The sequence below is a fragment of the Urocitellus parryii genome, chromosome 11 (assembly GCF_045843805.1).
Source record: "Urocitellus parryii isolate mUroPar1 chromosome 11, mUroPar1.hap1, whole genome shotgun sequence".
Classification (NCBI taxonomy): domain Eukaryota; kingdom Metazoa; phylum Chordata; class Mammalia; order Rodentia; family Sciuridae; genus Urocitellus; species Urocitellus parryii.
In genome coordinates this window covers 15,954,194-16,209,021 of record NC_135541.1, presented here as the reverse complement: position 1 = coordinate 16,209,021, position 254,828 = coordinate 15,954,194, and the positions used below count along the sequence as shown (strand labels likewise).

At 44.8% G+C, this 254,828-nt stretch overlaps 8 protein-coding genes and 1 non-coding gene across 11 annotated transcripts; 4 read left to right on the top strand and 5 right to left on the bottom strand.

Moving 5' to 3' along the window:
- Positions 1–18,756: 18,756 nt before the first annotated feature.
- On the bottom strand, positions 18,757–18,830 carry Trnaa-ugc (transfer RNA alanine (anticodon UGC)). Its single transcript has one exon. It is a non-coding gene; the product is annotated as a tRNA-Ala (tRNA).
- A 7,374-nt stretch (positions 18,831–26,204) lies between these two features.
- Wasf2 (WASP family member 2) lies at positions 26,205–108,941 on the top strand. Its single transcript, XM_026391623.2, has 9 exons — positions 26,205–26,370; positions 78,729–78,901; positions 88,716–88,850; positions 89,384–89,537; positions 91,816–91,933; positions 92,957–93,087; positions 95,169–95,324; positions 96,783–97,294; positions 98,799–108,941. The coding sequence occupies exons 2-9, from the start codon at positions 78,772–78,774 to the stop codon at positions 98,954–98,956; spliced, it is 1,494 nt and encodes a 497-aa protein (XP_026247408.1). The 5' UTR covers positions 26,205–26,370; positions 78,729–78,771; the 3' UTR covers positions 98,957–108,941.
- A 2,812-nt stretch (positions 108,942–111,753) lies between these two features.
- Positions 111,754–112,746, bottom strand: Gpr3 (G protein-coupled receptor 3). Its single transcript, XM_026391766.2, has one exon. The coding sequence runs from the start codon at positions 112,744–112,746 to the stop codon at positions 111,754–111,756; it is 993 nt and encodes a 330-aa protein (XP_026247551.1).
- A 7,251-nt stretch (positions 112,747–119,997) lies between these two features.
- Positions 119,998–123,000, top strand: Cd164l2 (CD164 molecule like 2). The gene is made up of 5 exons (XM_026391778.1): positions 119,998–120,085; positions 120,513–120,680; positions 120,781–120,852; positions 121,360–121,408; positions 122,856–123,000. Exons 1-5 carry the CDS (start codon positions 119,998–120,000, stop codon positions 122,998–123,000), a joined length of 522 nt encoding a protein of 173 aa, XP_026247563.1.
- Positions 123,001–127,379: 4,379 nt separating this feature from the next.
- Fcn3 (ficolin 3) lies at positions 127,380–132,463 on the top strand. The gene is given in 9 exon segments (XM_026391593.2): positions 127,380–127,446; positions 127,449–127,502; positions 127,852–127,864; positions 127,866–127,894; positions 128,379–128,452; positions 130,961–131,123; positions 131,273–131,316; positions 132,208–132,263; positions 132,265–132,463. Coding segments are annotated over 9 exon segments (699 nt in total).
- A 1,333-nt stretch (positions 132,464–133,796) lies between these two features.
- Positions 133,797–145,085, top strand: Map3k6 (mitogen-activated protein kinase kinase kinase 6). Its single transcript, XM_026391761.2, has 29 exons — positions 133,797–134,507; positions 135,768–135,907; positions 135,991–136,014; positions 136,280–136,470; positions 136,587–136,755; positions 137,128–137,234; positions 137,615–137,785; positions 137,885–137,997; positions 138,394–138,553; positions 138,768–138,930; positions 139,009–139,116; positions 139,238–139,287; positions 139,364–139,459; positions 139,590–139,677; positions 139,758–139,891; positions 140,211–140,338; positions 140,555–140,691; positions 141,023–141,128; positions 141,653–141,810; positions 141,909–142,101; positions 142,181–142,319; positions 142,633–142,792; positions 142,920–143,096; positions 143,356–143,461; positions 143,732–143,891; positions 143,975–144,087; positions 144,175–144,248; positions 144,493–144,569; positions 144,781–145,085. Exons 1-29 carry the CDS (start codon positions 134,165–134,167, stop codon positions 144,869–144,871), a joined length of 3,876 nt encoding a protein of 1,291 aa, XP_026247546.2. The 5' UTR covers positions 133,797–134,164; the 3' UTR covers positions 144,872–145,085.
- A 178-nt stretch (positions 145,086–145,263) lies between these two features.
- Positions 145,264–156,459, bottom strand: Sytl1 (synaptotagmin like 1). The gene is given in 17 exon segments (XM_026391595.2): positions 145,264–145,476; positions 145,663–145,868; positions 146,641–146,740; positions 146,838–146,916; positions 147,236–147,394; positions 147,713–147,809; positions 148,113–148,285; positions 148,506–148,619; positions 148,774–148,874; positions 149,130–149,163; positions 149,851–149,896; positions 149,975–150,047; positions 150,259–150,407; positions 151,541–151,679; positions 151,682–151,767; positions 153,763–153,880; positions 156,447–156,459. Coding segments are annotated over 17 exon segments (1,827 nt in total). The 3' UTR covers positions 145,264–145,336.
- Positions 156,460–157,420: 961 nt separating this feature from the next.
- Positions 157,421–168,386, bottom strand: Tmem222 (transmembrane protein 222). The gene is made up of 6 exons (XM_026391688.2): positions 168,160–168,386; positions 163,574–163,658; positions 162,061–162,092; positions 160,286–160,382; positions 160,060–160,190; positions 157,421–158,369 (listed from the first exon to the last, which is right to left on the bottom strand). The coding sequence occupies exons 1-6, from the start codon at positions 168,351–168,353 to the stop codon at positions 158,282–158,284; spliced, it is 627 nt and encodes a 208-aa protein (XP_026247473.2). The 5' UTR covers positions 168,354–168,386; the 3' UTR covers positions 157,421–158,281.
- Positions 168,387–181,835: 13,449 nt separating this feature from the next.
- Positions 181,836–249,426, bottom strand: Wdtc1 (WD and tetratricopeptide repeats 1). Of its 3 annotated transcripts, none has more exons than XM_026391636.2 (17): positions 249,099–249,426; positions 248,449–248,550; positions 229,999–230,146; positions 227,132–227,215; positions 204,653–204,699; positions 204,201–204,312; positions 199,956–200,143; positions 196,841–197,023; positions 195,920–196,014; positions 195,458–195,573; positions 193,517–193,592; positions 192,804–192,909; positions 190,936–191,109; positions 187,687–187,922; positions 186,004–186,187; positions 184,879–185,071; positions 181,836–183,835 (listed from the first exon to the last, which is right to left on the bottom strand). In XM_026391636.2, exons 3-17 carry the CDS (start codon positions 230,044–230,046, stop codon positions 183,638–183,640), a joined length of 2,040 nt encoding a protein of 679 aa, XP_026247421.1. In that variant the 5' UTR covers positions 230,047–230,146; positions 248,449–248,550; positions 249,099–249,426; the 3' UTR covers positions 181,836–183,637. The 3 variants fall into 3 exon arrangements, with proteins under 3 accessions (XP_026247421.1, XP_026247419.1, XP_026247420.1); XM_026391634.2 differs by having other exon boundaries at positions 192,804–192,912; positions 249,099–249,425; XM_026391635.2 differs by lacking the exon at positions 248,449–248,550 and having other exon boundaries at positions 192,804–192,912; positions 249,099–249,425.
- Positions 249,427–254,828: the final 5,402 nt, after the last annotated feature.

Genomic DNA, 254,828 nt, shown 5'->3' with positions numbered 1-254,828 from the left:
CTGCTTTCTCTCTTTGTTCTTCTCACCTTCTTCCTTTCTTCAATTTCTCCATCTCCCCATCCCACCCCTACCTCTCTGATAACCTTTGACCCAGAACCAAGCTCTTTTTATCTTTTTCTTTTTTCTTTTTCTTTTTTTTTTTTTTTTTTTGCAGGGGGGAGGGTACAGGGAGGTACTGGGAATTGATCTCAGAGATACTCTATTGCTGAGCTACATCCCCAGCCTTTTTATTTTTTATTTTGAGACCGGGTCTTGTTAAGTTGCCCAAGCTGGCCTCCAACTTGTACTTTTCCTGCCTTAGCCTCCCAAGTAGCTGGATTTACAAGCATGTGCCACTGTGCCTGGCTACTAAGCTCTCCTCTTTTCTTCTGGGTTCTGCTAGATAGTATCAGAGCTCTTGTTTCAAACACAGGGAGTAACAGGCTGACAGACATATCACTTGGGGACCAGAAAGAGAGAGAAATCATTGTTCTATCCTAAAGACCTGGTGGGAAGAAGAGCTAAATGAGCCAAGGGGAAGATAGGACTAACTGGCATCTGGGCAAACCTGCCTATCAGACATGACTGGGAGAAGGAACCCTGGGTTCTAGTCCTGGTTCTGCTGTGTGACCCTGAATCAGTTGCTGCCCCACTCTGGGCCTTTTCTGTCTCAGTAAAAATAGGGAGTTGCAGCGGGTGATTTCTGAAGCAAGGGGATTCTCAGATGCTGCAGCAGTTGTGTAAACAGGGAGAAAGCCTGGGAGCTTTGGGAACCTGGTTCAAGCCACAAAAGCCCCCTCCTCAGAGGCTCCCCCCAGCAGCTCCTCCCCCTCCCAGGCCTGCTAGTCTGGGTTGAAGCACCAGAGGCAGCTCTCCCCAGCCCCCATAAACACATGTGCTCCTCCAAGATGCAGACACTTCCTCCACCCTCTCTGGACTTTGGTGTCCAGGCCTGTGTATTTAGGGGCTTGGGTTTGGGCTCTGTGCCACTGAGCCAGTCTATGTGTGCACTGTCTGTCCGTCCGTCTGCCAACAGCCTTCAGGCGCCAGGAGGGGAGGCAGCCGTGGGGAGGTGGGGGCAGGGAAGGAGGTAACGCTGACAAGTTCCAATGTCTGGCTTTCCCTCCTGGAAACCCCGATCTGGGGCTGGCCCCCCCTTCCCTTCCTGTCTCTCTCGCTCAAGCACGTCCCTTCTAAGAGCCCCTCTCTGCAGACACCCCCAGTGGAACCAAGCCCAGATTTGCTGCCAAGAAGGCTGACATTTCTTAGACTTGCCACGTTAAAGGGGCCTGCGCCGGCACGCACTCAAGCCCCCCACCCCCCACATGTCCTCCTCCTGTGCACATTCAGGCGACCCGAAACACACAAAGACACGGTTGGACACAGCGGCCACCTGTGCACACAGGAGGTAGCACATGGAGCGCATCTGACCCCAGGCTCACAGACAAGCACCAACACAGCCATATAATCCACCCCCCCTTCCTGTGCTCAGCTCAGCACAGCCTCAGAAGCACGCGGTTTCCAGCATACAGGGCTCACAGCCACGCACAGCCACGCACAGGCCTTGCCACACAGAGAAACAGGTGCAAACCCATAGCACAGTGTCTCCTGACAGCACCATCACCATCACCTCCATCACCACCACCACCGCCACCCTGTGTAAATGCAGCCACGGGAACACAATGCCTGTGCTGCCTACTCCCTGTACACACAGCCAAGCACAGACAGCCCTGCACTGTGTCTCCCACATCACCACACACACGGAGCACAGTGGTACATGCCTGTAATCCCAGCTACTCAAGCTGAGGCAGGAAGGAAGATCACAAGTTCGAGGCCAGCCTGGGCAACTTAGCAAGACCCTGTCTCAAAATACAAAATAAAAAAGGGAATTTAGCCCAATGGTACAGCACCCCTGGGTTCAATCCCCAGTACCAAAATAATAATAATATATTTACAAAGTCCATAGACAGAGATGCCACATGTCCACCCGCTGGACATAAGGACTAACCCACATGGTTACACGGTGTTTTTGTGGGCACAGAGACATGCACAAAATCACAGTTCCACGAAGCATTTCGTATGCACAATCCTATCCCTTGTGTGCACACACACAAGCCCATACCCAGGGTTATGCGGTTATTCTCTTGTGTACCGTAACAGAGTCGCGGGGCTCCCAACATCCTCAGACCTCAGACACGACAAATACAAACTCAGGCACATGTGCTAACTCTTTTGTGCAAATACAATTTCCTTGTCACTGATGTGGTACACATTGGCTTCCATGTGCACACACTGCTAGGCAGCCTTTCTCTGTCCTTAGCCTGTGTTCCAACTCCGGACACACTCAGTTTTCCCTTATGCTTACATAAACACACGGTGGCTCTCTGTGTCAGTGTAAACACAGACTCACAAATCACCCTCAACATGCTCTTCCATGCATACACGTATGTGTACAAGTTCCCATGGGGCAGACCCAGCTGTCTGAACCTCAGGCTGAGACACTGCAGCCCCCTGGCCCCCAACCCTAGTCCCAGCCTCCCCCCCTTGGCTGGTGAGAGTGGAGAAGGGCTGGGAAGGTTGGAGGCTGGCTCAGCCCTTGTTCCCTCCCTCCTCCGGCTGGCTAGCTCCCTCCCGTCTGGCAGAGTCAGCCAGCCCAGCCCCAGCTCCAGCAGCCCTGGCTGCTCTGGGCAAACTCTCTGCGGGTTGGTCTAGTCTGATGCCGCATCAGCAGCAGCAGCAGCAGGGGCGAGAAGGCTGCAGGCGGCTGCCAACGTGGCAGACGGCAGGCAGGGCGGCAGGAAGGAAGCTGGGCCGTTCTGCACCCACTCACTGGGGGAGACAAAACCAAGGGACTGGATGAGCAAGCAAGGCAGCTGGGCAGGGGGACCTTGTGCACAGCCTGGGCTCTGGGCCCACATTGGCCCCACTTGCTGGGTCACCTTGAGCAACTCATTTCCCCTCTCTGGTCCCATTTCCTTCTTTAGTGAATGAACAGTCTAGACTAGACATTTCTCCAGCTTGAAATGCTTGTGTCCCATTCAGCGTAGGGAACTCACAGGAGGGAGATGCAGTTTCTCTCTGTGGTCCTGAATTAGTCCCTTCCCTTCTTTCAGCTCCCCAATAAAAATCCTTCACTTTTTTACAGCCACCACTATTGACTAAACATCTTCATTCTACAAAGGTAGCATCATTTATAGATAAGAAAACAAGTTCAGAGAGGTCAAGTGATGTGCTCAAGTTTACCCAGCCAGTGAATGATGGAGTTGGGACAGGAACCAGGGTTTATGATTTAGTCTCCAAAATCAGTGCTGTCTTCCTCATCTTCCAGTCATCCCATGCCCTGACTGCCCCCTCAGAATTGTGCCCTCACCCCACCTCCTGGCCCTGGGCCCCACCAGAGCCACCTGGTCCTGCCATGGGGAGTCAGGGTGCAAAGGCCAGACAGGCCTCCCACCAGCATTCCAGCTGCCACTGGGAACACAGCTGTCAGCAGGGCTGAGAGAGCCAAGAGCTGCCTCTTGAGCGGGGCCCACATAATTGGTACATTGTCAGCCTGAAAACAGAGCTGCTGTGGGATCTTGGGCTGCCCTGGGCCTCAGTTTCTTCATCTGGCTGACTGTCATGGATTGGACTAGATTTCCAAGGGCCCTTTCACTAGGACTGTTGCCTAGGGAGCCACCAAGGAAAAACACAGAGTGGGGAGACAGCTGTACCAAGGTTCCTGGGCAGGCGCGGTGTGGTGTCTGGAACCCAGGAACTTGGCCCCTGCCTCACCTGCAGGCTGGAGTGGCACATGCATCCTTCAAAGCCCCGCATAAGGGAGATTCCCAGGGAGTGTTTGCTGAAGGGATGGACAAACAGATGGACCCACAGGGTATGAAGGAGTGAAAGGAAGATAGCCCTTGAACTACTGTCTCAGGAGAATGCCAAGGAGGAGAAAAGATGCTCCTTCTACCCACTTCTTTTGTTTATTCCACAACCTTCTCTGCTGCTCACTCTGCCAAGCCCTCAGTCTGTGGGGAGGACAAATGTGGGACAGTTACAGGAGGTCAGAGCATCTGTGGGATCATCTCTGGTGACTGTAGAGGAGGCATCCAGATGGTCCATGGAGGTAAAGAAAGGTCTCTGGGAGGAGGTGGCACAGGTATTGAGCTCAGGATTCCATCACAACTCAAAGTAAGCATGCTGGTATGTGTGCCAACGTGCGTGCACGTATGTATATGCATGTGCAATTATGGTCTCCATTTTACAGATGGGGAAATCAATGTGCGGAGGAAGAGAGACAGAACCAGGCCTTGCACCCTGGCCAGCCCGACTGCAAAGGCAGTATTTTGTGTGCTATGCCACGCTGCCTCCCAAAGGAGCGAATTGCTAATGGTGGCATTTCAGATGTAGTGACAGTGCTCTGGGAAGAGGTTCTGGACAGATGGTTCCCAATTGGGCCCCTGCCTCAGGCTAGCAGAGCAGAGGGTTGTCAGGGCAAGCGAAGCACATCCCCCTCCATCCTGCTATTGAGTGGGATGTAGGCAGGTCCCCTCTGGACTCCTCACCATCCCCCTCCAGGCCTTTGGCCTTGCGTGGATGACCTGCATGAGCTCAGCTTCCCAGCAGCCCTGCGGAGGAGTCAGCCTGGGCAGAGGCTTCTCTGCCCTCACTGCTTGGCAGTGCCAAGGGAGGCGGGGCCGTGGAGGGGTGGGGGGACGCCTCCCAGCCACCAGACCTCTGTTCTGTCCCCTGACTCAGGCACCCCTGCAGTCTGCTGCAGAGACCCAGGCTGGGAGGGATGGTGCAAAGCTGGGCATGCTGGTCAGACCCATCCCTATTGCAGCAGCCTTGTTGAGCTGCCATTAACAAGTGGCCGGAGGTTGCCGTGTCTCCATGGAGACCAGACAGTCAGCGAGGCTCTGGGGTGAGGGCCGTGATTAGTGAGTGTCAGCTTTGCCAGCCCTGCTCTTCCCACCGCCCGCTGCTGGGCTAGAGACAACAGGCCTTGGGGGGAGGACTGGGAGGGAGCTCAGGCCCCTCACAGGCAAGGGGTGCCCAGGCCTGGTCCCAGGTGCTGTGTCTTTGTCTCCCCTGGTGGGTCCTCAATTCCCCTCCTCTTGTTGTCTGCCTTCTCTCCCCAATCCATCTTCCGTGTAGCCACCAGAGTGAGCTTTCTAAAACATGAGCTGAATTTCGACACTGCCTGATCCCCTGGAGGCTAAGAGTCTAATTCCTTATCATGGCGTTCCAGGCTTTCAGTCATTCAACAAATCTTTTTAGAGCACCTACTGTATGCTAGAGAGCTTGCCAGATACACATGGTCAAGGAAACAAGCAAGCAAGGGCTCTGCCTTCATGGAGCTTCCAATCTAGTGAGAGGGAGTATAAACAAAATACGAATCCAGAGATCCGATTATAGCCAAGCACGGTGGCATACGCCGGTAATTCCATTGACTCTGGAAGCTGATACAGGAGGATCACAAGTTTGAGGCAGCCCACGCAACTTGGGGAGACCCTGTCTCAAAACAAAATAAAGAGAGCTGAGGATGTGGCTCAGCATTAGACTGTTTTCTAGTTCAATTCCCAGTACTGGGGAGAAAAAAGAGAGAGAGAGAGAGAGAGAGAGAGAGAGAGAGAGAGAGAGAGAGATCGAGATCCAATTATAACGCTGAGTGTTGGGAAGGAAATGGAGAGGGTGTTGGGAAAGAAGAATTTGTAGGGGAGGTAGCCTATTTAGGGTGGTCAAGGTGGCTTCACTGAGAAGGCAACATTTGGAGAGAGTCACGGACATCCATGAGGATCTATCTACCAGTGGGCAGAGAGCGGGAGGAGCATTGCATGGAGCCTGTGCCAAGGAGGAAAGCTCTGCCCTGCCCCTCTGCCCAGCCTAGTCCTGCCCCCCTGCTTCCAAACACCTCCTCCATGTTTTTTATCTTGGTTAAAGGCATTGGGTTTATCCAAGTGAGGAAAAAAAAAAAAACTCTGAGTCATCGCCCATTCTTTCTTCTCCCCCTGCGCTCACCTCTCCTCATTGCTGGGTCCTGTTCAGTTCCATCACTGTCTCTCTCCTCATTGCCACTGCAGACCCCATCATGTTGGCTCCCACTAGCACACCTCCTCCAACAGGCTTAGCCGCTTCTCTGCAACAGCGGCGCCCCCCTATATGCCAGGCACGATGCCACAGGGCCTCGTGGGTTCAGCAATGAGTAGGCACAGGGTCCCTGCCCTCAGCCAGGGCTCAGTTGGGATGGTGGGCAGGTCTGCAAATACAGAGGCGAAGTAGGAGGACCTAACCTGGACGGTGGGAGAGGGGTGTCTAGGGGAGTTCCAGGAGGAAGTGCTGCTCACTGAGACCTGAAGGCTCCTTCAGGAGTCAGCCAAGCAAAGGGAGGGAAGGTATTCCAAACAGAGAGAAGAGCACATGGGGAGGCAGGAAGTTCTAGAGAGGTCAGAGCTGGCTCTGGAAGCTGGTGGGGAGCCACCAGGGGACTTTAACCTGTGGGGAGCATGCTCAGATCTGCTCCCTGGCATCCAGCCTCTGTCCTTCCTGTATTTTTGCCACACTGCAGTTAGAATCATCTGTCTAAAATGGACACAGGGCTGGGGTGTAGCCCAGTGGCAGAGCACTTGCCTAGCCCTGTGTGAGGCCCTGGGTTTGATTCCCAGCACCACAAAAAAAAAAAAAAAAGAAATAGAAACAATCCTGTTCTGTGTCCCCCAGGCCTTTAAAGTCCAAGTTCAGCAAGAAGGCACTGGAGGCCCTTTCCAGCCTCATTTCTTACCCCGCCTCCCAGCTGTGTTCAACCACACCCAAACAGGTCATATCCTTCCATGTCTCTGGGCCTTTGTCCAGGTTGTACATTCCTCCTGGAACGCCCTACCCACTTGACTGAGGGCCTAACACAAATGTCCCTTCCTCCTGGAAGCCCTTCTGCTCCCTTTTCCCCACCAAGAGTAAATTTCTCCTCTATGCCCCCCTGACAATTACAGGTAGCTAGCTGGTGCTCATTGACTGCTTCTTCCTATATCCTTTATTTAATATTAATATAAACACTTTGTGTTAATGATCTTATTTAATCATCATGGCTAGCTTGTAAGAATCTTATCATTGTCCCCATTTTACTCAGGTGAAATTAAGGTTCTGAAAGGTAAAGTGACTTGCCCTGTTCCCAAAGGTAATAAATGACAGGACTGGGACTTGAACCTAGGTGGTTTGCAGCCACAGCACTTGTCTTTATCCCTCTTCCACACCGTGGAAACGCTTCCTAGTTATGCATCTGCCTCCCTTACCAGACTAATAGCACTTGGAGTGCAGAGTCCAAGTCTGGTTCATTCAAGGTCTCCAGGACCCAGCATATGGCCCAGCACACAAGTTGGGTGTGCACAGGATGAATGTATATGGAATGAATAAACAAGTTTAGGTAGGATGCAAGCAGAGGCTTGTGAGATGGGCTCAGGGACAGGTTACTGAGGGTAAATTAGTACCAGGCCCCTATCCTGAGTGGGTCTGGTAATCATCTTGGGATAGATACCATGTCCACTGCAGCATTTTGCTCTTGGCTCAGTGCCTCTCCCCCCAAAAAAAGATCTACTGATGACCTTGGATTTCCATCCCTTGGCTTTCCATCCTCCAGCTCGAAACTCCTTTGGAATCAGACAAATTCCATTTTGAATCTCAATGTTGCCCTTAGATATAGCTGTGTGACCCCAAGCAAATGACTTTACAAATCTGAATCTGTTTCTTCCTTTTCAAAATGAGTTCAAAAAGTTACTGCCTCTTGCCAGGCATGGTGACGCTTGCCTGTAATCCCAGCAGCTTGGGAGGCTGAGGCAGAAAGATCACAAAAGTTCAAAGCCAGCCTCAGCAACTTAGCGGGATGCTACCCAACTTAATTAATAAATAAAATATAAAAAGGGTTGGGGACGTGGCCTAGTGGTTAAGCACCCCTGGGTTCAATCTCTGGTACCAAAAAAAAAAAAGGCTGGGGATATGGCTCAGTGGTTGAGTACCCCTGAGTTCAATCCCTAGTACCCACTCCCCCCATTGAGGTTGCTGTGAAGATAATGAATAGCAGCCAACATTTTCCAAATATCAGCTGTGTGCTGTATCAGGCTGTCATTTATTCTTTTTTTGATGTGTGTTTGGGGGAGGATACTGGGATCTAACCTAGAGCTGCTTCACTACTGAGATACATCTGTAGCCTTTTTTTATTATTTTTTATTTTGAGACAGGGTCTTGCTGAGTTGCTTAGGGCCTCACTAACTTACCAAGTCTGGGCCTCAAACTTGAGGTCCTCCTGCCTCAGCCTCAGTCACTGTGATTACAGGTATGTGCCACCATATATTTATTTATTTATTCATAGATGAATTTATTTATAGATGAACATGACACTTCTATTTATTTATTTATTTTTAAATATTTATTTTTTAGTTGTAGGTGGACACAATGCCTTTATTTATTTATTTATTTTTATGTGGTGCTGAGGATCAAACCCAGGGCCTCACACAGGCTAGGTGAGTGCTCTACCACTAAGCTCCCACTGTTTATTCTTAATTAGTACAGTCCTTATACAGTCAGGGAGGTAGGACCTCAGCATTTCAGAGGGCCATCTAGCCTTCCTCTGTTGGTCCTTTCCCAGAGTGAAGAGTCAGAGAGAGTAAGAGGACGCCCAGCTGGACTTCCCCTTACTCACTTCTAGAGGAGCTCTCAGTACCCAGAATTCTAGAATCTCTGAGTTAGCTTCCCTGGTCTGAGTAGGCCCTTCCTGAAACCAAACCACACTGCCAGGGTCAATTTCTAGATCTGAGGGGTGGCCAAAGACAGCTATTCACAGAGGTGAGTGAATAGAGCTTAAATGGCAGGCAATGGGGCGGGGAGGAGGTATGGGAGGAGTCTCAGGCAAGTGCCATTACACCCAGTGAGCCTCCGTTCATCTCCAAAATAGGACTAATAATTTCTGCCTTTTGGGACATTTATGAAGATTGATAAGGGCAAGCTGATCCCAAATCAGAATATACTGGAGCTGCATATGGAGATTTTTGCCTATAATTCCAGCTATTTGAGAGGCTGAAGCAGGAGGACCTCCAGTTCAAGGCCAGCCTCTGAAACTTAATGAGACCCTGTCTCAAAATGAGAAATAAAAAAGTGTTAGAATGTAGCACAGTGGTAGAGCATCCTTGGATTCAATCCTTAGTACAAAAAAAAAAAAAAAAAAAAAAAAGAAAGAAAGAAAGAAAAGAAAAAGGGCTAAGGGTATAACTCAGTGGCAGAGTGCTTGCTTAATATGCACATAGTGCCAAAGACCCTGGGTTTGATTGCCCGCACGTACATGCACACACACACACACACACACACACATGCACACACACACACAGATTGAGAGAGAAAAATTTGCCTAAGGTTGCATAGCTCATAAGTGGCAGAGCTGGGAGCTGAACTGTGCTCTGCTAGTTGTTGCCATTATCATGGTTAGAATCCATCCTTAGCTTGGCTAGCAACCACCCGCCTTAGTCACTTGCCTGAGGAATGGGATAGAGATGCTCTGAGTGTCCCTCTGCTTGTAAAACCAGAAACAGGCACAGATGTGATCCAAGCTGAAGGCCTTTGGGTCAACCACGTGGAAGCAGCTGGGGGACTGGGGTCTGACCCTCTTTCTCACCCTCTGTCCCTAAGTCTAAGGACAGCCAGGCAGGGCCTGTGGGCTGTTCAGAAAGAGGGCCTTCTGGTTTGTAATTATGCCCATCTTCCCAGCCTGTGGCCTGAGAAGATGGTGCCCCCCCTTCTCCTACTTGTGGAGCGGCTGCCAGCTCCGCCTTTCCTACACCCAGCCAAGATGCTGCTCTGTGGTCACCTGGACCCAATTTCCTTCTTCCTGCCTCCTCCCATCTCTGGCACACACCCTTCAACTGTCCTGCCAATTTCCAACGTTTTTTTTTCCCCCAGGAAGCCATCTTTGTCCCCACTCCTACCCCCATCCCTGGGTCCCTGCTTTCAACCCCACGCATAGAGAGTCACTTGGATCATCAGCCCATTTCCCATTGGTTCCTGGCTGAACACTGGGTCCCCCTGGCCAGAATACTGCCCTTCCCCAGGGCAGAATCACATCCTGTGCTTCCCTCCCCCCCCCACAGTGACTGGAAGAGTGGAGCTGAGAGCCAGAAATCTGCCCTCGCCCCCAAGAACCAAACCTCAGCACTCAGAGTCCTGGAGCCAACATGATGGTTCTTCAGTGAAGGAACCCAGGAGGCCCAGGGAAGGAAAGGGACTCAAAAATCACCCAGAGGCCAGGCCAGGACTGAAATGCAGATCTTCTGACTCTCAGGCCCAGGTTCTGACACTACACAGGAATGAAGTTTCCAATCCTGCCAGGTCCTCATTTTCAGGCAGGAGACCTGCTCCTATGTATTGCCAGAACCCCAAAGGTTAGTTCTGCCCCAATCTGGAAAAACCCCAAAGAGATTATTAGTCCAGTCTACCTTCATCTATTTACCTCTCATAGACAAGCAAACTGTGACCCAGAAAGAGAAGGGGTCTTCTCAAGGTCACAGAGCTGGGGCTAGAGCTGAGACAGGATACCATGTTGAGTTCTTTGAAGGACTAAGCATCACCAACAAACCTTCATTGATTCAGCAAAGATTTGCAAGCCTATTCATTCCAGTCTGAGTGCTGGAATTGAAGCTTGGCACAGTGGTGCACTCCTAAAATCACACTTGCTTGGGAGGCTGAGGCAGGAGGATCATAAGTTTAAGGGCATCCTCAGCAAATTAATGAGACCTGTCTCAAACTAAAATAAATAGAAAAGGGCTACGGCTGTAGCTCAGTGGTAGTGTGCTTACCTAGCATGTGCAAGCTCCTGGGTTCAAGTGTCAGTACTGAGGATAAAAGTGTTACCGCTGTTGACCGGTGACAGTCCTTGCTTCCCCAATGTTGAAGAATAACACCAAAGAAGCTCGCCGAGGCCAGGTCAGAGTAGAAGTTAGAAGTTTATTAAAGGACAACAGAAAAGACTTCTCCCAGAGGAAGAAGGGGACCCAAGAGGTGGAATCTTGGAAGTGCGGTTGTCTCCCCTTTTTATACTTTTGGTGATGGAATGTAAGGGGGAAGGCTTGGGACACAGGTGGGCCAAACAAGTAATCTGGGCAGGCAGGACTTCATTATCACTTCTTGGGATGGGCTATCTCCAAATCTGTTGGGGGATGTTTCTGGGTTCTATTAACTTTTCTTTGGGGTGGACTTTGGCCTAGGGCCTTTCTGGGACTTCATTAACATTCCATGAGTTGTCCTGCGTTTCTGGAATCATTGTCAGCATGGCTTCCATTTTAGATCTTACTACACTAGACTACCTAACTTTAAATCTGGCTTCAAAAGTATTTATTTTTTTTTAAAGACAGTCACTGGGACTGGAGATATAGCTCAGTTGGTAGAGTGTTTGCCTTGCATGCACAGGGCCTTGGTTCAATCCCCAGCACTGCCCCGCCCCCCCAAAAAAAGGCAGTCACTGCTAGAGATATAATTGAATGGGGAAGTACCTGCCTAGCATGTGTGAGGCCCTAGGTTCAATCTCCAGCATCACAAAAACAAAACAAAAAAAAAATTAAAAAAATAAATAAAAAATAAATAAAAATAAAAATATAGTCACAAGCATTGAGCTCATGAGAGCTCCAGTACAGGAGAGGAGATCAAACATTGGACCACTGATTACACATGCTAATTATGATGGTGACAAATGCCACAGTAAAATAGAAGATGTTGTTGACTAAGGAGTGGGAGGGCCTGATCCAGCCTGGGAGTAATCAAGGAAGTCTTCTCAAAGGAGTTGAGGTACACACAGAACTGGAAAGAATGAGCAGGAACAGGGTGGGAATGATCCTACCTCACACCACACAAAACTTAACTCACTGTGAGCCATGGGCCTGGGTGTGATAGCTAACACTACGAATCTTCTAGAAGACAATATGAAAGTACCTTCATGATCATGGAATAGGCAAAGATTTCTTGGGCATCAAAAACACCAACCATGACTCCAGATTATCAGGGGATAGGGAAAAGCATCTAAGACAGAAAAACCAGCAAGTGATAAGGCCCAGAGGAGAGAAGGGGCAAGAACTGAGGAGAGGTCAGAAGGAGTCAACGCTAGGCAGTGGAATGGGAGAAAGGCCAAGAGCCAGGCAGGGGCCAGACCACCCAAGACCTGGGGATTGGGTTAGGATCTAGCTCAGGGGCACTCAACCACCAAGCCACATCCCCAGCCCTATTTTGTATTTTATTTAGAATCGGGTCTCACTGAATTGCTTAGCACCTCACTTTTGCTGAGGCTGGCTTTGAACTTTCGATCCTCCTGTCTCAGCCTCCCAAGCTGCTGGGATTACAGGTGTGCACTACCGCACCTGGAGGATTTTTTTTTAAATATTTATTTTTTCAGTTGTAGATGGACACAGTACCTTTATTTTATTTATTTATTTTTATGTGGTGCTGAGGATCGAATCCAGTGCCTCATACTTGTGAGGCAAGGGCTCCATCACTGAGCCACAATCCCAGCCCTGGGTTAGGATTCTCCCTCATTCTGAGACTACTAGGTAGTCAGAGGGGATGTGGCAGGAACAGCAACTAGAGCAAAGGTTGGAGATAATGTGACCTTAACTAGACTTTCAAAAACCTGGTGCTATCTCCTTTGAGTGTCCAGAACTGCAAGATGTTGCCCCCATGAAAAGGAGAATAAAAGGAAACATGCCCCCTGTTCCCTGCTCAGCACCCAGCTGGGCCAGGCTTGGATTCTGCTCCTTTGCAATCAAAATATATAGTTTTACAATTTGAAAAGTCACTTCATCCAGGTGCCAGGATGAGGTGGGGCATTGCAGGGTTGGGGGGATGACTCTCAGCTCTGAACCCTTGCACTGCAGGAGCCAGCCCTGGTCTCAGAGGACCTGGAGTCTGTGAGCTCCTACCCATGCCCCAGCTCTGGCTGTAGCCCCGCCCACCTCTGCTTAGCACCTGGACCTCCTCACCCCCCTTTTCCCTCTCTCCCTCCCTTGGGAAGAGAGAGTCCAGAGGCCAAGAGTTTCCTCCACCTATTCCCACACACCTACAACAGACTCCACACCAGAGCCAGGGTGGGCCTCAGGTCCCTGCAGAATCCAGCTTCTCATCACTCAGGCCTCCTCCCTGTAAGGTGACAGCGGTGATTCCATTCAATCTAACCAACATCTTATTGAGTGTCTGCTACATGAAGGGGCAGTGCGCTAGAGTTAAGAAGGTGCCTCTCTGGGAACTCTTGAGGTAACGGGGGAAAGAAAGTGCACAAAGCCAACTTTACAAGTGTTTTATGGAAGTGCAAAGTGCAATTGAGTCTAGAAAGCAAGGCTGATTTCACTTGTGGAATGGTGTGTGGATTATCAGGAAGAATTTCCTCTGAGAATCCATCTGAACTGGACCAGAAGGAATAGGAAAGACTGCCTGCCAGTAAGAAATGCTCTTGGTGGGAGAGAAAAGTATAAGAATTATAATGACTAATGGTAGTGTTGTGCTCAGCATAACCAGTATTCATTTGATCTTCACATCGACTCTATGAAATAGTATAATTATACCCATTTTCCAGATGTGGTAACTGAGGCCGAGGGAAGGTAATTAGCTTGTTTTCAAACTCTGACAGCAGGTAAGTGGCAGAATGAGGACCTGAACGGTTCTGTCTGCTTCCACACTCTTAACTTCTACACAGAGTAGCTTGGGCAAAGGATACTGTGGAGACAAAGGAGAGGGGAAGAAGGTGAGGAGGGGTGGATAGGCAGAGGTTGGGGAGGGGGAGTTTTATGCAGAGAGCAGTGGGGAGCTACACTGGAGGGGGGGAGATGACACTCACAATTAGCTCTCTGTTTTCAGAGGCCCACTTTGAAGAGAAGAAATTAGAGACAGAGAAAACCTGTGTGGGAGTTGCTACAAAAATCCAAGAGAGAGATGGGGGCTGAGGGGTGGAGAGGAGGAGGTGCACCAGGAGACACCAAGCAGAACCCTGGGACTGCTTGGTTCTGGCAGATGAAGTGGAAGGAGGAGTCAAAGGTGCCATCCCAGGTGGCCTCCATGCTCCAGGAGGAAGCCTGTTAATTGGTCTTTACCACACACTGGGCACCCCTCCCCCCACCATGGCGCAGCCCCCCCATGTGGCACCTGCCCAGCTCACCTGCTTTCTTCTTCCCTAACACTCATGTATATTCAATATCCATTTTCAACCAATATAAATGGAGCACCCACTGCAGGAGGAATGTTGTGTGGGGGGAGTGGGCGGAGTACGTGAGGAACCCGCTGACCTCGCCTCTTGGGTGGTGAACCTTTTGCAGCCTGGGCCCTGGATTTGAATCCTGGTTCTGCAACTTACTTCTGGTAAGTCCTGGCTGAGCCTCTGACTTGCTGTGACTTCAGGTGGGTGACTGAACTACCCATTGACTCAGTTTTCTTATCTGTAAGATGGGGCTCTAACTGCCTACCGCGCAAGTCCCTGGCGCAAGGTAAGCATGCAGTGTGAGCTGTTATTGCAGAGTTCACATTTTAGTGGGGAGACAAATTCGATTGCACAATTAATTATTTTATTACAACAGTGATAAATAACAGATCAGAGGTGAGGGCAGGTTTCCCAGTGGGAAGGATGGGCCTGCTGAGCTGAGGTTGGCCCGGTAGAGCAGGAAGGAGGGAAGAGCACTGGACTCGGGGCCCATGAGTGAGCAGACCCTCAGTGCAAGGAGGTGCTGAGGTCTGTATTTATGCAACTTTACCTCTTTGGGACCTCAAAAACAGTTCTGAGGAATAGGTCAGGCAGACACAGCCCATTTTACAGAAAGGACATGAAGGCCCAGAAGGGAACAGTTGCTCAGCAGGTCTATGATAAGAAGGCTCAGGGACAGGAGGAGGCAGGCCTCAAAAGAGGCCTTTGTCCCTGTGCCTGCTGGGGTGGGAGCAGCAGGAGCTAAGGCTGCAGCTGGCCACCAACAGCTGTGGTGGCCAGAGCTGCATTCCTTCCCCTGCCAACAGAGCAAGTCCAGGCTTAGGCAGGGGCCGAGAACTTTCTTTTGGTCTTTATAAAAAAAAAAAAAAAAAAAACAAAAAAACCCAAAACTAACAACAAAAATCCACTTCAGTAAACATTAAGTTGTGACTTCAAACAGACACAACTCCAAACTGTCCTCCAGGGCCCTGTGGCTCTCCACCTCCCCAGGGTAAGTGCTGAAGCAGCCAAGTTTTCTGGGAAGGGCAAGGAGGCCTGGACTTGAAGCCCCTCCAACTTGCTGTGTGACCTCAAGCAGGTCATCAGCCCTCTCTGGACCTGAGTGTCCTCTACAAAACAGAGGGAAGGGAGAGTGGGATGACATAAGTGGGGTGGGGAGCCCAGCAACCAGCTTCAGCCAGCTGCAGCGGCTCTGCTGCCCTCCAAGTTTGAGGCACTGGGGCCTTGGGGGTCTGGAAGCTGGGGACAGGCAGCCTTTCATCTCGGCTGGCCCAGGGTCACAGAAGGTTGGCAGGCCCCACATCCCAAGATCGCGTTTCAGGCTGGAAGGGGCCTTCCTGTGACCTCAGCCAGCCAGCCCTGCCCTGCCTCCCTCCTCCCCATCCTCACCAGAGGGAAGCAGGCAGCATCCTGCCCAAGGTCACCAGCCAGCAAGTGGCAGTCCTTCTGCTCGCCCTTCCCTCCCACCCAGCCAGCCCCCACTAGCCTCCCCCTGTAAAGCCTCAGGTCTCCTGGGCCATTAGGAATCTGCCAGGCGAGGCGTGGTCTTTTCCTCTCTCTTGTTTCTTGGCTTGTTTTCCCAGTTCTCCAACAGCCGCCTCCTGCAAAAGCCTCCGGGTGCGTGTACAGGAACATTTTTCTCTAAAGAGAGAGAGGGAGAGAGAGAGAGAGAAATGCAACCATAGTTTGGATAAAAAAGCAACCAACTCAGTCCTTCCTGGTAACCTCTGGCTTCCCAGGCGGCTGGCTCCAGGCACTGGGAGGAAGGCCTGCTGGGGTGCAAGGCCTGAGCTTGTCACCGCCCCCTCCTCTCCCGCCTCCGTTCTCCTTCTGGATTTGGTCTGGCTTTTGGAGCCCGGAGGAGGCAAGCTGCAGGGCTCAGCAGGGCTGAGAAAACATGGGGGTGCTGAGGGGGCTGGCTGGGGACCTGCCCCCTGCCCGCCTGACTACCTGCCCTGGAGGTTACAGGGTCTGGGCTTTTCACCCCTAACCCATTCCCTCTTCCTGCTTTCATTCCTTTTTTGTTTTCCTTCTGGCTTGTGAATCACTGGTCTCTCTAGTGCAGATTCCTTGAGGGCCACCTGCCACCTCTGTATCCCAGTTGTACCCTTTGTACCACCGTGGCAGGGCTTGACTTTCTGTTTTGAGAAAGTCATTCACTTTCACACTGTCTTTTACCCACTGAGATCTTCTCAAGGGGTGGCACCCCATGTCTTGCCTTTGCTCTGGCTGACAACCCCTTCATCAACTGTTGTAGTGTTACCGCTGTTGACCGGTGACAGTCCTTGCTCCCCCAAGGTTGAAGAATAACACCAAAGAAGCACGCCGAGGCCAGGTCAGAGTAGAAGTTAGAAGTTTATTAAAGGACAGCAGAAAAGACTTCTCCCAGAGGAAGAAGGGGACCCAAGAGGTGGAATCTTGGAAGTGCGGTTGTCTCCCCTTTTTATACTTTTGGTGATGGAATGTAAGGGGGAAGGCTTGGGACACAGGTGGGCCAAACAAGTAATCTGGGCAGGCAGGACTTCATTATCACTTCTGGGGATGGGCTATCTCCAAAACTGTTGGGGGCTGTTTCCTGGGTTCCATTAACATTTCTTTGGGGTGGACTTTGGCCTGGGGCCTTTCTGGGACTTCATTAACATTCCATGAGTTGTCCTGCGTTCCCTGGATCATTGTCAGCATGGCCTCCATTTTAGATTTCACTCGATATGACATTAGACCCGATTTACCTAACTACACTGACTACTTAATTTTAAATCTGGCTTCAGTAGTTCCAGCACCTGGGTTAGCGCCTGACACATAGTAGGTCCATTGTGGTGTTTCTTGAATGAATGAATTCAAACCACAAATAGGTCTCTCAAAATATTCAGACCAATCTTGCAAAAAGGCTATTTGATTGTGACACATCCCTGTAAAAAGCCTTCCCTGCCTTCCCAGTCACCCTCAGAACCCTCATCTCTGACTTCTCACACTCCCCAACCCTCCTGGGAGGATTTCCTTTCCTTGTCAAGAACCATCTTTTCTCTGGCCTCTGGGCCTTTGCATATGAAACTCTCTTTCTCTCTCTCTCTCTCTCTCTCTCTCTCTCTCTCTCTCTCTCTCTCTCCCTGCTACACCCTGCATTGCATCTGGCTGACTTCCAGCAGCTTGTCCCCTGTCAGACCACCCAAGGAACAGAGCAAGTATGGGCTGAGAGCACCAGCAAAGCAGGGACACTAACATCTCTTTTTTCAAATAATTTGACATTTAATAATTTTTAAAATCCATTGAAATGGCATTAAGGGAAAAATCAGACCCTTACTGGAGTACTCATACTGCGGGGTTAGTGCTGGTCTACGTTGAGTTTACACATAGGCCAGTGTCCCAGGAGGTGTTAGAACCTGGCTTTGATATTTAACACTCCTCCTGAAGGCCTTTGCTGACTCCTGCAGATGGGCTTAGGTTTCTTCTTTTCTTTGTGCCTCCAAAGTCCTTCTGGACTCTTCTTCCTTCTTTCTTTCTTTCTTTCTTTCTTTCTTTCTTTCTTTCTTTCTTTCTTTCTTTCTTTCTTTCTTTCTTTCTTTCTCTCTCTCTCTCTTTCTTTCTTTCCTCCTCCTTCTTCTCCTCCTCCTCCTCCTCCTCCTCCTCCTCCTCCTTCTTCTTCTTCTTTTCTTTCTTCTTTCTTCTTTTTTTCTTCTTTGTGGCACTGGGGATCAAACCCAGGGTTAGGCAGATGCTCTACTCCGGAGCTACATCCCCAGCCCTTTTAAAAATTTTGAGACAGGATCTCTAAATTGTCTAGGCTAGCCTCATGCTTGGGATCCTTCTGCCTCAGCCTCCCCTGAGTGGCTAGGATTATAGGGATGTACCACCAAACCTGGTTTAGACTTTTAAAAATATCATATTTTTGTTTTACTTATTGCTCTCCATTTCCCCTCTACCTCTGTAAACTCCCTGAGGGCCCAGTTCATATTTTTCTACTTCTACACCTTCTATACCTGTAGTGCCTAGTATAGGACTGCCCCCAGACACGTCAATCCCCTTTGTAGGGTCTGCACTACACATCATATTCTGTTCTGCTGTATGAGGAACTTGTACCTGCCCTTTAAAACCCTGTCCAAATGACCCCTTCTCTGTACATCCACCCCAGTCTTCCAGTTGAGGTAAACTCTCTGCCTCTGTAAATTCATAGTTCTTACTGTGATCCATGTCTCCCTCTTTTATTTATTTAAAAAAATTTTTTTTTAGATGTTGATGGACCTTTATTTTATTCATTTATTTATATGCTGTGCTGCTGAGAATTGAACCCAGGGCCTCACACATGCTAGGCAAGTGCTCTACCGCTGAGCCACAACTCCAACCCATCCCTCTTATTATTTTTTTTTATATTTGTTTTATTTGTAGGTGGACACAATAACCTTTATTTTCTTTTAATATTTATTTTTAGTTATAGGTGGACACACTATCTTTATTTTATTTTTATGTGGTGCTGAGGATCAAACCCAGGGCCTCACACATGCTAGGTGAGCACTGTACCACTGAGCCACAAGCCTAGCCCCCCAAATTCCTTCTCTCTCTCTCGCTCTCTCTTTTTTTTCCCCCTGAGGTGCTGGGGATTGAACCCAGGGCCTTGTGCATGCAAGACAAACACTCTACCAACTGAGCTATATCCCCAGCCCTCCCTCTTTTATTATTTATTTATTTTGGTACCAGGGATTCAACTCAGAGGCACTCAACCACGGAGCCACATCCCCCCCAGCCCTGTTTTTGTATTTTATTTAGAGACAAGGTCTCACAGAGTTGCTTACCACCTCTCCATTGCTGAGACTGGCTTTGAACTCACTATCTTCCTGCCTCAGCCTCCTGAGTCGCTGGGATTACAGGCATGTACCACTGTGCCCGATGTCTTGTATTACAATTTTCATGTATGTTTTCTCTCTCACTTGACTGGGAGTCACTTCAGAGCAGAGGCTGGATGGTTGATCCCTGGGTTCTTAGTGCCCTGCATAAACCTAGGCAGAGCAGGCAGCAATGTATGCTTATGAACCAGGTGTTGTGGCATATGCTTGTAATTCCAGTGATTCAGGAGGCTGAGGCTGGAGGACTGCAAGTTTGAGGCCAGCCTCAGCAATTTAGTGAGGCTGAACAACCCTATTTCAAAATAAAAAGGGCTGGGGATGTAGATCAGTGGAACAGTGTCCCTGGGTTCAATATGGAATACCCTCTAACTGTCCCCCCCCAAAAAAAAAATGCTTATTACATGAAAAGACTGGAAAAGTAGGTAATATTCAGACAGGGTTTTGGCTTTTATTTTATTTATTTTTTTTAAGAGAGAGAGAGAGAGAGAACTTTTAATATTTATTTTTTAGTTTTCGGTGGACTCAACATCTTTGATTGTTTGTGGTGCTGAGGATCGAACCCGGGCCGCATGCATGCCAGGCGAGCGCGCTACTGCTTGAGCCACATCCCCAGCCCCATTAGCTTTTATTTTGAAGGGGTGGTGGTGCGGAGGATTAAACCCAGGGCCTTGTGCAAGCTAAGTGCTTGTTCCAATACCAAACTACACCCCCAGTGGCAGGCAGGATTTTGAAGGTGAGAGCAAAGAGAATAACATGTACTTACTGAGGGCATAGAGTCAGTATAGATAAAAACAAATCATTGTCATCATCATAACAACTGTCACTGAGTGTGCCTTAGTGTGGTGGGTAAGAACACAGAGGAGGTTCTATCCCTTATAGGCTCTGTGAGCTTAGGGAAGTTATATAACCTCTCTGTGCCTCAGTTTCTTCATCGGCAAAACGTAATCATCTCCACCTTACCCGGAATTAAATAGGTTAATCTATGCAAGGTGCTGAGAACTGTGTCAGCCACACAGGGGCTCAGGGTGTTTGCTGTCATTGTTATTATCTCTATTGCTTAGTACTGCAGTCGTGCCAGGCACTTTGATCTGCCATCTCACTTAGTCCTCACAGCTGCCTGCCAGGCAAGGATTGTTGTCCCCTTTTCCAAAGAAATGAGGCGTAAGCAGGCCAAGCAGCTCGCTAAGGTCACTTGCTGGGAAAGTGGCAGGAATGGGATTTGAACCCAGGTCTCTCTGGCCCTGCCGCCCACCCATGTTCCTTGACTGTGGCACCTGCCTGCAGCAGGAAGGGGAGGAGGAGGAGGAGATGGCATGGTGGGAAGGCAGGGAGGCTTCATGGAACTGGGGCCTCAGCAGAGCAGCAGGCCTTTTTTCCAGAGCTTTCATTTCCGTCTGCCTCTTCTGAGCAGGTGAAAAACCCCACAGAGGGCCCTTCCCCAGTCCCCCCTCCCTCCCCCTCCCAGCGCTGTCTCATCCCCCCACGCTGGGAGGGGGAGGTCAGGCATGCAGCGTGGGGGATGCAGGGGAGGGGAGTGAGGAGGTGGGGGAGCATCATTCCAGATCCTTCCCCTCCTGCACCCCCCTTCCCCATCAAAGGCGCTCCGGGAGGGGAGGGCATTCCAGGTGGAAGGAATGGCAAACGCAGAGGCTGCGGATTAAGGATGTGGAGGCGGGGAAAGCCTGAGAGCTGGGCTGCAACTGAGGTTCCGGGCCCCCTGGGATTGCTCAGTGGAGAAGAACTTGTTTGACGAGAGGGAGGGGGAAGGGGAGAGAGGAAGAGGGAGAAAAAGAGGAGGTGGGCAGGCTGTGGACCCAGCCAGAGCTGAGGGTGCCAGAGGGAGGGAAGTGGCCTGGAGACCATTCTGGGCTCGGAGCACAGTGCTGTTTACCACTTCCCCTGGGACAGGGGTGGGGGATGCAGAGGGGTGACTCTTCTTGGTCTTCTGCTTTACTCCTCATTCTGCAGGCTCTGTACCAGGCCCAGCTCCTGGCTTCTCATGCATTCTCTCATTGTCCTTGTGTTTCCTCTCCCGCTCCACAGATCCATAGTATCCATCCACTCCATTTTAGAGATGAGAAGGCTGAGGTTCGGCCCGGTTATATAACTTGTCCAAGATCAGACGGCTTAAAAGGCAGACCTGGGACTTGAACCTGAGTCTGTTTGCCTCTGGCCTGTTACTGACTTAGGCTGCTTTCCCAAAGGGCTCCCAAGCCCACGGCAACAATACAGGAACTCATGTGGCCTTTGCTCCTCATGACAGCCTTGTAGGCAGAGCTTTATCACCATCTCCATTTCATAGATAAAGAGAAGGAAACTGAGTCTCGGAGAGAGGGTGTGACTTGGCCACCATTAAGGAGTTTTTTTTTTTTTTTTTAGTGGTTCTCTTTTAAAAAAAAAAAAGACAGAGAGGAAAGAGAGAGAGAGAGAGAGAGAATTTTTTAATATTTATTTTTTAGTTTTCGGTGGACACAACATCTTTGTTGGTATGTGGTGCTGAGGATCGAACTTGGGCCGCACGCATGCCAGGCGAGCGCACTACCGATTGAGCCACATCCCCAGCCCCCCCCCTTTTTTTTTTTTAATTGGTAGGAAAGGAACAGGACTTGTCTTTTGCAATCTGGGGACTTGCTACAGGCAGTGAATAATTTCAGCACTGGCTCCAGGTGATATCTTTTACTCCTCGGGTAGAAGAGGTAGGGCTTACCCATCTGGAATTCTCAAATTCCATGGCTGGGTTTGAATTCCAGCCTTGTTACTTTCCATTGGGTATCCTTGGGCCCTTAACCTCTCTGTGCTACCTTGTCCTCATTTGTAAAATAAGAATGACAATAGGACCTAATTTACAGGACCACTATGAGGATTAATGCATTTAAAGTGATTAGCATATGCGTGGCATATAGTAAAAGCTCACTAAATGTTGGTGTTCAGTACTAGTGATAGGTATAGCACTCACCTTAAAAAGCAACCTATCTTCATCTCCTAAAAGGAAATAGTAAGGCTTCTGTTGTTGGACAACCCATAAGCAAAGCCCCAGAATATTAATTTTTCTTTTTTTATTTGTTCTAATTAGTTACACATGACGGTAGAATGCATTTGACACATTGTACACAAGTGGAGCATAACTTCTCATTCCTCTGGCTGTACATGGTGCTGAGTCACACCAGTAGTGTAGTCATACAGGTATATAGGATAATAATGTCTGTCTCATTCCACCGTCCTTCCCATCCCCACTGCCCCACCCTTCCCCTCACTCCCGTCTGCACAATCCAAACTTCCTTCATTCTTCCCCACAATTTCTTTTTCTTTTCTTTTGGTACTGGGGAGGGGATTGAATCCAGGGGCACTTTATCACTGAACTACATCTCCAGCGCACCCCCCTCCTTTTATTTTTTATTTTGAGTCAGGGTCTCACTAAATTGCTGAGGCTGGCCTCAAACTTGTGATTCTCCTGCTTCAGCCTCCTGAGTTACTAGGATTACAGGAAGGTACCACCAGGCCCAGCTCAGAATATTAATTTCTCAAGCAGGTGGAAACTGCTGATATAAATAATAATAGTAATTATTATTGGAGCTAACATTCAACAGTTGCTTACCATATACCAATCATTGTGCTAAGTGACTCATACTTGAAATATCTTTTTTTTTCCTCCAGTTTTGGGGATTGAACCTAGGACTCTATGTATGTTAGGCAAGCGTTCTACCACTGAGCTATACCCCCATTCCCTAGGTTATCACATTTATTATCTCATTTAATCTTCAAAACTCTGGGAAGTAGAAAGAATTATGATTCACATTTAAGGAAACAGAGGCTCAGAGAGGTGAAGTCACCTGCTTAACGTCACACAGCTAGAAAGTGGTAAAACAGTTATTTAAACTCAGGTTTGTCTGACTTCAAAGTTTCCTATGACAATTAAGGTTAGATAATAACTTGCACAATACATGGTTGTCTGCATCAGCTCTATTCCAAACCAGCTGCTGGCTCTGCTACCTCCCTCCATGCTGGGAAGACCAAGGACAATTTATTTATTTATAAATATTTTTTGGTTGTCCGTGGACCTTTATTCTATAATTTATTTATATGCGGTGCTGAGAATTGAACCCAGTGCCTCACACATGCTAGGCAAGCACTCTACCACTGAGTCACAACCCCCCCCCCCCAGGACCATTTATAGAGTGCCTTCTATCTGCCACTTTATTATAGTTCCCTTTAAATCCTTACTGCTACCTTATGACCCTCTATAATTATCCCTCCTAAAAGTATAATAATAAATATGGCTGAAGGACAATTAGGTTTGGTGACAGATCAAAGTCACTGTATCTAAGGTAAGGTAGTACAGTCAAGATTCTTTGAAGCCTGGGATCTCTTCTAAAATACTGGGGATGGGGATTGAACCCAGGGCCTTGCAAATCCCTGGTTCTGGAAGCCTGCATCCTCCCTCTGCCCCCATCCCTGAATTAAACTCAATACATCATGGCCTATTTTTTTTTTTCTTTTTGAACAAGGGATTGAACCCAGGGATACTTTAACCACTTAGTCACATCCCCAGCCATATATATATATATATATATATATATATATATATATTTTTTTTTTTTTTTTTTTTTAATAGTTTTTAGTTGTTGATGGACCTTTATTTTATTCATTTTTATGTGGTGCTGAGAATTGAACCCAGTGCCTCACACATGCTAGGCAAGTGCTCTACCGCTGAGCCACAACCCCACCCTCTCTATATATACATTTTTAACAGAGACAGGGTCTTGCTAAGTTGCTTAGGGTCTAGCTAAATTGCTGAGTCTCGTTTTGAACTTGTGATCCTCCTGTCTCAGTCTCAGCCTCCTGAGTTGCTGGGATTATAAGCGTGTGTTACCATGCTCTCTCTCTCTCTCTCTCTTTTTTTTTTTTGAAATAGTTTCTCTAAATTGCCCAGGCTGGCCTTGAATTTGCAATCCTCCTACCTCAGCCCCTGAGTAGCTGGGATTATAGGTACTTACCACCCAGTAAAGCCAGCTTCTTTTAGGGACTATCAGAAAAGTGTAGAGAACCTTGGAGAACAATTCCACCTTCAAAACCAAAACTAGGGTTTGGTTTAACAATGACCCTCTCTATTGTGGCCCTCAGATGGTGTGCTCTGCCCTCCAACCCCACTCCCACTACCCTCCTTGACTTCATACCCTTCCTCTTGACTTGCCCCTTTTTTCTCACCCTCTCATTCATGAATGGGTGAACCACATCCATCAATTCACCACTGACAGCATCCACTTAGGGAAGTCTCCTTTGACCCCTCCCATTTCCTGACATTCCCTCTCAGAATCAGATTGTACTTTGCCTTCTTGTTCCTTATCACTTTCTAACTGTGTTTGTCCATTCATTTGTTTAGCTACTTTGTTCCTTACCAGAGTCTAAGCTCCCAGAGGGTCTGACTATTTTGCTTACCATTAAAGCTGAGCCATTGGCAGGCTGTTCTATACCTGCTAGGTGCTCAATAATTTTTTATTGAATGAATGAATTCGTGAATGAATAAGTAGCTACCAGGCATTTTAAACACATGACTCAGTAGCGCCACAATTAACTCATTGAATCCTCACAACTGCCTTATCATCCCATTTTAGAGACTAGGTAGGTAAGGCTAAGAGAGCTAGGAAGTGGTGGAGCTAGGATTTGACCCCAAAGTCACTACTGTGTTCTGCAGTTACCTCCTGCACCCAACCGCTGCAGCCAGATTTAAACAGTCATTGACTATCAGACCACGGGTACAATTTGAACCTGGAGGATACCAGCCCAGTCAGCACTGGGACCCTGTTGGCATCACCCACTTGTCGGGTCTCTGCCCTTCTTAAGTCTTAAGCTGCTCCCCCTCCTATTCCCTTCTTGGCCTCTAGGGAGGGAAAAGGACTAGGGAATCACAGCCAAGACAGTCCTGCTGGGAAAACAATCCTGTAGTGAATAGAGCTCTGTTCTGAGAGCGGAGAGACCTGGATTTAAGTTTTGCCATGAGGCTACCCCACTGTCCATATCCTCATTTGGGATTCTGCCTAGGTTGCTGATCAGATGTCATCCCCGACCTCCTGATTCCTAGGATCCCAGAACAGCTTTGTCACTTAGCTTGGGAGTGGCCTATGATTAAGTCTATGGTAACCAGGGACAGGGGCAAATCTGGCACCCTTAAGACCATCCCTGACGAACTAAAGCCATGGGGGGGGGGGCAAGTCTTTTTCAGGTAACACCTTGCCTGGGAAGGAAAACAGGGATGAAAGCTAAATGATACACAAGTTTGAGTCCTAGGATTGTTTCCAATTCCTTGGGTGAACCTGAGTAAATCTGCTGTCATAGGCTCCATTTTCTCCCCTGCAAGTCGAGGACAATATATGCTGTATAGAGTTGCTCTAGGGAACTAAATGGACATCTTTGCTAACTTATTAATTTGTTATATTGTTATCCGGCTGCAGTCTTTCATAATCAATAAGGCTTGCATGTGCCCACTCAGGCATGAATAATCACCTTCAGGAGGTGAGGAGGATATGCTGAGTTTACTGCGCCTACTTTGCAGAAGGACAAACTGAGACCCAGAGAAGCTCAGGGAGTTGTCTGAGATTGCAGAGCGAGTTGGCGGTTCAACTAGGGACCAGTTCACCTGTCAAAACTAGCTCCCAGTTCCGGGACCCTCTCCCGCCACACACACACACACACTGGGATCCCTTAGGGGCGGGCTCCTAAAGCCAGTGACTCACTTTCCACACCTTACTTTCGGCCCCCTCCAGAGACCCAAAGTGAAGGGATATAACTATTTGCAACTTGAGGGGTGTCCACAGAAAAGTTTACAGGCTTGGCTCCTTCCTATCCCCCAAGATACTGGTTCTTTGGACTCCAATAAGAAGAATTCGTCTTTCAACACACTTTAAGCGAGATTTTACCCTTTCTTTGGTGAGATTTTTCTACTCTGAATTTAGGAGTCGATTTACCTAAATGTCTACCCCCACTTCACTTGGTTTGCCTCCCGCTGTTTACTCCTATTGCGGAAGTTGCTCGGGTGGAGCTCTCGGGACAGTAGCTTTGAGTACGTCTTTTGCGTAGGTATTTAACTGGCATTCTATTAAGGCCAATGGGATGACTGGAAGTCCAGGGCGGGTCAAGCGGAGAACCAATCAGAGCCGTTGGCGGGGTGTGGCTGCGTCCCAGGGCGGGGGATCGCGTAATGGCGGACACGGGCCGGGCGAGCACGGCTGGGGGCGTTGCGCGTTGAGGGGGGTCCGGCTGTGTGGCAGCCCGCTAGGCGGTCGGCGGGAGCAAATCCCGTGTTGAGATAGGGCGGCTGGCCGGCTTTTCCTGTCTCTGAGGGGGACTGCGCGAGGCCAGGTGAGCAACAAGTCCCCTTGGGCGGGCCCCGCTGTGAGGCGCCGGCCGCAGCTGGGCCGCCCCTCCCGAACCGCGCAGAGTCCAGGGGGAATGGGTGTCGCACCTCCTGCCGCCGACTGGCAGAGGCCGGCGAGCAGTCGGCGGCGGGTGGCGTCTTAGTCCACCCTACCCCCTAAGGGAGGGGGTGACCTGGAGTCCCCAGCGGTTTCGTGAAGGGGCCTGCGAGTCCGTGAGGCTGTGAAAGTGTCCCGAGCTGACATGGCTCTGTCCCCAACTCGCTTTGTGATCTTGGGCAAGTCACTTCCTTCTTCAGGCCTTAGTATCCCCATTTGTAAAACGAAGACTGTCGGCAGGAGTACCTGAGTTGGGTCCCAGCTCTTTGGGGAAGTTCTTCCCCAGGATGAGCCTCAGTGTCTGTCTCAGGACCATGCCGCAATTGAGGTGCTCCTTAAGGCTCCTGGCCTGTTAAGTTGGGGAGCGGTGGGTAGGGCATAGTGTATATGCGCGCGCGTGTGCCCCGCACAGAATGGTCCGCAGACTAAGGAGGAGAGTTGGCTATAGGGGCGGTGGGTGCCCTACCCAGACCGGGGTGGGATGGGACGGGGTGGGACGCGGTGGGATTGGGTTCTCTGGGTCCTCCAGCAGCCCTAGATCCTATGAGATGGGGAAGGTTTATACACCTGAATATAGAATCAGAGATGAGGAAAAAGTTCTTGGAGATTCTTGGAGCAAAGATTGGAATTTTGGCCCAGAAGGCAGGAGGAGGAAGAGGAGAAGAACATTTATGGTACTCCTACTGTATGCCAAACCTTGGTTAGGCATATATTGTTGTTTAATTTTTACAACTTCCCTTGAGAGTTTGCACATAAGGAAATTAAGTTTCAGAGAACCCGAGTGACTTGCCCAGGGCCTCTGGTAATGTGTAGTTTGTGTTTCCTCTGGCAATCACTGGGTAAGGGGTAAGTCACTGCCTACTTAAAAGATAATGTTTGCATTGTCACAAGCATAGGGAGAGTTCTGGTCCCAGACATTTAATTTGACTTCTGGCATGGAGAGACAGGCAGGGTCTTGATCTCTGGTTGGTTAATTGTAAATCCATCCCCTTTGTTGAGTATGTGAGTTGGAAAAGTCCAAATTGTAAAATTCCAAATTTTAAAAGTCACTTTGAAGTGTGTCAGAACTTCAGGGGCTCAGTTTGAATTCTGATTGGGTATCCTGCAGAAGAAAGTATACAGACTTAAGTTTTGATTCAGGGTGGTGCCAGCCCAGTGTCTTTTTCTCCTCCCTAAGAAGGCCACGTTTCCTTGCCATTTATTAGGTCAGATTTCATTGGATTCTGTGGGGTGAAAGCTCAACAGCCTAGCCCTGATGAATCTTTTTTTTTTTTTTTTTTTTTGGTGTGGGGGGGGTTTGAATCCAGGGCTTTGTGCCTGCAAGGCAAACACTCTACCAACTGAGCTATATCCCCAGCCTGCCCTGATGAATCTTAATGTTTCTTTCTTCTATTATCTGACTTCTAGATGAGAGAGAAGACTGTGGACTTGGTAGGCAGTGGTTGGGTACTGTAAATTGCAGCTCTTAATTTTTCTAAACATCAGAATTTTGGGTTAATCAAAAGGGTAGGTTCTGCTGTGGGTATTGTTTTGAGATGTCAGTGGTGGAAGAATATTGGAGGAGGAAGTTGCTAAGAAAAGGGCGTTTCTTAGTAGTGGAGCCAATATGTATTTTCTTTGTTTGAAATTCTAAAACCAGAAAAGCAGCAACTTAAGGAGGGAGGAAGGAAAGAACTATGAAACTCTTCTTCCTGTTCAAAGATTTTTAAGAGCTGTTCTTACCTCTATTCACGTTCGAGGCTCTGCTTTCACAGAAAAAGTCCATTGTAATTTGTTGGACATTTATAAATTATCTTCCACAGGGAAATAATTTTAAATCTTAGACTCTGATATAATTTTTTTCGTTTTGTGGTACTGGGGATTGAACCCAGGGCTTGGTGAGTGCTAGGCAAGCACTCTGCCACTGAGCTACATCCCCATACCTCTGATATAAATTTTTGAGAAATCAGAACATTTTTCTGAGAAAGTTATTTATCACTGAAGATTCATTTTCTCAACATAATTAAAATTTTCAATCTTTAGCTCTACTTTTTGGGGGGGTGGGTACTGGGTATTGAACTCAGGGGCACTCAGCCACTGAGTCACATCCCCAGCCCTATTTTTTTGTATTTTATTTAGAGGTAGGGTATCACTGAGTTTCTTAGCACTTCGCTTTTGCTGAGGCTGGCTTTGAACTCGTGATCCTTCTGCCTCAGCCTCCTGGGCTGCTGGGATTACAGGGGTGTACCACCGTGCCCGGCCAATCTTTAGCTCTGTTTTAACTGTGATTTAAATCAGTGGATTTCAACCTAAGAGGAATTGATTTAGATTTCAGAAGATGCAAATATCACCATCACCTGAAAATAGCGTGTGTGTTTGTTTATTTTTTGTGGTGCTGGGGATTGAACCCAGGGCCTTGTACATATGAGGCAGGCACTGTACCAACTGAGCTATATCCCAGACCCATGTGTTTGTTTGTTTGTTTGTTTTTAATATTTTTAGTTGTAGACAGACAAAATACCTTTATTTATTTGTTTATATGTGGTGCTTGCCTCACAAGTACTAGGCAAGCACTCTACCACTCTGAGGTACAACCCCAGCCGACGTGTTTGTTTTTTGACAATTATTTAAAGTCTTTTTATCTGGGTGAGGTGGTACACACCTCTAATCCCAGTACCTTGGGAGGCAGGAGGATTGTGAATTCAAAGCCAGTCTCAGTAGCTTGGTGAGACACTAAGCAACACAGTGAGACCCTGTCTCTAAATAAAATATGAAAAAGAGCTGGTAATGTGGTTAAGTGCCCCTGGGTTCAATCCCTGGTACAAAAAAAGAAAAAAGAAAAATTTTTAATGCTTTCTTTTCCAGGATTGTGTTTAATAGTTGTTAAGACATTAGGTTTGCTGCATGTCAAGATCTATATTCATTCTCAGTATTAGTTATATTTTTTATATAAGATGATTTTGTCTTGGGCTGGGGATGTGGCACAAGCGGTAGCGCGCTTGCCTGGCATGCGTGCTGCCCAGGTTCGATCCTCAGCACCACATACAAACAAAGATGTTGTTTGTGTCCGCCGAAAACTAAAAAATAAATATTAAAAGATTCTCTCTCTCTCTCTTAAAAAAATAAATAAAGGTATTGTGTCCATCTACAACTAAAATATACATATATATTAAAAATATTTAAAAAAAAGATGATTTTGTCTTAATTGGTATACTAGTCCATGGTATGTTATTCAAAGCCCATGAGGAGAAAAAAAAAATCTTAGGACCAGATGTGTTTCTGAATTTAGAAGTTTTGGAGATTTTAGTAAACAAATGTGGAATATATACTGTATGTTATGTAACACCCCAGAGAGCTCTAGAGCAGCACCTTATACTCAAACACATTACTATTTTAGGAGTAAAATGTTTAAATGCCAAGTCTAACTGGGATAAATGTATACTATAAATAGGCTCATGTCATGTTTTGTCACCACATGAATAATAAAAAAGTTTTTTTTTCACACTTTTTGAATTTCGGAATCAAAGTGAAGGGATTGATTACTTCCATAGGTAAAGCTTATATGATGATGGAAACAATTAAAGGAAAAATATTGTATAACCATGTTAATTTCAAAGTCATGGGTCTTAAAAATAGTATTACATAGATTTTTTTTTGTTTCTGTCATGTAAAATTCTGACTTCAATTAAAATCTATCTGATGTGCATTTTCCCGTAACTATTAGCATTTATCCTTTTTTTTTTTTTTTGGTGGTGCTGGGGATTGAACCCAGGGCCTTGTGCACATGAGGCAAGACTCTACCAACTGAGCTATATCCCCAGCTCCTTTTTTTTTTTTTTTTTTTTAATGATGCTGGAGATCAAATCCAGGGCCTCACATAGGCCAAGCAAGTTCTTTACCACTGATCTAGCCTTAAAATATACCTTTAGTGCTCTCACTAAAGAGTTGAGATGCTAAAATGACACCCTGTACCTCTTTTTGTGTGGTGTTAGGGATGGAACTGAGAGTCTTGTGCATATTATCACTGAGCTACATCCCCAGCTATCTCTACCTCTTTTTTTTTTAAAGAGAGAGAGAGAAGAGAATTTTTTTAATATTTATTTTTTAGTTTTTGGCGGACACAACATCTTTGTTTGTATGTGGTGCTGAGGATTGAACCCGGGCCGCACGTGTGCCAGGTGAGCGCACTACCACTTGAGCCACATCCCCAGCCCTCTACCTCTTTATAAACAGTAATTTTAGGGTCTTTGCTCATACTTTTTTGTATAAAAATTAAAGAGAATTTTACCTTTTTCTGTATGATTCAGATAAAAATTAATCAGGTGAGGATCTGTAGATTTATGTTTACAGATTTTTTTTCTTTTTTGTGGTATTAGGGATGCACTTGCTAAGAAGGTGCTTTGCCACTAAGCTACATGCTACATCCTTGGCCCCTTTTCTTTCTTTTAGACAGGGTCTTGCTAAATTGCTCTCAAATTTGCAGTCCTCCTGCCTCAGCCTTTTGGGTAGCCGTAAATATAGTGTGTACCAGCAGAATTGGCTATGTTTGCAGAATTAAAAAAAAAAAAAAGAATTGTTTTTTGGTAGTTGTAGATGGACAAAATGTCTTTATTTTATTTGTTTATTTTTATTTGGTGCTGAGGATCGAACTCAGTGCCTCACACGTGCTGGGCAAGCACTCTGACACTGAGCTACAGCCCAAGCCCCTGTTGCCAGAATTTTAAAGCTGATTTTTTTTTTTTTTCCTTTCAAGGGGGTCCTTTAGTTTGAGGTAATCACTACTGGATGGAATTTAGGTCAATTTTTTCTTTATTTTTAATTTATGAAGCTCCCATAATATGCACATCTTGCTAAGGAGTTTACTAATATATTTAATTTAGCAAAAAAAAAATTACCATTTTATTTCATTTATTTATTTATTTATTTATTTTGTGGTGCTGGGTATTGAACCCAGGGCCTTGTACATGTGAGGCAAGCACTCTACCAACTGAGCTATATTTCCAGCCCTATTATCTTATTTTAAGTGTGTGCTGTATGAGACATTCATTTACTAACCATATGAATTTGGTTGTTTCTTTAAGTGGTCAAGGGCCTCCATGAGTATATTTTTCAGACTTAAGACACTCTTACCTTTTCTCAGACACTTCTACTGTAAAATGAGGTTGATTGGTATTGTTGGAGGATGAAGATTTATTTCTTCTGCTTAGAAGAAACCCTATGAGCTGGATTGTGGTGCATGCCTATAATTCCAGTGACTTGGGAGGCTGAGGTAGGAGGATTGCAAGTTCTAGGACAGTCTTGGCTATTTAGCAAGGCCTAAGCAACTTAGCAAGACCCTATCTCAAAAAAAATAAAAAGGACTGGGAATGTAACTCAGTGGTAAAGTGCCCTTGGGTTCAATCCCCAGTATGGGGGAGGCGGGGAAGAAGCAGTGGCAGCCCTATGACAAAATGGATTTGAAGAAATCACACCGCCACTTGGTTTGAGGACCTCAATTCATCCTCTTACTTGGGGGTGTCTCCTTAATTCCTGAGAATGGTAAACTTTACTGTCTACGAGAGAGAAAGTGTGTGGAACAGTGTATCAGGAATTGCAGGTGGAGTAGGTATATGATTACACTAGGGAATAGGAACAATTCTTATCCAGACTACCCAGTTTCTTCTATTTCATAAGCACTGATAATATTGCAAAAAGAATTTCAAATTAGTGGACTAACATTTTATTATAAGTTACTCTGTTGTGACTATGGGTAAATTTTGAAGAAAGATACTATTTCTTGTATTTCTTTGGTATTCTGTAATGCCTAAAGGCCAGGGCTTCAAACTTGTCTTCTATCAGAAATTTTCTTTAAAATGTGCATATCTGCCCGGTGTGCATGCCTGTAATCTCAGTGGCTCCAGAGGCTGAATCAGGGGGATCACAAGTTCGAAGCTAGCTTCAGCAATTTAACAAGGCCCTAAGTAACCTGTCTTAAAATAAAAGGAATAAAAAGGGCTTAGAAGGTAGTTCAGTGCTAAAGTGCCTCTGGGTTCAATCCCTAGTATCTAAAAATAAATAAATAAATAGATAAAATAAAAAATGTCCTTATCTCCCATGGGAGCCCTGGCAATACATAGCTAGGGTTGAGAATCATTGACATAACAAATCATAAGCACTCAATAAATCCCCCCGCCATCCCCATGTGGTGCTGGGGATCAAACCTAAGGCCTTACACACATGCTAGGCAAGTGCTGTACCCCTAAGCTATAACCTTAGCCCCTCACATAGTTTTTGATTAATTTGCTATTGTTCCTGACATGAGTTACATAGGGTAGAAGAGGACCCAGATTTTTTTGTAAGCTAAAATAGCTTTCCAAAATATCTACACGTCAAACGGTTGGCAGTACCCATAGTCAATTCACTGTTGGCTTCTTTGCCAGCATTACCACCCTCATTTTGTGACTAGGCAGGATTGGATGCAGTCTGTTTCAACAGGTAACTGAAAGTTTTGTTTCCTTCTTGGTTGTTGGCCTTACTAGGTTTGACTAAGGACAACAGCAGCTAAATTGGGAATAGGTAGAAATGCAGAGTTCTTGGGGATTTGGGTATAGGAGATAGACTGCTAGACACCAGTGATGCCAAAGGAAGTAATGGAAAGTTGTAATTTGCCTCTAACACAGCATAATACAGACACTCTGTAGCTGTATATTGAGTAAAGAAATGGTTGGTTCCTTGTTTGGGAAGAGAAAAGTAACCTATGAAGTAAGATGCTTTCTACTCATCCTTAGAGCTGGTGTAGAGGACTGTTCCCTGTTCCCTTCCCTACGAAAAGTTGAATGGCTCCCGTTTATGTCTTCTTTGTTAAAGCATTTATCAGACAGTCAAATCTGATATCAGACAAATTATGAAACTCCTGTACCTGATGAAGCTCCTTAAGGGCAGGAGTATAATGGTTCTTTTTTTTTTTTGAAGGGGGAGCAGTACCAGGGATTAAACTCAGGTGCACTCGACCAATGAGCCACACATTCCCAGCCCTATTTTGTATTTAGAGATAGGGTCTCAATGAGTTGTTGTTTAGTGCACCTCACTGCTGAGGTTGTTGTGTTTGTATTAGCGATCCTCCTGTCTCAGTCTCCTGAGCCTCTGGGATTATAGGTGTGCACTGTCGCTTCCAGCTATTGTTCTTTTTTTGTATGGCCAATGCACAACATGGGATGCAGACTTAGTAGATGGCTAATAATGCTTAAATTATGACCTCGTTTTTTTTCTGCTTCATTGAATTGGCTTATCTTTATTTCTTTTCATGATCACACAGAAATATATAACCAGGATCTTAGTGTCTATCTGCTAGATGCCAGTAGCACTCACTCCCCTAATTGTGACATTCAAAATTGTCTCCAGATATTTTATGAACCCTGGGGGACAAAATTGCTTCCTTTTTAGAACCACTGTATTAACAGGGGTAAAGGTGATAGAGTAACAGAAATGAGTATGGATGTCCTCAAACATGTGTTCTTTTATATTCCTTCTGTCTGGTTATATAGTCTCTTGTCACTAACTCTGGATAAGAAAGGAAAATGAGGGAAATCAGAAAGTGACAAATTTAAAATAGTCCCATTATTTTCATTCTGTTCAAATTTTATTCATTTGAAATATATTAGAACAGTATAGATAGCTGAATTATTTATGCAGATCTATGTAAATTCAAATTCAATTTCTGTCACTGATTAAGATTAGATGACATAAAGAACTATTAGAAAAAAAAAGAACTATTAGAATATTACTACCTTGTGGGCTGAGGTTGTGGCTCAGTTGGAGAGCGCTTGCATAGCATGTGTGAGGCACTGGGTTTGATCCTTAGCACCATGTAAAAATAAATAAATAATATAAAATTATTATAAAAATAAGAGTATTATTACCTTGTGCCAGGTGTAGTGGCACATGCCTGTGACCCCACAACATGGGAGGCTGAGGCAGGAGGATCACAAGTAATTATCTCAGAATAAAAAATAAAAAGAGCTGGGATATAGCTTACTTCTGGGATATAGCTCACTTCAATCCCCAGTGCCCCCTCTCTGCTTCCCCCCTTGAAAAAAAAGATTACTTTGTATGAAATACTCTTTCTCAGAAAAATTCATGGCTTAAAAGTTTAACACTTAAAGAATAACCAGTATTGCTTTTTAAAAAGAACTTGCCAAGATTTATCACAATTCGTCTTTGCTAATTTTTGACTTTATAAATAAGATATGTATTTTGATGTCCCTGAATAGATACTTTTTAATTCTAAAAACCATGTTTTACTAATTGACATGCTTTTTTAGTTCAGCGTTTTTTGTGTCAGGTAGATTGGTCAAGGCGATGGTCTTTTGGACATTCGTAAATTAATGACAAGATATTAATGACATTTTTGAACTTCACTTTCTTTTGGCCAACTCTCTACAGCATAATATAGTCATTCATGTCTTAGTCACCATTAAGGTGAAGTTGAATGAGTGTTATTTTCCTGTTCCATTTGAAGTTATGAATGGTATTCTAGAGAATTCAAATGTATAGTTATGAATAGTATCTCAGAATAGTTACCATTTATGCAAATGAAATACATTTCTTAACTTAGAAACCAAACAGAATTGAATTAGAAGAGAGAAGAATAGAACTAAGAATCATTGAATGCTTGCAGAGAAAATAATGTTCAGATACAGAAGTATCTTAGAAAAATTTGCTGTTCATTATGATTTCCAAACAAATAAACAGTTTTGAGATTGATAGGAGAGGGTATTAAACTTTGCTTGTGGTATTTCCTTTCAAGATCTGTTTTTCTTTCCTGGTAAAATATGGAAGAATCTGAGATACATTCTTTTTTTTCCCCCCCAGGGCTGAGGACTGAACTCAGGGCCTTGCACATACGAGGCAAGCGCTCTGCCACAGAGCTAAATCCCCAACCCCTGAGATACATTCTCTTAGTTGTAAGATTAATTTCAGTTGAGCAAAATTGAGATACATTCTCTTAGTTGTAAGATTAATTTCAGTTGAGCAAAATTAAGTTTCTTATTTTTAGAAAATAGAAACCCTTTTGGGAAAGAGTAGTGTGATCATTTTGTTCCAATTTGAATACATATGCGCATACATGCTTATTACACACATGTATAATATGACTTGTGAAATTTAAATTTTGTAATCAGCATAGCCAAGTAACAGGAGTAATTATTTTAAGTATTTAGAATTGAAACTCTTTGTTCTAGCAAGTACTCAGTTTAAAAAACCTTCTCTCATTTCAGGTCTTGAAATTAAGTGTGTAGAAGGTCTTGGGCCATGTTCATAGATATTCTCTTCCCTTCACAATTCGGAACTATGTAATCCTGATATCAGAGGCATCTGGATTTATGAGAGATGGAAGACAAATTTTGCTTCTCTCTTCACTTTTAAAGTTCCATTATTCAATGGGTGATATTTTGCAAAGCACAGTGCTCCCACTTTAATATATACTATTACAATCAGTCCCCAGCACTTGAGATAAATTATGTTAGTAGCTATAGTTTATAAAATAAATTGATTTTGAGAGATTACCACAAAGTCATTCAATTGACAAGTGGCAGATTTTAGATAGAAACTTTTGTTATAATGAGATTTTTAAAAACATTAAAGTTACATACAGTGAAATGCACAAAAATGCAAGTGTATAATTAGTTGTTTGGCAGATGTGTAGCTAACTGCCCAGTTGAGAGAGATTGTGCCAGGTGTGGTGGTGCGTACCTCCAGGCTGAGGCAGGGGGATTGCAATTTTAAAGCCAGCCTCAGCAACTTAGCAAGACCCTGTTTCAAAATAAAAAAGGAGTGAGGATGTGACTTAGTGGAGTCTATCCTTGGTGCCAGAGAGAGAAAGGAAGGGAGAGAGAGGGAGGGAAGGAGGGAGATGGGGATATAATTTCTTTCTTTTTTGTTTTTACACTGTGGATTGAACCCAGGGGCATTTTGCCACTGAACTACATCCCCAGTCCTTTTTTAATTTTTTATTGAGACTCGAGAAGTTGTTGAGGCTGACCTTGAACTTGTGATCCTTCTGCCTCAGCTTCTCAAATGGCTGGGATTACAGGTATATGTTACCATGCCTAGCTAATAAGAGCATTTTTTTTTTTTTTAAAGAGAGAGAGAGAGAGAGAGAGAGAGAGAGAATTTTAATGTTTATTTTTTTTTTTTTTAGTTTTCGGCGGACACAACATCTTTGTTTGTATGTGGTGCTGAGGATCGAACCCAGGCCGCACGCGTGCCAGGCGAGCGCGCTACCGCTTGAGCCACATCCCCAGCCTCCAATAAGAGCATTTTTTTTTTTTTAATGAGCAAATCCAAATTTATTTTTTTTTAATTTTTTTTTTTAATATTTATTTTTTAGTTCTCGGCGGACACAACATCTTTGTTGGTATGTGGTGCTGAGGATCGAACCCGGGCCGCACGCATGCCAGGCGAGCGCGCTACCGCTTGAGCCACATCCCCAGCCCCTCCAAATTTATTTTAATGCTATATCATCTTCAATGTGTTTAAAAACCTCATAAGTTAGTGGGAGCCCTGATTCCCGGGACAGCATGCCAGAGGTACTGAAATGTCATCTTTCTCTATAAACCCCCAGCAATTCATCCAATCCAAGTCCATAGCTTCAGAAAGCCAGGAGTTCTCTTCAGTTTACTCCTCTGGTTCCAAGGTATTTCTTTCAGGGGAGGGAGGTCAAAATATTTCAAACAGGGAATAAAACCACAGTTGAACTTCCAGCTTAGGTGTTTTGTAAATGGAGGAGCAAGGAAGGCCCCACTGACTCCAAAGAAAAGGACAGGTGAGATGGTTTATTTCTTTACAGTTTTGTCAAGGGTGGGGGTGGGGGGTGAGCCTGAAGAACAAAAACAACTAAAAAGATTTACAAATGGGAATCCATTTGATAGATGAGAATCTCTTCAGAAATGGAGACTTCAACTCCTAAACATGGGAAGGGCCCGACTAGACAACCTGGATCAGATGAGGAATCTGCTACATATGAATAAAAAACAATCTGGAGAACAGCTCCTCTTAATTTTGAGAGCAGATAAAATACTTGGGGAGAGTGAGAAACCAGACAGAAAAGTCCAAGATGGATAAGAAAATGTTGATATCAGAGTGGTATAAAATATTTCAGCTGAGTTTTTAGTGGTGGTGGCTAATTTAGCCTCCTCCCCGTTCACAAACCTTGATCAAGCATAGTAGAAAAGGCTAGAAAGAGGGCTTGAAGACGATGAATTTTGACTCCTGATTTTATTATTCAATTTCTTTCTTTCTTTCTTTTTTTTTTTTCAATTTAAAGTAGTCTTCAGTGGCCTCCCAAAACCAGAGTCAGTTGGAGCTGGTTGTTGTTGGAAGGGGGTGGGCAGGGGGACTGGGATGAGGGCAGGGAGACCCTGCTCTGCTGGCGGTCCTGGGTGGAGAAGATGAACTGCACTTCACAGAGCCTGGGGTGTAGTGGGAAGGGGATGAGGCTGGAGCAGCAAGATGGGGATATGGGATATTTTTTTAGTTGTAGATGGACACAACACCTTTATTTATTTATTTATTTATTTTATGTGGTGCTGAGGATCAAATCCAGTGCCTCATACATGTGAGGCAAGCACTCTGACACTGAACCACAATCCCAACCCACAAGTGAGAGCATTTTTATAACTCTCCAAAGTTCCCTCATTCGCCTTTTCAGTCAGTCCTGCTTTTTTTTTTTTTTTTTTTTTTCAAGAGAGAGAGTGGGGGGGGGGGAGAGAGAGAGAGAGAGAGAGAGAGAGAATTTTTAATATTTATTTTTCAGCTCTCGGCGGACACAACATCTTTGTTGGTATGTGGTGCTGAGGATCGAACCCGGGCCGCACGCATGCCAGGCGAGAGCGCTATCGCTTGAGCCACATCCCCAGCCCCTGCTTTTTTTTTAATAGGTAACCACCACTCTTTTTTTTTTTAATATTTATTTTTTAGTTGTATTTGGACACACTTCCCTTATTTCACTTATTTATTTTTATGTGGTGCTGAGGATCGAACCCAGGGTCTCGCACGTGCAAGGTGAGTGCTCTACTGCTGAGCCACAACCCCAGTCCTAGTAACCGCCACTCTTGATTTTGATTCCCACGTATTAATTTGCCTATTCTTGTTTTTCTTTGTGGACTGCATATAAATGCTAACACACTTGGCTTAATTTCACCTGTTCCCCCTCACCCCGAGACTTTGGTACCAGGTATTGAACCCAAGGGCGCTTAACCACTAAGCTACATTCCCCAGCCCTTTTTATTTTGAGTCAGGGTCTCACTAAGTTGCTTAGGGGCCTTACTAAATTACTGAGTCTGGCTTAGAACTTACAGTCCTCTTGTGTCAGCTGCCGAAGAATCACTAGAATTATAGGCATTCATTCATCACTAGGTGTGGCCCTCAATTTTACCTATTCTTGAATCATACAGTATGTAACTCTTTTGGATCTTTTTTTTGTGTGTGTGTGTGGTGCCAAGTATCAAACCCAGGGCTTTGTGCATTGGAGGCAAGCACTCTACCAGCTGAGCTGTATCCCCAGCCCCTGATTTTTTCTGTTCAGCAAAAAGTTCCTGAGATTCAGCCATGTTAATGTGTGAATCTGTATAAATTGAAGTCTTTTTTTTTTTTTTTTTTTTTTTTTGCAGTACAGGGAATTGAACCCAGGGCCTCACATGTACTAGGCAAGTGCTCTACCACTGAGCTACTACAATCCCCACCCCAGTATCCATCACCCTACCAGGGATTGAACCTAGGGGTGTCTGACCACTGAGCCACATCCTCAGCCCTTTTTTAGGAGAGGGTACTGGGAATTGAACTCAGGGGCACTCAACCACTGAGCTACATCCCCAGCCCTATTTTGTATTTTATTTAGAGACAGGTCTCATTGAGTTCTTAGTGCCTCACTTTTGCTGAGGCTGGCTGTGAACTCTCGATCCTCCTGCCTCAACCTCCTGAGCCACTAGGATTACAGGCGTGCACCACTGCACCCAGCTCAGTCCTTTTTTTTTTTTAAAACATTTTTTATTATTTTGAGACAGGGTCTCACTACTAAGTCCTTAGGGCCTCTCTAAATTGCTGAGGCTGGCCTTGAACTTGTGATCCTCCTGCCTCAGCGTCCCAAGTGCTGGGATTACAAGTGTGCATCACCACTTTATTAATTGTAGATGGACACTATACCTTTATTTATTTTTTATGTGGTGCTGAGGATCAAACCCAGTGCTTCATATTTGCTAGGCAAGTGCTCTACCACTGAGCTATATCCCCAGCCCTCCACATCCATTTTTAACTTTGGTATTTGCTTGTAATTTATTTCCCATCTCTAATATTTATTTAAGAATCTTATTGAAATTACAAAAGTAATACATGCTCATTGCAACAAATTACACAAGCAGAAGTGAATAAAGAGCAAAACTTTCCTTAAATTTATTTTTGTTTCTGCCTTTTTCCAATTATGGAAATAAAGAGTGCTATTTGTAAAAGAAAAAAAAAATTGCTCAATTCAGATAATACCAAGCAGAGAAAAAAGAATCACCTTTACATCCTACCAGTTACCTTTTTTTTTTTTTTTTTGGTTCTGGGGATTAAATCCTGAGGGTGCTCTACCACTGACCTACTTCCCCAGCCCTTTTTATTTTCTATTTTGAGATGGGGTCTTGCTGAGTTGCTGAGGGTCTCACTAAATTGCCCAGGCTGGCCTCACATTTGCCTTCCTCCTGCCTCAGCCTTCTGAATTGCTGGGATCACAGCGTGCACCACCGTGCTCTGTACTAATTAATATTTTTTAAAGAATTTTTTTTTTTAGCGGGGCTGGGGATGTGGCTCAAGCCTTAGCGCGCTCGCCTGGCATGCGTGCGGCCCGCGTTCGATCCTCAGCACCACACACAATCAAAGATGTTGTGTCCGCCAATAACTAAAAAAAATAAATATTTTAAAAAAAGAATTTTTTTTAAGAGAGAGAGAATTTTTTAATATTTATTTTTTAGTTTTCGGCGGACACATCTTTGTTTGTATGTGGTGCCGAGGATAAAACCCGGGCCGCACGCATGCCAGGCGAGTGCGGTACCGCTTGAGCTACATCCCCAGCCCCTAATTAATATTTTTGATGCATTTTTTCTTTCTCTGAACTTTGTTTATCGCAGGTGAGACCACAGTATAAGGATTTTTAGGTTTCTCTTTTTACATTAACTTTATTATATCCTTTTTTATCAGTTCTTGTTATTTCCATGTTCATGCTTGGACTGTCTAGCTGCCTGTAACTTTGGCTGACTTGGATGCATCAGGCAACATTTGTGAATGCTTACTATATCACCTCCCTCATTGTTACATACCCATCAACCAACATTTCTCAACAAAGGCAGTATTGCTCTGTTTAAAGAGTATAGTCTGACTGTGTGTGGTGGTGCTTACCTATAATCTTAGCAACTGGGAAATTAAAAGGGCTGGGGGTGTAGCACAGTGCTAAAATACCTCTGCATTCATTCCCTAGTACTTAAAAAATAAATTCAGAGTATAGATTCTGGCTGGGCATGGTGGCATCCCCTTGTAATCCTAGCAACTCTGGAAGCTGTTTGAAGTTTGAAGCCAGCCTGGGCAATTTAGTAAGGCCCTGTCTCAAAATAAATAAAAAGGACAGGAGATGTAGCTTAGTGGTAGAGCATCTCTGAATTCAATCCCCGGTATCACCAGAAAAGAAAAAACAAGTATAGGTTCTAGAGTCATTCTCCATCTGGGTTTACCTATAGTCTCCCTTACACTACCTCTGAAGCCTTGGATAAATGATGTAACTCTTTTAGTTTTGGTTTTCTCATCTGAAAATTGGGTATCTCATTTTACTGTCAAATGCAGAGTATATCTCAGAGGAGTTATTGGGAGGATTAAATGATATTGTTAATTAGTTCAGTGTTCAATGATGCTCCATAATTGTTATTTTAAATTTAAAAATGGTAACTGAGTATGATGGTACGTATCTTTAATCTCAGCGATTTGTGAGACTGAGGCAGAAGGGTTGCAAGTTCAAGGCTAGTCTGGAAAACTTAGGGAGACCCTTTCTCTAAATAAAATAAAAAGGTCTGAGGATATAACTCAGTGGTAGAGTGCTTGCCTAACCCAAGACCCTGGGTTCAACTGCCAGAATAGCAAAAAGAAAGAGAGAGAGAAAGAGGGTGGGTGGGTGGGCATATTTGGTCAGATACATTATCTAGTCCAGATTCTATGTCTTTTCCTTTTCTTTTCTGTGGATTGAACCTAGGGACACTCTACCACTGGGTTACATCCCTAGCCTCCTGCACTTTTATTTTTTAATTGTTGAGATAGGTCTTGTTAAGTTCCTAAGGCTGGCCTTGAATTTATGATCCTCCTGTCTCACCCTCCTAAATTGTTGAGATTACAGGTGTGTGCCACTGTGCCTGGCTTACTTTTAAATTTTTTTTTGGTGGTACTGGGGATTGAACCCAGGGCCTTGCATGCTAGGCAAGTGTCTACCACTGAGCTACATCTTCAGCCCCACCTTTTTTGGGGGTACCAGGGATTGAATCCAGAGGCATTCAACCTTTGAGCGATATCCCCAACCCTTTTTGTTTTTTATTTTGAAATAGGGTCTTGCTATGTTGCTTAGAGGGCCTTGCTAAGCTTCTGAGGCTAGCTTTGAACTTGTGATCTTCCCACCTCAGCCTCTGAAGCTACTATGATTACAGATGTGTGCTACTGTGTATCCCCCATTTTTTAAATGGTGAAAAAAATGTTTATTTATAGTTACACAGCTGGATTCAGTTTAGATAATCCCAGTTTTGTTTTGTGTTTTTATTTATTTTGTTGTATTTTTTATGTGGTGCCAGGGAACAAAGAACCTAGTGCCTCACCATGCTAGGCAAGTGCTCTACCACTGAGCCACAACATGGCTCAGATGATCCCAGTTTTGTTGATAACACCCAAAGCATCGCAGTCAGGAGCCAGTTGAACATATGCCTTCTTCTCTCCATCAGGCCTGACTGAGGTGTTAACCTTGGCCACCCTAATGTCATACAGTTTCTTTAAAGCCTGTTTGATCTGGTGCTTTTTGGCCTTGAAGTCCACAGTGAACACATATATTTTTGTCTTCTGTCTTCATGTCAGACTAAGTGGTTAGGGGAATTCATGATGGCATAGTGGTCAAGCTTGTTTGTTTGAGGGTCACTCTTCCAAAGATATTTGGGCTGCCTCCTGAAGCACAGTGACTTGAGCCCCAGAAGTGGGTGACATGGAGGTTTTTTTTTTTTTTTTTTTTGGCTACGGATGCCTTTCAGTAATGCTTTCTTGGCCTTCCAAGCCTTTGTTCTGAGTTTGGCTTTGACTTTGGGATAGCCAGGAACTCCCTTCTTCATCTTTAGCACCATTTTGGTTAAAAGGCAGAATTCTACTTATAGCCTTCTTTTGTTGGGAAGGCATGAAAATATTAACTTCAAAAGTTAGGATTTTGGGGCTGGGGATGTGGCTCAAGCGGTAGCGCGCTTGCCTGGCATGCATGCGGCCCGGGTTCGATCCTCAGCACCACATACAAACAAAGATGTTGTGCCCGCCAAAAAAACCCTAAAAAATAAATATAAAAAACTCTCTCTCTCTTTAAAAAAAAAAAAAAAAAGTTAGGATTTTGTCGCCTAAAATTCATGATTTCTTTTAGGTATTTCTCTTTTCTTCCCCTTCCCTTTCTTCCTCCCTTCCATTACTTACCTTCTATTCCTTTGCTGGTGATCTAACCCAAGGCCTTGAGCATGCCAAGCAAGTGCTCTGCCATTGAGCTACGTCCTCAGCCCTTCTCTTGGGAATTTGTTTTTTCATTTGTTTTACTGAGGATTGAACCCAGGAGTACTTAATCACTGAGCCATATCCCCAGCCCTTGTTTATGTTTTATTTAGAGACAGGGTCTCACTGAGTGGCTAAGTTCCTCACTAAGTTGCTGAGACTGGCTTTGAACTCACAATCCTCCTGCCTCAGCCTCCCATACTGCTGGGATTACAGGCATGCCACTGGGCCCAGTGGGAGTTTCTTATGGAAGTGTTACCTATGAATTTATCTATATTGTCTTTGAGTTACTTTGTGTTTATATTGTATACTCTTGACCTGAATAATGGTCTTTATTACTTTTATCTATTGGATTAGGTAATAGTAAACAGTTACTTTTTATTTTTATTTTTTGCTGTACTAGGGGTTAAAACCAGGGGTGCTCTATTAATGAGCTACATCCCCAGGCCTTTTTATGTTTTATTTTGAGACAAGGTCTTATTAAGTTGTCCAGGCTGGCCTTTGGATTTGTGCTCCTCCTGCCTCAGCCTCCTGGGTTTTTGGGATTACAGGCCAAGGCTACCATGCTGAGCCCTTTTTATTGGTCTAATAAAAGCAATAGCTTGTGTTTGGTGAGTGTGTGCTATTTGCCAGGCAGTGTGCTTATCTCTATTCTCACAGCAGTCATTCAAATTAGTTGTTTATAGAAAAGAAAGGCTCAAAAATTAAAATAACTGGCCCATTGTCACACAGCTAAGCCAACTGCGGCTAGAATTTTAAAAATCTTGTCTAAAACCTGGACTTAGGAAGAGGAAAAAATATATATGTGTATGTGTGTATGTGTATATCTATACACATACATACACATACATGTATGTACACATACATACATATACACATATACATATATATGTGCACATACATATTTTTTTCCTTCCTTTCTTCTTTCCTCCTCCCTTGAGGTCTCTTTCCATCCTTTTCATCGTTTTTTCCTTCTGGTAGAACCTTCTGGTGTTTGGTGAATGTGTGCTATTTGCCAGGCAAGTGCTCTATCACTTGCCTAAACCCCCTTTTTCTTTAGATTTAATGTATAGGTTTCTGCTATTTACACACTCTTTGCTTCATGTTAAAGTGACCTTTATAGCTATATCTCTGTTTAAAAAAATATCTGTTATCATACAGAAGCCCCTCTGTCCTTTGGTTTTTTCAGATATCTTTCTAGTCCTTCTCTGTTTTAGCTTTTTTGTATTAAGGTGACCACAACTGCACATTGTATTCTAAGTACAGACACACTTTGATTTGTACAAGGATAGGATAATGTGTTCTGTGTTTCTCAAACTTTCATAATAACAGCTAGCATTTTGTTGCCCTTTTTGTAGCTATATTCAGGATACAGTCCAGGAATTCTGAAACTCCTTCCCTATGTTGCAACAGGTAACTTTAGAGCTCATCTTCTGATAATTATAGTTTGGACTACTTTTTCATTACTGCATTACCTTATTTTTATCTACATGGAAGCTGTTTTTCATTTCTGGACACAAAATCTTGCACCTTCATATTTCTGCCTGTCACTGTAGTTATCTACAAACTGAGAAGATTTCACCTAGGTAGTTTTCTTTCTAGATAATTCCTGAAAATGTTAATTGTGATAGTTCAGTCATAATTCTGGGAGGCTGTTTGTTTATATACTTTATCTAGGAAAGGGACTATATCACAACTTTTTATTTCTGTTTCTAAATGAATGTTCTCTCTGGAGGAAAAAATAAATCTATTTGCTGATGTAGCCTTTGGAAGTTGTGGGTTTATTTTTTCACCCCCCTGCCCATTTGATTCTTATTCTGCCATGTCTCTTCTCACCTTAGGTATATGTATATACTATCAGAAGCCTTGCAAACTTCAAGTTCTCTCTAAGCCTTTTATTATATTAAACATTTAACAATAGAGTGATGTCCAGTATTGGATTACTGATTTATTGAGTGCTTCCTGTGTGCCAGGTACTAGAGATACAACTCAGTGATCTTGAGAAACAAGGTTCTTGCTCTCATGCAATTTAGGAAGGCTTGATAGACAATAAGCACATAAATAAGATGTTAAAAGATTTTGATGTGTTAGGAAGAGAATAAAGCAGGCTGTAATAGAGAGTAATGGAGGAACTTTCTCTGAGAGGGCAACAAACTGAAACTGAATGAAAATGAACTAGCCAAATGAAGAGTTGGAAAGGAGAGTTCTAGACAAAAGGAACCATAAAAGTGAAGGTGCCAAATCAGGAAAATCCTTACCTCATTCTGAGAAAATGGAAGCCCACTGTGACTATTAATGAACTGTGGTGGCCTGATATGTGATTACAGAGAGAGGTAGTTAGGAGCCAGATGTTTCAAAGCTTTGTAGGATGATAAGAAGTATTCTTTTACCCCACCCCATCCCCACCCCATTGAATAGGGCCTCAGACATGCTAGGCAAGCACTATACCACAGAACTGCAGTCCCAGCCCCCCACCTTTTAAAATAGATATTTTTTAGTTGTAGGTGGACACAATACCTTTATGTGGTGCTGAGGATCAAGCCTAGCACCCTGCACGTGTTAGATGAGTGCTCTACCACTGAGCCACAAACTCAGCCCTTCTTTATTTTATTTTTTAAAAATATTTTTAGTTGTAGATGGACACAATAACTTTATTTAGTTATTTTTTATGTGGTACTGAAGATTGAACCCAGTGCCTCATGCATGCTAGGTAAGTGCTCTACCACTAAGCCACAGTCCCAGCCCCTTTATTTTATTTTTCTATGATGCTGAGGATGGAACCCATTACCCCACACGTTAAGCAAGCACTGTACCACTGAGTCACTATCCAGCCCCCTCTTTTGAGACAGGGTCTCCCTAATGTTTCCCAGGCTGACCTTGAATTTTCAGTCTTCCTGCTTCAGGCTGTAAGAAGCTAGGATTACAAGCATGTATCACCATGCCCTGTAGTTTTGTGAGTGTGTATGTGTGTGTGGGGGGGTGGTGGGGGTGGTGCTGGGGCTCAAATCCAAAGCCTTGTGGCATTCTAGGCAAGTGCTTTTCCACTGATTATACCTGTGTCCCTGTGGTTTGTCTTTCATTTTCTTGATCATGATCTTTAAAGCACGAAAGTTTAAAATTTTGATGAAGTCTAATTTATTTTTTTCTTGGGTTGCTTATGTTTGAGGTGTCATAACTATTTTTGTTTTTAGTCCATGACCATATAAGTTTTCCTTCCTTCCTTCCCTTTCTTCCTTTGCAATGCTGGGGATTGAACCCAGGACCTCACCTAAGCTAGGCAAATGCTGAACTACATCCTTGCCCTTTTCATTTTATTTTAAGACAGGGTCTTGCTAAATTACCCAGGCTGGCTGCAAACTTGTGATCCTTTTGCCTCAGCCTCCCATATAACTGGAATTACAGACGTGTACTATTGTACCTGTCTACCTTTCTTTTCCTTGCCTATTACCCTAGCTAGGACCTCTCGTACAGTTTTGAACAAAAGTAGTAAGAGAGGATATCTAGTCTTGTTCATGATCTTAGGAGGAAAGTGTTTTATCAGGTAAGTGTGATATTAGCTAATTAGTGAATGAATTTATTTATTTAGTTTTTCCAGTACTGGGTACTGTACAGGAGTGCTGTACCACTGAGCCAAATCTCAAACCCTTTTTATTTTTTATTATAAAATTTTTTTAGTTGTAGTTGGACACAATACCTTTATTTATTTATTTATTTATTTATAATGTGGTGCTGAGGCTCAAACCCAGCACCTTGCACACGCACTCTACCGCTGAGCCACAACCCCAGCCCCCTTTTTATTTTTTATTTTGAGACAGGGTCTCACTAAATTGCCAAAGCTGGCCTCAAACTTGCAATTTCCTGCTTCGGTCTCCTGAGTCAATGGATTACAGGCATGTATTACTGTGCCCAGTCTATTTATTTATTTATTTATTTATTTATTTTTGAGAAAGGGTCTGGTTATGTTGTCCATCTGAATTTGAACTTCTAGGCTCCTGTTATTATTCTGTCTCAGCTTCCTGAGTAGCGAGGATTACATGCACATGCCAATGTTTCCAGCTAGCTGGGATTTTTTTGTTGTGATTGTGTTGTTGATGCTGTTGTTTGGTACTGGGGATTGAACCCAAGGGCACATAGTCACTGAGTCACTTCTTTAGCCTTTTTTTATTTTGAGACAGAATATTGCCAAGTTGCTGAAACTTCATGGATACTGGGCAAATGCTGCACAACTGAGCTACACCCTCAACCCTTTTAAAATTTTATTTTGAGACAGGGTCTCACTTAGTTGCCCTTGCTCAAACTTGCAATCTTCCTGCCTTAGTCTCTGAATAGCTAGGATTATAGGCATGTGCCACTGCACCTAGCAACAGATACTCTTTTTAAAAAAACATAACCATAGTGTATCAGCACATATCCAGTTAATATTCACACTTCTAAAATTGTGTTGGCTTCTTTTCCTTCATCCATGCCACCCTTTCTCTAAACTTTTGGTTTATTTGAATCAGGTTTCAAACAAGGCCTGTGCATTGATTTGGTTTCTATGGTTTCTAAGTCTCTTTTAATCCATAGATTGCCTCAATTCTTTTTTTCCCTTGTATTTTTGTTGCTGTTGCTACTGTTTTGTTTTTTTTTTTTTTAGAATTTTTTAATATTTATTTTTTAGTTTTCAGCGGACACAACATCTTTGTTTTTGTATGTGGTGCTGAGGATGGAACCCCGGCCGCATGCATACCAGGCAAGCGCGCTACCGCTTGAGCCACATCCCCAGCCCATGTTGCTATTGTTAAAGAAACTAAGTTGTTCTATAGTTTTCCCATACTGGACTTTGCTAATTGAACTTCTGTGATTCATTATGATCCTGTATCCATTATATTCTCTGTAAATTGTTTAGATCTAGAGCAGTGTTGTCTAAGAAATATTAAAGCTTTAAATGAAACTTAGATTTTCTAGTTGGAACACTAAAAAGACAAGAGGAAACAGAAAATGTGTTTTCTTTTTTTTTTTTTAATATTTATCTTTTAGTTATAGGTGGACACAATGTCTTTATTTTACTTAATGTGGTGCTAAGGATCGAACCCAGTGCCTCATGCTTGCTAAGTGACAAATAACAAATGTTATTTCATAATTTATTTAACCTAGTAATTGAAAACTTGTCACTTAATATGTAATTATGAAAAGTTATTGGGCTGGGGATGTAGTTCAGTGGCACAGTGTTTGTCTAGCATGCATAAGGCCCTGGGTTCAATCCTCAGCACCTGAAAAAAAAAAAAATTAGTGAGCTGGACAGCATGGCATATGCTTATAATCCCAGCTACCTGGGAGGCTGAGGCAGGAGAATTATAAGTGGAGGCCAGCTTCAGCAACTTAGTGAGACCCTACTCAAAATGAAAAGGGCTGGGGATGTAGCTCAGTGATAAGGTGGCCCTGAGTTCAATTCCCAGTGTGGGGGGAAAAAAATTTAATGAGATATTTTCAGTTCTTTTTTATACCAGTTCTTTAAAGTTCGATGTTTTGTATTTATAGCATATCACAGTTTGGATTAGCTGTGTTTTAAGTGCTTAGTAGCTACGTGTGTATAGTAGCTACATGTTGGACAGTGTACCTCTAAAGGATTGACCTGAATGAGGTTCCTGTTATGACAGTAATACTTAATAAGTGGTCCTGTATTTTTTCTTAAGTAGATTTATAAAGTTCAGGTGTCTCTTTTTGTGTTGTAAGTGGTCATGTGTAATGATTACCTAGATCTAAGATTTCATTAAACATCTGCAAAATTATTTTATTTCAGTTATATCTTTCTTCCCCACTTTTCAGCTGGAATACTTTAAAAAAGAACAATCTTTCCTTATCAACTTTTTGGTTACCCTGAGGTTTAATATGTATAGGAAAGACAGGATGAATAATTAATTCATTCCTTTTATTTGTTTATTTATTAGTTTTCAAAATGATGAGTTGGTTTTCTGATATGCTCAAAGGGAACCAGGGAGTTGTTTTGAATTGTTAAAGAAACATTATGAACTTTTGGGTTTTAATATATTTGATGTGTTTTAATTGTAGTCTTTTTTTATTTTTTTGGTGCTGGGGATCGAACTCAGGGCCTTGTGCATGCAAGGCAAGCACTCTACCAATTGAACTATATCCCCAGCCCCTAATTGTAGTTATCCTTATGGAAGTTCAGTTTGTCCTATCTTAGATCAGTGAGAGGCTCTTCAAGTTATTTCTTGATTCCTTTTGGCATACTGCAATTGTCTTTACAAGTGTTCTTTGATTTTTTGGTATAATGTTTCATACCCATCTTTTACATTTCCTGCCCTTTCCTCAAAGAACTCTGGATCCTTGAGTTGGGTATTATATAGAGAGACCATCTTACTGGCTCCTTCATTTTGTCCAGTGATTTAACTAAGGTCACACAAATTTAGAGCCATAATTTGCTATAGAACCCTAGCCCTCTGGCTCTTATATCTATGCTATTGACATTTTCTCTTTCTTTACCTAGTTTCAAGTCAGGTGGTGTTGCTATATTTCAGCTTCTACTCTAGGCCATCAGGGAAAGACGGGTTTTGTGGGTCATTTTTGGAGATACTAACAAACCTCATTAATTTGAGCTAATTGGGGGAAAACATAGTGAGAATGTTGTGTGTTGTTTTTCTTTAGATGCAGCTGTTATTTTGAGTTCATAGAGTAACTGAAACTAGGCTAATAGTGTTACCAGGTTATTTTGTTAGGTAGAGGTCCTTGTACCTGGTTTAATGAATAGCTGAGAATGATGTGCAATTGAACTTTAATTTATGTAAATTAGACTCTTGAAATGCTTAAAAATGCTCATTAAACATTTCTCTCTGAAATCTTATTTGCACCATTTTCTAAGTCTTTACTAGAGTAGAGAGGTAAACTTTAGCTCAGATCTGAATTTATGTCGTTTCAAATGTGTGGAGTCTATATTAATAATGTATAGCCTATAAAATTCGAAGAAGTTTTGAAATATATTTGAGACAGTGCAGAGGAAGAGCATCCTAAAGTCAGACATCTGGCAGTTTTAGCCAACCAGAACCGCAATTCCTTGCATCTAAAAGTAAGCTGAAAGTGTTTATGAATAACATAGAGCTTTCAGAAAGCTTCTTCACTTTACCTCAAAAGTAACATCACCCTAGGACCTCACTTATCTGGATATTGAAGCACAGAGGAACCAGGTATATAAAGGCCTATTGTGTTGTCTGTTGACTCCAGAATAAGTCACTTAATTTTTCTCTGATGAGGTAGTTAAAATTAGGGGTAGTAGAGAGGTAGCTTGTTGGTAGAACATTTTCCTAGATGCTCAAGGCCCTAGGTTCAATCACCAGTATGGAATAAAAAATTAGGAGTGGTGATGTGTTTCTTTTACCCTCACAGACTACTTATGAGATTCAAATTGACTGATTAATCAAATTACATAATAGATATTTATTGTATTTATTGAATTAATGAGAGATGATATGAAAGTCTTTTTTATTTTTTAACTAGAAGCCTTGTATGACCATAAACATTATGAACATAATATAGATAGATACTCTGATACATTTTAATGATCAGAAGCATGACAACAGGAATAGATTCAGGAATTGTGAATTTATACATAACTTTGCAGCTGTTTTACTGCAGAGCATACAGTCCTCACTCACATTCTAAGAGTCTCTGTCAGCATCATGGTTTTTGTTTGTTTTTTAATGCTGTGCTGGGGATTGAAATCTAGGGCTTTGAACACTAGGCAAGTGCTCTAACCATTGAGCTACATCCTCAACCTTAAAAAAGTTTTTTTTTGGTGACAGAGTTTTACTAAATTGCCTTGGCTGGCCTTGAATTTATGATCTCCTACCTCAGCCTCTTGAATAGCTGGGATTTCAGGTGTGCTGGGATTGCAGGTATGCTTGAGGTATGTGCCACTGTGCCTCACCGAGCACCACTGAGTCACCAAGGAACCAAGGAAAGGTTAAGTTATATTTATTATATTTGTTTTTGTGGTGCTGGTATTATTAGTATTTTTTTTTTTTTTTGGTACCAGGAATTGAACTCAGTGGCACTTAACCACTGAGCTACATCCCTAGCCCTTTTTATTTTTTATTTTGAAACAGGATCTTGTTAAATTACTTAGGGTGTCACTAAGTTGCTAAGGCTGGTTTTGAACTTGCAATTCTCCTGCCTCAGCTTCCTGAGTCACTGGGATTACAGGTATGTGCCACTGCATCTGGCTGATATATACTTTGTTTAAGAAACAGTTGCCATCCACAATATATTTAACAGATTTTCTTAAGTGACTTCAAAAAGTAGTGTCTAAAGAGTTATTTTTTATTATCTGACAGTTCTACCTTGTATAGAGTCTGTCATTCTCTAAAAGCAGAACACCTGCCCTAAATATTAGCAACTATTCTCAGTTCTCTATTATATTTACTCCTTAATTTCTCCCACTAATCCCATGAAGTAGGTACTGTTACTAATCTCCATTTTACAGATGGGGAAGCTGATGTATAAAGTGATTCAGACCTGCCCAAGATCCTGAATTGAGGAAACAATTGCCATAAAGAACATTATTGGAAGCTGGGCATGATGCACATATCTTTAATCCCAATGACTTGGAAGGCTGAGACAGGAGGATAGTAACTTTGAGCCTAGCCTTGTAACTTAGTGAGAACCTATCAAAAAGGATGGGGGGTTATAACTCAGTGGTAGAGGCTCATGTGTTTAAATCTCCAGTACTGTACTCCTCCCCCCCAAAAAAGGTATTATTGAACTAACTGGTAGGATTTATTTCATTTATTTATTGTGTCGCTAGGCATTGGACCCAGGGCCTTGCACATGCTAGGCAAGTGCTCTGCCTTTGAGGTACATGCCCAGCCCTATAACTGGTAGATTTTAGTCATGGATTTAGATAATAGTATTATATCAGTGTTAAGTTTCCTATTGTGATAATTGTATTGAAGTTTTTTTTTTTTTTTTTTAAAGAAAATAACTCACTGGTATTTAGAGAAAGAGGCATGATATCTGCAACCTGTTATCCAAGGGATAAAAAATTAGTAAAATCATGTTTGTATGAATGTACATAGAAAGTAAATGTGGCAAGATATTAGTAATTGGTGAACCTAGATGAAGGGTGTATAGGAGTTCTTTGTACTGTTATTGATTTTCTTAAAGTTTGAAATTATTTGAAAATGAAAAGCAAAATAACACCATCAGAACTTTCCCAAGGTCACACAGCTAAAGAGCATATATATAGTAGGGCTGAGATTTGAACCCAGGACAGTGGTTCCAGAATTCATTCTTTTTTTTTTTTTATACTGGGGATTGAACCCAGGGACACTTAAAGGCCGAACCTTTAAGCCCAGGGGCACTTAATCACCGAGACACATCCCCAACCCTTTTTATATTTTATTTTGAGTTAGGACCTCACTAAGTTGCTGGGGCTGGCTTTGAACTCGTGATCCTCCTGCCTCAGCTTCCCAAGCTGCTGGGATTACAGGTATATGCCACTATACCCGGCTGAAACCATTCCCTTTTAAGAGTAAAAAGAAGGGCTGGGGTTCAGTGATAGAGCAAGCACTTCCCTGGCATGCATGAGGCACTGGGTTCAATCTTCAGCACCACATAAAAATAAAATAAAGGTATTATGTCCATCTACAACTTATACACACACACACACACACACACACACAGAGTAAAAGGGAATACTCTTAGTAATAATTTTGTCTGGGCACAGTGGTACACACCTGTAATCCCAGTTACTCAGGAGGCTGAGATACAAGGATCACAAGCACAGGACTAGCCTCAGTTATTTAGCAAGACCCTGTCTCAATAAAAATAAAAATTAAAAGGGCCGGGGAGATAGCTCAGTGGTAAAGCACCCCTGAGTTTAGTTCCCAATACTACCTCCCCCCCAAAAAAAATCATTCTGGGACTATTGATGTTAACCAGGATAAATGGCAAAGTTTGGTTTTAATAAATGTGACAGGACATGATGATTGTTTTGTTATAATTGAATTTTGTTTACTATGGATTTTTGTTTTTATAATACAAATGCTTTTTTTCCTCCCTACCATATAGAATTCAGGCCTTCATCTGATGCATTTTTATATTTTCTTCTCTAGAGTTTGGTAATTTTTGTTTTCCCTTCTAGATCACTTGGAAGTACCTCAGTTTCTGCCAAGTCTGAAAAATACCAACAGGAATTTCTATAACACTGTCTTGTTTTTAAAAATACTTGCATTTAACTATGTGCAGTGGTTCATGCCTGTAATCCTAGTTCTTGGGAGGCTGAAGCAGGAGAATCACAAGCTCAAAGCCAGCCTGGGCAACTTAGCGAGACTGTCTCAGAATAAAATGTAAAAAGGGCTGGGGATATAACTTATTTGTAGAGTTTTTGCTTTGCAAGACCCTATGTTCAAGCCCTAGTACTATTAAAAAAGGAGGAGGAGGAGGAAATAGCAAAACAATTGCCAATTTAAAACCATAAATACTCTATGGTTTAGATATTAGGTGTCCCTCAAAAGCTCATGTGTGAGACACTGCTAGAAAGTTAAGAGGTGAAATGATTGAGTTGTGATAACTTTTACCTAATCAGTACATGAATCCGCTGATAAGGATTAATTGGGTGGTAACTGTAGGAAGGTAGGATGTGGCTGGAGGAGGTGGGTATTTTGTCTTTGGTGAGGGGAGCTATCTCTCTCTGCTTCCTGACTGTCATGTCCTGAGCTGCTTTCCTCTACTATACCCTCTCACTGTGATCTGCCCTTACCTTAGGCTGAAAGTTAGTGGAATTGGCCATCCATGGACTGAGACCTCTGAAACTGTGAGCACCAAATAAACTTTTCCTCCTCTAATGTTGTTTTTGTCAGGTCTTTTGGTCACAGTAAGGAAAATGCCAACTAAAACATCTTTATTGACATGATATCTAAAGGGAGAGGAGCTGGTAAAGACATCTATACTACCAGATTGGCAGAGAAGTACAACTTCCCATAGGTATTTGGAGATAGCCTTCTTGTATGGTACTGGAGGCTGTTTTAATGTTGGATGCAAAGGATTATACCAATCTAGAGTAAAAGGTGTATGTGCTGTCTCATTGATCTGTTGGCCAGGTAGCATCCATTGCCAGTCTTCTAATTGCAGTTATCTGCAGTAATGTTGGACTGACTCCAATTGGAGGCTAATTTTCACTGAAAGAGGGCTAGTATTTTTTGGTGAAGCTCTAAATAAGCTTTTAAAATTATTCTAGTACAATCTACAATGGATTTTTAAATATCAAGCTACCCCTTTGTTTTTCCTTCTTCATACAATATCTATTGAACCAAGTAGGCATCCACTAAGGCAGGAAGGGGTGGGACAGAGCTTTGACACCAAATTATTTATCAGATATATATATATTTTTTTGGGGGGAGGGGAGGGCACCAGGGATTGAACTCAGGGGCACTCAAGCCCTATTTTGTATTTTATTTAGAGACAGGGTCTCATTGAGTTGCTTAGCATCTTGCTTTTTGCTGAGGCTGGCTTTGAACTCATGATAATCCTGCCTCCACCTCCTGAGCTGCTGGGATTACAGGTGTGTGCCACTGCACCTGTCTCAGATAGTTTTCCAGCCCATGAAATGTGTTTTTATTAGTAACAATAGTCCATGTCCCATCTGTCCCCTTCATCCCTACCCATCCTTTTTTTTTTTAAATTTTGAGACAGGGTGTCTCACCAGGTTGTCTATGCTGGTTTCAAACTTGTGATCCTCCTGCCACAGCCTCCGAAGTAGCAGAAATTACAGATGTGTAGCACCACTCTTGGCTTTACATTTTTATTTTTAAAAAAGTGTATTTTAGGACTGGGGTTTTGGCTCAGTATTAGTGCACTTGCCTAGAAAGTATGAGGCACTGGGTTTGATCCTCAGCACCATTTAAAAATAAATAAGATAAAGGTATTGTGTCCAACAAAAATATTTTAAAAATAAATAAAAATGTGTATTTTATAGTTCAAAATTCTTAAATTTCTTGTTCATTTAAATTTAGTAAATTGCTATATGTAAAATGTTGGACTCTTTATTTTTTGTGTGCTGAGGGTTTAACCCAGTCCTCATATATGCTGAGCACATGGTCTACCACTGAGTTACGCCCCAGTCCCTAAAATGTTAGCTTTTCTTTTTGGGGGGGGGTAGTGGGGATTGAACCCAGGGACCTTAACCATGAGCCACATCCCTAGTCCTTTTATTTTTTTATTTTATGACAGGGTTTCACTGAGTTGCTTGGGACCTTGCTAAGTTGCTGATGCTGGCTTTGAACTTACAATAAACAAATGTGAGATTTTTTTTTTTTTTTAATATTTATTTTCTAGTTCTCGGCAGACACAACATCTTTGTTGGTATGTGGTGCTGAGGATCGAACCCGGGCCGCACGCATGCCAGGCAAGCGCGCTACCGCTTGAGCCACATCCCCAGCCCCCAAATGTGAGATTTTTAAAAAATAAAATTTAGTGAATGAAAATGACCCCTGAAGCCATGTTGTTCTTTAAAATTTTTATTTCTTCTTTTTAGGTAAATATGACAGTAGAGTGTTTTTTTGACATATTACACATACATGGAGTATAACTTCCCATCCTTGTGTTTCTACATGATATAGAGTTACATTGGTTGTATATTCATATATAAGTACAGGAAAGTTATGTCCCATTAATTCTGTCTTTCCTATTCCCTTCCTCTCTCCCTTCCTTTCATTCCCCTTTCTCTAATCCAATGAACTTCTGTTCTTTCCTCCCCCACCTTATTATGTGTTAGCATAACACAATATGATCCACATATCAAAGAGAACATTCGGCCTTTGGTTTTGGGGGATTGGCTTATTTCACTTAGCATGATAGTCTCCAGTTCTATCTATATATTGGCAAGTGCCATAATTTCATTCTTCTTTATGGCGGAGTGATATTTCATCATTTATATATACCACATTTTCTTTATCCATTCATCTGTTGAAGGGCACCTAGGTTGGTTCCATAGCTTAGCTATTGTGAATTGAGCTGCTATAAACATTGATGTGGCTGTGTTGCTATAGTATGCTGATTTTAACTCCTTTGGGTATACACTGAGGAGGTCAAATGGTGCTCCCATTCCAAGTTGAAACCATGTTTTATTTACTTAATATTTTTGTCGAGCTGGAGATTTAACCCAGAGTTTCACCCTTGCTTGGCAAGCACTGAACTACATTTCTGGGCCAACTAATTATTATTATTATTATTTTTTAAATATTTATTTCTTAGTTGTAGTTGCACACAATTATCACTTGGTTATTTTTAGGTGGTGCTGAAGATCGAACCCAAGGTCCCGCACATGTGAGGCGAGCGCTCTACCACTGAGCCACAACTCCAGCCTCTGTTATTATTATTTTTTAACATTCTTTTAGTTGTAGATGGACACAATACCTTTATTTTATTTACTTATTTTTATGTAGTGCTTAAGATTGAACCCAGTACCTCATATTTGCTAAGCAAGTGCTCTCCTACTGAGCTATAACTTCAGCCCCCCAATTTAATTTTTTAAAAAATATTTTTTAGTTGTAGTTGGACATAAATACCTTTATTTTATTTATTTATAAGTGGTGCTGAGGATTGAACCCAGGGCTTCCCTAGGTGAGTACTTTGCCGATGAGCCATAACCCCAGCCCATTAATTTTTTTCTTTTTTTTTTAGACAGAATTTTTTTAATATTTATTTTTTAGTATTTGGTGGACACAACATCTTTACCTTATTTTTATGTGGCGCTGAGAATCGAACCCAGCGCCCCGCGCATGCCAGGTGAGTGTGCTACTGCTTGAGCCAAATCTTTATTTTCAAGGACAACTGCAAATGTCACTTGAATCAACCATTCTTTAGTCAAATTCCCCTATTAAAATGATAAGACACCTGGGCTGGGGAATGTGGCTCAAGCGGTAGTGCGCTCGCCTGGCATGCGTGTGATCCTCAGCACCACATACAAACAAAGATGTTGTGTCCACCGAAAATTAAAAAATAAATAAATATTTTAAAAAAATAATAATACCCTGTTTGGTTTGAATTTTGTAATTTTTCTTTGGTATGAGAAACCAAAAAATAACTGTGCTTTTAAGAACACAGTATATGCAAAATGGTAGGCACAATCTCCTATTCAGAAACATATTCTGAGAATTGTTGGGTGTGCGCCACCTTGCCCAGCTTCTCATTTTGTCTTTAATAACAATAATTTTTTGCTAGTCAATTTAAGGATTGTTATAAATGCCGTGTCAATTAAAGGATTGTTATAAATGCTGTGTCAATTAATTTGAAACCTTATCTAGATAAATGTGGACAAATTCATAGCAAAAGATAACTTACCAAGATGATTCAAGAAAAAAATAGGAAGCCTTTAGTTATTAAAAAAAAATTGAAGTTATACTTCTCCCAGAGAAAACAAGATGCCCAAATAATTTTCTATTTGAATTCCATAAAACTTTCAAGATTCAGCCTGCAATTTTAGAATCAGCTGTAAATTTCACTTTCCCTTGCAGTTGTTCCCCACATTAATTTATGTTTTGCATTTTCACTTCCTGGTTTTCCTGACATTGGTCTTTATTAAGGAGTCCTAATTGTCACATTTTTTATTTATTTTTTAAACAGATACAACATTTTTTATACCTTTATTTATTTATTCTTTTTTATGTGGTACCAAGGATCAAACCCATTGCCTCACACATGCTAGGCAAGAACTCTACCACTGAGCCACAACCCCAGCGCCCACATTTTATTATTTATTAGCTCCCACTTCCTTTCTACTTTTTTACCTTTTCTCTGATTTTCTTTCGTTCTTTTTAAAAATATTTATTTAGTTGTAGATAGACACAATATCTTTATTCATTTTTATATGGTGCTGAGGATTGAACCCAGTGCCTCACATGTTCAAGGCAGGTGCTCTACCACTGAGCTACAGCCCCAGCCCTCTCTGATTTTCTTTTTCTTCATAGTCAGCAAGAGTTAGAAAGAATCTTTCTATTGTTTAGAGGTTCCCCCTCCCCCAGCAGATTCTGTTCCTCTTTCTTTCCATTTATCCAATATTTCTTGAAGGCTCAATGGGAGACAGAAGTGCCATGTAGCATCTCAAGGTTTAAAAGATAGTCTTTCCCTCAAAGAGCTCACAGTCTATCCTGTTACAACTGTAATATGGAGTGGATGCTATAAAATAGAGAAATAATAGAATGCTGTTAGAATAAGGAGCTTGACTGGGTGTCGTGGTCCACACCTGCAATCCCAACAATTTGGGAAACTGATGCAGGAGGATCACAAGTGCCAGGCTAGCCTCAGCAACTTAACAAGACCCTTTCTCAATAAGAATAAAAAAGGTGCTGGTAATTCAGTGTTAGAACGCCCCTGGGTTAAATCTCTAACAACACACACACACAAAGAAAGAAAGCAAGAATGGAGGTGAGTTTGATTAAGTCTACCTGTGGAACAAGGTTAGGAAAGCTTCATGGAAGCAATTACATTGAACTGGGCAAGGAAAGATTAATAAAATTTCAAGAAGTGGGGGAAAAGCAAAACAGAAAAAGATGGATAATTCTGAAAGTGGAAATTTTTTGAGTAAAGTCACAGAAGTGTTTTAGTGAAGAGCTTTTATTATGAACAGTGGGGAGAGCATTGGAAAGGCGTGGCCAGAGAGAAAGCTAAAAAAGAATGTTAGTATCAGATAATGAATGGCTTTAATGTACCACATATTGCCCTAATAATTCTTCCTCTGATTTTTCTCAGTCTCAGTCCTTAATCCCTAACCCACCCATAGTTCTCAGATAAAAATGTTCATATTTGCCTCTGTTAGGTATTAGTATGGCTGAGATTTGGTCATGCAGTTTTACCTTAGTGCAGAAAGAAACTAGTCTTCTTTTGGTTAATTACTGGAATGCACCTGTTGCACATAATCCAACCTTTCAGAAAAGGAACTTGATCTTAGTGTTTTAGGAAACTAAAAAGTGGCTCCTTCATGCAAAAAGATTTGAGGATACTCAGCTTCATTAGTGATCATGGAAATGCAAGTTAAAACCATAGTGGTATACTTGCCTTCTGTCCATTAGATTGGCAGAAGTTAAAAGTCTGATGAAAAATGTTGCAGAAGATATAAAGAGCACCCAGAACCTTGCAAACAGGAGTGCAAAGGCTGAAGATGGAGCTTAGCCATAGAACACTGGCCTAACTTGCTCAAGGCCCTGCTTTCTATCCCTGACATTATCTCATGATTGAAGGTTTGCATATTCTGACACAGCAATTCCATTCCGGTACATACCTGCACCAGGAAATATGTATCGAAGTATCCATAGCAATACTGTTGGCAATAAAGTATTTTAAAAATCCAAACTGAAAAAAAATTCCATGCCCATCTGAGACTGAATAAGTTAATCATGATATGTTTATATAGTAGGATACAATATAACAGTGAAAATGAATAAATGGTAATTATGACAGTATAAATTGATTTCAGAACAAATGAGTGAAAAAGTTTCAGAAGAATATCTACATTAAGGTAAGAGTCATGTGAAGTTCAGGAAGGTGAAACTAAATGTTTAGAAACAAATATGAGGGCTGGGGATGTGGCTCAAGCGGTAGCGCGCTCGCCTGGCATGCGTGCGGCCCGGGTTCGATCCTCAGCACCACATACCAACAAAGATGTTGTGTCCGCCGAGAACTAAAAAATAAATATTAAAAATTCTCTCTATCTCTCTCTATTTAAAAAAAAGAAACAAATATGATAAAATTATAATAAAAAAAACAAGGATAGTGGTTATTCAAGAGTGAGAAGGAAAGAAGAAGGATTTGGAAAGAGATGGCATGCAGAAAGTCTTAAAGCTAATAGTGATATTCTTTAACTGAATGGTAGATATGCTGATATTTGGTATATCATGATTTGTTATACCTTATTTTAACTTATGTCTATAAATAATTTTAAAGCATTAATAAAAGGTTGGTGACACTTGATAATAATATTCTATTCTTTCTATTTCTGTTTTTATACATAAACACATATGTAAAAGCTGAGAGAAATTAAGTAATATAATTGTTAAAGGGAAAAGCTTTTTGTGACAGAACCTGGTCTCAAACTCAATGGTAGAACACTTTCTGTCATCTTATTTGTAATTCTCCCATTATGTAGATTCTATCGATCAATTAGAAGTGCTTCCGCTTGGACTACTGCCTCAGTCTTTCACCTCGTCATGTAGTACATTCTCCACACTGATGCCAGAGAGAGCTTTCTAAATGCAAATCTGATCTTGTCACTCTCTGGCCTCAATCTTAAATAGCTCCCTATAGTCTTCAACACACTAAGTGCTATAGCGCAGCATACAAAGCCCTCTATGCCTTGGCTTCTGTCTGCCTTATTAGGCTCATCACTCATGACTTCCTGCACTTCAGCCACACCAAGCCATTTGCTGTTCCTGGAACACAATTTGCTTCTGCTTTCACTGCTCCCTCCACCTGGAACTTCTCTTAGCCAACCTTATTTATTGTTTAAGACACACTTGCCTGCCTCCCTGCCTGCCTGCCTGCTTGCTTGCCTTCTTTCTTTCTTGCAGGACTACAGCTTTAACACAGGAGCACTCAACCACTGAGCAGCATCCCCAGTCCTTTTTAATTTTTGTTTTTGAGACAGGATCTTGCTAAGTTGCTGAGGCTTGCCTGGAACTTGTGATCCTCCTGCCTCAGCCTCCTGAGTTGCTGGGATTTGTAAAGGCATGCACCACCTTACCAGGCAAGATATCCTTGCTTTATCTTCTTAATGAGCCGTGTCCTAGATGAGACTCCTTGTTGCTTCCATGGGCTTACAAATTATAATCTGGTAAGCTGCCAAGAATCTTAATTCCAAAACAGAGGTTGAATTTGAGCTATTTAGGTTGGGTTCTCTTCCCTCTAGAAGCAATGCCAAAAGGGCTGAGGGTTCAGACACCCTCCCCATCCTTACCTTTGTAAGGGCTCTCATATAAGAGCCACCTGTGGTGACTTCGTTTATTTGATAAACATTTTCTGAGTGTGCTCTTGGTACCTAGCGTGGTGGTAGACACTAGTATTAGAGATTACTGATATCACCAGCCTTGGAGAGCTCACTGTCTAGTGGAGAGGAAGTAAGATAATCAGCGATTTTAATCCAGTCTGATGGTACAGGTATGGATAAATTGTATTAAACCTTAGAGAACCAATATGGCATGTAAGAATTTAGTTAACTAATCTTCTTAGGGACAAGGCCCATCAAGAAATGTTTTACTTGAGTTAGATCTTAAAAGACCTTTGAAGTTTGTGGAGATTGTGGTGAGCCGTCAGACTTGAGCAAAAGTGTGGTGATAAGATAAAATGTGATGTTATGGGGATACTGGATTTGGAGCCTTCTTTTTATTCTTAGGTGATTCTGCTTTGAATTCTGTCTAGTCAAATCCTACATTCAGGCATTGTAGAATGGGTGATGCATTGCTTTTAAGGCAGCTTGGAGGAAGGAGAATTTAAATGACCTTCAAACACTAATGTCAGGCCCCCATGTCAATGTCATTGCAATTCATGCATGCGTGGAGAGTGGAAAGAGAACTTAATTATGGAGGAGGGGAATTGTAACCCTGCTTGAATGGGTAGTTGAAAGTCCTGGGCCCGCCCCTTAGCTTCAAAAAAGGACTTTTTCACATTTGCTGCCAAGAGGTCATAGAGAGAGCCCACATAAATACCATCCTCCCTCTGGGGTAAGTCTTATTCTTTTACTTCCACAGGTGCGGAATAGGTTCACCAAATAGAATTCTGATCTCCATTGAACAGAATTTGGCATCTCATTATCCTTCTCCAGAAAATCAATCCCTTTAAAGCATGGAACATGGCAATTTTAGGTCAGCAGGCACTTAAAGATACCTTTTTAACTTTAAAGAGCTGGCCTAATAAGATATATTTTGTACAAAAATACCAGTGTTATCAAGATGAAACTTGAATCATTGAAATTTTGAAAGGGGCTTAGTTTTAGCTGCTCTCGTACCTTTTACCTGTGAAATTACTTCTTGTAGACTTTTAATGATACTGTCCTCTGGAGTACTGTGGTCATCATCAGATATCAGGTAACTGTTCACAATCCAATACAGTGTTTGGGATGAAGGAACCCACAGCAACCCTTATCACTATTCTTTTGTACTATAAAATAACTTCCCAAAGTCAGGCTGGATGACAGTAGAAGTTAGCCTATGTAGTCAGGAACTATTGTATACTGTTCAAACATGACTGTAGTCTAAATAATCATGGTAGTTTAGTCACAGCTTCATTGTTTTATCAGTTTGTTTTAGGCAATGGTAGCAGTGAGGCAGAGCTGCACCTTTGGCTCATTAATACAAGATCCAAACGGGAAAATCTATTTCACTGAAATCCTTGAGTTGCTGAAAACACATGATGCTTCCTAGTGCTTTAAATGAAACTTTCCTACTTTGCAGGAAAATTGATGTATAAACGTGGCCCTAGTTGCTACCTTTACAACATATATATTCAAATAGTTCTTGATATTTCTGAAGTTTGAAAAAAGTTCTGTGATAACATAAGTGTAATATTTTTCTAAATACATATTCATATCTTAAAATAATGCTTTTTGTTTGTTTGTTTTATTGTGGCACTGGGGATTGAACCCAGTGCCTCATGCATGCTACAGCCCAAAATTATACTCACTGATAGATTTTGATAAGAGGTAGAAAAACAGAGCTTAATCTTTTTGTTTGTTTTTTTTTTTTTTTTTTGGTACTGGAAATTGAACTCAGGGTTAATCATTGAACCACATACCCAACCCAATTTTGTATTTTTATTTAGAGACAGGGTCTCACTGAGTTGCTTAGTGCCTCACTAAATTGCTGAGGTTGGCTTTGAACTCAAGATCCTCTTGTCTCAGCCTCCCGAGCCGCTGGGATTAGAGCTGTGCATCACCACTCCCAGGACAGAGCTTAATCTTAGTTCCTCATCTATGTAAGCCTTTCCCTCCATTCTGATAGATGTTCTTCAGTGCACAGACCATGGCAAGGCCCATTTTCAAAGTAGTTCAAAGAGATTTTAGCTACATATTTACCATTGGTAACCAAGAAAAAGTAAGAAAGAAAGAACCAGATGGCTATTGAGGGAAAAATGTGATAAAAGCAAATTTGAGGGTCTAGAGGCCAGAGAGCAAAGAATGCTTGGGAGGGAGCTGATAGTGTAAAAATTAGGAAAATAATAATTTGCTTACTATATCAAACAAGTTCTAACAAATTTTGTCTTGGAATTGTCTTTACCAATAAAGACTGTGATGACTGAAATACCACAGAATTCATCTGTTGTCTTTTTGTCCCACCAAGGCATTAGATTTTAAGACAGACTCCTTTAACATGATTTATGACAGATAAGAAATATCATTTCTGGGGAGGGGGGATAGTAGGGGATAGGAAAGGCAGCAGAATACAACAGTCACTAATATGACATTATGTAAAAATGTGAATGTGTAACTGATGTGATTCTGCAATTTGTATTTGGGGTAAAAATGGGAGTTCATAACTCACTTGAATCAAATGTATGAAAGATGATATGTCATGAGCTTTGTAATGTTTTGAACAACCAATTAAAAAAAAATACAATTTCAGTTTGGGCAGGTGGTATATAATAATTTTGCTCTGTGGGAGTGGGTTGTTCCCACTGAAATTGTTTGTGGGTAAAACTGCAACAAAGATTCATAAAGTACAGCTTTATACATATATTTTTTATATTTAAAAATGCATTTTTCTAATGTCAGGGGTTAATTTAAAATATTAATGCTGAAAAGATTAATTTCGATATTAAATCTACTAGGCAAGAATACATGTACATATTGTAATTACTTCCTTTTTACAATTAAAGTAATTGGATTATATTTAACGAGCTATTTACATTTAATAATTAAAAAAGACTTATCTTTTCAGTATTCCCTATATGCAGAAAGAGATGGGGTAAAACTTCTGATATAATTATCTTGACTTGGGCTAAATAGGAAAAACAACTGTGCTTTTTAGAAAAAGGGTCAGAGACTATTATTTTAAAATATACATGTACAGTTTAGGAATTACCCATAGGAATATGTTTTGATTCTTTGTAAAAGATGATGAAAGATTAGGTGCTTTAAAAAAAAGTCCCTGATGACAAGATTTGATGAGCTGAACAGTGAACACAGAATGAAGCTTAAAGTGATTCTCTGGGATCCTGTGGATAAAAGTAACCCATCAGAAGCAATGGAACCCCAAATGCCTAGCTGTTTGAAAATGGGAGTTTGTTTGAAAAGCAGTAGCAACTGAACATGTTATCTGAGACTGGCACTTTAAATGAGCCAGTGTTTATGTTGTTTAAAGTGAAAGATGTGAAGCTCCTGAGCAGCTGGCTAAAATTGGGTGTAGAGAGGGAGAAAGCAGTGTGTTATCCTCATTAACAACATTTTTGTTCCATGGTAAATATGTCAGTAAGATTTCCGGTGCTAGTATGCAATCTTTTTCTTTGAGAGGGGAGATATTAGTCTAGGGCCTGGTGCCACTTGTGTATGAAGATGAGAAATTTGGGCATATTTGTCTGAATTCTTGGTTTGGGTGTTTTGTGATGAGTTACCTGCAGTGTGTCATGGAAAATACAAAACTTTGAATCTGTGTGATTTTGCTAAAGTTATAGAACTGAGCTAGGCTACTTGGGGACTAAGGCAGAAGGATCTCAAGTTCATGGCTGGCCTGAGCAATTTTAGCAAGACCTTCCAGGTCAAAAAAATCAAAACAAAACACAGTTTGAAAATTACTCTTGGGTTTTAGTTTCCTCATTTATAAAATCAGAATACCACTACTTGCAGAATTCTTTTGACGATTAGAGATACTCGAGAAAATGTGACTAAGTAAATGGTACATTTTAGGAATGTAACAACTATTTATTGAGCAAACATTATAGGATGCAAAGAAGTTTTAAGAATCCCAGGCTTGGCTCCAGATAGCTGCTGTTACTGCTACCACTTCTGTCAGGTTTAGAGATATTTTGTTTTCCAGTTCCTGTACTCAAAAGAGTTTTACATCCTAAAAGGCTGTGTTACAAAATAGAATGTAGTAACTGCCATAAAAGAAGTATACCTCTTTGGCACTTTTGGAGAAGGAAAAATGGCTTCAGATCAGAAGAGTTAAGGAAGGCTTTTTAGAATTGATGACATTTGCCTTGGGTCTTTAAGATGAAAGGGTGTTTTTTTTTTTTTGTTTTGTTTTTTGTTTTTTTGAGATTGTGTCTTGCCATGTAGCCCAGGCTGGTTTTGAATTCCTGGGCTCATGTGGTCCTCTCGCCTCAGCCTCCTGAGTTCTGGCACTACAGTCATGTACTACCATGCCCTGACTGTGTGTTTTTGAAAAGATATGCTGTAATCCAGATAACGGTCCCTTTGAGATTAATATTAAAATATTGTATTGATTCTGTGTATGTGTGGTATAGGAGCCCATATTTAAGGCTTCACACATACTAGTCAAACTCTCTACAACCGAGCTCCACCCAAGCCCCTGTATTGACTTTTTTTTGTAGTTGTAGATGGACACAATACCTTTATTTTATTGTTTATTTTTATGTGGTTCCCAGGATCGAACCCAGTGTCTCATGCATGTTAGGCAAGCGCTCTATCACTGAGCCACAACCCCAGCCGTGTGTTGACTTAATTATTTATTTATGGTTGTAGATGGACACAATATCTTTGTTTTATTTATTTATTTTTATGTGGTGCTGAGGATCGAACCCGGTGCCTCACACATGCTAGGTACTCCACCAACTGAATCACAACTGCAGCCCTTTAACCCTTGACTGTGATACAGAACTCTGATATTCTGTTGTAATCCTTAATAATGGCATAATATAAGCAAAAGCCATCCATTTTTTTTCTTGTATTAATCTCTTCCTGGAGAGTCTTATTTGAGAAGTTGAGGCCCTCATAAAACTTGGTCTCTACTAAGACCAAAGGTGGGGTGGGAAGGAGCAGTTAGAAAAGTCCTTGTGTAATGCTCAGTGTTGTTTAATTTGGCCTGTTCTACTTAAACTATTACCACTAGGAAGGGAGTCCAAAAAACTCATCATTCCTTTGAGTCAGTAATAATGAGAGTATCTAATAGTTTACTAGGTGCTTGGTACTCCTTTAGAAGGCTTACATGTTATCTTGTTTTAACCTTAGAATCATCCTATGAGGCAGGTTTTATTTTTTCCATCTTATAGATGAAGCTCAAAGAGAAAACCAGCCGAAGGTCATATATCTAGTGGCTCAAGGAATTCATGTGTGTGTGTGTGTGTGTGTGTGTGTGTGTGTGTGTGTGTGTTGCTAGGGATTGAACTCAGGGCCCTGTGCATGTGAGGCAAACACTCTACCAACTGAACTATATCCCCAGCCCCAAGGAATTCTTGTTATCCCTTGACAAAATATTCTTCTGGGTTCACCAAGCTTCTTTTCATTTAAATATAGAAAGCACCCATATGAATGTTAGCTTTAAAAAGAAAAGAGAATTGTTTGGTCATTGTTCTCAATTGTGATCATTCAAAATATTAAACAAGTTGTCCAGATATGTCATGCTTATGATGATAATATCCTACTATTTGCAATATGTTGGATTTCAGGATGTCTACTTTTTCCTCTTATTACTTCCAAAAGTACAACTTGGTATATATTTATTGAAGATAAATTCAAATTAATCTGACTTCAAGAATTCTGGGTAGGGACTAGGGGTGTAGCTCGGTAGTAGAACACTTCCCTAGCATGTGTGAGGCTCTGTGTTCGATCCTTAGCACCACATTAAAAAATAATAATAATAAGTAAAATAAAGGTATTGGGCCTAAATACAACTAAAAAACTTAAAATATAAATGAATGAATGAATGAATGAATGAATGAATTCTAGGGGCCTGGTAAAGCTAGAATGGAAATCATTCTTGGCTTAAACAGGAAGTATAGGTCTGTAATCCCTGGAAAAAGGGAAATAAAGATGAATCTTGTGATTTCCCTTGGCTGTCTATTTGCATATTCTGAACCAAGCAGAGTAGAGGATCCCAAACAGAACACAGTGGTCTTGTTGTACTGAAGAGATAGGGATTATAGTTTAAGGGAGGCTAAGATGGCTGGAAGCGATGGGGTAAAGTTCTAGAGGAGAGACTTATTCAGAAAAATTGCTCTGGGAATCTCCATTGGGTCACCTTGAATCTTTGTTGACAGCACACACACACACACACACACACACACTGTTAGTAGGGTCAAACTCCAGAAGGCTGATAAAGAGTGACCAAGAAAGCTGTCAGCTAACTGGTTCCCAGAGCAGGGATGAGTTTTGAGTTTCTACCAGCTAGAGTAGAGTTGATATGACCCACTTAGGACACTCTATAGAGATGTCAGAAGAGCCGTTTGTTAGTACTGGAGCTAAAATATTCCAAGCGTAAAGGATATTCTAGACCTGCCCTCATTAGGCTTAAAAACAAGACTCAGAACTGCCAAACTGAACCAAAAGTCATTTAATTGACTATCAGAACAAAGTTCAGCACTATTGAAAGGCTGAGATAGGAGAATCACAAGTTCAAAGTCAGTCTCAGCAACTTAGTGGGCCCTTTCTCAAAATTTAAAAATTTAGGGGCTGGGGATGTGGCTCAAGCGGTGGCGCGCTCGCCTGGCATGCGTGCGGCCCGGGTTCGATCCTCAGCACCACATACCAACAAAGATGTTGTGTCCGCCGAGAACTAAAAAATAAATATTAAAAATTCTAAAAAAAAAAAAAATTAAAATTTAAAAGAATTTAAAAAGCAGGGGAGGGAGCTGGGGATTTTGTTCAATGGTTAAGTGCCCCTGGGTTCAATCCCCAGTAACAACAAACAAACAATGTTAGACACTCAAGAATGTAAAACATAAAATAATGTCCAGTATCCAATCAAAAGTTACAAGACAGGCCAGCTGGCGGTGTGGAAGTGCGGAAGTGCAGTCCTGTAATCACAGTTCATAGTGCTTTGGGGGGGCAGAGGCAGAAGGATCACAAATTCAAGGCCAGCCTGGACAATTTAGAAGACCCTATCTCAAAATGAGAAACAGGGCTAGAGATGTAGCTCCAGTGGTAGAGCACCTCTGGTCTCAATCTCTAGTACTGGACCGGGAAAAAAAGTTTTAATACATGCCAGGAAGATTTGACCTATTACTGTGAGAGAAATCAGTAGAAACAGATTGAGGTGATAGAATTGGCAGACAATGGTATTAAGTCCATTAGAGTTGTGACGTTTCTGTGATTACTAGTGGTAGAATTCATAAGACTTTTGTTTAACATTATTACCTCTACTTGGAAAACTTCCTGTTCTTTTTTCTTTATGTACAAAGCTGCCTATTTTATTTTCAAATCTGCCCATTTTCATGTTTTTGTTTCAGGAAATCTGTTCAGTCTCTCTAGTTCACAGTGATCTTTTCATCCTTTCTGTTGCCATCATTGACTACATCATTCCTTTGATAATTAAACTGCTATTTACTTGCTGTATTATTACTTAACTAAGGTTTTATCTGTCTTCTCAACTAAATTATAAGCTCTTGAAGTTAAGGGAGAAATTTTATATACTTCTTTGTGTCTTTGAGTAGCTTCTTAATAAATATTCATTGATTGATAAGGGTGCAATAATTAATAGTTAACCATTAATACAACCTGAAGCTTATTAAGAGATAATATTATATAATGGTTAAGTTGTGGCTCAGTGGTAGAGTGCTAGTCTAGCACATGTGAGGTACTGGGTTCGATCCTCAGCACCACATAAAAATAAATTTTAAAAAGGCATGTGTCCAACTACAACTAAAAAAAAAAAATTAAAAAGAAAAAAACCCATTTAGAACATTACAAGTGCCAGATAGATGTTACCATTGTAACACTACCATTATCACTACTACTATTACTTCTAGTTACTCCTGCTATCGTATCAGTTATCTTTTCTGTGCCATGCATTGTGCTAAGCATTTTATACATGCATTATTTTGTTTTTTTCCTCATAATAACCTCACACGTTAGGAATTGTTAAAATAATTTAACAGGTTAGGAAACAGAGATTACACTGCTTGTCAAGTTCCCGAAGCTGAAACGTGGCAGTGGTAGAGTGAAACCTACACCTATGTTTCTTAACTTTCATGATCTTTTTATTTTGGTGGGGATGGGAATACTATGGATTGAACTCAGGGGCACTCAACCACTGAGCCACATCCCCAGCCCTATTTTGTATTTTATTTAGAGACAGGATCCTACTGAGTTGCTTAGCACCTCACCATTGCTGAGGCTGGCTTTGAACTTGAGATCCTCCTGCCTCAGCCTCCTGAACTGCTGGGATTTATAGGCATGTGCCACTGCGCCCAGCAACATTCATGATCTTGCTGCTCTGCCCCTCTCCTTATTAAATTTTGAGGGCTTTCATAACTCTAGTGAACTGAAGGTAGAATAGAAGCAAATTCACCATAAAAAAATATGGGAAATAGAAAAAAAAGGAATAGGTACTTATTTTTCCTTCTGCTCAAGGACTTTCCCTATAAATCCATTGTTTTGAGTGGTGGCTAGACCTTGTGAGAGGAAGTAGATGTACAGCTGCCCTTTGCTGCTGATTCTTAGTCAGTTGCTGGCGGCTTGGCTGTTAGTGACAGATGATTGTGTGACACTTTTTCAGGAATGAATTCTTGTTACATCTGGCAGAATAGAATAGTTGATATGGAATTGCATGGCAGTTTGCTCCATAATTCTATTCCCTGTTGCTCAGATGTAGTTGTGATTGCTAGGTCTCCCCCCTCACTCAAGTTGGTATATGAACAGTCATATCTCAGGACTGCTGCTTCTGCTTGCTCCATGACCACACGGTGTGTTTGTATATTACTCTGAGCTGTCAGCAAAACATTTTGCTGAATTTCCTTTTCTGTTGTTGCTCTGCAACCTTCTTTTCCCTGGCCTTTCTCAGTTGTGTTAAGTCAGTTTCTTTTTTGGCTATTCCATCCCAGAGAGGGAGCAGTTACTGCACAGAGAAGCTTGAAATGTGAAATGAGACATTATAGACATTAGAATGGATGGTTAGACAGTTGGCAAGATGAAGTGAGACTTACTCCGTGCCTGATGAGCAGTTCAGCTCTGATTATTGCCTTCCTCCTTTATTTCTAATCCCCACCACTATATTATTCAGAACAGCAGTGGGTACTCCAATGCCTTTTCTATAGGGGGCTCAACTAGTACAATACTTACTTCTACTTGCATGAGCCAGGAAAGAAAGGTTATATCCTAGTACCATGTTATTCATCCCTAAGTAGGGAAATGAATGGGGATGAGACCCTTTCATAAAAACCTACTATGTATTCCCTCGTGGCATTGCACTTTGACTCTCTGATTGTCTAGGAGTCTAGAGTACATGCCCAAGTTGGCTTCTTCCAGTTACTTGTCCCAGAATTCCAATTACCATCAACTAAAGATCACTTTCTTCTGTCATTGGCTATAAATAAGAAGAGAAAGCATTTGAAAATGAAGAATACTGAGGCTTATGTGAATTATTGACATATTTCTAGTACTACTTTGAAATGATTTGTTGAGGTCTGCTGTTTGTTGGTAGGGGGTATGTGGAGGTTTGTTTTTCAGAGCATTGTAATCGGTTTTCATGTTAAACTCCTGTGTGAATTTAATGCTCAACTGATAATTATGGCTGAAAGAAGTCTGGTACTCACAAATGTTAGGAGTAAGATTTCTACATATTTGAGGGAAATTATCCATAATTATATTTACTTAATCAAAGTAAGCCCATTTAAATTTTGATATGAAGTCAGTCTCCCCTTCTCCCCCTTTTCTTGGGATTGAACCAAGGAGCATTCTGCCCCTGAGCTGAATCACAGCCTTTTAAATTTTGAGACAGAGTTTTGCAAAGTTGCCAAGGCTGACCTTGAACTTGAGATTCTCCTGCCTCAGCTTCCCAGTTCTCAGGGAACTGGGCCAAGATGAAGATACAAGAAATACTCAAATGAATCTGTTTTTTCAGAGCTGAGAATATTTTACAAATAAAATCTCAGTTTCATATAGCATCTCTTAAGCATTTTATTTAGTGTGGTTTACAACTCAACTAGAGGGATGAAGTGAAATCTTCTCCTCAATTGCCAGCCATCATTAGACTAAGAACTAGAGTTCGGATTTCCAACTCACAGTTTAAATGTATTTTCTTCTAGACAACCAGATAGATCCTATTAAAAAAGAGAGCCTAATTTTGGTCACTTATGGGGAAAATTTCTGCAGAAAAGTTGATACTGAAAGAAACTAATATTGAAGGTAAAAGTGATCCCCCAATTTTAGTCTTAAGAGCAATGGTATGACTAGAACCTGAAGAGTGATAAAGTTAAGAACAAAAGGTGGAATTGCCCCCAAAAGATAATAGAAAGCTCTGGAATTACTAGGTGTAAATGGTCCTTGATAGATGTTTAGTGTGCTCAAGAAGTAAGATATTGGAGTTTAGAAATCTGTTTTCCTGGGCTACTGTTCCAAAGTCAAATCAAGACAAGAAGTTTCCTTATATTGATTGATTGAATGTAGGCCCAGAGCTGGTGTCATTCCTTTACAAAATTGGAAATTTCTTCTGGCTTTAGATCACAAGTAAGCTCTTTTTCCCTTCGTTCTCACAGTCACATACTTTATCTGTCCACCCCAGGAGTTCCATTTCTGTCCTGCTAGCTCATTTGGGCATCGTTCTAGTGACCCAAACTGATTTGTCAGTATTTCCTTGTGTCTGGAGAGAGTCTGGTTATATTTGTCATTTCAGCCCCACCCTGTGTTTCAACAGGAAGTGGGTGGATGCTTAAGCCTGTGAAGCATTCCTTCTTGTAGTTGTTGCATGTTAGGACTGCTAAAGAAAACTCATAGTTTAAACATTTTAGTATACTGACTTAGATTACAGTAAGACTTTGTGTTGCCTATAGTTTTGTGTGTGTAGAGGTGATGGTATCAGAGATTGAACTCTGGGCCTTGCTCGTACTAGGCAAATACTCTTCTACTAAGTTTTATTTTCAGACAGGGTCTTACTAAGTTGCCCAGGCTGACCTCAAATTTGTGATCTTCCTTCCTCCTTCTCCTGAGTAGCTGGGATTACAGGTGTGTTCCATCACACCTGGCTGTTTATTCATTTTAAAGTCAGATGATTATTCAACTTTTCATTTAAACTCTCGAGTCCCATGGAATGTGTATATTTTAACATAAATAAATTTGCTGCTTGCAAGACGAAACTAAAGTAAACCTCTTCTCATATGCTGCCATCCAGAGTGCTGTTAACTAAACGCTAAAGCATTAAAACGGGGGTGGGGGTGGGGAATGATGAAGTGAAAGCAGAAGTTCTGATTGCCACAAATACAACATCCCCACATGTTCCCCTCCCCTGCTACTGCTGATCAGCATTCTGGTGATATGTTTCAAAGAGGAACTGCCATGAAAAGCATTTCTGTTGTAGTGGTTCTTGCTGTTATCCAGATATACTTGCTTTTTAGTTATGACCATAGATTTCTGTAGGCGTTATCAGTGACCTTGGTTTTCAATGTACCATTGTTTGTTTATCATAAACAGTAATAAATATCAATGCCAGAATGACCTCCCTTGCTCTCACATGCAGCTTTCTTTTATTGCCATCTACTGCCTCCCAACCCCTTCCTCATCTCACTTCACCCATGCTGTTGGGAGCAGGGTTGAAAGAGTTCAAAAAGTTGGGTGAATGTCAAAGTCTCTTTTTTACTTTACACTGACCAAATGTGATATGTAGATATTCCATGGTAACTTCCATATACAGACTTGGGAAGAATCTCACTGTTTGAGGGGGACCTGATAGAGCCTCTCATCCAGTTTCCTTTCAAAAGTATGACATGCCAGTGTCATGGCATTGACAGTTGAGATGGGTCAGTGTACTACCAAGCCATGGCTAGGAATGGATTCTGAAGTCTTGTATTTGTTTTTGGACTTATTCCCTAAAGGTGAAACTAGCCAGAGGTGAAGATGGAGTTGCTGGTATTTCTGTCCTAAATATCTGAAACTGGTCTAAAAGTCAGTTTTTCTTTTTGACTTCCTTGAGTAAGCCACCTTCCAGTCCAGGACCCTACCAGGGTATAAATAACTTAACTTAGGACTCTGTCTTGAACATCCTTTGGGCCTTTCTGGATCCTGCAGGTCTTGGTAACTGACAAGTGCAGGCCTCCAAAGGAGCTAGATAAATGGCCTCTATATTCCCTTGACTTGCCTCTTAAGTTCAGTATACAAGTGAAGGTTGGCTAAATGAGAAGATAATGGCAGCTTAGGTAGAAGTAAGTCCAAAAATTTTTAGCACTAGGAAGCTTCTTAAAAGATCATTTAGTCCCTTTATTTTACAGATGAGGAGACTAAGCCTAGAGTGAGAATTGTAATATCTCTGATTTATAAGGCAATGTAAAGTTTATCCAGTTTGACCTCCCAATACCTTCTTATCCTCTAGAAATTTCTCCTTCAATATGCCTGATACTAATAGCTGGTTATCCAGAGGCTGAGGGAATTTACAACCTTATCTAAAAAGAACCTATTCTACTGTAGGACAGTGCTAATGAAAAGAAACTAGGTAACTAGATAGTTAACTTCCATGTCATTTATCTTCTTAGCAAGTCTAATTTAATTTCTCTCCTCTACAATAACCCCCCAAATTAGGAAATAACACTATAGCATATAATTTCCCCAAAGTAAAATAAGACTGAAAAAGATCTTTACTGATTCCATAAAGACTGGGCATTACACTCTTTCATGTGTCCATAACAATGGCAAGTCCTCCTCCTCCTCCTCCTTCTGTTTGTTGTTGTTTGTTCTTTTTTTTTTTTTTTCCTATTCTGGGGATTGAACCCAGGGGCACTTTGCCCCTGAGCTGTATCCCCAGTCCTTTTTTAAAATTTTTTATTTTGAGACAGGGTCTCACTAAGTTGCTGAGAGTCTTGCTACATGGCTGAGGCTAGTCTTGAACTTGGGGTTATTCTACATCAGCCTCTTGAGTTGGTGCAATTATAGGTATGCACTCTCACACACAGCTCTGTAACTTCTTTTTTCATTTAAGAACCACTGCTTCCTTGGTTCTTTTCATATTTTATTTCTGTCACTAGCACTAGCATTTAACTCTTTTCATGACACTTTTAATAAGGAAGCATACATTTTATCACTGTACATATAACTGTATATATCTACAGGGAAAAACCAGCAGGTGGGGATCAAGTAGGCTAGACTCGCCCCCGCAACTTGCCTATGGTTTCTCAATTCATATGTTCTACCTGTGATATGGTGGGCCCCCCTTTCTGCTCTTTCCTTCTGAGCTTATGACGTTTTCCAGTTGGTCTTCTTATCTCCACCCTTTTCCTATCCCAAAATAAATTCTGTTGAATGATTTGTCTAAAATGCAAAATTGACCTGTACTTCCTTAATTCAGTTGTTCCTCAATACCCAGTGTTGTACAAATTTTCCAGTTATATGCTACTGATGTTGGAAGAGCTTTTGTCAACTGGAGTTTCATAAGAAAATTAAATCCTAATGCCATTAGCCATTTATTGTATGTAATATATTAACTTGTTTGCTCTGTATCTAGAATGGTGCTATTATGTACAATCTTAAGGAAAACTGAGAAAAGTCACTAATCATTTTCTTTGTTCTGTGATTCAGACAAGTAACCCAGTTATGAAAGACTGGAGAAGTATCTGTTTTTCAAGAGGCCCAGGAGCATAGCTGGGAGCAACTTCAAGGGGAAAATCATCAAATTTCATTGAATCTAGGGTTTTATTTTTAATTTTTATGTGAATATTGCATTTTACTATATAATATGTCCATGGTTAAAATTATATCTATTTATTTATTTATTTATTTTTGGTACTGGGGAATGAACCCAGGGACACTTTACCCCTGAGCTATATCCCCAGCATTCTTTTATTTTTGAGACAAGGTCTCACTAAATTGCTTAGGGTTTCGCTGGTCTTGCTAAGGCTTTTCTTAAACTTGTGATCCTCCTGCCTTAGCCTCCAAAGTCACATCCCCAGTCCTTTTTATTTTATTTATTTAATTTTGAGACAGAGTCTCACTAAATTGCTTCTAACTTGCTGAGGCTGGCCTCAAATTTGTGATCCTCCTGTGTGAACCTCCCAAGTTACAGGTGTAAGCCAACGTGCTTACCTACAGGGCATTTTTTTTTTTTTTTTTTTTTTTAGAGACAGGGTCTCACTGAGTTGCTTAGTGCCTCACAGTTGCTAAGACTGGCTTTAAACTCATGATTTTCCTGTCTCAGCCTCCCAAGAGGCTGGAGTTATAGGCATGCACTCCCATGCCCAGTGTCTAGAGGGCATTTTATGTATGTATATTATTCCATGTCCCTAGGAAAGTTATTCAAGATAACACAATAAATCGTCAGAGTCAAGGTACTAACCCATGTGTGTCAACTCCAAAGCCCAAAATGAGTTTTCTACTGCTTGAAGCTAAGTTGAGAGAATTAAGAGCCTAGAAGTCTTTTTTTTTTTTTTTTTTTTTTGGTACTAAGGATTTGGGGATTGAACCCCAGGGGCTCTTAACCCTGAACTACAGCCCCAGCTCTTTTTTTTTTTTTTGAGACACAGACTCCTTAAGTTGCTGAGGCTGGCTTTAAATTTGTGATCCTCCTGTTTCAGTCTCGTGAGCCACTGGGAATATAGGCATGTACCACTGCGCCTGGCTGAGCCTAAGTCTTTTTGGCCATTTCTAAGTTAATCTTCATAGGAATATAAGATTTTTTTTTCTTGGTCAAGTTACTATTTGGGTTATCATGCATAATTCTGCACTTTTGCAGAAGACAACCAACCATTATCCAAAAGAAAAATGAATAACAGTGCAATAGCAGGTATACTTTTCTAGTTGTTTTGTCTTGATAGATATTGATGTCTTGTTATTTCTTGAATATTCTCTAGCTGGTTATGGGAACTGGCTTTTCTTGGAAAGAAGAAGCTATTTTGCAAGGTGTGGTAGCACACACCTGTAATCCCAGTGACTAGGGAGGCTGAGACAGGAAGATCACAAGTTTGAGGCCAGTCTCAGCAATTTAGCGAGACCTGTCTCAAAATAAAATTAAATAAAAAGGTCTGGGGATACAGTTCAGTGGTATAAAGTGCCCTTGGATTCAATTACCAATATCAAAAAGAAAATAATAAAAAGGAAGCCATCTTGTTATTGAAAACTTGCTTTTAGGTACACCCTACACAGTTGACAGTTAGTAACTCTATTTCTGTCTGCTTACCCAAGGCACTTGGAAAAACATAAATGCTCAAGCACCAAAGTATGAGAATTTGCTCTCTACCCCCTGTATGACATTTGCCTAGCTTTCTGGAATCCAGTTTCCATGAGGTATCCAGAGGGAAAGTCTGGAATGCACTGGCAATGGTCACATTCAATGCAGAAATTCAAGGTAGTCTGGCTTTGTAGCTCCTCTGAGAAGCTGGGACAGTGAATGGACCCCCGGTGACTTTTCCTTTTGCTTCTCAGTCTCAACACTAGAGATTAAACCCAGGGCCTGGAACATACTAGGCAAGTACTCTACCACAGAGCTACAGCCCCAGCCCTTTGTATTTTTTAATTTTAATTTTGAGACAGGGTCTTGCTAAGTTGCAGAGGCTGTACTTGACTTTCTATCCTCCTGCCTCAGCCTCCTGGGTGGCTGAAATTACAGGCATGTGCCACCACATCCAGCTTTGCATTCTTGACTCTTTCCTACCTAGTTCTTCCAGAAAGTTTGAAATTTGGGAATCTGAGGGCATCACAAAAATGTTGTACAGAGCCCTGTGAAGTTCTTTTGTTTGTAACCTCCTGCCTCCTTTCTTGTTCTCTTTTCACCAGGATTACTACTACAAATTGAGACTGATACTGTTTACATGAAGTAAAAGAGGGAAAGAGAGTTAAACTGGGATGTCTGGAGTTTGGATCAGAAACCTGTTGAGTCAAAGGAAGAACTTAGCAGCAAAATGGAATGGCAATAATTTCCTAAGAGAGTAGACAAGTATGCAGGAAACACCTCTGCACCCCAAAGATAGGCACAGTTGCCACACAGTGACTATTAAAGGGAGGTTCAAAGTCATAAGTAAACAGCTGATTCTCTTGGTTCTTGGGCTGTTGCTGTTGGTGACAGGAAATCTTGTTCCCCAAGCTGCTGGCTTCCTGTTTTATTTTTACTTGTAGCAGATCAGAATGTCCATAACAAGGAGCAGTCTGTTCCGAAGGGTTCTTCTACTCCCTTTTTGAGCCTGAAGGGCTAAAGGATCTTTTTTTTTTTTTTTTTTGGGTCAGATAATATGTTGGTTTGCTTTTAGGATCTGTGATGGTTAGTTTGGTTTAAGCATTTTGTATCCACAATCAACATTTTTGGTGATGAGCTGGTGTTTTAAAATTTGATGTAAGTAAACCTCTGTCTTGTTTTTTTAAAGAGGTGTTTATAATACTGGGGGCTAGCATATGTTACCTTTTCATTTGAAGTGACTTTCCCTTGCATTAAAGCCATTTGGCCCTTTTGATTTAGATTTGTAAGATAGAGAAATAGTTCCAGACCAGTGTGCTTTGACTGTTGTCATATTCACTGTGTTGAAATTGAAACCTTTTCCTAAACTTATAAAAATAGGAATCTGGTAATCTAAAACAATAGCTCAGCATGAGCCTGCTGAGGGATTTCCTAGGGAAAGGGGCTCAGCTGACTGGCTAAGAAACAGTAACTAAAAGTTTCCAGGGTCTGCTCTAGTCACTTCCTGCTGTTTCTAGAGCCCTTTGGCCCAGGTATATTGAACTGGATGGGAGAGAGAGGGGGAGGCTTTGGGTAGAAGAGAAAGGATCAGAGAATCTTATAGCATAGTTGGCTTAGCATCTGTTTGACATATTGAACATTTAAAATTATCCTTGATATTCTTTCATTCTTTCAATTTACAAACTAAACTTTACTGCTGTTAATAGATACTGGCAGCTAGCATTTAGTTGTACATTAACAGTCATTTACCTAAGAGGAACTGGAGAAGCTATGTCCTGATATATATCAATGGAATCACTGTTGGCAGCTTGAATTCATTCTGGAGATTATCAGATGATGGAATCTCTTTTTTGATTCATATAATTGGTGGCCTAGAATCTGATCTGTCTTGGTTATGGACACCCCAAGGATAGAATCCATACCATCCGATGTTTCCTGAAAGGACTGTTTTCTGACCATGTCTCCTTGCCTCTGGGTAATCTTGTTGGTTGAAACAGTAGTTGTAACTGTGTACCTCAGCCAGCAGTTACTAGTTCAAAATATATAAGTTTATCTGGTAAACTTACATAGCAAGTCTTCTAGTAGCAAGACCTTAAAAGAAATGGGAGGGGTAAAAGAGAAAAAGGTGGGGGTAAAGATCTTTAAAAGCTGTTTTTAGATCAGAGCAAGACAGAAAGAAAGAAAGACACAGCCCTAGTGTGCCTGGAATTTGTGGTTGAGTAATACTTTCCTGTTATTTCTGTTTTAGGTTGTTTTTCATCATTCAGAACATTGCCTGAAGCAGGTCCACCATGCCGTTAGTAACGAGAAACATCGAGCCAAGGCACCTGTGCCGTCAGACGTTGCCTAGCGTTAGAAGCGAGCTGGAATGCATGACCAACATCACCCTGGCAAATGTCATCCGACAGCTGGGCAGCCTGAGTGAGTGCCTCCGAGAGCCTGTGCTTTGCCCTCAAGGGTCGTTGGTGCTCTTTATTTAGTTTCCTTCTCCTCCCATGTTCCTATTTCTCCCCCATCTGCCTTCCCTAGGTAATGTGAAATGTATTCCATCCCCCCCCACAAAGAGAGGCTCCTTTTTTGGTACAGATTCTTTCCCCCATCCTTTCTCCATCTACCACCACCCTCTAGGTTCCCTCCCCCTCCCCCTCCACCTGCTTCAAAAGAAATCTGTGGGAAGGGTAGCAGGAAGAGCTGCAGCAGAAACTGCAGATGGAATGACAGAGCAGAATTCTCTGTGTGTAAAGTGGGAGGTTCACAGAACAGTGTCTTGGGTCGGGGAATGTGCCTCTAATTACAGGAGCTGTTCGATGTAGCCTGACTTTGTTGAAGCCTCAAATGTGCCAATAGCCTTTATCTATCCAACACCCTCCCCCACTTTCTTTCCAAAGAGGAGTAAAGCAAACATGTACTCAGAGAAATTCTGGCTGACTAGTCTACCCTGGTACACATTTAATTGTGCTGCAAGCCCCCAGGTCCAAGTTCAGGGTACAAATTACTTCTGCAGTCTCTAGGGTTTTGGGAGTTTTACAAGCTGTGTGAACACACAGTGACACAAATAGTAGCTGGAGCCATTCTTCTCTAGGAGGAAGATGGGGGTTAGCCCAGTCTGTTTTGGAGCTGACGGAAAGCCAGTTCAATTACAATTTTGTTTTTTAATTGGTAAGAATGAATGAGACTGCCATGGGTGGGAGTATATGGGGTACATGCACGTGGTTTGGGTTTCATTCTGAATTAAGCTGACTTTATTTGCTTGAAGCTGAAGTATGGGAAGGGCAGATGCTTGGGTTGGCTCTGCATTTGTCTACTGCCACCCCAGGTCCCATAAGCACCTCTGTCAAAATGCCATTTTAGTGTGATATTCCTTAGCAAAGGCAACTTGGTGTGAATTATTTCAGATACTTGCCCTCCTGTCGCATCACTGCCCTTAGTGAAGGGAGCGGAATATCAAGAAAGCCTGCATTCCGCCAGATAGTAATAGGTCCTGCCTTTAAAATAGGAGCCTGAGAAGATAGAGCTCTGTGACCAAATGATGTATGGAGTCCGAGATTCCTAAGCCTTCACCTAGCTCAGGGACCATCTCAATTGATCCAGGGCTTAGGGAAACCTGGATGGGGTGTCACAAAGAAATGAAACCCTGCCAGTGTCTGTCTTATACAAAGGAACATTGACAGTAGCTCAACAGCAGTGCTGCTGACAAAGAAGCACACAAAAGCTGTAGAGAGCCTCACTGCTTCTTAAAAGCATCATTTCTGCTTCTGTCACCCTGAGAAGGCCAAATGGGTGGAAGTCAATCACATACTAGTTCGTTCTCCATAGGACAAAGAACATCTAGCTAATGATGCTTCTTATTCACACTCAGCATGAGTTATGCTCCCTCTAAGGTGTTTTTCCAGGATAGTGTTGATGGATGCCATTGAAGACCCTCCCACTTGTGATCAGACCATACCTATGTTGAGGAAGCCCATCTAAGGGACAAGGTTCTGTTTGTGCCTAAGGAAACAAGATTTAAGTGACCCTTTATTCATCCAGTAAATGCCGGGTTTCAGTTCTTGCGATTAAAAGGCTCAGGGGTTACTCCAGTTAAACTGGGCTAACTGGGCTGCACAAAATAACCACACAAGAGACACAAATACCTTTTTCTTTGGGGTCGCTGTGACGACTCCTCTGACGTTAAGGGTCCACAGAAAAAGCAAGCGAGAGCACGTGCTGACCCCTTTTATTGAGGAGAAGCTATTCAAATGAGGCAAGGGGTCAGGTTTCAGGGGGCTGAGTCTATCTTCATGTTGTCCACTGTCAGTAGGTTGACCGGCACCTGGGTAGGCCACACCCAAGGGCACAGTAAGAGAAGGGGACACACACAAGGCACTTCCATGGAAGATTCTATCCTAAACAGGGCAAGGGGTTATATTACAAAGGAACAGGTAAGCATAGCTTCACCCATGGGGCTGTACCAAGACACACGAGACACCGACCCTCGAACCCAAGAAGGGTGGGGAAAGCTCTGCCACATTTCTGTGACTGAGCGCCTCAGCACCCAGCCGGGGAGTGTGACTCAGTCACGTGTAAAGTTGGTCTCCCACATGTAAACATGTATTGTATATATTTTGTGTGCTGGATGCTGAGAAGATACAGTGATAAGAAATGGTCTCTGGGCTGGGGATGTGGTTCAAGTGGTAGTGCGCCCGCCTGGCATGAGTGCTGGGGCGCTGGATTTGATCCTCAGTACCACATAAAAATAAAATAAAGATGTTGTGTCCACCAAAAACTAAAAAATAAATATTAAAAAAAATTCTCTCTCTCTCTCTCTCTCAAAAAAAAAATAAAAATAAAAGAAAGAAAGAAAAAGAAATGGTCTCTGCCTTCCAGGAGTTCATATCTACCAGCAGAGATGGGAATAAGTAATTCTTCAGGGGATCATGAGGAGAAGGAAAGAAAGGAATTCAAATTTCTTGATTGTCTACTTTTGCCAGTTTTTTTAAAAAAATATATATATATATTTATAATGAAGAGAGAGAGAGTTTTTTTTAATATTTATTTTTTAGTTTTCGGCGGACACAACATCTTTGTTTGTATGTGGTGCTGAGGATCGAACCCGGGCCGCACGCATGCCAGGCGAGCGCGCTACCGCTTAAGCCACATTCCCAGCCCCCTTTAATATATATTTTTTAGTTGTAGATAGACAAAATACGTTTATTTATTTATTTATTTATTTTTATGTGGTCCTGAGGATTGAACCCAGTGCTTCACACATGCTAAGCAAGCACTCTACCACTGAGCTACAACTCCAGCCCCTGCTTTTGCCAGGATCTTGATATAATCTCATTTAATCTTTTCAATAGTTCTATAAGGGTAGAAAGTTCTAGTCTCCTTTTTCAGATGAAGAAATAAAAGCTCCAAAAAGTACACTAACTTCTTTAAAGAGACACAGCCAGTAAGAGGCAAAATCAATATTTACTTATTTTTTGGTGTTAGGGATAGAACCCAGGGCCTTGTGTATGCTAAGCATTCACTGTACCACTGAGCTACACTCTCGGCCTCAAAAGTCAATATTTAAACTTAAGACTTCTTAAGAATTTCTTTGCTCAGTCCTTTACTGTGTCTTTGGCAACAGTGCTCTAGTTCAGACCTTCATTGACTTTGACCTAAACTATCAATGTGGTTTACTTTTGGCCTCCTTTTTAACCCCCTTTTATCTGTTCCTTATATTTCTGCCAGAGTGATCTACCTAAAATGCAGTTTTTTACTTTTTTCTCTCTTTCTCTCTCTCTCTTTCTTTCTTTCTTTCTTTCTTTCTTTCTTTCTTTCTTTCTTTCTTTCTTCCTTCCTTCCTTCCTTCCTTCCTTTCCTTCCTTCCTTCCTTCCTTCCTTCCTTCCTTCCTTTCCTTTCCTTTCCTTTCCTTTCCTTTCCTTTCCTTTCCTTTCCTTTCCCTTCCTTCCTTCCTTCCTTCCTTCCTTCCTTCCTTCCTTCCTTCCTTCCTTCCTTCCTTCCTTCCTTCCTTTCTTTCTTTCTTTCTTTCCTTTCTTTCTTTCTTTCTTTCCTTTCTTTCTTTCTTTCTTTCCTTTCTTTCTTTCTTTCTTTCCTTTCTTTCTTTCTTTCCTTTCTTTCTTTCTTTCCTTTCTTTCCTTTCTTTCATACTAACGATTGAACCCAGGAGTGCTTAACCACTGAGCACATCCCCAGCCCTTTTTTTTAAGACAGGGCCTTACTAAGTTGCTCAGAGCCTCGATAAGTTACTGAGGCTGGCTTTGAACTCGCTATCCTCCTGCCTCAGCCTCTGAGCTGCTGGGATTACAGGCATGTAACATTATTTCCAGCCAGTTCTCACTTTTTACTTTTATAATTCTGAACTTTTGATTTGAGGAGAGTACAGGGAATGAACTGGGGGGTGCTTTACCAACTGAACTACATTCTCTCTTTTTTTTCCCCATAGAGGGTCTTGCTAAATTGCTAAGGCTGGCCTTCAACTTGATTGAGATCCTCCTACCTCACCCTCCCAAGTCACTGGGTTATAGGCGTGTGCCATCATGCCCAGCTAAGAATAAAAATCTTAACCATTTATCTCCCCTGGTCTTCACTATGGAAAAATCTAACTTCCTTGGCCTAGCATTTAAGATTCTCTTTTAAGACCTGTCTTCCTTTCTAGTCCCATTTTCTACAATTTGTCGTCTCCTATTTTACAGTCTTTACATTTTACAATCTTTTAAATTCATATTTCCATGCTGTGCTGTTGCTGGACAGCCCTTAGCCTCTTTTTCTGCCTGGTTTCATGGAGCTGACCCTTCAAGGCCAGATCAGGAATCTCCTTCAGATTGGGATAAGTGCTCCTCTGAGTTCCCATTACATGTCTGTATTATTACCTGCCACATTATATTGCAAATCAACTGTCTTTTATGCTAAATTAAAAGTTCTTTGAAAGCAGAAATCCTGTTGTTTGTCCTTGAACTTCTGTGTCGACCTTATACAGTACCTGGCACCCAGTAGAAGTTGTTCATTAAATGTTGAATGATTCATGTCTGTATGTTCCCCATGATTCTGTGCTGTTGGTACACAGAGAATACAGGGGAGGAAGGAATCCTCTCTATGAGAAGTGGGAGTACAGGTGGGGAAAGGAAGGCTTCTTAGAAGAGGTTACATTTAAAGTGGGCTTTGAAAGATAACTAGGATTTCATCCAGCAGAGAGGGGCTCAGAGACAGATTCTGATTTTGTCCTCATGCATTGTACGCTAGCCAGAACTGGCTCTTCTGATAGTGAAACTCTGGTTATGGAATAGATAAAGCAAAAACTGAAAATCCTGGGCTGGGAATGTGGCTTAGTGCTAGGACCCTTGCCTGGCATGTGCAAGGCCCTGAATTTGATCCCTAACACACATATATATGAAAAGAGGCATGTGCTACAATGCCTCTGGGCATAGTAGCACATGCCTGTAATCCCAGCTACTTGGGAGGCTGAGTCAGGAGGATCATGAGTTAGAAGCCAACCTGGGCAATTTAGTGAGACCCTGTCTCAAAGTAATGTGAAAAAGCCTGGGGATGTAACTCAGTGGTAGAGCATTGCCTAGTATGTGTCTTGGGTTTAATCCCCTGTACTGGGAAGGGACTGGGGGAACTTTAAAAGTTCAGAGCCACAGATTTCTTCATGATAGCACATTTAGAATTCTTATTTTCCTTCAGTATGGTGAGATTGCATTCACATTTTAGCTTGCCATGTTTTAGAAACTAAAAGCACAGTCAGCCATTCAGCACTTTGGATTGGTATTGTGGCTATTTAGGAGACTGGAACCCCTACTTGGGTCATTAGGGAATCATGATCTGATACTGGGTTTTCTCACTGGTGGCATTCAGGAGCTTTAGGACTCCCACTCAGACTTCAATAAGAGCAGCTGCACATTTTTAAAAATTGGTTTTACCTGTTCTACTTCCATGTAACATTTTGTTTGAAGAGTTCTACTAAAGGGGGGAAAAAGAAACTATCAAACTACTCTGAAATCTTGTAAAATGTCCCATCAGGACATTCTGTTAAGGATGTTGTGGTGGGTCTTGGGTCTGTGTTGGTAGTCTGAATGGGTAATTGAGTCTCCAACTGGAATTATGTTTCAAATTTCCTCCAAGTTTAAAACAGGATATTTAGATTTGGCGGGGGGTGGGGGGTACCAGGGATTAAACTTGGGCTCTGAATCACTGGCCACATCCCCAGACCTTTTTGATATTTTATTTAAAGACAGTATCTCACTGAATTGCTTAGCACCTTCCCATTGCTGAGGCTAGATTTGAACTCAAGATCTTCCTGCCTCTGCCTCCTGAACTGCTGGGATTACGGGCATGTGCCACAGTGCCCAGCTGATATTTTATTTATTTTTAAAAAAACAAAGCTCGTTTTTTATTTTTCATTTTGAGTCGGGATCTCTCTAAGTTGTTTGGGGCCTTGTTATGTTGCTGAGTCTGGCTTTGAACCTGTGATCCTCCTGCCTCAACCTCTAAAACCACTGGGATTAAAGTCATGTGCCTCTGCACCCAGTTTAAGGATTATTCTTAACACAGTAGTCGAAAAAACTCATTTGAAACTGAGGTAGTGTCACTCCTCTTCATAAAAACCTCTAGCAATTACCCATTTTAGTTCTAATAAAATTAAAATTCCTAAAAATGCACTGCAAGGCTCCTGGTGACTTGGGGCCTCTCTGACTTCCTCTTCTACACTAGTCCTTTCTCAGTGGGCATCAGGCACACTGGACTCATCACTAGGCAAAACCTTGTCCTGGGTACTTTGCCTTGCTATTACTTCTTTTAAAGCCTCTTTCAGATCCCACCTCAGTGGAGCATGCTCTGAAGTTGTCTAAAATCGCAATATGCCTTTCTTCCCCCTTAACTTTTGTTCCCTCTACCCTGACCATCTCTTTTTCAAACAGCTGTACTGAAGTATAATTGCAAAATAACCACTGTATTTAGCATGTGTAATTTGTAAGTTTTGACAAATTTATAACCTCTGAAACTATCATAATCAATAAAACGAGCATTGTCACCAATAGAAAAAAAAGGCTTCACTATCACTGCCCATGCTGGTCTTCAACTTGTGAGCTGCCTCAGCATCTTAAGAAGTTGGGTCTGCAGGCATGTACTCTATTGCTGGCTTAGATGATTACCTTCTTAAAAGTCCTCTAACATGGGCTGGGGTTGTAGCTTAGTGGTAGAGCGCTTGCCTAGCATGTGTGAGGCACTGGGTTCGATCCTCAGCACCATGTAAAAATAAATAAATCAAATGTATTGTGTTCATCTACAACTAAAAAAAAAAAAAAATAAAGTTTTCTAGGGGATGGGGTTGTGGCTCAGTGGCAGAACACTTTCCTAGCTTGTGTGAGGCACTGAGTTCGATCCCCAGCACCACATATAAATAAATAAAAAATAAAGGTGCATCAACAACTAAAACATTAAAAAAAAAAAAAAGTCCTCTAACATGGCTTAGCAATCTAAAGAATCTCTTTATAACAACTTAGAATTTTAGCTCATTTAATCCTTACGGTAACTTTTAGCTCATTTAATCCTTACGATAATAACTACATTTTCTTGTAGTAAATGTAGTTATTATCCCCAGTTTATAGATGAGAGTAAGGCTGAGAGACTGTGACTTGCAAAGGAGTACACAGGTACAAATAGAGCCGAGACATAAACTTCTAACTTGAAGTCTGCGTTTTTGTCCTATAGTACAGTTCTGAGTTTGTCAAGGTCCTGAACTGATGTAACAGTGGGAAAACATTTACCCTACCTCATCTCATTCCTCTTAAAAAAGAGATCCCATGTTACCAGTTCTTTACATTAGGGGTTTTCTATCTGTAAGCTTCTAAACACACTTTCTTTTCCTTTTTTTTTTTTTTTTTTTTTTTTTTTTGGTACTAGGGATTGAACCCAGGGGTGCTTTAGCTCGAAACTACATTCCCAGTTCTTTTTATTGTATTTGAAACAGGATTTTGCCCTGAACTTGTGATCCTTCTGCATCAGTTTCCTGAGTCATTGGAACTACTGGCACATACCACTGTTCCTAGTGCAAACACAGTTTCCTTCCTTCTTTCTGTCCTTCCTTCCTTCTGTACTGGGGATTGAACCCAGGTGCTTAATCACTGAGCCACATCTCTAGCCCTTTTTTATTTTTTATTTTGAGATAGTGTCTCTCTAAATTGCTGAGGGCCTCATTAGTTGCTTAGGCTAGCTTCAAACTTGAATCCTTTCTGCCCCAACCTCCTGAGTCACTGGGATTACAGGTGTGTGCCACTGCAGCCAGCTCCAAACTCAATTTTCTGTTACCTGGTAGAGCATGATATAGAATCATTTGTGTAGGAACATAGTCATATTATGGACAAGGATCAAATAGGATCCTCCACTTGCAGAGTAGAAATGTGGTTTGTTAACCAATTTGACTCCTTTGAGCTCAGGAGCTTTTCATAGTGTTTAAAATCACGGGACTATTCAGTATGCAAGGCCTTGCTCCTTCCCTGATTAGAAACTCCTTATTGACTTAAATTTACTAGCAATTCGAAATAAGCTGTTGATTGATCTTATCCTTACTTTGCAGGTTATACTGGAAAGGTAAGCTGCACTCCACTCTAAAGGTGCAGTTTTTGCCTTTCAGAGTAATCCCCCGCCCCAATAAGGACTAAGCATTAATGTAGTTTAGAAGCTAAACATGACAGCCTACTTTAAATAGTTCTCAAAAAAATTATCTTTGGATTGGGCATAGTCATTTATGCCTGCCTTCACCTTGCAAGTATGAAACTCAGATGGTATATTTATTCATATGCACTACTTCTCATTCCTAGTAAGAATGTGGCCTTGTGGCTTGGAATGACAATATGGAAGTAGTGTCAAATTGCTGTAATGTTTCTTTGGCTGCAAATTCTCCTTGCATTCCAGGGTTGAAAATACAGAACTCTTTTCTTTTTCTAAAAAAACAAAACATTGTAGAAAGAGTCCACTGGTATGTTGTTTTCAGGGAGGGTTTGAAAGCTTCAGCTTTACACTTGTTTCCTGAGATGTAGTGGTTTGGTGGTAGTGGTTGTTGTTTGGTGTGTGGGTATGTGTGTGTGTGTGATTGGAGTTTTAATCCAGGGACACTTTACCACGATCATCATCTTTTTTTTTTGAGAGAGAGAGAGAGAGAGAGAGAGAGAGAGAGAGAGAGAGGGTCTCACTAAGTTGCTGAGGCTAACTTCAAACTTGCAGTCCTCCTGCCTCAGCCTCCTGAGTTGTTGGGATTACAGGTGTGTACCACTGCACATGGCCTGAGATATAGATTTGAAGGGTTTTAACCTACAGCAGAGACTTTGAAAGTTGCAGGTTATAGAACCTAAAGTAACCTTTTCACCCCTTAGAAGAACTTACGTGTCTCTGTTGTAGGATGATGGTAAGTTCAAGGCCGCTTGGAGATAACCCAAATCATCTTGGTTGTTCAATGGATTTTTTTATTTTTTATTTTTTTGTACTAGAGATTTAACCCAGAAGTCACATTCCCCAACCCTTTTTATTTTTTGAGACAGGGTCTCACTAAGTTGTTTAGGGTCTTGCTAAGTTGCTGAGGCTGGTTTTGAACCTGTGATCCTCCTGCTGCTGCTTCCTGATTTGCTAGGATTACATGCATGTGCCACCATGCCTAGCTGTTCAATGAACTTTTGAAGCTCCAGTGAGAAAGTAATTTATTATTTATCATATTAATTGTGGGCACCTTATAGGTTCTCTTAATTCCCAATCTGTTTTTTTTTTTTTTATATTTTTTAGTTGTAGATGGACACAGTACCTTTATTTTATTTTTATGTGGTTCTGGGGATCGAACCCAGTGCCTCACACATGGTAAGCAAGCACTCTACCACTGAGCCACAAACCCAGCCCCTCCCAATCTGTTTTTTGGAACCATTTTACAAGTTGCTTTACAGATAGCAAGGGGATGAGTGCTACAGATAAATGTGTAGACATATTGTCTTTCAGGATTAATTTTTGCATTACACCTATTGATTTTATTCAGCCTGCTTTGAGTGTCATTACCGTTCAGAGAGTTTGCTAAGAAGGCTCTATTAGTTATAAAGCATATTCAGACCACCCAAACTATGGAGACTATATCTCTGGATCTAAGGGGAAGCATAGGTATGTGTGTATGTGTTGGAGGAGTGGGGAATACAATTTTTAGTAGGCAGGTTTTGTGTCCATTTATGACATTCCTAAGCACTAGTGACTTGGTTCCTTTGGTCTTTACAGGTAAATACGCAGAGGACATTTTTGGAGAGCTCTTTACTCAGGCAAATACCTTTGCCTCTCGCGTAAGCACCCTTGCTGAGAGGGTTGACCGACTACAAGTTAAAGTCACTCAGCTGGATCCCAAAGAAGAAGAAGGTAAGGAAGCTGAGCTCAGCATTTATAGGCTCTGGTGAGCAGTTTCTTAGAATTTCTTCTCCTGATTTATAAAAAAGCAAGGAGAAAAATCAGAGACCTATGGAGATATGTTTTGAAATGACATAAACCTGAGAGGTGTAAAGAAACCTTTTTAGTGCTACCACATGCTTCCTTTCTCCACATACTTCCCCATATACTTCCTTTCTTCCATTCCCCCAATTCCTTCATTCTCAAATTTCCTTTCATATTTTGCTACCATTAAAGTACTTGGAAGATTCATTCCACTTAAGAAGAGAGTCTTCTAGATCTGGCTACATAGTAAACCTCTATGTTGCCTCATTTTGTTCAGTCTTGAAATGGCTGGGCTGACAGTCTTGTGGGGCTTCCCCAGAGGAGGAAGGGAAAAAAAAAAACCTGGCTGCAGACAGCTGCAGCCAAGAAATGCAGCAGCTGAGGCCTCTCTGACTGGTGTGACTCAATGTTTGTTCAAATAGCCTGTCGTCCATTTTCTAACGCCTTCCATCTTCTCTCAGTGTCACTACAAGGAATCAACACCCGAAAGGCTTTCAGAAGCTCTACCATTCAAGACCAGAAGCTTTTTGACAGAAATTCTCTCCCAGTGCCTGTCTTAGAAACATACAATACCTGTGATACTCCGCCCCCTCTCAACAATCTCACCCCTTACAGGTAACAATTGCCTAGCCTTTCCTTTTTTTGGTCTATAGTTAACAACACTAGATTGTCTAAAATATCTGAAGATGTTGTTATATCAGGGGATTGTACCAAAAGCTTACTACCTACACAGGAGCTGCTTGAGTAACAGAAGCTAAAGAACCTTAAAAGCTGTTGTCACTTACTATTGTTTGGTTTCTGAAATTCATACTGAATATAATACATATTGAAAGTTTGGTGAAACATTGCATGCTGCAGAGTTTAATTTGGTGTAAGCTAGGTCCATCTTGGGTTTCATCCAAGGAATTTAGTTATTATAGAACCAAAAGGACTTTGTTACAAGGCGGTCCTACAGCATGGATCCCAGGGGCAACGTTCTAGAAAGGCTCCCACACTTATTTGGAAACCACTAGATTACCAGATAAGTTTGGGTATGTTCATGGAGCCAGCTTCATGAACTGGCTGCTCTGGGCCCAGAGTGGTCCTTCCAAAGCTTAAGGAGTAATTGGCATTCTTCCAAGTTATTGTCATTCACTTTGTTTTGAACATTCTTTCTGTATTTCTTCTGCAAGGACCTACCCTGCTGTGGCTGGACTTGAAAAAGAAGGTAGCCTTAAAGACAATTTAAAAGCACCTCCTTTCCACTAGTGGTTTGGTAGTACAAAACCTCTGAATGGGGCAGAAAGTGAATATTTATCTTGCTTGTATCCTTAAATATCTTTGGGACAGGTAAAAAGTAATTACGGATAGCTGGAGGCAGATGTTTTCTTTATTTTATTTTTATGTGGTGCTGAGAATTGAACCCAGGGCCTCACACGAGCTAGCCGAGCACTCTACCGCTGAGTCACAACCCCCGTCCCTGGAGGCAGATGTTTTCTATCAGACATGAATACACTGCAAAGCAGTATGTGTGTGTGTGTGTGTGTGTGTGTGTGTGTGTGTGTACGCGCGCCCGCATTGTGTGTGTGTGTCCCTCCCTGTGAAATTCAAGGATACCATTCCGATTCAGGGACCATGAAATGGGAACTTGGTAGTTTCTCACACAGAGAAAGTACAAAGCATCCACCCTTTTTTATTACTGTATGAAATTATGCTTGCCCCTTGGCTTTTAAAGGGACTAGTAAACATAGCAGGGCAGAACTTTGACTTAATAGTCTCCATTCTGTAGTCTAGTGGGCTGTGGGCAGAGAAGTATGGGGCAGAAAGGGGTCACACACCTGATAACATTATGGGGAATGTTATACAGGTGGTTTGTGTGGTAAGATAGTTTTATTGTTCAGATAACTTTATTTTTCAGGGAATGGTATTTTCTTTGTGAACATACAATATCAGAATTAGCATCTCCTCTTATTTTTCTGGACTTGATCTAAGAGAAACAACAGTAGGATATCCAACTCTGAACAAGATTTAATATGAAATTTATTAGTGTTTGATTTGGAAACATTTTCTCTGTGTTGTGATAGGATTGGAAGGTAGAAAATAAAATTGCCTTTCCAATACTTTTTTTGTTCAGAATAATGTTAAAATAAATGTTCACCCTGAAGCACGTGCTTTCTGGACAGTGAGGGGCTTAGCCATGCCAAAGTGATCATTAAGTCTGGCAGATGGCACCTTATATTGACATTCAATAGCTCACTATGTAGCACTGTCATAGTCATTAAGAGATGGTGAGTAAACCTTGTAGTCTTAAAACTGCTGGCCATCTGTTCTCATTGAGGCCCCCTTGTGGTGGGGGTGAGGGTGGATGCTGCACTATTGTAGAAGGAAGCAAAAAGGTACAGTGCAGTGGTTATCTGTGTATAGAGAAATAACAGCTGTACACACATACATACATTTGTTTATATTTGTGTATACATGTAAACCTGTATATGAGTGTACAGGTTTCAGGTGGGTTGAAGGCCACTGAAGAGTCCTGGGGAATTGGTAGGGAAAGAGGAAACAGTAACAGAAATCCCCTTGGATGTGCTAGCATATCCAGATGTCCTCAGGGAGCTGTCTGTGGCCATGCAGATCATTGAAAATAATCAGAATCTCTGCTGCTGTAGTTTATTCTTGCCCTAACCATGCCAATTCCTCTATCAGGAATTGAAAGTAATGAGAAAGTTCTTAAGAAGTAGAGAGGTGCCATTCAGGGGCATTGAAATGCAGGTAAGGAGAGGAAATATGCAATCGATTTGAATGACTACTTGATTCTTTGGTGTAAAAACTGCTAACTGGTAGGTGTTTGGAATATTGGATTTGGTTGGGAGCTCATCTGTCTACTGACAGCTACTTGTCTTCATTTCTATCCCAGGGATGATGGAAAAGAGGCACTCAAATTCTACACCGACCCTTCATACTTCTTTGATCTTTGGAAGGAGAAGATGCTGCAGGACACCAAGGATATCATGAAAGAGAAGAGAAAGCATAGGGTGAGGGGAAAGGGGCCTCTGTTCTACACATCAGTAGGCACGATTGTGGAGGGGGGATAAAAAGGAAGCCAGTCTTATGTGAAGTAATTCCGAAAGGCTGCTTGCTTGGATGCCAGGTGAAACTCTTAAAAAAAATGTGTCCACACCAAGCACCACCAAGATGAAAGTATAAATCACACCAAAAATGTGTTTGTTCCCCCTGGTGCTATTAACAATTGAGTATATTCAGGCTGAGTTTTAGAAATTGACTTTTCTATTCACCATTTATTTCTCTTGCAATTTGCACCTGACTCTGCTGGACACTTGAGCTAGGCTAGTCCCTTCCCCGCCAGTTTTGCAGCTCATTTCTCAGAGACTAGCACGGGTTCTGCAGTGTTTGATTTGCAACAGGAGCAGTTTAACACCTTCGTTCCTGCTTGGTTAGCACCAGGGGAGTGGATATGTCTGGTTTGTGGATATGCCCCTTTCTCCTAGGCTCCTGGTGCTATGTGTGTGACCTACCAGTTTTGACCTCACAATCCCATTAGCATGGCTGCCAGCAGGCCCAAGAGAATGCCATAGGCTAGTCCAGCTTCACAGGATGGAAAATTCTTCCGTGGTTTTGTTTTGTTTTTTAAATATTTCCTTATATCTGTCCCAGATATCTGCAGCTGTCATTCTATCTCATCTCTCTTAACTGTTCTTTGTGGCAGAGCAAGTAACAAATGACTGGTTACTAACTTCCTAACAATTAGAGCTTTTCAAAGACATGAAAGAGTTACTCAGAGAGGTAGTAGTCTTCCCATTGCTAGAAGTGTTTAAATGTGGGACTGAGCAAGTGTTTTGCCTAGAAGGTGGTTTGAATTAGACGACCTCTAGGTCACCCCAGACCTAGTAATTCTATAAATTCTGCTCTTATCATATGTTGTTGTCTAGATAAATCATCTCTTAAATATACATCTTTGAATATGGGTGGAATTTTAATGAAGAACTTTGGAAAATAGTTCCCAAAGATTTTTTTGTTGTTGTTCCTTTTCATTATAGAAAGAAAAGAAAGATAATCCAAATCGAGGGAATGTAAACCCACGTAAAATCAAGACACGTAAAGAAGAATGGGAGAAAATGAAGATGGGACAAGAATTTGTGGAGTCCAAAGAAAAGCTGGGGCCTTCTGGGTAAGTGAAGCATTCTTTGAAGGATCTGGGGATCTGGGGACAATAGTCTGACAGCTCTGGCATGACACCTTTTACACCCCCTGAAATCTGGCTTTGTTGTTTTGATCAATACTGCTATTAATCAGCTACTTTTAAGTGCATCCATCTGGTGATTAAAATTTGCTAAATAAATCAAAGAGACTCAGCAATTTAAATGAGGTAACTGGAGTGGTCTGGAAAAGAAGGCCCATGGCTTCTAGTGCCCTTACTCTGCCAAACACTAGTATGTCTGAGGGTCTCAGAGGAAAAATTGGAAGGGGAAGAAAAGTGGTCTTGGGAGCCTTTTGCCTCCAGAGCATGGTTTGAAGGTCATACCTAAGAGCCAAGCATTTTGAGGGAGTGAGGAAGGCCAGGCAAAGAAATTGTGCACATCACCAGAGCAACTTTTCAGCCAGCTTTTGTCAGTCTTAGAGAGAAGCTAGCCAAGGAGTTGAATGCAGATCTCAGAGTCAGTGTGGGAAAGGTTGCTTGGCTACTGTGGAGGCTATATATCTCTGTGGAGAAATGGGAGATGTCAGTCTGACCCCATTTCCCAATACCAAATCACACTGGAAGTTTAAAGGGGAAAAATGGTGTTTAAACTTGGTTTGATGTTCTTATCCTGTTGTCTGACCTATATGACATTCATAGCCAAGTCACCAGGACTGTTTGGCATGAATGTTGCTCTGGTTTTTCCTCTAATTACATTGTATCCGGGTTGTCAGAGAACCATGCCCGCCCATGCAGGGTGTCTAGGATTGATAAAAGTAAAGAGTTAAGTTGTTCTTGCTTTTAGGAATAACTCTACCATGAAAATCTTGACTTTTAAAAATCTTGACACTTGTTCTTCCTGGATTAAGAGATTTGTTTTAAAGAGTGATGAAGATAGAAGAAAGGTGAACCTTTCTTTCTTTCTTTCAGCCCTGAGGGTGTCTTCATTACCTTCACCTCCCAATAAAAGGGGCTATTTTGTTCTGTGGTCCCATCCTCTTCAGACAGGCATTTATCATAGGTTTAGTGACTTTAAGGCCAGAAGCTTATATGTTCATAATATCAGCTATTATGTATGTCTTTTTTTGTGGGATAGGGGTGGTGAATATGAGGAGTTTGCCTCTCATTTTCTCATTGTCCAGGAGTTTGGAGTTGGGCTGCTGGCTAGTCTATCTGGACATACTTGTTGGTGAACCTATCAAGAGATGTGCCCAGCCTACACAGCTCCAGGCTTTGGGGATTTTCCACATCAGAGCATCATTTGATTCAGTTAGTTCCCTCCAATTCTGTTCTCCCTGGGATCTGTTTTTGATGAGGTCTTTAGAACCCAACAATGGTGGAAAGAAGGGGGAAGTGGGCAGAGCAGAACAGATTTTGCTAGCTGACGCTTGGTATATTTGTGCTTGTATGGAAACTTATTGCTTGATGTATGTATGCTTTTTTTGAAGTTTTGATGTTGTTCACCCAGAGCAAATTCCCCCAAGGCCAAGTTCTCTGAGGCAGATTTTCATGAGGCAAGCCCTAACACCCTACTTTTAATCGGCAGCTCATTTTGTTTGATAAGAGACCTGGCAGAGAGATCTCATTTACTACCACACAGCAACCTGCATTCAGCCTTGGCTTGATTTTGCAATCAAATGCCTCCTTGGCCTTTGAGTACTCTAGAGGCTTGCCGACCTCAAAATCAGGCTGCATGCCAGTCACATGTTTGTAGCTCACTGGCCTATAGACTTGCCTTCACTCCTTGCACAAGACCGGCTTTGGGATTCAGGTATGGCTGCAACTAACACTCAGAAGAAAATGTAAAAGATTTTGGTTTGACAAAGCTGGCACTGGGAAAGAAACAACAGGGTTTTGGTAATATGGATTGAATCCCGTTATTACAAACAGTCCATCAGAAATGACTGGGATATACATAACAGTACAATATTTAGTCCTTAAATAAAATTTCAGGAAAATCTGCTTATTTCTCCCTAATAGCTTTTGTATCAAATGCATTTTGTGGACTTTTTTTAAGAAAATACTACTCAGACTCTTTAAATGACAGTTTTTGGCATTGGGTTTATTGTCAGGTATTCACCTGCCTTAGTGTACCAGAATGGCAGCATTGGCTCTATTGAAAATGTGGATGTAGGCAGCTATCCACCACCACCACAGTCAGACTCCGCCTCTTCACCTTCACCTTCTTTCTCTGAGGAGAACTTGCCTCCCCCACCAGCAGAATTCAGGTAAATGGTGGAACCTCTCCCCTCTAAGAACATCCAAAAACAAAATAAAAGTTCAAAATCTGGGCCAGGACTACTAAAATAAGTTCAGGCAAGACAGCCTGTATAATAGAAGTAGTTATCATTTATCAGATGTTTGCAAGGTGCTAGGCATTGTGCTACACACCATTTATGTTGCTTAATGCCCACAAGAGTCCTTTTGAGTTAGGCACTCTTATTCCCATGTTACAGATGAGTAAAATGCGAGGCAGACAATGAATTTCCCTAAAGTCACACAGCCAAAAAGAGACAGAGCCACAATTGACCACTCTAATTCCCAAGACTGTGTTCTTAACTATTCAATATTCTGTCTATACCTGAACAAATAGAAGTCACCAATTGTTCTTGTTTTTTTCACTTAGCTTTAACTCAGTCTGAAATGTTGTGTTACAATCTGCTGGCCATAAAATACTTATCAGACACTTTGCCCACAATCTAGGAACCTTGCAAATAGTTACTTCCCTCTCCTATTGCCTCTGGTTCATTTCGCTGCTGGGTAGACTCTCCAGAAAGAATGAAGCTAAGGGAAAGGGGGTAAAACTTAGACTCTGTCCATTTTGATATTTGTCAGTGTCCCTGGCAGAGGGGAACAGAGGAAAAGATTGCTTATAATGGCTGAAAAGAGACCTGAGAATTTTTTGGATTACACTGTTTTCTCAGTTGCTTTTTGTCTTTCTAATGTCTGACAAATGAAAGCTTTGAAAAATGCACTTTACTCCCTGGACACTGTTTAATTAGCAACTGAATATGTTGAGGCCCCCTCAAATGGAGACTTAAAGTACTGATGCCCCTATTCTTCTTGGCCCTTGAAACCACTAATCCCAAATCTCCTGCCTCCCAGATCACTTCCTGCTGGTTACCCTGTCAGATGCAGCTAAGGCTTGAAGGTCTGTGGAAAATTCCAAGATGGATGCTTTCCTAAGGAGTAGCTATTAGTGCAGGGCAGATGCAAAGGTGGTAAAAGAAAACCCTCAGTCTCACACATGGCCTGAGACCTTGTAGCTACAACTGCACAAATCTGATCCCAGGAGAAGGGGAGGCTTAATCCTCTTTCAAACCTAGATCAAGAATTGGTGGCACATGCATTTCATGTCTCAGATCCTCAAATGGAGGCTTATTCTCTCTCAAGTGAAGATGCATGCACCTAAATCAGGTGCACCTGACTCAGGTTTGGTCAGCTCAAAATAGGTTTCCTGCCTTCATCAGATCTGGTGAATGTTAATAGCCTGAGACACAGCCCAGTGGGAGGGTAGTATTTGAATTTTCATTCCAGTTCTTTCTTATGTGCATTCTTAGTCCTTTCTATTTGAGACACGATGAAATATTAGAGTCAACCAAAAGGAGCCTAAGTTACAAGCCTACCTTTAGATGGGTGTTCACTTCCTGAGAGTGATGATGGGTCTCTTTTCTTTGGCCTTATAGCTATCCAGCAGACAACCAAAGAGGATCTGGCTTGGCTGGACCCAAAAGATCCAGCGTGGTTAGCCCAAGCCATCCACCCCCAGCTCCTCCTCTGGGTTCTCCACCAGGCCCCAAACCTGGGTTTGCTCCACCACCTGCCCCTCCTCCTCCACCTCCAATGGGCATTCCACCTCCACCACCACCCATAGGATTTGGGTCTCCAGGGACCCCTCCACCACCTTCACCCCCATCTTTTCCACCTCACCCTGATTTTGCTGCCCCTCCACCACCTCCCCTGCCACCTGCAGTGGACTACCCCACTCTGCCACCACCTCCCTTGTCCCAACCAGTAGGCGGTGCGCCTCCCCCTCCCCCTCCCCCTCCCCCTCCAGGACCTCCACCTCTCCCTTTCAGTGGTGGGGATGGCCAGCCTGCCATACCACCACCGCCGCTTTCTGATGCCACCAAGCCCAAGTCCTCCTTGCCTGCTGTGAGTGATGCCCGTAGCGACCTGCTTTCTGCCATCCGTCAAGGTAAATCCCAGTGGGTGGGTTTGGGACCATGAAGCCTTGTTTTTCTGAAGCTGGGAAAAGGGATCTGAGCCTTTTCCAGAGAATGGCTTTCATTGAGTTGTGGAGAGGTTGGAACTTCAGATCTCAGCAGACTGAAAAAAAGACTTCACACCCTGAAAATATGAGATTTCTTTCCACATTAGTCTAAAGTAAAGAATTCTTAACTTGGCATCTTGGATCTTCTTGAAAATGTATACTTTGCTGTGCAGGTGGTGAACACCTTTAATCCCAGCAACTTATCGAGGGCCCAAGCAACTTAACAAGATCCTGTCTCAAAAAAAATGTGGCTCAGTGGTTAAGCCCCACTGGGTTCAGTTCCTGGTACCAAAAAAGAAAATGTATGCTGTGTGTGCATGCGCGCACCTGTATTTTTTTCCCATTTAGAAAGTATCCCCATTTTTCCTCAGGTACCCAGGAAATATCAAGAGTCACAGTCCCAGAGAGCCCCTATTTAGCTGCACTCTGTCACTCCCTGTGCTTTTCCATTGCTCCACCTTTTCTATACTCCCTCCCTCCGCCCTCTTTTCTTTTTCTCCCTATTTCCACTTATCCCCTTTCCTTTTATCCCCTTCTATATTTTCTCCCTTTCCCTTCCTTTATCCTCCCCCCTCCTCTCTCTGTCATCATCTCACCAGCCTGGAACATTTATTCTCTGCCAGTGGCCAGGTCTGGTCCGTAGGGGGTTGGAGTGGTTGGTTATGTTCGTGATTCTCAAGGGACTTCTAGTATAGAGAAGACAATCCAGAGCTGCTGAGCCCCATAAACGGTCATTGGACTTGGACAGCCCGAGTCCCACTCTAAGCTTTGTGAGAAAGTATCATCCTCAGCAGCCAGGAAAAATGCCATGCTTTAGACACACTTATAGTACCAGGATACTGATTTTTTTTTTTTTTCTTTTTTGGTACCAGAGATTGAACCCAGGGGTGCTTTTAATCACTGAGCCACATCCCCAGCCCTTTTATTTTTTATTTTGAGACAGGGTCTTGCTAAGTTGCTTATGGCTTTGCTGAATTGCTAAGGCTGGCCTTGAATTTTCAATCCTCCTGTCTCAGGATCAGAGTCTAGGATTACAGGCATGTGCCACCATGCCCAGTAAGAACCCTCATTTCTTTCTTTCTTTTTTTTTTTTTTGTGGTGCTGGGGATTGAACCCAGGGCCTTGTGCATGTGAGGCAAGCACTCTACCAACTGAGCTAAATCCCCAGCCCCAAGAACCCTCATTTCTTAAAGCCCATCTTTCCTTCTCTTCCTGCCAACCTTTCCTAGAGGATCCTTCTTTTTCTCAATTCTGTACAGTTCTCCCACCACTAGTGGTCATTTCCCCTTAGGGCTAGATGGATTTTTTTTCCCCCTCAGTTCTGGGAATCAAACCCAGGGCTTCACACATGCTAGGCAAGTGTTCTACCGCTGAGCTACATCCCTCAATCCAGGATACACCTTCTTAACCCTTCTCCCTCTATCACCAGGCTTTCAGCTACGCAGGGTTGAAGAACAGCGGGAGCAAGAGAAACGAGATGTTGTGGGCAATGATGTGGCCACCATCCTGTCACGTCGTATTGCTGTTGAGTACAGTGACTCGGAAGATGACTCCTCTGAATTTGATGAGGACGACTGGTCGGATTAACTCTTTCTGCCTGCCGCCCACCTCCTTTTCTTTCCTTCCTACCTTCCTTTTTTGATGCCTATCCTAATAGTCCTGTGGGAGGGGGGAGAAACAAAAGAATTTCAAGGGCCAAAGCCTTCCCTGAAGCAACCAAAGATATATCCAAGTGCTTCCTCCAAATCAACATGTATTTTCTCTCCCTATTATCAAGAGCATGGGCTCCTGAGTTTCATAGCTAAGATGAGATGTTCCCTGGTTCCTTCAAGTGACTGTCACATATTGAAAGGAAGGAAAACCCCCTGAAGCAGATTTCTTTGATTGGGTTTCAATGGGAAATGGTATTCTTCGCTAGGAGCCATTTTCACTGTGGCCCTCATTTAAAATGAGGGCCTCAGTTGAAAATGGCTCCTAGGGCAGAGTACCATTTCCAATTGAATTCCAACCATCTTCTGGTCCTAAAGTACTGAGAGCAGACTGTGGGGACACAGTTGTCCCCCTTTCCTGTGTCCTAAGAGGGCAGAGCAGTCTGAGTACCCCGAAGCCAGACCACCTCTTGCCTACTCCTGCTGTCTGCCCTAATCAGCAGGGTGGGGCTGCCTTTTATTCAGTGATCTTTTGACCTGGGATATTTTTTTTCCAGGAGGTAACAGACCACTACAGAGTGTCTCATCCACTTTTCCCAGAAACAAGGTCTCTGAAGGCTGAGGCTGTTGCCTCCCTCCTAGACTCCCTCTTATCAAGTATGATGGTAAAGTGTCCTTTAAATACCCCTTCCTTGCCCTTAGGTGCCTTTAGGCTCTATAGCTCAGTTTTAACCTCTAATATCTATGACCAAACTAGCCCTGACACACAGGGACATGGGTGGGCTTCTGCTGACTGTCAGGAGCAAAGCTTAGAGACTTGGAACTACAGAACTAGAAGGATGGTAGGATTCCTTGGGTCTGCCCTCTTAAAGATGATGAGGCCTAGACAAGGGAAGTGACTTGCTCAAGGTCACACAGTTGGATAGTAATGGAGCAAGAGCCCAGACATCCTGATTCCAAGTCACCTGTGCTTTCTGGGACCAAATAATGGGCACCTGCTGGAGTCTGGGCAGAGCAGTCTTGGCTCTGTGCTGCTCCAGACCTCCCCATAGGCAGGGGTCCCAGTCGGAGGCTCAGTGCCTGTGCCAGCCCTGTCAGTGCTGCTCAGACCTTATAGCCTCTCTTGTAACCCTTTGTTGCCCCTTCCTATCATCAGCCAACAACATGGCCTAGGAGCTGTGCTTCTGGGAAACCAGAGAGAAAAAGAAGAGGGCAGGCAGCTTTGACAGGTGCTGTTTTCAGTTTTACTGCAACTCCTCCCCCTTTTATTTCCCCAATTTAAGCATAGGTTCTACCAGCTGTAGAAACTTGAGTCCCTCAGGCTGGCAGCCACCCCAGGTACCTGCCTTGGTGTGTGTGTCGGGGGGTGCCTAGCAGCCGTGAAGAGGGCTGAAGGGTGGAAGGGCTCAGGGTCTTCCCTTACTGCACACGGTAATGTTCATCCCCCCACCCCCAGCCATTTCCCAGAGTTTATACACAGGTGCTATTATTTAGGAAAAAACTGGTCAGCTCTGGCCAACAGCAAGGTTTTTCTCTTCTGCCCCAACTATTGTGTGGCCTCTCATGCTGAAATCAGCTTCTCCAGCTTTCAGAGCCTGAAACAAAGAGAAAAAGGATCTGTCTCTACCCAGCACAGCAAATGGTTGTAGTAATTGCCAAAGCCCTCATAAACCCCTCCGGCTTGAGGAGAGTATAATCGTGGGCACTGCTGCCTGCCCTTGCTGAATACCTCCCTCTGCCTCCTTTCTTCAACTTAGGATGTGGGGAGAGCCTGCAAGTGCCAGAATATGCTTCTGCTGCAGCTACTCCAGAGTGTGCCCTCCTCCTACTCCCCAGATAAGGTATCTCCTGCACGGGGCTTGGCACCCAACTCCATGCTGAGCACACCAGGCTGGGCCTGCCCAGCCATGTCCCCTACTTGCACTTTGGAAGCCGAAGGTCCTTTTATCAGAACCCTGAAATGCTGTTGAAGGTGCCCCGGCTGCAGCCCAGCAGCGGCTGGAGAGGCAGGCGGAGGGCAGTGTTTCTCCCAAATAGGAGTCCTGGGGCCTGGCCAGGCCAGGGTTTGGGCCTAATGGCTGTGAGTAAATTACCCCCATCCTCCTCCTTTCCGGAAGAGGGGGAGCCAGAGCCACTCACTATCATTCTGCTCTGACCTTGAAGGGGGTGGTGTTGGCCTGGCTTCTGGAATGGACAGAGTCCACCGCAGAAAGGGCTGGGGGCAGGAGGAGGTGGGGAGGGGCCCTGCCTGCGGAAGGTAGGATTAGATCATTAGCTCAGTGACCTCCTAGGGTTTCGATGTGCTGTGTTCTCATCCTACAGCTGGTTTGGTAATGATCTGCAAGTCCCGGAGAGCAACAGCACAGCTCTGCCTGACGCTCTCATTAAAATCTATGCAGCCAAGCTCGGTGCTTTGTAGCAGCCGGCCTTGCGAAGCCTCCTCAGCTCGGGGGGCTGGGGACCCAGTCAGCTGAGAGGCCCTCTGGGCTCTACTTATGCATATGTGCACCAAAAAAAAAAAAAAAAAAAGTGCTTCTTGAAACCCAAAGTCCTTTAAAATGATAAAGGATCCAATGCAGGTAGATATGTCTTTGGAATTCTATAATTGTAGGATACAAAGTTTAGTGATTATTTAAACCAAACAGCTGAGGCTGGTAAGAGTATGAACAATGGCCTGTGAGGGCTCTTAAGTACCAAAGCCAAGGAGCCACCTTCCTTCCTGGTCTGCCCAGCCCAGGGGACCTGCCCCCATTCCTGTGGCCCAGGGGCCCAGCTTCCAATCGGCAGTGTCAGAAGTGACTTGTGGCTTTGCCTTGGTCGTGAGATGATTTCATTCCAAAGGAGCAGGCGGCGGGAGGGGGGGGGTTGATCCCTTGGAGGCTCAGAGCAGCTGGCCCAAGCTCCAGCTTGCCTCCAATGGAAGCTTGAGCGCCCTCAGAAACGACCCTGACCAATGTCACCGCAGAGCCGAGGCGGTGTTGTCAGGGCTAATGTGAAATCTCTTCCCGTGGCGCCGATCCTCCGACTCTGCAGCGCCAGCTTGGACAGATTGAGGTCTCTGTGGCTTTGGTGACCCTGCTTATGCATTCCCACCGTGTCCCTGCTCTGCTCTAGGACTGCCTGCCTCTGCAACCCCTCACCTGACCTCAGGGCCTGGGGAGGGAGGCAGTGCACCACGCCCAGGTGCTTCTGCTAGGGAGAGATGTCAGCCTTCCTGGGGGGGCAGCAAGCTTTGAGCTCTGCCAGGGTGCAGCTGGCCAGGGTACAGCTGATCTGGGACCAGGTGTCCCACCGAAAAGTGCCTCTCTGTGCCTCCTGCCACATTCACATTCACAGTGCCTCAGTGAGGGCAAGGAACAGTTCTGTTACTGTATTAACTTCATTCAGTTAATTCACTTGAGAAACTAACCAATTTTTACTTTCTGTCTAGAATGATGTACATGTAGGAGAGTAAGCTGTAATGCTCCCAAAGTGCCTTGTTTTCTCTGATATAAATATATTTATAAGGACATATTCCAATGGGTTCTTGGGTATGTTTGCCACATGGAGATTTTAGGGCATGAGCAAGTATAGTGGGGATGCCTTCTGCAAACAGGCCCTTTCCCCTGAGAATGGGGAAGGGGCTCTCTGTTGGAAATCCAAGCGGTGGGGTTAAGTCTAACCCCCAGTTACCCTTTCCTCCTCTGCCCTGTTTTTCTAAGACCCTAGAAGGATATCCAATTGTTTGAATCCCTGCAGCTCCAAGCCTGGTCTCATTTGCTTTCCTGCCAGGCTCATGTGTATATATATACCTGTATCCCAGTGATTTGAAGATTCCATGTAACTATCATGTATACACATGAATACTTAAATACCAATATTTTCAATAATTTGATAGTCTTTGTAGTCACTCAGCCACCTCTGAGGGTGTGTGTGGGGGGGTGTATGTGTGTGATGGGAGAAGAGATTAGAAGGGGCAATACTGATAGCCACGGGCTGTGACAGCTCAGAGGGGTTCAGCCTGGGTGGGCCCAAAGGGCAGGAGGCTTCTGGGCAAAGACCCAAGTTGGGGGACCAGAGGTGCAGACCCCCAAGCCTCTTTCCCCATGAGGAGGGTATGTGTACCAGATACTGGCTGCTGACATCTCCTTCCACCAGGCAGGAGAGGAGCACAGGCTGAATGTTGATGCTGCCTCCCAACATCTGGCCGGCATCTTGTCTGCCTCTCAGACCCATGCAACTTACCTTAAATAGAACGATTTACAATGGAATCCGATAAAAGGTTTAGGCTGCTCCACGCCCCCTCTCCTGCCTGGGGAAGAAAAGGGGGCTGGGTTTATATTCTGACCCAAAAAAAATGACCTACCCAGGAAGCAACGGTTGTTCAGAGCACAGCTGCTGCGGGTAACTGTCCCTGGGGGTAATTTATGATCAGACACCCAGTTCCGGGCCCAGCAGACGCAGTGGGGTGGCCCCCCGGAGAGGGGAGGGAGCAGAGTTGGCGACTGCAGGTCATGCCTGCTGCTAGAGGGACAGAGTCACCCACTGATGTCCCAGGAGAGGGGCAGAAGTTTTGAATTGTCAGCAACTGCTGCGCCAGCCGCTCTGAGCTCATCGCTGGAGGTGGGGATGCAGGGGAGGGGGCATATAGCAGGCTCGCCCTGCAGAGCCCCTCCGCTCCACCCTCCTGCTCAGGCCTGTGTTTAGTCAGCACTTGGCTGCCCGAGGCCAGTGACTGACAGGCAGCCAGGAGCCCGCCCTGGCAGAAGACAAAATGGTGGTGTTGGGAGCCGCCCTTGCTAGGGAATTGGAGGGAAGGAATGTGGTTCTGGGAAGAAGAGGCCTGAGCTTGAATTCTGGCTCTGCCACTTGGGAGCTGTGACCCTGTGCAAGTCGCTTCACCTCTAAGATAATCCTGAGAAGAATGAGCTCTTACTGAGCACCCACTACCTGCCAAAGACTGCATATGGTTAATTTCAATCTTTAGAAGCAGGGGTCTCGTGTTTTATACAGGAGTAAAACAGGTTCACGGAGGCAGTAATTCACCTAAGGTCATGCAGCTGGCCAGGGACAGCCCATGCCCCATTCACTGCAATTTCTACATCCTAGTATCACAGTCTTTAGTGGGCTAAGGGTATGTGTAAAGTTTCAGTTACCTGCCACACACTCTGGTGACAAGTTTTAAAGGTGAAATAACAAAGGAGGATTTATTTTTGCTCTTAGAAACTAAGCAAGTTCGACTGAGGGCCCAGCTATCCTAGACTTTTGAGGGTAAGTAGCTGTGCCCTCATCTGCCTGAGATGCTGCCTCCTAACACCTGGCTGGCATCTTGGCACCCTAGATTTGGGCTGGGCTTCACACAGACATACTGCCCAGTACACAAATGCACACGCACATTTTTTGCACATTCAGAGGCACATGTATGAGTGGCACACAACCCAGGCCTAGGGACATTGTGTGCAGACCTCTACCCTGTGCAAACAAGGACACAAATCAGTCAACTGTTACAGGAACGTACATAATTGCAGGCCAACCTCACACAAAGTCCTTCCAAGCCACCCCTCCCTACTCGTTCCTCCGCCAGTTGCTCACTGCCCCCTCCTGGCCGCCTAGTGGCCAGGGCAACCTGGCACCATTTCCTGAAGTTCTGCTCTGAGTGGTTGGCAGCCAGCTCCTTAGATCATGGGGCAAGAGCAGTTTCAGATAACTCGCCCTTAGTTCCAGGGGAAGTGGGTCTAGAAGGGATTCTTGAAGCCTAAGGACAAAAATAGCCTTTAACATCCAAAGGAATCTTTCAAGGTAGAATTTCTCTTGTGATTTGTATCTTGTCGTCACAGAAGGGCAGGTAAGATTTGAGCAAGGGGTCTGCATAAACAACCTCCCATGTCAGCAGACCACCACCCTGCCCTGCCCTGAGAAACTAAGCACACATGTGCACATGTTCTCATATATGCTACAGAGGAGAGGACCTGCCAGCCAACCAATCAGAGGCCGGTTTTTCTAGCTCCCAGCTGGCTGTGACCTTCCTGGACCTTAACTTCCTCACCTATTCAGCAAAGAGTTAGTCTTGATGATGGATGTGGCCCCTTCACTCTGGCCTTCACCATCTTGGGTGCTGACACTGCTCCCAGATGTGTGTCTGGGCAGAGTACATCCGTAAGTGTGACTCAGTGGATTGCTTAGGACAGTTTTGGAAGGATTACCAACACAATCTTTTATGCCTTATTTTAAAGATAAGTAAATGAAGCACAGAGAGGCACAATAATTTACCCTAAGTCACACAGCAAGCTGAAAGCAGATGAAGAAATAGAAAACTTCTTTTTTCTAATACACCAGAAAGCAGAGCACCTTGCGGGCTTGGGCCCAGAGCCAAGGAGTCTTGAGTTCCAAGGGCTAAAACCATAGGCTCTGCTCTTTGGTCTATGAGTCCTGATAGGATCCCTATGGCTGCCCAAAATCTTGGAGAGAGCCCAGAGAAGGTCTGAGGCTTAGACATTTAGCACAGAGGCTGGGAAAAAGTAATTTGGAACCCCAGTGGGTTCTGCCACTTAGCAAGTAGGACCCCCCATTAGCAGACTGAGGGGACTAAAGGGGCTTCTGCATAGCTTGTGGCCACTTGGTAGCTCACATATCAACGTGGTCTTGAGTGATGTATACATGTGTGTCTGGACTCCATGTATATAATTATACCTGTGGCTGAATGTTTGTGCATGTATACAAATATATGGGAGAATATTCATGTGTGTGTAGCATGTAAGTATGTTTGCAAACTTGTATATGTGTTTGTGTGGCTAGTTGTGTGTGTGTGTGTGTGTTGGGAATTGAACCGTAGCATACACACTTCCAGCCCCTGTGTATGTTTGGATACACATATATAAATGTAACCTGCATATTGGACAGGTGACTAAATGCACACATAAAACCATACTTATAGGACAAGGGATATAGTTCCATGATAGAGCACTTGCGTACCATGTGAGGCCCTGGGTTCAATCCAAAGTGCTGAAAAAAAAAGAAAAATAAATCTTGCCTGTCTGCTTACATACAGACTCAGATTCAGATGATCATTGAATTGCTTGTACATGAGCAAAAGTTCACATGTATTTTTGTGCAGAGTGGGGTGGAACATACCTAAACATGAGTGGCAAGTGTGTCAATGTGCATGCAAGAATGGCTTCACATGTGACGATACATATGAATCACAAGAATGCCTTCTCAACACAGGATGATGTAAGTGTTGTCCCCAACCTTGGAATGCAGGGTGCCCTGCCTGGCTCCAGTCAGGGACTGGGTTCACAGCACCCCCACCCTTACCCTCCATGTACTCCCTAGTCCCCAGACTCATCCTGCTTGGCCAATTTGCAGCCTTCCCAGCTCCTGGGAAGGCCTGCAGCAAAGTCAAGGGGCTGGTGGCCAATTAGCAAAGGGGTTAATCAGAGATCTGGGGACCCCCAGGGGGTAGGAAGCTGAAAGCAGGCATGGGGTTGGCAGCAGCTTGAGCTGCCTGTCCTAATACTGGGGGAGGGGAGGCCAAGACAGCCTGTTGGTACTGGAAACCAGGTGGATTCATGATTGCTGAGCACTGACAGTAGCAGGGAGCATGTGTGTGTGTACACTGTGAAACGGTGTGTGTACATGCATTCTAGTCCTTGAAAGTGGTCTTGCATGCATTAATGTATACATGCCTATGCATACCACCTGCATACATTCGTGCAGGTTTCTGTGTATACATGGATGTACAAAGGCTTGCAAGTGGGTTTGCTTACGCAAGCATGTCTGAATCTGTTTGCACATAGTTGTGTAGAAGGGTAAGTCTGTATACACGTGTGCAAGGCATGCACACACATTTAGGTTTGTGTTCCAACATGCACTCATGTGCATATAAAGTGGCTGTGATCTGCCTACACATGTGCAATGGTATATCTGTGTGCACAAGGATGCATGCACTGCTGCACAGATGCATATGAATATCTGTATGTTTGTGCGTGTGTGCGTGTGTGTGTGTGTGTGTGTGTTCTTGGACTATCTGGACACCTGGCTCCTACTTGTGCTCCTGTGCATGTGTCAACGTGCTCAGTTCTCCGCATGGAAGGAGCTGGGGGATGCAGGGTTCACAGGCTCCAGGAGGGAATCTGACAGACAAGCCTTGCCGCAGCCCCCGGGCCCCGGGAGCCTGTTTTCCAGCCTGCAGAAGCTGTGAGCCCGTGAACTCATCTTATATTAATAGCTGCTGTCTCCGCACTTATTGCAGGGAGAGGCGGTCATGGCCCCAGCGAGGGTTTGGCCCTCAGTACTTCCCACCCACCCCCAACACACACAGGACCAGGGGAGAAGCAGAGCATGTGTGGGCCCCATCCTAGGCCCAGCCTGGCAGGAAGAGAGCCCATGCTTTTCCCAATACAGGGAGCAGCTTGGGCCTCTGTATCTGGTTAGGATCAGGCATGGGGTTAGAAAACTGGTAGAGGCAGAAAGGCCCCCATACACACACACACACACACACACACACACACACACACACACACACACACACATGCTATGCTGAGCCACTCAGAGCTGAGCATAAGAGGAATCTGAGGCTGAAGGAGACAGAAGGCTCAGTCTGAGGGGAAGACACTGTCCTGCCTCAGGGGATCTCGTCCAAGGCAAAAGATGTGACCCTTCTCTCCGAGAGCCTCAGAGATCCTAAGGCTGTGACAGGGCCCAGCTCTCAGGAATGCCTGCTCTAAGGGAGAGACATGACCTTGAATTCTGGAGCCCCTTGATCTGAGGAGAGACAAAGAGAGTTGCTTTCAGGAGCCTTCGGTTTGAGGGAACAGACATGCCTCTTCTCTTAGGGATCCTCAGTTGAAATTGAGCCACAGCCTCACCCTCAGGGGCCCCATTCTGAGGAGGAAGCAAGACTTCCCTACACATGATTACTCGATTACTGGGGGGTGGGGGGAGCTGTGGGAAGGTGTGTTGTATGAATCATCTCCACAGCCACAGCAGGGCTCAGCCAAGAGGGCCTCTAGGAGGAGGCATGCAGTGGGAGTACAGAGAAGACTAGAACTGTGTCCACAGAATCCTGGGAGACGAGAAACCCAGCCAGCCCACCACATACTTAGTCTCCCCCAAATGCCTCAGATCCACCACATAACCACCCAGACACAGAGAAGACAAAAACCCTTGGCGTGGATCCCGAGAACAGACTCTCCCAGACATAGGATAGAAAGCAGTAGGTCTTTGTTTGGGCCCTAGAACCAGAAGCTGGAATGAGGACACCAAGGGCCAAGCCACACCCAGCTAGAATAGGCACCTGACGCTTCCTTGTGGACCTTGGTGAGGGCTTCTCAGGAGCATCGGGAGGCGGCAAGGAGATTCTTTTCTACATTTCCCCTTAAAGGTCTGGACATAACCTGGAGACCCCCAGCTTTCCCCAGCCTGGGCTCAGACCACCTTGTCCCAGTTCCTGGCCCACTGTTTCTGAAACCTACTCTTTTAACCATGAAAGAAATTGATTTGGAGATGAATGAACTGGGTTCAAATCCTAATTCAACTGACTGTGACTTTGGACAGATTGATTGTCACCTTTCAGAGAGGCCTTTCTTTTGGGCACCTTCATTTAAAAAGTACTCATATATTCTCTTTCTTCCTACTTTTCTTGTCTCTGAAGACTTATCAACATTACTTTTTTTCTTTTTTTAATAAAGGAGATTGAACCCAGGAGTGCTTTACCACTGAGCTACATCCCCAGTCCTTTTTATTTTTTATTTTGAGATAGCGTGTGTTGCCAAGTTTCTAAATTCGTGATCCTCCCTGCCTCAGTCTTCTAAGTTGCTGAGATTATAGGCATGTGCCACCGTGCCCAGCTCCCAATATTACATTTTTTTAAAAATCTCTTCTATTTAGGGGTTGTTGCTCAGTTGCAGAGCACTTGCCTCCCACGTGTGAGGCGGTGGGTTCAATCCTCAGCACCACATACATACATACATACATAAATAAAAATAAAGATATCGTGTCTATCTACAATTAAAAAAAATTCTTTTTTTTTTTTTAAAAAAAAAACCCTCTTCTATTTAATGCTATCTGTGGTGCCCTTCTCCTAATCGTTAGGCTCTGTCTGTAAATGAATGGAGGCCCACTGCTATTACATTCTCAACTCTCTCTTGTGAAAAGTGGGGAGAGTGATAGCACCATCTGATGAGGGCAGGGTGGTAGTGTGTGAAATGTTTGGCTCAAAGCTTGAACTTGGGGAGGCGCTTGTGGAATATATGTGTGGGGTCTCTACCCAGGGCCCTGGTCAGGCCTCTGCATTTTGTGCCTGGGCCTGTTGGCATGTCTACCACCTAGACTCCTGCAGCCACTGCTGGGGAAGAGTTTTGAATACCAGGCAAAAGAGCTATGGGCAAGGAAATGGAGAAAGACTTGTATCCTAGCCTGGCACAGCTGGATGAGTTTGAGCAAATAGCTGCTCTTTTTTGTGTGTCTCAGCCTCCCTGATGGTGGAGTAGGCCAGAAATGCTCCTCAGGCCCCACCACTAGGGTTTTTCCAGCTATAAGGCCTGAGAAGGTGGGAAGCTGGCAGGTTAGAGTAGTCAGAGATCCCTCTTTTTTTTGCTGGGGGAGGTACCAGGGATTGAACTCAGGGGTACTCAACCACTGAGCCACATCCCCAGCCCTATTTTGTATTTTATTTAGAGACAGGCTCTCACTGAGTTGCTTAGTGCTTCACTTTTGATGAGGCTGGCTTTGAACTCACAATCCTCCTGCCTTAGCCTCCCAAGCCTCTGGGATTACAGATGTATGCCTCCACGCACAGCCAGAGATCCCTCTTGAGCCACACCCCAAATCTGCTCCTGCATCCCTGATGAACACAATTTTCTGGGGTCCTCCTTCTCTCCCAAACACCCAAACTTGGGTCCCCAAATGCACTTGTATAGCCACTCACCTTTACTTAGGAAAGAAGTTTTTCTTCTAGCTCCATTATGACCAGACCCTGTCCAAACATCTCCCAAATGTAGGCCACTGGCCCTGAGAATATAAATCAGGTTCCAGAATGTCCTAAACCCTAGACTTGGGAAAGAAGGAAGTAAGAGGACATTGCCTAGGAGACAAGAACACAGATTCTGGAAACAGATGTTCCCTATTTTAATCCTGATTTAACCATTTCCCAGCTTTATGACATCAGGTCAATCACCAACCCTCTCTCAACCTCAATTTCTTCATCTGTAAGAAGACAATACTATATATGTCAGGGGATGCTTGTTAAGCATATAGGAGGCAACGTGCAATACCTACTCTTTGCAGAGTGCCTATCCCACACAGTAAGCACAAACTATTAGAAGAAAGGGTATTTTGGGGGTGGGGGACAGTACTAGTGATTGAACCCTTGGTCTAGGGCATGTTAGGCAAAAGCTCTACCATTGAGCTACATTCCCAACCCAGAAAAGGGTGATTATTATGAAGGAAACAGATATGCTATGTGCATATTCTTCACATCAGAGCCTCAAACTGGCTCATGTGGGTAGGATGTGGGCATCTTCAGAGCTAAGCACCCTGGTCCCCAGGAGTATGCAAGATCCTTGCCAGGCAATGCCCAGGGCTGACCAGAGAGGCACTGATATCCTGGGGGGATCAACCACACTTCATCCCACCATTAGACCCCTCTAGCCTGACCTGACCCTCTCATTCTGGTCTATCCCTCATTAGGCTCAACTCTACACACACACACACACACATATTTATCACAAAATCATTCTTTAATGAGTTGGGTCAGGGGGACAGGAACAGGGAATGCACTGGGGACCATACCCCGGTTGGCAGAGGGGGGGGTGTTGGCTCTTGCCCCTCCTCCTCTAGGGCACCTCGGGGTGAGGCCTGGCCCCCAGGCCAGGACTAGGGCGCTGGATGCCAGGCTCAAGCAGCGTTGGAGTTGATACCGGCTACCTGGTCAGGCTGCAGTCCCCCCAAATGGCCACCAGAGGGCAGCCGGCTCCCAGCGCAGAGGAATTCTCGGTTGCTCAGGTGATGGCTTTTTAAAAAAATAAAAAACCAGAGGCTGGTGTGTTCCTCCTGCAAACCCGAGGGGGGCGGGCCTGGGGAGAAGGCTCTGGTTTCTATGATCTCTTCGATAAAAAAATAAGCAAAAATAATAACAAAATACGTGGTTTCTCTCTCCATTTCCCTCCTCCAGGAACTGAGGTCAGAAATGGGGGTGTGGGGATTGGGAATACCCTGGTATGGCCTAGATTTCAAAGTATGGGTCTCTTTTTTCCCCTTATCACCCATAAATAAACTTATAAATAAATAATAAATAAATAATATACTTTCTTTGTATGTGCAATATATATATAGATAGATATAGATAAATAGATAGATAGATTTTCTCCTATCTAGGCAACTAAGTGACTAACCTCTCTGACTCTTGAGCTCAGAAATCCAAAAGTAAAGTGACATGGCTAAGGACAAGTTCAGGGGAGGGGAAAGATCAAGGGCTTGAATGGCACTGTAAAACACCCAGCATTCTGTAACTGCAAATCAGCTGGGCTGTGGGACATTTCTAAGTGGAATCCTGACCACCTGGAACATTCTAGAACCATGGAGCCAGCTGGGCCCCTGCAGTCATCTTGAACAGAATCCTGAAACACCCAATGTCCTAGAACTCCAGAACCAGCTGGGTCTGGGGGTGTAGAGCTGGGGATTTGGAACAAAGCCCTGGAGGACCTAACATTCTGGAATTTTGTAGTGATCAGGGCTGCAGGGGTCACCAGGATGTAACTACACATCACTGGGGGAGCGAGATCGAAAGGGAATCTTGGAAGAGGAACAACAGCAGCAAATGGCCCACAGCACCTTCTGCACATCCTGATTGCGGAAGGCATAGATGATGGGGTTGATCATGGAGTTGTAGGTGGCAGGGAGCAGGGTGAGATAGGTGTAGAGGGGTGGAGAGCGGGCATCACCCAGCAGGCAGTAGACAGTGAAGGGCAACCAGCAGGCAGCAAAGGCGCCGAGCACCACGGCCAGTGTGGCGATGCCCTTGCGGGTAGCCACATAGTGGGAGGCAGGCAGCAGGTGCCGCTGAAGGGCGATCTGCTGGGCATGGCGGCAGACGATGCGGCAGATCTGGGCATAGAGCTGCAGCATGATGCCAAACACCATGAAGAAGGCAATGGCCAGGACTACCAGATGGTTCTTGGAGAGTGGATATACCACGCCACACGTGGTCAGCCCATCCAGGCAGTTCCAGGCCAGCACTGGCAGCAGCCCCAGGCCGAGGGCACCCCCCCATACTAGGGCCAGCATCACGTAGGTCCGAGTCACTGTTGTCTCCGAGTAGTAGGTGAGGGCATTGTACAGGGAAAGGTAGCGGTCGACAGTGATGGCCAGTAGGCTGCCAATGCTGGCGGTAAAGGCCATTGCCAGCACACCAACAAGCACCAGACTCATCTCTGCGGAGCCTATGCAGAAGACAGCAGCGAAGTGCAGGACCAGGCCCAGGCCTGCCAGAAGGTCTGCCACAGCCAGGCTGCCCACCAGCAGGAACATGGGGGCACGAAAGGCAGGAGTGCCCACGATGATGGCCACCACCAGCGCGTTCTCACAGGACACCAGGGTACCTGAGATGCATAGCACCACATCCCAGGCCTTGGGTGAGGGCAGTGGTGCAGCTGGGCCTGTGGGCCCTTCTGCAGGGCCCACGCTGCTCACGTTGACGCTGCCTGGGCCAGCAGAGAGCCAGGCTAACGGGCCGCCTGCACCCCACATCATGGTACCTGCAGGAGAAAGGCCCTGTGAGATGCTGGCAGGGCTGGTGCTGATAGGAGGGGTCTGGAGGGAGTGAGGTGCCCTCCAGGATAAGTGGTGCAGCCCAGATGCCTTGTCCCCCTATTCATGCCCTAGGGCTCTTCCAAGGATAACTTTGTCCTCTCTAATGCCTCCAGACCTTTAAACAAGGGTATTTATTTATTTATTTATTTATTTATTTATTTATTTATTTCCCTGAGGATCCCTGTCCTATATCTGTTTACCCTCCCTTCCAATCCTCTGGGTCCTGCAGGCCTCTTTCCCACGTGTGTAATCAGAGAACTAGATGAAAGGCTACCATAAGTGAATGGGGGAACCACAGAATCCAGGCGATGCACCAAAAGGCTCAAGATCGGGCGGGGGTGGGGGAGAGAATCATCTCGAGTCTAAGGGAAGCTCTGCTTCCTCCCATCAGAGGATGACTGGGTTTCTGAGGCTCTCAGACCCCTCACGATTCTCAGCACAGCCGGCCCAGGCTCCGCCCCCAGGGAAAGCGCGTGAAGCTCGGTCAGCCCCCATCCGACATTCCTAGGGTAAAAACACCTGGGAACGCAGCCCCCCACCCCTCACGCTCTCCCAGACTTCTATCCCGGGACTGACCCCTCTTTCTGTCTTGAACCCCTGGATCTCTGTGAGCCATTCCCCGCTGGAAGTCTGGATCCCTGAGTCAGACTCCTCCTTCTGCCCGGACACCTAGATCATGGGCCTGACTCCGCCTCCTGCCCCAATATTAGGATCCCTAAATCAGACACCTCCCGCAGCTCGGACGCCTGTGTCCCTGCCCTAGCCGTCTCCTGCCCGCCCAATCTCGGACGACTGTCCGAACCTCCAGAACCTTGGGTCCCTGCAGGGATGCTCACCTTTCACCGGGTCACCCAAATGACTGCTCCAGCACTCGAGCACTTGGGTCCCCGTCTGCTGACCCAGAATTTGCTAACCCAGAATCCCAGCCTTGACCTCCGACCCTTTCTGCCAGAGGCAGGGAGCCTTCTGCCGGCCCAGTGCCCCAGCATCCGGTGTGCCCTCCAGGACGCCTGGTGCCCGTGACAGGGCCCCCTACTTACCGTTCAGGACAGGGCGCGGCCGGGCCGCGGGGAGGGTCCTCTTGGGTCCTGGCAGCTCAAGGTGTGCGCGGACCCCGAGAAGCCCCCGCGGCCGCGGGAGAAGCGGCGTGAGTCACCCCGCCCCGCCCCGCCCCCGGCCACCGGTTCAGTGACGTCAGCGGCCCAGTAGGCCAATAGGCGCGGTGCGCTGGGGCGCAGCGCGCGTTGCGCGGCATAGTAATGAGGCCTCGCACCGCCCGCTCCCCCATTCATAAAAAGCGACCGTGGCCACGGCCCCGCCCCCTCCCCATAGGCCCGCGCTGTCCTTGACGCGGCGCCCTCTGCGGGCCAGGGGTTTCTGGGGCTCTGGTCGAGATCCTTGGAGAAGTCTCAGGGAGCCTGCAGGGAATATGGTGGGGAGCAGAAAGGAGACCTAGATAGGCTGTGGGGTGATGGGGGACCCTCAGGTGGCAGGAACAAGATGACAGAATCCAGGTGACGGAGACCAAGTGATGTGGCTGAAAGGGCGTCCTCCTGTGAGAATGACGGGGCCCTGAGGTGACGGTGACAGGAGCACGAGGAAGCAGGGAGGTGGGTGGAAGTGACGATATGAGCTGGTGACAGGATCTTGGGGGATGGTGGCCTGGGGATGCTGACGGTAGAGGATGGTAGAATCCCCAGGGCAATCATAGCAATGTCTGGGTGACTTTGCAGCATGATGGAGTTTAAGGATTCCAGGGTGGCAGAGGTGGTGGCAAGAGAAAATAGGGTATCCAGGTGAAGGGATTTCAGGTCACCATCACCCTGTCAAGGGCTGAGGTACTGAGGGGACAAAGTGAACCGATGAGGGTCATAGGGTCCTGGAATAAAGATGCCAGGTGACTGTGGTAAGTGGGCCCTAGGGTTAGGGGAACAGGGCAGAGGAGCTGACAGTGATTGGGCAAGTAAGTTGCTGCCAGGACAGGTCCCATGATGTTGGGGCTGGAATAAGGAACTGCGTGACATCACTCCTGTCAGTCCAATAGCGCCCTCACGGCATGGGAGAGTAGGCCTGGCAAGATTTTAAAACCTGAATTATTTATTCAAGGATCTGGAAAGCCAGCAGGAGGGGGAGCACTTCCCTGAATCAGCAGGAGATGGGGAGCCGGGAAGAACTTGGAAGCAGAAAACCTAGCAGCTCTGTTCTCCTGGCAAGTCCCTCTCAGCCTCCCTTCTTAGGCACCCTGGTGGGGTAGGGCATGGAGAAAGAGCTCCCCCTTTCCTAACCCTACCTGCTATTAAACCCTAAACCCAGGAAATATATATTTATTCATCTTCCTTTCTTGGTAACTATGTCTCAGTCCTGTTCCACTGTAAGCTCCATGAGAGAGCAGTGATTCTGTCCTCTTTTCTGCTGTAAAGTGGTGCCTAACATATAGTAGGTGTTTAATAAATGTTTGTTGAATAGATAATTAAACTAAACAGGAGCTGCTGTGAAGGGAAACAGTGAGAGTAGCAGGATTCATGCTTGAGTTGACTGAGAGAGGGGACAGGGCATCAGCCACCCAAGACTCAGATGTCCATCTTCTCCCTCATCTGAGCTGGGTCCCAACAAAGTTCTGGTCTCAGAGAAAGGTGAAGGGTGCTGGGAGGTTGATAAGAAAGTGGCGGGCATATGAGAGACTTTTGAGTGGCAGTTTTCATAATTCATTGATCCTCTGGTGAAATGTGTACCATCACTGCAGACAAAGTCACCACAGATCCTCTCCTCCCTCTTGCCAGCTCCAACGTTGCTTGGCCTTTAGGATCCCACTGCCATCCTCATTCTGCTCTCATGTTCCTCTACCTGTTTTCTTGAGATCTTTTTTCTTCTCATACTGGCCACATCTATGTTTGGATTAATTTTTCTCTTAAAAAATGTTTTTAGTTGTAGTTGGACACAGTGCCTTTATTTTATCTGTTTATTTTTATGTGGTGCTAAGGATCAAACCCAAGGCCTCACATGGGCTAGGCAAGCGCTCTGCCACTGAGCTACAGCCCCAGTAACTGGATTAATTTTTCTTTGTAGAATCCAAAGGATCATAGATAGTGCCCTAGACAGTTGTGTTGCCACCATCAAAGACAAAGCTCACATATGATGTGGCCTTATATGTTTTGGTGTTTCTGTCTTACAGTTAGCATCCTAGGGTAGAGGACATTTGTTTCCAATGCAGTAGTTGGTTGGTCGTGAACTTCCTGATATGGATAGGTACTATGTCCTTCACATGGAGGTTGTTCCTTAGGCAGCTAGGGACAAAAGATGGGTGGTAATTTTTTTAAAAAATATTTTTTTAGTTGTAGATGGACACAATACTTTTATTTATTTATTTTTATGTGTGCTGAGGATCGAACCCAGTGCCTCACACATGCGAGGCAAGCACTCTGCCACTGAGCCACAATCCCAGCCCCAAGATGGGTGGTATTTCTAACCCTGAGAAACCCCAGAGACCCTAGAGACTGAAGTGAGGCTGTGTATTATCAAATGTACGCTCTCTCATGCAGAATTGCTCTTGCTAACAGGACAATTGAGGCCATCACTGCCTAGCAAATCTTTCCTCCTTATTTTCTTCCCACCTACCAGGTGCCAGACCAGAGCCCAATTTTTTCTTACAACAATCCTGCAAAGGTAAGGGACCGTATCTCCAGAGAAGCCAAGGAACTTGCCCCTGATCACACAGAAAAATGGCAGAACTGTATATGAGGCCAGGTTCACCTGTAACCAAGCCCAGGGTGTCTCCCATGCTAGCTTAGATGGCACCCTCATTCCCAGGAGAGATTAGGGTGAAGTTAGACAAGGTGACAATACTGCAGTTTGCCAGGTGGCCACCAGATGGCTGTGAACTCTCACTTCCAGGTGAGGCTTCTTTACCTCTTCATTCTTCACCAGTCTGGAGTCTAAAGCTAGTCTAAAGCGAGGAGAGTGTGTGTGTGTTTGCATATATTTGTTGTGTGTGTGTGTGTGTGTGTGTGTGTGTGTGTGGTGCTGAGGATTGAACCCAGGGCCTTATGCATACGAGGCAAGCACTCCACCAACTGAGCTATATCTCCATCCCCCCCCATTTGCATATACTTGTGAGACACAGATAATCTCTACACTTGAGGACCTTGTCCCAAACGGGGGGGGGGGGTCCAGTCATTGTCAGTATATGTATTCTTAGCATGGACCTCATTCAGCCAGCATTCACTGATATCACCCTGGCCCTGGCTTGAGTTTTGATGGGTGCTAGAAACAGAGATGATCTGGCCACATTTCTGCATTTTCAATGTTTAATGTATATTTACTGAACATCTACTATTTGCCAGACACAGAGGTTATAGCTGTGAACAAAACCTGCTGCCTTCTTTAAGGAGATCCTTAAAGAAGGGGAGAGATAAGCAATTTACAAAGAGACATTTGGGACTGGGGTTGTGGCTCAGCAGTAGAGCGTTCATCTCGAATGTGCAAGGTCCTGGGTTCGATCCTCAGCACCACATAAAAATAAATAAATAAATAAACAAAGGTATTGTGTCCAACTACCACTAAAAAATAAATAAACTTAAAAAAAGAGACACTTAATATGTCAAATAGAAAACCCTTGATGGTCTCAAAGGCCAATGGCTCAGACAAACATGTACTCAAATAGTCACAACATGGTATTGTAGGGCTACTAATAAACATCTACTTAGCTTGTTCTGCGTGCAGGGTGTTCCCTAGGGAAAAAGACAAACATGGTTTCTGCCCAGGAAACAAATGTGTAGTTAATTATGCATTTGATACATGCTTCAAAGGAAAAAAACAGATGATGTAATGTAGAATAACTAGGAGATGTTTTTTAGGAAGGGAGTTTAGAGTCACTTGAAGAGAGTAGAAGCCAGAAATGGTGACACACACCTGTAATCCCAGTATCTCAGGAGGCTGAGGCAGGAGGATTGCAAGTTCAAAGCCAGCCTCAGCAATTTAGTGAGGCTCTAAGCAACTTAGCAAGACCTTGTCTCAAAAAATAAATAAATAAATAAAAAGGACTGGGGATATAGCTCAGTGGTTAAGTGTCCCTGGGAAGGAAGGAAGGAAGGAAGAAAAGAAAAAATTTCAAGAAGTGGGCATGGCAAGTACACAGTCTGTGAGGAGGAGAAGAATTTGAGGAGGCCAAATGAACAGGGGAAAGGGAGGGTTTGAGCCCAGAGAGGTAGGCAGGGGAAAGCCTGTAGATGGGGAGAAGCACTAGAATGGGTTAAGCAAGGGAATGGTATGACCTGACTTTTATTTTTTCCAAGAATCACTCTTTTAGAGGTGACTTGAAGCATTAGTTTGCCAGGCAGATGTGGTGGGGAATGGAGAAGGACCCTCTACACGCACACACTGCAGGAGAGGAACTAGGATAAAGGCATATCCTTGAGGCATAGAAAGGTGCTGCAGACAGCCCAGGACAGGCCAGAGACTTCTAGAGCAAGAAATCAAAGAATTGGCCAGGCCAAGGCATTGATGAAAAGTTGTTAATTGGAAGAGGTGTGGCCAGATCCATGCATGGTTTCAGGACAGTCCTGTACTGTGAAGGCCAGCTTGGAGACTGGCCTGAAGGGTGAAAGACAGTGAGGCCAGCAGAAGGAGGATGAGGAAACCGGACCCAGGGCACACCTAGATATGGAGTATGAAGGATTTTATTTTCGGGGGCTGGGATGGAGAGAGGAGGTGAAGGTCAAATCATGGTTCCCAGCCCAGGTGACTGAAGGGGTATGATGGGGCCTCCCTGAGTGGGGAAAAGGGACAAGACAATATTAGACACCTGAGGACATTCAGGACCCAAGAAGCAGGGACCCATAGGAGGCATGGCAGAGGGAGGGTGGCTTCTAGCTTCGTTGGAGCTGGATTCACAGACGAGTCTGCTGTGTCCCTAAGCACCTTGCAAATTGGGGGTGACACAACCCATGCCTACAGGTTAATTGTGGACATTAGATGGGAGGCTGCAAATGAAAGCTCTTAGTAGAATGTACATTCTGCTGGTAGTAAGGATTCAGTGATCATAGGCTATGTGTTATTAGTTACAGGTGTGGCAGCTGTGGAGCCAGAAGTGGCCTGGGAGGTGAAAATTGGAGACTTCTTGTTGGCTTTTTCTTTTCTTTTTTCTTTCTTTCTTTTTTTTTTTTTTTCTTTTTGGTACCAGGGAATAAACTCAGGGCACTCGACCACTGAGCCACATCCCCAGCCCTATTTTATATTTTATTTGGAGACAGGGTCTCACTGATTACTTAGCACCTCACTTTTGCTTAAGCTGAGTCATCGTGCCAGGTGACTTGTTGGCTTTTAAATGGGGACTGGTGACAGAGGAATGGCCAAGATGACCCCAAAAGAGTGTGAATTTGGGCTCAGAACTAAACTGAGCCACCATCAATTTAAAAGGGGTTAGAGGGAGAAGGAGGAGGAGCGAGGAGAAGAGAAAAAAGAGGTGCCCCTAAGGAACCTGAGAAGTAGCTGCAAGAGAGTGGTACTGGGCCAGGAGAGGAGGCCCTAGGAGGGCTGCAGAGAGGCCCTATTGACCTGATAAGGGCATGACCCGTGGCTTGGCCAGAGGGTGTGATGGGTGTGAGGCAGACAAGATGGAGGGCTGAAAGGCAGAAGAGGGTCCTGGGGGATGGTGTGAGGGCCGAGAGAAAACACCAAAGCTGGGCACAAGCAGCCAGAGGTGAGGGATAGCTGAGACCTGTCCTAGCCTCCATAGGGCCTTCTGGGAGGCTGCACCCTAAAGGCCTGGTCTGAGCCAAAGTGACTTCACTTTCAAATCCATATTTTGCCACTGTGACCTCAAACAAGTCACCTTTTCTCAGCCTCGGTTTCCTCACCTATGAAGCAGGGATAAAAATAATCCCTACTTAACCGTTTCCACCCAGCTACCAGTGGGGGCGCTCTGCGCCCGGCTACACCAAGTCCTGGACTCCGCCCCTTTTGTCCAAGCCCCGCCCCAACCCAACTAGCCCAGCCACGTCCCTATCTGGCCCCGCCCTCGATGGCTCCGCCCTACCAAAGAGCCCCGCCCCACCCGGCCACTCCTATTGGTCACGCCCCTACTGGCCACGCCCCGGTTGCCCGGGTCTCTCTCCCCACAAGCTCCTGCGAGCGGAGTCCAGAAGGGACGCGCCACACCAGCTGCCCGCGGACTCCCGTTTCCCACCCGCGTCCATGGCAGCGCCGGGACCCCGTGTCTTTCGGGCTGCGCTTTGCGGCGGCTACTGCTGCCTCCTCCTGTGTGCTCAACTCGCTGTGGCTGGTAACGCAGGACTGGGTCTGGCTAGAACCAGGCTGGGGCACTTGACGCATTCCCCTCATCCATCTGCCTTCCAGTCTTGGCTGGGGATAGGAGGGGACTTCCAAAGCCAGTTCAGGGCTCCAGAGGTGGGAGAGGAAAGGGGCTCCCGTTTTGTGTGGAGAACCACGTGTATATATATAGACTCCAGATGTAGAGTAGGGAACTTCGGGTCTATGTGGAGGTGATAGCTCCAAATGTGCCTGGGAACCCCAGATGTACGTAAAGGGAGGGGGTCCTGGGGGAATGTGATGAAGGCTAGGTGAGTGTAACCTTGTGCTTGCAGAAGCTCCAGGCGTGAGCAGAGGGGTGAGAGCTATAGAGGTGGTGGGGTAGTGCTGCAACTTGGCTTCCCAGAGTTGCTCCCTTCCCACTCCCATCCCATTCCCAGGTAAAGGAGCTCAAGGCTTTGGGCGGGGAGCCTTGATCCGCCTGAATACCTGGCCTGCTGTCCAAGGGGGCTGCAAACAACTGGAGCTCTGTGAGCGTTGTGTGGAGGGGGACAGAGCACACAATTTCTCAGGCTGCGTGTGGCAGCAATGTCGACTACAGGAACCAGGTATGGAGTTGGGCCCTTTCCAAGCTCATTGGCCCCAGCTCTGAAGCCCAAAGCTCTGAACACTCTCCTCAAACCTCTTCCCTGCACCTTCTCCCATAAGGACACTGTGTGGCCCAAGCTGAGGTGGTCAAGGAGGGTTGCTCTGTCTACAACCGCTCAGAGTCCTGTCCAGGTAAAGGAGTTCCCACTGGTCTAGCAAAGTTGGAGGGAGGGGGCTGGTCTCCCCATCCAGAACCTGCTCCCAGGAGAACCCAGCCTCTCAGGGAGTGAACTATGCCCACAAACACCTGGGTCCAGTTTCAATTCTGTCTTTAGCTCTCAGAGGTCTCTTTCCCTCTATGACCTGTTTTATCACTGTAAATTGGTCCAGATGTGCGAGGGGATGGGGGCATTAGGTCTTCCTGTAATATAAGACATCATGGTTTTGGAAGTTCAGAAGGGAATGGTGGGAGGCTTCCTGGAGGAAGTGGGATCAGAGATGAGTTTGGTAGGTAGAACTGCAGAGGTGGCACATCTGGTGGAGGGAACTGTGCAACGAAGGCTTTATAGAACACTGAGTGTCTGGACCTGGGAGAAGGGCCTAGTCTGAGTTGGAGTCCAGCAGCTGGCAGTGACTGGGGTCTCGATGGGAGCCAGGGGACAGGAAGGTGGTTTTATTATGGATTTCCTGTCTCCTCAGCTGCCCACCACCATCCCACCTATAAACCGAAGACAATCACAACAGGCAAGTATTCCCTGTGGGATGGGGTAGTGGGAGGACCAGAGGTGCATAGAAAGACAGCTGGGCTCAGGTGCTGACATGCTCTGTAGTATCCTTCTCTCAGTTTTCCCTCCATCTATAGTTTCCACATCTGTAAAATGGGTTGGGTAAGACCTACCTCACAAAGCTGCTGTTAGGATTTAATGGGTCTGCATAGATAGGGCCCACTTCAGTGTCTGACGCACTGAAGGTGATCAAGAAATGGCGGCTCTCGAGGCTGGGGTTGTGGCTCAGTGGAGCACTTGCCTAGCACACGTGAGGCACTGGGTTTGACTCTCAGCACCACATAAAAAAATAAATAAGTTATAGGTATTATGTTCATCTACAACTAAAAAAGAAAAGGCAGCTCCTACCCGTTCCTAACCCTTGGACCTGAGAGTATGTGGCTCTAGTTACTAATAAGAGTATGTGGCTTCAGTCACTAATAAGTGACCATCTACTGCAACCTGCCGGACCAGAGGGTCCCAGAGCAGATTTCTGGCAGAGCAGAGGCAAGGACCCCACCCCTTGACTTCCACTGCCCCTCAGAGACTGGAGGTCACCAGACTTGGCCAGGATGGCTGAAGAGGCTCTTGGTTAATTAAAGCCGGAAACTGATCTCAGAGGCTGAATTATTGATGGCTCAGTTCTCTCAACTGAAGCCCCAGATCTACTGTGTGTGGCTTGTCTCTTCCCTTTTTGCTCTTCTTCCCTTGGCATCCTTCTCTAGGGATCCCTGAGCTTCGGCTGGGACCATCTTTTGCCCTTGGTATTCTTGGACCCCCTTATACCACACACACCCTCTGGGAAGTGGACCCTGCTCCCAGCTGAGTCCCTGTCATTGTCCTGGTATGTTCTGCCCACCAGCCCTGCCCTACACTGCCCTACCTGGCCCTACCCTGTCCTGGGCACCTGGCCCAAGGCCTGAAATGGAATCCCTTGTGGCACAGCTGGGAGTCACCCAGATCTAGCCTGGTAACTGTGGCCCTGAGGCTCTACTATCTGAGGAGAAGAGAAAGGGGCCCATCTTCTAGTAGGGTGTTGGTCTAGACCTCTACTTCTCCTGCTCCTTCTTCTCTGAGTAGGGGCTTGAGGCTTAGTGGTTCTGAAAAGGGACCATCTGCATTGGGATCTAAGCCCTAAGCACCCTTTCTCATCTAGTGGGTCTATGGGATTAGTAGGCCCAGAGAGGGTGTGCATGGCAGAAAGCCACAGAGCAACTTAGGAATAGGGCCAAGTCCTAACAAGCACTATCCCTTATACCAGGTACTTCCCCTCTGCCCATAGGTTCTGAGCTAGACTTCTGTGCCTGTGTTCCAGGCTCCATAGTGAGGACTGAGGCCCTGAGGTGTCCTGGGCCAGTTGTGAGGTGGAGCAGGGATCCTGGGTCCATGGTGGCCGGCTATGACCTCCACCCTGTCTCACTCCACAGGGAGCCCTGTGATCCCTGAAGCCCACAGCTCTGGCTTTGATGGTGCCAGCTTCATCGGGGGTGTTGTGCTGGTGCTGAGCTTGCAGGCCGTGGCCTTCTTCGTGTTGCGCTTCCTCAAGGCCAAGGATAGCACTTACCAGACACTGTGAGTACCTGGCAGCAGGGGAGTCCCAGCGCACTTCCCTTACTCCTCCCTGCCCAGGGAATTGTCTTCTCCACGGGGTAACCCAAAAGATAATGACTCCCTCCCCATGTCCCCTATGTGAGACACCCCCCTTCTCTCCTCCAATAGGGGCTCCCTGCTAAATGTTAGCTGGGACCAGGATTCAGCCTGGGCCCCAAGCTTGGCAGTTCAGCTGAGCCCCACTGTGTCTTTGTCCCCACATGCTGCCAGCAGGGAGGAGAACCAGTAGGTGATGGCTCAGGCAAGTCTTCAGCCAGTCTGGGGCCGTGGGCAGGAGCCAGACTGTGTGAAAGTGTGGTGTCCTCTGAGAAGGGAGCCGTGTGTGGCTCCGTGTGCCGTGTGCTGTGGGGTGGGTCGCTGCAGCCTGCGTTAAAGTGTTTGCTCTTCCAGCTTCACCTGCTCTCTGGGGGGTGAGAGTCTTTGCCCAACTTAGGTAGGGTCACCTCCCCTAAGTGTCTCTCTGTGTGGCCTCCTCAGAATCTGACCCCCTTGGGCCTGGTCTTCACACTGAGGGGAAGGAGGACTCAGAGGCTGCCCTCTTGGCCACTCTGTGGGCACTGGGGGTGGGAAAATCTTTGGCCATCTGTTTCTGGCCCCTGTGGACACTGAGCAGGCTCAGCACCCAATCCCTGACCTCCCCTCCTGTCCCGGGCCTGCCACCTACAGCTGAGAACATCCCTCAACCACCTCGTGTCTCATCTGTGGACCCTGCTGGGCCCCTCAGCCTGGTACTGGGGTCTGTGCCGCCTCTTCCTACCAACTTAGCCTGGGCTCTCCCCCCAAATAAAGGAACTGTTTCTGGTGCCTTGCTTCCTGTCCTGTGTCCGGGGTTGTGTGGATGGGGAAGGATATGGCCGTCATCTTCTCCTTCACAGGAATTCTGCCTAGGACTAGGACTGTTTTCTTTAAGATATTTTTGTCTCTTATACCTTTTGACCCCCTACCCCTACCCCTCTCCAGCAGGGGTATGGAGACTCAGAAAGGTAAATGTTTGCTCAGATTATGGCAGAGCTGGGGTTGGAATTCAGGCTCTTCTGACTTCAGAGTGAGCAGGATTCCCTTCTGAAGGTGTCTTCAGTCTCTGTCCCCTAAACTTATGTCTGTGCCCCAGGGCCAAGGAGGAGAGCCCCCAGGACTCTCAGGTGGCCATTTGTGGCCTTCCTCACCCAGGCTTCCTTGGAAAGCCCTGCCTGCATCCTTGGGCACAGAAGTCTTCTCTGACTCATAGCCCCCCAGGTCTTGGGTGCTCAGTGGGAACCAGGCTTGCAGCAGGGTCTCACTTCTTCGCATGCACAATGCCAAAGAAAGTTGAAAGGAAGAATAAGGATTGAGAGCTGAACTCAAGCATTTCATAGCTCTGGGCCTCAGTTTCCTCATCTGTGAAGTGCAAGTAACTGTCTCCATCTCAGTGGGATGTGGAGAAGGCTCAGGGCAGGTGCATGTATTCAGTTTGCTTCACTCCAGAGCACTTGATCCTCTTAAGTTGCACAGCCTGTGGGCTTACCCTCCCTCCATCTTGATCTCCCCAGGGATCTCTGGCTGCAGCTGGATGGTTGAAAGGACCCTCAGTTCCATAAATAGTTCAGCTGCTCTTTGGCCTCACCTGCCCACACATGGCACCCATGGCCTCACCTGCCCACACATGGCACCACCTCCTGAGGCTTCTCCCTCCCACCTTCACTTCCGTCAAAGCCCCCATCCTTGCAGACACCTGCCCTGCCTTTGGTCCTCCTCCAATTATGTGGATCTACTTCTGTTCCCAGCCTGCCTTGCTTCCTCTTTTCTCCAAGCCTTTGCACATGCAGTTCTTCCTGTTGGGACCACCCTGGCTTCTCCCCACAGGACTATTTCTTTGCCTTGCCCTCCTTTATCGAATGTTTTTCTTTCAAGAACACTAAATGCCTATGAAGGGAAAAAAGGACTATATAGAAGTTTAAAGAGTGAGAATCACTCCTCTCTCTCCCTCCTTCCCCAGAAATGACTATGGTTAACAGTTGTTCCAGACCTTTCTCTGTGAATTCATTATGTATATACACGTTTAGCATTTTTACAACACAGTGTGATCGTGCTGCACATGCTGTTCTGTGACTTTCCCTTGACATTAGATTCACCCTATGACTTGTCCAAATGGTCATATTTAAAAAAAAATTTTGTAGTTGTAGATGATCAGAATGCCTTTATTTTATTTGTTTAAATATTTATTTTTTAGTTTTAGGTGGACACAATATCCTTAATTTACATTTATGTGGTGCTAAGGATGGAATCCAGTGCCTCGTGCATGCTAGGCGAGCACTCTATCACTGAGCCACAATCCCAGCCCTTATTTGCTTCTTTTTCTATAGTGCTAAGGATTGAACCCAGGGCCTTACAGGTGTTAGGCAAGTGGTCTGCCACTGAGCTACAACCCCAGACCTCAAATGATCAAAATTTATTTGCCTGGATCCCATCAGTGCTGGCTGGGTCATTTCCATGATGGTTTTGTTTTTTTGGTGTTTCATCCAACCCAGAGTCTCAAGCATCATAGACAAGTGTTCTGCTACTGAGCTACACCTCCAGCCCTCAGGTGAACTCACAGAGAAGCCATGCTGAATAGGCTTGTCTGCAGACCTCGACACATGTGAAGGAGGGTTTGGGGAGGGCAGACTCCTAGACTGGAGTTGCAGTCTCAGGCCTCCCTCTCATGCTTCCATCCTGTTAGGCAAACTTGGCCTCCATTTCACCTCATACCTCCTTATACCTCAGACCCCACCTGCCCCCAGAATTAGGCCCGGCACAGGGCCAGCCCTCAGAAAAGGTTTACTGCATGAATGAGTGACCATGCCTTCTCTTTGCTCCCCTGCCACCTGAAGTACTCGTCCAGCTCAGGCCTCACCTCTCACAGATAAAGCATGGCTGCCACTTCTAGGCCCCTGCACAGGCTGCACTCAATTGGCCTATGTTGACAGTTGTTGTCTAGGCCCAGGGACTAAAGCTACAGTCACTTTCCTAAGGTTGCTCCTCCCTGGTGGCGGGTATTGGGAGAAAGCTCTGTGGCTTTAGGCATATAAGTGCCAGGGAAAACAAAAGTCATATTCCATCTCTGGGCCTCAGTTTTCCTCCTCCTTTATTCATTCATATGAATATTATGAATCTGTACATATATAAATACATATATACATGCTGGGGTTGAACCCAGGGCTTTAAGCATGCTGAGGACATGTTCTGCCACCAAGCCACACCCCTAGCTATTTTACCAATGTTTATTGAGTATTTGTTTTGTACCAGGTTTATTACCCAGGGCCAATAATAAGGACTGAGGCCTTCCAATATGAGGATTGGAAGGGATGTACAAACCATACTCAGTGTAACATCAGAGTACAGTAGGTACCCAATAGATGGTAGCAGTGGTCTCTATTAATAGTGTTAACAAGGATCAGAAAGGACCAGGAAAGTGGAGATGGCCTTAGAGCTGGACTTTCACAGACAGGTGGAGCTTCACAGGTGAAGATGAAGAAGGAGCGTTCCAGATGGAAGGCACAGAATGAGCCGAGGTTTATTTCATTTTATTATTTATTTATTATTGTTACTATTTTTTGGTACAGAGGATTTAACCCAGGGGTGCTTAACCACTGAGCAACACCTCAGCCCTTTTTGTATTTTATTTAGAGTCAGGATCTCACTGAGTTGCTTAAGGCCTTGCTAAGTTCCTGAGGCTGGCTTTGAGCTTGAAATCCTCCTGCCTCAGCCTCCTGAGCCACTGGGATAACAGGCATGTGCTACCATACCTGTGAACTAAAGTTTAAAGCTGAGAAAATTCATATGAATATAGAGATCTGGAGAGATGACTGGGGAGCCCTGGAAGTCAGGATCAGAAGTTGGACTCCATTCTGGCTGGACAAGACAAGGACGATACCCATTCTCCCTAGGGCTGGGAAAGGAAATGCCCTCTGGTAGCATCAGCCTGTGTGGGGTGTCCCTGGGGGACAATGGGAGGAAGTCTTACTTTATACCTTCCCACCAGTCTGGTTTCTTATAAGCTGACATTCTTTCTCTGGTGGCCTCAGCAAGATGGGCCTACAGTGGACCTTTCTTTCCTTATTCTCCTCCTATTTAGGGTCCTGCCTGAGTACCCATGACCACCCCAGCTTCCCAGGTAGGGGTTTAGTGTGCTTTCTCGATCAACCCTCCTCTTATTTCCTGCCTTCCCCAAGGAGACAGGTTAGAGTTTGACCATTGGGGCTCTGCATGCTAATTTATGCAAATAAGATAGAAATAGTGCAAAACCTTACCCGCTAAAGAAGCAAGTGCCCTGACAGCTAGAATCTGGGAGGTGGAAAAAGAACTGCAGAGAGATCTGGGAGAAACATGTCCAAACTGTGCCCACGGACCCTGTGTCTCCCTGCAGAACCCAGGGAACTGAAAGCCAGCAAAGTTTTTGTCCTGGAACCCCAGGAAGTACTGGGGAGAAAGGAGCTCCAGGTCCCCAAGGTGAGATGTGTTGGGGAGCTGGCAGGGCCCTTTGGTTAACCTGGCAGCCAGGGTACAGGTGTGAGGATGTAGCAGTTGCAGTTTGTGCTGAGGAGCCATAACAAAGGGACAGGAACCCTTTCTGTCCCAGGCTCTTGATGGGTAGGTACGCAGCATCCTAAGATCTGCCAGGTAGGTGGTATGGTCCTCAATTTACTGAGGAGGAAAGTGAGACTCAAGACAGGGTAAGTTGTTAAGTCTCCCATCACAGAGCCAGTAAAAGGTGAAAAGGGGATTAGAACTTCTAGCTCCAAATCTCGTTTCTCTGGGGGCATGAACAGGACTCAGGGATCTGCCTCTGGGATTTCAGGGCAGCCTGGACCTCAGCAAGATGGACCCCAAGGGTGAACCTGGTGAGTATGTGGGGTCAGGGCCTCCCCGTTTCCTTTGCTCTATCCCCACACTCAAGGGTAGATGTTTCTGTTGCATCTGTAGCAATCAGTTATGACTGCCCGCCCACGGGGATGGGAGGCTGGGAGGGTGGGGAGAATTAGGAGAAGGACCTGGGCTCTCCCCGTTAGTGGTTATGGCCACTCCCTCAGGGGTGCTCAGACCTCAGAGCCAACACACGGTCCCTCTCTGGGGCAGGAGATCCAGTGAAACTGTTCTGGTGCCAGGAGGGTGGGGCTGCCTTCGTGGGAGCTGGGAACTTGGAATCAGGCAGTGTGGGTGTTGGTGGGCCCCAGGCGTGGCCAAGCCCTCCTTAGTCCTCCTTATAGTCCCTTCAGAGGCCCAAAGGAGCAAGAGGGCTTCTGAAGTCCCCACTTGTTCCAGTGACTGGGTGGAGGAATTTGGGGAATAACCTGCCCACCCCACACTCCATCTCCCCTTTCTCAGGTCCCAGTATCCACCAAGAGCTGCTGAGCCAGGGCACCACCTTGAGTGGCTGGTACCATCTGTGCCTACAGAGGGCAGGGAGGGCAGGAAGGGCAGGAAGGGCAGGAAGGGCAGGGTCCATCCAGCCTTTTGTGACACAACACTGCTGGGGGTGGCTGATTGGTGAATGAGAAAAGGGGCTGGAAGACCTGATCCAATGAGCACTTCTCCCCCATGACCCCTAGGGGGAGCCAAAGCCCATTGGAGCAAGATACCCTTAGAGGAAGTCACAGACAGGTGGTGGTTGAGCTCCCCACAGTGCCTGAAGAAGTCTGAGAGGGCTTCATAGAGGAGGTGACATTTGAAAGGACCTTGAAGGCTGTGTAGAAGTTTTCTAGACAGATAAGATGCAGAAGGGCTTTCCAGGTAGAGGTAAAGATAAATTTATGAAAGCAGGAGAGTACCAGAGGGTTTAGGGGCACCAAGGGAGGGAGCTAAGAGTAGATGTGGGTGGTCAGCTATGGTCTTTTGGTGTGACCAGACATGCACGGAGGACCTCTGCAAAGGCCAGCTCTGGGAAGGCATTAAATTATTGACTGAAGAGTTGTGGGGAGAAATGGGGAGCCCTGGAAGAGATTTAAGCCGAAGAACCAGGTCAGACTTGTATTTTAGAAAGATGACTTGGCCAGGTATGGTGGCACACACCTGTAATTCCAGCAACTCGGGAGCCTAAGGCAGAAGGATTGCAAGTTCAAGCCAGCTTCCTCATGTTTGTGAGGCTCTTAGCGAGACCCTGTCTCAAAATAAAAAATAGAAAGGGCTAGGGATATGGCTCAGTGGTTAAGCGCCGCTGGGTTCAATACCCAGTGCCATAAAAAAAAGAAAAAGGAAAAAAAAAAAAGAGAAGTCTTGGGCTACATCGTGGAAGATGAGTTGAAGTAGGGAACAAGGTGGAGAAGGAGTCAGGTGTATTGGTGCACACCTATAATCCCAGTTACTCAGGTGGCTGAGGCAGGAGGATTGCTCAAGGCCAGCCTGGACAACTTAGTGAGACACTGTCTCAAAATGAAAAATAATAGTAATTTTTAAAAGTGCTTGATCTGGGCTGGATCGTGCATGCCTGTAATTCCAGAAGCTTGTGAGGCTGAGGCAGGAAGATCTTGAGTTCAAAGTCAGCTTCAGCAACTTAACAAGGCCTTAAGCAACTCGGTGAGAACCTGTGTCTAAATAAAATATAAAATGGGACTGGTGGGGGGGTGCACTGGGGTTGTGGCTCAGTGGTAGAGCACTTGCCTAGCATGTGTGAGGCACTGGGTTCAATTCTCAGAATCACATAAAAATAAATAAACAAGAGGCTGGGGTTGTGGCTCAGCAGTAGAGCGCTCGCCTAGCATGTGCGGGGCGCTGGGTTCGATCCTCAGCATAATAAAATAAAATAAAGGTTTTGTGTCCAACTACAACTAAAAAACCCAAAATATTTAAAAATAAATAAACAAACAAACAAACAATAATAAAGGTATTGTGTCCATCTACAACTAAAATATGTTTAAAAAAAAAACAGGGGATGGGCTGGGGATGTGGCTCAAGCGGTAGCGCGCTCGCCTGGCATGCGTGCGGCCTGGGTTCGATCCTCAGCACCACATACAAAAAAAAGATGTTGTGTCCGCCAAAAACTAAAAATAAATATTAAAAATTCTCTCTCTCTTAAAAAAAATGCAGGGGTGCAGGGGATGTGGCTCAATGGTTAAGTGCTCCTGAGTTCTATCCCTGGTACCAAAAAAGAAAAAAAAAGTGCTTGGGATATAGCCCTGTGGTAAAGCACTAGCATCCCTGGGTTCAACCCCAACTGCTGTAAACAACAATGACAAAATATTTAGGAGGGAAACTCCCAGGGTGAAGGAGTGCTTGACCTGGAGGAGGAAGATTGGAGGGGTGGATATCAGGGTAAGGCCAGAAGTCCAGTTTGGACTGGGGTCAATATCTCTGCTTTAAATATCTTCTTGGTTTTTATCATAGTCAATGAAAGCACATTATCGTGAGTCTGACTCCTAATAGACTAAGGGTCTCCTGAGGGAAGGGACAGTGTTTCTATCATTTCAGTCTCCCCTAGGAATGCAAAGTTTTGGTATGCATTTGAGTGTCAGTAAAAGTTAATAAGGAAGCCTGGCATGGTGGGCACACCTGTAATCTCAGCGGCTCAGGTGGCCAAGGCAGGAGGATCGCAAGTTCAAAGCCAGCCTCAGCAATTTAGCAAGGCCTTAAGCAACTCAGCAAGACCTTGTCTCTAATAAAATATATTTTAAAAAAAGAGCTGGGGATGTGGCTCAGTTGTTAAGCACCTCTGGGTTCAATCCCCAGTACTAAAAAAAAGAAAAGAAAAAGAAAAGAAAAAGTTAATAAGGAAATCAAGTTTATCAATGTATTTACAAGAAAAGCTTCCTTGAAGAAATTGTTTATCCACTAGGCCCCAATCCAAAGAGAAGAGAAACATCAGCTCACCTCTCCTATTCACTCAACCTCAGCGGACACGTACCCTTATTCCCCAGCACCCCCTGCCCAGGCAGGAGTAGTACCTGGTATGCCAGTCTTCTCTGCCTCCGCAGGTGTTTCCAAGGTGACAGGATGGTTCTGTGGATTTATTTCATTTGTGGTCATCCTACAAAGCAGGTTTTGGGAGCTAGGAGTCTGAGTTCTGGCTGGGGAATGAGAACTTACACCAGCTCACCCTTCAGGGGGAGTTCCCAGCAAGGTCAAAGGGCTCTAGGGGTACGGTCTTCCATCCCTCCCGAGTCCACACCTGAGAATCTGAGCTTCCTTCATTCCAGCTTCCCCCTTTCTCCCAAGTACCTGGGTAGAGCTGGAAGGCTTTAATGGCTCCATCTCCCCACTGTGACTTTGTCTTGTGGGGGAGGCAGACTGCTCCCAGCAGGCACTGAGCAAGTTCTCAGAGGCATTGCAGGTGAGTGAGTCCAAGGTGGGGCCCCGAAGGAGGGGAGGCAGGGGGCTGGTTTCTTTCAGAGCATTGCCTAGGTCTCTAGGGCAATTTCCCCCCCTCTGTGGATCTCAGTTTTTTTTATCCAAGAAAAGACAACCCTGAGACAGGGTGGTACCGGAAAGAAAGAATTAGGGCTCTGGAGGCAAATAGACCTGAGGGCGATTTCAAATTCACCACTTACTCTGTGATCTTGAGCAAGTCCCTTCTGTGTCAGAGCCTCGGCTTCCTATAAAATGGGTGGGGAGGAGCTGGGGCCATAGCTCAGGGCAGAGCCCTTGCCTAGCAAGTGCAAGGCCCTGAGTTCAATCTCCAGAACAGGGGTGGGGTGAGGGTGGGTGGGGTGGTGGCTGGGAATGGGCCAGGAGGCAGGGTGGGGCTGTGGGCACCATCTGAGGCTCCTGGAGTGTTAACATGCTCTGCTTTGGGAAAGGAACTAGGGCAGTTCTCTGTCAGAGAAACAGACTGTTGGGGAGAGATCTGAAAGGGGGAAGTGGTGATGGGGAGGTGCCTCAGGGGAGCCCCCTTTCTTACCCAGGCACACGAAGTTCCTCCCAGCTCTCCTTGGTATAGATGCTTGGGCTGTAAATGGGAGTGAGAGGAGACAAAGGATGGAGGGAAACTAGGGATTCTGGAGAGGACAAGGCAGGGGGAAGAGTTGGTGACTCTGGAATCAATCATAAATGCAAGTCCCACTGCCGTTGTGACTAGCTGAGTGACAGTGGCAAACACCTGGCCCCTTATTCCGCTCATGTCTTATGGGGTTGGTAACATCCACCTTGCAGTTGCTTGAGACTTTCTCAGGATAATATCCCTAAGGGTGCCAGGCATGGGGTGGATCCCTACGGTGCCCTCCAGGAAGGGACTGCAGGAAGGGACTCCTTGAGCTTCCATAGCAGGAAGCCTTTTACCATCTGACACCGACCATGACTCAAATGGGAACAGCTGCTCAGAGGTTGTCCCTGGTGCCTGGTGGTATGAATCCTGTTATCAATCCAATCTCAACAGTCACTATGCAGTGTCTGAGGCCACTGCCCACAAGCATGGCATCAATTGGGCCTCTAGCTGAGTTGTGGGTCACCCCTACCACAGGGTTCCAATGATGCTCCACTAGGGTGCCCTGCAGTGCCCTTATCTCTCCCGAACAGCTTCCGGACCCTCAACCACCTCCCCACTGCAACCGCCTCTGTTTCCCTGTCCACATTTAAAAATAAATCATTTTAACCCTTTTCAGGCTTTCAGGATTCTTTCAGTTACTGGGTAAGGAGGGCAGAGCAGGAACATAAGTCTCAGCTCCATGATGGATTTCCTTCCTATGAGGAAGATGGAAGGGAAACTCCCAAGGTAAAGAGGTTTCTCTGGAGGTGTGCAAAACAAGAACAGTGGGGCATCTAGCAGAGGGATTGGAAGAGATTCAAGAAGCCACTGAACAAGTCTGGGCTCTCTGGGCCTGCAAATGATGGTTTTGTGGTAGAAACTGCATAGCTTTCTCACCCTCTCTGTTGCTCATGCTTGTCCCTTGTAAATTGTGTTTCCCACCCCAGTCTGTAATGGGTCAAGTCCTCACCCTCTGCTGCTCCTTGCCTAACCCATTGAGAGCTCCTTTGAATCCAAGAAGAAGGTACATTTTTTTCTTCCCATGATGAAACAGCCCAATGAAACAGTAGCCACTGAGCTAGCATTTTTTGAGCAGTATATTCGCCCAATGCCACAGCATTTCAAGTAGTGGCAGAAGCAAATAGTTAAGAGTTGGACAGTCCTAGGTTTGCACCCTGTTCTGTTATATAGCCGACTGATCTTACACAAGTTATTTAACCCCTCCAAGTCCTCAGTTGCTGATTTCAAGGTTCACTGAGGTTACACAGCTTGTTGTCTCAGTCACTAATTCACATTAGAAAGAGATTCTTAGGGATGTGAGGGTGGGACACTGTTAGAAAAAGGGCTGAGGTTTCTAGGGTTCTCTTCAAAGGATGAGTAGAGAAATGTTTAGAGTAGAAGGTGCTTCTCAGGCCTCACTGTCATCTTCTGGATAGAAGTCAAAGATCAATAGGCCTCCATAGCTGATGAAGTCCTGGGAAAAGTAGCACTCAAGACAAGAGCTCAGACATCAAGCCCCATTCCAGGGCTGGATTCTGGACACCCACTATTCATCGTGTTTTGCATACCCCCATGACTTGAGAACCATTAATTCAACAGACATCTGTACAGCAGGGCCTGCAAATCTTGCTTGTTCTCTAGCCTGGGCCTGGGCACACATGAGTGCCTGCAGTGAGCAGTCCATTGAGGTTGGCGTGCACTAGGACTCAAGCTGTTCCGGAAGAGGCCAGTATCAGAGGTTCTGGCGGGAGAGAAGGGAAGGGAGAGGCCGCGTCCCCAGCCGCTGGGGAGCGGTGCTGCCCCAGGGCCGAGGGTGGAGCTTTCCTGGTAGGGAAAGGGCTGGGCCCGGCCTACATGTGAGGGCAGGACAAAGTGACGGCCGGCGGTCCCCTGAGAGGTCTGAGTGACAAACACTGCCGGCCTGATTCCCGGGTTCCCCCTGCAACTCTGAGCTGCGGATCACCGAGTACCCCAGATTCTCGGAACTCAATCCCGGATTTCAGATCCTCAGGACCTTGCAAGTCTGAGCTCAGATTTCTCCCTGGACTCCAGATTTCCGGAACAGGACGTCCGACTGATCTCCGGATCCCCGGATCCCGTAGGAGATTCTCGGATCTCGACTGGATTCCCAGTCCCGAGATCCCTGGACCCACCGCCCCAGCCTCGTGTCCTGCCCCAGTTTCCCAGGACTCGGCACGCCGCGCCTGAGCGCCCTCGCATGGCGGGGCAGTGCACCGGGTCCGGGACCTTGGAGCGAGCGGGCAGTTGCTGGCAGGACCCGCTGGCCGAAGCGCTGAGCCGGAGCCGGCCGCTAGCTACCCCACCAGGCCGGAGCTGCGCTCGGAGCCGGCCTCTCAGCGTGGTCTACGTGCTGACCCGGGAGCCGCGGCCCGGGGTGGAGCTTGGGGCGGGAACCCAGGCGGAGCCGCTGCCTCTCCGTTGCCTGCGCGAGGCTTGCGCGCAGCTCCCAGGGCCACGGCCACCGCCACAGCTGCGCAGCCTGCCCTTTGAGACCTTGGCCCTGGGAGACACGGCCGCGATGGACTCCTTCTACAACGCGGGTGAGCGCGACGCGGGCGGGGCTTAGGATATTGGGCGGGGAAAGGGGCGGAGCCGGCGAGTCCAGGGCGGGGCCGAGTTGGGGGCGGGGTCTAGGGACATAAGGTGAACTAAACCTAAAGGATTTGAGGCGGTGCTATGGAAGTTGTGGAATTTAGGGGCTCTGGAGACCCTAAATTGGATTTAGGGATCCAGCCCCTGTTCCAGGGTTGGGGTTGGCGCTTAAGAACCCTTTAGTAGGGGCCGGGCCTAGCGAGCGGGGCGGGGCTAGGGCGGGGCCGAGAGGCTGGGGCGTGGCTGGGGGCTCGGCGGCGGTTCTGCGGCGCGTGGGCGGCTGGAGACTTGCTTCGGGAGGTCTAAGTGCCAAGCTCTCGAGGGCGAATCCTGGGAGGGGAGCTTGGACTAGGGCTCCTCGTGCGGGGCCGGAATTTAGAGGTCGTAGCAATACTACTTCCAAGGATCGGGGTAAAGAGGAGAAAAGGAAAGCGAAGGGACCCATCAGGATTGGATTCTGGGCGAAGGGGCTTAGTTTCAAGACAACACAATGATGAGAGAATGGGAGGGACAGGGACAGTCTGGGGCGGGGCCAGAGGCTGCAATTCTACCGCCTACCCGGATGCCGGGTCTCCTATCCTTATTTGTTCATCCAAGAGTCCGGGAACCGTGCTTCCTGGACGTCCATGAAATTGCAGCCCAAATAACTAAAAAGATTAAGAGAAATTGCAGCCTAAAAAACAAATACTGACCTGACCTTGAAGACACAAAGACACACTGTCATGGATAGACTCACAAATCGCATCCATGTTGACTCAGAAGGGCCCCTACAAACTTGTCATTCAAAGACACAGTAAGCTACACATATACACATACAGGCACAGCTTTGTCTACTTAGGCCAATGGTGCAGACTGCTTTCAAGAGGCTAGGTTGAGGATCAGGGATGGGACTTCTGTGTACAGCTCCTGCTTCCCACACAGCCTGGAACAGGCTCTGAGGTGGAGCACAGCCTGGCCCCCTTCTCTGGGCAGTGATTGCAGGCTCTGAGCAGTGGGGTGAGTGTCGTACCTAGTGAGCCCTCAGAAGCACCACAGGTATCAGTACTGTGTATGCAGTAGGGAGGCCATAAAAGGGAGAAACAGGCCCAGAGCAGAACTGGACCTGACTGGGGTCCCTCAGCAAGGCAAGCCCAGCTGCAGTGCATCCCAGGCTACTTCCCCACCAAGCTGGGCTTCAAGACTTAGAGCCTGCACCTCTGTGCCCACAGACGTTGTGGTCCTGGAGGTGAGCAACTCCCTGGCACAGCCCTCCCTATTCTACCACCTTGGTGTGCGTGAGAGCTTCAGCATGACCAACAACGTGCTCCTCTGCTCCCAGGCCGAGCTCCCTGACCTGCAGGCCCTCAGAGTAGGTGGCCTGTGGCTGGTGGGGCAGGTGCAGGGTTGGGGTGAGGCCTTCCTAGAATACTAATATTTGTCTGCCTCCTGCAGGAGGATGTTTTCCAGAAGAATTCGGTGAGAAGAACCATTCTTCATTCTGATGTACCCTTTGACCTCTGACCCCCACTGGTCTTCCTGGCCTCCTCAGTTACCTCTGACCTCCCTAAAGTCCCTTGACATCCATGTGACCCTGTGTTCCCTATGGCCTCCTTGCATGAAGTGTGCCCCTTTCCTGCTATTCCGTTCCTCACTGGTACTGACCTCTGACCCCCTTCCTGTCTCTCTCTATAACACTGTGCTGACCTCTGACCTCCACTGATTTCTGTCTCCTTCCCACCAGGATTGTGCTGGTAGCTACACACTGATCCCCTACGTGGTGACAGCCACTGGTCGGGTGCTATGTGGTGATGTGGGCCTTCTGAGGGGCCTGGCTGATGGGTTGGTTCAGGTTGGGGTGGGCACCGAGGCCCTGCTCACTCCCCTGGTATACCGGCTTGCGCGCCTGCTGGAGGCCACTCCTACAGACTCCTGGTAATGGGGCCTTCTCAGAGGGTACACCAGGAAGCGGCTGGTGAGGGTACAATGGGCTGTGGCTGAGGGACAGGCCCACCATTCTTTCTTCCTCCCTCCCCTGGCCTGGACATCAGTGGCTATTTCCGGGAGACCATTCGGCAGAATATCCGGCAGGCTCGGGAGAGGTTCAGTGGGCAGCAGCTGCGGCAAGAGCTGGCTCGTCTGCAGCGGAGACTGGACAGTATGGAGTTGCTGAGCCCTGACATCATCATGAACCTGCTGCTTTCCTACCGTGATGTGCAGGTGTGAGATGTTCTGAGGGGCAGTCAGTCAGCTGAGGGGCATTTGTTGTCAGACAAACCCAAGTTTAGTTCCTGTCTGTGCTTCTTGTTCACTGGTGGCTTTAAGCAAACTCTCTAACCTCTCTGAGCCTCACTTTTCTTGTTTGTGAAATGATATCACTGACTCTCAGGGCAGTTGTTAAGTTTGGGGACACAAAGCATGGAGCACACAGTGGACTTTCCACTTGAGGTCCAATCTGCATACCTGCTGAGCCTTGAGGGCAGTGTTCAGAGGGTCAGAGTGGGATGTCAGCTGTGGGACAGGATCCTTGCTCAGAGTTTTCCTCAAGGGCTGGAGGCTCCTCATGCTGGTGCTTACTGTTCTCTTACACAGGACTACTCAGCCATCATCGAGCTGGTGGAGACCCTACAGGCCTTGCCCACCTGCGATGTGGCTGAGCAACACAATGTCTGCTTCCACTACATATTTGCCCTCAACCGGTGAGTGGTGGATCAGGGCTTGGGTCAGAGCCACATGACGGTTTCTGTGGCCTGGATCTCTGCTTGTAAAGATCATTGCTGGCTGGGACACTGGTCTTCAGGGAATTTGCTGACCAGCCAAGAGGTCCTTGTTGTTCTAGTTACTGCAACCTGGTTACAGCTATCCAAGGTCACTGCTCCTTAGAGCCATTATATCTAGGAATCACTTCCACCCGGGGTCAGTACTTCTCAAGAGGTCAGTGCTGACCAGGGTCAGTGCCATTTGGTGGTCTTGGTTGTCAGGCTCCTGAAAGGGTCCCTGCTGTTAGGATTTAGGATCCCTGGACAGAGTGCATCAGGGTCATCAGACAGGATCTCAGACCATCTTTCCCCACCCTTAGGAGGAACAGGCCTGGGGACAGGGAGAAAGCTCTGAATGTGCTGCTGCCACTGGTTCAGTGTGAGGGCTCTGTGGCACCCGATCTGTACTGCATGTGTGGCCGTATCTACAAGGACATGTTCTTCAGCTCTGGCTTCCAGGATGCTGGGTACCGGGAGCAGGCCTATCACTGGTAAGGGGTACAAGAGAGTGGACAGAGAACTGAGCTTACAGGGTGAGGGACAGTGCTGTGGGCATCTGACTAGCCCTGTGGCCCCCCACCCTGCCTCAGGTATCGAAAAGCCTTTGATGTGGAACCCAGCTTGCACTCCGGCATCAATGCTGCTGTGCTCCTCATTGCGGCCGGGAAGCACTTTGAGGACTCTGAGGAACTGCAGCTGATAGGTGACGTCCACCATCCACACAGCAGTGCCCAGAGAGACCTGAGGACAGGGCAGGAGAGAGTCCAGGGCAGAAGCTAGGGCTGAGTTAATACCTTTTTGGTACCATTACCCATAACTGCATCCTCAAACCTGCCCTGGACCCTCAGGAGTCCTTGAGTCCCTTGAGCCCACAACTGTCCCATGTTCATATTTGTGTTTACACACTGAATTCCACATTTACTTATGTCCAACCCCTTACCTGCACCTGAGATCCCACCTGAGATCTTGCCATGTCTACTATTTTACCCATAACTATGTTCTTAGCTGCACACATGCCCATGTGAATGGTGTGGCACACATTTGGGCTTTACCCACACCTACACCCACATTTAATGAAGCCTATGCCCTTTCCCCCCAGGCATGAAGCTGGGCTGCCTGCTGGCCCGCAAAGGCTGTGTGGAGAAGATGCAGTATTACTGGGACGTAGGTTTCTACCTGGGAGCCCAGATCCTTACAAATGACCCCATCCAGGTGGTGCTGGCTGCAGAGCAGCTGTATAAGCTCAATGCCCCCATATGGTAGGTGACCCCTTCTACATTCCTGAGCTGTCATCTCCTGTACCCATGTCCATTGGCACTGTAGCCTGAGTTCCAGAATATGACCCCAACCACTTTCAGGCCAGTGGCATTGGCATCTAGTGTCCATGTTCTGGCTACATTCAAGTCACTTTACTGTTCCTGGTGGTGCTGGTGTGATGGCTGGCCTGAACTGAGGACAAGGCTGTACCTGCAGGTACCTGGTGTCAGTGATGGAAACTTTCCTGCTCTACCAGCACTTCAGACCCACACCAGAGCCCTCTGGAGGACCCCTGTGTCGAGCACACTTCTGGCTCCACTTCTTGCTACAGTCCTGCCAGCCATTCACGACAGCCTTTCCCAAGGGGGACCAGTGTTTGGTGAGGCCTTTGGGAATGGGGGAACTGGGAGAGAATCAAACCCATTCTGATGGGACTCCTCAATTCCACTGCCTGCAGGTGCTGGTCCTGGAGATGAACAAAGTCCTGCTGCCGGCAAGACTTGAGTTTCAGGGTATGGACCCTGTCAGGGCAGTGACCCTAAGGCTGCTGGAGCCTGAGACCCAGGTGAACCCGCGTTTGAGTCCCTTTTCTAATCACTATGTACCCTTTTCCTGGAGCTCTTCTCCGGTCTCCAGACTCCTCTCCTGACCCAGCACCTCCCATTACGCTCCCTTTTTTCTTGCAGGACAACCCCTCTAGCTGGACCTTCCCAGTGGCCTCCATCTGCGGAGTGAGGTGAGGAGCTGGTGCGCGGGCTGGCTCTGGCATTCCGGGGCAGCGGGCGCTCACAGGCCTCTCCGTCCTTTCTCAGCGCCTCCAAGCGGGACGAGCGCTGCTGCTTCCTCTGTGCTCTTCCTCCGGCTCAGGACGTCCAGTTGTGCTTCCCCAGCGTAGGGCACTGCCAGTGGTGCGCTCAGCCTCTCGGGTCGGGTCGGGATGTTCTAGAACCGGAATGCCCGAGGGAGTGAGGGAAAGGAAGAGACGATGTCCCCCAGGGGCTCCCGGTAGAGGAGGGGACAATTCCTACCTGTCTTCAGGTTCTGCGGCCTGATCCAGTCTTTGGCAACGAATCCAGATTCCGCGGCGCCCGTGGAGGAGGCGGCGGGTGTAGGGGAGGTGCTGGAGGTGAGGACGTGGGACTGGGGACTTGAGGAGGGCGAAGGGCTGCAGGCCCTAGTGAACCCCGGTCACCCCACACTCTGCAGTTTGATTATGAATACACGGAGACTGGCGAACGGTTAGTGCTGGGCAAAGGCACTTATGGTGTAGTGTACGCAGGCCGCGATCGGCACACGAGGGTACGCATCGCTATCAAGGAGATCCCGGAGCGGGACAGCAGGTACTGTGTGTGCGGCGGTGGGGACCAGCTAAGGAATGGCAAGGGCAGGCGTGGGCAGGCGGAGCAGACACCTACCTAGTGGTCCACGCTGAATGCTCCATGAGCCCTGAAAGGGCGGGCTGCAGCCTGGGGCCAGGCTGAGTAGGTACCAGAGGGGCTAAGTTTGGGGGGCGCGTCTATGGGCAGGGCCAGGTGGGTGGGGAATGTTGGAGGGGGGTTGTGGGAGGGGCTGGTTCTGGGGGCGTGGTCTGGTGGTGCACTCTAGGGTGAGCGTCTCTGCTCAAATCTATCTCATCCCTCTCTTCCCTACCTCCCCCAGGTTCTCTCAGCCTCTGCATGAAGAAATCGCTCTTCACAAACGCCTGCGCCACAAGAACATCGTGCGTTATCTGGGTTCAGCCAGCCAGGGCGGCTACCTCAAAATCTTCATGGAGGAAGTGCCTGGAGGTACCTACCCTGCGTGGGATGAAAGTGAAACTTGAAGTGTGGGTTATGGGAATGGAGCAAGGCAGGGGTGGAGAACCTAGGAGGAAATGAACCCTAGTGTGTGTGGGTAGTGTCGCCAAGAATTCGCTGATGGAGTAGTGTTGGGTGATGGAGTCTGGGCCTCGAGCAGAGAGATGTGGGTGGGTAACCATTGTTGTTACCCACTTATTTGCCCAGGCAGCCTCTCCTCCTTGCTGAGGTCAGTGTGGGGACCCCTGAAGGACAACGAGAGTACTATCAGTTTCTACACCCGCCAGATCTTGCAGGGACTCAGCTATCTACATGACAATCGGATTGTGCACCGAGACATCAAGGTCAGCCCTGTGGCTGCCCACTTGTTCTATTGGGGTTGGGGAAACATGGTCCCAGAGGCTGAAGGTTTGGATATAAAGTGGTTCAAACATTTGCAAAGGGTGGAATTAGTTATGGAGGTTCCTTAAAGAAAGAAGAGCCTCAGATCTCTTGATCTGAGAGGAGAAGTTCATATCTCCCAGAGGGGCCTATAAATGGTGTGGGCAGTGGGAAGAGGTTGATAGATCCTAGGCCAGGCTGGGATCTCCAGGAAATGGGGATCCTAGAATGAAGGTCCAGTTGTGTCAGGGCCCAGTTCAGGTAGGCACTAAGCACAATGTCTACACCAATCAGGGGGACAATGTGCTCATCAACACCTTCAGTGGTCTGCTCAAAATTTCGGACTTTGGTACCTCCAAACGACTGGCGGGCATCACACCCTGTACTGAGACCTTCACAGGTAACAAGGGTGTGGGGTGATGAGTCGGGATGAAGAAGAACTCTTGGAGCCTTCTAGGGAACATGGTTTCTCTTGGGCTTGGAGTTAGAGTTCTAATGGAGGATGGAATTTAGGACAGGCCTTGGGCCAGTGGTGAGGTGATAGAATCTAGAAGTGGAGTTTGGAAAACTGATTCCATTGAGTTTAGCCACTTAAAATGGAGTTCTGGGGTATCAGTTCAGGCCAAGGTGGGTGTTGGGGGGTCAGAGTAGGTGGTAGAGTTCAGGGGGGATGGAATGCATGATGGAACTCTCCTGTGGGTGATGAAGTCCAAGATGATGAAGCCTTGTGTGAATGCTGGAAGCTTTGGTAGGTAACAGATTGGCTGATGGAACTCAGGATAGATGTTTGATGATCGAGGTAGGTGATGGGAACTATTTTGGAGGACAGGTTCAGCCTAGGTGCAGGTGGCCAGAGGGTGCTGGAGTCTCCCCATCCCTGTGATAATGCTTGGATGAGCATTGGTGCTCATGCTCCTATCCTAGGAACCCTGCAGTATATGGCCCCAGAAATCATTGACCAGGGCCCACGAGGATATGGGAAGGCAGCTGACATCTGGTCGTTGGGCTGCACTGTAGTTGAGATGGCCACAGGTCGCCCACCCTTCCATGAGCTAGGGAGTCCACAGGCTGCCATGTTTCAGGTGAGCCCCCCTTGGGGCCTGGCCATGGAGTTTGGGTGGAACTGGTCCTTGAACACCTTTAATCTTAACTCTTGTTTGTTCTCCCTAACTCCTGCTAGGTGGGCATGTACAAGGTACACCCGCCAATGCCTAGTTCTCTGTCAGCTGAGGCCCAAGCCTTCCTCCTCAGAACATTTGAGCCAGACCCCCATCTCCGAGCCAGTGCTCAAGCACTGCTGGGGGATCCCTTCCTTCAGCCTGGGAAGAGGAGCCGCAGCCCTGCCTCCCCCCATCATGCTCCTCGGCCCTCAGGTATTGTGGTTGTTGAGGGAGCGAGCATACTGGAGGGAGCTGTGAAGGTGAGAGGGTTGACAGCTTGTCCCTCCTTCAGATGCCCCTGAAGCCAGTCCCATTCCTTCGGCTGACCCCACCACTCAGTCCCAGACATTCCCGCAGCCTCAGGCACCCTCTCAGCACCCACCCAGCCCCCCAAAACGCTGTCTCAGTTATGGGGACACCAGCCAGCTCCGGTAAGAATCTACCATCCCTGTCCTAGAGTGGGTTCCAGTTTCCTTCACCTGGGTTTGTCCTTCTACTCCCTCTAGAAAATGCCCTCCTTAGGCTTTTGGCCTGGACACCTTGACCACTTGCATGGTATCTGGTGCCCATCTGTGCCCTGTTGGATGTTCTAACTTGTGATTCCCCTACTCCTGCCCCAGCTCCGGGTTTTTCTCTTGTTATCTGTCCCTGAGAGGTAGGCATAAAAGTGAGAGAGCCAGGATTCAAACCTGGAGGCTGGATGGTGTTGTCCACCCTCCATCAGCTGCTCTCCATTGCGCCCAGGGTACCGGAGGAGCCTGGGGTCGAGGAGCCTACTTCCCCGGAAGAGAGTTCAGGGCTGAGCCTGCTACATCAGGAGAGCAAGCGCCGAGCCATGCTGGCCGAGGTGCTGGAACAGGAGCTGCCAACGCTCGCCGAGAATCTGTGCCTGGAGCAGGAACAGGTGGGCGGCCCGCCCCAGCGACCCCTGGTGGTGGTGAATGGACAGGACTGCTGCTGGCCTCTCCCTCACCCCCAGAATCTCTTTAGCTGGAGTGGGACCCGCGGACCGACCCCTTGCTCCCTCTCAGGGTTCCCGACTGAGCAGGAATCATGTGGAACATCTGCTCCGCTGCCTGGGGGCACACATCCATACTCCCAATCGTCGGCAGCTGGCCCAGGAGCTGCAGGCGCTGCAAGCGCTTCTGCGGGCGCAGGGCCTTGGGTCTACACTTCTGAATGGACCGCTCTTCGCCTTCCCAGATGCGGTGAGGGGGCTTCCTTGCAGTTAGGGCTGCCCAATAATAGGTAGTGAGCTCCCTGTGTTAGGTAATTGAAAGGACTTGATGTTCCAGGATTCTAAGTCTCTTCCGTGGAGGCGGCTGTCTGCCCAGCCCTGCTTCCCAGCCCATCCCTTGACATGAAGTCCTCCCACCTCCCTTGCCTAGAGTTTCTAGGCCTTTCCAACTCAAGCTCCAGCTCCAGTTGAGGCTCAGCTTCTCAGTTGCGCCCTCCCTCCCTCTTCAGGTGAAGCAGATCCTCCGCAGGCGCCAGATCCGCCCACACTGGATGTTCGTGCTGGACTCACTGCTCAGCCGGGCTGTGCGGGCAGCCTTGGCGGTGCTGGACCCCGGTAGGAGTGGGCTGGAGTCTGCCAGCCTGCGGGCGAGGGTGTGACCCTTGGAGGCGTGGCAAATACATAATGAGGCTAGTAGGGACCAGGCTCAGGCTAGTAGGGACCAGGCTCACCCGTCCAGGAGTGCATAATGGACATCTCCCAGACTGGCCTCACTTGGTTACTATCCAGAGCTGGGTGCTCTCCCTTAATTCCCCTGCCATGGGATATGGGGGTCCTAAAGGGGTGACTTTCTACTGCTTGAGCTCACCCCATTTGGATTGGCAGAGGTAGAGAAGAAGGAAGTCTCAGGGGAATTGAGTAAAGAAGGAGAGTCTCAGCAGAAGCAACAAGAATCTCCTGTCTTGCGGAGTAGTGGACTCACAGGAGAGCAAGGCCCGCCTCCTCTGATAGTACAGCTGGGCCTCTTGCGGGCAGAGACTGACAGGTAAGTCCCCTTGGAAGGGCACATAGAATCTATGTCAGCTTCAACCCACTTACCATTCCATTCTGCTCTCCTGCCCTCCACAGACTTCGGGAGGTCCTGGCAGAGAAGGAACGGGAGTGCCAGGCCCTGATATACCAGACTCTACATCGGGTGAATGTAGAGGCCAGGACCTATGCCCTCATCTCAGAGCCCCCAGGTGAGTGGACCTAGCTGGAGGACACTACTGGTGGGTGTGAGGAAGTCTTTAGCAGGAGGCTCATCATCTCACCTGACTTCTTGACAGATGCCCTCCCAAAGGACCAGGGCTTGGTGCAGTGGTTACAGGGGCTAAAGGTGGATTCAGGCACCATCCAAACGGTGAGGGGAACATGCTGATTATCCCTGACCCCCACAACCAGTAGTCCATCTCTTCTCACTTTTCCCTCTTCTTAAGGCTGGAAGTGTTTTCCTTCCATTGTATTTATGATGGGGAAAATGAGGGCCAGAAAGGGGTATGATCCACCTTAGCATTTTGATAGAACAATCTAGTACCTAGGTCTCTGGACATATCTTCCTGTAGTTTTATCTCTCCATATTTCTTTGGGTCTTTGTCCACAAACAGCTGCTGAACCACAGTTTCACCCTCCGTGCCCTGCTCACCTGTGCCACTCGAGATGACCTCCTCTACACCGGCATCAGGTACATCCTGGGCCTCCAGGGGTGAACAACACACATGGCCTTATGCTGGCCAGATCCTGATCCCTACCTGTAGTCCTCCCTAAGTTCCTCCCTGGGAATCACAGGGATTCCAGGCGTCCCTGGGGACAGATGGAGCATTGGGCAGATAGTGGGTACCAGAGAGAGCTGGGGCCTTCTTCTGACTGAGCCACATTGAGCCTGCTGTCCCCAGGGGAGGGATGATATGCCGCATCTGGAGAGGCATTTTGGCACAGCGAGCAGGATCTGCACCAGTTACCCCTGGACCCTGGGAGGCTGAATGAAGGCATCAGAGGCAGAAAAGACCCAATGGACAGATGGACAGAGAAGACTTGAGCAGCCTCTGACATACCTGTGCAGGACCAGGGGCAAGAGCAGAAGACCAGGCAAATGGGGCAGGGTAGTGCCCAGACCTAGCGCTGGTGGGGGGAGCAGACTACGGAGGCATCCAAGCACAAGCACAACCAAAGACTATTAAACAGAACACTTTCATACTCCTGTCTCGGCGACTTCGGAGGTGCATGGTGGGTGTCCTGGGAGCAGCCCCTCGAGGTCTTTGTGTTTGAATCTGAGATTCCTTAATCTCACCCCTTTCATCTACCTGGATCTTTTCTGCTAACACCTTATTACTGTAACCACCACTCACCAGCAGACATCAGCCCCAATTGTCCTTAGAACAGACTTTATTAATAGACTCTAACCAAGGGTGGGCTCTGAGAGGGGAGTCCAGAGAGAGAGATTTGATGGGGCTATGCCCTGGGGACCAGGTTGGTTCTGAGGGGTAGAAGGCCATCCACCCATTCACATGGCCGCTCCAGGAGTGTCTGCCACAGCTGCTTCTCCTCAGGTGTGGAATCCATCCAGGGTACCTGGAGCCCATAGCTGCTACCTAAATGTTCCCGGGCAAGAGTGAAAGGCATGGTCACCTTAGACATCTCATGTCCCAGGAAACACTTGCCTGGTCCCAAATTATGCAAAGTACCTAGTCACCAGGAAAGAGCAGAGAAGTGCCCAAGGCCAAGCATTGAGCTCCTGCTTCCCAATTTGGCTCCCCTTAGGGCCCTGCTCTACTTACCAGTACCTAGGCTGAGGCGTGTCCCCCCCAGCTGGCGATTAGTCAGGGCCCCGTGGTCCCAGAGGGAAAGCTCAGCACAGGCCTGGCGCAGGTCAGCAGGCCCAAAGCCATCGTAAACCATGGTGTGGTTGAATACTGGACTGAGGCTGCGTCGAACCACCCTTGTACGCTGTCGGCTGGCCCGGCTGTCATCAGGCAGCACTGAGCTGTAGGGGAAGCAGGCTGGCATCAGGTCACCAACCCCTCACACTCTTTAGAGACAACCAATCATGGAGTTGTACCTATTCTCCTTCACATATGTCCATGTCCCCTGGCTCCTGCTTGAGACCTGCCCTCCAAGCCTGCGCTGCCCTGGGACCGTCTTTGCACCAGATCTCCTGCCTTTAAGTTTATAACTTCTGTTCACAGGATCCCAGAGTGGTCTCTGAAATGCAATTCTGCTACTCCTTGGCTCAGTGACCTTCACTGGCTCCCTGTTGATCCCTCCACCACCCTTCCCAAATTAGTTTGAAAATTTTCAAAACCTTGGAGCCCTTTCTGCAAAATAAAATATTGCTTGTAACAATTGAAAAAAAATATATAGAATGAGCTGGGAGACTCAGAATCTGATGAACCTACCTCCATTTCACTCTCTGAAGGTGGGACCGAACCTAGAAGGCCCCTAGAGATCCCCCAGAATATTTTGAGAACCACTGAACTACAATTCAGTACCCAGCCCCACAGAGAGGCCTTCCAAGTTCTCCATGGAGGTGCCCCAGTAGCCTCGGCTTAGCTCCCCAGTCAGCTCTGAAGGCAACAGTCACCCTGAAATGCAGCTCCTCAGGCATCTTCAACTTCCCTGGCCTTTGCTCCAGCCGTCCCCTTCACCCCTGCTCGGTGATCACAACCGAGGCTGACTGATCAGGGGTTGAAGGTAGAGGCTGATCCGAGGTTGGAGCCAAAGTGAAGCAGCGAAGTCCAAGTCGCAGTGCCGCTCACCATTGAATGTACGTATCCAGGGATCCTGAGCGCAGCGGGATGAGGTCCTGAGCTTCCTTCACCCAGAAGTGCAGCTCCCCGCTCTCGGGCAGTCCCGCGCCTGCGGAAGGGCTCGGCTCAGGCCACCTCCTCATGGTTCAGGGATCTCCCGCCTCCCAGGCCGGTCCAGCTTGGCCTCTCCTGGGGCGGTCACTCACCCTCAGAGCCGGCAGGGACGTACTTGAGGGATAGGGAGAGCAGCCCGCGGCTGGGAAGGTCATCGGGAGAGGGGGGCACCTGCAAGAGTCAGAGGGGGTGTGGGGGAGTGGGGCCAGAGGAAAGAGATGAAGGAGTGACGTCTCCAGACACTGAGAGTGGGGTTAGCCGGGGCCAGGCGATAGGGGCGGGGCTTCTACGAGGGGCTGGAGGGTGACAAACACCAGACTCCCCCTGGCGAAGGGGCGTGGCCCGCCTGCCCTGCCCGGGGCGGTTAGGGTGTCTGTCGGAAGGGAGGCTCTGTCTGAGGCCAGGGCTGAGGGGACGGGGCAGGAGGGGGGTAGTCTGTGGGGTAACGTGAGCTCTGTGCCGTGGGTCTCCCCGCGCAGGCCTGGCTTACTCGGGGTTGCAGGGGGAGCCAGGTAGGCTCCGAGTCCCAGTTCCACGTGTCCAAGGGCACTTCGACTTCGCCCAGGAAGATGTTGCGACCCAGGCTTTCCCGGTGCCACACCGACAGGCTCAAGACGCGGCCCGAGAGCTCGGTCTGCGGGATGGAGTACTGGGGACAGGAGTGCGCTTTAGTGGAGCCCCGCGGGCGGCCCGGCATCGGCACCGGCGTCGCTGGAGTGTTGACTAAGCTGGATCTACCGTGCTTTACACCGGGTGGAGCTCTGGGGAGCCCCGAGGGCACTGTGGGAGTCTGGACCAGCCCTAGGCCCAGCACTAACTGACACTCTGGGGAAGGCGGTTTCCCTGCCGTTCCTCTCGCAGAATGGAGGAGTGGAAAGACCCGCAAGGTCGAAACTGGCAGGCCCTGCCATCCTGCCCGCAGGAAGGGGCACCCTGTTCCTTAGTGGCACCCTCGTCGCAGCCTCACCCGGAGCGTCTCGTTGAAGACCGGATTCAGATTCCTCTTCTTCACCGCCGTCTTGCGCTTGCTCTGTTTATCTGGGAGGAGGTAGCTTTTGACGTAGCTGGGGCGAGGGAGGCGAGAGCCAGAGGTAAGCAAGGGCCCTCCAGGGCCTCTACCCTTCTTTGGCGGCTTCCCCAGCCACCACCTGGGACACAGCATTTGTGTGCCTGGCCTCTTGCTGATTTATAGAAATGATCTCAATCCTTATGCCTCCCCCTAACTGTCGTTCCCGTTTTGAATTTGAGTAAACCGAGGCCAAGGACAGTTGATGGTGGGCTGAACTGTGAGAGCGGCCCCTTGGAGCGCCGGCCCTGCCCGGGGTACCCCGCCGCCCCATTCCCCACCGGGGCGGCCCGTCACTCACGGGTCGGAGCGGCCGCGCCGGGCGGCAGCCAGGCCCTGACATTGGATCACGTGCACGCGCAGCTCGGAGGCACCGGGTTCGAAGCGCAGCGCGAAGTGCACAGAGCCGCGCACCTGCACCTGCACCGCGCCCGCCTCCACCTCCCCCGACAGGCTCATCTGGCTGCTGCTCAGCTGTGGAAGGGGTGAGTGTCAGGGACCGGGCCGCGTCGGGGCTGGGGCAGCGCAGGGGGTTCACAGGGGGCATGGAGCGGGAAGCGAGGGAAGAGGGGAAAGTCACCTCGGGGTGGCTTGCCTGCGGGCTGGCGTGTCAGGTCCCGGGGTGAGGGAGGGTCAGGCAGGGGCTAGCTCGGGATATGAGTGGGGGAGAGGCACCCCAGGCCCTCCCCCTCACCGTGGAGGAGCTGAGGCTGGACACAGAGGAGCTGCTGCTGAGCATGCGGTCGAGTGAGGGGCCGCGCCCCGGATCCTCCTCCCCGTTCTGCAGGATCTCGGATGCCATCTCGGTCTAGAGAGGGGTGAAGTGACCCGGGCGCCCCCTTCTTCCCCGCGCCTCCCTCGCCAGGGCGGGGTCTCTGACAGCTCGCTGCCCGGGGCAGGAGCACTGCCAGCGCGGAGTCCGCTCCGGGTCTTGAGAACAACCGCGAGCCGCTCCCGCCTACCTGAGCTGGCGGGGGCCGCGGCTCCTCCTCCGCCTGCGGCGAGGGCTTCCACGCCAGGCCAGTGTCCTCGGCGTCCACCTGCACGCCCCCTCGGCCAGGGGCTGGGTGAGGCACCCGCTGCTGAGTGAGCCCCTGTCCTGCCCGCCCTGAGCAAACGGTCTGAAGGGATTGGTTCACAGCCCCGTGACCTGCAGACTCTGTTCCCAGTGCTACCCAGGGGTCGCCCAAGGAGGCCACAGGGGTCCCAGCGCAGAGGGGGACTGCCGGGGTGGAAGGTGAACCTGGTAACTGGGGTCACTAGGAGCTGCCTCTGAACCCCATAAGCTCTGTTCTCCTCAACACAGGCTCCCACTTACCTCCCTGGGCCTGGGCCTCCTGATGATCTGCCGCCTTTGAGGGGGCATATGGTGAAGGGACATCAGGTCCCTGAAGAAAGCAAGCAGCAGAGGTCACAGTGGGGACTAAATAAGAAGGAGCCAAAAGTCATACAGGGGTCAAATATCAGAGACTCCAGCCTGGCTCCCCCAGCTTCAGATTTAGGGCAGCCCTCAGGTTGGCAACTCCCTGCAGGACCAGTCAGGCCGGTACTTCCCACCCTCACATCCTGGGGCCTGCCCCTCCGGATGGGTCTGCCTGCTCCCAGGTTCTGGTGTTGGGGGCAGTAGTACCTGAGTCTCTGGACTCACCCAGTCCTGTCCCTTCTATCTTCCTTCCTTCTTTTTGGTACTGGGGATTGAACTCATCGAAGCTTGACCACTGACCTAAGGCCCCAGCCCTTTTTAAATTTTGAGACAGTGTCTCACTAAATTGCTTAGAGCCTTGATAAGTTGCTAAGACTGGCCTCAAACTTGCAATCTTCCTGCCTCAGCCTCCTGTCTCTGAGATTACAGGTGTGTGCCACTGGACCTGGCTGTGCCACCCATTGTTAAAAGCCGGTCCATACCATTTTACCAAGGAAGATGCTGAGACCCAGAGCAGGGAAGGAGTGTGTCCAAGGTCTCCTGACTTGGGGGCTTCTTCCCCAGCACACTCTCAGGCACTGCGCACTATTATAATGCTCAGTCATTCCATGCTCACCTGTGTCTCACTGAGCCTCTCTGGAGGGACCTGTTCTATGGGGAGCCTAGGAGGAAGGAGAGGTGGTTTTCAGAAGGGATTGAGCAACTACCAGTCACTTCTCCTCTCTGTGACACCTCCTCACCTGAGTTCTGGCTCCTCTTCAGTCTCTTTCCCGGCAGCCTCAGCCTCCCCATCACTGCCCAGAACCTGTTCTCCTGGGCCCAGGTGAGAAGTTCTGTGAGCTCCATTCTCATAAAGTCTGTGACCCACAGAGAGGCCCCCTGAGATGCCCACCCACCTCCCACAGGCCATGGAGGGGCAGTGCCCACCCAAGACACACAGTATTAGAGGAAATCTGGACTGGAGCCCAAGGGGCCTCTCTGTCCACATACAGCCTGGACTGCAGAAGGCAGGACCCCCTCTCACCCCTGGAGCTCTTCTTCCTGCGAATAGAGGCTCGGACAAGGTCAGAGCCGAAGTGGGCATGGTGGTGCCGCTGGGAGCGTGCTTCCTGGAACCAGTCACCTGTCAGGATCTTCAGCTGCCCAGGGTCTGCCAGTGAGGCCCGGAGTTTGCTGGAGGATAGGAGAGGGCGTGGATGTCACTCCTCACCCAGCCAACCTTTCCGCCTTCCACTCTGTAGCAGCTCTTTACCAGGGACCAGGGACTCAATAGCAAATCAGACTTGACCCCTGCTCTGGAGGAGCTCAGGCCTCTGGGGAAACCAAATCCAGACTAGACAAGTACAATATGGTGAGGTAGATGCAGTGATAAATGTAAGAAGAGTCTCTGTGACCAGCTCTCTCAGAGGGGTTCCCAGCAGAGGTGACATTTGAATTCCTTCTTTTTTTTAATATATATTTTTTAGATGTTGATAGACCTTTATTTTGTTTATTAATATGTGGAGATGAAAATCAAACCCAGTGCCTCACACATGCCAGGCAAGTGCGCTACCACTGAGCCCCAGCCCCAGCCCTTGAATTCCTTCTTAAAGGACAAATTGGAGTTCTCTGGGTAGAGAAGGGTAGTAACTCTTATTCATTAAGTGGTTACTGCAGACCATACTTGCATATTTTTTCTAAGAGAAGACTCCATAGCCCCATTTTACAGATGAGGAGACTGGTGCTCAGGGTCAGGTAAGTTACCCAAGGTTACATATCTAGGAAGTATCTCTCCTCAAACACTTGTCACTCCCATGCTCCTCTGCCACTGTGCTCTTCTGAAGAAGCCACATAGCTTAGACTTGGAGAAGCAGGGTGTTGTCAGGATCTGGGGAACACCTGCACTTCTGCAGAGGATACTGTGTATTTGTGTCAGGTGGGACTTATGGGAAAAGATGGGATGAGGGAGGTTGGCAAGGTCAATTGGAGAGGCCTCATGGTCTATGCTTAGGAGATTGTATTTGACCCGAGGTGCTGGGGGCCAGGGGCGTTTGCAAGAGGTTATTAAGGATAGGAGCTTCAGCTTAAGATGGGTGGCCGGAAGAGGCACTTCTGGAGGCAGGAAGGCTGGTGAGGGGGCTGGTTCAGCTACTCTGGGAGAGGTGATGGTCCCTGAGCTGGCCAAGGGCAGAGGGAACCAAAGGGCAACACAAAGAGTGGCTTAGACATCTGATGGCAGCATGCAGGTAGGGAGCAGAGTTGGGGCTATGAGAGCCTCTAAGTGCCTGAGGCCCCTTCCTCCTGGCTGGTGGCTGCCCCTGCCTCACCTGACCCGCCCCTCCTCCAGCTGGCGCAGGTGGGCATCTCGTTTGAGGACTTCAGCAATAGTCTCCTGTTCCTCCTCTGTCAGGAAGCTGAGATCCAAAAGTCCCTCGGCTTCAGGCTCTGGTCCATGTGCCATGGGAGAGAGGGTAGAGCCTGAAGCCTCTCCTGAGAAGGGTGGCCCACTGGGGCATCGGCTGGGGCTGCACCCCAGCTGGGCTCACGTGGCTTCCTAGGGGCAGACCAAGGTTAAGATCAACCTCTTTCCAAATCCACAGCACATCCTGGAACTAATTGCCCTTTTCTCTCCAAATATATGCCCAGGCAGCATGTACAATCCCAGGAAGGGTGGGGTCAAGGTGACTTGAGGGGTGTTCATGGCCATGAAAACAGACACACTCAAAGGAGTGTGTGGAGACACATGTACCCACCTCTAGAGGTAGAGAACCACAGAGGTCACACACACACTGATCCATGTGGGCACAGTTATCTAGTCACACATGCACATTGACAGCTGATAATGACAGGCACACACACATCTATTCCCCCATGAAGGGACTTGTGTAGACACAGACACAGACCTGTGCCTGAGGACTGTGCAACACACATTCCTAACCCTGTACACAGCATGTGCACACAGATGGAGACTGAGGCCCACCCAGACGGGTTCATCTATACAAGAATGAGTCTGGGAAATGAACACATGACCTTGGATGTCCACAAAATCCCATGGACATCCCACACACATCACCCATCTAACTAGGCTGTGAGTTCCTTGAAGCTAGGGATAGACCATGCCCCTCAAAGCCAGTACTTTGCATACAACAGGCAACTGATAAGTGTTTGCTAATTAAATGTAAAAATACACCTGCCCACTTAGGAATGCATGTGTGCGCGCTTACACACACACACACACACACACACACACACACACACACACAGATGCAGGTGTACACACCTGCTTATCCCCCTGCTTGGGGAACCTCCCAACCTGGGTCTGCTCCCCCACCCTTCACCTCCACCCTGCCCCGGCCCATTTGGCCTTCCTGTCTGAGGCAACCTCCTCCCCAGCCTACACCCCTAACTTCCTCCCCGCGAGGTAACCGCAGCACCCACTCCCACTGAGGCCATCATCCCAGGGATGCCCCTGCCGCTAGCCCTGCCCTTTTGTCCAGAGTCCCTGGGCCCCTCTGTTTGGGCCTCATGGCTCCCGCAGCTCCCACCCCAGGATCTGGCCAGAGGCCTAGGCTGGCAAAGCAGCTCATGCCCAAGCACCACTGTGACTCCGGAAGGAAAACATTTGCCTAGCTGAGGGGCATGTGGACATGGCAAGGGGCCCAAGACTCAGTCACGGTCATGGCCTGAACCCACAGGGCGGTTTCTCCTCTCCTCCCCACCCATTCCATGCCAGGGCTCCAGGTGGGGCTGAGATGTGAGAGGGCGGCTCAGAGGCAGGTCCTGGCTTGTGCCTGACACCTCCTGCACCCTGTCCCCTCCCAAGTGAGTCAGTGTCCAAGTGGAGCAACGTTCTCTGCTTGATGCCCACCTGGGGAGCCTGGGGTTTCTGCGTATCTGTGTCCTCAGTAGTGACAGTTTTCCTGAACTTCTACTGTACCCAAGCTGTTGGCTGCTGCTCATGAGCCTTTCCATCTCTGTCTCACTGTGGAGCTGTGCGGTCTGGCGTGGTGGCCAAGTCTGTGTGCTGTGGGGTCTATGTGTGTGTCTGTGTGTCACGTTGCCGCGTGATACCACATGGCTGACTAGATTGTCTGGTGTGTTCAGTGACTTTCTGGGTGACAGTGCTGTGTGGGTGTGTGTACTCTGCATTTCCTCCAGTGCTGTCTTCAAGACCCAGCTGTGTTATGTGTACTCGGGTGGCCCAGAGCCACCAGGTGTGTGTCTGAGTGTGAAGGAGGGAGATATTTAGCAGAACTGAGTCTGCCCTTGTCCCACAGGTTTCCTGGGCTGGGCCATGGGCATCCAAGCCCATTTTGTCCTCTTTCCTGAAGTCCCCTCTCCTTCCAGAGTCAAATCAAATACATGGTCCTCCCTGCTGTTTCAACCTATGGGACAGACCCATTGGTCCATCTGCCTGGCCAGGCCAGTCCCAGACTTGCTCTTGCCTCCCCCACCCTCAAGGTCCCAAGGTGCCAGAGGGTGCCCAGGATACCAGGTGGCAGTGCCTGCCCCTCAGGATACTGGCAGGGCTCCGGCACCAAGGTGTTACCTGTCAGGGTCCAACACAGGAGGACACCTTCCTGGGTGACTCTGGCTCCTCTGGCAGCAGAGTTTCAGGGACCAGAAGAGCAGTACAGGGACTAAGGCTGACTTGCCCAGCCAAGCAGCTGCCCCAGCCAGAGGGGTGGGGGGAGGAGGAGGAGACACCTCAGCAGGGCCTGGTGCAAAACCGGGCCTGGACTACAGGCTCCTGGGTGTGCCTGCCATGAGTTTGAGAACCCAGAGCCGGTTTGGTGGGCCTGCCAAGCCTGGGACTTAGCCCCAGCTCCATGGTAGACTCGCCTGGTAACTCAAGGAGGCCCTGGCCCCAGCAGAGTTGACTCACCTGTCTTACTAATGGGTAGCAACCTATCTTGCCCACAGAGGAGCTGATTGGAAATTACTTTGAAAGCAATGTTAGCCACTTTTCTAAGAATCAGAGGTAATGGAAGGATTGCAGACTTTGAAGTTAGACAATCTTTAGCAGAGTCCCTGCTCTGCCACTGTGTGATCTTCAGCAGGTCTCTTAACCTCTCTGAGCTGCAATTTCCTCCTATGCAAATTAGATAGCAGCATGCAAGGAGCCTACTATAAGAGAAATTAAAGGGTCTGGTATAAACAGGCATGTAGTAGGTGCCAGGCATCAACACAGTCCGATGCCTATGACCTCTCTTGTGTTTTTTGTTGTTTTGGTAGCAGGGTTTGAACCTAGAGGCACTTAACCACTGAGCTACATCCCCAGCCCTTTTTCATATTTTATTTAGAGACAGGGTCTCTCTAAGTTGCTTAGGGCCTCACTAAGTTGCTGAGGCTGGCTTTGAACTCATGATCCTCCTGTTTCAGCCTCCTGAGCCGCTGGGACTACAGGTATTCACCACCATGCCTAGCTTGACCTCCTCATCTGAAGCCCCCCTTCCAAGTTCCCATTCCTGTAAGTGGCTCCCACCACCCTCAGGATCACCCTGGCCCCCAGGTCTCCTACATCACCAGAGGCTGCCCCTGTCATTCCAGGCACTGTCCCCTCCTGGCTAGTCTCTGTCTTTCTTCCTGCTGCCCTGGCCTCAGCCCCTGCTCAGTCTTTTCTTTTTCTTAAAAAAAAAAAAAAAAAAAAAAAATATATATATATATATATATATATATATATATATACACACACACACACACACACATTTAATTGTAGATGGACACAATATCTTTATTTTTATGTGATACTGAAGATCAAACCCAGTGCCTCACATGTGCTAGGCAAACACTCCACCACTGAGCCACAACCCCACCCCCCCTCCTCAGCCTTTTCTGGGAGCCTCCTCCTCTGGTCTCCATGCAGCCCCACCTGGCCTTCCACCCCTTTATTCCCCAACTGTCAGAGGTCCTTTCTGAACATACTTTTGTCATTCCTTAGGTTTGGAAGGTGCCAGTAGCCATCACCAGTCCAGCCTCCTTTGGCACTTTTGCTGACCGAAGTCTCCCTGCCTTCCAAGATAGACTGCCCTCCATTGTGGGCTGTCCAACCCCTCTCAGCATGACCCTCAGGATTACCATGGTAAATCTGGCTCTGTTCTTTGTCACACATACCCTTAGAACCTTAGATTCTTCTTCCTGTTCTTCCAACACCTCTGGTCCTTTTGTGTTCCCTGCCTAGCTGATAAAGTCTTGGCAGCCATCCCTGACCCCCCATGACTATCTCTGCCCTCTGGCTGGTCTCCAGGCAATGCCCCAAGGAAGAGGCAGTGTCCTAGAGGCCAGCAGATCTGGGCTCTACCGCCAGCCTTGCTTTCATTGTAGAGGACAAGAGCAGCCATCTTACAGGACTGTTGTGAGGAGTGCTTCCAATTCCAGCTCCTACTCTTCCCTCTTTTTGGTCACAGCACTCGCCCTCCAGAGAAACAGCCTCTCCCCACTTTCACTCCTTGGGCTCTAGCTAATGTACCTTCGGGGTGGTTTGCGGGGTGGGGAAACTCTAGAGCCAGGCTGCTGGGTTTGAACCATAGTTCCTCTTTCTACCTCCAAAACCTTGACCATGTCCCTTTTCTTTTCTATGCTTGTTTTTTTCATCTGTAAAATGGTGATGACAGCACCCATCCTATAGGGCTGCTGTGAGGATAAATAACACAGTACTTCATTTCAAGGCCTAGCATGTAGTAAGCTCTCATTAACTGGTTTGTGTGTGTGTGTTCATGTGTGGTGCTGGGATGGAACCCCAGGCCTCACACGTGCCAGGCAGGCACTCTACCACTGAGCTATGCCTCCAGCAGTGCCCGTGATGATTTTTATGGCTCCCGTTTACATCCTGTGGCCCCAAGGCAAATTCTGGTTTTTGCTGGGCTGAATGCAGCAGGCCTTAAATTTTTTTCTTGTTCTTTTGTTTTTGGTACTGGGGATCAAACCCAGGGGTTACCACTGAGCCACATCCTTTTTAAAATTTTATTTATTTATTTATTCTTTTTTAAGAGAGAGTGAGGGAGAGAGAGAGAGAGAGAATTTTAATATTTATTTTTTGGTTTTCGGCGGACACAACATCTTTGTATGTAGTGCTGAGGAACGAACCCGGGCCGCACGCATGCCAGGCAAGCGCACTACCGCTTGAGCCACATCCCCAGCCCTCCCTCTTTTACATTTTAAGGCAGGATCTAAGTTGCCCAGCGGGGCCTTGAACTTGTGATCCTGCCTTAGCTTCTTTAGTCGCTAGGTTACAGGCGAACACCATCATGCACAGCCTGTCTATTGTGCTATGGCTGTCCTCAGTATCTTTTTTCTTGTCCCCAATCAACTCTCAGATGGACCCCAATGTGCAAGATCCAGGCTTGGAACCACAATACTGCTGGGTCTGGAGTGAGCTGGCTATCACTGACCCAGGGCCTTGGGGCCAGCAGCTAATGCCTGTCCTCAAGGTGCCCTCTGGATTAGCACAAAGGACCCTCAAAATGCTAACCACTCTCACTAGTTCATCTGAAGTGACATAGCTCAGCCTGCTGAGGAGGCAGTTTCATTTTGCTTTTTGAGGTGCTGGCGATGAAACCCAGGCCTCACACATGCTGGACAACTGCTTTACCACTGAGTTATGCCCCCAGCTCTGAAGGCAGTTTTTAAGCTGGGCTTTCTCAACAGGTTTCAGAAAGTAAAGGACCAAAGCTGGGTGAGCGCTGCAGGGTGTGGAGAGCACAGAAGCTGAAGGGCAGCAGCAAGAGATTGGGGGGCGGTAATAAGGAGAGGCCAGGGACATGAACATGGGGGTCAGCACAAGAAGTCCAGCCCATCTGACAGATGGATATGGCTGGCCAATTCTCTTAGCTTACTCCAAACTGGGCACTCCTGATTGAGGGGCAGCCCTAGGGCTCTGGTCTACCCACTGAAAATCCTGCTCAGTTCTAACACCAATCCTTCCGCAAAGCTCTTCCCAACAAAGAATCTGGGAGGGGTTTCAATACTCACTTGCTTCCAGGAGAGAGCTTGGAATGATGGTCCTGGAATGTAGGCAATTCCCATAACCTGGAGATCACTGAGGGATGCTGATGTCCCTGTGAGCTCCAGGCACTGAACACAGACTTAGCTGTGGCACTGGCAACTAGATCTCTTGCCAGGGGTAGAGATACCAAGGACACAAAGAATATAACCAGGTAAAGAGTGAGGGGGCCGCAGAGTGGGAGAAAACAAGGACAGGTACCATCTCAACTCAAAACTTTTTATTATCCTGCTAGGGAGCCCCTCACAAAGGAGCCCATGGAGCAGTGGGGTGAGGTGGCAGTACAGGGCCTTTTCTGACAGCTTTAAGTGGGGAGTATATTCAGATGGGAGGAAACAGCCTGTCTCCTGCTACCTGACGGCACTAACTTTGGCCCCAAGGGGACAAAGAGTGGGTCTACATCACCTGGTATACAGAGCCACTCTGCACATGTCAGCTTCACTCACCTTACCAGCCAGGCCCCAAACTGCAGGGGAGATGGGCCCAATTGCTGGGAGGTCCTGGAAAGGGGGAAGAGGAGGCTGCATGGGTTGGAGGGCACCAGCAGATGGGCACAGCATCCCAGTGCAGCTTCTGGCAGATATCTAAAAGAAGGACCTATCCAGCCTTCTGGAACATTCTAGAGGCCAAAGGGGAAGGCTCCAGGGTAGTAGTACACCCTATCCCACCTCAGAATCAGAGCTACTGGGCAGAGGGCAGGTTCCTAATCCATCTCTGGTCAGGGTGCTGCCTTGTCTGGTGGGTCCTTGTCCACAGTGAGCACTGGGCTGTGGCAAAAGGAACTCTAGAGCAGGCAGGGTCTTCCCAACAGGGGGATAAGAGGGTGCTTCAAGGGCAGGGTCACAAGCCCAGGGGAAGGGGGCAGGGAGCTTCTGAGTAGCCAGTGAGATACAACAAGCAGAGAGCCCTGCCCTACACTCATTCTCAGACCCTTCATCCCACCCTCCCAGTCCCCAAGTCCAACAGAGCAGGCTACCCCTGCCTTTGGGGGTGAGGAGAAAGAATCTGGGACCATAAGGGGCTTCTTCCTTGGAAGCCTGGTGGGCTTGAGGCTGTGTGGCAGCTATCACCGCAGGTTGAAGACCAGGCTGACGGTCAGGATGATGCCCAGGAGGAGGACGAAGGGCAGCCAGGTCTTCACGAAGGCTCCGATGCTGACAGAGAGGGAGAAGAGCAAGGGTGGGCAGGGGCAGAGGACAGGTGTGTGGCCCTGAGCCCCATCTAATTACAACCCTGACAGCACTGCCACCCCTAAGGAGTCCCTGGAACTACTCCCCATTCCCAAACTCAATTAAGGAATGGAACCTGGCTAGTGCCTACTGTGGAGGACCACCAGATCCGGGTGGAGATCAGACTCTGCTGGAAAAGGGGGGTGTGCTGCCTCTGGGTCTCACTGGCTCCACCCATAATCACTTATCTCTGAGAAGAGGGCACCAGCAAGGAGACCAGGAATTTAAGTTTGGGTGTGAAAGCCATGAGTGGCCTCTGCTGTGGCCTTCATGATGGGGCTCACTGGGGGCAGGGGATTGGTGAGTGTTGGCACAGTGCTATGGCTGGAGCCGAGGGCTGGGAGTCAGGGACCTGGGGCCAGCTCTGGCTCTGCCTCAATCTCTCTGTGACCACAGTTATGTTCTTCTCACGGCACCTTTAAATACCTTCCAGGCTGGAAAATGAAGACCCTGGAGAGTCTTCTTTCTAAGAAACTTTTTTTTTTTTTTTTTTTCCTGGTGGTACTAGGGATTGAACCTAGAGCTTGAATATGCTAGGCAAGAGCTCTACCACTGAGCCATATCCCCAGCCATTTTTATTTTTTGAAGCAGGGTCTCGTGAAGTTGCTGACACTAGCCTCAAACCTTCAATCCTCCTGCCTCAGCCTCCTGAGGTATTGGCACTACAGGAGTACACCAGTACACCCAACCAAAAGTTTTTTTTTTTTTTTTTTTTTTTAGGGGCTGGGGATGTGGCTCAAGCGGTGGCGCGCTCGCCTGGCATGCGTGAGGCCCAGGTTCGATCCTCAGCACCACATACAAACAAAGATGTTGTGTCCGCCGATAACTAAAAAATAAATATTAAAATTAAAAAAATTCTTTTTTTAGTTATACATGGACACAATGTCTTTATTTTGTTTATTTATTTTTATGTGGTGCTAAGGATCAAACCCAGTGCCTCACAGGTGCGAGGCAAGCACTCTGCCACTGAGCCACAACCCCAGCCCCCAATCAAAAGCTCTTAATGATAAGCACAGCTAACAGGAAAGCTTGGAGGAGGGGCCCAGATTAGCTCAAGTGTGGGCTTTGCTGTGGGACTATGGGCAACTCACTCAACCTCTCTGAGCCCTATTTTTACTAAGAGCTGGCAATGAATGCCTTGGACCTCATAGGTCAGAAGACTGTGACTTCAAAAATCCACCCAAGCTACCACTGGGTTCACTGCTCAAAACCCTGCCTCTCACAGGGAGTTACAGGAAGGGATACTGTGGAGTAGTCACCAAACCATCCCATGAAGATCTACTTTCTTTGCCTGAGCATAGGTCTCTTAGACTTACATCCTCCCTGAGGAGCCAGAATCATTTACTACCATCTTAGCAATGCCAACTGCAGTGCAGAGGCCAAGGCAGCTACCCAAGGCCTCATAGCAAGCGACAACCAGGCTGGGGACCAAGGTGGAGCTGCATTTTGGCACAGTAACCTCCTTTTCCACCAGGAACTCAGTCATTCTGGAACCTTCACGGCTCCAATTGGCATCTGCTCCAACTGTCCCTGCTGTGAAGGACTCCAGACACAGCCTCACTGGGATCCTCTGGAGAGCAGCCCAGGGGAATGTACAGGTGGGAGGGCAGCTCACCTGACATACTTCCCATAAAGCAGGCAGAAGAAGCAGAGGGTCACCATGTTCCAGTTTGTGCTATTGTTGTAGCGCATCAAGTTCAGGGCCAATGCGACATGTGAATGGCAGTTGTCACAGCAGAGATTGTGCTGCAAGTATAGGAAGGATTGGGGTCAGGATGAGCTAGGGTAAACTTCCCACCCTGGTCCCCATCTCAGGAGTGCTTGCTGTCCCTGCCACCTACCATGCGATGCTTGTACTCCTCAGAGGCGTCATGCACAGCTGTGTCCCAGGCATTGGGCCCACTAGCATAAACCTGAGCAGGGTCCAACTTCCAGTACCTGAGGAAGAGAGGAGGTTCTTGGCACTGGATAGGCCCCCTTGAGGCCTCTCAGCTGTAGTGATGTTCCTTGCGACCTGCTCTGTGCTGGGTGCTGAGGCCAGATCTAGGCAAGAGTCATGCAGCAGATAATAACAGGGTGAGGTGCCATGTACCACAGTGGATCCTGGGAGGACATGAAGCCAGCTCAGTTGAGGGGTACAATGGTTTGGATGTTTGCCCCACCCACACCACTGATATGTTGAAATCCTAACCCCCAATGTGAAAATATTAGGAGGTGAGGCCTTTGAGGTCATGGGGGTATAGTTCCCAAGAGTGGGGTTAACGCCCGTATGAGAGTGGCCTGAGAGAGAACCTTGCCCCTTCCACCATGTGAGAATATAGGAAGAAGGTGCTGCGGGCCCTCACCAGGCACTCGATCTACCAGTACCTTGACCTTAGCTTTCCCAGCCTCCAGAGATGTGAGAAATATATTTCTGTGGTTTGCCACCCACCAAATGGTATTTTGTCATGGCAACCTAATGGATGAAGAGAGGGGGTGTGATATGGTTTTCTGGAGGTGACATCTGAGTCTAGTCTAATGGAAGAGAAGTCAGCGAACACAGAAAAGGGAGGCAAGGCCCTGTAGACTAAGGGGAGGGTTTGAACAAAGTGAGAAGCAGAAAACTACAGTGTGTCCCCAAAACTAAGTGACTAAGCACTACTCAAAGATTCAGAAAGAAACGGGGTGATGGAATGCTGGCAGGTGAGGCAGGAGATGCAACAGGGGCCATGTCATGCAGGGACTTGGATGTCACAATGAGGAGTTTACCCATAAGCAAGCATTCTCCCCATGTCTCCCCTTGTATGGCTTGTGGAGGAGCCTATACACAGTGCCATGGTGGCATTTGGGAGCTCCTATGGGAAAAGGAAGTCCTTAAAACTGTCTTTGAAAAAATAAAACAATAACAAACAGTCTTCAAAAAGCAGCCTCGCAGCAAACACCAGCCCAGAGACTCCGGGACCATATTTCCCCCTGCCTGGGGAAACCAGAGTCAGGGTCGGAGAGCTTGGCTCCAGCCTGCCTCCAAATTGCCTCTGCTTGGTGCCCACCTAATGGGCAGCCTTGGGTATCTGCTGTTCTTTTGAGGATACTGAGGACCGAGGCATTATCACTAGGCCTGGAGCTATTGCAAGCACCCAAGATGAAAGAAATGAAGACCTAAAGCCCCCAACTAAACCAGTTTCTCTCCCTAAGGATCTGAACTGTTTTTAATCCCTCCAAGCAGAACTTAACAGCAGCATCCAAACAATGCCTTCCTTATACCTTAAATGGCCTTTTTGCTCCCAAGGGGCAGGAATTGTGTCCAGGACACAGAGGGAGACAGATCTGGCTGTGAGCCTGGTTCTGCCACTTCCTCTGTGATTTTGACCATGTCCCTTCCCTTTCTTCACCCTTTGTCATAGAATTGAAAGCACAACTTTGGAGAGCTGAGGCAAGGCTTGAATGGTCTACAGGTAAAGGCCCAGCCAGGGACTGGCATAATCGGTGCTTGATACAGGGCTGCTATGCCCTGGTTGACCCTGGCTGTCCCTCCCCTCCATACTTGGTCCTCCTGCTATACCCCAGAGGACCCGGCCTGCTGCTCTGGGCAGAAGCAACCTGCCCTAGGCCAGTCACACAGGTATTCATCACTTACTTGGCAGGCTTTCCAAAGGCCATGTTGTCTTCCTGTTGAGGGACAAGAGCAGAGATCAGTGGGGAACCTACGTCCAGGTTATATACAAACCTGGGTCTATGGCTGAAGTGCAGTGACTTAGAAGAGGGTGTTATCAGGGGTGGGCAAAAGTGGAGTGCAGGCCTGCTAGGGGGCTGGCATGATTTCTAAAGTGCCAATAGTGGCTTTTCTGTGGGAAGAAGGCAGTGGGATACCCAGGGAATTCTTGCATTCTCTGGCATCTTTCTGATCTTTGGTCATGGGCTGGAGGTTTCCTTCTTGGTGTAAATGCTAGTTCTCTGTGCTCCTGACCCAATAATGATGGCTTTCACAGAGCCAACTCTATGCCTGTGAATGCATGGCAGCGTCATGCATTCACAGTAGAATGGGGGCTGCTGGGCCTAGAGAGGCTTCCAACAAGGGAGATGCTAACCATATAAAACCTGGCATAGAGGAATTATGCAGGGACAGAGTATGGGTTCAGAATCAGAATTATAAAAATATATGACAGTGAAAGTATTTTTAAGTGCAAAGGGGTTGGCCTTGTTGTATTAAGATGTTGTGGTTGGGCTGGGGATGTGGCTCAGCGGTAGCGCGCTCGCCTGGCATGCGTGCGGCCCGGGTTCGATCCTCAGCACCACATACCAACAAAGATGTTGTGTCCGCCGAGAACTAAAAAATAAATGTTAAAAAATTCTCTCTCTCTCTCTCTCTCTCTCTCTCCTCTCTCACTCTCTCTTAAAAAAAAAAAAAAAAGATGTTGTGGCGCACACCTGTAATCCTAGTGACTGGGGAGGCTGAGGCAGGAGGATCACAAGTTCAAGGCCAGCCTGGGCAACTTAGCAAGACCCTGTCTCAAAATAAAAAATAAAAAGGGCTGGGGATGTAGGCCAGTGGTAGAGCACCCTGGGTTCAATCCCCAGGATCATCACACACAAAAATAGGTCATGGCAACTATAAACAGGCTGATGCTACCAACATCTCCTTCATTCCTATCTCCAACCTAGATTCAAGCAGATGCTGCATGCTCATGTAGAGCTAGCCAGTGGACCAGTCTTTGCCCATTCCCAGGGAACAGACCCCAGGGAATAGAGCACAGCTGATTTTCTAGAAGACTGTCCTCAGGAACCATGTCAGTCTCCCCTGTCTCCCCACCTTGGCTCCCATCTTCTGAAGGCCCAGAGATGTGGTTCCCAGATGGTCTGACTCTACTCTTGCCTCTACCCTTACCCTTGGCTTAGAACCCCAGGGGCAGGGACAAAGGAATGGGCCAGTTACTTAAGGGTTAAGTTCCTTCTGGCCACACTGCCCTTCTGGCCTGTCATGGAGGTAAGAGAAGGGGAAAGGTGATACTGGTGAGGGCTTAGGGCCAGGGTTGCATGTCACCTGCATCTTCCTGGGTTTGGGGATATAGGAAGCCTGACTCCAGGCAGGACAGGCCAGCCTTCCATGCAAGCCTTGGGACCCTCCAAGGAAGGACAGAATGGGAACTCACCGAGACGAAATAGGGGCCAGCAAAGTCCCGAATGACTCCTGTGGATGTGCAGATGCCCATGTGGCCAATGATGGGGAAAAACCACCTATGAGGAAAAAGGACAGGAAAGGGACAGAGCTTAGGGGGTTTTCAACCAGTCAGAGAGATGCTGGGGATCCTTTACCCAGTGAGAGCATGTGAATACAGTGTCATGTGATGAGTGCCTATGAGGGTGGTCTAGAGGTGCACGGGGGCCCAAAAGAGGGGTAACTGAATCAATAGCACAATGGGATGGCCCCGCACCCTCACCACAGGCTACAACCAAAAGCACAATAACAGAGAATGCCAGTGAGGGTGAAGAGCAACCTCACTCATCTCTAGAGGAGCGTAAATAGTTTCTATCACTTTGAAAAACAGTTGGACACTGCACCCTATGCCTTAGCAGGTCCACTTCGGAGTATACACCCAACAGAAATGAGTGCTTGTGTCTACCTAGGCCATGAACGGAATCTTCATAGTACCTTTATTTAAAATAGCCAAAAACATCTGTTAAAACTCACTGAACTCAGGGCTATAGCTCAGTGTAGAGTACATGCCTAGGATGTGCACGGTCCTAGGTTCTATCCCCAGTAACGCAATAAACAAAAACAAAAACCAAACCTCATTACTTGTACTCTTACAATGTATACCTTTTATTGCATATAATTATCTCTAAAAAGTTGACAGAAAAATTAGTGGAAATAATCCAAATGTTGATGAACTAATGTGCAAGGACAGAGATCAGGACAAAACATGGTGTATTCCAGGAACCAAAATTCTACATTTTTTTTTCACTTTTTTTTTTTCTTAATGATGTTGGAGAGTGAACCCAGGGCCTGGTGCATATCAGGTAAGCACTCTACCTGGCTCTTTACCACTGAGCCACCTCATTACATTCCCCAACCCTTTTTTCTTATTTATTTATTTATTTTTTTTGAGCCAAGGTTTTGCTAAATTGCCCAGACTGATCTTAAACTTGTTTGTGATTTTCCTGCCTCAATGTCCCGAGTAGCTGGGATTACAGGTGTGTGCCACCATCCTGGCTTAACCCAGTTCATTTTTTCTTGAGATGGAGTCTTGTTGTGTTGGCCAGACACCTCCAACTCCTGGGCTGAAGCAATCCTCTGCTTCAAATCTCCAGAATATTCAGGAATTCAGGCATGTGCCACCATACACAGCTACCATAGGCATTTTTAAAAAAGCAAATCTCAAATGGATCTTAATATGTAACACACAGGAACTTCAGATAGGTCTGTAGCCTGAGAACCATGGCCCTACAAGGCCTGAGTGCTGGAGACAATGATCCAGTTGCAGCAGGTTTCACAGGGCCAGCAGCCAGGTCCTGGTCTCAAGGCTGTCTAAGCATGAGCACAAAGCACCCTGCTAGGGAGATGGAGGCAAAACCTGTAAAGATGCAGCTCAGGGAAGTGATTACTTGGAACTGAGGTTGGGGCAGAGTCAGCAGAGATGACTTTTAACCTTGACCTGTGAAAGGACGGGATATCTAATGGCAGAAATCTCCAAAGCAGTAAGTGTGGCCTGTGCCTGAAGAATGGGAGGGGATAGGCAAAGAGGGTAGGAAGGAGGCCATTCCTGAGGCTATTGCTGTAATTCCAACCAAAGATGATGGTGACCCTAACCAAAGTATGGGTGGTGGGGTGGTGAGCAGCAGATGGATTCAAGCTCTTTAAAAAGGAAGATTGAGTAGAGTTTTAAGACTCTGGAGGTCTTCCTGAATTATGCCTTCTACAGTAGTCACACACATCCAAGATCCATTACTCTGATTTGTCTTCTTTACAACATCCATGCACAACTACCTGAAATTATCTTGATTACTTGGACATTGACTGTCTCTCCATTAAAACTTAAGCTCCATTAGAAGAAGGATTTTTGCCTTGTTTACTGTAGTACCCTCAAGGACAGTGCTTGGCACATAATTGTGACTCAATAATATCTGACTAAATAATGAACAAATACCTGGCATTTAAAAGTGTAAAAGGAGAACCACAAATTCAAGGACAGACTCAGTAACTTAGTGAGGCAGGCCCTGTCTCAAAATAAAAAATGAAAAGGGATGTGGCTCAGTGGTAAAGAGCCACAGGTTCAATCACCAGGAAAGAAAAAATAAAGAGCGTATGGGGAGCCAGATGAAGCGGTGTAACCCCAGCTACTCAGGAGGCCAAGGATCACAAGTTCAAGGACAGTCTTGTCAACTTAGTAAGACCCTCAGCAACTTAGACTCTGCCTTAAAATAAAAAATAAAAAGGGTCAGGGATGTAACTCAGTGTTTGCCTAGTGTATATGAGGCCCTGGGTTCAATCTCTAACCCTGCCAAGGGGAAAAAAAATGTGAAGAGGGTACATTTGGACTGGAGGAATAACTTCTAATATTCTATAGTTAAGTATAGTAATTTTAGTTCACAACAATTTATATATTTCCAAATAGCTAATAGAGAGGATTTTGAATGTTCTCAACATAAAGAAATGATACATGTCTGAGGACGATGGATATGCCAATTACTATGACATGATCATTACATATTTTAAACAGGTATTGAAGTGTCATCCTATATCCCATAAATATGTGCAATACTATGTGCCAATTAGAAAAAAAAAAAAAGTGGAGGACTGAGGATGTATTCAGTGGTAGAATGTTTGCATAGCATGTGTAAAGCTTTGTGGATTTGATCCCCAGTACTGCAAAACAAAAACAAAAACCCACCAAATATTAAAAAAAAAAAAAAAAAGTGGTATTCAATTCTGATGTAAGACAAAGACAGATGATAGTTCCCTGTGCCAAATCTAGCTCTGCACTCTTATCAACAAAACTACAATGTATTACACATGTTAGTTTCTCTCTCTTTGGCTGTAAGGGAGTCCTCTAAAAAGAGCACAAGTCCTTTGATGGGCCCATGATTATCTTACTCATCTTGGAGTTATGAACACCTGCAGATAGACCTGAATACAACTGGCATGCGAACGGCTTCTGGCCCAGATGACTGAGGATCATGGTGCCTGCAGAAGACCATGCACAAACGGTTTTTGAAGAATGAGAAAAATTGAGAGAAAATAGGATAATATGACAGGCTTTAACAAAACCAGTAGGTTCCCTAAATACCCCATCCAGTTACTTTCACATTAATGTTTTATTTTCTTCATAGCACTAACCACTATCAGAAGTTCTGTAGTTAGTTTACAGTCTACTCCTTCCACCAGGACTGACACTTTACAACAACAAGCACTGCATCTGCTTTATTCACCATTGTATATTCTTAACACCTAGAACTATCTGGGCATATAACAGTCACTTAGCAAATGTGTAATATCGATTGAATTAATGAACACATGTTCTTTAAAAATGTATTTTTAAATTTGGTATAAAAATTTTGGATGCTCTTAAATGCACAAGCGTTTGAAAACAAAACAATTTAAGTATTTTAATATAAATGTTGAGAACACTTTAGGATGTAGCATGTAAGCAACAAATGCTTCCTCTCTGGAACTCCACTTGGCTATTTCTGATAGGGGGAACAAATCTATTACACTGTATTAAAGGAGATAAGGTACAGCTAAAAGATAACAAGTTACACAGTCAGAAAACTGAGTTTTGAAAGCCTTTGCTTGCTGGGGTAGGCATCTAAACAAGACTATGCTAGAAGCTCAGCTTTACCATGGAAGAAGATAATTCCTACCTTAGAAAGTGGCTGTGAAGGGGCTGGGGCTGTGGCTCAGTAGCAGAGTGCTTGCCTAGTATGTGTGAGTCACTGGGTTCGATTCTCAGCACTGCATATAAATGAATAAAACAAAGGTCCATCGACAACTAAAAAAATTTAGAACAAAATTTTTTTAAAAAGTGGCTATGAAATTTATGGAAAATGGGAGTGAAAAGGCTTGGCAAACTGGCACTTGGAGAAGTGGTTACTGTTACCAGTTGAAGTATGAGGGTAGCAAGCAGCAGCTGTGCACCTGCCTCTCCCCTGACAAAGGCTATACACAGAACCTTCCTATGGGAGGCAGACACTCTGGGACCTGCACCTGCTTTGCGACTGAGATGGTGTGTAAGTCACAGGGTTGGTCTCCCAGACCTCTGGTGGCCCTTCCCACGTAGACCTCCCAGGAGAGGTATGGCCCCTGCCAGACTCCTACTGTTGCTTCCAGACGCAGCGGGATGTCTTGTATACTGCAAGTGATCAATAAGCATTTGCTCAATGAATGAATAAACCGGAGAATGAATGAAGACATCTCCTCGGACCAAGTTAGGGGCCCCTGTTCGGTATGCCTGCAGCCTCCAGCCCCCTGGCCTTTCCCGCCTACCTACACTTGTTTTTCTCCCAGACTAGCCCGGTTGCAACCAGGACAGGTAGCATGTCCCAATTGTCAGCGGAAAAAGGCGGGGCGCGGGTGGCAGGATTCTGGCGACTGAGTGAGGGATGCGGGGCATCCCAGGGCGAGGGCGAGGGCTTGCAGCGTATCGGGGGGAGGGAGACCCGCCGCCGGAGGACACCGCAAGGGCTCCGGCTCTCTCTGGGCCCTCTTCATCACCCTTGGCGGACGCAGAATGAGACTCACGTGAGCACCGGGATGGGCGTCCATACCACGCAGTAGGGGAAGCGGCTCCGCTCCACGTCCATGGTGACGCCGCTGGAGCAGTGGTACTGCTTCATGTCCGTCTGGGCCGCCGTCTGCACCTCCACTTCCGCCATCCCGGGAGGGGGCGTTGGCGGCGGCAACAGGAGCGGAGAACTCCCTTCCGCTTCCGCCATGCTGTGCTCGTCCCGCTCCGGCCGGCCCTGCTCGGCGCGGCTAGTCCCTGTGGCGTCACTTCCGGGAGGTGGGGTCCGCGCCTCTAGGTCTTCCCCCCGGGAATTGGAGCCGCGTCCTTCTAGGCCCGGCCAGCCTAGCCCCATCGTACCACGAAGCCGCTGAACCTGTGCGTCCACGCTGCCCTCAGGCAGCTGGCAGTCTAGCGCGGACACCCGCGACGATCTCTCTAGTTCAGTGCACTGAGGGCTCCTGACAGGTGTGGTGCAGGCTTTCCATGGCAGCACTTCTTAGGTGCCAAGCACTTGACATTGTTTCTTATTCCCATAAACTGACTAGACATTGCAAATTTAAGTATTTTTCTTATTGTACAAATGAGAAACTGTGGCTCTCGAGGTGAGGTGAGGGACCACGACTCAAACCTGTCTTTATATCTCCCTTGGCCTTTTCGTTCTATGGCTTCTCACGAGGTAATGGTAGTATAAAGGAAGGCCAGACTGTAATCTTGTGTGTGCCTGTGTGTGAGCAGGGGAAACCTGCCTAAAGATATTTGAGCTGAGCCTTGATGTTTCCAGGTGGCACAGGAGAGGGGGATGGATGCAGCCATGTAAGAAAGGAAGGCCTGGAGGAGCACTGTGTGCAGCAGAGTGTGAATATCATCCTGGCTGGAGTGAACCACAAGCCTCAGATGTGATCCGCTCCTTCATCAAATGGGAAAATGAAGGCTCAGGGTAGTTAAACAATTGTCTGAGATCATGCCCAATAATACAGAGAGGCCAGGCTTTAGTCTTGGAGTCTTGGATTTAGAGGGATGCCAAGATAGACACAGGGAATGAAATCTGTTGGGGAGGGGACATGTGGAAGATAAGAAAGAAGGCAGCCACTAAAAAATCAGGCTAAAGGAACAAATTCACTCAGGAAGGTGGAAGCCGCACCTTTTGGGAAGGTCTTTCTCTCATTGAATTACTCTTCTTCACTGCTAATCTAGGGAAAGCTTGCTGTCTGCTTTTGGGCACATAATACTGAAAAACTCTGAGAGATAACAGTAGTCCCTCCTAACCATAAAATCTGTAAGAATGTATGGTTAAGAATCCAATTTTTAAAAAATTGGTACTGAGGATTGAACTCGGGGAAGCTTAACCACTAAACAACATCCCCAGCCCTTTTATTTTGAGACAGGGTCTTGCTAAATTGCTGAGACTAACCTTGAACTTGTGATCTTCCTGCCTCAGCCTCTCAAGTCACTCAGATTACAGGCGTGCACCATCATGCCTGGCTTTAATGTAATTTGGTATGTCTGTCTCTGCTATGGAATCCTAAGGACCTTGATTTGAGTAGCTACCACAGCTCCTGGTGCAGAGCAGATGCCTACTCAGTGTTTATTGATGTATTGGATGATTGAACAAACAGATGTTTTCTAAAAGCTTCATAAGTATCACATCTGGAAATGATTCTAATCCACTAAAAATTCTTTGAGCATGTTTGCACTTGTCCTATAACCTTGTGTAGCATGTGATCCTTGAAGACAGGGAACTATTCAGCACTGGGCACGGGATAGATGAAGTGTGCAGTATAGAGTTGTTGGATAAATTACATTACTTTTCCTTCAGGTCACTGTAGTTATCCAATCTCTTCTGGACCACAGGCCCCCAAAAAGATCTGTGCCTTGAAATTCTTCTACTGTCATAGTAAGTCCATATGCCTGTTGAACATTTGTTGTACGTATGGTCTGCCACAAATTTGGTAGTACTGTTAGGGGACAGACAGGTGTGAATGGTGGGAACATGAGGTTAAGAGAATACTTCTATAAAATGGGCTCACTGTGCTGATCTCCACTGCTTTCTTTTCCAAGAAGCAATTTACCTGCAGCCCTGCCTGGCCTCAGTGTACAGGATGTGTCACATCCCTCAGAAAACTACCTGTTAACTGCAGGAGAAATGCAGGCCCAAAATAATGTTGATAGGAGGAACCAAAGTTACCCTGAAGAGGGAGACTTGTGACCACATTCTGAAACTCTGGGAGATAACAGTAGTCCATCCTAACCATAAAATCTGAAAGACTGTATGGTTAAGAATCCAATTAGAACTGGTCAGCATGGACCAAAGATACCTAGAGTTGCCATGGCAATTCAGATATCATTTTCCTGTCGGTCAAAAGTCAAGAGGTACAGAAAACTTGGAATGGAACCACCATTTGACCCACTTATTCCACCCAAAGGACTTAAAATCAGCATATTATAGTGATGCAGCCACATCAATGTTTATAGTGGCTCAATTCATATTAGCTAAGCTGTGGAACCAACCTAGGTGCCCTTCAACTGATGAATAAAGAAAACGTGGTATATATACACAATGGAATATTACTCAGCCATAAAGAAAAAAAAGGAATTATGGCATTTACCTGTAAATGGGGGGGGGGGATTGGAGACTATCATGCTAAGTGAAATAAGCCAATCTGAGAAAAAACAAAGGCTGAATGTTCTCTCTGATATGCACACCCTAACACATAGTAAGGGTGGTGGGAGGGAAGATTAGAAGTTAATTGGATTAGAGAAAGGGGAATGAAGGGAAGGGAGGTGGAGTGGGAATAGGAAAGACAGTAGAATGAATTGGACATAATGTCCTTGTGTTCATATATGAAATGTACAACCAGTGTAACTCCACATCATATACAACCACAAGAATGGGAAGTTATACTCCATGTATGTCTAATATGTCAAAATACATTCTACTTATAATGTATAACTAAAAAGAACAAATATAAACAAAGTTAAGAGGTGTGCCGCAGTCTGGCTGGGCACAATTCACCAGCCACTTATTAAGCAGGAACGAACTTTATTTTTTGAACACACATGCCGCACCAAAGGAGCTCTTCAGGAATTCCCTCAGAGCCCAACTGCAACAGCCGCTACAGGCTCTCCCCAGGCCAGCCTCTCAACCGCTCTTGAGGCCAATTGGCTTGGTCGTGTGGGCGGAGCCAAAAGAGTCCCCCAATGAGCAGCTCCATGGTCTGAAAGGGCGGGGAAACAGCCCAATGAGCATCACTGCAGAGGAGCCAATCAGCTGGTGCTGGGCCGTGGTGAGCCAATCAGCTGGTTGCTGGGGCCGCTGGGCTTTGGCTCTCAACAGAGGTAGACCTGGGTGGGTCTCTCTGGAAACTTCTCTGGGATCCCCAATAAAACAGGAGTGCAGGACAGGCACATTGTCCTTCTCTTTTCTGTCCGGACCCATTCCCTCCATTGAGAATGTCCTCATTCCCTTTTCCTATCCCTTCAATAAACTCTTTCCTGTTACTCTGAGCAACATGTCTGAAATCTTTCTGACTTAATTGAAAGACAGCTAACCTCCATTCATTCTTCAAGTCTCTGTTAAATGTTACCTTCTGAGAGCTCGTCCATGGTCTCCCAGTCAAAATTAGAAAGACCCTCCTGATCTCCATTGGAAATTCCTTTTCTTTCTAATTTTTTTTTTGTAGTTGTAGTTGGACAGAATGCCTACATTTATTTTTATATGGTGCTAAGGATCAAATCCAGTGCCTCACACATTCTAGGCAAGTGCTCTGTCACTGAGCTATAGCCTCAGCCGGGAAATTCCTTTCCTTTTTTCTTTTTAATATATTTTTTTTTGTAGTTGTACACAATGACTTCTATTTATTTATTTATTTATTTATATGTGGTGCTGAGGATTGAGCCCAGGACCTTGCATGTGCAAGGCGAGCACTCTACTGCTGAGCCATAACCCCAGCCCTCCAAATTCCTTTTTTTTTTTTAATTAATTATTTATTTAGTATTTTTTTCGGCAGACACAACATCTTTGGTTGTATGTGGTGCAGAGGATCGAACCCGGGCCGCACGCATGCCAGGCAAGTGCACTACCGCTTGAGCCACATCCCCAGCCCCCAAATTCCTTTTCTTTTTAACACATTTGTATCTATGTAGTGTTTACTTCCCCCACTAAACTGGAAACTCCTTGAAGGCAGAGTGTATTTGTTTTGTTCACTTCTAGTAGGGTGCTAAGCACATATTTGTTTAATAAATATTTATTAAATTTAAAAAATGGCAAATACTTATAGGTTGACATTACTCGAGGGCAGGACCCTAGTTTGTCACCTACTCTCTCTCTTTTTTTTTTTTTTTAGAGAGAGAATTTTTTTAATATTTATTTTTCAGTTTTCGGCGGACACAACATCTTTGTTTGTATGTGGTGCTGAGGATCGAACCTGGGCCGCACGCATGCCAGGCGAGCGCGCTACCGCTTGAGCCACATCCCTAGCCCCTTGTCACCTACTCTCACTTCATGCTCTGAAACTTTTAAGGGGCTCCTGGAGGTTGGTGGGCACAGTGCCCGGGCACGGTTCTGGTCAGAGCCCTAGCTTCCTTCCCTATGGCCTGCATCATCCTTCCTTTGGCCTGGGTGGGTACAGAAGCAAGGGCTGAGGACCAGGTAGCTGGAGGAAGAAATAGCTCCTTCTCTGCCCCTCCTGGGGCCTCTCCCAGGCTCATCTTCTACCACAACCCCGTACAGGGCTCCTGCTCTCACTCACTCACCCAATGAAACAGCCTCCCTGGCCTGCGCCCTTGCCTCTTCTGCTTCCCTTTTCACCCATAGACAGATGGGAAATCTCTATCAAAGACTAACACTGCCTTCCAGGCTCAGAGGATCACAGTAGGGCCCTGGAAGAAGCTCCTCTTACACAGAGAGCTTGGGTCAGGATTGATAGGGTTCAGAGCTTCCCCTCCCTCAACACATATACCAACCGAAAATAGGAATGACCATCTGGATCCATTTACTGGGCTGGCTGGGGGAGAGAAAGATGGCAGAGAGGGAACTGTCAAGCTGGCAAACCTTTGAGAGTGAGATGCTGCTTGTTTGAAGGGTGAGCTTGGAACACTTCTGTCTTGGTGGGAGCCAGGGCACTCCCTCACATGGACCCATGTAGTAGTTCACAGGGCTCTCTCACCTCCTCTCTCAGGGCATCTCACTCATCCTGGCATTCAAGGTTCCCCATGGGCTGATCCCAAATTTCCTTTCCAGGCTCTTCTCTGTCTCCCTCCAACTTGCCTGGCATTAGCCTCACTGGTCTATTTGCCCTTCAGAGAGCAAGCTCTGCACTTCGTACCACACGTCTTTGCTTACACTGTTCCTTAATTGAGGATGTCCTTCCCCGCCTCTTCTATACCATGTTCAAGGTTTCAGGCAAATGCTCTCTCTTTGCTCCCAGAGCACGAAGGCTGTTTCCACCTATTGAATATTCATGTGCACTTGCATTAGCATTAGTTGTTTACATGTCTGTGTCCCCCAAGAGACTGTGAACTCCTTGAGAAAGAAGACTAACTGGATCTACTGGTCACTGTAGTCAGCAGGGTATCCAGCAGATAGGAAGTGGAAAGGGAATGTCCCCAAGGTTATTCATTGACCATAGAGTCCCCTTAAGGGGAAGAATCACCTCAACCATTGATCCTACAAGGGTGAAACAGAGCTGAGCCAGGTGATGCAGTGTGAGGCATGTGGCAGGGCAGAATTCTCTCTTCTGCAGTTTTTCTGCTCAGCTTTGTTATCACCCTCTGTGGCTATGGGAGACTGGGTCTCTCTCCGTCTCTCTTTGCATCATGGCTCCAAAACTTTCCATGACTGTAGGGGAGTACCCAAGGAGTCCAGGATAACACAGGATACCATTTGACGACCGACTCTGATGTTTTAGATGCCAGAGTTCACAAAACTACTTCCTTTTTCACACCATTTTGTAGATGGGCAAACTTACCCAAGGTTATGAAAAGCACAGGTAGGGGTGGAATCTAATAGACTCTCTTGGGGCGGGGGGGCAGTAAAGCATGAGGGTGGACTTGGGGACTCTGGAGTGGGCCAGCTGACCCAGGTTTGGACCCTTAGCTCTTGGTGACTGTCACACCATCGAGATTAGCTGAACCTGTTAGGGCACCAGTTTCCTTGTCTCTAAAGAAGGAAACAGTAATCTGAGTCTTGTCTACATTTTGTGTGGCTTGATAGCTTCTACCTGAATCTGGTCAAAACACAGATTCAGTGCCAGCCATTGTAGCACTTATAACCAAACATCACTCCCGCGCACACATGACTACTTCAAAAGCACTTTGATGTGCAGGATCTCACTATGACTTGGAGCCTCCTTACAATGCAGTGAGATCAACAGAGCAGGCAGCAATACCCATTTTACCCATGATGAGAGATATATTCAGAGGTTCAGGAATTTGCTGGAAATCTAAACACATATTAGACAGAGTTGGGGTTCTGAGCCAAATCCTTTTAGGGCCACTGGAGAGGTAAAGGATGACCAGTCTTCGTGTTTATAAATCAACATAGAATAAGTATAAACACTAGGACCAGAAAGTATTTTATTTAAGGAAAAGAAATAAGTGGGAGTAGGAGGCAGGACCATTGAGTGGCACATGCCTCCCATCATGTGCCCGTCAGAATGCCTTCCATCTGCCCACCTTCCCTGCCAGACATGTTTGTATCCCGAGGCCTGACAAAGATCCTGGCACATGGTGGGGCACTCAATGATGGCAGGAAATGCTGGAGAGGACAGTCCACAGTGAAATCCAACGTTCAGAGATCATTCACAACCCTGTATTTGTGTTCTATGACTTCCAGGTAATCTGGAGGCTCCAGGAGGTCAGGGACTGGGTCTCTTCTGTGCATTTCCATTGTGCCAGTGCACAGTCCAATGCCAGGTACATAGAAGTTCAAAGAGTAGTCATAAGAAAGTGACTTTGTGTGTTTGCTTGTCACTGGGAATTGAACCCGGGGCCCCACATATGCCAAGAAATTTTCTTTTATGTGCAAGGCCCTGTGTTTGATTCCCCAGTACTGCCAGGAAAAAAAAAAAAAGAAAAAAGAAGAACTGGATTAGGAATCTGAGATTTGTCCTGGTCTTTTTTCTTATTCACTGGAGGTCCTGGTGGCAAGCTATCCCCTTTTTGCCCCCTTTTGGAACTCACTGTCCATATTTGTATAGTGTGGATAGGGCTAGATCAGTGGTTCTCAGTTCTAGCTGCGCATTAGAATGAATCTAGCATGTTTTAGGATAATGGATGGGTGCCTGGGTTCCACTTCAAACCAATTAAAACAGACTATCCGGGGGTGGGACATGGGAAGTTTGCAAAGTATCCTGGGTGATTCTGATCCATAGCAAGCGCTGAGAGCCTTTGGGCTAGCTAACTTCTCATTACCTTTTAAGTTCTGCAACCACATTTTGGCATGCTCCTAAGCACAGAGACAGGCAGCAGGCCTCTGGGGTCACACTTGCCTACCACAAACACAGAAGTCCCAATCTCTCATGTCTGTTTTGCTATCCGTTCATTGTGTGGATTTATCTGAGCCCTAGGCTCTCTATCAGCAGGGCCAGTGACTCACACATGTACACTTTAAAAATGGAACACCACTGATCTTCATACTATCTCTAGTTTTGCCCTTTCCAGAAAGTCATACAGTTGAAATCAAAGAATATATATATATATATATATATATATATATATATATATATATATATATATATATCCTTTTCAGACTGGCTTCTTTCACTAAGAAACATGTGTTTAAATTTCCTTCATATTGTGTCTTGGTTTGTTTTGGAAGCCAGTCTCACTATGTTGCCCAGGCTGGTCTTGAACTCCAGAGTTCAAGTGACTCTTCTGCCTTAGCCTCCCCAGTAGCTAGGAACACAGGCACTTGTTACTGCACTCAGAATACCCGCTGCTTTTTTTTTGGGGGGGGGTACTGGGGATTGAACCCAGGAGTACTTGACTACTGACTTACATCCCCTGCCCCTTTTATTTCTTTGAGACAGGGTTTCACTAAATTGATTAGGGACTTGCTAAGTTGCTGAGGCTAGCTAGCCTCCTGCTTCAGCCTCTTAGGGTTGCTAGGATTACAGATGTGTGCCCCCAGGCCCCATGATTTTGTGTGTGCGTGTGTGTGTGTGTGTGTGTGTGTGTGTGTGTGTGTGTGTACAGGGAGGGAACCCAGAGCCTCATGAATGCTAGGCAAGCGCTCTACTACAAGCCACAAGCCAAACTCCTGTTATCTTTTGGTGTCTTGATAGCTCATTTCTTTTTATCATGAATAATATTCCATTGTGTGGTTGTACTAGTTGATCCATTCACTTTTTGAAGAACATCTTGGTTGCTTCCAGCTTTTTGATGATCAAGAATAAAAATGCTATAAATATTCATGTACAGATTTTTGTGTGGATATAAGATTTCAACTCTTTTGGGTAAGTACCAAGGAGTGTAGCTGGATCATATAGTAAGACTATGTTTGGCTTCATAAGAAACTGCCAAACTGTCTTTGAAAGTGGCTGTACCATTTTGCATTTCCATTGGCAATGAATGAGAGTTCCTGTTGCTCCACATCCTTGGCAGCATTTGGTATTGTCATTAAAATTTTTTTTTTTTTAGCCATTCTGAGATGTGTAGTATTATTTTCACTTTTTTTTTCAGTATTAGGGATTGAACCCAGGGATGCTCTACTACTGGGCTACATCTCCAGCATTTTTTTAGGTACCAGGGATTGAACTCAGGGGCACTCAACCACTGAGCCACATATCCAGCCCTATTTTGTATTTTATTTAGAGACAGGGTCTCACTGAGTTGCTCAGCACCTCACTTTTGCCGAGGCTGGCTTTGAACTCGCAACCCTCCTGCCTCAGCCTCCCAAGCCACTGGGATTACAGTTGTGCACTGCTGCACCCAGCCGTCCCCGGCCCTTTTTTGTTTTTAAGACAGGATCTTGCTAAGTTACCCAGCCTGACCTTAAACTTGTGATCCTCCTGTTTCAGCTTCCCCAAGAAGCTGACATTACCAATGTGAGCCACTGCCCACAGCTCATTGTTATAATTTGCAATTTCCTAATGACATAATGTTGAATGCCTTTTCATGTGCCATTAGCCACCTATCTATCATCTTTGGTAAGGAATATGTTCAGATTTTTTTTTTTTTTTTTGGTACCGGGGATTTAACCCAGGGAGACTTTACCAGCCTTTTTAAAAAATTTTGAGACAGGGCTGCTGAGGCTGGTCTTGAATTTACCATCCTTTCTCAGCCTCCCAAGTCACTGAACTCTAATGTAAGCTATAGACTTTGGTTCATCATCAGTATCAATACTGGTTTTTAATTGTTACAAATGTATCACACTGGGATTACATGTGTGCACCATAGCGCCCGGCTTGTTCAGATCCTATGCCCCCTTTCAAATTAGGTTTTCAAATTGTTGAGCTTTGGGAGTTCTTTGTATACTTTAGATTCAAGACCTTTACCTGATGTGTTTTGGAAATATTTCTGCACAGCCCTTGGCTTGTCTTTTTCATTCTCTCTTTTTTTAATGTTTATTTTTTTAGTTGTAGTTAGACACAATACCTTTGCTTCATTCATCTATTTTCATGTGGTGCTGAGGATCGAACCCAGGGCCTTGCAAACACTAGGGCGAGCACTCTACCACTAAGCCACAACCCCAGCCCCTGTCTTTTTCATTCTCTTAACAGTGTGTTTTGCTGAGCAGAAGTTTTTAATTTGAATCAAGTCCAACTTGTGAATCTTTCTTTCATGGATTGTGGTCTTGGTGTTATATCTAAAAGCTTATTACAAGACTCAAGGTCATTTAGCTTGTTATTTTCTAGGAGTTTTTATATTTTTGTATTTTACATTTATTTACATCATGAGTTAATTTTTGTGAGCTTTTTTTGCATGTGATTGTCCAGTTGTTCCAGCATTATTTGCTGAGAAAGGATAGTCCTCTATCAAATTGACTTTGCTCCTTTGTATGGGTCTATTTCTGGATTCTTAGTCATTCCATTGGTCTGTCTATTCTTTTGCCAATACCACACTGTCTTTATTATTGTAGCTTTTAGTATTTTATTTAATTCATATATTGGTACTGGGCATTGAACCCTGGGTGCTTTACCACTGAGCCACATCCCCAGCCCTTTTTATTTTGTTTAGAGGACAGGGTCTCACCAAGTTGCTCAGGCTGGTCTTGAACCTATGGTCCTCCTGTCTTAGCTTCCCTAGTTCCTGGGATTACAGATGTGTGCCACTGTGCTCAGCTTCTTCACTGTTGTACTGGCTATTCTAGGTCTTCTGCCTCTCCATATAAACTTTTGAATCAATCTGCTGAAAACCTAATTTGCTGGTACTTGTAACTGGGATTATGTTGAAGTTGTGTATCAAGTTGGAAAGAACCAACATGTTAATAATGTTAAATCTTCCTGTCCATAAACAAAGTATCTCTATTTTTTTAAAAATATTTTTTAGTTGCAGATGGACACAGTATATTTATTTATAATCTAGTGCCTCACATGGTAGGTAAGCACTCTACCACTGAGCCACAACCCCAGCCCTTACTCTACTTATTATTGATCTCCTTCGATTTCTTATTAATTTTGTAGGTTTTTCTTTTTCTTTTTTTTTTTTTTTTGCGGGGGCGGGTACCAGGGATTGAACTCCGGGGCACTCAACCACTGAGCCACATACCCAGCCCTTTTTTTTTTTTGTATTTTATTTAGACAGGGTCTCACTGAATTGCTTAGTGCCTTGCTGTTGCTGAGGCTGGCTTTGAACTTGCAATCCTCCTGCCTCAGCCTCCCAATCCTCTAGGATTACAGAATTTTGTAGTTTTATTCACATAGATATTTACATTTTATTAGATTTCTATGTTTTTTTGTTTTTGTTTTTTTTTTTTTAGTGTTAATGAGGGGTGACTGGTGGAGCACAGGGTACTTCTGGAGCAGTGAAACTATTCTGTATGAAAATGTAAAGTTGGATACCTGACATTATGCAGTTGTCAAAACATGTATAGAGCTATACAACCCAGAGTGAACTCTAATGTAAGCTATGGACTTTGGTTCATCATCAGTATTAATACTGGTTTATTAATTGTTACAAATGTATCACACTAATGCAAAATGTTAATAATAGGTAAAACTGAACCAGGGAGAGGGTATACGAACTCACTCTATTAGGTGCTCAATTTTCTGTGTGCCTAAAACTTTCCTAAAAGAGTAAACACCATTAATTTAAAGGAGGTGGGGTAGGGAAAAGAATCAAGGAGCACCAACTCCAAGTGAGAGGGCTAGTGGGAAATTCTTCTAATGGCTCCTCCTTTCCTATGGGAGCAGCCGATGGTCTCTCACCAATCACAGAAAATCCTTTATAATTTGGCCAAATGAAATCACTTAGGGTCCACGAGGGAATCTGTGACACTGTACTATTCCCTTGGCCTGGAACACTGTCTTCCCTTGCATGATCTGGAAGTATCTTGAAGCTTCTGCAGACTTCAATTTGGGAACACAGAAGAATGATGCCCCAGCCTGTAGCACTTGCTTTACAATGCCACCTACTGTGTTTCTGGTAGGACCTCTTTCTGTTTGGTCTCCTGGATGAAACCAAGCATAACTAGGTGGCTCCAACCTGGTTCTTCCCAAATGTACAAGCAGAAGAATCACAAAGTTTCAGTAGAGAAATTACATTCTCACAGCACTGAACCACAGTTCCCAAACTGCATCAAGGACCCTTAGGGCTTCATGGCAAATTCCAGGGGTCAAGGTAGGATGTTTTATATTTGATAAGTACTCAACATCTATTGGATATTGAGAAAATTACTAGTTCAAGGTAGTTCAGTTTCTTTATTAGATTGGCACCACATTGCTTTTGGCTGTCTTTAAAAAGCTGGGTTTTAGCTGGGTGTGGTGGTGCACACCTATAATTCCACTACTCAGGAAACTAAGGAAGGCGGTCAATTCAAATGTAAGTTCAAGGCCAGGCGTGGCAATTTAGTGAGGTCACATCTCAAAATAAAAATGTTTTTAAAAGGTGGGGATGTTGGGGCTGGGGATGTGGCTCAAGCGGTAGTGCGCTCGCCTGGCATGCGTGCGGCCCGGGTTCGATCCTCAGCACCACATACCAACAAAGATGTTGTGTCCGCCGAGAACTAAAAAATAAATATTAAAAATTCTCTCTCTCTCACTCTCTCTTTAAAAAAAAAAAAAAAAAGGTGGGGATGTAGCTCAGTTGTAAAGTACCCCTGGGTTTAATCCTCATCCTGGGGGGTGGGGAGAAAGCTGGGCACAGTGGTGCAGGCCTGTAATCCCAGAAGCTTAAGAGGCTGTGGCAGGAGGATCACAAGTTCAAAGCTAACCTCAGCAATTTAGCGAGATTCTGTCTCAAAATAAAAATAAAAAGGGCTGGGGATGTGGCTCTGTGGTTAAATGTCCCTGGATTCAATCCCCAGTACAAAAAAAAAAAAAAAAAAAAAAAAAAGCAAATGAAATTCAATGTAGAATAGGAAACATGGCTAACAGTGTCTGTTCTGATTGGAAAGTCTGACAAAGTTGTAGTGGTACCCAACAGGTGCACAGATCACATTAGTAACTGCAGTTATTTAAGAATATTGTGTAGGGGCTGGGGATGTGGCTCAAGCGGTAGCGCGCTCGCCTGGCATGCGTGCGGCCCGGGTTCGATCCTCAGCACCACATACCAACAAAGATGTTGTGTCCGCCAAGAACTAAAAAATAAATATTAAAAATTCTCTCTCTCTCTCTCTCTCTCTCTCTCTCTCCCTCTCCCTCTCCCCCTCTCCTCTCTCACTCTCTCTTAAAAAAAAAAAAGAATATTGTGTATATTATTTTAAATAGCAACTAACTTGTTAGGACATAAACATGTGTTAAGTGATTTGGGCTTGACTACATAATAAACTGAACTGATAGTTTCTTTTGACTTAGGTGCTCCATGAAAAAATTACCAGGATGCTAATGGTGCTGTGAACTGAGAAAGTTTGGAATCCTCTGGTCTAAGAAATCATCTGATAATCTAGAACACAAAAACAAAAGCAGAAACAAAAACAAAACCTTGCAGGTTTTGAAATCAATTTAGTGGATTTCAACCAGTATTTTTTCCCTAACAAAATAGAAATGTAAATAGAGCAAATTGCCTGTAGCAAGGGTAAGTAAAACTTTTTCGCTCATCACATATATACAATATACACACAAACATATGTGTGTGGGTGTGTGTGTGTGTATGTGAGATATTTAAATGTGTGTGTATATACACATACACAATACAAAAACGTACTTACACACGGGTACGCATGTGTTTCTTGGGTCACAGTATGAACTGTATATTTTTCATCTGAATATATGAATTCTGGTTTTAAAAGTTTGAAAAACCACTAAGACTCCAAGCCCCTTATTTTTCAGGAATGAAAGCCAGAGAGTGAAAGCTGATTACTGCAAATTGCAGTCACCAGTGCTGGGCTTTGTGCTGGACCTTGCTGGGCTGAATGGTCTCAGCTCCCAGAGGCCTACAGGCAGGCCTCATTCTGCCTGGTAGAGGAGTGGTTACTCAAGGAAGGCGGTCAACTTAGTGAGGTCACGTCTCCTCTCATGGAGCTACAGAGAGAAGGTACCCTCACTTTTGTCTCAAGACCCATGTGCACCCCACAAATGCCACCAGCCACAACTAGAACAAAATGATTTTAATCAATTGCGTCACCCTCACTCTCCTGGGAGCGGAGCAACAAAAAGGCTCGGCTCCTGCCCCCAGAGGACAGTAAGGCTTATGTGTCCCTCCACACTGCAGGGCCCAGGCTCTGGGCAGGCAGCGGGGGAGGCAGGAGGCAGGGAGGGAGGAAATGGTGGGTGGCTCCAACACAGGAAAGCAAAGGGGCCCTGGCCAGTTCTTGTACCCCAGGGCCTAGCCCCAGTACTCCTGCTCCCTACTCCCTGGCTCGAGAAAGGTCATGGAAAGAGACAGGGGAGCAAGTCCCAGCAGCAGGAGAAGCAGCAGCAGCTGTTTCCTTCACCAATAAATATACTTCATTACCAAGCTAGAAGAGAGGGGTGGGAAGCAGGACTGGGGTGGGCAGGAAGGGGAAGAAGCTGCCACCTGTGTCGCTGGGATTAAAGCAATGAGATGGTGCCAGACCCCCCACCACTAGCCTCACCCCCCTCGTCTTCTTAAAACTGTGAAAAAGCTTTTAACATGGCCCTCCTGTCTCCAGGGCTGCTCTGAAGCCTGACTGAGAGGAGGCACCTGGCAGAGACAGGGGCTGAGTGAGGGAGAGGGAGGGAGGGAGGGCGGGAGAGAAGGGAGGCTGCTGCTCCCCAGAGGCTGCAGCTGGAGGGCTGGAGCCAAGGAAGCACGGAGGGTAAGGGGGAGGGAGAGAGGAGGGGGAGAACCAACTACCCAGAGCAGCTCCAGAGAGTGGAGCCAAGGGGGCGAGGGAAAGGGGGGCTTGGTGGTGGGGTGACTGCTGCATCCAGTGTAAAGCTTGGGGCGGAGGAAAGAGGGGTTGAGTTAGGCTTTTTCCCACCAACCTCCCCCCAGAGCAGCAGGGGACAGAGAGAAGCCATCACTTCTTTGGTCTTTGTGGCTGCTCAGCAGTGGGGTGGGAAGGAGGGCAGAAAGGGCAGAGACAGGCCCTTAGCAGGAAGGGCTACCTCAGCAGAGTAGGCCCAGCTGGGAGCTCAGGCAAAAAGGTCACAGTGAGGCCAAGGAGCGCCCAAGAGGAGAGTGGCCATGGTGCAGAAGTGGCTGCACGGGTGGGTGGGGTATGGTGCAGTGCTCCAGTCCCAGCCAGGTCTCTAAGGAAAGGCAGAGCCCCTGATGGAGAGCAGGCTCAGGGCCAGAGCCTGTGCCCAGGAGCAGACAAGGAGGCTCCACTGCCCCCCAGGCAAGGCAGGTGGCCTGGCCGTGCCGACTCCAGAGCTCCCATCCTTCCCTTTGCTTCCACCTTAACACTGGTGGCTGTGGAGGGAGGGTGGAACTCCATCCTTTTTCAGAACCTTCCCTGAAGACCATGGGGAAGCTAGCCCTGCAGGCGGGAGGGCAAGAGTGGCAACTGGCCAAGCTGGCCTTTACCAACTGGGAGTTCCACTCCCCTTCCTGCTGCCAACTGAAGTGCAGGGCGGCCCTTGAGGACAGTGTCAGCCCTTGCCTCCCCACTGGAGGCAGAGGGGTTTTTAGGCAGGTCAGAGCCCTCCAGGCAAGTGGAAGCAGGAGATGTGGCATATGGAGGGGCTTCCCCTCCTGCTCTTCTGCTCAGGGCTGGGGACAATCAAGGGACAATCAGCTCAAGAGTCTGAAAGCCAGCAAGTTGCAGCAACCCCCACCCCCAATGCCAAACTAACAAACAAAACAGGGGATATGAAAAAATGGGGAGGTGGGGGTGGGAAGACAAACCAAAACAGAACCCCCTGACCTCCTGCCCAGGGAGGAGGGTCCAGCCAGTAGCATGGGGCTGGAGACCGGGACTAGGAGTGTCTAGCTGGGCCGGCATTGCACCTGACCCTCGGAGCTGTCCTCATCATCAGAGGCCCCGGCGCCCCCGCTGCTCAGGCCTGTGATCCGGTAGCCCATGTTGAGCAGCATCACCTCCAAGGGGTCCGCATTCATGCGCCGCTGGTTGGCCTGAGAAGCACCCTCCATGTCTTCTACAACTCGGCCTGTGAGGTCTTCACTCTGTGGTGGAGGAGAGAGCAATGTGAGTGGGCCCAGGGTGGGAGGGACCCCAGAATACCGAGGAAGCAAGTGCCCCAGAACATATGACGGGGCAACAGGGAGGGGAAACACTGGCTGAACAGCAGAGGGAAGGGCTGCTCGTACCTGGAGATGTGTGCTGGGGACAGGACACGTGTACTGAGAAATATATGCAAGAAACACACACACAGAAGGTTTGTACAAGAGGAATAACACCACACTGGGTTATATCTGCATGGGACACAAGCACACACTGGGATGCATGTTGGGGAGACACGTCACGTCGGAGAACACACACACTGGATCCAGGGAGAGGGCAGTTATAGGTCCCTCCCCCTCTCTCGTTACTCTCAAATGGCAGCCCTCCTTCAACCTTCCTTCCTTCTGCTCTCCAGGGAGGCACTTGACAAATTAGCATGGGGCTAGGAGTGAAGGGGTCACCCTGGCCACACCTCATGGGCTGGGCTCCACAGACACCACTTCTTAGTCCTCAAAGTGACCTTTGGAGTGATGCTGTCATTCCCATTTCCAGTGTAGATGGTTAAGTTGCAGAGAGTGAAGGGGTGAGGGGTGGGGCTCAACTCGGGCCCACCAGATGCCAAATCCCGAACCCTTCCCTATGACTGAGGAACTGGCCTCTGAACCGCTTCTGGGCAGAACACCACAGTGGAATACAACGGAAAGGATCCCTGGGAACCCTGAGGCACTCTCCCCATGAGGGCCGCAGCTGGTATGGTTCTCTCTCTGCCCTCCTGCACCTGTCCTTGAGGCCTCTCATCCTCACAGCTGGCTCAAGGATATGCTCCAAGAAAGCAGGAGCCAACTCTTGCCCCTGGAAGTGCCCACCATACTTGAAGCTTCCCGGACCTGACGCAGTCTTGGGTCCTAGGCTGAGCTTACTCACAGGGCAGCCTTTGGCTTCTGTGTGACTCTTTTCAGCTCGAACAGGCTCAGCTGTAGGCACTGTACTGGGTTCCCCCACCCTCTTCCCTGTCTGGCTTTGGCCACCTTGCCTGTACCCTTACCTCTGGTCGGGGGTTCCAGAGTCGCACGACAGGATCGATGCCACTGGTGGCCAGGAAGCAGTAGCTGGGATGCGGCTGCAGGCAATTGACGATGGACTCATCCCCCTGAAGCACGCGCACTAGGTTGGTGGTCTCCTTTTCCCAGATGAAGAAGGAGCCATCGTCAGAGCCACTGACGATGTACTGAGCGTTGCTGGCGGGGGGCAAAGGGCAGGGAGATCAGGTGGGGTACTGCCCTAAAGCCTCAAATAGAGGCCAATGGCTTAGGGCAAGAGGGAGCAGGGAAGTCTGTTGTCACTCAGTCCCCCACACTTGGGGGGTCTGCCCTTGACTCAGAATTCCCATGCACATGGGAATCTGCCCATATTGGAGACCCTCGTCATTGTTCTCTTAAACCCTGGATTAGAGACTGCTTGGGTTCCTCCAAGATAGTCTCCTCCAAAGCACACTGTAACCCGAGTGATGCCAGCATAGGCTCTTGTACCTCTTGGGTCTCTAAGAACACCCTCGCCTACATCTTCCCTCAGCACTCCTAGACTTCTTGGACCCAGGCCCTCAATCTGCAGCACAGGCCCTCATCTGCTGACATTTAGAGGGGATCTTGGTAGAGCAATTCTTGATTCATGTTCATGTGTCTCACCTACCCAAAGGTTTAGTGTAAACCTCTACAAAGGAGGGTTGGGGGTGAAGGTATCTGAGACATGGGCTTTGTCCCTCAGTACCCAGGGCACAGTTCTGAGCACACAATGGGTGTGCCACGATTCCCAGCCTGAGGGCTCTTGCCTCATCTTCCCCCAGCAGAGAAAGCTGCAAACAACCAAAGAAAATAAGTCTGACAAATGCAGAGAGGGGAGGAGTTGGGGAGGAAAGAATGGTCAAGCACTGCACTGCATGTGTCACTTGGATTATCCGGTTAGTCCTTGTGGCCCCATGAGAGGGTATGGCTAGTTTCATATCATAGGTGAAGAGACTGAGGCTGACAGAGGTAAAGCCATTTGCCCAAGGGTACAGAGGAAGAGCTGGGAGCTGAGGCTCTTTTCTAAAAGCATTATGTCCCCAATGCCATCCCACCCCCGCTCCTATGGCCAACTGGGCTATGCCCTCCTCCTGTTCAGGGCCTCGGACCTGCCAAAGAAATTGGCCTCCTTGATATCTGTTGTGGTGTTGCAGTGGCCACAGTAGCGGAACTGATAGTCATAGCTTCGTTCCCGTAGGACCATCTCATCTTCTGAGATGGAATCTTTGCGGCTTGTGCTTCGGAGGCGGACTGGGCCACCACCACCACCACCACCAGCTCCCTTCTTCTCTTCTGGGGAAAGACAGCAAGCAAAGGTAAGAATACTGTCCTTCCCACCTTCCAACACCTTTTCCCCACCCATGGCCCAGTATTCAGCTCAAGTACTGTCAATTTAGGGTTATCTGCCTCCACCCTTACTCTGGAGAACTGGGAAAGGGTTGTGAGAAAGATGTATCTTTGGATCCTGCCATCTTTTGAGGATGTTTAAGAGGGGATCTCTGAAGCCAGGAGAGTCCTGATTCAGTTTCCTGAGCAAAGGAATAAAGGCCTAGAAGCTCTGAGGATGCTCGGGCTCACAGAATGTTTCTGTGGAGAAGAAAGGCAGAGTAGGGTGGGGGGGGGCACTAGTAAAAAGCTCGGGTGACTTTCACAAAGACTTATAGTGCTTAAGGTGGTAAGGACCAAGCTTGTATACTCTGCAAAACAAGTTTTTATATGGATTACAACTGCAGCACTGATTGGTTGACAGGTAAAATCACACTGGTTTTCTCAGTTTCCTATAGGTGCATCATTTCCACCTGCTCTGTGGCCTTTGTATGTACTGGTGCCCATGAAAAGGATTCTGTACCTCCCAGACACCTGTATCCTCTGAATCCTCAGATCTTGGCTTAAATGTCTGTTCCCGAAGAACCCCAGATTGCCATCAAACTCTCCCCCATACACCCACACCATTCATGGCCCCCAGGTACTTTTCATTTTTTGTGACTCTCTTTCAGTGTTTGGTTTCTTTATGAACAAACTCCACCAACACTGAAATCTCAATGGACAGGGTCACAGCTGTATTCCCAGGGCTCAGCATAGTGCCTGGCACATGGCAGTTGTCTGATAACTTCATTAAACAAATAAACCAATTCCATGGTTAAGTAAATTGCAAAGGAGAAGAGTGAGGTTCTGTTTTTGCCTACAGTGAGCTCACCTTCCATGTTCATAGACCACACCATCATACCCAGCCCACTCTCCACGCTAGCTATCTAGTGAGGTGAGCTGGGCAGGGCTTCATGAGCCCTTTGTGCAGGTGAGGCAGTGGTTCAGAGGCTGTGCTGTACCCACAGCCACTCAAGTTACCACCTGGTAGAGCTGAGGTGGGAACGAGGCATTTCTGTTGCTCTGTGCTGTGGTCTCTGCTGCATTTGCACAGACTGGAACAAAGGCAATGACCAGCTCCTGCCTCTCTCTCAGCCCAGGGAGGCTGCCAAGGCCCTGTCTGTGAGCAGGTGGGAAGGCCCAGCTGGAGACCACATGGCCTGACTGGGTTCAGCTCCCTCCTATGCCAGGTGCTTTGAACACGCTAGAGAAAATCCTCTACAGAAACTCTCAATGGGAGGTGCTAACATTTCCCCTCTTCAGGTGAGGAAAGTGAGTCTCAGAGGGAGAGACTGTTTCAAGGTCACATGGTTTCTGAATCAGCACCTGAGTTCAGGCCTCTCCAATCCCAGAAACATTCTCTTCAAAAGGTCATGCAGCCCCTCAAACAGGTGAGTGACAGCCACCCCTCCTTGGTGCCCACTCACCTCCATCATTTTTGGAGAAGAGGGCAGCTGTGATGTCACGGCCCAGAGCATCACAAGCGCTGCTGTGGGCCTGCTCCGGGAACTTCCCTTTGAAGTCGTCTAGGCACTCCAGGGCCTCAGCCACATACTTGAGCTCAAAGAGGCAGCGGGCCAGGCGGAAGTGTGCCTTCAGGTGGCATGGGTTTAGGGATATAGCCTTGAGGCAGTCCCTTAGGGCATCATAGTGGTCGCCGTCCCTGGGAAGGCAGGGGAATGTGGCTTGGAGGTGATGTCATGTAGCAAGCAAGGGGGTCATCCTACTCGTCTCCTCTGCTTTCTGTGGCCACCCCAGCCCACCTCTGACAGACATGAAGATGAGGGGAGTTGGGAGTGAAGAAAATCCAGCCCAGGTCTTCCTCCCTGGGAGATGGAGTATGTGAAGGAGCAAATTAGGAACCCTGAGGAGTTGGTAAGGTAGCAAAAAACAGTGTTAGGCTGCCCTCTGCTGAGAACAGACTGCAACTGCGCACTGCTTCTCCCCCCCAGGCACCCGCAGCTCTGCAGCAGAAGGCCTGGCATCCTGCCCACCTCAGGCTCCCCAAGCCCTCCTTCTCTCTTCCTTCATCCACCTCCTCAAATCCCCCTGCTGGCCTTCAAAGCCTTGTCCAAGGCAGGGGGCCCCCAAGGACAGTTCTGTGGTGGGGGGAAGCCAGAAGTGCCAGGCTGGGGACTCAGGGTCGACCAGCAGGCAGCAGCCCTCATCCAGACCCCCCTCTGTCCTGGCTGACTGATCCACAGCAGCTGTGGCCTCTACCTCCTGGGGCTGGAGGATGGGGCCTGACTGTCTGGCAAAGTCAGCTCTCTGGAAGCTGATGGCAAGGGGGCTGAGCACGCCAGGAGCTCCAAATTGTCCCCACTCACTTCTCCAACCTAAAGTATGGATGAAGGGAAGTGGGAGAGTTTTTTTAGAGGGGGGAAGTCAGTAGGCAGAGGTAAAAGGAAAAGCCCCTCCTTCTCCCACCCTAAGCCAGAATATAGGAGGCCTGCTGTCCTGGACCCCAGTAACATATCCTTGTCTCTCATCTGGAGAACGATGTCACAAGAGTCACAAGAGCCAATTCCCCATTGGAAGCATATTTTCTTTTCCACTTGCTGCTGGGATGGGGTTGGTCTACTCAAGCAGTAAGCAGCACTCCCTAGAGCTGATGGCCCCTCCACCAAGGGCACAGCTCACAGCTCTCCTGCACGGCCAAAGCAGGCCTGGCACTGTATTGTTCCTTCTGATCCTTCTCTCCCTACAGCACTCCAGAGGTAGCACCAGTCCTTGGAATAGCAACCCTCAGACCAGGAACCAGCAGCTCAGCAGTGTGAAGGCAGGAGACAGAGCTTCTTTGATAGCATGGCTTGCGTCAGAACCAGTGGCTATGACGAAGGAGCAGGCGCTGTTTGGAAACCAATTACTGCCTGCAAGGTGCCCCTCCAAGCTCCTGGGGAGAACCAGACCGGAGACAAGCCAGGAACCAGAGGGTGGTCTGCATCTAGAGCAGATGGTAGCCCTGGGGGACTGGCCTGGGACAGAATGTGACATTATAGGGGTCACTGACAGGCATGTGGGGATGGGGGAGAGAGATGCTGGCCCCAGGGCTCACCCATCCTAGTCCCACTGCCAGATCAATCTCCCTGAAAGGACGGCCCTCTGAGCATCCCTCTCCTGCACAAAACTCTGTAGTAGCTGTCCATCATGCACTGAATTGAGGCCAAACGCCACTGCTCTGCATTCCAAGCCCTTCCCAGGCCGGCCCCAGGCTACCTCACAGACTCATCTCCTGCCAGTCCCTTCCAGAACCCTCTGCTCCAGCCAAATGGATTTGCTGTTCAGTCAGTCCCCCACCCCCACACCTTTGTTCACACCATTTAATCTCCCTGGAATGTCCTTCCCTATGGTACCTTCCTCCCCTTCATCTCCTTGTCTAAGCCTGTCCACGCTTCGAGCCCACACAGACACCAGGTCTGTTTGTGTGTGTGTGTGTGTGTGCTGGGGATGGAGCCCAGGATCTCATTCATGCTTGGCAAGCCCCACCAACTGGGCTACACCCCCAGCCCAAAACACCATGTCCTTCTGGTACTTCACAGATTCCCAGCTAAAATGACCACAACACTTTACCTGACCATTTACGAGACTTAACTGCTTTCTGCCCCTTCAACACTGAACTATACCTGGAACTTTATTCCCTGCCCAGAGGCTGGGGTCTTTGGAGCACAGGGGTGCAGAAGGAAATAACTTTGTGTACCTAGCACATAGTAGAAGCTCAGAGAACAAGATGAGGACATTACTAACTTCTCTTAGCAAGAATGTAGGTTTGATGCTGAGTTATACCCAACTGTTGGGACAGAGAGGTGACACACCTCAGGATAACTTCAAAAGAGTCCACCTGAGCCCTAGAAAAACTCTCGATGCCTGAGCTAGGCGTGTAGGGGTTGCATCTTCCCCACCCCCACTAACATCCTGCTGACTTGGGTGGGTTTCTTAAGCTTCCCCAGGCCTGCCTAGTTTCAGCCAGACGATGGCACACCAGCTGGCCTGTCTGTCTGGGCAGAGCCGACGTATGCCAGACGGAGCAGAAATGGCTGTGGGCCCAGCTCTATCCATCTCCAGTTCTGGCCTTGGCTGGGGGATGGGGGTCTGCCTGTCTGCTTGCCTGCTGGTGCTACAGGCAGAAGGGCTGGGGGCCTGATAGTTTCCTCAAGATATGAACCACCATATCGTTACACCAACCACTATACCCCAGCCATGATCCACAGCTGGCCCCAGATCTCTGGAATCTTGTTTGTGCTTGGTCTAGTGGGTCTAAAAATACAGAAAGCAAGCCCCAGGGGTAAGGAGCTGCAGAACCACTTCAGATGATATCAAGTGAATTCATCTAATCCTCATTTTCACCTAGCAAGATTCCACTGCTATTTGAAAGTCCAATTCAAGGCTCAATTCTCCAATAGTTGGGATTTATCATTCTCTCAACTCCTACTTCCTCAGTGGCCACAGAACTTTATAATAAAGCATCATGTTGAAACTACTTGTGAATTTGTTCACTTAGCTGTGAGCTTCCTTGGTATTTGGGACTTCAGACTTTGTGCACCTGCCTACGGTCAGTCTGGAGGTCAGGAGGAGAGGCCTTGGCCCAGGTAGCAGTTTCCCTCCCTGGAAGCCTTGGTAACTTGGCTCCATCAGGCCTGCTGCCTTGTGGTCCAGGTCCCCTCTGCAGGCCCACTTACCACTTGCGCTTCATGTAGGCAGCAGCTCGGTTTCCATAGAGCATGGCATTATGAGGGGCCCTCTGCACAGCCTTGCTGTAAAGCTGAATGGCCTGGGTCCACTGCTGGCAGGCAAAAGCCTCATTGGCTTGCTGCTTCACACGCTCCAGATATGGGGGCAGCTCCACCTGGGGGCTATAAGGGAAGCAGAGCCAAGTCAGACAAGTCAAAGGTCAGAGCAGCCCTCCAAAGGTCTGCAGCACTGTCTGAGGGTCAGGCAAGTGTTCTCAACCCCTGGGATCTGCACTACTATCTAGAAGACAGGGCCATTCTTATCCTGACCTGGGTTAATATCTATTAACCTGAGAGGAAATAGGCACAATTCCAATGCTGTGAGTCATTGAAAAAGAAGAGGGGCAGGAATGAAGCCATCCTAAACAGCCTTAAGGCAGTTCTTTTGCAGTACTAGAGATAAAACCCAGGGACCCTCTATCACTGAGCTACATCCCCAGCCCTTTTCAATTTTTATTTTGAAACAGAATCTTGCTAAATTGCCCAGATGGGCCTCAAACTTCCCGAGTTGCTGGGATTACAGGGTGCACCACTGCACCTGGCTTAAGACCTTTTTTTTTTTTTTTCCGGTACTGGTGATTGAACCCAGGGGTGCTTAGCCACTGAGCCACCCCCCAGTCCTTTTTACAAATTTTTAAATTTTGAGACAGTCTCAATAAGTTGCATAGGGTCTCGTTAAATTGCTGAGGCTGGTATACAATTTGCAATCCTCCTGCCTCAGCCTCCTCAGTAGCTGGAATTATAGGCATGCCCCACTGTGCCTGGCCCACTTAAGGCAATACTTTTTTTGGGGGGGAGGGTTACTGGGGATTGAACTCAAAGGCACTTAACCACTCAGCCACATCCTCAGCCCTTTTCTGCATTTTACTTAGAGACAGTTAAGCAACTGGGCCTGGCTAAATTGCTGAGGTTGTCTCAGTCTTCCGAGCTGTTGGGATTACAGGCTTGTATCACCATACCCGGCTTAAGGCAATTCTTTTTATTTTTTTAACACATATTTTTAGTTGTTTATAGACCTGCATTTTATTCACTTATTTATATGCAGTGCTGAGAATTGAACCCAGTGCTTCATACATGCCAGGTAAGCACTCTATCACTGAGCTACAACCCCAGCCCATTAAGGCAATTCTTTTTTTTTTTTTTTTTTAACTTTTTAGTTGTAAATGGACACAATATCTTTTTTTAATGCATTTATTTTTTTTATTTGGTGTTGAGGATTGAACCCAGTGCCTCACACATGTGATGCAAGTGTTCTACCACTGAGCTACAGCCCCAGCCCCCATTAACGCAATTCTTAATCAAACTCTTGGGCATGATAGTAGTTGACACTACCTGCCTCCCTACTAAGCTGAACCTCATGGTCACCCAAGTTCCTCATATGAATCTCTCTATGGACAATTGTTTATCTGAATGGATAGAAAATTTGAATGCCTATGTACCTAAGCCCAGCACAAGACCTGGCACAGAATAGAGGCAGGATATACTCTAGGGTAGGGAATAATACAGTGAGAGAGGATCATCTGTTTGGAATCTCTATTTGGAGATACCTTAGTACTAAGAGGCAACTAGCCTCTGGGCCCTGATCCCAGCTACTGTCAAGGGACTAGAGCTTCAGTCTAATCATGACTGATATCCTACTAGGTAGGAGAGGCCTTGGACCACCAGCCACCCTCCAAGAAGCTATCTGTCCCGGTCTCTACCCTCTGGGATGTATGCCTAGGTGCAGGTCAGGGGGAAGGTTTATAGGGCATGTCCTTCCCTCAAGTTCATAGAGAGTAACTGAGGCTTGGAGGACTGAATGGGTCAGCTGGCCTCACCTGATATGCCCCCTACTTTCTGGCAGTCGGAAACCGTTGCTGTGAAGGTGCAGGCCATTAGACACGCCGTTGGACACACCATTGGTAGACATCTTGCCGTTCTGGACTTCTGGCAGGATGGGGAGAAAGTAACAATGACAACTCAGGATGAGGCCCTTGTTTCTTCTCCACAGCCCTTCAGCTTCCAACACAGGGTCTGATGGTTCCACTGTGGGACTGACTATTCCTCCAAGGTAAGACCCAGTCCCAGAGACCAAGTTTGGACAGACCAGCAGCGAAGACGTAAAGAAAAGCCTGTACGCCCTCTGCTGGCTGGCAAGGGACACAGCTTCAACATGTCATTTCCCTTAGCTGGGCTGGGGGGGGGGGGGAATGAGGGGTAAGGAGGTGCCTGTATCAACTGTAGGACCAGAAAGAGTTAATAAGCCAGCATGAGAAAGGGAAGGGCAACTACTTCAGGTCTGTAAGAGCGGAGCTGCGGGAACAATCTGTTTCAGAGGGAAGTGAAAAGGGCTATGATGCAAAGCCCTGGGACAGATCTCTGACCTACTGTTATCTTCCTTCTTCCTGTAAGGACAGGATCATTTCAGAGATCTGCTGCTTTTGGAGTATTGTAGCCACAGTTCAGAATACCGGGCAGGCTTCTCAGCAGAGGCAGCTGGTACTCAAGCTCCCCACCCCACTTCAGCACAGATACCCTAGGAAGGACTTACCCCCTGAGGAGTGGCATTTTCTAGGCAAGAGGAAGGTGTATGGCCGCTGCTTGTAAGTCAAGTCAAACAAATAGACCTAAAGTTGAGGGTCAAGAAAAGATATGGAGGCTATGAGGCATGGATGTGGTTGAACTACTCACAAGGCTATGGCGGTTCTCAAGAACCAGGGCTTCAGTATAAACTGTGTGCTGAGCACAGAGCTATAGAGCTAGCCCAGGAAGTGAACTTCAGGCAGGAAAGTATTCCTATTTCCTTCAGGTCTTTGGGAAGGGCCATTTGATCTACCCAAAGCTCTAAGTGAAATACTGTCCTTAATTAGAATCACATGCTTAAATTGGAAAAGAACTCAGAGATCACAAAGCTAAATGTCTTTAACAGATAGGAAAACCGAGGCTGCAGAAAGGAGAAGCAACTTGCTTAAAGTAACACTGCTAGTTACTTCTCTCAGTAGGTAAATATTATCTGTTATTAACACTTATTGAATGCTTATTTTGTTCTAGAACTCTAAGTGTTTTTTTTATATTGACTCATTTCATCCTAGAAACTACCACATGCAGAAATACTATTATTATCACCCCTTTTGCAAATGAAGAAATATAGGCTCAAAATTCAAAATTTATTCAGGATCAGAAAAGTAGCACATGGTACAGCCAGGACTTAAACCTATGTCCGTCTGGCTCTGAAGCACTCTACTAGACAGTCTCCCCACTTACCCTTATGCCACCTTCAGGCCAGATAATACTTAGCTTTGTGAAGCCAGAGGACTATTCTGAACTCAGGTGCTCACCCATTCTCCAGCCCATTTCTTTTATATATATTCATGCCTTGCCTTGTAATGTCATCATCATTTCCTGCCTTGTCTCCTGTCATCCCAAGGATGGATCATATTTGCATTTGCCTCCTCTATATTATTATTTTGATTCTGGGGATCCAACCCAGGGCCTCATGCATGCTAGGTTCCCTATTTTTATCATAACTCTAGTCCACAATGAGTGCTCAGTAGAATAAAAACAAATTTATGCAAGGCTTACTAAATATCCTGAGAGCACACAAACAGAAGATTTAGCAACCTATTATCAAAGAACATTCTCAAAACTGGTCCTAAACCACATCTTAGCTGTGTGCTCTGAGACCCATGGATCTTCTCCTAGGAAAACAGCAGATGAGGAAAACTGAGGCTCAGAAAAGTGAATGGACTTGCTCAAAGTCACAAAACACAGCTTGAAGACTAGTAGGCCATCATTGAAGATAGATCTGTCAATTTCAAAGCCTGTATTTTTTAACTAAACTCTCATACTATCATATATCTATCTAGTTCATTAAAAAATAAAAAGCTGGGGCTGGGGATGTGGCTCAAGCGGTAGCGAGCTCGCCTAGCATGCGTGCAGCCCGGGTTCGATCCTCAGCAGCACCACATACCAACAAAGATGTTGTGTCTGCCGAGAACTAAGAAAAAATAAAATAAAATGTTAAAATTCTCTCTCTCTCTCTCTGTCCCCCCCTCTCTTTAAAAAAAAAATTAAAAAAAAATAAAAAGCTGTAATCCCAATGACTCAAGAGGCTGAGGCAGAAGGATCACAAGCAACTTAGCCTGGGCAACTTAGCAAGAACGTCTCCAAATAAAAAATAAAAAGGACTAGGGATGTAGCTCAGTGGCAGAACACCTATGGATTCAATACCCAGTACTGCAATAAAATAAAAAAGAAAGAAAGAGAAATTAGAAAGAGAGAGACAACAGAGAAAGACACACAGAGGAGACCAGCCTATTATACCTCTCTCAGCCTCCTTATAATGTCATGTCACTCCCACCTTTCACAGTAATGTAATTTACAATGAAGCTATTACGTCTGTCTACCCCATGGCAGTGGAGGTACGGTACACAGGCCTGGTCTACTGCATATGGGATGGTTATGGGCAGTCACATGAGGCAGCTGAACCTACCTGTTCACCTCCCATGTTGACTAGCAGCTCTGTGCCATTGGGGCTGAAGGTCACATAGGTGGCAACCAGCACTCTCAGACGGTTGTTATAGTCAGGCAGCTTCACTGGCAGGTGACCTGGAAAAAGAGCCCTGTCATTCTAGAGTGAGGTTCTCAGTCCCCCTTGAAGGGGCAGGAGATTGTGTGAAGATAGCCAAATTGAAAATTTTAGCACTCAACTTCATCATAGAAGCAGCCACAAGTGTCGAGCCCGATGATCAACACTGGGCCAGCTGCTTTATCTCCTAGATTACAACCCCAGTTTACAGAAAAGAAACTCATTAAAGGTAAATAATTTGATGAAGTTTAGCATTAGAGTCAGGATTAAATATCTGTCTGACTCTAAAGCCCTTACTCTTGACCAGAATGGCAGGTAAGTAAGCATCCAGTCAAGAGTTTGGCGCCAGAGCTGGCTGAGTCCTACCTGCTACATAATACTGGGCTGCACCATCTGGAAGGGGCTTCTGCCGGTCACAGAAGGTGTGTACACCTGCTGATGGGCTCTGCTTCATGCTCTTTCTGGTGGGAAAAAAAATAAAATAGGCTAAAACTCTAAAAACAATAACAAACAAACACACACCCCCTAAATAAAAAACAAACCAACCAAAAAACAATAAGAAACTCAGGCACTGGCCCTGGCTAGATAGACCAGACCCCCACTAGAGGATGCCTAAGTTTAGGTCCCTGAGAAATAAAAGAGGCACCTTTCTTCCTTACCTAAATGACTCCAAAGTCCAGCTACTAGACAGATATGGACACAGACACTATAGTGTTTTGCCAAGGAGGTCCTGAAAACTCTGTGGATTCTCATGGCCACTTCATTTCCCCCATTTTACAGACATGGAATCTAAGGCTCAAGGCCCACTCCAAGCTATGTAGTATGGGAGGAACATCAGTGGTCACCCACACTCATGAATGAAAATAAAGCAGGCCAGGCACTGCACTTGTCCCAAAATCATGGAAAGCCAAGGCTGCAGAAGCCACTTAGTTTGGGGGTTGTTGTGAGGGTGGGGGTGCTCAGTATATTCCTCTTTATTTATTTATTTTAAATAGAATAAAATACATGCAGAAAGAAATTATGTGTATAAAACTAACTGTGCAAACACAATCATGGTAAGATAACCAGGAGAAAAACTATATAGTGATTTCTCTCAGGCCATGAGATTTTGGGTAATTTCTTTGTTAAACTTTTCACATTTTTCAAAACAAGCATATGTTAATATTTTTAAATCACAAGATTAAAAAACAAACAACAACAACACTTAAAAATGAAGAGGGCGTGGAAATGAAGGAAAGGGGTGGTCAGTTCCCAGGGTCTTGCCCCAGGAGGCTGAGTGAACCATACCTATGGTTATGGATCATGCGAATGTCGTAGAGCCTCACGAAGGGCCCACTGGCCCCTACAGCCAGGCAGTTGTTGTCCTGGGGATTGACTGTGAGGCACTTGGCCTCCACCAGCTGGCCACAATACTCTGTCAGGTCAATCAGCACCTCCGAGTGTTTGCTGTTCTCCCGAAGGTCATACTGGCTGTGAGAGAGCACAAAGTTAGGGATGGGGTCCTTGTGTAGTAGGCAGGCAAGAAGCAGAGTCCTTGTTATTCAAGGATTTGATTTTTTTAAATATATATATATATATTTATTTATTTTTCGGTGGACACAACATCTTTGTTTGTATGTGGTGCTGAGGATTGAACCCGGGCCGCACACATACCAGGCGAGCGCGCTACCACTTGAGCCACACCCCCAGCCCCTATTCAAGGATTTGGAGGGGCTTTAGACCCATATGTAAATTATCAGAATGTCAAAACCTCTCTCCTATTTCCTAGTGCCCACTGTGTGCCAGGCCCCTGTAGTAGGTTTCTTACACATTCTTTTTCATCCTAGCGTAACCCCTTAGGATAGATACTACTGTACTTATTTTACAGATGTATTATGGGTACTATTATACTACTGCTGATTACAATGCTTAGTGAAAACATGCTTTGTGTCTAGTATTGTCGCTAGGTGTGGAACAGGGCTGACTTGCCAAGACTGGATTTAGACTATTCTGCTCTGCTCCTTCCTAATCTAGTTTCTTTCAAGAAACAAAGGAAGATATAGATGAAGGGGGAAAAGAAAAAGAAAGAGAGAAAGAGAGAGAAAATCTGGATATCATCTAAGAGCTACCTATCCACCCATCCACGTGGTAAAGGAAATGCCAACACCTGCTACAGCAAAATCCTACTGCTCCAGCTTGGGGAACTTTTTTGCTTATAATACAGTTACCTTCAGAGAGCTGGGAGGGACATCACCCACATGCTCACCTTCCTCTTGCCTAAACATCTGCAACAATCTCTTTGCTGTTGGCCTTTCTTAAGTCATCCTTACCAGAATGTTCTTCCCAAAACAGTTTTATACCACTCTCCTACCTCTGTCCCCAAAACTGTAGAGATTCTTCAATACTTTAAGTTTGCCTTTACCAAACTCCACATTTTTTTCAAAATGTGGGTCAATTACAACTAAGAACCCTCTGTCCTGTACATGTCACTTTTATCCCTGCCTTCACAAACTCGACTTGTGCTGGGAAGCCACTCAGACTTTCCTGGATCATCCAAATCCCTCCTATTCTAGAAGGCCCAGAGTAAGCTTACCTGCTGACTGTGACTATGCCTCAGTCCCTAGGATTCTACCCCATGCCTAAGATGCTCAGCATTCCTGGCACAGCCTGGGCAGTCAGTTTGAACAAGTGCACATGCCACTGATCAAATGCTTCCTAAGTACCATACTAAAATTTTACATGTGCTATTTCAATTTTAATGTTCAGATGAACAAAGGAACAAATAATTAATACTGTGATTATTCCCATTTTACATTTAAGGAAACTGAGGTTCGGAGGTAAAGTAATCTTCTCCAGTCAAACACTGGGTGAGAGATAGGATTTCACTCCAGTTCTGACTTCACTCCAGTTCTGGCCTGCTCATAGCTACTGTGTTATAGCTTACACATGACTTAGAGACTTCTTTTCTATAATAGGGAAGAGAGATAAAGTCCTATAGGAACTCAACGGAGGTAGATTAAAGCCGGTTGGGGAGATAGGAAACCATGCCAGAAAACATGCATCTGAAGAAAGGGGTTAAAGAAGGGCAATAATAGCTGAGTGCTGCACTGTGTACTTGTAGTCCCAGCTACTTGGGAGGCTGAGATGGGAGGATCACTTGAGCTTAGGAGTTGGACAAGCCTGGGCAATATAATGAGACCCAATCTCACAAAGTTTTGGAAGCGGGACTTCTGCAGGTATAGCTCATTGGTATAGTGCATGCCTGGCATGCAGGAGGCCCTGGGTTCAATCCTTAGTACCACACATACACACAAGAAAAAAAAAAAAAAAAAAAAGGAAAGCAATGCTATTTCAGGCTGAAGGAAATGAAGGAAGTGGAGGCACATGTGTAACAATACAGGGCACTAGAAAAGGGGACAGTATTTTCTAATTTCTGCTGGTTCTCCCTGTCCCAGAAATATGTTCAATGACAAAATTGTTCAAGAGAAATGTGTTAAGTACCTTTATGTGCCAGGCACATTCTAGGGACACAATAAAGAATAACACAGACATGGAGTTGCTCTAAGAGAGTTTACTATTCAAGTGCAGACACAGACAAAAATGTAAACCAACAAGCAAAAAACAAAGTAAGGGTTGGGGTTGTGGCTCAGTGGCAGAGCGCTTGCCTAGCACCTATGAGGCATTGAATTCAATCCTCAGCACCCAAATGTCAGTATGCCCTTTCCTTCTCCATATAAATAAAAATAAATAAATAAAATAAAGATATTATGTCTAACTATAACTAAAAAAAAAATTTAAAAAATAAAGTAACTATAGATGGTGATTAGAGTTATAGAGGATGCAATTAGGATTATGAAACAGAATAACGTAATTTACGTTATTAACTTAATAACATAATTAATTTTGTTAGTTGTAGATGAATAGAATACCTTTATTTTATTTATTTTTGTGTGGTGCTGACGATCAAATCCTGTGCCTCACACATGCTAGGTGAGTACTCTACCATTGAGCCACAACCCCAACCCCTAGACAAGTATTTCTAAAGAGGTGACTCAAACTGATTTCCTTTGGTGACAGAGTCAGACATGGAAAGAACTGTGGACAGAGAATCCAGGGATAGGAAATAGCAAGTGTGAACACCCAGAGATGGCAGAGATCTGGACATCTGAGGTTGTGGGAGAAGGTCAGTGGACCTAGAGGTGGTAGAGGGAGGACAGAGATGGAGCATGGTGAAGATGGGGTAAGCAAATGTTCCCAATTGAGTTTGTACACAGACAACTACTCTGGGCAGAAAAGGCAGCTGGACTTCTGCTGGAAGAAGGAACCAGGCCTATGGGAGGATGTACTGTAAGCAGATGGAATGGGGAGTTACCACGCCCTGGGAGCAGGGGAGCCACAGGCCACTTGATGCCCAGACCCTTACCGGATAAGCCCATCCTCAGCAGCACTCCAGAACGTGTTGGGCCACATGGGTGCTGTGGCAATGCGCTTCACCCGGTTTGTGTGATCTCCAAACATGTGGATAGTCTCCTTTACTGTCAGGTCATGGACATGCACCTTGGAGTCAGCTGCTCCCGTGATCAAGATGCGGTCCCCAGCATGAGGCAGGAACTGCTCAGGAGAGATTGAAGAAGAGATTGGCAGGTGGTAGTGACAGAGCCGGCCACTGAAGGAGATGAGCCAGGATGTCAGTATGCCCTTTCCTTCTCCATATAAGACAAGAAAATGATCTCATCCAAGACAATTCACATGTAAGTGCACGTGTGCGCGCGCGCACACACACACACACACACACACACACACACACACACACACACACTTTAGATATCAGTTAGCGGCCAATAGGTGTAAAGATCAAAATCAAGATACACACTTTAATTTTGCCAGAGTGGTTATGACCTATGCCAAATTTAACTACTTGAGGAATGCTTTTCCTTTGACTCTTCCCCAAGTAACAGTAAATAATAATAAAATTTTTTTTTCTAAAAATTTACCATGTACTAGCTACCAGGCAGCAACTTTTTCTTACTGATGCTTAAAAGAGCTCATTCAAATAGGATTTGGGGGTTGGGATATAGCTCAGTTGTAGAGCACATACTTAGCATATGTGAGGTTCTGTTTTCAACCCCAGTAGCTAGTAAATAAGTTTAAAAATTGAGTTTCAGTACCTAACATGTAGCAAGACCAAATCCACATACCATACTGCCTTAATTATTGATTGATTAATGATGATGATCCATGCTAAGCATGGTGCTCTACCATTGAGCTACACCCCCCAGTCCACCACGACTATTTATTTATTTTATTTATTTTTTAAAATTTATTATTTTTTTTATAATTTGTATTGTTGGTTGTTCAAAACATTACATAGTTCTTGATATATCATATTTCACATTTTGATTCAAGTGGGTTATGAACTCCCATTTTTACCCCGTATACAGATTGCAGAATCACATCGGTTACACATCCACTGATTTACATATTGCCATACTAGTGTCTGTTGTATTCTGCTGCCTTTCCTATCCTCTACTATCCCCCCTCCCCTCCCCTCCTCTCCCCTCTTCCCTCTCTACCCCCTCTACTGTAATTCATTTCTCTCCCTTGTATTATTTTTCCCTTTCCCCTCACTTCCTCTTGTATGTAATTTTGTATAACCCTGAGGGTCTCCTTCCATTTCCATGCAATTTCCCTTCTCTCTCCCTTTCCCTCCCACCTCTCATCCCTGTTTAATGTTAATCTTCTTCTCATGCTCTTCCTCCATACTCTGTTCTTAGTTACTCTCCTTATATCAAAGAAGACATTTGGTAATTGTTTTTTAGGGATTGGCTAGCTTCACTTAGCATAATCTGCTCTAATGCCATCCATTTCCCTGCAAAGTCTATGATTTTGTCATTTTTAAATGCAGAGTAATATTCCTTTGTGTATAAATGCCACATTTTTTTAATCCATTCGTCTATTGAAGGGCATCTAGGTTGGTTCCACAGTCTTGCTATTGTGAATTGTGCTGCTATGAACATCGATGTAGCAGTGTCCCTGTAGTATGCTCTTTTTAGGTCTTTAGGGAATAGATCGAGAAGGGGAATAGCTGGGTCAAATGGTGGTTCCATTCCCAGCTTTCCAAGAAATCTCCATACTGCTTTCCAAATTGGCCGCCACCACGACTATTTAATAACCTAAAAATTAAGTAATAAATTAGTCCTAAAGAGAAAATAACTTTCAGGGAATTTTAAGGTAGCGGGTGTTTTAAATCGGTTCAACTGTTTCTGGAGAATAATCTGGCAATAGGTAACAAAGATAAAAAGCTATTCTTACCTTTTGACCCAAAACTTTCACTTCTAAGAAGTAATCCAAGAAGAAAAAGAGACATGTGCAGAAACGCTCAGAGCATCACTCCTTATAGTAAAAACAGTGAAAATGGTTCAAATGTAAGACCTTGGGAAAGGTCTGACTACCAAGAAATCCATCTCTATGTAGCTAAGAATGAGACTTCTGGGGTTGGGGTGTATTGAAGTAGAATAGTGCTTGCCTAGCATACATGAGGCTATAAGATTTTTTTTTTTTTTTTTTTTTTTTTTTTTTTTGGTATAAGGGATTGAACTCAGAGGCATTCAACCACTGAGCAACATCCCCAGCCCTACTGACTCACTGCGTTGTTTAGCACCTTGCCATTGCTGAGGCTGGCTTTGAACTCACAATTCCCCTGTCTCAGCCTCTGGAGATTACAGGCATGGGATTACAGGTGTGGGCTACCACACCCAGTGTGAGACCATAAGTTTGATCCCCAGCATCCAAACAAATAAACAATTAAAAAAACAAAATGAGAGTCCCACTATCATGATGAAGCCGAGAATACCATACTCTAGATGACATCTGGCAAGATCATAAGAGTTACAAATACTGCTTCAAATAAGGGGAATAAAAGCAGGCAGTTCTATCACCTAACTTTGGGTAACTTAGAGTCATCTAACTTTTTTTCAGTTCAAAAGACTAATTTTTTTTTTTTTTTTTTTTTTTTTTTTTTGTGGTACTGGGAATTCAACTCAGGGCCTTGTGCATGTGAGACAAGCACTCTACCAACTTGTAAGCCCAGCCCTGATTTTTTTATTTTATTTTTTCAGTACTGGGTATTGAATCCAAGGCCTCAAACATGCTAGGCAAGTGCTTTGCTATTGAGCTGTATCACAGACCTTTTTTAAATTTTTAAATTTTGAAACAGGGTTTCATTAAGTTGCTCAGGCTGTTGGGACTTCGTGATCCTCTAACTTCCCAAGTAGCTGGGATTACAGACATGTCCACCATACCCAACTTTTAGTTTTTTGTTTTTGAACTGAAAAGTTCTTCCCAACCCACACTAAGGCTGAGTGGTGGTACTGTGTGAGGGGCATCACTCTGCATTTAAATAGCTGCAATTCCCTTTGGCTTTAAACGTTTATGGAAGAGCAACATCCATTTTTTCCATATATTCTTCTCCACTGGCACATTAGACTGGGATAGATGAAACAGACAGAATTCAATCATCTTTAGGGACAATCAGTAGTTTTTAATCCTATCTAGAGATAGCATATACTCCACGCACAACAGAAATAAACAGGAAAGCCCTGGCCATGGCCATGGGCCTAGGGCTGCAACTACACATCATACACCATAGTTGCCACTAGGGGGAGGGCATTGTTGAAATACTGTAAATACACCTAGTATTTTGACTACCTGAAGACAGAATCCTTTTCTACACTTTCTTTCTTTTAAAACAGAAGAAGAGGCTGACAGACTATGTGTAAGTGACTTGTCCAAGGTCTCACCATGAAGGTATATTAAGAACTCGACATTTTATGCTCCATGATGCAAAACTGGTGGCTCAGGTCCCCATCCCCAAGTCTGAATGCACAGACTAAAACTTTGCAGGGGCGGAAGGCAATCTCTGTTGGTCATGTAAGAGATGAATTGTTATTGTTATGTCTCTAAAAATCATAGAAATATGGAATTGGCCTCTGGAACAGGAGATGAGGATCAGAGCTTGGGAAAGAGGCAAAGTTTAAGATATATTTTGAGCTTTTAAATCTGTTATGGTTCAGTTATTTGGGAAATAAGTAGGTGTTGAATTCTTTGATTTACTTTCTCTTTGGTATCTGCTTATTCTTTTTTTGTAGGTGTGTGTGTTGGGGACTGAACCCAGGGCCTTGAGCTGGGTAGGCAATTGCTCTGCCACTGAACTATATTCCCAGCCTTTTTAAAAATTTTACTTTGGGGAAGGGTTTCACTAAGTTGCCCAAGTTGGCTGTAAATGTGCAATCCTTCTGAATCAGCCTCCCAAGTAGCCGGGATTGTAGACACACCCAGCCTCTTTTTTTTTTAAAAAAAATCAATTATTTGATTGAATTGTAACATCAATTATAAATTCCTCTTTAAAAAAAATTGTTCAAGCTCAGAATCATCCCCCCCACCCTCAACGCTCACATAATTATAAGTCCATCTCGAGTTGGCTTCTTGGCTCTAAAAGACAAAGGAGGGCATGGAAAAGGGATGAAGCTTCAGGCATCACCATCAAAGGCTCAGACCATGGGGGGGGGGGTCTGTGACCCCAGAGGGTACATGAGACATACACATGCCAACATGACCATGCCCACAGCCCAGTCACACCATCACTTGCTCTTTGGCTTGTCCTGCTCACCTTGACAGAGAAGATATTTGCAGTGTGTCCTGTATGCATGGAGAGCAGCTTCTTGTGGTGCAGCGGGTCCCACACAATCGTGTGCTGGTCATCGGAACCAGAGGCCAGCAAGCTGCAAGCAGAATGATGGGCTTTGACTTCTTCTCAAGTTCCCAGGCTCCCCCTCCCCACATTCCCAGTTTATAGAAGTTGGGACCCAAAGAACTAGAAGTTTCCCATTATCCTTGAATACACTGACTAGTAAAAACAACAACAACAAAAAAACAACAACTAGGGTTTGGATGGTCACCCACCCTTCCAACTAACTGGGATTGATAGTTTAACTGTATTAAAAGTTATGGCCTAAACATAAGAAGAGAGTAGCTTTTTTTTACTTAGATTCACTCAAAAGAAGGAAGCCCCTTCTCTCAGCTTCTTCACGCCTCCTTCAGAACTCTCTAGCTCATACTTACTCTCCTTTCTCATTCCACTCCAGACAGTTGACACATCCTGAGTGACCCTGGGAAGGCAAATGGCAAGGGACAAAAAGAGAGCCAGTTAGAGATCCTCCTGGGGAGAAGTAGAACTAAGCAGAAAAACTTGCCTTTCTTTTTGTTTTGTTTCGCCTTTTTTTTTTTTATACTGGGGATTGAACCAAGACCTCAGACATCCTAGACAAGTGCTCTATCCTTGAGCTACGCCCTGAGCATAAACTGGTCTTCCCATCTTCAGTGTTTTCCACAGAATGATGGGCTTTGACTTCATGATGAACACATTTTGTCATCCTGAGGGAAGTTAGCTTGAGAGTGAATGTGGGTGGCCAGAATTGATTAAACTGCTTGGCATACTACAGTACATAAAGTACTTTCATATTCATAATCTCACTTGTCACTGGGCACCTCTGGGCTCTGAAGGACAGGTTTCACTGATCCCATTTTGTAGAAAAGTCAACGGAAGTTCAGATAGTAGTAAGTAGTAGAAGTGAGATCCAAAATATTTCTGCTTCTACAACTAGAAGGGTATGTCAATGGTCCCTCCAAGGGACAGCCCCTCAGCCAAGAAAATTTGCTCAGAGGAGCATCTGACACAAAGGCGGCCAAATAACTAGAAGAATAATCTTTCATTTGTTTACTTATATTTATCAAGTATGTACTACAAACGAGGTACTATTTGGGTACTAGACATGACAGTATACCAGTCTCAGATCTTTTGAAGCCTGGTGCAGTAAAGTAAACTGGGCCAGAGTTTTTATCTTTGGGATTTGAATTGAGAAATGCAGAGAAATGCTGAAGTTGAAAGCATGCACAGGGAGAAATAATGGCAAGGTTAGGGTTATGAAGACAGAGTATCCATGAATAAGCAGAAGGTACAGAGAACAGACTGAGTCTCACATGGTGGGAGAGAAGAAGTCACTAGGCATTCCTAAATACTGTTCTGTTTCTTCACCTTCCCTCTTTTCTAATAGCACCCTGATTTACATTTCGTAATTATCTCCCTGCCTCAAATCAGATATATATATTTCAGGAAGCACAAACTCATTGTTCTTGCCACAGTAATGGGTTCAGGGACTTAGGCCTAAACCAAATAGGACGTGGCAGACACTTGCCATAGGGATTGGTTCTGAAATGAACCTGTGACCCCTATCAGACGCAATGGGGAACAGGTACTAGGAGGGAGCCTCTGCAAATGGTGTTTTTTTCATTTTGGGGTGACAGTCTATGGAAAAGATGTCTTTCTTCCTTTGAATTCAAGGGATATAGACATGACACCTGGAACTATGCACTCATTTTGCCATCATGAGGGAAGTTAGCTTGAGAGTGAAATAAATATGCAGGGGAAGCTTAGCCAAGGGATCCTAAAATATTGGAGTGAGACCAATAAGAGTAACTAAACCTGGCACCAACCTACTCCTGCCCTTCCAGTAAATAAGTGAGTCAATCAGTTCATTCTTCTTCTTTTTTTCTTTTTATACCTTCATTTTATTTATTTATTTTTATTTTTATGTGGTGCTTAGGATTGAACCCAGGGCTGCACACATGCAAGGCAAGCACTTTGCCACTGAGCCACAACCCCAGCCCCCTGGTTCATTCTTCTTAAAAGTGATTTGAGCTGGGCTGTCATTTGTGACCCAAAGCATCTTAACCAACTCATTCTTCAAGTCTCTGTTTATAGGTAGTTTCTTTGACCCAAAGCATCTTAACCAACTCATTCTTCAAGTCTCTGTTTATAGGTAGTTTCTTCCCCGTCTTTTAGAGGGAGAAAGTATGTTCCTAAGGGCTCCTAATGTCATACTGTGTTATGGCTCTGTGGTGATGTGGTTATTTTCTTCCACCAGCCCTAAGAAAGCAAACTTTGTGGACTATGTTTACTGAATCCCCAAGGCCAGGCACAGTGCCTGGCATGTATCTGTTGCCTAACTAACCAAATGAGTCCAGTTAGTGGGACTAGTGGAAAAAATTGAGAGATATGGTCAAGTCTAATCTCCCAACTGCCTAGTCAAAAAAAAGTTTATTCCTTTGCCTTCTCATTCCCTTGCTCTTTGTCCTGTAAATACTCTCATCTGAGTTGAAACCCATTTCCTCACAGGTGCACATGACGGACACATCTCTGCTTAAACTTGCCAGATCAGTTGCTGATCTGAGGCCTTTAGCCTTCCCATGACACTCTGGTCAAATCACTGTTCACTCTTTCTGGGTCAGAATTATTTCTGTCCTTAGCTCTTTCATTTACTCACCTGACTGTAAATTACTTGTGCCAGGGGTCACAGCTTTACCTTGAAATCTCACAGAGCACCAAGGGCCTTGAATGACCGCCACTTACTGAGGGTTTACAAAGAGCTATGTGTAATGCTAAACTATTCGTGGCAAGCAGAATAATGGCCCCCTGCAGGTGTCCACATCCTAATTCTCTAAAACCTATAAATATGTAATTTTAGGTGGCAAAAGAGACTTTGCAGATGTGATTAAAGTTAAGGGCTTTTTTTTTTTTTTTTTTTTTGGCAGGGGGGACTATCTCAAAAAATGGCCACTGCAGATTTGGCTGAAAGTCCAGTGCATTATCTACTGTGCCACAGAGGCAGTTATTAAGGGCCTTGAGACAGGAGAGGTTACAATGAATTACATAGGTGAGCCCAATCTAATCACACAAATCCTTGAAATCAGAGAAGCTTTCCTGGCTGCAGAGAACTAGAGATAAAGAGGTGTGAAAGGGACTGTACCCACTGTTGCTGACTTTGAAGTTAGAGGAAGGGGGCCAGGGGCCAAGAAATGCAGCAGTCTCTAGAAGCTGGGAATAGCAAGAAAATGAATTCTATTCTACAACCTGCAGAAAAAACATAGCGCTGCCAACCCGTTGGTGGGATCTATATCAGTCTTTTGATCTATAGAACTGTAAGATCATGAACTTGTATTGTTCCTAAGTTTGTATGGCAGCAACATGAAACTAACATCTACTCTACATCCATTACCTCATTTAAGAGACCATTCTCATTATTCATATCAGGAATAAGAAAAGCAATGCTCAGAGAGGTTAGGAAGCCTGCAGAAGGTAGTACGACTAACAGACACATGGCAGATTTTAACTGAGGAGTTCAAGCCCTCAGGTAATGAGAAATGTATTAATGCTTCCAGAAGGATTATATTTGAGAACTGGGTATGGTAGCACACATCTGTAATCCCAGTGATTCAGGAGGCCAAGGCAGGAAGATTGCAAGTTCAAGGTGGCCTCAGCAACTTAGTGAAGCTCTAAGCAACTTAGTGAAACCCTGTCTCAAAATAAAAAAATTTCTGGTACCAAAAAAACCAAACCCAAACCAACAAACAAAAACACCAACTAAAAAACAGAATGACTATATTTGTTCTCAAATTAGTAGAAGACCCTATCTCAAAGTGCAGAAGATAGGGTCTATAGTAGACATATTAAATATGATACTTAGGATTCTTCTTTATATGCTTAAAAAGCTCACAGGCAGGTAAACTGGAATAAGTAGAGGAAAAAATTTCAAACCATTACAAAAATACAAAGTAACTACAGTAAAAAATATTATTAAAGGCCTTTACAAGTTAGAAGACACATTTTGAAACCTATTCTTCAAAGAACAAAGTGTTTAAGAGGAGTTATCTTGGGTTTGATAAATAGCTGACTTGGCCACAGGTTTACAATCTATATTTGCAGTGAAGAATAGAAGAAAATGTGCTTAGGACATACCAGAGTTTAACAGTGAATGACAAAAATAAAGGGAGGGGCTGTGTACACAAAGCCCTGGGTTTATTTATTTTTATTTTTTTATTTTTTGGAACTGGGGATTGAACTCAGGGGCACTTAACCACCAGCCCTTCATATATTTTATTTAGAGACAGGGGTCTTACTATTTTGCTTAGGGCCTTGCTAAGTTCCTGGGCTGACTTTGAACTTATGATCGTCTTGTCTCAGCCTCCGGAGCTGCTGGAATTACAGGTGGGCCCAGCTAAAGCCCTGGGTTTAATCCCCCACACCATAAAGAAAAAAGTGGGTGAGGGGTGACCAAAAAACAAAATAAATCAAAACTTTTTTAAAAAATTTTTTAAATTTTTGGTCCATACTGGGGATTAAACCCAGAGGCGTGCTACCACTGAGCTGCGACTTCAGCCCTTTTTTTATTTTTTGAGACAGCCTCCCCTGCCAAAAAAAAAAAAAAAAAAAGGGCTGGGGATGTGGCTCAAGCGGTAGCGCGCTCGCCTGGCATGCGTGCGGCCCGGGTTCGATCCTCAGCACCACATACAAACAAAGATGTTGTGTCCGCCAAGAACTTATAAATAAATATTAAAATTAAAAAAAAAAATCTTACTGCTACCATTGCCTTATAGCCTTAGAGAAATGTTTGGCAATGTCTTATAAGCTAAGCTTATATCTACCCTGTGACTCAGCAAGTCCACTGCAGATATTTACTTGAGAGAAATGAAAACATCTGTCCATACAAAGACTAGTATGAGGATATTTATAGATGCTTTATTTTTAAAAGCTCCAACCTGGAAATAACCCAACAACAACAGAACAATGGATACACAAACTATGGTATATCCATACAGTGAAATGCTACTCAGCAATAAAAAGCAATGAACATAGATAACAAACACAGCAAAAGAAGCCAGATATAAAAGACTACAGACTATAAAATTGCATTTACACAAAGTACAAGAATAGGGAAAACTAACCCATGGAGACAGAAGCCAGAAAGTAGTTGCTTTGAGATAGGAAGGTGATTGAAAAGGGGTACCAGGGGCTGGGATTGTGGCTCAGCGGTAGAGCACTTGCCTAGCAGGTGCGAGGCCCTGGGTTTGATCATCAGCAACACATAAAAATAAATAAATAAAATAAAAATAAAATAAAGATATTGTGACAAAGACAATTAAAAAAAAGAAAAAGAAAAAGGGCACAGGGAATGTTCTCAGGTGACGGAAGCATTTTTTTTTCTTTAAATCTTGAGTGTGGTAGTCACTCACACAATTGTCAAAATTCATCCAAATGCTTGAAATCAATGCATTTTATTTTAGGTAAATCATACCTCAATAATGAAAGAGAAAAAGAAAGATTTTAGTAGTAGCAGCTAATATATACTGCCTCACCACTTCCACTGTGCCCTTCATACATGCTTTACAACTACCTTATGAGGGAAACACTGTTACTAGCCTCACGTTTCAGATAAAGAAAAAGTTCAATGAATCTGGAATATCTAGAATGTGAGCTCTTGTCTGACAAGGGATTTCAGAGCTTGGCTTTTAACCATAATGTCACATTGCCTATTTTTTATTTAGAACTTTCTCTCTTAAAACTTAAATGCTTGCTATATGCTAGTATTGTACTGGCTCAGGGAAACACGACTGAGTCAGACCAACATACCTCCTGTATCTCCATGGAGCTGATGAGATTTTGTTTTCTCTCCCTCACGTCCCAACCTATAACATTAGCTTTCTCCTCCTATGCATCACTACCATTGGTTATAGAACGTCCATGTTAAAGATTAAACCGTGGGGCTGGAGTTGTAGACCAGCAGTAGAGCTCTTGCCTCATATGTGTGAGGCACTGGGTTCGAATTCTAGCACCACATATAAAGAAGCAAATAAAATAAATGTCCATTAACAACTAAAAAATATTTTATAAAAAGATTAAACCATATCTATTCACCTCTCCCTTAGTGTGTTATACATTTACATTACTACTTCTAGAAGTCTTGAAATGGAGTGATTCAAAATATATTTCAACTTGAATATATATAGCTAAAATTCCAAATATTTATAAGTATAGTGAGGCAAGGCAACAACAATAATTCACGCTAGAAAGTTTTTCCTTATACTGAGCCTACATCTTCTGTCTATCTCTGCAAGGTCTCTTTAGTTATTCAATTCCTGAACAGTATTTGAGAACTACTATGTACTAGGCATCTTATACATGCAAAGGCTACTGTGGTAAATAAGGCAGAAAACTCCAGTGGGGTGGGGAGAGGAAAAATAAACAGGAGTCAGAGAGCAGTGAGTGCTATGAAGAACATAAAACATGGTGGTCTGGACATGCTCTAGATGTACTGTAGTCAGGGACAGCCTCTCTGAGGAAGTGATACTTAAGAAATCTGAATGTTGATAAGGAGTGAGGTACAAAAAGATCTCAAGGCAAATAATTCCACATGTAAGGAAGAACAAACACAAAGGTAGGAAGAAGCTTGTTTTGCTATAGAAATAGAATGAAAACCAAAGTGGCCAGAGCATAGTGATGAAAAGGACAAGTAAGATGAACAAAATGGGCTCAGAGAAGTAAGTGGAGACCAGAATTTAAAGGAGTGCTGTAGGCCATGGCAATGAGCTTCAAGAGAACAAGAACTGTGTTGGACTTACTTGCTGCTATATTCATCTCTCCAATGTCTAGAATATTCCTGGCATACAGTGGGCACTTGATATGTGCTTGAATGTATGAGTGAATTAATGAATGGCATATCTAGAATGAATGGACCTCTGGTGCTTCAAAGCATGCGTTTACTCCATTATCTAAAGGAGGGGTTGACAACGTTTTCCGTTAAAGGGCCAGATAGTAGATATTTTAGGCTTTGCACACCATATGGTCTCTGTCTGAACTACTCAATTCTACCATTGAATCACTAAAGCAGACAGACAATACATAAATGAATGAGTGTGGCTGTGTTCCAATAAAACTTTATTTATAAAAACAGGTGGCAGTAGACTTTAAATCTGTATGGAAATTCAAAGGACCAGAATAACCAAAAAAACAATCTTGGAATTGGAAAAAAACAAAGTTGGAAGATTCATACTTCCCAACTTCATAACATGCTACAAAATAGTACTGGAATAAGGATAGACATTTAGATCAATGGAATACAGTTGGCTGCTAATAAAAAAAAAATTCCATACATTTGTGGTCACTTGATTTATGATAAGGGTTTAGGACAATTCAATGGGAGGATAGTCTTTGTATATGTGTGTGTGGGCAGGGAGATAGCACTAGGGATCGAACCCAAGAGAGTTCTACCACTGAACTTTTTTATTTTTTGCTTTTTATTTTGAGACAGGGTTTATGCTACATAGTAGCCAAGGCTTGCCTAAAACTTGCAATCCTCCTGCCTTGGCCTCCCAGGTAGCTGGGATTATAGACATGTACCACCACACCCAGCATAGCAATGTTTCTTAGATGCAACACCAAAAGCAGGAGTGACAAAGAAAAAATTAAATTTGATTTTATTTAAGGTAAAACTTTTGTGCATAAAAGGCACTACCAAGAAAGGATCACAAGTTCAAGGCCATCCTGGGAAAACTAGTGAGACCCAGTCTCCAAATAAAAAAATATTTTTTGAAAAATAAAAAAGAAAGAAGGAAGAAAACAACACAAAGAAAAAAATTTCAAATCACATAAATAAAACTCTTATGACTCATCAACAAAAAGACAAATAATCCAAATGGACCAAGGATGTGAATACATTTACCCAAAGAAAATAAACCAATATGGCCAATAAGCACGTGAAAAGAAGTGTCAACATCACCAGCCATCAAGGAAATGAAAATCAAAACAATTAGATACTACTTTATTCCTCTTAGGATAGCTATAGTCAAAAAGATGGATAATAAGAAGTGTTGATGGTGGATACATGGCACATGCCTGTAATTCCAGTGACTTGGGAGGCTCAGGCAGGAAGACTGCAAATTCAAGGCTAGCCTCAGCAACTTAGTGAGACCCTAAGCAACTTAGCAAGACTGTCTCAAAAAATAAAATGGGCTGGGGATATAGCTCAGTGGTAAAGCACCCCTGGGTTCAATCTCTAGTATCAAAAAAAAAAAAAAAAAAGTATTGGTGAGAATGTTGAAAAATTGGAATTGTCATATATGTCTCCCACTTTAGGAAACAGTTTAGTAGCTGGGTATGGAAGCTTATATCTACAATCCCAACAGTTTGGGAGATTGAGGCAGGATTGCAAGTTCAAGGCTAGCCTAGAAACTCAGTGAGACCCTGTCTTAAGACAAGAAAATAAAAGCAATGTAATTTGGTGGTAGAATGCCCTAGTTCAATCCCTAGTACTGAGAGGAAAAAAAAAAAGGTTGGCAATTCCTCAAAAAGTTAAACATTTAGTTACCATATAACTCAGTAGTTCTATCTTTAGGTATGTACTGAAAATATACATTTACACAAAAACTTGCACATGAGGTTTTATAGCAGCATTATTCATAATAACCAAAAAGTAAAAACAATCTAAATGTCTGTAAACTATGAATGGACAAACTATGGTAAATGTAACAATGCAATGTTTAGCCATAAAAGGAACAAAGTATTGATTCATATTACAACATAGATGAGCCTCTAAAACATTATGCTAAATGTAAAAAGTCTGACACAAAAAAGCCACATACTGTCTGATTCTATTTATATGAAATGTCAAGAATAGGAAAATCTATTGTGATAGAAAATAGATTAGTGGTTTCTGGGATGCCACTGGGGATGGGACAAGGGGAATGAGTGACTGCTAATATGGGTAAGAGGTTCATTTTGGGGATGATGAAAATGTTCTGGAGTTAGCAACCACTAATGATTGCACAACTTGGTGAATATACTTAAAAAACACTGAATTGTACACTTAAATAAAATACAAAATAAACTAACAGGTAGTAGTCTGGCTTTGGCCCACATACTATAATTTGCTACCTCTTGAAATCTCTCATGAAATCAAATCTCCTCCCCATCTTTTTCTTTGAATGTGATTATTTGATGAACTTGATACCTAGTTTACTTCTCTAAGATGTAAAAAAAGAAAAAACTGACAAATGGTTAGAGCAGGTTGCACTATGCTCATGGAACTGCTCCACCAATTCTATTAAAAAAGCATATTGGTCTAGTTTATGATTTGGTTCCATAAACTTGTAACTTGAATTTATGAATAAATTAATTTATGAATAAATTATATATATAGTTGGATCCCTATACTGCTAGATCCCATATCTATAGATTCAACCAGTCATAGATCAAAAACAGAGCTATGATGGCTGCACCTGTAATCAACATGAAGACTTTTTTTCTTATACTTATTCTTGAAACAACAATTATTTACATAACATTTACATTTTATTAGGAATTTTTAGTAATCTAGAGATTATTTAAAGTATTTGTGAGTTCATGCAAGAGTTATATGCAAATACCATACCATTTTATATGAGACTTGAGTATCTCAAGATTTGGTATAATATATGTAACTTTTTAAAGAATAATACTAAGAAAACTAATAAGGCAAAAGAATAAATCCACAAGCAAAGAACTGTTTATTGAGCCCTTTTAAAAATAAGACACAGTGATGAGGTGGGAAGAATATGAACTCTGGAGTAATAGGCCTGACATAAATCCCATTAATCTTATTTCCACACTCATATGACCTCAGAAATGTTCAGTTTTATTCTCATTTGTAAAATGAATTTTCTCTCCTCTCTTCTCTACCACGTCAAGAAATCCCACAGATGAATTAAATAGGAGGAATCAAAGTGTGATCACAATCTCCAATGTGAAAAAGGAAAATTCTGGTGATATAACCAAAAATGAAAGCAAGTGCCCTCCCACCCACCCCCCTGTTTTTCTGAGATTGCAGAAAAGCCCAGATATTTGGTCTCTGTCCATCTATGGCAATAAAAATCATTGAGTCAAGATGAGCTAACACATAACTAAAAGGGGCTTGGTGAATTTTCAGCAAATGTCCAAGGAAAAAGGAAGAGTGACATAGTTTTATATAATAGAATATTTTAAAATTAATACTAATTAACATTAAGTTCTCTAATCTCAAGTTCCTTCTGGCTATCTTATTTGGTTGCTGCTACAACAGTCCTTTGTATTTTCTCAATGAACCTTTTTAACTTACTATTTTGAAACAATTTCAAATGTATTAAAAATTTCAAGAATAGTACAAGAATATCCATACATCCTTTCCATCTAATTTATTAACACTGCCACATTTTATTTCTCTCCTTTTCTCCCTGCTTTGTCTCTATACCCACCCCACCACACTCACATGTGACAGCACTTTCTTCCTGACTGGATAATAATTTGCAGACTGCAAGACTCTTTCCACTAATCCACTACTGTGTATTTTCTGAGAACACTGTTGTTCTTTTATTTATCCAGGGATATTTATAAAAACAAGAAATTTATCATTAATACAATACCAATACCTAATTACAATTCTGAATTCCAAATTCAGATTTTGACAACTGTCCCAATAATATCCTCTTTATTTTCATGACCCAGGGGCCAACTCAGGATCACACACTGCATTTAGCTGTCATACTCTTTGGTCTTTTACCTTGGAAAGCTCCTCAGCCTTTCTTTGTTAATGACATTGACATTTTTGAAGAATAAATCAGTTCTTCTGATTAGTTTGGATTTGTCTCACTATTTCCTCATTAGATTTAGCTAATGTATTTTGTCAGAAATACTCCCTCAATGATTTTGTGTCCTCATTGCTTAATATCAGGTGGCATATATTGCCTATTTGTCCTGGTTAAAGTGGTACCCACCAGGTTTCTCCACCATAATGTTACGATTTTTCCCTTTGTTATCTGTGAGGAAATACTTTATATTGTGCAAATATTTTGTCCTTCATCAAATTTTCACACAATGGTTTCAGTCACCCATTGATTATTCCTGCCTCAATCATTTATTAGTATGGTAGTCATAAAAATGATGATTTTCTACTTCTATCATTTCTTTATTTAATGGTTGGCATTCTAGTAGAATGAACTGCACCTCCATTGGTGTAAACTCAGATTTTTAAAAATATATTTTTTAGTTATAGATGGACACAATACCTTTATTTTATTTATTTATATATGGTGCCGAGGATCAAACCCAGTGTCTCACATGTACTAGGCAAGTGCTCTACCATTGAGCTACAACCCCAGCCCCAAAACTCAATATTGTTTTTACTTGATGGGTTTTAATTTACTACAGTCATGATTCATTCCATATACTAAAATTATTCCAGATCTGGCCAACAATATGGCCTGCAAGCTGGCTCCTATGTCTTTACAATATATTCCTATCATTTTTAATATACTTTTTTACTTTTCAGCACAATATGTTATAGATTCACCTTATACTTTCTCTGTCCCAGCCAATTATTTCTCCAAGGACTCCTGATTCCTTACAGTATGGAATGGTATTTTAAAAATAGTAACTATCTATTTATTTGTTTGTTTATTTATGAGATACTGGGGATTGAACCCAGTATTGCTCTACCACTGAGTTACATCCCTATCCCTTTTTATTTTATTTTGTCTTGCTAAATTGCTGGGGCTGGTCTCAAACTTGTGATCCTCTTTCTTCATCCTCCTGAGTTGCTAGGATTATAGGCATGTGCCACACACCTAGCTTATTAAACAGTAGTTATTGAGGTGTAATGTTTCTAGACCCTTTCAATGGACAAAAGCTAGATAAACACATACACACACACATTTTACATACATATTTTAAAAATCATGAGTTCATAATATCAATACAATATTTCAGAGTTCTTTGCCTTTCCCTATTTGAATATTCCTTTTGCCACAGTGATAATTTTGGCATTGGTATGTTTATTCATTCAATTCTACAACACACATATAAAATATTATAGAATAGGGGCTGGGGATGTGGCTCAAACAGTAGCGTGCTCGCCTGGCATGCCTGTGGCCGGGGTTTGATCCTCAGCACCACATACCAACAAAGATGTTATGTCCGCCGAGAACTAAAAAATAAATATTAAAAATTCTCTCTCTCTCTCCTCTCTCACTAAAAAAAAATGTTACAGAATTGCTATAGCAATACTATCCCCAATAACAAATCTACAAAGTATAGTTCAAGTTGAGCATGGTGGCACACACCTGTAATCTCAGAGACTCAGGAGGATTGCAAGTTTGAGGCCAGCCTCAAAAACTTAGCAAGACCCCGTCTCAAAAAAAAAAAAAAATATATATATATATATATATGGCTAGTGATGCAGCTCAGTGTTAGAGCTGCCCCTGAGTTCAGTCCCTGTTTAACAAAAAAAAAAAAAAAAAAAAAAAAGATTTATTTGAAGTTCACTGTAATCTCAGTGACTTGGGAGGCTGAGGCAGGTTGATTTCAAGTTCAAGGCCAACTTTAGCAATTTAAAAAGACCTTCAGGAACTTAGTGAGACCCTGTCTCAAAAATAAAAAAGAAAAGAAAAAGATTGGGTATATAGCTCAGTGGTAAAGTACCTCTGGGTTCACTCCCCATACCAAAAAAAAAAAAAAAAATTACTTGATTTAGTTGGCATCCATCTTCTAATCTTTCTTGATTCAATCTTACTTTTTGAGTATGTAAAATCTCAACATGGTTTGTAAAGTGAAAATTATAAAAAAGTCCAGAGAAGGGTTACTTTCCTTTTTCCATCCCTCCACCATTGCCACCTCTGCTTCTCGAGGTGACCAATTTCATTAGTTTCTGCTTATCCTTCCTGCACTTCTGTCTGCCAAAAAATATGCAGAAACATATATTAATTATTGTTCTCCCTTGTTACAGAAAAATTGGCAAAAATTACATTAAGTGGCCCTCACACATATGAAATGTAAGTCAACTCATTCATAAGAGATATGTAACTTACTCTGAGATATCATTTTTCTTATACTGACCTACTATTTTTTCACCTGTCAGGATGTTAAAAAAAAAAAGGTCAAGGGGACTAGGGGTATAGCTCAGTTGGCAGAGTGCCTGCCTAGTATGCACAAGGTCCTGTGCTCAATCCCAAGCACCACCAAAAAAAAAAAAAAAAAAAAAAAAAAGTCAAAAGCTTAACCACAGAGTCCATTGGTAAGCTGTAGAAAAACAGGCACTCTCATGTATTTCTGGCAAAAAGGTAAACTGTGCAACTCCCATGGTGGGAAATTTGGCAATATCTAACAAAACTACACATACATTTGCCCTCTGACCAGCACTCTACTTCTAGGTTTGTTTTTTTTTTTCACCTAAAGTTACATCTCCAGCAATACTAAAATACATATATTCAAGGTTATTCACTATGGTATTGACGTAATTATAAACTATTAGAAACAACTCTAAGTGCTCATAGTTGGACAATCCATTGAATAAATAAACTGCTACACAAGATTGTACCACACATATAAAAAATAAGGAAGAACTCTATGAACTTATAGGCTTGATTTCTAAGATATATTGATAGGTAGAAAAAGCCAAGAACAAGAGAATATCTTTATATCTGTATACATCATGCTTTGGTGATTCTTCATCTTAAAAGGACCTCTAACCAAGCCCAGTCAGACAAGCTGTCTCCTCTCCTTCCCTACCCAGTTAAGAGTCCACGATTCAAAGCCCAGCATGGTGGCATGTGCCCACAGTCCCAGCCACCAGAGAAGGTGAGGCAGAAGAATTATATAAGCTCAGGATTTTTTTTTTCGTGCTGGGGATTGAACCCAGGGCCTTGTTGTACATAGGAAAGCACTCTACCAATTGAGCTATATCCCTAGCCCCTGACCCCATGATTTTGAGACCAGCCTAACAACATAGCAGGACATCTCCTCTCAAAAAAAAAAAAAAAATCCATTAACTCATTACCACAATATTCTCTTGCAACATATATTTGACAAACCCCCACTTTAGATTACTTTATATATCTTCAACTTTCACTTTCTCTACCAATTCATTGCTCTAGAGATTAAACATGCTCAAATCTCTTTTAACCTAAAAAATTCCTTCCGCGGTACCAAATCTGGATCTAACTATGGCTTTCCATTTCTCTTCCCCTTTATAGCTGGGCTGAAATAGTAACTATATTTGGTACTTTCATCCTTTCACTTCTCAATAATTCTTCTATTTATCAACACCATACTCCAGAGACATGGCTTTTGCCAAAGTTACTATTATGGCTTCCTTTCCCAAAATCAATGGATACTTCTTGGTCTTTATTTTACTTGACCTTTGGCAGTATTTGATGGTGTTGACCATTTTCTCCTCAATGAAACTTTCTTCTGTGTTCTGCAACATCATGCTCTCTGTTCTCCTTCCTACCCCTTTGGTTGTTTTTTTTTTGTTTATTTGTTTTGGTTTTTGGTGGTACTGAGGACTGAACACAGAGCTTCGTGCATGTCAGAGAAGCATCTATCAACCTCCAGTCCTTATAGTTGTTCTTTTTTTTTTAATTAATTATTTTATTTATTTTTGCATTATAATTCTTAATACACCTTTATATCACAATTTATCATCTCTGATTGTATATAAGGTATGTTGACACCAAATGCACATCTTCATACATGTATTTTGTATAATGATGAGGGTCTCCTTCCACCATCCATGCTATTCCCCTTCTCCCTCCCTTTCCCTCCCACTCCTATTCCCTATCTAGAAATAATCTTCCTCCCTTGCTCTCCCTCCCAACCCCATTTTGAGTCACTTCCTTATATCAAAGAAGACATTCGGCATTTGTTTTTTTGGGATTGGCTAACTTCACTTAGCATAATCTTCTCTAATGCCATCCATTTCCCTGCAAATACCATGATCTTATACTTTTTATTGCTGAGTAATATTCCATTGTATATAAATGCCACATTTTTTTATGCATTCATCCACTGAAGGACATGTAGGTTGGCTCCACAGTTTAGCTATTATAAATTGTGCTGCCATAAACATTGATGTGGCTGTGTCCACGAAAAAATGCTCATCATCTCTAGCAATCAGAGAAATACAAATTAAAACTACTCTAAGATACCATCTCACTCCAGTAAGAGTGGCAGCCATTATGAAGATAAACAACAACAAGTGCTGGCGAGGATGCGGGGGGAAAAAGTACACTCATACACTGCTGGTGGGACTGCAAATTGGTGCAGCCAATTTGGAAAGTAGTATGGAGATTCCTTATAGTTGTTCTTAACGTTTTACATACTCCTCATCATTCACCTGGCCCTTAAATGTTGGTCTTCAGCCAAGCATAGTGGCGCATGCCTGTAATCCCAGCAGCTCGGGAGGCTGAGGCAGGAGGATCCAGAATTCAAAGCCAGCCTGAGCAATGGTGAGGCACTAAGCAACTCAGTGAAACCCTGTCTCTAAAAAAATACAAAGAAGGGCTGGGGATGTGGTTAGTGGTTGAGTGCCCCTGGGTTCAATCCCCAGTACCCACCCCCTCAAAAAGTCGATTTTCATAGATTCATCTAGACATCCTTCTTACTATACACATTCCCCAAGTGCAATCACAACTCACATTCATGGCTCCAATCTATATGTTGCTCACTACTCCCAAATAACATCTTTAGACTATACCTCTATACTGAGCTCAAATCCAAATACCTGTCTAGATACTGCTAAATGGACACAGAACATCATTACCAAACAGGTCATCTTTCCCTCAAATCTATTCATGTACCAATGTTCCCAAACTCAGCAAACGATCCTACTTTCTACCCTGCCACTCAAGCCAGACCTTCATTTGTTACTCTTCTCTTCCTATTTTTCCACATCCAATCACCAAAAATTCTGATGATTCTATCTTTTAAACATTTCAAATCTACCGACTTTTCTCCATCCAAACAAACTACCACTATCTTAGTTCAGATAGCCTTTAACCTCTTCCTGAGTCACTGTCACACTTCATAATTGGTTTGGCTGTCTCCAGTTTAAACTTCTTCAATCTATTCTTCATTTTGAAGCCAAGATTATTTTTATTTTTTAATTAGAGACATTAAGTTTCTTAGGGCATTGCTAAATTGCTGAGGCTAGCCTAGAACTCGCAGTCGACCTGTATCAGCATCCAGATTTACTGAGATTACAGGTGTGCACCACCAAACCTGATCCTGACAAGATTAATTTTTTTAAAGCACACTCTGATCGTGTTGTTTCTATGCTATAAGCCATTCAATGGCTCTCTACTGTCCTCAGTCTTCAACATAGCTTATAGCATCCTTCACGATAAATAATCCATCCACACTCACTTTATCAGCCTCATCTGTCATTCCTCTTCTATTTGTATTCTTTGACTGTTTGTTCTCTTGGACTGAGTACCTTCTGCTCTCTCTCACATGCTGTTCTGGAACATTCTTTCTCTCCCTACCACCCCACCCATCTGGTTAGTTACTCCCATCCATCTTTCAGGTGTCAACCTAAACCACATTTTTCTGTGTGTGAAAGTTGTATTAAGTTCTCCCTGGTTCATCATTTTGCACTTGTTTGAATAATGTCGAAATAATATTGATCATATTGGGATTTGGTAGAAAACAATGTCTCTTGAGTATTATGTCTGATATAAGAGTGAAGAAGTATAACAGGAGTTTAAATTGGTACAAACTTGCCAGGCATGGGGGCTCACACCAGTAATCCCAACAACTCAGGAAGCTGAGGATTGCAGGTTTGAGGCCCAGCCTGGGAAACTGAGACCTTGTCTCAATTAAAAAAAAAAAAAAGGCTGGGGATGTAGCTTATTTAGTGTTAAAACATCCGTGGGTTCAATACCCAGTACCTAAATAAATAGGTTAAAAAACTCCATGGAAGGCAATAACTCTGTACATACAAAAGATTAGAATTAATCTACATGTCTATATTAGGGATAATGTAAATAAATTATGGTATGTTCATGTAACACAACACTCTGAACTCATAAAAGATTAAAAATATCTTTATATGGTACAGAATAGAGGATACAGTAACCAATCCACAAAACTACAACTATCTTATATTTGATAAAGGGGCTAAAAGCATGCAATGGAGGAAGGATAGCATCTTCAACAAATGGTGCTGGGAAAACTGGAAATCCATTTGCATCAAAATGAATCTGAATCCCTATCTCTCGCCTTGCACAAAAGTTAACTCAAAATGGATCAAGGAGCTTGATATTAAATCAGAGACATGGCATCTGATAGAAGAAAAAGTTGGTTATGATGTACATACTGTGGGAGTAGGCTCCAAATTCCTCAATAGGACACCCATAGCGCAAGAGTTAACAACTAGAATCAACAAATGGGACTTACTCAAACTAAAAAGTTTTTTCTCAGCAAAAGAAACAATAAGAGAGATAAACAGGGAGCCTACATCCTGGGAACAAATCTTTACTCCACACACTTCAGATAGAGCCCTAATAACCAGAATATATAAAGAACTCAAAAAATTAGACAATAAGACAACAAGTAACCCAATCAATAAATGGGCAAAGGACCTGAACAGACACTTCTCAGAAGAGGACATACAATCAATCAATAAGTACATGAAAAAATGCTCACCATCGCTAGCAGTCAGAGAAATGCAAATCAAAACTACCCTAAGATACCATCTCACTCCAGTAAGATTGGCAGCCATTAGGAAGTCAAACAACAATAAGTGCTGGAGAGGATGTGGGGAAAAGGGCACTCTTGTTCATTGCTGGTGGGACTGCAAATTGGTGCAGCCAATTTGGAAAGCAGTATGGAGATTTCTTGGAAAGCTGGGAATGGAACCACCATTTGACCCAGCTATTCCCCTTCTCGGTCTATTCCCTAAAGACCTAATAAGAGCATGCTACAGGGACACTGCTACATCGATGTTCATAGCAGCACAATTCACGATAGCAAGATTGTGGAATCAGCCTAGATGCCCTTCAATAGATGAATGGATTAAAAAAATGTGGCATTTATACACAATGGAGTATTACTCTGCATTTAAAAATGACAAAATCACAGAATTTGGAGGGAAATGGATGGCATTAGAGCAGATTATGCTAAGTGAAGCTAGTCAATCTTTAAAAAACAAATACCAAATGACTCCTCTGATATAAGGGGAGGAAACAAGGACAGGGTAGGGACGAAGAGCTTGAGACGAAGATTTTCATTAACAGGGTTGAGAGGTGGGAGGGAAAGGAAACGAGAAGGGGAATCGCATGGAAATGGAAGGCGATCCTCAGGGTTATACAAAATGACATATAAGAGGAAAGGAGGGGTAAGACAAGATAATTCAAATGGAAGAAGTGATTTACAGTAGAAGGGGTAGAGAGAGAAAAGGGGAGGGGAGGGGAGGGGAGGGGGGATAGTAGAGAATAATACAGACAGCAGAATACATCAGACACTAGAAAGGCAATATGTCAATCAATGGAAGGGTAACTGATGTGATACAGCAATCTGTATACGGGATAAAATTGGGAGTTCATAACTCATTTGAATCAAACTGTGAAATATGATGTATGAGGAACTATGTAATGTTTTGAACGACCAACAATAAAAAATAAATAAATAAATAAATAAATAAATAAATAAAACTTCACATCCACTTCCATACCAAAAAAAAAAAAAAAAAAAATATCTTTATATATTGATATGGTAAAATTATGAAAGTCTGGGCTGGGGTTGTGGCTCAGTGGTAGAGTACTCACCCAGCATGTGAGAGGCACTGGGTTTGGTCCTCAGTACCATATAAAAAAACCAAACAAACAAATAAATAAATAAAATGAAGGTATTGTGTCTGTCTACAACTAAAAAAAACAAAAGAGTGGCACTGTTTTATATTTTTGCAAACCTCTTTTAATTTCTAGCATAATGGCAGATTAATAGGTTCTTATCTGCTTTTTTTTTTTTTTTTTTGTGTGTGTGTGTGTACTGAGGATTGAACCCAGGGGTGCTCAACCACTGAGCCACATCCCCAGCCCTTTTTTACATTTTATTTAGAGACAGGGTCTCAGTTGCTAAGTGCCTCACCAAATTTCGACACTGGCTTCGAACTTGCGATTCTCCTGGCTCAGCCTCCCAAGCCACTGGAATTATAGGCGTGCAACACTGTGCCCAGCTCTCATCTGCTTTTGCACTGTTTGTTGCAATGTTATTTTAGTTTGAAGAAATATGAAAACAATCCCGGCTCACAAAGATAAGTAGTTAGAAAAAGGAGAAGTATTTCAATAGCCTTTTCAGATAACTGTGTAGATCCTTCTTTGATGTAATACCAAAATTTGACAAATAATAGTTTCTCTTTGTGGGGAGATTACTGGGGATTGGACTCAGGGGCACTTGACCACTGAGCCACATTCCCAGCTCTCTTTTGTATTTTATTTAGAGACTACTGAGTTGCTTAGGGCCTTGCTAAATTGCTGAGGCTGGCTTTGAACTTGTGATCCTCCTCCCTCTGCCTCCTGAGCTGCTGGGATTATAGGCAGGCACCACTGCACTCAGCCAAGTAATAGTTTCTTAAAGGTTACTTAGAATGTAGAATCTGAAACCACATAAATGAATGATTGGTCACCTGCTACATTAAAATGAATTGGTATGGGGCTGAAGATGTAGCTTCATGGTAGAACATATCCTGCATATCCTTAGCATGAATGAGGCTGTCGGTTCCATCTCTAGCACCAGAAAACCCAAATACCAAAAAACACATTGGTGGATTCTGTACTGAATCTATAAATGGGTCTCTTATATATGAATGATTTTGTTTTATCATACATTGGTCAGTTTGAAAACAGTGACTCACTGAAATATGAAGATCTTCAAATGTTAACACATTTTATTATACAACATTGCTAACTGGCTCTGTGGCACAATGAATTCTAGCCAGACCTACACTGCCCATACAACATTGCTAACATTTGTTAATATTACCATGGATCCCATCTAGAAAGTCATTCAAAGTGCCAAAAAGTTATCAACTTTAGGTGACAGATACAAGTGTTCCTATACTCTAATTTTCTCTTTTTGCTTAAAAACTCAAACTTTTTCCTTGGCAAAAAATACTGTCAGTTGTTTTCCTGACAGTTCACTTTATTCATTTTTCAAGAAAATGTCTGCCAAATACTCACTTTTGAATAATCATGGTTTTTGTCTGCTAGCCATTCTTTTTTTAAAAATATTTATTTTTTTGTAGTTGTATACAATAACTTTATTTATTTATTTATTTTTATGTGGTGCTGGTGCTGAGGATCAAACCCAGGGCTTTGCGTGTGTGAGGCGAGCGCTCTATCACTGAGCCATAACCCCAACCCCTGCTAGATATTCTTTTTGATGGTGTTCCATTAAAAAATAATAATAATAATGCTTACTTGAACTTGCACCTCAAGTGTTTTCTTCAAGGCAACCATCATGTTTCAGAATACAGCACAAGGACTTTGTGAGTATTTCGCATCCATCATATAGAATGCTACAGATTGTATTTAAGGATTGAAATTTAATAACATTAATACCTTTTACTGCTTAACTTCCAGGGCATTTTAAGTAAAAATGGCTTTTCTGTTATCACTGCATGTGCATGAGAATGAATGATTACAAGACAGTTTGACCTGGGCATGGTGGCAGTATACCCCACCTCCCCCAAAAAAGACAGTTTAATATCTTGATTCTTGCTAAGGTAACAGTAGTTTAATCGCCACTCTTTTTTTGTGTGTGTGTGCTGAAATTGAACCCAGGGCCTCAAGTATGCTAAGCATGCAATCTATTGCTGAGTTGCTAGTATAGACTACCTCTGTGACTCTATCTAGATTTTTTTTTCTCTAGTCCATGTGTCTCTCCTAATCCTAGACTTCATTGGACCCTGTAACAATGACAGAATCGTCCTTGCTCCTATCAAAAGCCACGGCCTCTGCTTTTACTCTGAATCCTTCCCTACAGCCTTCCCTAGGACATTCCTGCTTCAGATATTCTGCCAATATTTTCCTCTCTCATCAACATAAACACGCTCTAATATTTCTTCCTGTTCTTACAAATCCTTCCTTTGATCCCATAGACCTGTTTGGCTATTGACCAATTTCTCTGCTTCCTTTTGTTAAAAAAAAAAAAAAAGTTTCAGAGTTGTCTACACCTGCTCTTGTTGTTCCCTCACTTCCAATTCACTAACCAGCTCCTCCAAAATAGCTTTTGTTCCCACCACTCCAAAAAAACTGCTCAGGTCCCCAGGTGTGGAGGTACACACCTGTAATCCCTGCAATTTGGGAAGCTGAGGCAGGAGGACCCCAAGTTTAAAGTCAACCCAAGTAGCTTAGTGAAGCCCTAAGCAACTTAGTGAGACCTTGTGTCTAAATAAATAATTAAACAAACAAATAAATAGGACTGGGAATGTGGTTCAGTGGTAAAGCACCCCTGGATGCAATCCCTAGTAAAATAAATATAAAAAATTAAAAAATAAACTACGGATAACTTGTACAAGGCTATATAGAGCTAGTAAGTGGAAAAGACAGGATTTAAAACTAATTGTTTTCCTCAAATATCCAGTCTCTTAATAAGAATTCTGCTTCATAATACACAAAATGTTACCAATGTTAACATACAAAATGTTACTAATGTTTATCTCTATATGGTAGAATTAAAATGATTGTTTTCTTCCCTATATTTTTCTATGTAGTCCATATTTTCTACTATGACATTTATTACTTCTATAATCAGCAAAACAATAAGGAAAAATTGGGATGACTACTTGATAACATGGAAAAAAAGATTGTATGTTAACTTTAAAAAGACACAAGTTTCAAAGTAAGGTATGATTAAAATTATGTAAAAATTTGCAAGAGATAAAAGGAGTTATTCAAAATACCAATAACAATTGTATTACTGAGATAGGATTAAGAATGTGATTCCCCAGGCTAGGGATGTATCTCAGTGGTAGCATGCTTGCCTAGCAGGAGCAAGGTCCTGGATTCAATCCCTGACAAAGCAATAATAATAATAATAATAATAATAAAAAGTAAGTAACTTCCCCAACCTTTTCCATATTACTATTAATGTAATTATACTTTATATTTTATAACAGACACAAATTTAAGCCTAAAAGGAAGCAAAAAACAATCACCTATAATCTCATTACCTCAAGATTACACTGCTAACATTAAACGAAATTCTACTTCCTTTTCTAAGATCAATACTTTCACTTATAAATACTAACCTAAGGAGCCAAAGAGAATTCTTACTCAACCTAGACATAACACTAAGTTGGGTAGGACACCTAAAAGTTGAATTTAAATAGAATCTTAAATAAGAAAACGCAATTGAATGCCTCTATGTCAGACAAAACGAAAAAGATATATTTCTAGACTAAAAGCCTGGCCCCTTTGTGGATTTGTTAGACAAATCCTGGACAAGGTGCTTGGCCTTTCTTAACTTGTTTTTAAAAATACCTACTTCCTGTTTATATTCCCATAGAACTGCTTTGAAGTGAAAATAAAAAAATGTATGTATGCATCTAACTAAGCATTATGTGTATATGTCTGAAAATACTTTGTAAATTCTGAATTCCTATATACAGGTAAGAATCATTACAGTCTACACTAACAGTAAAAAGAGTGATATGGAATTCAATAAGCTTAGAAAATCACACAGCAAATAACAAGTTCAAAAAAAATAATTTCTATGTGACTGTGTTGATCACTAAACTGGATTCAGATTTAGCTAATAAAAGGAGAGGTAATGTATTTGCTTTTAACAATATCAAGAGGAGTCTTGCATGCAGAAAAGAAGAGAAGGTCATATGTTTCTAGGGTGTAAACTAAATCTCTTACCTGCAGCTCTGCTTCCAGGCCCAGCCGCCGGATAAAGGGGTCAGTGACATGGTAGCGCCGTTCAAAGCTCAGGGCACCTCGCTCCTGGAAATAGAAACTCATGATTTCATTGATTCAATTCAACATAATTTAGTATTTACATAATTCTATATCCAGCCCAGGCTGGGCACTACAGGAAATATAAAAGATAATGAATTGATGTATATGAGTTTGTACTACTCTTAGGCTGACAATAGAGTATAACAGAAGAGAATGTATAATGAAACACTAAATTCTGTCGAGTTTCTTTTAAATATTTTATTTTTTCAGTTGTAGTTGAACACAATCTTTATTTTATTTATTTATATGGTGCTGAGGATCAAACCCATGGCCTCGAACATACAAATCGAGCACTCTACCACTGAGCACAACCTCAGCCCTGAGGTTTTTGTTTTTGTTTTTTTAAGACAAAAAGTAACATAAAAAATGGAAACAACAAATATGGAATGTAATCATATTTAGGTTGGAGAGGGTAGGTATCATATTTAGGATATACATTGTAGAAGATACATTAAGGAAAAAAGTAACCTACTGAGTTTGTACCTCTAAGTAATAGTCTATTCTTGGGGACACCCAGTCTAATGACATCTCCCAAATCCCCCAAAAAGACAAAGTTAGGAGGATTCAGGGGGAAATATACAAAATATAAAGGCTAAAACATGCACCAAGTACATGGCTCCTATACAGGCATGCACTCAGTCCTTCTAGATGATGACTATAGTTTAGGCTGAATACTACTTAATTTAAAAACATATTCTAGTTTACATTTTTTAGCATTTAAAAAGCATTGTCAAAGCATTTCTCATTTCCTTTAATATTTCATGCTCAAAATCATCGTAGAGGCAAAAAGATATTATTTAACAATAGAAAACTGAGGCATAGTCTATGGTTATACCATCCATCCTGAATGTGTCTAATCTCATTTGATCTCAAAAGCTAAGCAGGGTCAGACCTGATTAGTACTTGGATGGGAAAAAAAAAATCAAAGCACAGTGACTGTCATATAGATAGTTAATTAGGACAGTGATGAGATGAAACTTCTGACTGTAGTTTGGGGTTCTTACTATAGAAGTACATCATGCCTAGGCTGATTCTATTCCTTTAAACCTGGATGGCTCATACACTGCTGGTGGGACTGCAAATTGGTGCAATCACTCTGGAAAGCAGATGGAGACTCCTTAGAAAACTTAGAATGCAACCCCCACTTAACCAGTTATCCTACTCCTCAGTTTATACCCAAAGGACTTAAAGTTAGCATACTACAGTGATGCAGCCACATCAATGTTTATAGCAGCTCAATTCACAATAGTTAAGCTATGGATTTAGCCTAGGTGCCTTTCAACAGATGAATGGATAAAGAAAATGTGGTATATATACACAATGGAATACTACTCAGCCTTAAAGAGAAATAAAATTATGGCATTGGCCAATAAATGTTAAATGAGTGGAACCGGTAACTATCATGCTAAGTGAAATAAGCCAATCCCCCAAAACCAAAGGCCGAATACTCTTTCTGATATGTAGATGATAACTCACAATAAAGGGTGAGGGTAGGGAAGAATAGAAGTACTTTGGATTAGACAAAGGGGAATGAAGGTAAGGGATGAGGAATGGAAATAGGAAAGATAGTAGGATGAATTGGACATGACTTTCCTATGTGCATATAGATTACATGACCAATGAAATTCTATATCATGTACAACCAGAAGGATGAGAAATTATACTCCATATATGAATGTCAAAATACGTTCTACTGTCATGTAAAACTAATATGAATAATTTTTTTTTATTTTTTATTTATTTATTTTTTTTTAGAGAGAGAGAATTTTCAATATTTTTATTTTTTAGTTCTCGGCGGACACATCTTTGTTGGTATGTGGTGCTGAGGATCGAACCCGGGCCGCACGCATGCCAGGTGAGCGCGCTACCGCTTGAGCCACATCCCCAGCCCCTAAAATTTTTTAAATTAAAAAAATAAATACACTTAATGAATCTCACACACATACACACACACACACACAAACAAAAAACACAAAACAAAACAAAAAAACCCTGGATGGCCCCTTTAGTAAGGGATGACAAAGCCTGGAAGCCATCTCACTTGACTATACAGTCTTCTATTCATCTTACAGGTATCAGAGACTTTTACATATAAACTGCACAGGACAGGCTTTAGTACAGAAGAGAAGAAAGAGTCTAAGCTACACTGGGACTAAGATTCCCCCAGGTTCTACATAACATTTACAACTCAGTGGCTGCAGCAGCATAAAGAAACTATATTTACTCTTGTGTGTACCACCCAACAATCAGATGTACATGCATGTGCACAACACACAGATGGTATCCCTCCCTCACTACACACACTGTATTGATCTCAGCAGCTGGTGTAAGCTCTTGGACAAAGGACTCTCCATAAATTCCATGTTCTTTGATAAAAGAAGATGGGAAAGCATGGGTATGGTGGCATACACCTGTAATCCCAGCAATTTAGGAAGCCAAGGCAAGAGGAATGTAGTTGGAGGTTAGTCTCAGCAACTTAGCAAGGCCTCAAACAATTTAGCAGGACCTTCTCTCAAGAAATTTTAAAAAGGTTGGGGATATAGCTCAGTGATAAAACACCTTGGGTTTAATCTTCAGTACCTGCCCCCCTGCAAAAAAACAACAAAAAAAAAAAAAAAAAAAAAAACTATATAGTCCTAGGTCTACTGTCAACTAGCTATGTAACTCTAGGCAAGTCACCAATTTACATCTCAGTTTTTTCATCTGTAAAACGAATCTCTAGGGAAGAAAGGATCTCATACTCTGATTCATTAGTCTGCAATGCTTACCTTGATCTGCCTACGGATGAGGTCTCTAGTAATGTTGACTTTTGCCATCTTCTCTTAATGGGTTCAACAGGAAGAAGCTATGGAAGGATCTTCAGGATCCTGGTGCATTCCAGCCAAGTCCAGATCCACAAGACACACATTTAATTCCCTGGAGGAAGAAACATCATAAATTTGGGGAGTAGAATAAGGTGACTTCAGGGCTTGATTCAACAAAAAACAGTTCACCAGCCCATTCAATGAAATATTTCCTGTGATTTGTGTCAGAGTGGGTTGGTCCTGATCTGTAGTGTTGAAGAACCCTTGCAATGCGTAAAGGCAGGGAGGACAGAGACTCATAAGCACAGGAAACACTGGAATAAACACTGATAGACTCATGCACGCTTCACCAGAAAATTGGGGCGGGGGTGGGGATTGGATATGTGTACAAAAGAAAACACATCCTGAAAGTCAGAACAAGGTGCAGAGCTAGAGAGATGTAAGTTTCTCTTGCTCAGTTTGCACGGTGGCAGCCCATCTGAACATTTAGTTATGCTTCAAATCTCTGGTCCTCAACTTGAAGAATCAAAGACAGAACACAACTCTCTCATAGATTCACATAATCAAATAGTGGGAAGAGGAGTGTCCAGATAGCTCAACAAATGGAAGTTCCTGGAGGGTCGTGAGCCCCTTCCTACATGCCTTGCTCTATCTCTTCACCTGTATCCTCTGTAATAGCCTTAATAATAAACCTGAAATTTAAAAAAAAAAAAAAGTGACACTTAGTGTAATGGTGACCATCTCCAAGATTCAACCCAATAAAGAAATTCCTCTTTAACATCCTGATAGATCCACCTTTAGTCTCACCAGATTTGAATATATCCCTGTGTTATACTGCCCTGGTTGGAAAGAACAAGTAATCCCATTTCTGAGAATTCTGCACAGAAAAACTAAAAATGTCAAGGAAAAAAGTTCCACACTTAAGCATATTCATCCAGAATTTTTTAACAGCAAAAAAACAAAAATAAAGCTACAAGTTTCCAATAAAATAGGAATAGCTAAATAATATAGTCATAAGATATTATGCAGAGATTAAAAATGTAAAAAATGCTTATATCATAGCATGCTGCTTTTTCAACAAATACATCATAGCTATGCTTTTAAAAGGTAATATAAAAAAATAGCTGCTTTGGATAAGAGTATGGCTGATTTTTTTCTTCAAATTTTCAAATGTTTTAATTTTTTTCCCTAGAAAGACACATTAATTTTTTTTTTCTTTTTTGGAACCAGGGATTGAATTAGAGGCACTCAACCACTGAGCCACATCCCCAGCTCTTTTTTTTTTTTTTTTTTTTTAAATATTTATTTTTTTTAGTTCTCGGCAGACACAACATCTTTGTTGGTTATGTGGTGCTGAGGATCGAACCCGGGCCGCACGCATGGCAGGCGAGCGAGCGCGCTACTGCTTGAGCCACATCCCCAGCCCGACCCCAGCTCTTTTTTATATTTTATTCAGAGATAGGGTCTTACCGAGTTGCTCAGGGCCTTGCTAAATTGCTAACGCTGGCTTTGAACTTGCAATCCTCCTGTCTCAGCCTCCTGAGCTGCTGGGATTACAGGCATGGGCCACCGCCCCTGGCATATTAATTCTTAATCAGTAAAAAACAAACAAAAAAAAATGGAGGAAGAAAAAACTTAATATTTTTGTTTTTTGTGGTGTTACGGATGGAACCCTGGGCCTTGCACATGCTAGACAAGTGTTCTACCACTGAGCTACATCCCTACCTACTGTTTTTTTGTTTTGTTTTGTACCCTTTTTTGGTACTGGGAACTGAACCCAGGGGTGCTTCACCATTGAGCCACGTCTCCAGTCCTTTTTATTTTTTATTTTGAGACAAGTTCTCATCAAATTGTTTAGGGCCTCGATAAATTGCTGAGGCTAGCCTCAAACTTGTTATCCTCCTGCTTTAGCCTGTTGTTGGGATTACATGTATGTGCCACCACGCCCAGCCCACCTACCATTTTTAAAGGAAGTTCTGTTTCTTGTTATTTTAATATTTTGGTCCTACTTCCACTTCTGGGCCATACAGAAGTCTACTCTTTCTTCCCTATGATAGTTTTCTGTGCTGTGAGAATGTCTGTACTTCCACCAGGTCTCTCTACCAATCATCTAAGACATTAGGACCTCCCAAGGCCATTTCTGGATCTTCCACCAACCATCTGCAGATTTCTAATACACCCTCATGAAATTACACCTTTTTCACCTGATCTGTGAATAGCCTCCCTCCTTTCTTTTGGCATTTAACACAAAAGGAAACTATATTTCTAAACATTATATTATTGCAGGGATTTTTTTTCCCCTTTAATGCTAAAATTTGCTGCTTGATTAGGTGTCCCCATTCAACTTGAGTTCTTTGGGGCTAATGTCTCTAAAATTGATTTTTGGGATCATAAGCTGTTAAAAAGGCATCCCTTACAGCACCTGTAAGCACCAAGAACATCCAGGAATACCAACTGAAAACAACTACATTTTCAAGATGACTGTTGTAGCGCTCTTTGGCCATCAGATAATTAATATAAGCTAGGGCTGGGGTTGTAGGTCAGTGGTAGAGCGGTTGCCTAGCATGTGTGAGGCACTGGGTTCAATTCTGAGCACAACATATAAATAAAATAAAGGTCCACTGACGACTAAAAAAAAAAAAAAAGATAAAATAAAGCTACTTAAGCTAAATACTGGCAGCAATTGTGTCTACATAATGATCAAACCCAAAACAAAAATATAATTTCATGCAATCACCAAGAATGTGAGATAAACTATATTAAAATGAAAATAACACCAAACTAGGAAGAATGTGTGACCTTGCTCAAGTCTCTCTCACAGGCACAGGAACAAAACACTGAAGGGGCCATGTATGTCACCACAAAAAGGTTCATTCCTTGCCCCTACTGTTTTCCTTGGAGAACTGCCATGGAAGTCAAGTGAAACAATGTAAATCAGAAGTTTTTTTTGTTTGTTTTTGTTTTTTTCCAGGCAAGGGTTATAGCTCAGCAGCAGAGGACTGGCTTAACATATATGAAGCCCTGGGTTCAATCCCTTATAGAAAGGAAAAAAAGTATTTTTCTCTTAAGAAAACAAATACTGGGGCTGGGGTTGTGGCTCAATAGTAGTGCACACATCTGGCGTGTGTGAGGCACTGGGTTTGATCCTCAGCACCACATAAAAATAAATAAATAAATAAACAAACAAATAAATAAGTAAATAAAATAAAGGTATTGTATACATCTACAATTAAAAAATATTTTTTCAAAAAGAATGCAAATGTTTTTATCTGCTAAGAATAGTAATTAACCAAATATTATGTATTTGCTATGTGCCAGGCATTGTACTAATTCATTCATTAACTCATATATTTATTAATTTAACCAATGAATGCAAGAAGCTTCTACTATGTGCCAGATACTGTTCCAGGCCCAGGAGATACAGCAGTGAGCAAAACAGGCAGGGTACTTATATTGTAGCAGGAGGAAACAGACAATAAACAATAATAGAAGACTGGGGATGTAGCTCAGTGGTTGAGTGCTTGCCTAGCTGGACACAAGACCCTAGCTTGATCCCCAGTACCACAAAAAAAAAGAACATAAAACAGAACAAAATACCCAACACAAATATAAATAAAATAAGAAGATATCCAACAGTGAAAAATGCTGTGATGACAATGAAACTAGATGATGTGAGAATGACTCATGAGCTATTTTTAGACTTGAGGTCAAAGATGATGTAGTGGTCATTTTTGGAATTGTCTGGCTGCTCCAAACCCCTTCCCATATTTTGGGAATTCCCTATCTACTGAGTCTGGTGGGAAGCAGAGCCCCTTCCCACTATGAAGTGGAAAAGTGGAAATGATGCCAACTGAGATTCTCTAAGGCTCCCTTATAGCTAGAGTGGGTACATATGATCCACGCTATACCAACAGACCCATCATTCCTGGACCCTGAATTGGTTTCTAGTGTCACAGAGTCTGAAGACAGCAAAGAGTCCCTGCTGGGGTATAGCAATGGGTGGCTACAGTGACCACCAAGGTCCAGAGCTGCAGGTGGCAGTGGAATGCACTGTGTGAATGGTGATGGCAATAGTGTCCTCACTGGACTGGTTCTGTGAATTACTGCCCAGATTCTCTTGTACTAGCCTATTTTTTCAAGCCTGGCTCTGTGGTCTTCCCTGATGTTTTGTAAGCTTCTCTAATCCCCTTCAATCATCAGCCAGACTTGGTTTCTGTTGCTTACAATTACAAATTCTGCCTAATACAAAGGGGTTGAGAGGATGACATTAAAGCTGAAACATGAACAACAAGCAAAGAACTGGGGGAAGACAGTTCCAAAGGGAAAGTGTTAAGGCAGTGAAGGAAAAGAGGTTCAAAAATTTGTAAGGTACTGGGCTGGGGTTGTGGCTCAGTGGTAGAGTGCTCACCTCGCATGTGCAAAACCCTGTGTTCGATCCTCAGCACCACATAAAAATAAATAAGTGAAATAAAGGTATTGTGTCCAACTACAACTAAAAAATAAATATTTAAAAAAAAATTTGTAAGGTACAATCTACCATCACCATTCTACAGATAAGAAAATAGATTCATGGTCATAAAACAATTTTCAAAACATCACTCTGCTAATAATTTGGAGCTGGAGCAGGGATTTGAGTCCAGGGCTATGAGTCTAAAGCCCATACTGTTAACCATATGGCATATAACGATCTACAATAATGTTCACTACAATAATGTTCACTCTTTTGGGAAAAAGAGCCAACTAAATTGTCACTACTCATTAATTTTCTTACAAAATTAACTGAGTATTTATCAATCATCAAGCAATTTTTTGTTAGATATGGGGAACATTGAGATGAAAGACATAGTACATATACTAAGCGAGATCAGAATCAAAGACAAGGGGGTTTAGCTAAAATTGGCATACTAAAAGGTACAAGAGAGGCAAGGCAAAACAAAACAAAACCAGACTAGCAGGAAACCACATTCAGTCAAAAGGTAAAATGGAACTGAGTGTGGTGGTGCATGCTAGAATTCCAATGACTTGGGAAGCTGAGGCAGGAAGATCACAAGTTCACTGCCAGCCTCATCAACTTAGTGAGACCCTGTTTCAAAATAAAAAGTACTGGGAATGTAGTTCAGTGCCTCTGGGTTCCATTCCCAGTACAAAAAAGAAAAAAAGGAAAGAAAAAGGGTAAAATGGAGCCAGGTGCGGTGGCATACACCTGTAATCCTAGAAATTCTGGAGGCTAAGGCAGGAGAATTGCAAATTCAAGGCTGGTCTCAGCAATTTGTGAGATCCTCTTTCAAAAGGGCTGGGAATGTAGCTCAGAAATACAGTACCCCTGGGTACAATCTCTAGAACAGCAAAAAAAAAAAAAAAAAAAAAGCAAAATGGAAATTGGGATTTATAACAGAGTGAAAGGCAGAGACTTGGAAAAACTAAAGGGTAAAATTCAATAATTCAATACAACTAATACCTTAGCTAGCATTCTGATAAAGTTTTTTCTTTTTTTTGCTCCCATCCTGAGAAAAAAAGGATAATGTAATAGCAGATAGTTTGTCCTGGACCATGGCCTACCTTCTCCCTTCACAAGGAAACAGAAATTGAGTGTCTTTCCACAAACTTTTTACAGGCAGACAAACATAACTGGGAACACATCTAAGTGGATATTATTTAAAAGAGTCACACCAGGAGGGAAATACCCTTAAATCTATGAAGGGGCAAAACTAGTTTTATACTTCAATCTAAAAGTATCTTAAACACAAATAATTAGATAAATAACAATAGTTATTGGATGATAAGGAGATTTTAATCATGGTCAAATTTTAAAACATGATTTTAAGGGGGTTCTTGAAGTAGTGAAAAATTTAGATATGGAATGAGAGACTTGGAATTGATATAAGGAAGTTACATATATGATTAAATAGTAGAGAGAACTACATCATGGGGATTTCTCTCTCTGGTGTGGTATGCAAATTACATAATGTTCAGTTCTGCTGAGAGGCAAAAAGGCTGAAATTAGTGACTTTGAGAATTCAGAAAAAAATTTTAAAAGTGCTAGACTTTGAAAATATAGCTGACACTGGGTGTAGTGGCTTATTCATGCAATCCCAGCTATTTGGGAGGCTGAAACAGGAGGATGAAAAGCTGGAGGTTAGCCTCAACAACTCAGCAAGATCCTATCTCAAAATTTAAAAAAAAAAAAAAGGATTAGCATGTATGAGGCTCTGGGTGCAATCCCCAGCACTTGGGGAAAAAAAAAAAAAAATGAGTGGTAGAGCACTTGACTAGCATGCTGCAGGCACTGGATGGAATCCCCAGCATTTGCGGAGCACGCATGCGCACGCACACACACACACATACAAGAAATAGAAAAAAAGGAAGGAAGGAAGGAAAATACAGCAGAGAGGGCTGGGGATGTGGCTCAAGTGGTATCGCGCTCGCCTGGCATGTGTGCGGCCCGGGTTCGATCTTCAATACCACATACAAACAAAGATGTTGTGTCCGCCAAAAACTAAAAAATAAATAAATATTAAAAAATTCTCTCTCTCTCTCACACTCTTTCTAAAAAAAAAAAAAGAAAGAAAGAAAGAAAAGAAATACAGCAGAGAACATGTCAAATACAGAAATACAGACCATTCTCTTTAAAGAGAATTCAATATGGTGCCAGGCATGGTGGGGCACACCTGTAATCTCAGAAACTTGGAAGGCTGAGGGAGTGCAAGTCATGGCAACTTACTAAGGCCCTAAGCAACTTAGTGAGACCCTATCCCCAAAAATAAAAAGGGCTGGGAATGTAGATCAGAGGTAAAGTACCCCTGGGTTCAATCTCCAAAATCCCACCCAAAAGAGATCACTATATAGTTGTCCTTAATAGAATATCAGTGGCAGCAACACCATCATAATCAGAGCTATTGAAAGACTTTAGTCCCTTTTTCGAATAGGAAATTTAACTGAATTAACAATAGGAATAACAATGACAATAAATTTAGAAGGAATAACATGGAATAATGAATTAAATATTGTTTATACTATTTTTTTCATACATATTAGAAGAAAGCACAAAAATGACAGCAAGGAAATAAATTAAACATATGAGAGTAGAACAAGGCACCCTGGAAATCACTAAAGGAAAATGTGGACCATGACAGGCCACAGGAAATGTTCAATGCGTATTTTCTTCATCCTAAGGCAAACACAGTTAATTTAATATATCCTGATATTCACACTTAAAGCCCTAATACCACTGAGGGCTAAACTGTTTACAGAACATGAAAGCTCAACAAAAATTTCTTCAGCTAGAGTACAAAGGTTTAAGAATAGCATCTTCTATAGTTTAGGATACTGCAGGCCAGCTCTAACAGGTACTCAATGAAAAGCAAGAAGAAAGATAAATGTCTGAGCTAAGGATATGACAAACATAAAAATACTATGGCACACAGGAAAACATAATATTATAATAAAAATATGAGCTGCTATGCAGATGTTACACCTCTGGTATTCTGTTCCTAGAGCTCTAAAATGCCTAGTACTTTAGCCTCATCTCTTTCACAAACTTTCATTTTAAAACTGGAAAACTCTCTTCTCTGAACATATCTCTGCTATTACAAAGAATGTTAATAACAGTATATAATATTCACTGGGCATAATGGCATTTGCTTGGAATTAGCTTCTTTGGAGGCTAAGGCAGGAGAAATGAAAGTTCAAGGCTAGCCTGGGCAATTTAGCAAAACACTGTCTCAAAATTAAATAAACAAATAAAGGGCTAGAGAGAGAGAACTCAATGGGAAAGTACCCCTGAGTTCAGTCCCCATGTACTTTAAAAAAATTCAATTAATTGCTTAATTTGGAGGAATTTATCTACTCACAATGCAAAGGGTACCAATAATATAATAGCCTGAGGTTAATAAGCCTTAGAACAAAGGCCATCCGCAAAGATTACCTATCTGGAACCAAGGACTGAATGGTAATATTCCAACAAAAGGAACCATCCATGCCATGTGTGCCATAGTCCTATCTGGATAATGTAACAAAAAGAGAATAGACTTCAAATACTGAGGTATCTGGGGGGCCTGAATTCCAGCCCTTTCAACATGCCAATTAGGTAAGTTATTTAAGTTTTCTGAGTTAATTAATGGCTGGGCACGGTAGCACATACCTGTAATCCTAGCTGCTTGGGAGGTGGAGGCAGAAGGATCGCAAGTTCAAAGTTAGCCTCAGCAATTTAGTGAGGTGCTAAGAAACTCAGTGAGACCTTGTCTCTAATAAAATACAAAATAGGGCTGAGGATGTGGCTCAGTGGTCGAGTGTCCCTGAATTCAATCCCTGGTGCCTCCGCAAAAAAAAAATTTTCTGAGTTTTAACTTCCTCATTTGTAAAATGAGTCTGTTGTGAGAAATAAATTATCTATGAAAGTGTATAATAGGGGCTGGGGATGTGGCTCAAGTGGTAGCGCGCTCGCCTGGCATGCTTGGGGCCCAGGTTTGATCCTCAGCACCACATACAAAGATCTTGTGTCCGCTGAAAACTAAAAAAAAAATAAATAAAAATTCTCTCTCTCAAAAAACAAATTAAAAAAAAAAAAAGAAAGTGTATAATAGTACCTGGATCACAGTAGGTGCTCAAGAGATGTTAGCCAAATATGAATTTTACTAAAACTCTTGTTATATATGCTCAGCAGCATAGGTTACATTTCTTTCTCATTTCCCTACCAGAAACAATGAGAATTCCACTGTAGTATTGGGCAGGGGGCAGTCAGGGCAGGGAGTATAGTCTTTATCACCTGTGTTAGCTTTGAAATGCAAGATCAAAAGCAAAATGTGACTTGTTAAAAACAAAGATATGCCACACAAAAATTTGTGCAAGAATGTTTACAGTAGCATTATTCATCATAGCCAAAAGGCAAAACAACCGCCTATCAAGCAATGACTAGATTTTTAAAATGTGTACATCCACATTTGTTATTTGACTGTAAAAAGTAATGAAGTATTGATATATACTAAACATAGATGAACTTAGAAACATTATTCTAAGTGCAAGACTATATATTATATGCTTCCATTAATATGAAATGTTATTGGGGAGCATTGTGGCATACACCTATAATTCCAGCAGCTCGAGAGGCTGAGGCAAGATAGCAAGCAAATTCAAGGCCAGCTTTAGTAAGGACCTAAGCAACTTAGTAAGACTTTTTTTTTTTTTTTTTTTTTTTGGTACTGGATATTGATTTCAGGGGCACTCAGCCACATTCCCAGCTCTATTTGAATTTTATTTAGAGACAGGGTCTTATTGAGTTGCAGCACCTTGCTGTTGCTGAGGCTGGCTTTGAAATCGTGATTCTCCTGCCTCAGCCCCCTGAGCAGCTGAAGACCCTGTCTTAAAATAAAAAATAAAAAGGGCTGGCGATGTAGCTTAGTAGTTAAGCACTCTGGGTTTGATCTTCAGATATATGTGTGTGTGTGTGTGTGTGTGTGTGTGTATGGTGGTTGGGGCTATAGCTCAGCGGCAGAGCACTTGCCTAGCATGTGTGAGGCACTGGGTTCGATCCTCAGCATCACATAAAAATAAACTAATAAAGGCATTCTGTCCATTTACAACTACAAAAAAATTTTATAGGGCTGGGGATGTGGCTCAAGCGGTAGCGCGCTCGCCTGGCATGCGTGCAGCCCGGGTTCGATCCTCAGTACCACATACAAACAAAGATGTTGTGTCCGCCAAAAACTAAAAAAATAAATATTAAAAAAATAATTCTCTCTCTTTAAAAAAAAAAATTTATAGCCATCTGACTGAGTATGAAGTGGTGTTTCATTGTGGTGTGAGGTTTTTTTTTTTTGAGGTGAAAGAATGTTTTAAAACTATGGAGGTTGGGCATGGTGGCACATGCCTGAATACCCAGTAACTCAGGAGGGTGCGGCAGGAGGAGGGCAAGTTTGAGGCCAGCCTCAGCAACTTAGCTAGGTCCTAAGCAACTTAGTGAGACCCTGTCTCTAAATAAAAAAGAAAATAATAAGGGCTGGGAATGTGGCTCAGTGGTTAAGCACCCTTGGGGGTTAAATCCCAAGTATCAAAAAAATAAAATAAAATAAAAAAGCACACCTCAGGCTGGGGATGTGATTTTTTTTGTTTTGATTTTTAAAGAGAGAGTGATAGAGGGAGAGGGGGAGAGAGGGAGGGAGGGAGAGGGAGAGGGAGAGGGAGAGAGAGAGAGAGAGAGAGAGAGAGAATTTTTTAATATTTATTTTTTAGTTATTGGCGGACACAACATCTTTGTTGGTATGTGGTGCTGAGGATCGAACCCGGGCCGCACGCATGCCAGGCGAGCGCGCTACCGCCTGAGCCACATCCCCAGCCCAAGGGGGGGGATGTGGTTTAATGGCAGAATATGTGCCTAGCATGTGCAAAGCCCTGGGTTCCATTCCCAGCACATTAAAAAAAAAAAAAAAAGGAAAAGCCCACCTCAAATGGTTAAACATAGAATTAACACATGACCTAGAAATCCCAATCCTAGGTATATATCCAAGAGAACTGAAAACAAATAGCCATACAAAAATTTATACAGGAATGTTCATAGTAGTGTTATTTATAATAGCCCCAAAGTAGAAACAACTCAAATGCCCATTAACTTATGAATGGATAAATACAATGTGGTATAGTCGCATAATGGAATATTATTTACATAAAAAGGAATGACATACTAGTTTATACTACAATATGGATAACTGGAAACATTCTAAGTGCAAGAAGTCAGTCACAAAAGACAATGTGTTAAAAAAATAAGTAAAAAATAAATACATAAGTGATTTGTTTATTTTTAAGATGATTAAAGCAATGTATTATATGATTTCTTATATAAAATTTCAAGAACGGGAAAACCTATAGAGATAGAAAGTAAATTAGTGGTTGCTTAAGGATAAAAGAGGAGATGAGGATGATCGGTGGACAGGTGGTAATATCTTAAAAGTATGTGTTTCTCAAATATATGAAAAAATGTTCAACATCATTAGCAATTAGGGAAATGAAAAATCAAAACTACACTGATATTTCGTCTCACACCAGTCAGAATGGCATCATCAAGAATATGACGAATAATAAATGTTGGAGAGGATGTGGGGAAAAAGGAACACTTTTACACTGTTAGTGGGATTGTAAATTATTGAAATTAGTATAGAAGTTCCTCAAAATACTAGGTATGAAACAACGATATGACTCAGCTATACCACTCCTTGGTAATCATCCTAAAGAATTAAAGTCAGCATACCATAGCAATACATGCATACCCATGTTTATAGCAGCACAATTCACAATAGCCAAACTATGGAGCCAGCCTAGATATCCATCAGCAAATGAATGGATAAATAAAATGCAGTATATATACACAATGGAGTTTTATTCAGCCACAAAGAATGAAATTATCATTCACAGGAAAATGGATGGAACTTGAGACCATTGTGTTAAGAGAAATAAGCCAAACTCAGAAGGTTAAGAGACATGTTTTCTCTCACATGTGGAAGCTAGAGAGGAAAAAGGGAAAGAAAGGTGGGGGGGGGTGAACGAATGAAAAGCAAAGAGAAATCAGTAGAATGGAGGAAGGCGATCAGAAGGTAGGAGAAGGGAAATAGAAGAGTGCTGGGGAGGGATACTGGTCAAATTATACTGTGATACTGTGTGCATGTACTAATGTGCAACAACAAACCCCACCATATGTACAACTATAACGCACCAATAAAAAATGTAGAGAAAAAAAAATATGTGCTTCTTTTTTTGAGTGATGGAAGTGTTCTAAAATGAGATAGTGACGAGGGTTGCACAAACTTTGCGACTACTAAAAACAGCTAATTGCATACTTTTTTATGGTATGTGAATTATATATCAATTATTAAGAAAAGCCCCAAATCTTTTTTCCTTTTCTCTACCTCAAAAATCACAACTTACATATAAAAAGAAAATTCACTTCTTATCCTTTCCTCCTGTCTGTATTCTACCTTGAATGGGAGGAGTATGTGGCTTCTGTTCTTTAAAAAACAAAGCATCCTGAGGGCCAGCTCTTCATCTCATTCATCTATTAATCCTCCTAGGTCTCCCAGGAGTGATGAATTTAGCAGGTATTAATAATGATTACTGAACCGTTCCTTAATGAATAACAACATGACTACCTTGCATACATTATAATATTTTATTCCTATCACAGTGCTCTTGTTCATACTTTTAAATTGCTTCAGAACTATCCTGTGAGGAATCCATAAAGCTATTATTATCCCCACTTAACAAGGGATAACTGAAGCACAACATTACATGATACTGAGGAAGAAGCACTGGACTGGGATCTGGGGTCTTGTGCTCCAAGCCAGCCTCTGCTTTTAACTGGCTGTAAGACCCTTAGTGAGGCATTTCATTCTCTGTCTCTTTTTCCATCTGTAAAATGCAAGGATGACTCAGATATGAGCTACAAAACTCCTTCCAATAACCCTCTCCTATGATTCTAAGGAGATATTACTATTTAGCAGAAAATAGAAGAGAGAATTTAAATCATCTGTATTCTTTTCCTCTGGACATGTTGCCTCCAGCCAGGGTGACAACTAGACTCCCTTTCGACATTCTCAATTATGCAAAAGACATGCTCAAGTTTTCTTTAACTCTATTTGTGGTGGTTTTCCTACTGGAGCAATCCTATATAAAAGGAAAAAAATGCAACAAAGTGAAGACCAAGCTGTATTTTCAATTCATAAAGGTCACTAGAAGTAGCATAATAAGGATTGAGTTGTGGAATATAACAGATCTAAGGTTCAAATTCCAGCTCTGCCACTATTTTCTGTGTGACTTAACATTCTTTTTTTTTTAATATTTATTTTTTAGTTGGACACAATACCTTTATTTTGTTTATTTATTTTTATGTGGTGCTGAGGATCGAACCCAGGGCCTCACACGTGCTAGGCAAGCACTCTACCGCTGAACCACAACCCCAGCCCCATGACTTAACATTTCTAAACCTCAGTTTCCTAAATTAATAATACCCACCTTTGCAGGGTATTAAGAAATGGAAGAGCACATGTGTAAAATGCCTGATACCAAGGCTGGTAAATGATACTTATTGAACATTCTAAATGTTTTACAAGTGCTATCTATCTCACAGATTCCTCCTAACAGCCCTATGAGACAGGTGCTATTATTATCCTCACTTTACAGATGAAGGATCTCAAGCACAGAAAGTTAACTTACCAAAGTTACATAGTTATTAAACAGAGTCAATCTAGATATTCTGACCCCAGAGTCCAGGCCATTGACAACCAAAAAATAACTACTATTACTATCTCTAATTGAACTACATCCAAGTCAAAATTGCTCTGGCTGGGGATTTAGCTTAGTGGTAGAACTCCTGCTTAGCATGTGCAAAGCCCTGGGTTCATTCCCAGCACCAAAACCCAAACAAACAAAACAAAAACTTCACTCTGCTGAAGCTAGCACAAGGAAGAGTTCCTAGGAAAGCTGTAGGAAGTCTCATCAGTGAAGCACCTTCGGAAATGTTCCTTACCACATTTGAGGCTCCTGACTCAAATGATCCCACTCGGGGTTGACTGAAGCTTTCTCTATGGAAGTCATTCCTAAAAAATTCTTTACTTTCTTGGGAGATTAAATGAGAACTCACTTTGATGCCTCCTCTGCCTGAATGGACTTTATAGTCCCATTTGAGCTTTGTGAACATTTTTTGAGTATGTTTTCAGAACTTTGCCTTTCAGTGATCATAGTTTACCTGCCTTCTCCTAGGCCCACAATTATCATAAGATAGAAGGGAACAGAAAGAGAAAAAGAAACATATTTTGATAATGCTGTCCTCTCTCCATATTTAATGAAGAGCATCTAGTCTTGGACTTTACCTTTAATTTGCATCTTTCCAAATCCTGCCCCAATCAAAGTACTACCTCTTGGAGGGAAGTCGCTGAAGTTTCACCCTCTAACTCTACTTAGCAGAAAGATCAAACAAAAACAAGCCAATCAATTTGGAAATGCTTCCTTTCTAACTCAGTTACATCTGTACTACTTCCAGATTGTGACTCAAGAGGGAACCAGTAAGACAGCAGCCCCCAAACACTCAGGCCTCAACTGAAAAAGGTGCCCAAAAAGGGCTACCTGGCTCAAATTCTGAGAAAGGTTCCCTAAAGATTCAAAAATAAGCAGTTTTATTTTTCCTGAAAATAGAAAATGGGTTCATAAAAAAAGACAAAAACCTTACAAAGGTTCTGCCCTTCAAAGCCCTGGATAGCTCCCTGGGCAAAGGGAGCTATCTTATCCTGCTTCCCCCCAGAACCCTATCCCCAAGAAAATGGGGTTAATACCTCCCCAGATGGCTACAGGGAGGATTAAGGTTCATTATTCTTGGCATCCAGCTCTGGCACAGCTCTAGTGTTTCTGACCTTGTTTGTTGTAAAAGAAGATATTAAATATAAAAATGTAAACAGTGACCCCTGAATCTGGCTCTGTGAAAGTGGCTGAGAATTTGCTTTGCACTGGGCCTGAAGCTGCCTCCTATATTCTGACCTGTTGGCTACTTCCTCCCCTTATTCAGGTTTCAAGTTTTTAGTATTAGTCACTATTGTCACAAAGCCCTCTGAAGAGTCTGCAGCTATTACTAATAGTACAAAGAATGAGACCCAAAACTCTGAGGGGTTCCCTCAGGCCCAAATTCACCCTGAGGAAGCCAATAAAGTGGTACTCCTTTACTCCCAAGCCCTGGCTCTTGAGGGCAATCAATGAGGTCCAGTAAAAAGCACATATTATATCATTCAGTCCTCATAAGCTCACTATAACATAGGTACCATCATAAGCCTCACTTTACAAATGAGAAAACTAGCTTAAAGATGACCTGTGACTTAGCTTAGGTCACCAAGCTAACAAGGAACAAACATGGGTGCAAATAGTATCCCTATCATCACTAGCTATGTAACCTCCAGCATATTTCTTTACTTTCTATAGTCTTAGTTTCTTCATTTGGAGATAATGATTATTTCTACCTTACAGAAGATTTCTGAGGTTTAAGTAAGATATTGTAAAAAAGTGTCTAGCAAGTGCCCAGTATATAGCAGATAATGAATACATGTCAGCTTTTTTTTTAAGAGAGAGTGAGAGAGGAGAGAGAGAATTTTTAATATTTATTTTTTAGTTTTCGGCGGACACAACATCTTCGTTTGTATGTGGTGCTGAGGATCGAACCCGGGCCACACGCATGCCAGGCAAGCGCGCTACCGCTTGAGCCACATCCCCAGCCCCACATGTCAGTTTTTATAATAAAAAAGATAGGGAGTGGGGCTGGGGTTGTGGCTTAGTGGTAGAGCGCTCATCTAGCATGTGCGAGGTGCTGGGTTCGATCCTCACCACCACATAAAAATAATAAAATAAAGGTATTGTGTCCAACTACAACTAAAAAAATTAAAAGAAAAAGACAGGGAGTTTGATATCATTTTCATAGAATCACACTATTTAAAATACTGAAAGATCACTTAGTTCAAATATCTACCTGAGTATGGACCCTTCTATCACAGCTGTGAAAAATGCAGCAAAGAATCTGCTTGAAAACATCCAATGATGGGGTGACTCTCCCTCAGAAGGTAGTCCATCTTGTTTTTAGAAAGCCAAATTCTTCGCTAGGTGACTCGCTTAGGTATTTTCAATCATAACTATACTACTGAATATGAAGTGGTATCTCATTGCTGTATGAAGTTTCTTTTTGAGGTGACTGAAATGTGTTAAAACTATGGTGGCCAGGCATGGTGGTGCATGCTTGTAATCCCAGCTAATCCAGAGACTGAGGCACCAGGATCACAAGTTCAAGGTTAGCATAGGGAACTTAGTGAAACCCATATCAAAATAAAAGGACTTGGAATATAATCAGAGGCAGAGGGCTTGCCTAGTATGTACAAGGCCCAGGATTTGAGCCCCAGAACCATAAGAAAAAAAGTAAATCAAATTTTCTCTCAAATCAAAGACTACTCTCTTGGACTTTCTCTCCTTTAATCCTAGTGCTGCCATCTAGAATCATATAGAGAAAGCCCAGTTCCCTCTCTCCATGACAATTCTTCAGGCATTTTCAGGCTGGTATCATGTTTCCCAGGCTCTCTCAACCTTGGTCTTTTCAGCCCCTTATCACATGTCATAGCCCCAAGAGGCAACTCAATATCACAAAGCAGACAGACCTGGGTTTGAATTCCAATCCTTCCTCTTATTAGCTGTGGGATTTTAAGCAAGTTTCTTAACTTCTCTGAATCTGTTTCTTCCTATGTATAATGGAGAAAATTATTCTGATTTCACAATACAATCATGACTGTTAAATAAAGTAAGAACACTACCTAGTACCAAGCCCAACATACACCAGACCCTCAATAAATGTCAGTCACTTTTTAAGACATATGCCAACTGGTAATCTCTCTCAAAGTAAATTAGCCAGAATTAACTATAACATGGGACTGGTTTCTAATGGCAACTTTCAGGACCTGGGTTTTTGAAGACATGGAAAAAAAAAAAAAAGAAGAAAGCATGATCCAAGCATTCTATGGCTCCAGCAACCTTAAATGGCAGCCCAAAGATGTAGCGAAGAATCTAGAAAGATGAGAATGAAAGAAGAAAGGAAACAGGACAGATTTTCTGCTGTTATTGTTTTTGTTTTTGCACTGGGGAATAAACCTAGAGACACTATACCACTGAGCTATATCCCTGATCCTTTTTATTTATTTATTTATTTATTTATTTATTTATTTATTTATTTATTTTGAGACAAGGTCTTTCTAAGTTGCTGAGGCTAGTCTTGAACTTTCAATCTTCTGCCTCAGCCTCCTCAGTTGCTGGGATTACAAATATTCTCCACTGCACCCTGTAATTGTTAAATCAGAAAAGGCAAGTATTACTATCTTATATGCTGTCTATGACTTTATCTAAGACCCAGAACTGCATGTGTGGGCCATATGCCCTAATTTAAAAGGAGAGAAGAAAAATAAAAGTAAGTAAGAATGAGGCACAGTCTGAGTCTTCCTCAGAAGTTGGCTCCTCAAGATCCACAGATATTTGCAAATGGGCTTTAATATCTTCAGTTGTGTTTTTCTACATCCTGAAGTCCAGGTGTGTGAAAACACTGTATAGAGGGTGTTTGATGAATGATTCAATACTGAATTCCTTCCAGCTAGAAAAACTGCCACCTGTGTGACAATTCAAAACTGGCAAATAATAGTTAACATTATCATCATAAGCATTACACATATTCTCTCTCCCTAAGTGACCACCAGGAAAGAAGTTCCAGGCAGAAATAAGGATTGTTGCTAAATTAATCTGCAGAGTTGATTCAAAAGCACTGTCTCTACAAGTTGAGATGTGACTTGAGCATAAGTGTATTCCCCAATAGGTCAAAAGGAAAAGGATCCCAGACTTCAAAACAGTGTGGTCACAAACTGACAGAAAAGGTTTTTTCTAGGCCTGCAAATGAAATACGACAATCTACAACAAAGAAATCAATTGTTAGTCTCAGCCCTGTTATTCCTTGGTCTGTTTTAGAGGATCTGGGTATTACACTCAGCAGTAAAGATTCAATTCTAGCTGGGTGAGGTGGAGCATGCCTGTAATCCCAGTGGCTGGGTGGGGGGGGGGTGGCTGAGGCAGGAGGATTGTGAGTTCAAAGCCAGTTTCAGCAACAGCGATGTGCTAAGCACCTCAGTGAGACCCTGTCTCTAAATAAAATACAAAATAGGTCTGGGGATGTGACTCAGTGGCTGAATGCCCCTGAGTTCAATCCCCAGTACACCCCCCAAAAAAGATTCAATTTTATCCCTCTAAAGATACAAGAATTACACAGAAGAAAAGTCAGAACTCAAACCAGAAATAGCCTTAAGTAGTTCCTTCACCATGGTGAGCAGAAACTAACCACCCAACGTTCTAAAGTACAAAATAAGCTTAATGCAGACCACTGGGCATACCTGTGCCTTAGGTGGAGATTTCATAACCTCTTTGAATCAGAAGATGTCCTCAAAATAGTTTTCCCCTCAAAACTGTTTCAGGCTTATTTTAAAAAGGAACACTCAACTGCCACTTTGCCCTGATTATCCATCCCATCCTTGGAAAAAGTAGGGACTGAATCAGGTTCCTAAACTCTCAAACTTGAGAAGAAAACTTTAAAGCCGCTTTATCACTTTCTCAGGAAGTTAAAGAAAATCAGAGAAAAACTTTAGGGAAAACAGTCATATTAGGCTATCAAACATAAGTCATAAGCCCCCATACTTCTTCTCTAGAAACCCTGGCAGGGGAGAGTAAGCCAGAGGGCACCAAGCAAATCCAATCCGCCTGGCAAGGGGGTGTCCTACTGCAGTATTCAGAAAGAATGGATCCTGCTGGTTCGAAGTCCCTTCTATCTCCTCACTTCCTATTTACCCTTTGAAATGGGTACTGAATGGCCCATACCCAAGTAGAGATCCTTTGTACCAGGCGACTGGTGGAAACACCTTGACAAAGTTCAGTTTGGAGTCAGGACGGGCCACTGAAGTCATCTGCGGCTGCCAGAAACTACACACACACACACACACACACACACACACACACACACACACACGAGGGAGAGGGGGAGATGGGGAGGGGGGGAGAGAGAGAGAGAGGGAGAGAGAGGGAGAGAGAGGGAGAGAGAGGGAGAGAGAGGGAGAGAGAGGGAGAGAGAGAAAGAAATACGAACAAGACAGCAGGTCAGGTCATTGCTCCTGTGACTTCCACCTGCCCCCTTCTTCCTGAGACCGGTGCCAGATCAGATGTCAAAAACTCCGCAAAAAAGTCCCGTGATGGGACGACTTCCACCTCTCCCCCAGCAGAGCCTCCCGGGACACCTACAGCCTTCTCCCGTCTAGCACTCCGTCTCCACTCCACCCCCGGCCCATTCTGCCCGCCGCCCCAACGAGGCCTGTCCCTCTCGGGACATCCTGGGGCTCAGAGGCGGGCGGGCTCAGGCCCCCAGGCCGGCAGGGTTGGAGCCAGCCCAGAGCCGGCGGCCCGTGCTCTGGGGATGCGGGAGCCGGTGCCCGCCTCGGCGCCCGCGGAGGGCTGGGGGCGGCGGCGACTCGTACCTGTCAGGTCTCTTCCTCGGACTAGCAGCGGCGCAACTTCAGGAGCCCATGTCCGTCCGGGGGGCCCGGCCCCTCTCCCGGGAGTGGGGGCGCAGATCCCGGGAAGGGGGCTGGGGGGCCCGGGCAGCTCTAGCCTCTTCCCATGCTCCCCGCCCGGCGCCTGGCCGGGGCCGGACAGCGCCTCCGCCCGCCCCTGCGCACCGCCTCACACCCGCGCTCACACACACTCACACTCCCTCGCGCGCTCTCACACACGCACTCCCCTCCCTCCTCCTGCTCTGTTTATCTCCTCCAGCTGTCTGGGGACCCAGGAGAAGCCCAGCACTGCGCCTGCGCCACGCAGTCTCCGCGCCCGCCCAGCGCCTCGCAGCCGGTAGCTACGCTACGGAAAGGGCGCCCGACAGTTTCCAGAATGGCCAGCTGGGGCCCCAGCTCCCCCCCGTGCCCGGTCAACGTCTGCTGCCGGCGGCGCCTACTAACCTGCTAGTGGGGGAGCCCCGCTCCGCCGCGGCCAATCCGCTTTGCTGCTCACGGGACCGGCAGCCAGTGGGCGGGCGGGAAAGCGGGTTAAGCCCTGAGGCATCCTGGGAGTCGTAGTTTTTTGCCGCCAAGGAGCCCAGGCTGAGCGGGCTCGCCCCGCCCGGTTGCCATTAGTTACCTGGACGCACCTCCCTTCCCACCACAATGAAAAATGCTTCTTCACGCTGCTTTCGGGACCCTCCCACACACACTCGCCCATTACCCCCAAGGAACAACACAACCGTTAAGAGCTCTTCAAGACTTCTGAGCTCCTGAATTGCTGGACCCCTCCTGCTAGGGCCCAGCCCCCACCCTCAAGCAAGCCTCAGGCTACTACTTACCTCTGAGGGGAGAAAGGTGGGCTGCCGAAATAACACATTCTTCACTCATGTTTCCCTAGCCTGAAGGAAGAGGATAAAAGGGAATTGCTCTTGCACTCAGTAGCCTTAAGGGGAGTCAGCCACACAAACTCTGGGAACCCTAAGACTGATGGGAGAGACAAGATGCAGCTGATACTACTGGAGTCACTGCTGTTCCCATCTGGGAAGAGGCAGTTCCAGTCTTATGCAGACCCACTCTCTAAGGAAGTTACCAAGGTGACTTGGGAAGCACTAAGCCTAACTTTTTTAGTGGTACTGGGGATTGGATACAGAAGCACTTGACCACTAAGCTACATTTCCAACCATTTTCATTTTTTAGAGACAAGGTCTCACTAAGTCACTGAGAATCTCACTAAATTGCAGAGGCTAGTCTTAAACTTGTCATCCTCTTGTCTCAGCTTCCCCAGTAGCTGAGATTATAAGCATGTGCCATGAGGCTGGCTACACCTAACTTCTTAAGGCAGAGACCACAGAGCTTCAAGTCAGAAAAGGAAGACACTGTCAACTTCTGAGAAGGATAACTTGTCACTTACCCATAGGATAGTACTTTTCAGATAAAAAAAAAAATTGCTTGTATTTTCACTGTATTGTGTGTGTAAAGTCCCTCAGATGTTATTGCTAATTGTGTTTTGCAGAGAGGAAGCTTGAAGCATAAAGAGGTTAAAGGCAATTTGCCTAAGGTCACCTAACCTGTAAGGAAGCAAACTGAGATTCCAATCCATATCGACTTAACTCCTGTGCTCAGGATAGAACCCAGGGCCACACATGCTAGGAAAGCACTCTACCACTGAACTATGCCCACTAGCCTCTAAGAATCTGAATATTTAAACATTTCCTGTCCCTGCTGTGAAGACTAGGCAGCACTTACCCTCAGGATGGACTGGATATACATATCAGCACTCACAGTGTTTGTCCTTTGTTTATCACTCTGTGAATTGCTTTTTTCCCAATTCTGCTTTCATAATAGTCTGTGAACTCCCAAAGGGTGATTCCTCCCCATATGGAAGAATAAAAACCTACCCTCACAAATTCAGCTTATAAAGCTTTTCATGCCTTTCTCCTAAAAATGTTTTGGTCATTCCTCCTGACCTTTCCCTGACAGCTGTTCCACTGACTATGAAAGAATCATAGACTTTGGAACTAGAAGAAAACTTTATCATCTATCAGCTGCAGTTACAATTGATTATTTTCTATGAGAGGTACTCACTTGTGCACTCATCCCCCAGTCATGTCCTCTATGAATGTCTACACATATGTGTACACATATACATTCACACATACTAACTCATTTGACTCTCACAACCACTTTATGAGTTAAGTATTATTCTTATTCCCATTTTACAAGAGACTCAAAAGGTGGTTAGGGGCTGGGGATATATCTCAGTAGTTAGGGTACTTGCCTAGCATGTGCTGGGACCTGAGTTTGATCCCCAGCACTACAAAGAAAATAAAGAAAGTTAAGTTCAAAATCAGACATGGCTCCAAGCCATTAGTATATTCAGATTAACTGAAGAGAAGAGAGAACTTTCTAACAAATAGAGCTGGACTACTTTGAGAGGGTATGAGTTTTCTCTTTCTGCTAGTAGAGGCTATATAATCACATGTCCATGGGATGCAAGGATGGTTCAATATATGGAAATCAATAAATGTTATTCACCACATCAATAGACTTAAAGATAAGAACCATATGATCATCTCGATAGATGCAGAGAAAGCATTCGACAAAGTACAGCATCCCTTTATTTTCAAAACATTAGAAAAACTAGGGATAACAGGAACTTACCTTGACATTGTAAAAGCTATCTATGCTAAGCCTCAGGCTAGCATCATTCTGAATGGACAAAAGTTAAAGGCATTCCCTCTAAAATCTGGAACAAGACAGGGATGCCCTCTATCACCACTTCTATTCAATATAGTTCTCGAAATACTGGCCAGAGCAATTAGACAGACGAAAGAAATTAAAGGCATAAAAATAGGAAAAGAAGAACTTAAATTATCACTATTTGCAGATGACATGATTCTATACCTAGAAAACCCAAAAGGGTCTACAAAGAAACTACTAGAACTAATAAATGAATTCAGCAAAGTGGCAGGATATAAAATCAACACGCATAAATCAAAGGCATTTCTGTATATCAGCGACAAAACTTCTGAAATGGAAATGAGGAAAAACACTCCATTCACAATATCCTCCAAAAAAATAAAATACTTGGGAATCAACCTAACAAAAGAGGTGAAAGATTTATACAATGAAAACTACAGAACCCTAAAGAGAGAAGTAGAAGAAGATCTTAGAAGATGGAAAAATATGCCCTGTTCATGGATAGGCAGAACTAACATTATCAAAATGGCGATATTACCAAAAGTTCTCTATAGGTTTAATGCAATGCCAATCAAAATCCCAACGGCATTTCTTGTAGAAATAGATAAAGCAATCATGAAATTCATATGGAAAAATAAAAGACCCAGAATAGCAAAAGCAACTCTAAGCAGGAAGTGTGAATCAGGCGGTTTAGCGATACCAGATTTCAAACTATATTACAGAGCAATAGTGACAAAAACAGCATGGTACTGGTACCAAAACAGGCGGGTGGACCAATGGTATAGAATAGAGGACACAGAGACTAATCCACAAAGTTACAACTATCTTATATTTGATAAAGGGGCTAAAAGCACGCAATAGAGGAAGGATAGCATCTTCAACAAATGGTGTTGGGAAAACTGGAAATCCATATGCAACAAAATGAAACTGAATCCCTTTCTCTCGCCATGCACAAAAGTTAACTCAAAATGGATCAAGGAGCTTGATATCAAATCAGAGACTCTGCGTCTGATAGAAGAAAAAGTTGGGGGGCTGGGGATGTGGCTCAAGTGGTAGCGCGCTCGCCTGGCATGCATGCGGGCCAGGTTCGATCCTCAGCACCACATACCAACAAAGATGTTGTGTCCGCCGAGAACTAAAAAATAAATATTAAAATTCTCTCTCTCTCCCTCTCTCTCACTCTCTCTTTAAAAAAAAAAAAAAAAAGATGAAAAAGTTGGCTCCGATCTACATATTGTGGGGTCAGGTTCCAAATTCCTTAATAGGACACCCATAGCACAAGAGTTAACAACAAGAATCAACAAATGGGACTTACTTAAACTAAAAAGTTTTTTCTCAGCAAGAGAAACAATAAGAGAGGTAAATAGGGAGCCTACATCCTGGGAACAAATTTTTACTCCTCACACTTCAGATAGAGCCCTAATATCCAGAGTATACAAAGAACTCAAAAAATTAGACAATAAGATAATAAATAACCCAATCAACAAATGGGCCAAGGACCTGAACAGACACTTCTCAGAGGAGGATATACAATCAATCAACAGGTACATGAAAAAATGCTCACCATCTCTAGCAGTCAGAGAAATGCAAATCAAAACCACCCTAAGATACCATCTCACTCCAGTAAGATTGGCAGCCACTATGAAGTCAAACAACAACAAGTGCTGGCGAGGATGTGGAGAAAAGGGTACTCGTGTACATTGCTGGTGGGACTGCAAATTGGTGCGGCCAATTTGGAAAGCAGTTTGGAGATTCCTGGGAAAGCTGGGAATGGAACCACCATTTGACCCTGCTATTGCCCTTCTCAGACTATTCCCTGAAGACCTTAAAAGAGCATGCTACAGGGATGCTGCCACATCGATGTTCATAGCAGCACAATTCACAATAGCTAGACTGTGGAACCAACCCAGATGCCCTTCAATAGATGAATGGATAAAAAAAAATGTGGCATCTATACACAATGGAGTACTATGCAGCAGTAAAAAATGACAAAATCATAGAATTTGCAGGGAAATGGATGGCACTAGAGCAGATTATGCTTAGTGAAGCTAGTCAATCCCTTAAAAACAAATACCAAATGTCGTCTTTGATATAATGAGAGCAACTATGAACAGAGAGGGAGGAAGAGCAGGAAGAAAAGATTAACATTAAACAGAGACATGAGATGGGAGGGAAAGGGAGAGAAAAGGGAAATTGCATGGAAATGAAGGGAGACCCTCATTGCTATACAAAATTACATATAAGAGGTTGTGAGGGGAATGGGAAAATAAACAAGGAGAGAAATGAATTACAGTAGATGGGGTAGAGAGAGAAGATGGGAGGGGAGGGGAGGGAGGATAGTAGGGGATAGGAAAGGTAGCAGAATACAACAATTACTAATTGGGCATTATGTAAAATTGTGGATGTGTAACCGACGTGATTCTGCAATCTGCATTTGGGGTAAAATTGGGAGTTCATAACCCACTTCAATCTTGCTGAGGGCCATTACCAAGTAGGTATTGACACATCGTAATCCTTGCCAGTGTACCCCATGTTAAATGGACTTGCCTTGGAAATTTGCTGCGACCTTGCTTGTGTGTTTGAGAAAGATGACCCTGCTCAAGGTGATCGAGGGTGGATCCAGGTTTGAGGAAGTATCCTGCAGGTTTGAGGAAGTATCCCGGTCCTTGGGCTTAGGGTGTTCCCGGTTTAAGGCGTTTCCCGGTTTAAGAATATGGGTTTTAGGGAAGTTGAGGTTGAAGATTATTGCTGCTGGGATTAGGGTGTTCCTGTTGCTTGTTCCCGTTGAGTTCTCGTGAGATTCAAATGGGATTTTGGAAAAAGCCTCGTGGAGTAGGTGAAGTGTGCGGCAGAACGAGACTGCCCCTGAACGTGTGTGGAGGCTGGTGTGAGATCCGGAATAAAGAATTGCTGTTTGAACCTACAGAGCTGTGTGGTGGCTCGTGATTCTGTGCCAAGCCGAGTCATTGGCACTTGGCTTCGGCACAATCTAATGTGTGAAATATGATA

Coding starts and splice junctions, on each gene's coding strand:
- Gpr3 (XM_026391766.2), bottom strand. CDS start 112,746: ATGATGTGGGGTGCAGGCGGCCCGTTAGCCTGGCTCTCTGCTGGCCCA.
- Cd164l2 (XM_026391778.1), top strand. CDS start 119,998: ATGGCAGCGCCGGGACCCCGTGTCTTTCGGGCTGCGCTTTGCGGCGGC. Junction 120,681..120,780: donor ATGTCGACTACAGGAACCAG/GTATGGAGTTGG, acceptor TTCTCCCATAAG/GACACTGTGTGGCCCAAGCT. Junction 120,853..121,359: donor CCGCTCAGAGTCCTGTCCAG/GTAAAGGAGTTC, acceptor CTGTCTCCTCAG/CTGCCCACCACCATCCCACC.
- Wasf2 (XM_026391623.2), top strand. CDS start 78,772: ATGCCGTTAGTAACGAGAAACATCGAGCCAAGGCACCTGTGCCGTCAG. Junction 78,902..88,715: donor CCGACAGCTGGGCAGCCTGA/GTGAGTGCCTCC, acceptor TGGTCTTTACAG/GTAAATACGCAGAGGACATT. Junction 97,295..98,798: donor GCTTTCTGCCATCCGTCAAG/GTAAATCCCAGT, acceptor CTCTATCACCAG/GCTTTCAGCTACGCAGGGTT.
- Tmem222 (XM_026391688.2), bottom strand. CDS start 168,353: ATGGCGGAAGCGGAAGGGAGTTCTCCGCTCCTGTTGCCGCCGCCAACG. Junction 163,659..168,159: donor ACGCCCATCCCGGTGCTCAC/GTGAGTCTCATT, acceptor TTTTCCTCATAG/GTGGTTTTTCCCCATCATTG. Junction 160,383..162,060: donor GCCTTTGGAAAGCCTGCCAA/GTAAGTGATGAA, acceptor TCTCTTCCTCAG/GTACTGGAAGTTGGACCCTG.
- Wdtc1 (XM_026391634.2), bottom strand. CDS start 230,046: ATGGCAAAAGTCAACATTACTAGAGACCTCATCCGTAGGCAGATCAAG. Junction 196,015..196,840: donor CGCATGATCCATAACCATAG/GTATGGTTCACT, acceptor TTTTCCCACCAG/AAAGAGCATGAAGCAGAGCC. Junction 183,836..184,878: donor TCTGGAACCCCCGACCAGAG/GTAAGGGTACAG, acceptor CCTCCACCACAG/AGTGAAGACCTCACAGGCCG.
- Map3k6 (XM_026391761.2), top strand. CDS start 134,165: ATGGCGGGGCAGTGCACCGGGTCCGGGACCTTGGAGCGAGCGGGCAGT. Junction 139,892..140,210: donor ATCCCGGAGCGGGACAGCAG/GTACTGTGTGTG, acceptor TACCTCCCCCAG/GTTCTCTCAGCCTCTGCATG. Junction 143,462..143,731: donor CTTGGCGGTGCTGGACCCCG/GTAGGAGTGGGC, acceptor TTGGATTGGCAG/AGGTAGAGAAGAAGGAAGTC.